General features: G+C 38.6%; 3 protein-coding genes and 1 long non-coding RNA gene across 7 annotated transcripts; 2 read left to right on the forward strand and 2 right to left on the reverse strand.

Moving 5' to 3' along the window:
- Positions 1 to 42,327: 42,327 nt before the first annotated feature.
- On the reverse strand, positions 42,328 to 53,066 carry LOC128150089 (cytochrome c oxidase subunit 7A-related protein, mitochondrial). Of its 2 annotated transcripts, XM_052805976.1 has the most exons (3): positions 52,684 to 53,066; positions 44,049 to 44,183; positions 42,328 to 43,152 (listed from the first exon to the last, which is right to left on the reverse strand). In XM_052805976.1, exons 1-3 carry the CDS (start codon positions 52,753 to 52,755, stop codon positions 43,009 to 43,011), a joined length of 351 nt encoding a protein of 116 aa, XP_052661936.1. In that variant the 5' UTR covers positions 52,756 to 53,066; the 3' UTR covers positions 42,328 to 43,008. The 2 variants fall into 2 exon arrangements, with proteins under 2 accessions (XP_052661936.1, XP_052661937.1); XM_052805977.1 differs by lacking the exon at positions 44,049 to 44,183 and having other exon boundaries at positions 52,684 to 53,061.
- Positions 53,067 to 67,735: 14,669 nt separating this feature from the next.
- On the reverse strand, positions 67,736 to 81,872 carry KCNG3 (potassium voltage-gated channel modifier subfamily G member 3). Of its 2 annotated transcripts, none has more exons than XM_052806009.1 (2): positions 81,179 to 81,872; positions 67,736 to 72,232 (listed from the first exon to the last, which is right to left on the reverse strand). In XM_052806009.1, the coding sequence occupies exons 1-2, from the start codon at positions 81,799 to 81,801 to the stop codon at positions 71,587 to 71,589; spliced, it is 1,269 nt and encodes a 422-aa protein (XP_052661969.1). In that variant the 5' UTR covers positions 81,802 to 81,872; the 3' UTR covers positions 67,736 to 71,586. The 2 variants fall into 2 exon arrangements, with proteins under 2 accessions (XP_052661969.1, XP_052661968.1); XM_052806008.1 differs by having other exon boundaries at positions 81,146 to 81,872.
- On the forward strand, positions 72,229 to 76,407 carry LOC128150109 (uncharacterized). Its single transcript, XR_008237938.1, has 2 exons — positions 72,229 to 73,504; positions 75,175 to 76,407. It is a non-coding gene; the product is annotated as an uncharacterized LOC128150109 (long non-coding RNA).
- Positions 81,873 to 101,565: 19,693 nt separating the features above from the next.
- MTA3 (metastasis associated 1 family member 3) lies at positions 101,566 to 242,979 on the forward strand. Of its 2 annotated transcripts, XM_052805899.1 has the most exons (20): positions 101,566 to 101,692; positions 103,948 to 104,015; positions 105,936 to 106,029; positions 124,752 to 124,878; positions 137,815 to 137,878; positions 138,165 to 138,282; positions 156,731 to 156,833; positions 166,345 to 166,444; positions 171,448 to 171,636; positions 176,991 to 177,065; positions 183,503 to 183,561; positions 186,079 to 186,203; positions 187,508 to 187,659; positions 188,160 to 188,382; positions 196,779 to 196,865; positions 202,162 to 202,308; positions 213,963 to 213,994; positions 220,871 to 221,025; positions 225,924 to 225,951; positions 239,345 to 239,456. In XM_052805899.1, the coding sequence occupies exons 1-20, from the start codon at positions 101,665 to 101,667 to the stop codon at positions 239,354 to 239,356; spliced, it is 1,986 nt and encodes a 661-aa protein (XP_052661859.1). In that variant the 5' UTR covers positions 101,566 to 101,664; the 3' UTR covers positions 239,357 to 239,456. The 2 variants fall into 2 exon arrangements, with proteins under 2 accessions (XP_052661859.1, XP_052661858.1); XM_052805898.1 differs by lacking the exon at positions 225,924 to 225,951 and having other exon boundaries at positions 239,345 to 242,979.
- Positions 242,980 to 288,358: the final 45,379 nt, after the last annotated feature.

Raw genomic sequence — 288,358 nt, forward strand, 5'->3', positions numbered from 1 at the left:
CTTCCAAAGCATGCAGGGATGCAAAGTTTCCCCTGGGAATCAGTGAACCAAATCGCTCAGACATCTCTCTTTACCAGTTAGGTTTTCTAGGTGTATGCACAAAAGCACTTGAAAGACTCCAAATTAATGGCTGCTCCTGGAAATTTTACCTTTCAATTACTCTGTAGGAGGACACTTGACAAAGACAGACAAGGACTAAGGGGTAAGTCAGCCCTGAGCAGTCTAACACATCACCTATCGCACTCTGCCCTGGGTAGCCTGTGTGTATGTCTGCAGCAGCATGAAAGCAGCGTGCAGCAAAAAATAAGCCAGGCATAGCTTTGTGTGTCTTCAGACAGGAGGGACCCCTTTCTGACCTATTCAGTGTGAAACATAGTTCATGCACTCTATTTTTGAAATCCTTCATTGTTCTTTTCACCATCTCCATTTTATTCTTACAAAGAAACGTGTTTCCTTCAACAAGGTTTTGATACCCAGCGAAAGAACACCTACCTATTCTCTGTGTTCATTTCTGCTCTGCTGCCACAACCTGCTGATTGCAGAGGCAGCATTTCACTTCCATTATAGTTTAAATAAAATGGTAGTCTGGCTACATAGGGAATGCATTAGCCTTAAGCAGTCTAGTCACTGTTGATTACAGTTTTTAGACCTCGGAAAGCTGGGTCAAAATTTTCCATTTTTCAGTGGAAAGCCATGTCATTTAAATGCTATCTTCTGTGCACCATTCATTCACAGTTCTGCTGCTCAAAACTCAGCAGTGACTCTTCTGTGGTAAGTGAGCTGCTTCTTTTTCAGTCTGTGCCCAGAACAGAGCTTAAAGCAAAAACCTCATTAAGCAGAGTTCACTCTGCAGGCAAGTCATTTGTTTAACGGTTTGCTGGTGTGAAGTGGAAAACACCTTGTAAAGTTGAAGCTTGTAGTGTTATCTAGGAGATGGAGCTGTGAAGGAGAAAGTGAGGTGGCAGAGGCAGTTTGGAAATAATGTTTATTTCAGTGTTTGAGGGTTTCTCTGGAGCAAGCTTGAGTTTGGGAGGGGAGCCTGGAAGGGATGTTTATTGAAAATGTAAGCCTTTCAAATGGAAATGGAAATTTTATGTAAAACTGCTTAGTCAACTGTCATTTTGTGTTAAGCTTAAAAAAAATATATCACAAACACAATGGTTTGCTTTTTTTAATCATTTCTACCATGCAGTTCAAGGAAATAAACTGTAAAAACCTCGATACTGCAGGTTTACCTTTTTATGGTCTGTTTTGAATGTACCAGCTAAGGGCCCTGTACACCCAGTTGCAGACAGGGGGTCCGGACCCTGCAGAAGAGGGAGGGAGTCGCAGAGTGCATGGCCTCACCCACCCACCCTTCTTCCAGAACTACTTTGAAGGGGGGCTGTGTTTGTAGAAAGGAGGTATCCTCTCCGCTGGGTGTGTTTGGGCAGGGAAAGTCCTCCCAAGAGCTGCCCCACTCCGAGCGGCTCCCAGGGCAGCCCCGGTGGGGGCCGCCTGGGCAGTGCGGTCAGCAGGCTCTGCTTTCCCCAGGACGGTAACGCAGCGCAGATGGGGGCACGGGCTGCTGCCTCCTCCTCATCCCGGTTCCTCCGAAGGTATGAGGCGATCACAGAGGGGAGGAAAAGATAACGAAGCACAGGGTAAATACAACCCTGTTTTCTCCTTAGGAAACCTGAAGGGGGAATTGCTAGGAGAGTCTGGAAGCTTTTTTTTTTTTTTTTTTTTTTCCGTTTTGCTGGTAATTCCCATGTAGCAGTATCCTAAACCAGAAATGATTCAATGTGGCAAGGAGATGTCCTTTCCTGGCAGTATATTAAAGTATTTTAACTGACAGGAGCAAATAGTAGGAAGATTTGCTAAAGGGCATGAAGGGTTCAAATGAAATCCAGAGTACCGAAGCCATGAGAATTTCAGTGGGGTGATTCTGTATGAAACAGACTGCAGAGCTCTGGCTGAGAAGAATGAGAGTCACTGTCATAGCATCTTGTCACCTGTTTCTTATTTATTTAAGTTTTTCCTTTTATAATAAAACAATAATTTTGTTTATATAAAAAAATGAGAATTCCTTCACTCAGGAGACGGTTAAGTGACAACTCTAAGGCATTTGGGTCAGCCATCTGCAACATTGGCTAAACACAAGTTGGTTCAAGATAGTGAGTTTACCTCCACGTTGTACTTGGTTTCCCATGAAATTCCTCTTAGACTATTATTTGATCATGAAAACTCAAAATAGTGATAGAGAGGAGTTTCAGTGAAGTAGGAGCTCGAACCTCATTCAACTTGAGCAGAGAGCCATTGCACAAGGGTTTAATATTTGAAATGTGATAAGCTGCTAAGTCTGTTGGAGGATTTTAATGATCAGTTTTTGAAGGCATTGCAGTACTACTTTTGTTGATGCATTTCTAAAATGTGCTAAAATGGTAGGCTCTCTATCAGAGTTTAGTAAGAAAAAAAATAAAATAAGAATAAGAATGTAATGTGGTCATACAATGTCTGTATATGACCTAGTTCTCTCATACTTAAGTTGCTAAACTTTGTGGGAAATAAAGCATTTGGGTTCTTGCACAGTGAGTGTCTAGCTGTGAGCACACTCTGTTCAAATTTATGAAATAACTGATAAGCTTAAATGTTTCAGTAGATCGGTACCTCTACCTTTACCAGTTTTTCTTTGACAGTACCATATAAATAGCAGAAGAATGAAAAAGGTTGGGTTTACATGTGTCAGTGCAGAGATAAATATAACATTATTCAGGTGACTTCTCTTTATGACTCATCTTTAGAGTGACAATTATTTGAAGGTAATTTAACATCACTTCATGAAAGGTTAATGGTATTTCTACTTTGAGGGAGTTGAATACAATACAGATTTTGCTAGAAATACAAATCTAACCTTTTTTTTAAAATTGCTCTTCTAGAGCAATTTCCTGAGAATCTATTAAGCCATAAGCAAGCTTTTATTGAACAAGAGAAGTCTGCATTAAGATAAGCCTAACACACTTCCGTTTAAAAGGTTATTTATTACCTAATGTGTCGATGTCCTTACAAACAGTTGTTGTTCATTTGTTCATTTAATTATTACTATTAAAGTTCAAAACAAGTATTACCTCACAATTTAGAAACACAAAAGATTCCTTGATCTGTACGGTCGTGCATCAAATCCTAATTACGGAGGTACTTCCCTCTAGTGGACAAGAAGATATATCGATTGCAGTATTTTTCAGTCCCCTTCCAAATTTGATCAGGATTTAGGGAAGAGCATGCCTTTAAAAAGGCAGGGAGCAGGAGTGGGGATGAGCAGTCACTTCTCATGGGGGAGAGCAGGATGAGGAGGGAGATGTCCAAGAGATGGCTCAGGACTGGTGCTGCTGGGGCCAATGCGTGTGCTGCAAAAGCGGGTGATCGCAGGGTGCCACGGCTTGCAATTGGTGCAGGGATAGTCAGGATAGTCAAAACAAAGCTGCCTGAGGAATGGCAGTAGGCTCTCCTGATGCTGTGAAACTGGCTGAGTGATAAAACAGAAGGTAGGTTTCGATATTGATAAATGCAAGGTAGTGTACCTGAGTTAAAATAAGCAGATGCAGTAACAGGCTCTGCATTAGCTCTTGCCTGCCAGGGAAAGATCCTGGAGTCACTGTGATCTTGGTGTTTGTTTTCCAAAAATATCGTCAGTGGTAGAAAAGGTAAACTAAGTGTTAGAAACAAGTAAAAAAAGAATGGCATTAAAAAGAAACATCGTGCCCCTGTTTGCAACACTTTTGAGATTATAGTCCCTCTGTCTTAAAGATTGAGAAGAACGACAGAAATATGGAACAGCTTCCACGTGAGAAGAGACTAAATGAGAGAGTCAAATCCAGAAATGGAAATACAAGGGGACACTCCAGTCTGAAAAAGAGGCAGCTAGAAGAAGGTATACTGGAAGTATATCATATTGTGAAAGGCAGGAAGAAGGTGAATAGGGATTATTATTCCCTTTTCTCGTATCAGAAGGAGTAAGAGATGTTCCAATTCCCCCATTGTCACAAAAGGCTGAAAGTATGAATAGCCCCCCAAAAGAATTAAATGGAATTGATGGAATATAGTTCTGCTGACAGCTACTAAACACACCAGTCTCTTTGAAGCCTCTGTCTCAGAAAGCCCCTGAGCTGCTGACTCTCAGATGCTAGTTGCGTTGGCCATGGGGAAAAACACTGTATGCCTGTCCTGGTTCCATGTACTCTTTTTATAAATAACTAACGCTTTCTGGGATGGCAGGCGGGCTGGCAATTTTAAATCTGTAAGTGAAACACGGACAAACTCAGTCATCCTTACTGTACTTCATATACCCATAGGGGTTTTTTTTATATCCTATTCAAACTTTTATATATCATTTGTATTTTGAATGGATATATTTGCCATGTTACCAATTCTTGAGATTTTTATCACAAGTCTTCCTTGCATTAGTTGGGTGGGCTTTTCTTCTGACAGTTCTAACCACAGTTAGAAGTCTTGCAGTTGCAAGTATCTTTAAAAAAAAAAAAAAAAAGACCAGGGATTAAAAAAAAATGCTAACTGCAACTTGTATAGAAAAGTTTCATGGTGTGTATCCATATCTTTGAAAAAGAGGGCATAAACATTAAGGAAAAAACAGCATCAGTTGATTCCATTTTTTAAAAAGTCAATAATTTTATGAGCCTTTCCTATTAATGCATGGACTACCAGCATACATGTTTATAAAAGAAATGGTAGTGAAATGTTTTAACCATATGCTACGTAAATGAGCATTAAAATCCCAGGTCCTTGTATGTCTTGCAGGAATATTGTCTAAATTGAGTCTAGAAAGATAACGTAATTGGTTTCTAGGCAGTTTCTCTTAAGTATAATGTGCATGTTTAAAACCCAGTGGCATAATATAGTTCTCTATATACCATGAGAATTTATAATAGTGTTAATAAATTAAACATCAACATTTACCTTTCTCCCTTGTTGGCTTAATCACCAAAGCCTGGCAGCTACTTAATGTCCATTTGATGAATCCTTAGAAGAAATGAGGAGTCAGTAAGCTTAAGAGCAGTGTACATATGTCATACGTTTGTGTTGCACTTCACTCAGACAACTCGTACACAAGAAAATGCTACAACTCATTAGAGTAAAAAAGGAATTGTGACTGCCAAAGCATGGCAGTAAATGGACTGAGGGTAGCTGGATGTAAGAAAGGGCCCATGCAAAAATAAAATTGGAAATAGAAGTAAAAAAAAAAAGAACAAACTGCAGAACTATTCGCTGCTAATTTATTTCCATCTTATTGGGGTTTTAACAGATTTTATGTTTGAATACTTTAGACTGAAATTTTCAGGTTCCATTGTAAATAATAATGATTAGTCAAACACATTCTTTCCAATATTTTCTCTGCTCAAAATGGCAAGCAGGACATTTAACTAACAAGCTATTTCAAGTTTCAACCAGGTTTTTTTAGATCTGTACTTATTTTGTCAGGTCACCCTCACCTGTAATGAAAGCAGAAGGAAATTCATTATAAGATCTTTTCCTCTCTGTCCATTCTTTCCTCTGCCACACCATTCCCATCCTGGAGGAAAACATGGAAATACTTGTGCTATTCAATCTGCAGATATAGCGGTAAATAAAAAAATGGTTAAACTTCCATATGTAAGGAGTAGGTACCCTTGTGTTGCTCAGATTAGAACTGGGTAAGCTTTAATATTTGTGCTTTTATCCTGGGCTACACCAGAGACTTTTACTTACAGAAAAAGCCCCCTTACACTTGCTGGCAAAAGTAGCTAAGGACACTGGCCATCACACAGCCATGTTATGGATGTTCTTGAAGCTTTCATAAAATCAAGACAAGTTCCATGGGATTTTCAGAGAAATACTGACATTTTTTACAACCTGCCATGGCAGCAAGCAGATCCACTTTTTTCAAAAGTGGGAAAAGATGGGGAAAGTTATAAAGAGTGTCTGACAACTCTGAATTATCCCCAAACCTGAACTTTCCACTGTGTCATACCTTCTTTCTTATAGCTTGTACACATTCCCAAATAAGGATGTGAAAACATATTACCTTTTCCATGGAAAAATCTAAAACATATAATATTTCATTAAAATAATCTTCTGCTGTCATCAGGTGATGGCTCATAAAAGAGTCAGCTCCCCAAGAAAAACAGTGTTGCAGGACCCTTAGGGCTTTTATCTATGCCCCACTTCTTTGCTGCATGCCAGAGAGCTTTCCTGGCTAATGCTGTTCACTGAAAGACAGTTTGCCTTTTAGACTTGGTTCTCAGATCAGCTGCAAGTGTTTTATTTCATGGTGAAATGTACAGAATGACCTAGACCCCTGATTAGAGTTCTCTGTGCCCAGGCATATTGAACACTGCTGTTAACCAGCTCCTTCAGAATCACTCTTCATTCAAGCCAAGTTAAGATACAAGTAAAGAAAAACACTTATTTCTAAAACAGCCAACACAGATACAGAAGTTTATCAGGACACAGGAGGCAGAAATTAAAGATCTGTGTTCAATCTACTTGTGTGGACTTCAAATCTGAGCCACCTCACTGTGCCACTGGCAGTCTGTCCCTAACCCAGGTTGTTGGGGACTCAGCTCTCTTGCACAGTCTGCACACTCAGTAAATGTGCTGTCAAAACACATGGTCTTTTATCTTAAATCCCTTACTTGGAGTTCTGTTCAGCTTCAGGTCTTTCTTTTCTCAAAGATTATTGATCTTTAACTTCTCTGGAAGCAATTTTGCCCCTCTGCCTTCCACCTTCTGAAAATGCTCATGTCTTCAGCAGAACAGTCGTGATGTCTTGTACATGACTAAATTATTAGGAAATTCCTAACTTATGAATGAGGAAATGTGAAAATCTCATTAAGAATTCTTTTCCCATGAAGCTTGTATTTTTTTATTCATATGTAAACCACCAGCTGCTCTGATATAAAAATGTAAATACAGTTGATACATGTAGCTCATTACTGGCTCTGGCTTTCATTCAAAAGCAGAAACCTGGGTGACTCACTATTTTGAAGTGAGAGTGAGCTTGGGGCAATTGAATTCAAACAATGAATTATTTGATTTATTCCTTAGTAAAAATTGTTACCTCTGTGCCTGATGGGTAGAGCCCACGCCATCTTGGAATCGGCAAACACACCAGAAATTAAAGGAGTGTTGTGTAATGTACCAACAGCATAAGGAACAGTATGCTTGTCAGATGTAAAAATCACAATTTAAAAGATTTCAAGAAATAATGCAATTATTCTTTGGAAATGTCAGCACAACCATTAGAGCTGGGAGCAATAAAAGCACTGTAGAATGATTTCTGCTCTGTCTGGATTAGTTCACTAATGAAGAAAGAACTCAGACTTGGCTGTTTAGCATCAGTAAAGGGGAGGAGGACTTTAATATGTCAGCACAATAGCCCTCACAAGGAAGACAAGCCGGGGTGCTTTTTCCATTGTTGTACTCAAATCCAAGCAATGAAATCTGCTAAGGCACAAAATGTCCTTTGCTTGGAACATCATCATGTTTTATGACAAGTCTAAGACAAGTTGGAAGAGAGAAGTTGAAGATGAGGTGTCAGTATGTTACTAATACTGTTCAGATCTATGAATCATTACCAACAGATACAGAGTAAGTAAAAAGTTTTCTGTAAATTACAACAGTGAAATTCAAGAGCCACTCTGGTGGTTTTACTTTGGATTTCTATCCATATAGCTGATAGAGAAGTATGGTGCAAAGATGCTAAGCTTCTTAAGAAGCAATTCTTCCAAAATAAAAATAAATAAATAAATGAAAACCAATAGTGAACCAAGTAAACTTAACTAAAGCTAACTCAATGATGTGCTTAGAGAAAACATAAGCATAGCTTTGATTGGGATTTAGTGGTTAATCTTTGTTCAAGGCACTTGTAGGGCTCAAAACACATATCAGTACTTGTGACCTAAACCAGTTGAAAGCAACAAAAATGAGCACTGTTGTGCCAAACAGAATTTGCCTTAACAGAAACTAGTGATGCACGGAAAGCAAAGGAAACTTCATTTTGAGTAAGGCACAAAGGGAAAGCATGTGAATTGCCTGCTTATCTTAGTCTGTTACATTTAAAATGCTTGAAATGCATTTGAAACAAGAATTCAAAATGCACAGTTTTATTGAACATTGTAGTTTTCCTCCACATAATTTATTATGTACATATTACTTTTTTTACTACTGGATAATGGTGTGTACTTCCCAGAATATATCTGAAATGAAACTGTGTGAATAGGCCTTATGCTGGAGAGAACTTCTCTTGAAGAACTGAATTGTGCATGGCTGGTGGCACTGTTGTCTGGCTCACACAAAACATGCCCTCCACCTTCTCAGACAAACACACAGCAGTGCCCTTTTAGGAATATATTGAAAATAAGCTATTTGAAGAAGTCTGTTTAAACAAAAAAAAAAAGAGAGAAGAAAAAAGTGCACCTTTTTAAAACTCTGCACTGTATTTCATCTGTTTAATGTGGAGGCTCTACAAAGTACAGAAGATGTCATTTCCCCATGGGTGTTGGAACTGATTCTGTTTTTAAATTTTTATCTGCCGCTTATTTCTGGATCATCTGAACTTTCTATTTGATGTGAAGCTACAGGGCAAATTCTCCCCCTTCCAGTAAATGGAAACCTTTGATAATTCAATCATTAACCACTTTCTTTGAGTGCTCTATTCTTCCTCCAAGTTCTGCTGTATAATATCAACTTTGCCATAAAGCCTTTCCCATTGAAATTTCTAGTTGAGATGGAAGAAAAAACAAAATCAAGGAAGAGCAGAAAGAAAGTTCCCAGGCAAGTCCTCTCAAGTGACCCGGCAGTTTAAGGAAACATTGCCATTGTAAGAACTGAGCTGTGAAAAGCATAGTATGTATATATAGTTAAGCTAGAATAGAGACTTTCTAGCTGGGGTGTAGGTGGCAGTCTAGTTCCAGCAGTTCAGCAGGATCTCTTGCCATGACTTCAGGTAGCTTCACAGTGCTGTAAGCATATCCTGAGCTTTTTAAAATATTATATCCTCTGTGTGAATGCTTACACATGTCTTTTCTGCAATTGCTGTATTTCTAGGTAAAAAGGAATAGTCAAATTCAGCAAAATACAAGGAACAAATCCTGGATGGTCATTAAAACCAGCAGCATCCTCAGCTCTGGAGCGAACAGGCTGAATTACTGCTAGAGTTGCCTATCCTAGGCTCCATTGCGTTTGGTACTGCATATAGTGATGGGCAAAGTGTCTTGGTATTAGAATAGGTGGTAGTGCCTCCTGCCAGGCTTCAGGTAGCTGCTTTTCCTCAACTGGAGCTAACAGCCATGGGGTCTGGCCTGACCAGTGGCTCTTTTGCTTTCAGCCATCAAAGTGCCAAAGAAGGGCTGAGAATACAGAGAATTTTCAACCTGGGAAATACAAAGCAGGAAAGGCAAAGTATAGTCATTGCTCCAAGACCTTAACTAAACAAACAGTTCTGAGTTAGCCCCTTGCATGGATTTTTAATAGAGCTTGCAATGTCGGTGCACTTCCAGGCCCAAAAAATCTTTTCTCTTGATCTTTCTCCTCTTCTAGAAGTATCTTCTTGCCCATTTTGAGTTCTTAGCCATTTTATAGACTTCCTTAGAAGACAGTGTTTAATCTACATGCTGTGCATATTTTGGATGTGTGTTTTTGGAGATTTGGTTTTCTTGCTTTGAATCTTTAAATTTGACGTGGTTTTATGTAACCGCTTTTTTAACTTTTATAGTTAATGAAACTCAGATGTTAAGCTCTACCACTGTATTTGAAAATGGCAATTTTACTTACCATTCGTTTTAGATATTAGTTTGGACAAATTTAGGAAAAGGGAGGAAAATTCTTTAATGTACATTTTAAAAACATCCAAAAGTAGGAAAGGGACAAGTACAAGTCCTTTGACTTGGAATAGATTTTCTGCAGCTTTCTCCCTTTGTTGTGTGGCTTGGTGGTTTGGAGTTTTTTAAATCTTCTGCTATGTGTTTGTTTAATACATATTAAAAAAAATGCTTGGAAAACAGCATTAGCCACTTTAATGAGGATTTTAATGATTTAGATGTCTGTGATATTGAAAAGATACTAGATACCTATCTGGACACCTTTGTTAATTCCTTCTGCATTAAAATGCTGAAACTCATTTTGAGTCTTACTTGGCTGGTGGTTTTATTCTTTCACAAGTTCTACTCATTTCAAGTTTTAATAGGTTTTTCAATTTAGATTAAATAAGAACAAAGCCAGGAACTAAAGAGAGACAGCATTCTGGGTAGAATTTTCAAAGCCCTTAACCATAGGTCTACATGCAGTCACTCAAATAACTACAGTGTATGATGCACGTATCTAGGTTACCTATATAATCATTCACACACAATGCTGCTTTGGCAATGCAGAAATAAATAAATAAATAATTTTTTAAAAAGGAGTTACAGTGGATAGGGACCTATCCTACATATGACAGGATCTGTTAAAACTTGTTCCAGTTTGTCCTGAGCTGGTAGTACTTTAAGAACAAACTTGCCCTAGCTGTCAAATGTTTTAATTCCACAAAAAAGGGAGTTGCAGCCACTCAATCTAGCCAAAAGTTAATATAGTTGGGCAAATAGCACTGATTTCCTTGGGCTTTGAATTGGATTCATATTGTAATTGTTTTTCCAGGAAGGCAGGCAAGCATTAAGATTAAATGTTAATGCTTGGAGTAAAACACAAGAACTGCTAGACTTTTTCCGCTAATGTGCAGGATTCATAATTTCCTTATACATATGCAGATGCATTCTTCATATACTTCATCAATTCCATATGAATAAGTTTCAGAACCACTGCCAGCCCCAAAACTGTCCTATTAACTATGGAATGTGCTCCAATACCATGGTAGTAGCCACAGAATAAGAAACCTTGTTAGGTTTTCTCTCATATTTCCCACATATTCTCCCCAAACTATTAGACCGCTGTTTTGTATAAAACTAATTTATTTATCTTTAAGTGTTTTAGCATCTTACAGCAAGGGAAAGTCTCTCCTATGTATTGCTTTTATACAATAGGTTTATTGACTATTCTACACTTCCCTTGTGCCTTTGAAAGCAAGACCCAAATATAAAGATCTAGTCCATGAGAAAGAAACGTGCACAAGGTCAGAGAAATGAATTGTTTGTGATGTATTGCCCTCAACACAATGTGCAACTAGCAGTTACTATCAATATATATTTCACAGAGAAATCTGAACTACTTTCTGCATTTTACATTCCGCTTGATTTCCCCCCTCCCTCCTCCACTGCAAACTGCTACCTTTACCTTTGAATTCTATATTCCCCAGCATTCTTTTAGCTAGAACAAACCTTTCTGTGATGACTGCTACCTTGTTAACTTCAGGAGGCACCAGAGACAAAAAAAGGTTGTTTCTCTGGCTGCCTCAGAGCTGGGTCCTAGGAAGTTATTGTGCCCTCCATGATCCACAGTAAGAAAGGACAGTGCAGCATACACAGGAGCATCAACATGCAGAGATGTCCTCCTAGCCTCAACCTCATCTTGGTACAATCTCATGACACAGTGCAGCAGTATACACTGAAACTGAGATCATGCTGAAAGCCATAAGACTAGATAAGCACGGTGTTATGTCCCCTGCTAGAGAAACCTTTATCCATGTTATTCCCAGCGTCCTCAGTGATGAAACAACTCATGAAGTTGTGTTTGTGCCTCATTCCCCATTGTGCACTGTAGATATGCCACTAAAATCATGTTTTCAAGAGTACAGTGCCAATTCTTCTAAAGATGGCTATGTCTGTATTAGCAAGTAGTACAGTGCAATAGGAGCAGATCTACAGAACAAAACAGTTGATGCTGTGGATGCAGCACCCACACTACATTTATTCAAGGAGGTGGGAAGGGTAGCTCAGACCAGCTCTTGCCTGGTCCTGTGGGCTGGCTGCCTCTGAGTGGTTGAATCACAGTAGAGGTGCTCCCTAGGCATGTCTTTCAGCGAGCATGGATCTGGAAGGAGCTGGGTTTGCGTGCTCTGAGACAGCTTCACAAGGTGAGCAAGAGCACAAGAAATGGGTGTGATTTGGAGATTTACTGCAAAAGCACTCTCCTGGTATGACCCAAATATTAATATACATGCACCTGCTGTAGCTCCCACTTCACCACCAATATAGAAGGTACATTTTCAAAAAACCTCAACATATGGAATGTTAAAGTCATCTGAAGGTATGATCAGTAAGTACCAGCATATGAGTGCTGTTAGAAATCTGGGTCTCACCTAGTAGCTTAGATGGTCAGGAAAGCTTAACCCTAATTGCAGCATCGGCCATCTGAATACACAGCCCTGAAATCTTAAGAATCTGGTCTGCAAAAGTTCTGGTTCAGCTGCTTATTTGTGAAATGGGGTGATGTGATTTATTGATGCCAGCTCTCAGACTTTTATTGCAAGTCTTGTGGTTTCAGCATCCTCTGTAAACTCCATGTCCAAGAGTCATGAGACAAGCAGAACATCTCCTTCCTCATTTATGAAACAAGTTTCAAAGCATACAGTTTTCAGGATGCTTGTAAGTGAATCTCATGAATTGAAAGGTATGAATTGTAATTTTGAATAACTTATCGATAGTATTGAGTATTCTTCTACCTACCATTTGTCTTTTTTGCTCTTTTGTGTAATGACTGATTCTCAATCTGATAAAGAGCTTACTAAAGAGGGCTAAAATAGGAATACAGTTAGTAAAGGGTTCACTAATGTTGCACTTCCCCACCATTAAAGAGGAAGGATGAAGCAAACATTACTTTTGTTCTTTTTAGGAAGCAAACCTGATGAAAGCAGAGGTTTCTTTGATAAAATCATAATTCCTTGAAAAGAATGTACAAGGTTTTGTTTCCCTATATGCGGTCAAATAAACCAGCAGCAGATCTGTTTCTTTGACCACAGCTTGCAGCCTACCTGATTGTGCACTCAGTCCACAGGCTCTCTGTAAGCTTGACATGAACCTTTTCAGAGTGCTCGTCTAGTTTACTTCTGTGGTTTTCCGTCTTCAGTCTGAAATTTGCAAAACCAGGTAGAGACTGCCAACATCTATCCACACATTTACATACCTACACAAGTAGTACACAATGCCAAGCAAATTCCTGAGTGGCCTGGCACGTGCATTTATATTTAATTGTTACATGTGACTGAGTTTTGATGTAAAAGGTTGAGTTGTTTCATAAAGGAGCTTATCTCTTTCTGTTCTTTTAAATAGAAGAAAACCAGTTGTGCTTACTTGCTTTGATATGTTTTTCCCAGTTCACAGTAAACAAAGTGAAACTCAAAATGTGAAGGCGTTTCTTCAGGTGTCTGAAAGGTAACCACCTTGTTTTGAAGGAGGTTTGTAATATGAAACAAATTTAAACAAGTACCAAGGCTGTGAAAATACCAAAATGAAGTAGTTTTGGCAGAAAGTGAAAGTTGAACAGCTTTCATTTAGCACAAAAAGTCCCTAATCAATACTTTTAAATGGTTTGCTAGATAGCACGTCTGCTTCACTCAGCAGAGAAGACAGATTTTTCTTGAATGGCACAACCCCTTGAAACTTTTTTTTTTTTTTAAAACATTCTTAAGCTCTCCCTGTGCCGTGTTTCAACAAAATTAGGGTGTCCAAGGGCTTTTATTTTTTTATTTGTAACTTGGAAAAATGACATAGCAGCTTAGACTACAAGGGAAACATTAGAAGGTGCTTGAATTCTGTAAACTTCCACCTGTCAACAGCCCAGCCTATTATGTTGTGATACACACACCTTGCAAGTGGACGTCTAGTTTTCTGTGCCAGAGGAACATTTTAATTATTTCATTAACTAAAATGCTGTTACCTTGCTTAGCAAATTAGCTTCCTAACTCTAGGCTTGACCTACAAAATGGTTAATCTTTTTACATACATGTTAATATCTTTCATAATACATCGGTTCAGCTGTCTTCTCTGCACAGCCACCTTCCCCCTCATCAAGTTTGTGCCAAAACACAAAACTAATTTTAAAAACAGAAACTTTCATTTAAGAATGCAATGTTAGAAATCTCCTGAGAATTCATGTATCAGGGAAGAAGAGAATTTAAAACAAGGCACTAAATAAAGTGTGGCAGGTTGAGGACATGCCCTTTAACACAATGTTTGCAATTCGTAATTAAAAATGGCTCAATATAAGCAGCTCTTGCACTGTGGCACAGGTTACACAGTAGAAGGGACTGTGCACGTTAAGTCAAAAGAGTTGACGTCTGATCAGGATTTGAGGGCAGAGAGCAATGGGGAATGTAATAATTTACAGGACAATGTCCTACTTATAGAAAGGTTTCGTGAATTTATATTTCTCAAACCTTTCTGAAGATTATTCAAAATGAAGGTTGAATCAAATATAATGTTGTATGGCAAGTGCTTCAGAAACGGAGAGTCAGATTCCATAGCAGAGTAGGCTAAATCCAAATGGAGAGATGAGTAGATGAGCTCCTCTGTTCCTGTGGCAACCTGCCAGTCATAAGCACCTTGTTGTAACACGTCTGTGCCATTTTCAGACTGGAAATACCAACTAAAATTATGCCAGCTCAAAGCAAGAGCTCAAGATTTGGGGTTTGTCAGCATCTGTCCATGAAGACACACCCTTCATTTTAGTAGAAATCAGTAGTGAGCCCGGCAGCAGCTCTCAGGCAAATTATATCCTCTTCAAAAATTCTGTCTTCTGCATTATTTATTGCTAAGACAGCTAATGGCCTTCCAACTTTTAGAAGCTTGTAGCTGCTTAGATAGAGCAAAAGGTACAATTCATTTCTGTCCTGATTTCATAGCTGTTGGCTCAAGGTTTGCCAGCACTACAGGTAATGCTGGATTTTGCCATCCCAGGGAGGAGATGGCTGAGAGTAGGCATGGGACAGCTGAATCCTGGAAAGTCACTTGGGTTTGTACCACTTACTACTCTAGTGATAGCCACCCCCTCGCATGACCAACCATCTCTTTGTGCAGCAGCAGCCAGCCTGGCTTTCCAGGTGCTAGCAAAGGCAGCGTGGCCATGCTACTCCTTAGGGAATACCATTGCATTTTTTCTGGATGGCAACAAAAGAAGCACAAATTCTGTTTGTGTATGTCATATTTTGCTTTCAGTAGAACAAAAGGACTGCCTTTAAAAATCCATAATAGTGAGCTGAGACTCTTAACGCCAGAAGTCTTGTTAGCCACTCATAAAGAAATACAAGTGGCACTTATCCAGTACCTGCACATTACGTTCGATCCATGACTGTGGATGATGAGTGACTTTTATCTTAAGAGCTTTAAGCAGTACATATCACTAATACTACTGTATGTATGGTTAAGCTTTCTCTATTATTCTTCAATCCTCTTCTTAGGTTGTGACCCTAAATATTTTTGATCTGACAGAGCAAAGTAATCTGTTTGGTATTTAAATTAAGTGGCAAATGTTCAAAATTAAGCTATATAAATCTTGAAAGACAAACTCTTATATAACAGTTTTCAGTAAGGTACAAAGACTGTGTAAAGCTACTTCTGAATGCCCGTGACTGATGCTATGGACTGACCACACCTCCACTGCGGTACAGGCGAGCGCCATGGGACGGAAACACATGGGGCACAGTGAAGTTGCATTGTAAGGATTATTGTTACAAAATTATTAGTAGCAGTTACAAGATGGTCTTTGTTTTTCCAAGAAGAACAGCGAGGATGAAATCCTGGCTGCGGGAAATGCCAGAGCAAATTCCTACAGACTCCATGCAATGGTGTTTTCACCTTAAAACTGATTTGTCCTCTGTGCTTCCCTCAGTGAACTTTCTCATACCCCGCTTTTATGAAGGGCTGTGGTGATGGGCTAAAGATTTTGTTCATTAGCAGGTCTGTGCATCTTTTTGTGCTGAGTGTTACAAGTCTTAACGGGGTTTGCAGCTCCATCCAGGTTTGACCCTGCAGCTCCCCTGCACACAGACCAGCTGTGGCCGAAGCTAGCCATCAGCATCTGCCTAGGAAAAGCTTTCGTGTGCCTCCTGCCACTCTCAGAGAGAGACTCAGGTGCTGAAGCTCAGTCTTTAGGGAAGCACTTTGCTCATCGGGTTCTGCACCCGAAAATCTCCTTGTCAGGGTGCAGTGGGGACCAGCGGCTCCGTGGGGCCAGTAGCACTGGGGACTCCCCAGGGTGGCAGGCCAGGGCCTGGCAGCCAGGGCCTCTCCTGTGTCCCACCACCCCAGCCAGGAGCAGGGCAGCCGAGGGCACTGGGGCAGCCCTGGCCATTGGACACCTTCCTGGCGATGGGCATGGGGACAGGCCGAGGCTGGGCTGAGCCACGGGCCACCGATGGGCCCAGCTTACCGGGGCCCTTGGACGGGCAGGGCAGGGCTGTGGGGAGCTGGAGACCGGCCCTGCTGCAGCGTCGCTGGGGTAGGGGCCGACATGGGGTCCTGGGCCCTGGGCAGGTGGGTAGAGGAATTGTCACAGGAGACGACAAAGGGCAGGAAAGGAGGGACTCTCAACAGCCTCTGCTGATTGTGCTGCCGCTGCTGCAGCAATGGCTGGGCCAGAGGAGGAAGAGGATTGAGAGGGAGGCACGACTGCTGGCAGCTGCGGAGGCTGTAAAGAGCAGGGACCACTGGGGAGAAGGGGCAGCAAGGCTGAGTTCGTCTCACACCGCTGGATCCGTCAGCTCTCCTACAAACTTGTGATCAAGGTCGCAAGTCAGGCAACTAGTCTTACACAGAGAGATTTCAAGTCAAAAAACATTGCCAAGAGGAATGCTTCCAGAGCACCATGGGATTTAACATCCTTAATCATGTGGGCACTTTTGAAAATGTAACCCTAAAGATCTTTTTGTTTATAATGGAGTCCAATCAAAATTTTAGAGTAAGTAGGCATTCTTCCATTGGCTTCAGAGGGCTATGAATCACACAGATTAATTTTTGTTAAAATGTTTCTATCAATAAATCATGATCCTTAAAATGGTCATATGTTTCCACTTATTCTTTCAGAGGTGATTTTCCCCCTTCTTCAGCTAATTTTTCTGTGGCTGTGTTAGGTTTGCAATGACTTAGGAAACCACTAATGATCAAAATCAACTGAAAGTGAAGTTTTATTCTGTGTTATAATTGCTTATTTAAAAACTCTTAAAGGTAAAAAGTTACTGACCTGAGTATTGTTTTCATTAAATATTTCATGGCAACAAGAGTGGCTGAAGATTATGGTAAATGAACATTTGATCTTATAAAGAGAGTTGTTAGACAAATCCTGCTAAAATTACATGGAATTCTTTCTTTTCCTTCATCCCAGGTGGCTTGATCAAGGCAACCCACAGAGCACTCTATTCTGCACAAAGTCATGTTCAAAACACAGCTATTTTTGGACTGTATTGGCCTGAAACAGCAACATGACAAACTAACCACTGAGTCGAAAGAGTGAAGTAGTGTGATGTTGGTTTTGCTTTTACTAGAGAGGTTCCCAGGACCCGATTGAGAAGATGAGGAAAATTAATCCTGGTAGCTGATGAAAGACAACCTCAGGCAAATTTAAATTTAGTGAGCAGTATGTGCTATGCTGAGACTGAGGAGACATCATTCAGCTTTCTTTGCTTCCTAGGCTATAGACCAGCCCCAGTACTTGCAGGGGTTACAGTAAGGGCTTATCCAGTGTGCGTAACAGAGAGTGCAGAGATTGCCAAGCTATTTCCAGATGGCTGCATCTGTGCAACACAATGCACCATTAGATAGAGAGGCAGTTCAGGGTTTAAAGTGGCTTTGCTGTGTCTGCCTGTGCCTGAGTTCATACACCTCACCCTCCCCCTTGTCTTTGCTAGCTCAGGTGCTCTGCCCCACACTCCGGTACACAGCCTGGCTATGCCTTTTGCAAAATACAGAAAGTAGGGGGAGAACTGCAGGTTTATCTGCTTTTGTTCTCATGTGACTTGGTACAGCATAGCCTCTTTTCCTCAAATGATGCTAAGCAATGTCCTCATCCTGTTAGGAGCTGTGCTACCCCCTGGGCAGATACAAAAGCAATGATATCCTTGTTGCTATAGCTCATGCAGCAGTATGGACTCCCATCCATTCCAGCAGCATCTTACGCTGCCTCTAACTAATTCTTGTCCTGCCCCAACATCTGTATCAGTGTTCTGTAGGGTGATGCATACTGTATATTGTGGTACAGGCTTCTTGCCTAAATCATGTTCACTAAAATGACATATATCCACCTGTTCTATGGCTTTTGGCACATATATTTGTTGGTGTGTGCAGACTATGTCACAGTCATCTGCTTGCAACATCTGAATGTATAAGCCATGCGTATTGTTAACATGGATCTAAAAATTTAACGCAAACACAGTTAAACGTGTCAATGTTTTCACCTTGACGGGAATTGCCCTTTTCTTCTGAAAGCTTCAGAGACAGGTCTTATGCATGACTTTCACGGAGACAAACAGGCTGCATACATTTAGACTTTGATAGATGCTTTGCTCAAAAGGTGGAGAAACAAAAAAGCAAGAGATCAAAGCAGCACACCAAATCTTATAAGTTTTAATTAAGCATAAGCAGCTGCATCCTGTCTTCTCAGAGAAGTCCCATCATTTGTGCTATTTAACATTAATGCTCACTGAATTGTAAAGCTCAAGGGAACTCCAGACACAATTTGGAAGAGACAAACATTTGTTTTTCAGAAACAGATTCATTATCGTTTGAAGTACTGGTTTAATCTAACTAGAGATCTTATGGGAATATCTTTGAAGAGTTCTGTCTCTGCAAATCAATTTAATTTGTAAGAAAAGGAAATAAAATGACCAAAAAGGACCAGACTAGTATTGCAAAGAGAACATTGATAATATTTCTTCAAGTTGACAATGATATTTTATCCTTCAGAAAATCATCATGGGAAAAAAAAAATACGCTAAAAAGAATCTTTAAAAATTCATTATCTTCTACCTCATGGAGTGCTGAAAAACATGACAATGGAGATGATTTTCGCCACAATCTCCCAAAGGGGGATTTGAACTTTTGTCTTTTCAACAAAACAATCTCACAGTGGCTTAGAACAGCACTAATAACAGTAAAATTTTTCTCTAGAGATTCTGGCAAATGAAGAAGCACAGCCTCACTGTAGCTCTAGTAATTCAAGCATGGCTTCAGAGTACGTGCTCACACCCAGCCTATGCTTGCACTTGCAAGAGCTTTTTGATGGAGTCTGTGGTACCAGATGTGTTCTAAAGAGGTTGTCTTTACACAAAACTAATCATATAGGACTGAATGAACCAAACATTTATCTGATTAAATGGGTCTGATTTCTGAATTGTACTTGATAGCAGAAATAAAACTGATTAAGAAAACACCTTAATATAAAAAGCCCGTACCATTGAAAAGCCTCACCTGGGCTAAAACTTTCTCGAAATACTACATAGGGCCAGCTCAATGACTTCAGTCCACGAGCACTAGCAAAAGACATATAATCAAGGGTAGATTTATTGCCAAATATAGCTGTTCCTGTAGTACTTACATTTTTTATTTTTATTGTATTCATTTAATCATTTTCAGTTTATTCAAAGGAAATTGCAAGAGTTTCATTTTTGTTAGCACCTGCCTACACAGCATCAACACTTCAGGAGAGCAATGTGTCCAGGCAGCAGCGTAGGATAACAAAGACAAACAGATCTTGCTAGCTGAGTCAATCAGTTATTACTTGTATTTGACATGTTGTATGATGTTATTATTGATTGTTAATTCTTGTTACTATTTTTGGCTGAGAAAAGGAAGATGTGGAGTATAGCACCTCAAAGAGGATACAGCCTGAACTCTCTGGAACCGTTCAGTGTATTACTCAGAGGTTCATATTAAATACATGCTGACTGGTTAGCACTCAGGCAAATCCTGTTAGACTTCTCAGCTGAAAGTGGTTACTGGAGAGTACCAAACAAGTTCAGATCCTATGACCAGCAATTAAACTGTCTATACTATTCCCCAAAGTTGTTAGCTTGTGCCTGAAGATACTTCTCACATCACAGTACAATAGCTCTGAAGATCTTCCATTTCCAATTGCCCTAATGATATCTGTAAACAAGAAAAGACGTTTCTTTTAATCTAATGAAAATATTGGTGTGACTGGTGAACAAACCTTTGACCTGATATTATTCCCTTTTCAATGTCAATTTAACTGACAAAGCTGTGAGCATGCCCACAGCTAATTGACCAACTACTTGCTGTCACTAGGCAGAATTGGCTGAAGGCAAAATTCCACCTACCTGTATAGGCACAGAAAGGCAGAAAAAGCAGCTGAAACTGGGTGTCAAACCATGAGGAGACCTTCTTTATTAATTGTCTTTGAATGAGGACTTCAAAATGTGGTGTATTTCTGTAAATACGATTTTGAAATGGCAAACAAATACAAAAGATACTGGAATAAGAAAATCCTTGAAGACAAAGATGGACTATGAATATGGGGATTTTTAATGTTATTAAAAGAGAACTGCTTGGAAAAGGGGTTGGAGTTGGTTTGGGTTTTTTTTAAACCATTAACAATTTCTCTCCCTAAGAGAATTATAAGACTGTCTAAGGAGGGCAAACATTTTCTGCAAAAATCTTCATTTGGACTAATAGTTAGATTTTTGACTAGAAGCAAAGATGGAAAATGTTCAACTATAATTTCTGATAGAGCTGATTTTCTCTACACATCTCTAAGCAGAAAGAAAATCTTCTTCTGACAGAAAAGGAAGAAAAAACTGTTTGAAATAAACCTAAAACTCAGACTATGGAATGTGTGTGGGTCAGCTGCAGACCTGGCTGCTCATTTGTTTTTAACTTCATATAAAAATTAACTTTGTGGTTTTTCTTTGGGGTTTGTTTGTTTGTTTTCTCACTTGAAAAGGTAAAGATCTATTAATTCTCTGTGATCTATTAATCAGACATCACAGCATGCCCTTTAACATGTGTTCTTTCCTTTTTCATAACAAAACATTTTAATAGTGTTCTTTTATAAAGGAAGATTGTTGAGTGAGCACAAATTATTGCCTCAGCCCTCAAAAGGAAAACTAGGCTTACTTAACTTGTCCTTGCAAACACAGGTGTGTTGCATCCCAGGTTATCTTCCAGACTGCTCTCAGCAACATTGGCAATTCTCATACCCAGAACTGAATTGCAAAGTCTAGATTTTCACAGCCTGTCTGCTGGGGAAGAAAATCAGTCTCTAAAACAGCTTACATTTTAAACCAATTTTTTTGTTTCGTAATATTCAGGCTCATGTCTAATCATTATTTTTGTAATATTTCTGAATATTCAGCTTTTATTATTATAATGATGGAATTAAGGACCAGACAGGAACAAAGCCCATGTATGCTAAAAATTTTGCCAATACAGAGCAGCTAGAAATTCTTATTCTTCCAAAGAGTGAAGACTTGAAATGAGAAGGATAGAAAATCATACTTGAGGTGTAGGTAAAGCAATCAGTGGGACTGCAGCAGTGGTAAGCTTGTTCTTCTGATGACCACTTATCTTTTCTCTTGCCTTGAAAAAGGAGGGTTTCATTGGGCTTTCAGAGTTTTTTCCTAATTCTTTGGGTAAGACTTTGAGGATTTTCTACCCATTTTTCTATTCCAAGAGGAAGAAGAGTGGGAAGGCAGGTAGAGTAATACTGGGATGAGGGGATTACACCAGAAAGAGCAAGATAGCAAGGCAATAAATGCCCAATCAGCAGATGGTAGAGAGTAATACCTGGTTGTTGGCCTTACTAGTTGCTTGGGGGTTGTTTCTGCTGCTGTTGCTCCTCTGCTTGCTCCTGCAGGAAATTTACCCTGGTTTGGTTGTTGCTGCAAGTTCTTCCTCAGCCCAGGAACGGCAGTGCTGGAGGAGCTCGAATGTTCTTAGAGGTACGTGAAGATTTTCTGAGTTGAGTTTGGTAATTTCCATGGGATGATGGTGGTGACCAGCTACACCTCAGAGCCCAAAAGCACAAAAGGAGGCCCTCATGTGAATGTGACTGCAGTATGGGATCCCAGGACCTGGGCCTGCCAGTGCTCACTCATAAAGGAGAGTTTAAAACTAAATGTAACCTTGTTAAGGTAGGGCATGATATGTCTGTAGGATCAGATCCAAACAATTCTGAAAGCATCACAGCCAAAGATAGGTTGTTTGTTAGTCACCTGAAACTAGACTTGGAGAACTGAAAAGCTGAATTTTGTCTGGAGACTGAGCATAGGGAGGGATTTTCGGATGAGCCAAAGTGAATTTTGTATCTCTATGATTAAAGGTATTAAAATTGCATTAGCTTTAAGATATTCATGCTATGTGATACGGTGCTGCTGGAAAAAAGTTAGTTGCTGACAGTTGTTCAGACTGCATGAATTAATTAAAATCACAGTAAATTGGGGTGCTTCTAGAATTTAGTATTTATTTTCATTAGAAGCAAAAGGCTATCGAGCTCATTCTGAAAGAAAGTATCATGGTGTATTTTGATATTGCTTGTATAAGACCAAAAAGCTCATGAAAACTCTGGATGCTTAATTTTGATAGGGCAGGAGTCTGGTAATCACATGTTCTTGAAGTATATGGTATTTTCTTTAACAAAATACATGGTGATGTAGGGCTTCTGTTAGTTGCAGTGACTGACAATTGCAGTAAGGTTAGTGTAACTGTCTCCAAGTAACCTCTATAGCTCCAGGCAGAGAGAGACTTATTATACCGTTATGGTATAATACCGCTATGGTACAGCGGGTTTCTCCCTAGCAGAAGAGAATTCAGTTAACAACTCTTTATACCGTATGGAAAGGAAGGGGGGGAGGGAGGAATGAAAATACTTTTCTTCTAAAATCTCAAAGGAATCATATCCTTCATATCTTCTTGATGTCACACAAGGTTCTCCCCTTCATAGTTTCTGGATTTAAATTTTCCATAACACATTCTGCATAGTTGTTGGTTTATTTTGTTGCACTATTTTAAGGGCAAGAATAAAAGTCAATATTCTACTAACAAAATATTTTAGGGTACCTCAGAAGTACCCCAAAATATATGAGCTGCATTTCCTGGCTTAGAGAAGAAAGGGTGGACACTGCTAAATAGTTCTTGGATCCTCTTCGTGAAGTAATGGTTCCTGCAGCGTCAGGTTTTTAGGGAGTTGGTTTGTTTGCTTGCTTATTCTTTATTGTTTTGTTGTTGTGGTGGTGATGGGCTTTCTTATTTATTGATATTGTTATTCTGTTGGTTACCTAGAACATGAAGGCTTTTCCTTCAGTGCTGCCAATTTACAGAAACATCCCTATCAAGACTTCTTTCCAAACTGTAATTAATCTGGTCTAGGTGCCTCACTGAGTAATTGCTCATTTATTCTGGCATTTCATGAAGCTATTTATTCTCTTATTCCTTCAAACCACAAAAGTTCCATAGCTGGTAGGTATCATTTTTAGCTTCTTTCATAGTGCAGAGATAGCATTCACTTTGGGGCATGGTAATACCACCCTGCTCACTCATTAGCTTCCCACTTATGTTCTCGTACACTCCTTCAAAGTCTTCATCTGCTTGTTTGTACTGAAGAAATTAATCTACCAAAAAAAGAAGTGTTTAATACTTATTTCAGCTATTTCATAGAATCATAGAATCATTTCGGTTGGAAAAGACCTTCAAGATCATCGAGTCCAACCATTAACCATGCCCTGGAATACCCTGTCCACTCGCTTTTTGAATATCTCCAGGGATGGTGACTCAAAATTTCTGTGAAGCTTTCAGGCCGTAGCTGTGTTTTGCATCATGACCTCAGTTGTCAGCTATTTCTTTGGTAGTAGCGTCGTATGGCTGTAACAGAGACTGTTGTCCTGCACCCTTATAACTGCACATTGGGTGAGACAACACTTTTCCTGAAGAACATGGAATAAGTGTTGGGCAGGATCTGCAGAGTTGGAGAGAGGTGACTCTTGCCTTCTTATGAGCTCCTCTTGGACAGGTGAAAGTTTTGAATTATGTGATGCAGCAGAAGCCACAAGCTTGCAGGATCTCCTTCAGTGCCCCACATGTACTGTTCGTACTTGGCCTAATAAAGCAGGACAGAAACACATAAGTCTGTGACCTTCAGTCTCTCCTTAGAAGTGGCCCTGAGGAAGCATCTAGGTACAAGCAATTGCTATTCCTATGTGGCATTTTCTCATAGATTTAAAAATGGTGGCCTCTCTGCATTAGTCACAGCTTTTCCTGTTTGACTGGACACAGAAATAAGTTATTATTTATAACTAGTTTCTAAGTGACAAATAATCCAAGTGTTATTCTTTGTGCCACTAATGAAGTTTAAAAGTAGTTACCAGTGTTGCTTCACTGGCTTGGAACCACACAAGAGAAATGATCGGCGTGTACTCTGCAGGGGCTGTGAAAACAAGTTTTGGCTTCATCTGAACAACTAGGAGGAAGACAAGGAAGGGAGGGAATTGTTATTCTTGACTTCTTTTTTCCCTTTAAACAGACACTGTAGCGTGTGTGTGTGTGCGCGCGCACCATTCAAACCAAATAATCATGGTAACTCACCATTAAAAAAAAAAGGAAAGGTGACAGCACAATCTATTCCCCTCCAATCGATTATATACCACAGTAAGGTAGTCAAGTATTTGCCTAGAAGAGGATGAAGAGCAAACTAGAGGGTGAGAACATGATGCACAATTTGGTAGTGAGAGCACTTACCTGGGAGAAGGTAGACCTCCATTTTGGCTCCTGCTGTGTAGTCTATGCAAAGTGAAAGTGCATCAAGAAATCGAAAGCAAGCCACCAAGTAGGCTATGGCAGATATTTAAAGTGTTTCTCTGGAACATGAGAGAATAGGGTGAGTTTGTAGGCAAGGAAGATTTGAACCTGAATTGGTGTATTGTGAGTGTAGCCCTTCATCAATATGTGGGCACATACTCTTATTCAGAAGGACTTGATGTTGCCTGTGGTGAAAGAAAGACTCCGTGGCAAGGCAGAAAAAGGATCCAAGGAAAAAGTAAGTTAGACAGAACTGAGCAAGGGGAAGACTGGAATTAGAGCCATAGAAAAATGTAGGCTGGAAGGGACCTCTGGAGATCATGTAGTCTCGCTTCGTTCTCCAGGCAGGGCTCACTTCAATGTTAGATAATGTTGCTTCATGTAAGTGTCCCATCTGGTATAATCAGACTCCCTCTAATCTGCTCTCATTTACAAAACAAACAAAAAAACTCAGAAGGTGTTGGAAAATGCATCTTCTACATTCACATTATATTGGTCTAGTTCAATAAAGCATCATATGCCAGTTGTAAACGTGGCAGCGATGGAAGGTGTTGCAAGCTATGCCAAGGAGTAATAAAGAACTATGAAACTAATCTAGGAATTGAAGAAACAAATGATGCATAATGAAGCAACAGAGGAAGGTTAACAGAGGGAGCACAACAAAAAGAAAACATCAAATAGAGCAGAAAAGCTTGCTGCTTAATAATTTTGCAAAGTGACTTAGCAACTGCTAACATGGAACAGGAGGCACAGAACAGCTTTGCAAATCTTTCTCTCTTTTCTTTTTTTTTTTTTCAATTTTTTATTAAAGATCAGGAGATTATGGTGTTAGAAAGGGAAGGATTAGGATATCCACAGATTGCTCCTGAAGTGGTTAGTGTGAAGATAAAAGCTATAATAGATTATATGGTCCAGAGTGTAAGAGCTGGAAAATTTTAGTATGAAAACTGGAAGAAGCATTTTAAGGCAGTTAAAATAATGGTGTTTTACTGGAAGGATAAACAAGTGTTCAATTTGAAGTCTATGAAGATTGAAGGAAACAGTATTTTTAAATTGTCAGCTTGAAGAAACCTCTGAGTGTTACAGTGTCTTTTCTCAGTGTTATTTAGCTTTCAGAAAGAAGAATTATACCTTCGTAAAGGGGTTTTGGTGCCTTTGAGAACAGTACATGGACAAAGAGTGTTTTCCTGCTTGCTCTTATCATCTTCTGGGAAAGGGAGACTAAATTATCACAGCCTGAAAGGGCTCAGTTTGATTTCCTTTTGCAGGTGGCCAGATGCTCTAGTCCAGGGGGTAGCTGGGCAAGGAACACAGCAGGGATTCATCCTCTGTTTCATGGAGTGACTTTCTGAGAAAATTGCAGATGATAGGGCTTTGCTGAACACTAGATCTGGATACAAAATTTGGATCCTAAACTGGGTAGGATGGTGAGAAAAATGCTTGGCGAGGTAAGGTGAAGCCACAATCTGGTGTTAACTGGAAGAATCACTGGGGTAGCTGTACAGTTCGTGCTGCATTTCATCACTGCGTTTGGATTTTTGTACACCATTGCTGTTTACATAGCAAGGGTAATATGGAGACACCATAAGGGAAAGATGTGTCCAAAACCAATGTAGTTGCTGGGCGTGAAATGTCTGGCTATGCCCATGTGCCTCTGCTCACATAGAGTTCTGGTGCAGGAACATAAGAAGTGGAGGGGCCAGGAGGGGAGTCACAAACTGTTCACAAAGTGGGGGTGCAAGGTACGTCAAAGTGGAAAGAGAAGTGGACTAAGTAAGAGGAAGTCAGGTTGATTGCAGGTCAGGATTCTGTCTGTCTTGAATATGAATGTGTTTCTTATGTTTTGGGGTAGAGTTCTTTAAATTTCACAAATTACAACTCACTTTCATCACATAGTGAAGAGGTTTATTGCACTGGGTGTCTCCATCTCTTTTCAGATTTTGAACCATATATCATATTGGAATATTTTTGGTCTTTTTTTTTTTTTTTTTTTGTCATTTCAATATTCTCCTGTTAGGAGAAGGTGTATTTTCTTACTTTGTCTTGAGCACTAGATAGTTAAGACAAGAATTAATGTTTCTTAAATGCAGCCTCAGATAGAAATTTGTCATGTTCCAGCTAGAAAAATAAGGATGAAAAAGTAATTAAAAACTGAAATTAGACTGGAAATGTTTGTACAATCCTCTCTGCAGATGTTCTTACATAGTGGTACGCAATACTTTTATGAACAGGGCTCAGCTTTACAAACAGATGTGAACATAAATGTGTCTATTTTACTGATAATAAGACTAGACATACAGGGCCTGAGTTGTTTAGCTTAAGTTGTTGGTGTCAATAGTCAGCAACAACCCAGTATTGTGAAGCTGGAATAACAACACTAAGGAAGAAAATTAATGAGCAGTAATGTAGTCAGATGAGGAAGGATTTAGAACATGCTAGTACCTGGCCTGATTACAGGTGGAAAGAGGGCTGTTCAATTTGTAGACAAATTTAGAATAATGAGTCTTAAAGTGTAGACTACAGTGAAAGAATATTTGCTAATTAGAAAGTTGCTGCTGCACGCTGAATAGGAGGGTGACAGGTGAGCTAGTTTAGAAATATCCACAGATTTCTGCTTAAGGCTCAATAACGGAAGAGACATGAGGATGAGACTGGCGTTGAGGGTGAGCCAGAACTTCTTTTTTCAGATGCCTTGCAAGTACAGAATTGGCCTGAATTGCACTGAGACCACCTCCTAGGACTCCCCTGGTCCCAGTGAACAGCCATCCTCCATTTGCAGGGGAATTTATAATCATGTAGTTTGTGTTGAGGGATTGACAGTGAACCACAGTCTGTGGGCTCTGTGAATTCGAGCCTCTGAAAGAAAAGCTGCAAAACCAAAGATATCTCTGCTTAATGAATACTTTTGCTACCTCAAGAAGACAAAATGCAAGTGTTAAATGTCAGAAGTGGAGAGGAAAGCTTGGTAGTGAGAAATGCTATGATTCGGGCTGATAAGATTCAGAACATCTCTATATGCAAACAAATACCATCAGTACCATTTGGTGAGATTGTATTGGCAGGGAGGGATCTGGCAGTAGGATGATGTGGTATTTCAGCTACTTGATCTATGCTAACAAGTGGGAGTTTGTGTGAATTTACCAGCCTGGCCATAAACCAGTCTGCCAGCTGTTGTCCCACCTTGTCACTGAAACAGGACCATGGGGTGGGATGGTGGGACTGAGACTCATCATGCACTCACCGATCTCTCAAGGCAAAACAGTTCCCAAATGGGGTGAGTTGAGGTTACCTCCTCTGCCTACCTGACCTGAGACAAATAAGGGAGACACCCTTATTTGCCTCATGGTACTCTTCAGAGTTTTGGGAGGAAGCCGTGGTGCTTTCTTTTGAAGGTTGACTGACAGGAGGGGGAGTGACACAAGGCCATCACAGTCTCAATTCCCATTCCTTCCACATTCACTGAAAAAAAAGAAATATTCAGTAGGACTCACAATCCTGCCATTAGATGGAATGAACTGGGAATTGTGTATATTGTCTATAACTGGAATTAGGAGAAGGTCAGATTGCAGGCTTGCTTTCCCCTTCATGTTGAGTGTCCCCTTGAAAACAGTCCAGGCTCCACTTAGTAGCAGTTGTCTTGCATATTAAAGAGAAGCACTAACTGCATGGCTTCTGAACATCGGCATCCTCACTGTTAGGAAACCTCCCTTGTCCTGACTTGTTTCATTGCTTTTGTTTAGAAAGTGATTCAGTGCTCCCTGTTGAGATGTGAGTTAGCAGCCCTGTGGTGGGGCAAAAGACATCTAACCGGAACCATGGTTGAAAGCAATGATGCACAAATAGAGCTGTGGCACTCAGCAGCTTGAAAGGAGAAATTTCGGACATCCTGTGTGTCTGAATCTGCAACTGGAACAAATGAGGCCTCCTTGCTTCATCCCATGCTGTGTGTGGCAGCCATAGCAGTGCTCTGAGAGCAAGTCTTGAAGGGCAGGAAAGGCAATTTCTCAACAAAACTAGTTCTCCCCAAACCTGAGCCCTTTTAAATTGATTCAGAAGTACTTTGCATAAGAGCAGAAACAGGCTAATAAGGAGGGTGAAGAACAAAACAAGACGAAGAAAAAGTTTCATCTAGGAGGAGGGACCTGGCTTGCAGCTGACCCAGCAAAACATAAGAGCAACAACAATGCTGAAGGTCTTCCCTTACCCTAATTTACTTGTGGAGCAGGTGGGTGCAGTCCTCAACTGTCTTTCCAGGGACTGGAGGATTTTATTCTGCAGCAATGCTTTTACTTTTTTTAATACAATTCATGAACTTCTAAAAACTTCCTAGTGGACATGTGTGTCCCATGTAGCAAATATCAGCCCAACAATAAGCATTCCTGAGAATAAGGCTGAGGCACCACTGTGCTGGGGGCAATGGGGGAAAAATGCTTCACACTGTTGGGAGCTCAGAGCCTGGTGGTTAAAGCTAAAACTTAGGCAGTCTGCCTGCCTTCCACCTGCAACTGCACAAAGCCAGTTTCAGCACACAGCCCGCTTTAATTGCTTAGACATTTGTTTTCACAGGCTTTGTTTCTACCTTATGGGAAAACCCTAGTATGCACGGCTATTCCTTTTTACTCTTTCCTCAGAAAAGGCTTTAACATAAACCTGAAAGCACTCTGAGAGACTATAGGAAGCTGAGGACTTTTTTTTTTTTTTTTTTTTTTTAAGGGCAATGTGTAACAGGCCTTGTGGATTCTAATCATATACAGAATTAATGTAATGACTTTTAATGAGACAACATATTATGATTAAAACACCAGCTGGTGAATGAAAGCAATAAAAGTATTAGAGGTTTTTATCTTCTGCATATTGTGAGTTCATAGCTCACTAATAACCTTGGGACTTAAGTTGCTAATAATAATGCTTCATGTTGCTAGGGAATGGTGCTGCATGATACATGGTGAATGCTGTGTGGAGAGGATATGCCCAAGGCATGATGGCAACTTGCTAAATCTTTTTATTATTTTATTGAACATCAATACTGTTTGATGACCCACAAAGTTGGATGCAGTTTACAGGGTTTGTTAATGTCACTTGTCCTGATTAAGTGATTAGTTAGACAGCATTTTACTGCAACATGGGTATTTTCAATATTGGTTGCTGATGACAGTACTTTAGATGCAGTAGCATGCAGTGAGTAGGATTCTCCAGTGCTCTGGCTGTTGTCTGACACTAAACTGCTACATGCCTCAGTGAATGGTACCTCCTTGTACCTTAGTCTACGAAGATGAGGCTCACCAGCAAGTATTTTAGGGCAAAGCCCATTTCTTACTCCCTTTTTATACTGCTTAGTATCTGGGATTCCCATATTTACCTCAGCAAATACCAATTTTCAGGTTTGTGGGTTTTCTTCCAGATATTTAATTGATACTCTTATCAGAAATGCACATTTATACTGCAGTATAGAACTGCAGATTGATTACAGTGCCTCATTTAAAAAAAAAACAAACGTGGACCTTGTAGTACTACTGTGCCTGGCAGAAAATAACAGCTGAATTGCAGTACTCTGACAGATGAGGATAGTGATGCAGTACCTCTGAGATAATGTAGTCGGAGCACCCCAGAGAAGACAGTTGTGCTCACAAGCCAACTTGGCCTTGTTGTTTGGGTCCTATGGGCCATCACAGGTTATACTAGCCAGCACTCTCACTCCTACAGAGTATTAGTGTCTTGATGCACTGCCATCTCTCCTCTTTGCTTTGGTCAAAGGGCTCATTTGCAGCTCTGTCTTACTCTATCAAGGAATAAAGTTTATTGCAACATAGCAAGTCAGTTATGCAATATGTGTTTTCATCTACTGTCCATCTATCAGTCCCCCACTGATAATGATTTAAACCTGTTTGTTGATCTCCTTCAAATTATAGAAAATTAAATTCCTGGAAACTTCGTAAAATTGATGCCTTGACAGAGTAGAAACCTGAGAGATTTGTGCTCCCAGTGTCAGGAAAACCAGCAGAATTCTGCTGCTTGTGATTTCTGGGGGCTAATTTGTCAGCTGTAATCTTGTCTGTCGGACTGTTGGTAGCTCCAGATTATCTGTATGTTGTCTATTACCTGATTAAAATATTAAAGGGGACCTAGGATAAGTGTTATCTTGAAGGGAAGGGAGCAAGTTTGAGAGACAAAACATAACTACCATAGAAGAGCAGGCGTTAATAGTTTTGCTGCACACAGAGCAGCTTGTCTTTAGTCTTACCTGCACCCTTCCACACTGCCCCATGAATGTGGCGTGCCCTTTCAGCTTTGGCTGGAAATATTCTCTCCTAAGTAGTATAGAGATTTATTCAAATATGTCACATGGATTTGGTTTTGACACAAGAAGAACCCTGAGAAAACAAAACAATGGGCACAGTGAGATTATAAAGTGGATAGACACCATCCATACATCTGTGTGTTGAAACAAATCAGTTCTTCTAGTTTGAAGATCAAAGCCGTGCTGTTCACAAGATTCTGTCTGCCACAGATGGTCCCTAACTTTTGTGTTCTGCCTGTTCAAAACTGGTACTGAGCTTATTACCTCCCCACCCCCCTGCCCCGCACCATGTTTTACAAACAAGATAAATTCCCAAGGTCAGTCTCGGGCAAAGTAATCATGATGGCCACCATGGTGTAATCCTGTCAAGTGCTGAATGCTTACAGTTTCCTTTGCGAAGCTGAACTGCAAGTGTTCAATAATCTAATAGGGGCCATAATCCTTCACTGGGACAAATGACTTACTTAGAGTTGGTTAGAGACATTGATAGGGCTCATAGTAAAATAAAACCTTGCAGACTTTCAACAAAGCTCCTATTACAACAATGAAAGTGTTTGAATGGAAGAAAGCCAAGGAGAATATTCTATCTCGCCAGCCTTTTGTGTTTCCCTTTCATACAGCCCTGTATAAAACAGACATTCATTTCTGTTCATTCTTAATGCCTCATGTCCCCTTTGGGGGCTCAGAAGTGTTTTCCTGAAGCCTTGTATTCCTTTCAAAGTGGTGATCAGTCTTGGCATAATCTTATGTTGCATTAATATTAGGTATTTATCAAATTCAAATGAAAATATTTTGAAGATATGATTATCTTAAGTTTTCCATATTTTTGGAATGGAGAAGGACAGGTCATCAACAAGGAAAAGAAAAATACATTTACACTAAACATTGCAACACTAAAATTCAATAGCTAGGGTAAAACACAAAGGTTAATGAATCAGAAATTATTTTCAAATCATTCTAGCTAGAAAAAGCGGTATAGTCACTTTAATTAATAATTGAGTTTTAAGCACCAGACAGAAAACACTGCTTTATGTTACGTTATTAAACTCTTGGGTGTTCTGCATCATCAAAGTTCCACTAAATAGTAGAAATCAAATCATCTTAAAAGTGTTCATCCACAGACCTCTTCATCTTAAGGTCTATGGTTTCAGCATATGTTTGTCGGAGAAACACTTGTAAACAAATAACCCTCTTCACTGAGATGTCTGAATACCCTCATTGCTTTCTGAGAGAAATAAGCTTCTACTCACACAGAACTCCTAATGGTCTGTGATGGAAGGTCTGCCTTTTGCCATCCTCTCATAGACCAGTGTCTCCATTGTAAATGTAATTATTTGTATTAGCCCTAATAGAACAGTAAGAAGTAAAACTATTTGGATGACGACTTTGCATAATAGTTTGGACGTTCTAGGGAAACATTGCAGGGAAATTGTGTCATAATTTATATCTGTTCTTTGGATGCCGCTTTCAGTTTTGCCTTTAAGAAGCAGAGTCTGGGTTTCAGCTCATGTATACTAGTCTAGTTTTATGAAAATCTGTAATAGTTCACTGTAAAACCTCACTCAATTTTTTTCCTCCATACTTTCTTTCTTCCAGTCTTTGTTATGCTAAATTAGCCTTAAAATTAGTCTCTGGCCTGATTCCCTATTTTCTTCTGCTTTGTACGCTCTATTCTTGTGCATGTGCTAGAATATAACTTGCACTTAAAAAAATTCTGTTAAGGGAGTCAGTTTCTGTGGAAGCTAAATGATACTCAAGCTTAGGTTAAATTCAGTGAATAGTTTCATCTGCACAAGGAGGAAAAAACAGTGAGAAAGTGTATGTGTTTCTGTGTGATGGTTTTATTCCAGAAATTCTAGTGTTTTGTGGGTTGGGTTTTTTTGTAATTTAAAGCTTCAGAAATAGTATGTACTTTCTTTTATTTTAAAGTTAACAACTTCTGAAGGTTAGATTACCCGAGATCGGTATGTTTTGTTTCAAATCCAATGAACTGCTTTAAGATCAACTTGAAATAGAAATGCCCTAGAATTTTTCTTACCCTTAGCCAGCCACTGAACTAAAATATCATTATCCTAAGTTTACTTTGAACAGATATAACAAGTGCAGCAGATAAAATAAGTGAGAACCAGAGCTCTATTTTTTTTTTCCCCAGTTCCTCTTGTGCAAGCCATGAAATACATTTCAAGCCTTTTATTACTGTATTGAAATGAATATCCTGCATAGTTCATTCCTAACAAAATGCTATTAATGAAGGATTAATAGAGTAAATCACATTTGATTGGTAACAGTATGATACAAATAGCTAGAAATAAAGGACCGTTTTGCATTCGTCTGTTCTAAAAATGAAGCTATTGCAATTAATACTATAGCTTGTCCTAAATTCTACAAAAATAAAATTTATAGTGACAAGATGATACTCCATGGCCATTCAGGCTGCCAGATCTGATGGTCTCTTCTGGCTCACAGAACCCAACTGCTCACCACAAACACAACGGTGAAGTTGCTTATAATTGTTACTGCTATCGCTATTTAAAAATGTGCTGTATCTTATAACAGATAACTGACTTTGTGTCTGAGATAAAGGTGGTTTCAGAGTAAAGCTAATACACTTCAGATTTATTTCAGTGTGCCCGATCATAAATCGTTCTGTTGCAAAAATTATAGCAAATATGCAGTTACTTCTGTATCAGATTCTGCAACCCCCTTTCGTATATCGCTCAGGTGAAATGCAAGCCAAAGTTCACATGGACTGTAATATTTGGCTTCAGTGACACAGCTGGGTATGTTGTAATGAGCGTTATCAGTAAATCAAAAGGACTTTAATCAAAATCAAAAATTGTAGATGGTATTATATACAAAATATAATGCAAAGCTTCAAGAAGATTTGTATGTATAGAAATACATTATGAAATTACTGTGAGGAACTTTCAATCTTAATTGTACAAGACTAGTTCTTGCTCCTGTTGCACACTTAAGCAATTATAGATTTTTTTTTTTTTTCATACCGCTCTTGCACTCTTTATGTTTACTCCAACTGGGAAAATCAAGTTTGAAAAATAAAACAAATTAGAAAAATGTGGTAGCACCAGGATCAGCCAAAGCATATTTATCCTTATAGGGTGAGTCAAATCAGTATCCTAGGTTTATAAATTATTTGGTACTCAGTGAAAAATCCTGTAACTTTATTTATATATTAAAAAAAGGATACTTTTGGTGATTGCTGTAACAGTGTTTGGTAAATGATAGACTGTGAGTCCACCATATGCAAACAGGACTTTTATTAAATGCTCTGGTCTCATCACAGGAAGCAAGGGCTGGATCTAAAACCCGGGCATGTTACCCAACTTGCAGCCTCTGGGTTACATTGCCATTGCAGATGGGACAATCAGAACTGTATTTGTTTCTCCAGGCAGGTATGACAACACAGATTTATGTGGGATACCTCGGATGGCAAAAGGACCATTTCAGTATAATTGCTCTATAGTTTGATCTATACTCTGTGTCCCGTTAACTTTTCAGTCCCAAAAGAGCATCCAACTGGATCACATATACTGTCACAAATTCACAGTTAACACTTCCATTGAGGTCAGCACGAGTCCTGTGTCTGGAGCTGCAGAGATGTGGCCTATTACAAACTGCTTCATAAGAAAGAAATTGCTCTCTGCTACTTGATCTTTCTGATTGGGAGAGATGAAACATGAAAGGAATCTTGAGAGGGAAAAAATCTGTAGATATTTCCTGTCATAATCTGTAAAAATGGACAGAAACTCTGCGAGGCCTTTTGGGTTTTTGGGGGGGGGGGGTTGGGGGGTTTTGTTTGTTTGTCTGTTTTGTTTTCTTTTTCCTAATGCTCTTCACCCTAACCTTGAGTGTTTGTGTAACAGATCATTGTAACAGAAACATAAAGGACTTTCTTCTTTCACATGTACCATTTCCACTTTGGCCTGGATTTTGCCAACAGGAATTAAACTTGGAGAGGTTGCTACGCGAACCTGAACCAACATGGGTTCTGCTGATAAAATGGTGAAGACTATGGAAATACAACCTAAAAATAAGTTTATACCTTGCTAGAAACAAGACTTGTTCTGATTCAGCCCCAGGAGAGAGGATCCACCTGATATATGGCAACCTGGCAGGGCTCTTTTAGTTCTGGCCTAACACTCTGTGTACTAGCAAAGCTGACTCTAAGGATCCTTGCAATTTTTCACACAAAAATGCATGAATAGAAGAACACTTGTTTGAAACCTTTCACAAGCTGTGGAGTTGGAGACCATTGTGTCTCCAGCATTCACAGCTCTAGGAGAGCAGTCATGTACCTCCTCACAGTCTAACACTGAAATAATTATTTAATGAGAAAAGGTGTAATAGTGCTTTTTTGCCTCATGTATGTTAAAATCCAAAGGTAGACAGTGCAGTAACAGTTAAGCTTTTAGGTTGTCTAGAGTGGATTTCAACAGGTTAGATAAAAACATTCTTTTTTTAATCTTCTCCTTTGCCTTGTGAAGACAGGTTTTGCTGGGTCTTGCATAGTTTAATTTCTTCAAGCCAGTGGTGCAAACCAGGCAAAATGTTGTTACAGGTACTAGTTTCTGTTTGCTTATTTATTGCTGCTTCTAGAAATATATTTTTCCTCAAGTGCAACCGAAAAACAGAATTAAACCTGCAGGCCTTGTGTATGCACATCTGTGTGTTAGTCCTGAGAAATAAAGCACATATTTGCTCGTTCATGCACTGAGTTCAGCAGCTTTCAGGCTCAGTTATTAGGAGCAGTACTGTTCATACAAGATAAGATACTATAGAGCTCTGCCCAGCAGACACTCAGTAGAAATACCTAATAAAAGCAATGGAAGTTAAAAGAGTAGTTTGGGCTTAATCTAGCATTTGAAGACTCTTATGCAGCCAGTTAAAATGTACAGAGATGAAAAGATAAACACAGATCAGTGATCCTGATGAAATGTGTGTATCAGATGGTCATTTGAGTTTATAGTATGTAAAAACTAAAGGGCATATACAAGTGTTCACATGACAGATTGTCATCTAGCTGGTGAAAGTTGCTGAATTTTGAAAACACGGAACCCAAAACTTAAGTTGAAATAGTGTACACACACACACACACATATATATATGGAATAACAATCTGACACATGGTCATAATTAGCCTTCCCAGTAGACCTGCTGGCATTCGATGGTGTTCCTTACAGGTGAGCTCTTCATGTAGTCCTGATGGCTTTGTTTCCAGAGACAGCGAGTATCACTTTCCCTTTTCTCTTGCTGCTCATACCTAAGTGCCAGCCGTAGCAGCTGGGCCTGCTGTTGACCAGCCAGAGTATTTGGGATCTTCCCTTCCTTAGGCGTGCCAGGCACTACAGTTTCAGAGAAAATGGCAGTCTAGCTGTTTGGTTGCATCCACAAAGAAAGGAATGGGTGTCATGGAAACAAGTTGGTTACTCTATGACCACCCAATCTCCCTTGTTCTAGTAGCAAGAAAAATCATACTGTGAATAGGTGCATGATTGCTTCCTGCTCCCAGAAAAAGCAGCAGGAAAAGCACAGGCACTGACATCCGCTCCTGGGAAGGAGGGGCAGCAAACCAGGGAGGAGGGATGAATTTAGTTAATACTGCTATTGACAGATTTTTCTATTTTTACTCAGTTCAGTTTATCCCATACAATTTAAATAAAGAACACGGGATTTGAGCCTGTAATCCAGGAAATCCGTATTACACAGGTTTTTCTCACAACCCGTTGGTCAGTGAAAGTAAAAAAAAAAAAAAGCCACACATGAGAAATTTCTTGAAGGGCATGTGCCTCCCTGAATTATTCAAACATTTTAATATTGTCACACATGGATATTGCATTATGATTACATTTTCTACATGTTGCAGTACAGAGGGATCAAACACACGGCTTCTCTGCAGGCAGACCTGATAGGCATTATCCATCAGGTTCTGCGCAGCTGAGAACAGGTCTAAACAAAAGTTCAGACCTTTGTCTAGCAAGCCATTCTTCAGTGGCCATAGAAAGCTGTTACAGAGCTTTAGAAAGGCCTCCAGGTGAACTTCTGGGAAAACAGTAAGTCTCTGAGATTGCCAGAAATCATTCTTTCAGTCTGTTTTTAAAGTATGCTTTTCTGAAAAGAGAGTGCAAGAACTGCACAGCGCTACAAGCTGTTTGATTGGTTTCTCCACATCTTGGTGAACCTATGTGAACTCCAGCCTGCTTTATTGCAACATAGGGTTTTGCTGCTGCTGTTGTCTTATGAGAGCCTGAAGTCTTGACTCCTGTTAATTCTGCAGGGTCATGCTGCTAACAAAATGAGTATGCTGAAGCGTGTTTTTTGTTTTGCGTATGAGCAGAGTTGCTTAATCAGTTCCAATTAGAAGACTAATATATTTTCCTTAGGCTTATGCAAGAATAAGCTTTAACAAGTAGCACTTGTTCTTTATGCCAGAAAAGCTGCATTTCATTAGTTTTGCTCTCTTGGCTACAAGTCAGGATCAAGTTGGTAGAATTGACAATTACAACCTCTCCACTGCTCCAAACATGTTCTCCTTGCCTCCTTCCAAAGAAGTGCTGTTATGGTTTTAGTTTAAGGGAAGACACAATTTGCACTTATGCAGTATTGTGAATTAGACAATGCTCAATCTTCTCTTGCGAGTAGGTAAGCGACTAGAGGTTACACGGATGAGCCTCCTTATATGTAACAAGAACTATGCAAAATGCTAAGGACGGCTTTGTGCGGTTGGAAGAACACCTGGTTTACTGTGGCACGTTGTACTGAATTCTGCTATGGATGCTGCTGGCTGTCTCTGCTCCCTGCCTCAAGTGTAAGTTTTGTAAGGGGTGCACGTTATAATTAATGCCTGAATTTCTAATTTTGGATGCTCGAAAATTAGGGCTCAATAATGAAATCAGAAAGGGAATCCAAGATGTTTGAGGTAGCACCACACCATAAGCAGATAAAGCAATTAACAGCAAGATTAATGCGTGTGACTGAATTGCAAGGAAGATGTGAAAATGGGTACAATATACATTTCGGGTAACACAGCTCACAGTATAAGAATGTTGCAGGGGAGCATTACCTATATTTCTCTGAAATACAGTCGGGTGCCTGGAAGCAGCAAGTCATTTGACGCCCCTACATTTGCACACCTGTAGGACAGTGTCTTCAAAGACTTGCCACTGTAGTAAGGTGCTCACCTGTATACCTGGAGCAGATGCGAGTTGCTGGGTTGACAGGTTCATATACTTCACATAGGACACTTCCAGGGCTTGTTCCAACTTGCAGAGGAAAAAAATACATGTGACAAATGTGTACCTTCTGATATGAACATTTCAGAAGTTCTCTTGAAGCACTTAGAAACAATTTCATTCCTTTTGTGGCACAGAATATTTAAAAAAATGCTATGAAAAAAAGAAGTAAACTAGAAAACTTTTCATGGTCTTTAAGAATAAAAATGTGGGAGTAAGGAAGGGAGAAAAATGATAGTGGTATGCAGCTGATGTGAAGTGAGGCAAAGTACTTCCCCCTCCTTACCACACCCCTAGTTTTGCAGCACTGGATCCACTGGGCAAAGTCATTTAGAAAAATGTTTTAGCATGGAGTACCAACTCTCTTTGGAACCAGAGGATGATGAATACCTTCTTGTAGGCCAGATACGGGCTGCCTGCAACAGATGGCGGCGGGGGAACAGACCCTTGAATTCAACTTTCTTGCATTTTGAGATAACTAAAGTCCAAATAAAATGGTTCCTTCTGTCTAGTGCCATACCCAAAAGCAGTCTGGGATCACATAGGAAGCACCAGGAGGTAAGATCTGGTACTAGTGAGATACCATACTGACACTTGACAGCGTATACCCTATTTCCTGATCCACAGCCATGCTTGCACTCCTTCTCACAGCAAATATGCTTCTACTTCTTAGCAATCTGTGCATCACTTAAATGCAGCTAACTGGAATTGATTCAAATTAATAGTCTTTAATAAACTAGGATGCAATTGGTACTGAATACGCAAAATACTTAAAAGGTTGTTTTTCATGCCTATTGCTAAAATTAATGCTTAGATTACAAGCAACTTCTTCCACTTTCCATTTTAAAACAGAGATCAAACTTTGGCTTCCTGTGAAACTTTTCACTGAGGGTAAGGGCTCAAGAGGGGAAAAAAGTTAGTATACTATGTCATAAAATGCAGGTAGCTTCCAACTTTTTTTTTTTTTTTTGAACAGTTTAGCATGATTTTACATGTAACTTACCCAATACATGCACTTTTTTCTCTTTGTGTAAAAGCATCTGGATTTTTCAAATTTTAAGATCTGCTGGGGTAATGGCTTGTGACAGGAGTGGAAAAAACTGACGTTGAGACTCTTCTGAAGCCTCTTGGAAGGCTTGAATTTGGAGGAAGGAAGGTAAAGGGGGAGTAAGTACTATGTATATATGTGTGAGGAAACACCTCTTAAATACCCTCTTCAACTTTTTGATGTTCGTAAGATTAGATTCCCATTTTCCTAGTTTCTCTTGCTTTTATTCCTTTTAGTTTGACAAGCTTTACTTTAAGGCAAGATCAATCAATTAATGTCTTAGTATTGAAATAATCAGTCTCTTGACATTTCAAAATGTTAAGGCAAAAGCCTGTTGAGATGGCATGGTCATACTGAAATACTGTGGAGGAATCCTCTCCTTAACATACTTTTATTTTTAAAGCAGTTGAAAGACATAAGTGCATACTATCAATGTCTTCTCAAGTGCATTTATTCTACTACTCCCACATAAAAAGTAGGGAGAGAGATCATATTTAAAAACCATTACAAAGATATAACTATTGAATTCAAGTTGCCAGAGAGATCATTTAAGAAGGAAAACCACTCACTCTCAACAATAATATAATGCCATGGGGGATGGTTGATTATCCACAAGATAATTTTGTTCCTGATATTTTAAGTCTCAGCTGCTTTCCCTTCCAAACCCAGCACCTTGGGGTATGAGAGCTTATTATAATTTATTCTCTGCTGTGCATTCAAGCCCAAACACTACAGTATAAGCTATCACTTAAATGCATCTTGTTTTCTCAGTTCTCGGTGCTGGCAGGTTGCGTAATTTCTAAGACAAAACTGAGAGGGTCTTTAAAAAAACAGCAGAACATAACACACATATAACGAAGCTGTAGTACCCAAGTCACATTCTTACTTCTGGGGATAACAACTCAAAATATTGGAGGAGCCTTCTTGATGCTGCGATTCACTCCTGGTTCCCCTTACTTAAGACCTTATTTAACATCAGACCACCCCCTTTAAAGGTAACGGTGTTCTTGACGGCTTAAGAATAAGAAGATTAGGTCTTTCTATCACAAACAGTAATTCAAAACACTTAAACCCTCTCGAATCCTCCTAGAAGTCTGGCACCAGAAATATTTTTAAATAAATATTTAACAGAGCTTTTTTTCTAGAAAGAAAAAGGATTTACCATGTTGTAATTTCTTTACGATGATCTCAAAACTAAATGAGAAAAGAGGCAAGATTTTGCTGCCACAGCCTAACCTTCTGGTTACAGCTTGCAAGCTTCCCTGTTCTTTGGAGCACTTTGCTGTGGGAATCTAGAAATGCAGTCTCCCCTCTCTCTCGCAACTGGAGCCATGCCCAATGGCTACAGACAAGCAATGCCTCTTTGTTCTTTAACCTCCAACTGAACCAGGGATGCGAATCTGACAAGCTGAAGCAGCACTCTCATCCTGCTTCAATTGGGTCAGCTTTTTTGAAAAAGCCAAAGTGAAAATAGTTTTTCAAAATCCAAACACTGGGGAGAAAAAAAGAAAAACAAAAAACCAAAAAAACAATGGATTATCTAATATCTGGTTATTTGCCAAATTTGATGGTGTTTTCTTTTCCCTTTAGCTTATGTGTTTTTAGCTGCTGAGAAAGAGCTAGAAACAGCTAGACCCAGGGCAATAGGAAGACAATGCAGATACCCATAGCTCCAACCATGACCTCTATAGCAATACATGAATGCAATCTTCTAGCTGAGTTCCCTTTAAGAAAGCTGGACCTGAGTGGTACGTCTCTGCTGTTGTTCTTTCCACAAGTACTCGGAAGATTATTTCCATTGGCTAATGAGCTATGGGATAACAGTTTAGTTACTTTATCCACAATTGCCTTAGCAACAAGCAGAAAGTTGTTATCCTCTATGTGAACTCTAAAAATAGTTGTTTCCTGGGGTTTTTTTTTTGGTTTTTAGGAACACTGAACACCAAAAACCAAAACCTAAGAGCATAGAAGTGCTCTGAGCAAAACTCATCCTCATGAAAATCTGCCTGTCAAGTTTGCGTGCAAAGTATCCTTTATTAGAAGATTCTTGTAGGCAGTGCTTAATATATGATACACAGGGAAGACAGACAATAACCTACTATGCTGCTTTCTCTCTTTTTTTTTTTCTTTCCTTTTTTTAAAATAGGATTTAACAGCCTACAGCACAAGATTCTTAGTGCCATAGAAGCATGGGCTACTAAGCATAAAATATTTCATCAGCAGAGGCAACACAGCTGTCAGTTCCTGGAGAACTTAATTATTCTCTGCTATTCTCCGAGTCTTGCTGTCCTTACAAACTTCTTTTTCAGTGACTTAATCTCCCATCCTGAAATACCAACACTGACTGAAACCTGAGATCACAGTACAAGCAGCTCTTTTCTTTCCTACGAAACAATAATAAGGTTTTGATATAACTTGACTGGAAAAAAAAATAAGAATGTTTTTAGTAAAAGATTGAATGGGAATTTTATGTTCTGTTATCAACTGTTTTCCCGATTTACATGGAAGGTGGTTTCTGCACAGTTCTGGGAGAGATGGGTCTTTACAGAGGCCAGTGAATCCATGCTTATCCAGAGCCTGGGTGACCAAGAGTGAATACTCAATGTTCATAGACAGAGGAGGATCTATCAAATTAGAGGATACTTTCTGTGAAGACTTGTGGGAAACTTGCAGTTCAAGGCTATGATATTACAAGGGAAAGGGGTTTATTGGCTTCTCTCTTTTCCACCCACACAGCAAAGGAAATGTATGTGTCTGTGTCTACATAAAGAGATATGTGCGTGCACTGAAAATAATACGCAGCTGAGCTATGACAGTGACCTGTTTCACCAAAAATTATAGTTAAACACCCAATGAGTTCTGAGAGAAGGTTTTAAGAGGATTACTATCTCAAAAAGATTACAGTAAGGTAGCTGAATCAATTGTCTGGTTTGAGATCTACAAGTTGAACTTAAACAAAAGTGTACCAATCTCTTTATTTTGCTACCAGGCCAGCTGAAGTGGTCTGAAACTTTCAAGAGTTGCCTATTTTATTATTCATGTAGTTATCTTTATTGCACAATAAGATAGTTTGACAAATGAAAGTCCAAAAACTGTTATAATTGACACTACAATATTGGTGCACTCTGCTGTGTACAGTGATGCTAACATTACAGAATAAATCCACTTTAAATGCTCCAAGGTGATAAGCCCTTTGTCCTACCATCAGAGGTACAAATATTTAATAATATACCAGCATTTGGAAAAGTTCCGCTGCCACCTGCTTATGTAAAATGAGCTGTGTAGGACAGAAACAGGCTCCCAGTATGTTATAATAATTACATTATTTGCTTTTACTGTTTTGGAAACCAGCAGCATCCTTCCACTAAGGAATGTGGAGCATAGCCCACAAAGTATTTGTCCTGTCCTATCTCTAACATTGTTTAAGTTGGGGGAGGGAAGGAAGGAAAAGCTTAACCTTCTCCAACTGTTCATACACTCCTGCAAGACAACAAATGCAAAGCTACAACCATATGTTAAAATGATGTCTTTAAGCCTGTTTATATTGATTTCTAGAACACATAAGGCAACCAATTTAAAAACATTTTCTCCGAGAAATTTGATCTGAGTAATGAACCCTATATGATCACAGAATTAAAGCAAGTGCAGAGAGAGACGTGCAGGAGGTCCTTCAGAGAAGCATCACGAGTCCCATGAGTTGTGGTTCATTTACTTTTGGTTTCTTGGTTGTGAGGCCATGTACAGTGCTACTAGACAGTAGATTGTCCCGCCTATTGTTAGAGCCATAGTGGTCCGATAAAGCAGCTTATCTGGAACTCCGCGCTTCAGGTGTACTGGCAGTCCATCTGCTTTCTGTGGGAAGAATTTAAAAAGAAAACAAACAAAAAAAAGAAATGAACACCCATATCAAGGCCATAAGTAACAAGCTACCTCAGGTAAATAAAGAGACTTCTGTGAGGGAAACCTCCTGACAAATAGGCTATCTGCAATCAAGTGTATTATGTGTTTTTCATTTAGCAAGACAAATGCAAAGGCAAGTTAATTTTATTAGCCAAAGCTGTTAAGTGCAGGCAGAAAGACTGTATCTTGAAATATTTCTAAAGAGGACCTGGATGGGAAAAGTGTCACTAACAAAAGAATGTGAAAAGGTAGGTATAAAAAATTATTCACCAAGTCAGACTGACACATTCCAAATGCAAGTGGCATGTAAGAGAGAAAAGGAACATTATATAAAGCACATTCTTCATGTTCTTAAAAAAATCCTTAACTGATTTGTTTTATGAAAAGTCCTAGTATGCTTAGAAATTGCATGGCTAACAAACTGGCTTTGAAAACTTTACTGTGCTCTTCTTATACTGCATTATAAACAGCTTCAATAATATTCAAATTATTATACACGAAACAGTAATAATCTGCTTTGCTCCTCCAGATCTGCTTTAAGGCATATGCTTGGATTCCCAGATAGAAAGTGCTTCCAATAGTCAAATAATACAATAAGCATCATCTGAAGCCAGCAAAAAGACAATGTTACTAGACTTTCCACTTTCTGTATTTATCTCCCATACAAGGCATATAAACCTTGTAGTATAGTACAAATATACAGGCTATACTGTACTTGACACTTTCTTAACCAGACTTCACAAAATTTTGGTATTGTAGAATGACAAAAGTAGTTAGCCACATTAAAATAAGGAAAGATATGTCCCACTCTCCAGTTTTCTTTAAGTTACTCCCAAAGTTGTCGTTACCTGAAAAAGTTTCTGTAGGTCTGGCACCTTGTTTTTACCCAAGAAAGAATCAGTTGCTGGTAAATCTGAAGCAAGTTTAGCTGTTGTCCCAAAAATCAGAGCTGGGGATTCAGTGGAAACTATTGGTTTGAGTCCCTGCATAAATAAAGATTAAAATATCAAGGTATATAAGACTTGCAAATGTACCAATTGTCACGTTAGGCAGGCACACTGCCAGACATTACAAGGATACATTACAAAGAATATTTATCTGGTATGAAGAGCTGTGATAATGAGCTAAAGACACATTGTTGGCCCACTCATTTCTCAGCTACAACTTTGGGTCAGGACTTAGCAAAGAGAATAGAAGTCTCCTTTCTGATGTCTTCATGACATGAATTTATAATTTATGCTATCGTAAATCTTTCTGTGCTGGTACTTGGTTCAAATTGCTGCTTTTTTTTTGCACATAGTCAGACTATCTAGGGCTCTGAGTAGTGGGATTAGAAGCAGGGAATCCCTGATGCTTGGGTCAAACAGAGTGCGGAGACTTCAATGAACTCTTCCTCCTGAATGCTGCAAGCAATAGCCATAAATAACTGGGCCTTAAATAATCTAGATGTATAGTTTGAGGAGGAAAAAAAAGGGGGGAATTAGGACCACTTGTTTCATACAAAAGTAGTAAGTGGTACTCAAGGACACTCCAGAAGCCCTGACATGGTGGATATTTTATGCAGGTATAACTACACCCTATAATGCACATGCTGCTGCAACTTTCCACACCTCAGTGTACTCCCCATGAGCAGCATAATAATTTCCTTTTGGTTCTGACGGTTGTACTCTACATTTGCCATGATTAAAAACTACATAATCCAGTTCTACAGATAAGATTAAGTGCACAAAGTCACAGCCATTATGAGGTGGCCTCCTTGCCATTATTGTTATAGTTAGATTTAACAGTTACGCCTGGACAAGTTAGATTTAACAGTTACGCCTGGACACATGGCAGTAATGTCTACATTATGGCTCCTGAAACAGCTGTAACTTTTTTTTTTTCTAACTTGCCAGAGAAATTAAAAGCATTGTACGAGTAGGTTAATGCAACAGGTTTTCATTACAAACAGAAGCAGCATGGGTCAAGTTAAGGCCGCACTGAAATTCTAGTTTCTGTTCAAAGGACTAGTTGATGCATTTTGTATTTAAGAGAACTGCCTGAACAGTATTTGGAGCTGGAAGCAGACTGGCACTCTTTTTCTTTTATGCCTGCCATAGACCAGACATGTTTTTTCCATATGCAAATTCTCTAAATTCTCTGCTACAATAGGCATCTTCAACAGAAAGATTTCTCAACATCCCAAAATAGCCTATGGAATGGTCATCAGGGCTCCATCCTGAAGACATGGTTACAGCTTCCCACTTTTCTAGTGCTTAAATGAATATTAGAATCCCTTTGTGACCTTAGTTACAGTTTGAAAGACAGCAGCCAAAACTGGATTCTCTGACACATTCAGTAACTACTGCCTTCCTACTGAACAGGCTTGTGTAGAAATTCTGAACTTGTATTTAAGACTAAGTGGTTCTGGTCACACCAGTAAGAAAGAAGCATCTAAGAAGCTATTATTAGCCAGGGGAAGTTACTGGCTATATATTCAAGGCTAAGTACCATCTACATCAAAATACTTGAAGCAAGCAATTTTGGACCAGTATTTTTGTCTATAAGAACTTTAAGTACTTTATTAGATTTGTCTTTAAAAGGTTGGTGATTTGATAGAAAGAACTATAGAACGTATGTCTATACCAAACATGCAGGTGGCTTTTTCTCCAAAACTTTTCTTGCTGCCTTGATTGTTAGTATTGCAGCAATGTGCATCTTTCATCCTCCTTTAAATTTCCACTTCTGAATCTCGCTTTTGCCTTCCTGAGGGCCCAACTTTTTCAGGAGCAGTCTTTGAGATCACTTCAACAGCTACTCTAGTTCATTGCAATTCCTGCTTGTTGTGATGTGTCTACTTTATTTCATGAACTATCTGTAGTGTATAAAAACTGTAAATACTGAGAATTGGAGTAAGCTGCAAACTACTTCCAACAGTTCCACGATAAAGTTATTTTCATCATTCCTAAACTCACAGATAGGGGGCTTAAAAATGTGATTAGCAACCCCTACCATTTATTATCAGCACTAGAACTCTTGCCTCTACAGGATACCACCTGGATGCAAGACACATTCTACAGATTACTATTAGAATAATGAAATCAGTCATGTTAACAACTGTAAGTTATTGCATACTTTTTTAGGCTTTACAAATACATTCCTGTTCAGATAGTTATAAGATCCCCTCCTGTTGTAGCAACAGGAGATTCCAACCTAACTCAAGTGACTAACTTCATCATGAAATCAAATTAAGCCATTTCAGAAAACTCATACAAGCATCAGTGTATTGTTGTAAATGACTTCCAAAGCAGCATAGCACCACTTAAGAGCATCACATAGCAATTTCAGTAAAAATCATTGATATGGTTCATTGGCTTCAGGAAAGAGTACAACAAAACACATGCTGCAGAAGAGAGAGAGTTCAGTTTGCCTAACACAGACACTGCATTAATCAGGGTCCCTCGCCCCAACATAAAATTCCACTTGAATTCTATCCATGAATTGTGCATCTTGTGGTCAGCTCCAACCAAGCTCAGCTAAATTAGTGCAGCCATGTGGCTGTTCCAACTGGGTACTTGTCTGTGTTCATTGAGAGAAAGTGGCAAGTGCTTTATCTCACATACAGCTGCTTGCTAAGCTTAGCATGGCTGGAGAGAAATCCTCAGTATTACACATTAGAATTTCAGTACAGATCATTTTTTAAGCAAGTAATAAAGACACCTTAAATGACCCTTAATTGTCACTTGTATTGAATATGACTAAAACTGCAGGTTTAATAATGTTAGTGTCTCACTATACCCAAGATAGTACTGAGGAATGAATGCCTCTACACATTTGACCTATGCTTCGTAAGAAAATGTTTCATATTGATAATTCCTCTTCTGATATTTAGGTGTTAATCTTTAATTTCTAATCATGTTAACAAATTGGAATTTGTTCCAATTCTTGGACAAAGTACAGCAGTTGTACTCGTGCAGAAGAGTCAACACCAGCTGATTTCATCAGCACACTACAGCAATGACTTTGTCAAACGCTGCAGTCCTCAATGAAAGGTCAGGACATGTAGCTAATCCAAAACAACAAACAAAATTCTCTGCCTACCCCTCTGTAAAGCGTGTCTGTTTTCCTGTCAGAGGTCTGAAAGTCTTAGGACCCAATCTATCTGTTGGTTGGCCAACATGCTCAAAGTTAAAACAAACTTATGCCTTGCTAGCATGAATTCCCAAGATAGATTTACATTTTCCTGACAGCACAGAACAGTTAAGGATTTGGAGCACAATTTAATGGAGATAGCACCACACTTAAGTTTTTAAGTGTTAGGGGAATTGCTCAAACAAATCAGAGAATGATAAAGTAGAGAAAACTGAGGTAAGGGCCAAAATGAAATGGGGAAACGGGAAAGAAAGTTAAGCTGAGAATTATTATTTCAGAACATGTATTGAAGTAACACTGCTGAACCTAGACACTTCTAACATAAATAGCAGGTCCTTCATAGTAGAACATACCTCACTGTATGAGGTTAAATATATTTGTTACCACTAAACACAAGGATCCTTTTAGGTAGGATCACTTGATGCTTTGTTTGTACTGGGATGACACACTTAAGTAAAAGTGATTTTGTATACATTTTAAGTATCACCTACAGCATAAAAGGTTAACCGTTATAGTTTCTCAATGAACTCCAAACAATTCATAACAGCTAAAATCAAAAGATCTGTGGCTTGTGGGGGTTTTATGTACCTACAAGCAAAATAAATTGTATCAAGTGAATATATGGTAGCAAGACTAAATTTCTACTAGGATCATGGCCAGCCTTGAAGAACTAGGGTAAAGTTCATGTAGTCATCCTCACCTGACAGCATTTGGAACTGGTCCCACTGTTTGTACTTCAAACATAAGCCAACTCTTTGAATTTATAGTTTTTATTGTATTTGTAATGGTTATGGCAGTCATTACCCTCTTAAATATGAGTAGTAGTTTTTAACCTATTTGACTCCTCACCTGCACTAGCTGAGAAAGTTCCCGTTTATTCAAACAGGCTAAATTGTTCATACTACTTTACATAACTTCATTAAATGCAAAATTAAGTCTTCTAAGAATGCTAAGACTGAGATGGAAAGAACAATACAGGTTTCAAACCAAGAGATTTTTTTTGTTAGTACAAGCTGGTAGTTATGTTACTGTCAGCAAAACAATTTCTGAAATACATTTTGGCTGATATTTTGCAAGCCCACAATTAAGCCTAAACCTGCATCAGAACAATACTCCATTGGGAAGCATCAGAATGTAACAGTGCAGAATAGAGTGAATTATTAAACTGCATATTTGACCAAGAAGAATTTGAATCACAGGATGTCTTCATTTTTCCAGAAGCATCAAGATAAACAGAAGCATAAAAAGCAAACCATTTTACATGCTGAGCTACGGTTTTATTGCAGCAATGAAATCAATAGGAAAAAGTTTACTTTGTTTTGGACTTAACATCTACTTACTCACATGATTCCTTTCATATTTTAATCTCTATTTATTGCAAACAATTTTATCAGACTGATGCATCTGAATGTGTCACCTGGGAGTAGAGTCAAACTAAAAAAAAAAAAAAAAAAGTACCAAAAAGCTGGCCTAAGAACATTGCAAAAAGTGAGAGAAGGTAACTTTTAAAAATGTAGCTATTCTATTGCATAGCACATTTGTGTGCCACAGTTGAGGACTAAGCCATGTGAATCGTGAGCCAGAAACAAAAGACAGCGTTTCTTTCATCAATATGAAAAAAACCCACATTTATAAAGCGAGAAAATATTTGTAAGACTTATGTGAAATGCTCCTGCTTGGATACAACCTCATCTTCTCAACTATATTCTCTCAAAAATTAGGTTTTAACATTTCAGTGATGACACTGAAATGAAATATAATGCCTGATGATGATCTAAAAACAAATCACTACAATGTTTTAGAAGAAAAGTATTTCTATTCCTTGGACATTCTCTTTCCTGCCTTGCAGAACACAGAAGTGAGATCTATCTAGACTTTTTTTTTCTTCCTATCTGCAATGATACCTGTATGTGAAGCTAGTTTTGCACAAACCCTTTAGGAACCAATTTTGATACATGACACTACAGCATTTTAATCTAGAAGATGTCAAGAATTCAGAATTTATCATGTCCTTCTGTATCTAATGCAATGATGTTCATACACACCTAATATTAACAGAACAGAATGTGGGATAACAGAGAATTCTGTATTCCTCTCTTATCTTGCTTCTGCCTTTTTAATCCCTAAAAAATAAAGATGTACTTAAAATGGGATGATTGTTATAATGTAATGGAGCCTGCTGAACAGAAAGGTAAGCAATACTCCGCAACCTGGGCTCCAGAAGCCAAGAGTGTTGTCTTTAGGACAACTTTACTCCAGGTGGTTATCAGAGCTTCCTGTATTTCTGTGGTGGGGCTTTTCTCTTAGGATCCCAAAAAGGATGCATTACTTGCAAAAAAACAGTCACAATGACCTAGAGACTAATACATCATGTTCTAAGCTATACTTTTCCAGAAATGAGATACTTTACTGCTTGGGCTTGAAGACCTTCCCCCCACCACCCCCAATGGTAACCCTAGCCTTTGCTTTCCTCTACACAATGAAGTGTCAATTAACATTTATTCTTTGACTGCAACTTCATGTAGAAGAGGTAGGAAGTGCCCCAAACACTGCAATAGTGGCAAGAGTGTTTTCTAGCACAGGTGCCTCTTGGACATACTCTTAATGAATAGACATACTTTCAGACTAGAACATATTATTTATGCCACTGTCACCCCTGTGCCCTGCAGCGCCTCCCCCAATAGCTACCCAGGAAGCCTTCCAAAGAGTGATGGGGAGAGAGGAGGATAAAAATCTTCTTGGGACAGGAATTGCCATATCCGAAAGTCACTGGTACCTCAACGTTTACTTAAGATCATAGAGTAATTCAGGATGGAAGGGCCCTCTAGCGCTCTTTAGTCCAAACTGAGATGAGACCAGGTTGCTGTGGGTTTTGTCTGGTCTGGCCTGGCCTTGAAAGCCTCCAAGGATGGAGGCTGCACAACCTCCCTGGGTGGGTACCCACTCCACTGCCTGACTCTATTCACCATGAGAATGTCCTTCCTTATATCCAGTTTGAACCTCTCTTGTTGCAGCTTATGCCTGTTGTCTTTTGCCCTCCCACCATGCAGCATTGTGCAGAGCCAGGCTCCATTGTCTTGATAACCTCCCTGCAGGTGCTGGCTGGCTGGTCTTAGGCCTGCACCTGCCTCTGTCTCCCTACACCTTCTCTTCTGCAGATGGAACAAGCCCCATTTTCTCATCCTCTCCTCACAGGGCAAGTTCTCCAGCCTCTCTGACAATCTTGGTGACCTCTGCTGAACTTGCTCCAGTTGATCAAGAGCATTCCCATACTGGGGGGCCTGCAACTGAATGTGGTACATAGATGTGATCCAATGAGTGCTGAGTGGAGGGAGATCATCACTTTCCTTAAGCTACTGGCTATGCATATGGTGATACAGCCCAGGATGCTGTTGACCTCCTTTACAGGTAGGACACACTGCTGGCTCTCACCCAGCTTGCTGTCTGCCAGTAGCTCCGGGGTCTCTACCACAGAGCTGCTCCCACCAGCCTGTTAGTTCCTAGCTTGTATCCCTGCCAGGGGCTTTTCCTTCCCACATGCACAACTTTGCCTTTTTTCCCCTCATAGAAATTCACAGTGTTCCTGTCAGCTCATTCCTCCACTCTAGATAGGTCCCTCTGAATGGCAGCTCTACTTCGAATGTTTTGGAGCCACTGCCTTGATGTCTTCTGTAAACTTTACAAGAGTGCACTCTATTGCCTACTCCAGGTAATTGATAAAGTCCTGCACTAACCTACAGTATTCCACCTGTTAATGAGCCTCTGGGCAGAGTATGACCCGTTAACCACCATGCTAAGCCCAACCATCCAGTTCTCTTAACCTTTCTAACTGTCTATCCATCTAAACTATAACATCTTAACGTCAAAAAAAAAAAAAAAAGAGAATTAAAAGCTTTGTAGTTGGTCTGGGCCCCTTGAAACAATTTGAGATTTTACAGAAGTTTAATACAATATTCTTGCTTGCAGAAGATGACTGGATTTTCCAAGTAAAACTTGCATAGTCAAGGATATTCAGGAAAGCAGGTTGCTAACAGAATTAGGCTAAGAAAGAATGAAATAGAGTTATTTGTGTATCAATCACAACAATACACATTAGTCTACAAGAATCAAGTGTCTTTCAGTTACCTTTTATTAATGAGTTTCTCAGGAAAAAGACAAACCATAACTTTGATTTCACTTCTGTGTGTACACACATATCTACTTTTTTTTTTTTTCTCCCTTAAAAAAGCCAAATCATATCAGATGTGTTTGCTCCCTGGAGGCAGTTCTTTGGAAGCTTAACTTTTTAAAAGTCATTCTTCCAATCCTTAACCTCAGAGTTGTTTTTTTTTATTACTGAACTGTAAGAACTTAAGTTTTTCAAAGCTTACTCAGAAACTTGAACACGGTATAGCAACCATGCTGCATTTGTCCCATGACAAAATCACATTACAAACCTTCCCGGTATTACTCATGAATCTATGTTGATGTACATAAAAGCAAACAAGTTCTGTGATTTCTTTTCACCAATATGCAACAATGGCCGATGTAATCAGGATCCATTCTCCTCTCCCTCGGCTCCCCTCCACTCCCGCAGAATTAAACAAGTACTTTATGAAGTATGGAAAGTATAAGCCTATTTAATGCAACCTTTAACGTGTATATGCTTAGTAAACACATCAGCATCATACAGAGGAAAGGCTGTTTTTCATTTTGCTTTAAACAAACTTCTACAGATGTATGTCCTCTCTGAAAAGGGTTTTAATGCTCTCAGTAATTAGTTTTTCTGCATGCGCAGACAAGAGGGGGACTAGCTGCAGTGCTGTCTGGATTTGCCAGCTGCGATTTTAAAGCACCACCCGCCACGGTTCTAGCTCAGGAGCAGTCCTACGTGATCAAAGCGTATTAATTTCATGCTGTGACACCCAACGCATCCCAGAAGTGAATCAAGAGGTGCACCGCAGAACGAAGCCTCTCGTCTTGCCCAAGGTCACAGGGCAGGCCGGGTCCGCTAGGCGCGCCGCGGAAGATCCCTCCCCCGCCAAATAAACGCCGCCAGGTCCCGACGGCCCTGCCAGGCGACCGCCAGAGCAGCAGCCGAGAGCCCTCCGCCCGGCAGCATGCACTCGCCCGGCCCCCCAACTCCAACTTCCCGCGACCTCCTGCCGCCACCGCGGGGTGGGGGGGCTCGCCCCGAGCCCTGCCGCCTCCACCGGCTGGCGCTCGCCCGGCGGCCAGAGCCGCTCGTCCCGGAGAGGGCGGCGGGCCCGCCTCCTCCAGCGGCTCTGGGGAGCGAGCGGGGCCGCACCGGGAGGAGGGCGGCGAAGGTCACCGCCGCGAGGGCGCCCGAGGCGGCGGCGGCAGCCCCGTTACCTGGGGGTTGTAGGCGGCGGACGCCGCTGCCCCGACCAGCCTCTGCGTGACGCCGTTGAACTTGTAATACATGGTGGGGGGGCCACCGGCGCGCGCGCTCCCAACGGCCCACCGGCTGCGACGCCTCGCGCGGAAGGACCCCAGTCGGCTTTTTGCGACGCCTTCACGTGCGAGGGCCCGCCGGCTCGCGGGCCCTCGCCACCGACGCCTGCGAGCGGTGAGCCCGGGAAGCCGCCAAAGGAGCGGGGTATTAAAAAAAAAAAAAAATCCGGCGAAATACACGAGTCGTGAGTAACGCAGCGAGAGCGCCTCTCTCCCTCGAATGCCTGCCGCTCTCCAAGTGAGGCCGGCGGCGATTTTCAATCAGGCAACGGGCACGGCCCCTAACAGGCCGAGCTGTAGCGCGCGTGCGCGCCCCGCCGCACGCCGAAGGGCAACGGAAGCGGGGTGCAAGCTCGCGGCAGGCGGTGTGGAGGGGCGGGGGTGCTGTCAGCCAATCAGCGCAAGCGAGAGGCGAGGCCCCGCTCCCCCGCGGGGCAGGGGCGGTGGGCGGTGGGCGGTGGGCGGTGGGCGGCGGCGGCGGCCGCGGCACCGGCATCGGCATCGGCCCCGGCCGCCCCCCCCCCCCCCCCCCGCTCGCCCGTCCGCTCCTGCGGCCGCTGTGGCGGTGCCGCGGAGGCTGCGGGGGCGGCCCGGGAGGAGGACGCGCGTGCGTCGCGAGTGCGCACGGGTAAAACAGGGCTCGTGTGGGTGGTGGTCCCCCCGCGGCGGCCCAGCCCGCCCTTCCCCTCCTGAGGGCTGGCGGGTCCGGCCCGCTCTCCCTCCCTCCCTCCCTCCGGCCGCCGCCGCCGGTGCTGAGGTAGTGAGGGGCGTCCGGCGTGTGCGCCTTCCGCTGCTTAGCTGCGGGTGTTCGGAACTTGAGGCAGCGCTGGCGGCTTGTTTTGAAGTGTTTGTGTTCGGATAGACATTAAGAAGGGACAGCAGCGGTTTTGTTTTCTGGAACTCAATCTCTGCGTCTCCACTCTATCAAGTGATTCCCTTCTCTCCCACCGTTTTTCGGAAACATTTGAAATCTATAATTTGTTTCATAAAATAAGGTTTTCATTAAATGAAATTTCAGCATCATGAACTAGGGGAATGTGGTATGATGCTGCTTCTGTTGTGAATTTAATCTTCCTGAGAAGTCCAGCAGCCCTAGGGCTGAAGGTACGACGTGGTGGGGTTTTGCTGTGCTTACAGCTCAAGGGCCTGCGGGCATCGTGTGGTCATTTGGCTTCTGTGCTTGCCTTGGGTCACAGGTGGTTGCCAACTGAGGTACTCTTGTTAGTAATCTGGAGCATCCTGCTATTATCAGTCTGACAGTGCAAACTCATAATTTGAGTTCACCCTGTGAATTACCTACTGTTGGTTAAGATTAAACATACTGAGGCCTTATTAAAAAAGGATCATTTGTTGGTAATGTTTAATCATTAGTGACCTGCACCAGTTAAGAGTATTGTCTATTAGGAGTCCCACGTACAGTTTTGCAGATATGCTTGCTATAAAAATATCTGTGGTCATGCACTGAGTGAAAACTATTAAAATATACTTTGCTTATTAACTGGGGGAAGATCTAATCATAGGAGATGTTTTAGAAAGTAAAATACTCATATAAAAATATGTATGAGATGATTTATTTACCCACCCGTGTAACGCCTTCTACTTAGTTTGTAGAATTTGAGTTTGGTGGCAGCAAAATGGAGCCTTGAGTCTTCTTGCATTTATCTCCTTCTGAACAGACATGTCCTGTACAGGATAACACTACTCACTAACGAGAAAGCCCCTGTGAGCCCTGTGCGTCCATTTACTTGTGAGAGCAGGGCTATGAACCAGAAGCGTAGGTCCTTGCTGCACCGGTTCTGGTCTGTGCCTGTTGCCCTGGAGGCAGGTTTTCTTCTTCGTTGAGACTTCAATTCCACAAACTCTGTCTCTGCTGTCCTTTCTTCGAGAGAACCAGCTGGGTGCTCCATACGTGATACCCTGAGTTGATGTTCTGACTCTGTGTTAGGAACATTAACTGGAGAGGATATGTTATTTGCTCAGTAAGTAGGAAACTTAGAGAAATATTTTGTAAATGTTACAGGAAGAATTGTGAAATCCCTGTAGCTTTCACAACTAGGCAGGATTAATGAACTGGAACATGGGCTGCATAATTTATAGTAGAAAAGAATTTGCTGATCAGGATTCTACTTATTTCTGAGAAAACTAAACTAGAAGTTATGTTTGATTGAAAATCTGCCTGTAATGGAGCAGAAGACCCTGAAGATGGGGTATACATAGTCTTTTAGACTATTGAATGAGTGGAATGCTGTGAATCATGGCTAGGTTTGTGTGGTAACAGTCTTGACCTATTGAAATCCATGGGGTCTGGCGGGTATTATAACTACTCTGGAACCTTCGCTGGGCATATCTGTCTCCAGATGGACTACAGCTCCTGCTGTCCAGCTATTTCAGCACTTGCCAGAAGAAACAGGTGTGCCTGGCAAGCTCACTTACTAAGCTGGTTTTATATCTTGCTCTTCTACCTTTTTTTCCAATATTAATACATGCTATAATCCCAGAGGAGCACAGGTTTTGTGGCAGGTCATGCATGGAGGTAACGCCATTGTGTAGCTAGTTCTTGCTCCATTGATGCTCTTGAATCAAGTTCTTGAAAAGTCATTCAATATTGACTGAAGGCTGCAGAAAGGAAAGGTTCGTGCCCTGGAGCTCCGGGGAGACTGTGAAAAATGTACAAATTTATCCCCTTTTTCAGTTAATCAATTTAAGTCATGATGCTTAAAAGTAAGCTGTGAAACTTTGCTGCTGCAAGCTGTTGAAACAAAACCTAGGTGCTGTCTCTCTCTTGTTTTAGCTCACAAAATTGAAGATGGGCAATTGTTTACCTTGCAAGAGAGATGCATGGGAGGATGACATGAATAAAATTACAGTTACAAATAAAGCTTCTGCTGTTGTTCTAACACAGGATCATGGGGACATTTCGTGAAAAGGAAAGTAAAATCAGAATAGCATGAAGTCTTTCCTTTAAAGGAAGAAACTTGTTTTTGCCTTAGGCTTTTGGTCCATCTTTTGCTTTAGTCTCTAGACTTTTGTCAAGACTGCTTTGCTTATCAGAATTTCTGACATAACGGTTAATTAGACTGTAAAACTTAATGCCATAGGAAGTAATTGGGGCAAAATGAGGCCACGCCCCCTAGCAGGGTTCAAAGAAAGACTGGGCATCTTTGTGGACCATAAAACATGGACAGTTAATGTAAACAAAGTGTCCCAGAAGGAGAAGACTTCCTGCATTGAACTTCAAGGTGAGCTCTGACTTCTAGACACTGAGGCGAATAATTCATGGGGGCTGGCAGTTCTACATCTGGGCTGTTAGGGATTTTGTATCTTCATCTGCAGTGTGGTATTGGCAGCAGCTAAAGACAATACTGTCCTACAGGCTGCACTGTAGTTGAATCTATTCATTTTTTTCCAGATTTTTAAGGTAACTGATTTCATACATGCAGGTTTGTTTATCATGGCTTGTTCCTGGAATAGCACTAGGATTATGCTTCAAGTTTGGTAGATTTCTGGGAGTGAATGGTGAATGAAAGAAGCAGAATACCTTGAACTTATTCTGCTTTTTTTGTTGTTGTTGTGATTGCTGTGTATTTATTTTCTTTTTGAGGATAAAATAAATAAAAAACCAAGATCTTATTCTGTTGCTTAATGAACAAAACCTTCATGTGCTGATCATTATTTCAGCACAGATGTCTGTAACTCATATTCTGTGAATCTGCCCATGCAACTGTTCTTGAATTGCTGAGAACAACTGTGTGGGTGGATTTAGAACATGAAATTGCCATGTGCACTTATGTTTTGTTTATGCAGTACTCATTTTTAAGAGTACTAGATTGGATATGCTTAATATTTGTGTTGTGTGTCTGTGTGTGTGTGTACATAATATATACAAACCCCCAAACTAGAAGGGGATCACCAAGCATAAGCTCTGTTAATGTGAGAGACTGTGACATTGTAAACGTTCCATTTGAATCGTGTTATCAACTGAAAGAAATAAATTAAGTCTATGCACAGATTAAGGCAGTAGTTACTTCTAAAACCTGTACCTGAATTTATTGGTGCTTTATTGCCCATACCTACTGAATACAGCACAGATTACTCTTGGAAATAGACTGCTATTGTCAACTAAGAGATTTCTCTTTGATAGATTTAATAATACTGAAAATTAATAGAAATAGTTCTTAATTTTAAGACTGTTCATACAGTTACAATATTAATATAAATTTAACCAAAGTTTTTACTATGTATCTTTCTTACAACAAAATTCTTGCTTTTTTCTGAGGGAGATGGGATTAAAGAGGCAGCCATTTATATCTTCTCTATGAATTTAGAAATAATTCCATATTGCGCTTCTGTTTCATGGGCACTTCTTTGTCTTGACATAAGGCTTCTACACGTGAAATACTTGATAGCAATAGCAATTTTGGCAATAAGGGCATTGTGTTGACTGTAGTATGATGGGGATCAGGAATCTTTTTTAAAGGTGTTGAATTTTATTTGGGGGTATCTACCTCTTGTTACACATGTATAGTATTCTTTCCAGGTTCTCAGGCAGAACTTGTCTGAGAAAGTAAATTAAGGAATTGAAAACTTGATGATATAATTGTTGTAAAGCCTAATGATTGACTAATGCTTCTGGGGCAATAAGTTTTGCTTTTTATAGACCGTTTCTCTGCAGTTACGTGGTACCTGTATAAAAGCAGAATGGAAATTGTGAAAGCAGTGGTTTATTTCAGGTTAGCAATGAAGTATTCTTTTATCCTCCAGTCTCCGGATGTGAAAAGCATTATAGGAACCTACAGTAAATATTGCTTTCACTAGTTTTCACCTTTGGTGTCTTTGCTTTTTTTCCCCTTTATTTTCAGAATTGCAGAAGTGAAGGTAAATTTTTTGTCTGATTGAGACATCAGTGTTGGCTGTCAGTAAAATAATAATTACCTAAAAGCCCTATTTATTCTACTTTTGAGAAAGTAATCTTGAAATCCCCAGGCCCTATCTCTATGGCTTATAACACTTCCCACTTTTGAAATGCTGTACTGGAAGGTTGGATACTTTGCCTCTTGCTGTTGACTTTGATAGGGACAGCCACAGCTCGAAGTTTCTGTCTGTGTGCTTTCTGCTGTGACATATTTTTTCCTTTACAACCAGAAGGGAAATCTCACGATGGCAGTACCTTATTCTTCCTGAACTTTTCCTTTAAACATCATACAGGTAGTGAAATAGGTTCCCAAATAAAGTGAGCAGTATCTCTGGACATTGAGAGGTGAAATATATCTGCAAGGTTTTCTGTTCTCATGCTGCTGCCAAAGCCTTCCTTCACCTCTTCCTTCTCCCTCCCTAGGCTGTGTTTCTCTCTCAAACAGTCAGCAGTCCACAGCAAAAGTTTATTTTGCTCAGATATGTTGTAGATACTGGGAGGATGATGCATTGTCCTTGTATTCATTTCTTCTTGTCAGCCTTTCCATATGCAAATCCACAGACTGGAGTCCAGAGACAACCACATCCTTAGTGCAGCAGTGTAACAAACTTCCCTGAATAAGGCAAGATTTATAGACAAAAAACCCCTCCTCTGTACATGTGTTAGAGGAAATGTTCTGGGCATTTGTATATTATGAAGCAGATGGATAGTAGGGTATTGTGATGGGCTGAGGAGAGATCCCATGCACTGTTTCTCAGTATTAACAACTGAAATACAATTGTCTTGGAAATGCACGGGGAAATTTATACCAGGTAGCTTGATTTGAATACTTAAGTCTTTTGCTTTCTTAGTCCAGCTCCCACTTGTTAGTCACTCATACTTAATTTTAGTAATTATCAGTCACACTTCAGAACATTCTATACAGCTATATTTGGGCTTAATTTACCCTTTCCCAACAGTGACACTGCCCTGTATCTACTCTAACAGTTCCTTGGAGAAGGCAATAATCAATGAACATGCAGGATTGCAAACACCAGCTGTTCAAAAATCATGAGCTTGGGTTTAAAAATTTGTCATTTTATTCACGTTTTAGCACGTGATCATGTGTTACCACTTCCCTCGCGCGCCTCAGGATATAAGGAATATGAACAGATGAAAGCCTCGTTTCACATGATGAGTTTTTGTAACGAACTATTGTAGGTAATAAATTTCAACAAGTTGGCAACTTCTGGGTTGTAATTTCCTGAAGAAGATATAAACTGTTCGTTAGAGCTCTACCCTTAACATAGTGCAAAGTGACCTATAGGTACATGCTGAGGCAATGCTGTTTGATAGGGTGCATTGAATCCATGCTGTTCAGGACAAAGAAACAAGAATAACAGCAATTCTTCCACCAGAGGATCACTGTTTGCTAATAATTCTTAAGGTGGTGCTATCAAGTAGCAGTACTTTACATCTAAGCATCACTGTGAGAGCACTAGACATGTCTTGTAAAATCTTTTGGTTGTGTTTTAGCTAAGGATATGTCTAAGTTGTAGAGCCAAAGAGCCATCTCCCAGTTTGCTCTTGGACACAGTTTTCTATGGGAAGGAAACTACTGCAGCCTTTGGCTGAGTCTCCAGACTGAGTGAATAGGAAGCCAGGACCATGCAGTGCACCATGGCCACTCAGCCAAGATGTAGTCTAAGAAGAGCCTGGACCTGCAACTCCAGTGAAATGTCTGCAGTTCTGTGGATCCACAAAGGTTGAAAACAGCAGATCTCCAGTACTTTACAGAGGAGAAACTGAAATATAAGGAGCAAAAAGAGAACTTTCCTCCAGATGTACTCAACTGGGAAGCTTTTAATCAGAAATACACTTTTGAAGTGAACCTCCAAGTTATACCTGTGCTTTGGTTTGTATCACTGAGCAAGCAGGCTTGGAGCTCACAGCTGGGATGTATTTTTGGATGAAGCTGGACTTCCTGGTAGACTCTAAGATGCACTTTAGGAACACACCTAATGTGCTCCAGTTGCTAACAAGTGTTCAGACAATAGGACTAGACTAGAACTAGTCTGAAGTAACGCCCCCCAAAACGTGTATGGTGTGGGTGTCAGGTCCTCAGCATTGGCTATTTCATTCTGCACATCACTCCTCTTGTCTCAGCTACTTCCCACAGTAGGCACAACCTGGTAAATTGTGGAAGATGGGATGTGAGGATGGATTTTTGAGATCTTAATGCCTGCCTAGAATCCCATTCACAGCTACTACCTCTAAGCCCTTCTTCCAAGTACTGCCATGGAATAAAGCCATTCAGAGCTGGCTGAACTATTGCCATACTCAGGCAGAACGTCCAGCCTTGCCCAGATTATTTGTCAGCAGGCTGTACTCTCAGGGGTTTCTATCTGACTGATTAAAAAAAAAAAAGGCATACTTAAATTCAGTAATACTAATATCAATTGTCTGGTTACTAGAGAAATCTTTCTCATAGAAAATATTCTTGTTTTATGAACCATTTAGCACATTAGAGGTAATACAATAAAAATAGATTGCTGCCATGAGATCAGTGTCTCCTGCATTGAAAATAATGCATAGTTTTGACTACATTTATTTTTGAGGATTGTACTCTTCCAGCAGCAAGAACCATTACCCTGTGATACCTTTACAACTGACAGTCTCCTAATTATCTTTCCTGCAGCATCCTGTAGTCTCACTGACATTCTATAAGCACATAACTGTTACGGTTTTGTCTCTTCATGTGGTAGTGTAACTCAGATCTGTTTCAGGAAGTCTTGCAGGTTTTTTGATGCATTTCCCCTTTGTCTTGCCACATTATAAATGATATTTTTTTTCCTTTTAAAATATTCTGTCAGCTGTTGTGTACCTGTCTGTGCTTTCTTAGTGCCATCAGGACACTGCAAAACTGGGAGTGCAAGCAGATGAAAGAACTATCTACCTTCTTATCACAGCGTGAAGTTCAGGAGATTGGGTAACAGTGTGTGAGAACACTGATAAAGTCTGGAGTGAGGGGAAGAGGGAAGCTCCATAGCAGCTCTGCAGAAAAGAGGACTGAAGTGTGCCAGAGGGATTGGAGTAACAACAGAAAGCTGAAAGGAACTGTTCCTGAGCCAAGCACTTGCACACATGAAAGGGTTGGATAGTTGCAGAAATAGGGAGCCCTCCAAGTAAATGCTGCCTGCAACATCTGCCTCTGCATTGTGCAGGAACTTTTCTTTGGCAGAGCATACACAGCCTTACAAAGCCTGTAGATAGATTGGGGTTCTTCATACTGCACTTTGCATCTCTATTTATAGTTTTCTCCCAAGCAAGAGATGACCTGTGTGAGTGCAGGTATGTGTACATGGATGGAAGCAGTGTGATTCAGTTGCTGACCACGCTTAACATCTGAGTAAAAATTTTTGTTGAAAACATGTCTTTTGACAACATCCTCCCTCCTAAAGATTTTTCACAGTAAATTTTGCTGAACTGTATCTGGCTCCTTTGTCTTGTGTAGGTTCTGGGATGCCAGTTACTAACAGAGAGTTTCATTTGGCTCAATATATAGGAGCCTGGGCTTTTTTAATGGGAAAATCTGAGTTCTGTTTTCCCAAGGAGTATCAGAGCTTGCAGTACCATTGGTGTTGCAGGCATGTTCATTTAAGAGTGCTATATCCTATTCTGCAGCCTGAGAGGACTGAAAAGGGATGGTGAGGAGTTGTGGAAACGGGGATTTAGCACCATGATTTTACTTGCTTTTTATTTTGCATACTCTTGATTGTTTCTCCTCCCCAATATAGTTCTCTTTTTAGACTTTGCAGTGTGGAGCTGATGTGGTTGTGGTTTCCTGAAGGATTCCCCATATCCTTTAGACTACAATATTTGTTGCTTACTGTTCAACGGCAGAATGGAAACTTGCTTCTATGCCTTCTCAGAATTGCTGGAGGCACCACTTTGACCCTATTAAATTGCTTGTCCCAGATCCAGTTGCCACCAAACAGACAGTATCAGTTTAATACAATTTGAACCTAGAAACTCAAGCTTCTTAGCACTGGTTAAACACTTGCCTTATAGTGTAGAGATTACACTAAAATAATGGGAACCAAATTACTCCACGTTCTTTCTTTGCTTTCACTAGGTTATTCAATTATAGCATCATGTTTGTAGTACTTCAGGGAGACAGGAATTAGGAGTGAGATCTACACGCTTGCCTTACAGGAAAGTTTTATGGGTAGAGACAAGGGAAACATTCTCCAAATGCTATTAAAAAGATTTTACTTAAGGTCCCATGTATTTTCAATGTAATCTGAGAGCTGCCTTTGATTCACACATAAACCAATTTGAACTTTAGAACAATACCTATGTGTGTTCCCTTTTGTTTCTTTTTCTGTGATTGCAACCTTACAGCTTAAAAAACTTTCTTAAAGCTGGTTACAGAAAAAAAGAAATCATAAAATATGATTTGCATATTTGATAGATGGGGAGGAAATAAGACCTAGTAGGGAGTTTATGGATTATTTATGACTACTGGTAAATAACTGCAGGTTTCTACGATGGACTTCCCCAATTTTCCCTCTGAACTGTAACACTCAAACTGAACATCTTTTGATTCAGGAGATCTGTGTCTCTCCTTTGAGCAGTGAGAATGCCTAATCAAGTACTGTAGTGCTTGATCTTCTTGCTCTAGTCTCCAAGACAATTTATGGTGCTTTAGCTGAGCTTTGTTTCATACTCTTTTTAAAAGCAAAGTAGTAAGTATTGTTTGTACTATATCCTGCTTTAAAATAGTAAGAGAAAATGGATAAAGATGTGGCTTGGGAGCCCAAGTTATAGAGCTGAACAGAGCAGCATTTGCTGCGTATGTTATTGTTAGCCTTCGAGCAGTTGGCTGACATGGTGCTGACCACAACTTTAGCCTGTGTAAGCAGCAAAAGGTTGTGTTTAGTGTACCAGCTATCGTGATTAAAGGCTAGGTTAGGGACTCTCCATGCTGAGGTGGCACATTTTCATGGAAGTTTCCAGTGGTTGTCTCTGAAAGGAAGGGATGTGACTGTTGGGGAGGTTTTAAGTCAAAGCCCTCTGTTCGCTTTTGTATGTATTTTGAGTTGTGGCCCGCAGTCCCTGGATCCCCTTACTGTGGATGCCTCATGCTTTTTGGTAGTCATTGGCACACAACAGAAAGGGAAGAGACTGCTGAATGGGATGAGACGGTGCCAGATTCTCTTTTATTCTCCTGATCTGAGAGACTGCATCTGCGAGCACACACATTCAGAAAACATTTAGAGGGAAATAGTAAATCACAAATGATGGCGCAATACAAGTTATTGTCACAGTGTGTAACCCAAAGAAATGGGTGAAAGTTTTTCTTTTTAGCAGAGTAGGCAGGTATCAGTTGGGTTACATTTACCAGGGATGAGTGGACTGGGGGACTGCTTTTTAGCACAGTTACTCAACGGGCAGGACACTCAATGTAATAAGCATGTACCTATAAAAATGACAGTAGGACAGAAAACAATGGGCAGGATGGGATGGGAGACAGTGGGCTGGCACTGTGATTTCGGAAATATTTGGTGCCAGCACAGAAGCCTGCCAGTGTGGCTAGTGGCAGAAAGAAAATGGGGCAGCTGGGAAAAGGGTAAAAACCAGAGGAAAGGAGTTGGATGGAAAAAGTCTGGCAAAGGGAGAAAGCAGAGATGTGTTTTCAGGGAGGGTATGGCAGGACAACAGCAGTGATGGGGAAGAGGGCTGAAAAGCACAGCAAAGTCCTATTGTGTTTCGTGTCCAAGAGTTATCTGCATTGCATGTTCTTAGTTTTTGGTGAGTCGCTTAGAAAGGACTTCATTACTGTCTCAGAGCCTTTTGCAATGCTGTATTTAGTATTTTTAACCTCTGCCTATTCCTCCACCCCATTTCCTTTTTTCATGAATTAGTCTTACACCTTCTCTCTGCAATGTTCTTTCAGTTTGCATGACAATTCTGGACTCTTAAGTAGGGATAAATCCCCAAAGCAGGGAACATAAAGGTACTAATTCCTCTTAGGATCTTAAACTGAGATCTTTAATACTAGAGTGAAAGCCTACCAGTTTCCAAGGCTGTTAGTTGCTTCTAGCGTGACTCATATGCTAGTGGAAGTGAACCAACCCGTGGAAACATACTGTACAAGCTTGGCCAGTTTGCTTTACTGTTTCTTGGTAGAAACAGCAATTTGGAGTAATCAACCAAAAAGTAAAGAAGTACAAATCTGTAACTCCAACATCCCATTGGTAATTCAGCTGTCTGGTCCACTTACATTGGCAGGAGTAGGTGGCCAAAGGCAGACAGGTGATCTTTGCTGCAGAGTTGTGAGTGGATTTGAATGGACTGCAGAATGTGAGGTCCCAGGGTAAGACTGTGGATGAAGGGTGGGATGTGGATGATTTAGGCTATTTTGTACTGCTTTGTAAAAGCTTTGCATGACTGTTTCTTCCCATTATATATGACATTTATTGTGGGGGAGGAGAGAGCTTCTTATCCTACACTGAGACAGAAGCATATCGATATTTATTCTCAGCTATATAATCTGGAGTTGAACTGCATTTCAGATGTGAATGGGACAGTCTGTGTGAAGAGAAGGCAAAGGTAACAGCAGCCTCAGTCCATGGATGTTAATGTTTAACCTTAATGCTCCTTGAGTGAGGATCAGGTGAAAGGAGAAAGGGCTAAGAAAACAAGAGTCTGCTATAAGGAGAGAAGCACATGAGCTTCATGGTCCCTGGTCTTGTGTTGAGAGTAACCTGGCACTTACATCCAAGACTTTGTCTTCTATAACCCAGATGACAAATAGATTTTCTAAAACAAAGCTAAATTCATCTTGGCTACCTTTTATTCACTGCTGGTTGCCTGACTCCCTTTAACTTCAGACATACCTGGTTTTTAAGCCTCTTGAGTCAATGGAGACCAAAAAGCTGCTGTGACCTATAGGCTTAGTTTGTATCAAAGGACCCAACAGGTACAGCCTAAAGACACTGCACCCGAAGGCAGAGAAACTCAAGGAATCCATATAAATTTGAGGGCTATAAGCAAGACTCTCTGGCAGGAATCCACATTTTCAGGTTTGGTTTGGGGTTTTTTTTAATTGAAGTAATTTTCTTACTGATGGTTTTCTTTTCAGTGGGCCTCTGCATGACTATACTTAGTGAATACACTGTTGGGTTTGTTTTTCTCTTTTACTCTTATATGGATCAAAGATTCAAGATGCTATTCTAATAAATGGCCCCAACTTTACTCATTCATAGCATCCCATCAAATGACACCAAGTTTAAATATTAACCCCAAACAACAAAAGTCACGGTTAGAGGCTTGTACAGCTGACAAGGCCTTTAGCAATGTAGAAAAGACTGTCTTGTAAGTGCTGCATTCTCTGGGAGCCTCTCTAAATTGAAGAGAAAAAAATAAATTGTATTTGAACACTTAATACTTAAAAGTATATCAGACTCAATAGATAAGCTACACTCATGCTACAGAGAAATGCCATGTTGTTTGCTTGCACTGTTGTCTGCATACAGCTTTTGATTTTTGTTTCAGTCTTGGATTATATGGGGTTTGGGAGCAGCACTATAATTTTGATCCATGGCTGTAGAGCACTTAGTACAACAGAAGCCTGGTCCTCACTGTAGTTCCTACTTACTACTTCAATATTGGTAAAAGAGCAGTGAAAAGAAATACGAAAACTGAAGTGGAAGATTTCTGGGGTACAAGGGAAAGAACTTCGAGATTTCCTAGATTTTAATGAACCCCTTTACTGTTGTTTTTTTGGTTTGTTTTTTTTTTTTTTTAATTCTTATGGCAAACAAATGTATAAAATGTTCCCCAAGACAGCAAGACTTGATCTTATTTTGGGGGGTTCTGTGTATTTACAGTTGCATCTCAGATTGCTACAAGCATATCTGTAAAATAGTAACAGTGTTAAAGCATTAAAAAACCCTTCCAAAATATTTTAGAAGTTCTTTTAGAAGAACACTTCTAAAATATATGACTATGTGGATACCTGCTTCGTTTCTTCACTGATTGATTTTATGTAAAACTTTTAAAACTAATAAATAAAATATGAGAAGTAAAAATGCTTGACTTCTAAACGTAAAGTCTGTTCATTTTCATAATAATGCAGTGGGCTGGTGCCAGAATAGTTCATAATTCAATGATCTCTTAAAATATTCAAGCTTTTTTTTAAAAGAACATTAGTTGTGATTATTTTTGGAAGTACTTTTGAAATGGCTGCATTTAAAGAATCACCAGAGTGTCTCAGATCTGTTCACAATAATGCAAGCATTGCACTGGTGAAATTTCTGGTGGCTTTGAAATTCCAGAATGAACACCATGTTGATGTTTTGGGGTTTTTTTTAACATAAATACATTTTGGTGAACTTGAAGCCAAATTAAATCCATTTTTCCAGATTTGTTCTTATAAGTAATCCCTGAGGAATAATGTATGTGTTACATGGCTGCTTTTTATTTTTGTTTTGACAGTTCTGTTGTCCATGATTGTAATAGATACTCAAGTTGCTGAAGAGTAACCCTGTGTAGGTTTAACTTTATTTTCTGGCTCAGACTAACTTCTGGATCAAATACTTAAATTTTCTGTTGAGTAAAACTCCTGGGTTCTAAATGGCAGACTTCTCAGTAGCCAAAAATTGTTAAAGGAAAGAAGTTTTTGCCAAGGTACAATACCAATATAAATAGCCACAGAATTCATTTGTTAAAAAGAACACATTTTATAAACATTTGTGTTTTGACCACTAGTCCATGAAATATAGCAACAAGACCAGCAAATTTTATTACGTGATTTTATGCATCTAATTGTGTATTCACATCAAGAAAACACATTTATTACCTTTTCAAATTATAGTATACATTTTTCTTTACAGATAAGCAATCAATATATAAAATTAATGTTCTATAGAATTATAAACCTTTGTGTTTGTAAAGAACAAAGGAGTCTAAAATGTATAGTTGCAAGCATTCACATTTTATTAATTTGACCAAAGATTTATATTCTTCTGTGGGTCTTAAAATTTCTTGTCAAGCAGATTGTCATTCTTGGTTGCTCACTGTGCAGCCTTCTTGATGCTTAACCTATCCTGTCATCTGCAAAAGATACTCTCTACTTTGTGTTGCACTTCACAGGCCATACATCATATTAGTTTTTCACCATGAAACCAGCATTTTGTTGTTTCTTCCATATGGGGCAGCTCTTCAGCTAGTGTAAACTGTTACAGCTCTAGCAAAGCTGGAAGACCTTTCTCACTAAGTCTACATATTTTAAACAGGGATCTGTTTTATGTAGCAAGTTTAACTAGCATCATGTATCCTGACCTGCATGTTTGCTTTTACAAATAAGAGAAAATGAGAGTCAATTTCCTTTTTTAAAAATCGTAGTGGAAAATTTTTTATAAAGCTCTATCATCTTTTTTGCTATGCATAGCTTATTTAATTTTCCAGCAAATGTCTCCTTCGAAGATCATTTGAAAGGATAATTCTAAAATTTTCCAGGTACTTCAAATGATCAAACTTTAATCAGTAGTTTTATCCTTAACCTCTTAGGTGGGAGAAAATTCAGAGCACAGCAGACCTTGTTCGTTGTGCTGGTTCCCAGGAAACTGGCTGGTTTGGCTGCTGAATTTAGCTGGCTGGTGTGTGCATATGACCACTTCCTGGCAGCCATTCAGATCTGGTAAGATTTTTGTAGTTGTTACCCAGAGGGGAAGAGACAAGTGTTTTGAACCCATAAGGACTTCAGTTTTATTCTGGAAACATGAGGGTTGAATGCTACAGAAGCTGAAGACCGATTCCTTTATGGACACAAATTGCATACACGATATGAAAACCCAGTACCTTTTCCTCTAAATATATGGGTATCAAGATACGAATCTCGCATTAACAGGATTTTTATCTTCCTCAAACTTGCTGCTATGTACACCAGGATAAGCCACTGTACAGTAAGAATGAATATCACATATTTAAATGGCTGATCCCTATGCTGATAAAACTGTTGAAAATCATCAGTCAATCAAATTAATCTTTCTTTCTCTTTTTTTTTTTTTTTTGTGGGTATTCATCATGACAATATCATTTCCAAGTCTTACGTCAAGGGAAATGATAATCCTCCATTCTTTGTGATTTTGGGGATGCTGCTTCATGTAGAACTGTAGAAGGAAAATGTACCCTAGACAGGTTTCCATTTCAGTGATTCCATTAATGATCAAATGCTTTTAAGTGGTACACAGTACCTTGAAGGACTGCAGCCAATATATAGTTCCCAATAAGTCAGTCCTAAGGTTTGAACCTAGTATGTAATGTATGATTAACCTTTGTTGTCATCAAAACATATAATGGCAGTTCAAAACTTACTGGCATTGGTTTTAGTTTTAGATGAACAGAAGGCTGAATCACAATTATATAAGCTGTCTTCATTTATCCCCAGTTTTATTATATTTGTATTTAATCTAATTTGTCCCAACTGTGAATGTTTCAGATATTGAAAGAGCTACTGCCCATGAAGTATTTTATTGTATAGGGTTCAAACTGGCAATGATTAGAAATAAGCCAGCTTGTCTTCACTTGGCTTTGAAACGCTGTATTTTGAAATAGAGCGCTACACCCCATGTCTGCATAAAACATGGCCTCAAGTGAACTTCTACTAAACCAGTTTCATCTGTTTAAAAGTATGCTTATTTTTGACTACACATATAATTCAGGCTTTTTAAAGTTTCACTAAAAAACCACTGGTCCATTGAAAATAAGATGACATATATTACTGGAAGCCAGGAACCTATTTACTTACTATAAAATTCTGTTTTAAGGCTACCGTTAAGATCACGTTACTTCAACTTGGTTTCTAAGGAAACTAAAGTCTACACACTGATAACCATACAACAATAAAAAAGCAACACCCCAGTATCTCTCCTTAGTGGGCTTATATAGAGCAGTTTCAAAATATTTTTATTATAACTCAAATTAAAAAATACATTAGGTCATTCTGTTCATATTTTGCCATCTAAAAAGTGAACATAGGCTGTTAAAAAAAAGTACGACTTAAGATAATCTCCTTTACACAATTATTTTCATTAGATAATCTTTTTACATTGGGAAAGGATTCTTTAGCTGGAAAACACTTTATAAAGGATCAAACATTTTGTTTGTATACCACATATACCCTGGATCTTTGAAAACTTCCTGTCCTTAATTGCTTATACAAAATGATTCATGGTGCAAATTGGTATTCACAAATTATTATGTGCATTAATTTGCATTTTTTCCTTTGTATGGGCATCTAAAGATTAGATTTACAGGTAGTGCTGAAATGCATTTTATTTTGTGTTGAAACCAAGATTGCAACGTACTTTGAAATATATTCATATTCTGTATGGATCTCAAACTATTGTCATTGTGATGATGGTTTGGGCATTTTGTGGGAGGAGGGTTGTATCTCAGGGTATTGGTTTGGTTAAATACAATACATGGACAAAATGCTAAGTTTTAAGGAGTTTTATGTAAAACAGTATTTTTCCCAAGCGTTAAAAACAGCATACAAAAATCTGTAGGGCTAATTCCTTAAGTGTTTTTTTTTTACCTATTTTTAATGGAAAAAAAAAATTGGAGCAGAGTACAAAAAAATAGCAATTTTCTCCTTGAAAATGGTTCTGATACTGTCAAAATAATCTTTTCATTAGAAGATGAAAATGTCATTTTCTTCAACAGCTGTGTTTGGATTAAAGTCTGAAATTTCAATTTTGTCAAGGAGGAAATTTTTTGTGAGGAGAAAAAAAAAACATTTCAACTGACTATAATATATGCAGGATATATATAGGTACACATGCAGGAATACAGAGCCAGCATCTCTGCTGGTGTAAAACATCTAAGTCTCTGAAGTCACAACTTGCCTAACTAACATCAGCTGTGAATCTCACCTAAGAAAGAAATTTTTGCTTATCTCATATTCACCTCTCTGTGGGGAATGCTGGAGCCGGTTTCTGAATGACATGATTCTGATATAAAAGGCATAAATATAGTAGTACAGGGAACTACAGAGCTAACCTTCTGAACACCAGAACGCGTCAGTGGCAAGAAACGGAGGTATAGCTGTCACATTACTTAATAACGTAGTCTTGAAAAACTACTGAAGGAAAAGTCAAGCTTGTCTGTAAGAAGGCTACTAAAATTATTTTCAGGTCTTCAGAAGAATTGTGTTTGCAATGTAATTCTTTAAGACTACTTAAGACTAAGACCACTTAAAATGATAATGAATTTTTCAGGTCTCGGGGTAGAGCCTTCAATGTACTGGTTACTGACCAATGTGGTACTTTTGAGTGAGCAATTCCAGAGATGTGTGTTCTAGGTGGTACTCATTTTACTTCTAAAGCTTCTAACAAACACATATATAAAAGATGCTTCTACAGCACGGTAATAGTAAATGCAGTATTTCCAGGCAAGCACACCAAATTCAACAATGCTCATGACTCTGAACTTCCATGTTAATAAGAAAGCTCTCTGTTGATGTTTATTGGTACCCAAATTTGTAAAGCTGTACCTTAATGTGTTTTAGTATCTAACTGCACATTTCTATGTAGCAGCCTTTCAGAATTATACTGAACGATGCTATTAAGGAGTACTACACAAGAAATGTAGTGAACAATATTTCAGAACCTAACTTGATTCATTTTAATTTTCTAGTTACACTGGAGAATATACCATTTTGCCAAGTGCAGCTCACACTTCTATATTTTACTTTCTTTGGTATGCTCTGGGCTTTTTACAGTTGTTTTTAAAACTTCCATTAAAGTGTATCCTTCAATAAGGATTGCAGAGTTTAAAGGTGATGAAGAGTCTCATCTGACAGGGAGCAGCTACTCTTATTTTTCAGTGCTTTCTCCAGACTGTTTCAAGTGATGGAATCTTATAATTTGTCTTATGGAATCTTATAATTTGTCTTAGAGAACTTTCACTATGATATATATGTTTAATTAAATGGGAGGAAAAAAATACATGCTTATGAGTATGTAACTTCAGGTGGATGGAGTTGAACTGAATGTATGTAAAATTTGGATAGCTCCCCCACTAAGCTACCAGAAAATACATTTATCAATGCCTGATTTTTTATGCTTATCTTTATAAAGTACAACACTTGCTTCTACTAACAATTTGGTTCCAGAAAAGAAATTTAATTGTGGCTAAGGAAGTCCTTGCAACACCATTCAGAGGTGCACTTCTTGCACTTCTTTGAATTATCAAATTCAGAGCAATGCCACTGACTTCAGTGGTTTTACAGAAGATTTGTGTGCATCATCAAAGATCAGAATCAGGCCTCAAGATTTTTTTGCCCTACAGACCTATATTCTTCATCGTTCCCGAGTTACAGAACCAGCTCTACTCTGTTGCGAAGCTCAAAAGTAGTAGTGATTCTCCTTCAGTATCTAATTTGGTTATCTGAGTTAGAAGTGGAGATAACTTCAGGCAAGAAGTTATCAGTGCCTCTATGGAGCATTTAGATACTGAAATCTTTGAAAAACTTCTGCTACACGTTGCTTAGAATGGTATAGGATGTAATTATGGGAATGACAGATCTCAGTGTTAAGCCCATTTTTTGTTCTGCTTTTGTGTGGAAAGGCAAACGGAAGACCAGACTGATCTGGTTGAGGACTTCTGAATCCTCTGTTGTTGATTTTTTTCTCTCAAATTTGAAACATCACTCCCTCTCCCTGCAAGGTGCTCAAGGCAGATGGCCATCCTTCCTGTCTGAATGGTGACGGGCTTTCTCCAGGCTGGCGAGAATGTTGTTCCATAGGACCATCCAGTCAAGGAGGACACGCGAAGGGACCTTCCACCATTCTCTTCTAAGACAAAGCTTAGCAAGTAACTACAACAGAATGCAAGTTTGGTCAATTTAAAAATTCAGCAGAGAGGCTTCTACTGTACCTAGCGGATCGGAACTTGAGCTCATGGTAACATTGCACAAAGCTGTGATAAATGAAAGTGATTGGCAAGGCTAATAAAACAATGCCACTAACCACACAAATTCCTCCAAGAATCCTTCCTGGTACAGTGATGGGACACATGTCACCATAACCAACCGTGGTCATTGAGATGATCACCCACCAACAAGCAGCAGGAATGCTGGCATAATCCTTATTCTTTGTTCCCAAGTCCAGCCCATTTTCAAGAAGCTGGGAAAGTGCACTGAAAATTGCCATAGCAACACAGATAAAGACAAGTAGCATCACCATCTCTCTGTAACAACGCTTCAGAGTCAGACCAAGTGTTTGAAGGCCAATGAAATGACGAGCCAGTTTAATCACCCAAAAAATCCTCATCATTCTTAAGACCCTCAAGGTGACGCCAGCCCTCTGAAGCTGTGAATTTTCCCCTGTGAAAACTGTCATTAGAACAGAGATGTAGTAAGGAGTAATTGCCAGTAAATCAATGATGTTGAGAGGTCTTCTGACAAACTCACACTTGTTTTTGGAGACGATGAACCTCACAATGCACTCTGCAGTGAACCAGCCTATGCAGATAGCTTCAATTATCCTGTCAAAAGAAACAAAGTACAGTATTTATTTCTGTGCAAAAGCTTTAGTGGATGTTTGGTTTGTTCACAGATATTACCAAATTGACACTCAGACCTTCACAAACAACAAACAGAAAGCCATGCTATTCTTATCCTATGCATGTAGCACCAGATTTCAGCAATTAACCTGAGGATCTATTGAGGAGTTTAAACTGATCATCGCTAAAAACTCACTCACGGATCATTTTCTCTGAATTACAGATTGCTACTGATTCTAATACTGGGCAAGTACGCCTACAAAAACTGGAACCCTACAGGAAATGCCAATGTGTAACGTTATCTAGAACACCTTTGTTTGTTTGTTTTGGTTTTGTTGGTTGAGTTTTGGGGGATTTTGTTCTTTTGTTTGTTTGTTTTAAATCTGTGAGGTGTGATCCACTTGGGAATGCTAAGGACTGCAAATCAGTGAACTGGCTGGTTATGAACAACAATGTATAGAACCAGACTGCTAGACTAAAAAGGAAGTGGAGTAGGCAGAAATCAGCTTTCGCATTGGATAATTCATGCAACTTGGCTCTTCAGGAACCAGCCTAAACCAGTCTGACTTGCATCCCAAACAGGGGCTTAGCTATAAATATATTCAGAACTTTATAGGTACTGCCAGTAAATACAGATGGTATTTTATTTTTCATCATTGGGTACACCAAGTAATAAGCTTGTGTCTTCCTATTTACCACTATGCTCTGTGTTACTGAATTTTTTCTTTTGTTTTAAACGTAACTCCACCTAACCTGTGTTGCAGCAAAAATGTCAAGGAAACCAAAGCAATAGGCAAGATCATCTTCTTGCCAAATACAAATAATGGCCTTAAGAAAAGAAATCCTGGAAGGTGACTTCAGTATCTTCTTAAACATTTTCAAGTCCCAGTGCAGTGAATGAGACTTGAGAATATCTCAACTTGAAACCAGTGGAAGGTAGAAACAGAAGACGAAAATGTTGCTCTAAGATTATTTAATAACTGTTGTGCATGTAGTCTCAAATCTCCCATCTGAAAATAACCCTTTTCTTAAGAATTCAGACTGCGCTCACTTGTTTAATACAGGAGGGAATGGGAGCTAATCTTTCCCTCTTTCCTTTGTTTATCTTTTTCACCAACAGTTTGAGCAAAGAAAAAGCCAATGACCAATGCCTTCTCATATCAACAGGTCTGAAGCCAAACTTATGCAAGATTGGGGATTTGAAAATACCACATACAACCAGAGCTTTTTTGCTCCTGCAGGGATCCTAACAAGGTAGTGTCTGTAGAAAAGTAATGATTTGCAAGTAATAATCGGACTGTCATTTCAAACCTAAAATTTTGCTTCCCTAACATATCTGCATAATTTTTTACCAGTTCTGAAATCTATTGTTATTATTAAGACAATGGCCTGTTAGAAAGAAAATATTCTTCTGTAACTTCTATAATTATACTAATAGACTCTATAAACTAACTTTCATACACCAAAGTTTTATTTATTTTTTTATTAATTTCATCTTATTCATTCATTCACTTTAGTTTTATGCTAAAAAATGGAGGAAACAGCAACGGTCAGTTGATCTAAAGTTGTAAGGTACACTGTAATTCCAGCCACAGCAAATTTAAATGAATATAAATTAATTACTTAAAGAAATTATTATTCACATAAAATCAGACCTTGTTTTTACTGTTTCATGAATAAAAATGAAAGTTCTGTAAGCAAGTGGCCTTTCTTCATAAAGGGCTTATAAAACACTTGTTCATGTTAGCACCTTTTGATGGAAAGACCTGTGAATTTCAAAAATAGCTTGCTCTTAAGAATTACGTGTTCTCTTAAAAATTAAGCTTTTGAAAGTACTAGTGTTTTTTAATAATGACAGTGATAACTACCTCAGATGCAGATTTAATTTCTTTTAAAAAATGCTCAGATCATAATGTCTTCTAAACAAGTGTCATGTACAGAATATATGAAAGTTATTGTATAATGTGGGTTATCATTCCTTTATGTTGAAAAAAAATCAAGAAAAAATGTTAATGGGTAAGTTCTCTTAAATCCTTTTTACACGATGAGGAAATACCTGAAATTTTCCCTAGTAAAATCAGTGAAACAGCAAGATCATGGTAATGGACACACTGATAAAGTCTGAATGTACTTACACGTTGGCTAGTTGAGATTTCTTGTAATAATTAAAAGAATAATTATATGTGGATAGAAAGTTGCAGCCAGGATATTCAACAATTCAAACAGACTCTCTTTCATTACATTTTATGAGATTTCTCTGGTAGTGCTGCCTATACCCTGTGACATGGAGCATTTGAATGAAAAAGCAATTTGTAATTATACTAAAATTTAAAGCTTTTTCACTCGGTATTTCCTCCTGATGCCCTGGTAATGTTGAAAATGTGATTCCTCCATTTTGTCACAAATTAGGCAGGTTATCTCTGAATTGAGCTTTAAGGAAGTTAGGCCCTGATTGTTGTGATTCAGTAGAAGTCTTCTTTATGAATCAACATTGATTTAGTGGTCCGGTATAACTTTGGGGAATAGTTGTACAAGTAAAAATCCATGAAATGTGATCAGTCCATTGCTTTACTATGGCAGTTCCTAGCACAAGAGATACTGTAAATCTCTTCAGTAGGTAGGACTGAAGAAGTCTTTTATTGTAGAACGGACTTTAAGAGAGCTAAGGAACATCACTGATGCAAAAATGACAAAGCAAGATCAAGACAGTGGGGGATGCATTACTGCCACTCCATTATATACTGCACTTCCATTTCTCCATTCTACATCTCTCCTTCTTTCTCATCAATTATACGCATCCTGGCTAGGGAGAAGATAATGAAGAAGGGTGTCCCTTATTTTTTTTCTTTCCTCTCCTTACTTCTTAGTGACCAGTGAAACATTTTTCATTTTTCCTGTCTTATCACTTCTCTTTGCCTGGGTAGATGGATTTCGGCAGTCCTGGTGAATCACGTAAAAGTGTGTACTTTGGTGAGAAGAACTAGAAACCTCTGGCCTGTTGGGAGATCTGGAGTGCTACATACTATGTTTCCACTTTCAGATCAAGTCTCCCTCTCCTTGTAGTCTTATCTTTATAGCTAACCTTGTTAATGGATAAATAACATCTAATAAGGAAAGCATTATTTAACAGTTAGTCCTCAAGAGAACTTAGAACTGAGTATGAAGGTTAAAGCCAAATAAAATGCATGCACTCAGAAGGCTAAAGTTACTGTATCTTCTGTAATCAATTCTTAAAGTATTTGCTGCATATTCACAGGACAGACTGCCTTTTATTGCCTATTCTTGGAATAATGCTGTATTAAAATCTATAACTATATATCATAAGCTTGATTTGCTAAAATGTAGTACCTATTTTACAAACTTCCATCACAGTTTTTAGTTGTTTTTTTTCCCCCCATCAGTTCAGTTTTAAAATAGCTGTTATTCAAAAAGGAGAGGAGAAATTAAAAGCAAACTCATGAAGTGTTTGCTTGAAGATTCCCCACAAAATTTATAAATAATCAGAGCAAATACTGAGTCCTAATTTTTATTCAGTTACAGGTTGTTTCTGCTCAAATTTACTCTTCATTGTCCCAGACCTAAGCACATGAAAGAGGGTTTTTCTCCTAAAATTTTAAGCCACTTGGTACCCAAGAGTCTTTCAAGATTGCTCTAATGAGTCTTTTGTCCATAAACGGAAAATCAAGCCTTTGTAAGCCTCATTTCTACTGTAATCCCATCACTGTTCAATTTTCTGTTCCATCTGGTAACTTCCTTTCAGAATAAGCTATTTTATGTACAGTGAGTTAAACCACTTCAGAAATTATTTTTTCAATCACTAACAAGACTAGTTTGTTATTACTAAAAAAATCATACTGTGAATGTCTTAGAATATCTCAACTTAGCATTATTCTTTGCCCCAGCATGCCAATTTGTATACTTTCAATATCCCCTGGTGAGTTGGTTGAAATCTAGCCAAAATATTCATTAGTGGCACTATTATCTATTAAGCTTGTAAATAAAACATACACATCAACGGGACACATGAGGAAAACAGACAATATGATTAAAGGCAGTATATAACAGGATTAAAGATTAAAGTCTGTCAGCACTGATTTGTTAAATTGTTGCTAAAGCATATTTCCATGTAAAGCACATTAAACCTGAAAAACCTCCAAGCAGTAGCCAGAAGTACCAAATTCCTGCTCAGGAAGATTCCTAGTCATTTCAGCAAATGTCTTTTCTTTTTAATCCTTTTGAAATCAGCAGGGTTTCTGTCTCACTACAAACTGTAGAGTAAGGGCCACAGAACAGCTAGTTTCCCTGCTTTAAAAACCTTGCTGGCTTTTTTCCATTCTGTCCCTGCTTTGGTAGCAATAATATGTCTTGATGCATTGAAATCCGGTGCTTTATGTGGGAGGCTGTAATGACCCAGCTCTCAGGGGATACGTGGATATGAACATCTCGAGCCCTGGGGGTCCTCAGCATCTTTTCCATATGCTTGCAACATGAGCGGCACCTAGCCCTGGCGAGTTCGGTAGGGTTCTCCTGTGGCCAGGCAGTGATACATGTCTGTTCCTTCTGTTATCTCTAGTTTTCAAAAAGCTCGTGAATTCATTAGAAGAATCCATGTCTCTGTTTTTAACTTAGGTCTGTAGTTCCATTCTTTACCTTCAGCCTACTGCTTTAACTTAGCAAAAATGTGGTGTTCAGGTTAGATCTCACCCAGGAAAAGAAGTTCTTACTTTTTTTGAACAGATGTTGGACATGAGCATTCGGGTGTTCTGAAATTCCACCACCATAAAGGAATAGTGATTTTTGTGTGTTTAAAATTCAAATGCAACTTTTTAAGCTGATGTTTTGCAGAGATGAAAAGCAGCCCACTGGCATCTGTTGAGAGATGCTGTTTGGAGAAGTTACTGTGTTTATTTGCTTTTGCTTAAGAACACAGCAATCATATAGGCTTGATAACCAAGTGATTCTTTCAATACAAATTTAATCACGATTAGTAAGCGGAAAAGGGGCAACAGTCTCTCCCTTGTGCTAACTAGCTACTCATATTTAGCATTAGAAAAATAGTTTAAAGGCAGGTAGATAGAACTGTGCTGGCAGTAAGTCAAGCAGCTTCAAATGACTTCCTATTACAGGCTTGAGAAGCTCTCCCCAAAAGATTATCCTTACGATCAGTGAGTGGACAGGTCCGTGATCAGAGGCTCGCAGTATGCATCTGTTGGCACAGTTCAGAGGCAAGCAAAGATGACTTGAAATTGCCAGAAGCAACAGAAGGGGAGACAGGTGTCCCTGCTGTCTGCTCCTAAACTGTGCAAATCTGATGCAAATCTTTAGCTCTGATAAGTGAAACGTGCCAAGGCAGGGAAGAGAGCAAAAATCTTAAAATCCAAGAAATTTAGTAACTCATCCCTCAGCCTGAGAATGGACCTGGGGAAGGCAATCCCCCTGCAAATCAGGGAATTATATTGTCAGTGTCTGTAAGATCTGTGAAATTCGGAGGTCAGATTCCCCATCCCTCTCTCCTTAAAAAGGTTTACTCATGGAGTTCTCTGTTGCCCTCTAAAGGGTATTACTCCACAGGATCAGAAATAGCTATAGGCTGTTCACCCTTGAGAGTGTGGTCACCATGGTAAGTCATAACAACATAATGGTTTCTGAGAAAAGTTTGGTGGACTCAATTCCTCTTCTGGTGAAGAGGTGTTCATACAAGAAAAATAAACACAGCTGGTATTAGCTGGCAGCTGCAGCAACCCCCCACTGCAAACCTCATTAAAGAGGCTGATTTTGTAAATTACAGGGTTGGTGACCCCTCACTTCTAAAGATGATGTCCAGGCAAGCTGGAGACACACTGCTAGAGCTGTTCTTACTACAGCTGCCAAAGTGGTTCTGGGGACGGTTACTACAGTTTAGTTACAGAAATAATCCATGTGGCTTTCTGAACTGTAACATAACATCAAGGGAAGGACAGGGGAGTTTATTAGTAAGCACGTGAGAGACTAAAAGTATCAAAGAAGTTGCTGAATTTCATGAGGTAGTTCTCACCTCTTCTAAGCAGTGGCTTATGCTGATCTGAATAGGCAGTTACATCCAAAATCTACAGCCTAAGGACTTCTGGATAAGCCCATTCAATTTTCATTTCTAAAACTTTTCAAAGTATGTTTTTAGAATAATGTAAAGTCTTCATAGTAGTAATTACAGTGCCATGTGAGTCAAAACTCCGATACAGCATTAATGTCACAATTTCTCTTGACAAAAAAAAATATAAATTATTGTATTATCATGTTAGATAAAATTTTTTTATTTCAGTGAGGAACCTTGGTTAATAAACAAAAGACAGAATTTGGCTTCAAACTTCTAAATGTATCAGAAACTAGTGGCCAGATTTTTAAAAGTCTTCTCACCTAAGATGGACAGTATTGCCAGAGTATGCAATCCCAGACACTCCTGTGTGATTTCTGTGGGCAGATTTTCAAATAAGCCACTTAGCTACTTAGGTTTTGAAAACCTAACTAATTTTAAATGAAATAACTACAAACAAAAGAAACTATAAACAAATAAAGGGAAATAAAGTCAGATGACAACTGGGCGTGTTAGGTCAAATCCTATGGCATGTATAAGTAGTTGTAACCAAACTGGATCACTCAAAAGCAACTGTAGCTCACACCTTTTTTTCCAGGCATAACAGGCTTTTTAGTCATGATGCAGCATACGCAGTAAAGAAAGGAGTGGCTCCTGTGAGAGAACAAGGTCACCTCAGCAGGTGACCAGCTGTGGACAGAAAGGAACACATTTCTATCCATTTTCCATGTGTTTGCCATTAAATTGCTATCAGTTCCTGTGCAGTGAGAGCACACAGGTTAAGTCACACGTGAAATGAACCAGCCTGTATCAGTGTTTATATGTGACAGACTTTTGCAAGAAGATGGTTAGAAACTGTTCAGCCGCAACTTTTATGGTTAGCTCTCTTTTTTTGTTGCAATTTCACAGAGTACTACAAGGAGTACTGAAGAAACTCACCCTACCATTGATGGTGGTCCTTCTGGTTTTAAAAGTAGCCTTCACTGCCCTGTGAAGAGCTTGGCTACTATAGCGTACAAGTATTTAGGACCTTATCCTTCAAACACTTGGTATACAAAATGCAATTGTTCAGAAGAGTAAAATTATGCGTGTACATAATACACACATGTTCTTGAAAACAAAGGTACTATGAAAGAAAAACTACACGTCGCATGCCTTGTTCCTCTGCAAGTTGAACTTTTTCAGTAAGAGAAAAATTGTTGTTGACTCCCACACCATGAAGATGTGAACAAAGATATGACCGATGTCCTTAATGCTATGGTGGTGTTGCATCTATTTTCCTGTGTCTGTTGGGCGTATCTAAGCAATTTGCTGCCTTACAGTAAGATCACCCAGAGCATCCACCCTTTGAAATAACCTTGCAAAGCCTAAGTAAGGCTTTTTAACTGGGAGAACCTGTAAGAGCAACTTTTGACATATCTGAATCTAAGCAGGAATCAACAGCTTCTCAATCTGTATCTGCTTTCTTTTTGTTCATACAATTAATTCTTTGGCTCAGGTACAGTGAGAAATACAGGTGCAGTTTTCCATTAAGCTAATGGAAACTATGAAAATACTTTCCAGGGAATTAATTTGGCTACTAAGATATAATACATCACATTCCAATTAACTCTATGGTAAAAGATGATGATTTCATAATGGCAAGGCTGCAATTTCACTGTAGGACCCCTTTAGCAGCAAAAAGCTGAAAACTTTTTGTTGAATATCCTGTCTGTTTTAGAAGATGGGAGAAGGTAGCAAATACAAGAAACGTTTACTTCTTTCTTTATACGTCGGTCTTATTTACGGGAGAAATCCTACCAGAGTGGTCTTGATTCTGTTCTCTAGGGAACAGAAGAGAGAGAGAGAGCACAATGATCCTGAAGTCAGCAGAGTTGCATCGATGTAACCCTAAGCCAAGGTCACCAAGAAGATGAAAAAGGGTTTGTTCTTACTAGTAAGGCTCGGGATTGAGCCTTATACCCCACGCCCTGGTTTCTGCAACTGTTTTGCAACGTTTAGCGTGCTTACACACGTTTTATCTAGAGGAAATGTAAACATCTGTTACATTCATACAGTGGGGCACTTATATGATGCCTTTGCAAGAGCTTACTGCACAGCCTGATCATCTCTGCTCCCCGTATATAGAGAATCTGAGATGGAAAGAGGAGCAGGGGTAATTCCCACATGCAAGATTTTACAAGAGAGAACCGTAACAGGCAGGGGATCTGCTCCGGCAGAAGGACCTGTATGAATACAGATGGCGTACATACGTGATTGTGCTTTTCCCACAGGGTTTTCCTTCCCTTCTTTTCCACAATTGTAAGGCCTAATATGATCTTCCCAGTGTCTGAACTTGTCTGTGTGGCTAAGGAGCCCCGTGGCTCCTAAAAGGGGGGAAATAAGAGCTCCAAGATCCTGCGCAGACAGAGGGACCCTTACGGAGAAGAGGAGCCGTGTTCCGATGGCACCTGCTCCGCCGTCCGCCTGCCCGAGACCCCAGCCTGCGGGCCGGCCGCGGGCTGCCCGTAGCACGGCTGCTGCCTGCGCCCCCGGGCCGGCAGCCCTGCCCGCCGCCGGGCTCCGCTCCCGCGGCCGTCCCCTCCGCTCGGATCCACCGGGCGCGGGGCAGAGCCCGGCGGGAGCCGGACCGGCAGAGCAGCGCCCGCTCGCCCGAGACACCCCCACATCCCCCCCTGGCTCCCCAGTTCAGGGCCAGGGTTTTAAGGCGCGTGGGCGATCTCCGCCCGCGGCGGCTACTGCTATGGACCGTCAGGACGAGGGGCAGGACACACTGGACGGGACACACGGGGACCGGACAGCGGGAAAATAAAGGATCCTCCTACCCTGAGGGCTCCCTCACTGACTCTGCCGTGTACCTGCTCTGCTCCTCCACGCTGCGGTTCTCTGGCACCCGCCACTCGGGCAGGGTGCTGGCGCACAGCACCACCATGGACACGATGACGAAGAGGATGGAGACGGTGGCCAGGACCTGGGCGGCCACGGAAGACGTGGGCTCCTCGAAAGTCCTCCTCATTCTCTCCAGCCACTTCCCGCCCTCGGCTCCCGCCGGCCGCCGGCCCTTGCCCTCGGGGCCGCCGGCCGGCTCCCCCGGCGGCTCCTCCGCCGCGTAGTAGGTGCACGTCTCGGACATACGGTCGTCGAGGCGGCGCTGGCAGCAGTAGTCGAGGTGGGAGCCCTCCAGCCCCCAGTAGATCATCTCGTTGTAGAAGGAGAGCTCGCACATGTGCGGCACGAAGCGCAGGTGGCCGTGCCGCACGTAGAGCATGATGAAGCCGAAGGCCTCCGAGTGCCGGTCGAAGAAGTACTCGTTCCGCTCCCGGTCGTAGTCGTCGCACACCTCCAGCACGTCCTGCTCCGAGAGGCAGCCGTGCAGGCGGCTCACCCGCCGCAGCGGGAAATCCTTCAGCACCTCCCGGGAGAAGGAGTACCGGGTGCCCCCGACGTTCAACACCACCGAGGGGCCGCGGCCAAAGTTCATGGCTTGGGCGGCGCGGAGGAGGGGAAGGGCGGGCAGGGCAGGGCAGGGCGGCGAGGCCGGCGGAGGCTGCCCCGGCTCCGGCTCTGCTCGCACCGCTGGCGGCTCCCGCTTGGCGACGGGGCGGGCGGGGAGGGACGGAGCGGGGGAGGGAGGGAGGGAAGGCGGGAGAGGCGCCGCTGCGGGCGCCCCAGCGGCCGCGCGGGAGACGGGGCGCGGCGGAGGCTGCGCGCCCCCCCCGCGGTGCCGCTCGCAGGTGCAGGTGCGGCCGCGGCCTCAGCGCCGGCGGGAGGGCGCCTCCGCGGGGCCCGGCCGGGGCCGGGGCGCGGCCGCGGGCATGGCGGGGCCGGGGAGCACCGCGCCCGGCGCCGCTCCGCTCCGCCGGGGCCGGCTGGCAGGCGAGCGGGAGGCGGCGCGGCGGGGACACGCCTCCTCCCCCGCCCGCGCACATGGAGGAGCGCAGCGCAGCGCGGGGGTCCCGCCCCGGCCCCGGTCCCTCGGGGACCCCTCCGGGCCGAGGGCTTCGGCTGCAGTGGGGGACAGCCCGTCCTCGCCAGCCCCGCTCCCCGCCCCGCGAAGCGGCACTTGGGCGAAGTTGTCCACCAAAGCCAAGGAACACTTGGGGGGGCGCTCCCCTCCCCCCCAAAAAAAAGCTGGAAGTGAAGCGTTTGAGCAGGACGCCACTCGCTCTGTGTTGAAGGCAGCCGGCTGCCAGCGCCGGTCGCTCCCGGCTCGTTCGTTTGCCGCGGCCCTTCCTGCCGGGCGGCCCCCGGCCCCGGGCGCGGCTGGGCGGCGTGGGGCAGCGGCTGGCTGCAGCGGCCAGGAGTTCCTGCAAAACGCGGGTTTCTTTTCAGAGCCCCCCCCCCCCCCCCCGCGTGCACATCTGGACAAGGAGACACTTCTCTTTTTCCTCCCCACATAGTGTATGGACAGCAGGAAGAGTCAGGCGCCTTAGGTCAGAGCCTTCTTCCCTGCTTCTGCCCACCTCAGTCTCAGGTCTGTACTCCTGCAGTTTCCTACGTTCTTGTGGCCTACGCCTATCTACAACATTAAAACGCTCATCAGCTGGTACAACACTGTCTGCTCTCTAAAGCTTTGTTTTCAGTTAGTTGCATTTTGTACAGGGAGTTCTTCATTTCCACTACTGATTTTTTTAATTCTTTTTTTTTTTTACCCGAATATGACAGTTCTCCAGGCTGAGGTATTTTCTAGGCTTATTAACATCTGGAGCATCATGGGGTAAAATCAGCCAAGATACAGCCCTCCCTTTCAGCGAGGCACTTCCAGTTGCGAATGTGCCTCCAGTTGTCAGGAGAAAGGGCGGGTGAGTATATCCTTTCAGAACCAATGCCAAAGATTTGTCACTCAAGCGCTGTGTCTGTGAAAAGACATCCAGGTTAAACCAGTGTTTTACCACCCCCGTTCTTTGTCGCTCTAGATATATGTACTTGTCTTTATGGGTTGGGTTTGGGGTTTTTTGTTGTTGTTCTTGTTGCTGCCATGTTACTTTCTCAGCTGAGATTTGCAAGGCACGCTTAGATGTATCAAAACAAATGGATAGTCATCCAATTGTGTCCTAAAAATTGTTGGTTTAAAGGAGAATGCGATTAAGCGCTACTATTTTTAACCCTGTTTGTCATCTTCTAAAAAATACTTCGAGAGAGATTCGAATAAATGTCCCCGTTACCACTAAGAGAATTCCGCAAGCTCTGCTATGGCTGTTATACAGTATCTCCACTAGAGGTCACGGTTAGTCATTTTTCTCTGTTCATTTACCGAGCTGACGAGAAACCCACCCAAACTCCAATTACAAAATGTAGTAAAGTATACACGCCAGCGTGTTGTTCCACAGTAAGGTCATTTTTGATCTCTGTTGAGTTATGCCGGTGTCTGTTTTCACACAGCTGGGAAGGTTTTTCCTTCCAGCAGCTGTGTTCAGTTAATGTATCTTGGCTGCCTGATCATTTTATAAGCAACAAACACTATTTTAAACCTCTTCACCTTTCTTTGATGTGTATGCTTCTGTATTTCATTCTTTCAGGAACAATTACTACAATATCTGTTAAAAAAATTAAATAGCAAAACCTGACTAGAAGTCTGATAGTGATGGTGAGTTATCCAGGTGCTTCTGGCTTTGCAATTTGTCATGCTTCCTGCCCCATTTGCTTTAGCCGCCTTCATTCCTCATAGGGAGCTTGCAGAGGAAGAGAGGAGAGTACAAATAACATGGCCTGAAGACATGTATTTACTAACTGTACAGAAATATGGGTTGGAGTGTACATCATTTCAAGATGAACAAAGCTTTATGTGCTGTGTTGTGAAGCTGCACGGCAGAACAGGTAAAGTGCTGGGCTGACCAAGACTTTAAAGTGCATCACTTGATGAAGCATTGTAGGTTGATTTGATGCCTATTTCTATTTCTGGTTTTCAGTTTATTTTAAATATAGAATACAATGATCTCCTCCTTCAGAATAACACTGTCAGACACTCAATGTAAGCAAAGCTAACCTGACAACAGCAATGTTTTCCTCTGTAGTCTGGCATGTTCAAGTTTAGTTATTTTAGTTACAATTACTGACTTTCAATTGAGGAGATTTGTTCTAGCAAGCTGGTGTCAATAGCTGTAAACGACACCTTTGCGCACCAGGAGCAGCAATTTACTGGGAACGAAACCTCAGATTTTAGACAGGATTTGTAACTTTCCAGTAAATGGTCTGATTTTTCGCATTTTGAGATTGGTCTCCCTATTGCAGTTGTGAAATAGGTGGTTTATAGTAAATTCAGGGTAACTCACATTGTTTCATGGGAACTACTCAAAGTTCACAAGTGTCAGTTCGGTGGTTGTCGTCGTCTATCTGTCTTATTTTCCAGGAAACTTCAGCGAGTGTGAAATTTTTTTGTTGGTGTTGAATTTCGTGACTGGAAGTCTTAAGAAATTTGAAAAAATAGGATGGAGAGCATGAAAGAGACAAAACACTTAAGACTTTGTGTGACTGTAAGCAAAACACTTAGTAATATATTAAGAAAAAGATCTTTCTAAAGGCTATTGTGGGGAAAAAAAGTGTGCTTGAAAGTTCCAGCTGTCCTGATTTGAAAGATGGTACCTAATTAGTAAAAAACAAGTGAGCCAATAAATCCATTTAAATAGGTCAACATAGAAATTAGTAGAGAGTATTCAACCTATATGTTAAATGGTAAAGTATGAGACATAAAGTGAATCTCTAGAAGCGCTGAGCTGGCTAATAATCTAAAATATAATAAAGACCTCTTTCAAGTAGTTGAGTTCAGGTGGTTGTGGGGGTTGGGTTGGTTTTGGTTTGGGCTGGGTTTTTATGATCTGGAGATACGTGCTGGGATGTTGAACCAAGGCAATTGCCCTTTTCCTGGTGTTATAGTTATTATCCTTTGCTGCCCAGAAGGAACTTCACAATTAATAGTCATTATGTAAAAATAGCTTTCTTTGTGTCAACATTTGTTTTCATGGCTTGCACTATGCTATTGCATCCTGGGGATATTTAATGAACTTGAAATATTTTCTACAGTTTCCAAATCTTTCTGGGCCTGCGCTGAGACCATTGCTTTGTGTTTTGAGTGCAGCTCTATGTTTGCTTTTAGAAAAGAGATTCTGTACTTGCATTTTGTATGTGCTATATTTTGATGGCAGGCATTTTTCATAACTTAGGATGAGATTCTGTTCCTACTGAGGTAGCTACTGAGTGCTGTTGACTTCAGCACAAGCAAAATTGGCTTTTGGTGGGCTGTCTTCTGTCAGGAGTCTCGGTTATTTTTATGACCACAACATGTAGGAACTCTAGCTGTGGAGCAGGTTGCCATGATGATAGACCTGTACACACAGAACAAAAAGATCTTCCTGGCCAGGGAGTATACAGTATGTAACACGTAAAATTGTGGGGGGAAAACCCCAATGCTTTTTGGTATTAAACATACTGCATTTGGCCGTATCTCTCTTAATTACCTGAAGAGACAATACATAAAGACTAGAACAAATGCTTCAAAAAGTTCTGCATGCGCATATGGACTACGGTTTGCATTTATCTTTAGTTTAGGAAAAATGGTTTCAAATAGATGTTTTTTTCTTTACTCAAACTTCTCTGCACCAAAGCCCCTCTACTCAGTGTGATTTGAGGGCTACGTAGAAAACCTTTCAGGAGATGAGCCTATTACCACATATAACTGCCAAACAAACACCCTAATGACAGATGCAGTGTGGATTGTCAGTGGCACCTGACATAAGAGTACAAGTTCCCTTGTCACTGAGGCACTTATAAAAATCTGAATAATTTTGAATATGAATGTTTCTAAAAGTGGATGAATGACATTTAGTAGGGAGCTGGGTATTCACATGTATATACATGTGCACAGAATACAATCTGTAGTTGACATTTATAATTAGACTAACTTATTTCATGAAACATGTTAACAATTTGGGAAATCTGGCTGTGAAGAATTAAGATTTGATACTAGAGACTTGATGTATTTATAGGTCAGACTGTGAGTTTTTTTTCATGTGAGAGACAACTGCCTTCTCTGTTGTCCTTCATCTCCATATTGAGAAAATCCCAGCAAAACTTCTTGTACCTGTTGCTGGGCTAATTACTGAAAGCTATTAAATTTCAATGATCATTGAATGAAATGAAGCCCTCTTGGACAGAGATGGTTACTAGCTGGTGTAAACCAGTTTTTTACATCTGAACTCCAGGCAGTCAAAGTACAGAGAGAAGGACATTGCTTGCCTGAGGAATGTGATTAGGAGACTTGCTAATGGGGAATTCAAAGGCATGAATGTATTCTCACAGGAGAGTACAAGACAGGAACGTGCTTTCACACCAGTGAGATCCTTTTCTAAATGCCTACCGAGGGGAGGGGAAACTGTCTGCAGAGAAGATGGAGAGAAATACTGGGATTTGGAGAAGCTGTGTGTGGGTGAATCCAAAGTATGCTCTCAAAAGAGGAAGAAAACCAGGCCAGACAAATGCATATAAACACTATTTTGTCACGATTTTACTTTTTTTGCATTAGCTAACATAAAGAGTTACTGTTGTGTGTTTTTGTAGGGGTTGGGTTGGTTTGTTTTTTTTTTTCCACTTGCATCCTCAGCAAAGGCTATGAGCTCAGCTGACTTGCCTAAACATACATGCGTTAGTGCCGCTTGAGATGCTCTCCATTTTCCCTGTTCCCCACCTGCTGCTCCAGTAGTGCATAAGCCTTCTGTGTCCTGCCCACTAGCCCCTGTGGATGCCCTGGATGCCATACAGGGGACGCTTCATGCCTGTGTTTAGGTAACCGAATTGAACCCTAGGCATCTGTTATGCCTCGTTGAAGAACAGGACTGGAAACTTGGAAGTTGTGTTGGCTGGGACTTGGGTCAGGTGCCCTCATGAGTCACCCGTGGTCTTTGGGAAGGGAATTCTGACAGCTGGGACTCTGAAATCCCATCGCTGGGGACTTCTGCAGAGCTATTCAAAGCGGCACACATAGCTCTGCCTACTCATTTAGAGGAGGTGGTAAGCCTGGAGGCCTAATTAGGTGAGACTTAACCACAGTGAGTTAGTGTCCTGCAAGTAGGGTTTTACAGGATTTGTGGAAAAAATATTCTAAAGAGAAGTTTCTGGAAATATTGATTAATTTCTTTTATTCCTTAATGAGAAATAGTATACTTTTCCATTTTAGGTATCTAAGCTCTCAGGGGAAAGAGAGGAGAGTTAGAAACTCTGTCTTGCTATTACACTGCTCTAAGCTTCACACTTCTGAAGAAATTAAGTTAAATAAGGCATTTTTTTAAAACCCTTTCACTTGTTTCCTGATGAATAGGGGAAATATTTCCTTCTTAAATACTGCTCTTCTCAAATGCTGCATTGTTAACTACTGACCACTTGATCGTACTAAACGACAATAAATGGTGCAGAATCAGGTCTTATATAACACTTGAGCATACAAAATTCAGTCACTTTGACCCCTTACATGCAGATTTTTATTTCTAAAAAGAACTGTTCATCTTTTTCATCTAATCCTACATGTTCTTCCAGAAGTCCCAGAAACTCTTCCTGTTGACTATACTGGTTTATAAGAATGATCGAGCTTGCTAACTTAGATCAACTTTTGCATGACTATTTAAAACTTAAAGATGGTGCTCAGGTTCTTAAAATATTAAATCTGAAGTCAAATACTCATCCAGTTAACATAAATAAACCAGTAGTGACTTGTGTTCTGTTCACAAAGAAATCCTTTCATTCTCGGTGAAAATGAGATCAGACCTCTCTGTAAAAATCCTCTTTTCCCAAGCCTCTCGCAGCACTCTCCAGTGCTGTGTGCTTGTATCCTTCCGCAGGACCTAGGCAGACCTGGTTCTGCAGTGCAACAAGGTGTTAAAACCTTTGCGTTATTGGAGCTTCAGGAACAACTGGAGCATAGCTCCGTTACCGTTACAGGGAAGCCAATCAAGCCGCTCCAGCCTGAGTTTACCACGTAGGATGTTAAATGGTAGCTTGCCTTTCGTGGCTGTGCAGAAATAAGCTAAAGATCTCTCAGTACTTTCTGTAACTTACCTGCAATATATTGGAGAGGACTCTGGCTTCTAGCAAAAAAGGTTATATTAAACTGGGTTGCATGTAAGCAATTGTATACAGGTCTCCCCAGGTGCCTACCTAATCACTGTCCACATTTAAGCAAATTACATAGATGTTTCCCAAGCTCACTGCTGTACCACTGGCACAAGTTGGTATCTGCTTCCAGGAGGAGTGGTAACTTCTCGCCCCTTACATCAAGTGATTCCTTCCTAAATCACACAAGAGGCTGGATTATGTCCCGGAATTGGAAGTTAAAGTGATCACACCATTATCTCCAATACATAGCTAGAAATGTCTCATAGCCAGAATGAGTCTGTTTTCCTCTGCCTTCATTTTACGAAGGTATAATATTCCTTGTGATGGTATTTTTCAACTATGACTTCAAGATATAACCACTGATGGTCTGGATCAGGTACAAATACTTGCAACAAAATCTACCAGAACAATCTGGTAGATTGATCATGTCTTAGCAAAATATCTGAGAATCTGGTTCTTGATATTAAAAATATGTTCTCGTGCAGTTGTTTTATTTCTTTCACACTGTAAAAATATACATTTGTGTACAGGTTTTATGCTGTGTTCTTCTCTGGTATAAATTACTATAGCTTGATTTTCTGCAAGTACTCATTTCATGATTTTTCTTTTTAATACATACTTTTGCCTGTTTCAACACACTTATGTCTCTATGCTAGCAACTGCAGATCCTACCTATGTGCAGACCTGCCCCCCATTTTAAGTCAAGTGTCACTAAAGTCACAGTTCCTGAGTCACTTCTTGGAAAGCTGCAATATGTTCACTAATTGTTCTTTTCCTGCTAATTACAGGAGGGGAAGGTGAACTCCCCACACTCCCCTTGGGGAGGGAGGAGTGGGAATCAGAGGAGGAGCGGTTTGCTAGTGATATCCCTCTATAATGTGTGCCAAATCCATAATGAAATTGCAGTTGAAAAAGATGCATTCCTTTGCCATCACTGGGTGCATTAGGAAGTGCTGCTGGTGGACTTTGCAGTGCTCAAAAACTGCTGCTTTGTGCTGAAATCAAAGGGCAAGTGGGCCACCTGCATTGCTGTAATGGCCACTACCTCTCTGACTCAGCTGCTGATGTACCTGCAGGATGTAAAGCTAATCAAGTGACATTAGCAATTTAGACATCCCCTAATTTCCCTGCTTCCCATTGTGATAAACTGTGGAACCAAACTGCTGAGGCTGGAGTGACTTTGGCACAACTTTGCCATCAAATTAGGACTGACTCTAGCCTGGATATAGCAGAAAACCAAAATGTCACAATATTGATGACAAACCAGATCTTTCCTGGAAATGATGGCTAAGAAACAAATTATTAGTGCTGTCTGCAGAGCTATGCAAATTTATTCTGATAAATATCTTTGTTAAATTTTTGACTGGGTATGACTGGGTTTTTGCATGTTAAACTGCCCAGGCAGGTTTACAGATGTGCCTTTCAACTGCAAGAGCCAGAATAAAATAGGTCGCTCATTTCAGATTCTAAATCATGTTTTCTTTTGATCCATGGGAGTTTTTGTGGGGTGTTTTTTTCTTTTTTTTTTTTAAACTATTGCACAAACAAGGTGGGAGACATCAGTAATCTTGAAATCATAGTAAGAAGAAATTTGTACATGTCTTTTTAGCAAAGCTTAATATCATTTAATGAGAGACACTGTGTTGTGTTGCACTTCAATGAGTATGATATTGCCCTGGTTCTCAATCACAGAAGCCTGTTCCGAAGGCTCCTACCCTTAGCAGAAAGTCTCTGCCCATAGACTGCGGCATTCAGTTGGAGGAGCTTCTTTCTGTTTCGGGGTTTGGACTTTTTATTATTATTTATTTATTTATCTTTATTTGGTGTTGTAGTCTTATGCTGAAGACCACAAAACATGACATTAAGATCATGTTGCTGCCTTAATTTTCTGAAGAGTATTGTTATCAGATCATCAAGACATTTTTCCCTCAACAGGTTTAAATGTGACTCTCTCTCTCTTCTCTCCTTTTTAGAAATTTCATCTGTTTAACATTTGTGCTGCCAAACAGATTTCAAACTGGGAACAGACATCTCATGTTTGCAGTGCCTTGTTTGTTTGATTTCTTTTCTCCTGTAGTTATATCTTTAATTCTGAGATCTGTCTTTAATTCACCAATTTATAGCACTGGTTTTCTGTGTCTTCTACCTAATACTTTTTGTAAATCACATGTTAAAAATTATTTTTCTCCAAAAGAGAAGAATGGGGAAAATAAGCTTTAAAAAAAAAAAACAACAAAACACAAAACAAAACCAAAAGAGCCCCCCAAATAAACCCCCCAAACCCCAAATACTGATTAAAACATAGGCTTGAAATCCTGTGATTTTGTTTCCCGGGAGCCATACTGGGAGCCCTACTTTTGAGTGTCCTACTCAGCAAGTCATACATTCATCTTCTCTCTTTCTCTCTTCTTAGCCCCAAGCATCTTGTGCCTCTTTTTACAAAGAGGATGGTGAGGAGTTCCCTGCTCAGCCTGGGCCGTGGTCACCCATTCAAAGATGCGTACAGTTGCCATGGCATGGGTCCCAGCAGAAATTAGGGATGTGCCAGAGCCTGGTGCTCTCTCTCATTATTTGCAGAGATTATCTGGAAAATATTCCTTACAATCTCCTCATCTCTCAAGTTCAACGTTTCAGTGACTTCACAGAACGTGAAAAATACTCAGTCACTGCCAAATATGTAGTTGGATTGTCTACTCCAACAGCTGATTTTTTACGGTCTCTTACACTTCTGTTATCCCCCAAGAGGAAGTCCTTGAAAGCTATGAGGAAGACAAGCTTCTGGAGCTGTGATTCCTAACCCCGCATTTCTCGGCAGGTTTGTGGGAGCGAGCCTGTTGAGGTTTAACAGTATTCCTCCTCCCAGCGTGCTGGGGAGCTCTGGCAGACCAGTTACCAACCTGAAGTGTGCAGTTTCCCATCCTATACTGGGAGCAGAGCAGATAGATGCGCAGCTTTCCTTTCGTGGGGTTGGGCCTTAAAGATTCAATCTATTGCTGAATTTTGTAATCACGTAACCAAGTTCTCTTGCCTTCCCCAAGACTGTGATTCCTCTGGATTAACTCAACGGTATCAATAGAGTTATTCTGAATTTACGGTGGTGTGACTGAGAGTTAATTATGGCTCAGTATTTCTGGGTCTTTGTAGGCAAATAAAATAATACATTTTCATCGCTAATAATGATTGTCTAATATTCCAGTATTCGCTGTATTAAAGGAGTTTTAGATGATAAATTCCATTGAAAGGAATCTGCATTGCAGAAATTGTGACCATTTAGGTCAAGTGGCTCAAGAGACAGATATTCTGAGTAACAGAAAAATTATTTCTCATAGGCAAATTGCTTGGTACAACTGTTTGCGGGCATTAGATTCTTTGCCTATTTTGTTGATGTGAAAGCAATCCTCTCTCTCTCCTACAACCAGAGAAGTAATTCCATAGTAAAAAAGAAAATAGCTCTTGGGTTCCTTAAACCTCACAGGACAAATTTCAGCCTAGCATGAACTTTTACTGCCAAGTTATAAACCTTGGAACAGAGGCTGGTAATGGAAATAGTGATGGAGAAAATTTTAGAGTTATGAATAGTGACATGATGGATTCTCTGTGCCTTGAAGTTTTGAACTCGGAGGGAATCGCAAGACTGGTATGTCTGAAATAGCAGCATTACCTTTTGCTGTTCAGAACGGCAGACTCCAACAGAGAGTGAGTACTATGATTTAATACACCATTCCAGACAGATCGTGAAGAACTGTAGTTATTTTTGTCCTCTTTGGTGGGGAAATAATTTTGATGAAAGTGTAATGGGGTTTCCCAGTGTTTGTAGGGAACAGCTCATCCCTGAACAATGAAGTTCTTGAACTATGCACTTGCATTCAGAAATGTATTTGCATTTGTTAAGGACTAATACAGCAGCAAATATTGCTTTCAGTCCTTGCGGTACTTCCATCATAGAAATCTGTAGGTGAATAAGAAAGCTGCTAGGCAGCACAATTTGTCCATAAAAAAAAAAAGGGGGGGGGGGGCTTAATCTACAAGTTGATACTTTCATTTTTACATTTTGATGTATGAGGAAAACTGTAAAAGGCCTTTAAAAATGATTGGTCACCCTTAAGTCATGATTGATCTTAAGCAGTGCACTTCTTCAAGTATTAAAGATAGAACTAACATAAACTTAACATATTCTATGCTTTATAGATTGTATTAAGCTTGCTAAAGAGCTAAGGTAAAATGTCAGATTAAGTAGTGTAAACTCTGTAGAGTCCAGGTGCCACCCTATAGAAGGCAACACTATGCCCATGCCCAAACACCTTCTCCTCCTGCTTCTCCCATCACAACAGATCACTATGCTATATTCAATAACTTGTTATTTTCTTTTCTAAACAGAAAAGGTTGATAGCCAAACACACAATGACTCATGTTCAGGAGAAAATATTCATCAAATGATCGTAAATAACCTTCCTCATCCCAAAATGCCGGGCAACTACCAAAGACGAACCCAATCAAAACATGACATCTTCTTAAAATATTCATTAAAAATGTCATATTCTGAAAGGCTTGACAGCCACTGTGGCTAGGATATTTTTATTGCTATTTCCCCCTCCCTGTCACGGTGTCCTATTTTCGACTCCTGTTTTCATGGAGAAGTCTGTAGGGAACTGATGTTATGAATAATTATTACAAGAACTTACACAGTACTCTCCAGCACTGCAAAGTTGGAGGGCCTTCTACCTGTATTGTACATTAGGTACCTTCTGGTTGATGTTCATGAAAGCAGATGGCATTCAGCACCTGTTAGAACTGAGCCCTACAGTGAAGGGACTGGATGTTGACCACTGCTTATTCACAGATCCAACCAGTCCTCGGAGGGATATGAGTCTTCGCTTGGGAAGAAGACCAGAACTTCTGGAAGCAGATCTGAGAAACATGCATGAGCAGGCCTCTTCTGTCTCAGCGTATATGTGATTTAGCAGCACGAGCTGTGTTTATTTTCTCTCTAATGTCTTCTGGGCATTTCACATACACAGATGTTTGTACTTTGACCTGGCTGCTGGTTGTTATGCTGGTGAGACTCAGGAACTGGCTTCAGTGAAAATAGTCCTGGATAACTTGCTGCGTAATTTGGGGGTTTTTTTGGTTGTGGTTTGTTTGGTGGTTTGGGGTTTTTTTGTTGTTTTGTGGTTTGTTTATGTTTTTTTTTTTAATTGCTGTTGATATGCATTACAGATTCCTAAAGGGAAAGAGCTGTAACAGTATAAAAGGGGGTTATTCCAGTATAGCTTATTCTTGTGTTCAGAAGAATAGGAAAACAAGCACACTGTATGCATGTGAGCCCAGGATTCCTTCCTTCTTTCTATCACGTGTGTCTTTTTTTTTATGAATTTTTGAGTTCTGTCCCAAAGCAGAACTCACAGGATGGACCCTGAAATATTTTCAGATTTGTGTGGCAGAACCATTGGTTCAAGGAATCTAGGTTATTTCAAAGAGCATACTGCAAAAGACATTTCTTTGGTCACATTCTTCCTGAAGAGCAAGAATTTGTGTTTTCCCCTAGCAGTTCTCTTCATTGCCAATTCCCTAGTTCAGAGTAGTTGGTTGGATAGTTTTGAGGAAGACAGGGGATTGGCAACATTCAGGTTTGTCTCTGTGTGTTTGTTAGTCTCAGCTATGTGTTGTACTCTTGCCTCCCAGTAGAGATTCGTAAGCAGAAGAGTTCTGATGCACCCTGCTTTTTTGTTTATATTGAAATATAAATTATGAGAACAACTTGTTTGTAAGCACATAAACTATTCCTTGGTATTCTAGACAATATTGTAGAATATTAAAACTTGGATACTTGCAGACTGTTAATCTCAGGTATCCGGATTTTACAGGTTTCCATCCTTAGGTGTAACCAAGACCCAACCTGCAAAAGGGTCTAGTTGCAGAGATTGAAGAATAGTGAGAGGCTCATCTGATAAATGGGCCTGAAGACTGTAGAGCCAAAAATCTTCAATCTGCCAGGGAAAAGAGTAAAACTTGACAGATTGAGTATGGACATGACAGACCCATCAAGTAGAATTGGCATCTGCCTTCCCTACAAAGAAGAGAGACTTAACTCCAATAGTGGGGAGATTTTTACTGAATATGGATGTTTCAGAGGCAGGTAGTATGTTCACGTTTTTTGTTTGTGCCTACTTGGTACAAACAGCCAAAGTTGGCACAAATTTGCCTATTGTTGTGTCTATTTTGGCACAAACAGCCATTATTAAAGAACTTGCAGGACATATCAGTTCGTATGACATCCAAAGTTAGGCTCCTTGCTGTAGTCCTGTTTAGGAAATATGTAAAATCTCCTGTTCCCTTGCATACAGGGGGAATGCTCAGGGTATTCCAAGTGCATGAGTGTTCTCCATCAGTACTTTGTATGCTGTGGGGAAGTGGGTTTTTAAACTGTTTATTTCTTCTTGCCAGGCATAACACATAGCTGATTTAAAACAAACAAACAAAATCCAAACAACAAAAAAACATGCCAGCTTTGCAACTAGCGATCCTCTCATTCTTACAATATTTCTTGTGTCATCACCTATTGCCTGGTGTGGTAACTCTAACTACCTGCAGTAATCTGGCTACCTAAGGGTACGTTACTTGTTCTTTCCACTCATCCGGAGAAAATACTTTATGCAACTCACTGACTGTAGCCAGGTATGTGATTGTCTCTAGGTAAAAGACTCGCTTAAAAGTCAACTGCCAATACTTTCCAAAATAACAGTATTACTACCGTTCTGCGGAGTGCTGCTGTTCTTCCTCGACAGTACCCAGATTGATTTTTGGATGCAAGTCATCTAGTCAGAAGCCTGTTAATCAGGCAGGCAGACTGGCCTCCTCTGTGATACTGCCTGTTGTTAGGAAAAAAGGTCACTTGAGCACAAAGTTAAATTCACTGTGTGTAAGCAGGCATGATTTCCCTGATTTAAGAGGAAGGCGTGTGTATTATACCACTGATAAATGTGTCCCTGAAATTCATCCAGCCATTCCAGAAGTGAAGCTCCTCCTACCAAAAGAATAATAAGTGATCCTCTTCTCACTGCACTGACCTGGAGACTTGCTACCTGCAGAAAGAAATTGTTCTGATTTTCAAAACTAAAGCTAAAAACAGTACCTGAGAAGTTCAGGTCAAACGTGTCTGTAATGGAAACACAAGGCAGTATTTAGAGACACGGTAAGGCACTGAGGCACTGAGGGTACATTTGATCAATAAGTTGTGCTTCGGTGTTGCTTGCCCATAATCATTCAATCCCCAGAAAAACTGAACTGAACAGATGCCGAGTCCTTGACTTAAATTAATTCTGCTCAGATGAATGTACTGTACTTTACTTAAATATGTGTCATTAAGCACCTTTGACAGCTTTTTAGCAGGTGTTTAGCACAAAAAATAGATCAGTTGAGAGAAAGGGAAAGATAAAGAGTAAATCCAGTGTGATGTCTTTAATGTCTACCTAGTATTATTGTGTTGAAGCACAAAATGGCTTCATTTAGGAGTGCTGCAGATGTATGCAATGCTCCAGTGTGCTTCCAACTGCTCCGATTTGCAACCTTGCTTATGTCAAAGATAACAGAGGTATATAATGGTCTCACCTTAGCCCTACTGGAGGCAACCACAAAACTCACATTGACTTTAACAGAAACAAGATATGAACTGAAGTCTTCTCTAAAACTGGCAAACAGAATGGGGTACAAAGCTGAATCCTAGAGCTGTAGGCTTTTTCTCCATTAGGATGTGAACTGCAAAATAAATTGGTAGCTATAACAAAAGCTCTAAATGGGCAACTTTTATTTTTAAAATCTGATTAGAAAATAAGATCTTTACTCTGTTACTGAGATTATTATAAAAACCTGTGAGCATTATAACTGTGGAGTGGAAGAAACGCATGTTTTGCATATCTAGTCTTTAGTAGTAGATTAATAATAAACCCTACTTTACCATCCCTCCCTCCCTCTCTCCATCATACCTGTAGTATTATTTCCATTGCAATAGGATGGTTTTCATTAAAGCAAATTCAGTCAGAGCAAGAAGATAAGTACGTACAGGTCCAGATCTGACTTGATTTTGCACAAAAAAAGTCCTTAATTCAGTTGTATGATTTATGGGAAATGAAATTATGTATGGTACCAAAGCAGTGCCATATGGTAGGCTATAGCATCTATCTATATAATGGTATGATAGTTATTGAAAAACCATTACCAAGTATCTCTTTTTCACTACCCACTCAAATAATAACTTGTTGCCAGCCATAAGTACCATTTTTCTCTGCAGATTGATTTAGGGGTATTCTTACAACTTTTAAGATTTGGATTGAACATCTAAATCTGCAGACTACTGATAATTCAGCAATTAACTTTATTGTTTAAATCATATTTGATGAAAATAGTGACATATTTAGCTAAGAGTCTCTTGAGAGATCTGACTCACAGAGTCAATAAAAAAGCCAATGTTATTTCTGACGCCAAGAGAAGATGATTTCTCTTGTGAGAGGGTTGGGATTTTTTTTTTGATTTATAAGGAAGTTGATATGGAAGCATCTATTACAGATTGCACCTAGCTTCTGTTTCAGTAGAGGCAGCTAAAATTTTCTATTGCTTATTATAATAAACATTGAATTTCATATTCCTGTAAATTAAACAAAAAAACCACCTTATATAATGTTTGTTACAAAATAGAAGTTATCTAAGGTTTTGATAAATATAATCATGAGTATTGAAATGGAAATAATGTTTTTCTTTGGTGACTAATTAAGTGACAGCAATATGAATTCTGTTTCTGCTACAAATTCATTAATGAGGTTTTGCAAGCTATGGTGTGTCTTTGCATTAGTAAAAAAAAAAAAGTGCATGTACTTTTAGCTGCCTGTAAGCCAGTCTGATCGATGTGCAGCTGTATTAGCTGGCATGTTTGTTCACACTAGATGAAAGTGACTTTGTACAGACTACATATTATTTTTGAGCCACAGGACAAGTCTGTGAACTACTGAAGTCCTCTGTGGCAGTGAATTACTTACAATAAAAGTAGGAGTTTAGGCTGATAAGAAATGCTAATTTGTAAAGTCCGTTGTAATTTTTTTAACTCTTTGCATGGCTTATGTGCATGCAGCCTGTTTATCCATTGTAGCAAAGTTTTACGAGCTAGGGAGCCACGTTCCCTTGGTGTGAACCCATAAACTTGAACTGCTGAGTATTTCCTGTGCTTCCAGGTTACCTGTGCCAAAAAGAAACTCCAGGCTCAGCCACTTTGAGTTAGGCAGGTCCTGTGTATGGCCCAAGGATGGGAAAGTCTAAATGCTTTTAACTTTCTGTTGCATCAGCATGAGGGTGAGTCTTTATGAAAGCTCTACAAGGAGCCGAGCACCTTTTATTAAGGTTCAAGCAACTCTCTTTTCCAATGCTTTTGTTGATTTCAATAAGATGTTTCTACCTGTAAGATCCCAAAGTATTCCATTCTTAAACACACCTCTATCAATATGTTTTACTTTAGACCTCTGAACTGTCAGTTTAATCCTTAAGCAAGTAATTTAGGAAAAAGATTTGTCTTCAATACTGGTGTCTTTTGTGAGCAAGTTCTTGGGGTTTTGGTTTTTTTGGGTGGTGGTGGTGGTTTGGGGGTTTTTTGTGGGTTGGTTTGGGTTTGTTTGGGGTTTTGGGGTGGGGGGTTTTTTTGTTTGTGTTTTTGGGGTTTTTTTGATTCAGGCTTTTATTACTTAGAAAAGATGCTGGGCTGGAACCTTTGAAATTAAGTTTTCTGGACACAAAACAAGGATGTTGCACGACAGTTGCAAGGGAAGTTCCCTCATTCTGCTGCTTTCTGGTGTGATAAGGTTGTCGGAGCTTTTTGAAACTTTCATCTTGGCGCTGCAATAGTGGAAAAAGAACATCGGTGCTGAGGAGTTTTTGTGTCTGATGCAAGAATCCTTGAGGATTTGTCCTAAAACCTCTGAACTCATGTGAACAGCCAGAGTTCTGGCACTGGCTGAACACAACTTTTGGTCTCTGAAAAGCTATAGGGAATTAAAAATGAAAATTCAGGAATAAAATTCTCTGCTAGCAGATTCCCATTCCCTTTGTCCAACCAATTCTACACATGAGAAAGAAGCTTTAAATTGCCTATAACATGAAACTTTTTTATTATCCCAAATGAAAAAAAAAAATGTATTTCATCATGCATTTTTTAAAATACAATAAGAAAATTGTACAGCTCCAGTCAGCTTAATGGGTATTTAATATACACGATTTAGGTGCATCCGATGATGCTAAAATGAAAAAGCCAATAAAGAGGGTGCAGCCTGGGCAAGTAAATAGACACTGTATTGGTAATACCATAAAAGGTCCTCAGGCAGCCCTGCTCTCAGTGCCTCGTCTCCATCTCCTTCAGTACTGCTGATCTAGTGGAAGGCGTCCCTGCCCATGGCAGGGGAGTTGGAACTTGATGATATTTAAGGTCCTTTCCAACCCACACCATTCTATGATTCTATGATCTAGCTCACAGTGGGGGCTGTTGGTGAGCCTGGACCAAGGAACTGGTCTATGTTTTAAAATGATCCTTTGCACTCTATTCTTTTCTTCTTGGCTATTTTTTTTGAGGAATATGAGGAAGAATGATGGGCTGCTTGGGATGGCACAACAAAAAAAAAAAAGTTGTGAAATGAAGTTCTCAGGTAATCTGTGTCTCTAAAAGGAATAATCTGTTTTGCAACTTTGATTTCAGTTGCCACAGAAATGTGGTTCTTTCGAACAACACAAGTAATCTCAGTCTGTAGCTGAATACAGTTCATTTACCAGGTTAAGACAAAGCTCTTATCTGAATTTTTTTCTCAACAATGTTGTGGTTGAAACAAGAGTTTTCCATTATATTTAATCTAGAAAAATGAAGATGTTTACATAACTTTAATTTTTCTCATTCTGTGCACTGAGATAGCACAGAAAATGAACTGTATCCAAGCTTTTGTCTACATTACACCGAAGTAAAATGTACTGCCATTCCTGCAACTTGGTACCCGACCACAGCTAGCTGTGCCAACTACCTCCCTCAGCTTGCAGCAGTGACTTTAAACTATGCAATTACAGCAGCATGACACCATACAGTATCAGGTTATGCTGTCTATGGCTGTACAAATGCTGTTAGTGTGAATAACAAGGCCCAGTGATTCAGTACTAAGGTATATAAATGTCATTCTTCATTTGTCTCGTCTGTGATGCATACCTTAGGCAACTGTAAATAAAGGGGGTTTTTCTTAGTATTTTCAGGCTGTCAACCTGAAAGGGCAGGCTGGGACCATGGGCTTTCCTGGGCTGCTCTCTCATGTTTTTGAGAGGTGAATGCTGGATCTTCAGGAACTGCCTTCCTTTTCCGTAGGCCATGCCTTCAGATGATGGAAGCGAGAGTCTGTGTCTACCAAAATCCACTCCTTGCTGGGTGAGGGTACATTGTAAGCGTCCAAGTGTGGGAAACTCCTCTAATGTCAGAGTGCAGACTTAAGATGAGGAAAAGAGCTTGGAGGCATTTTGTTTAATTGATAATGACTGTGACAAGCCAGCTATTTGAATTAACTGTTCTCTTGCCTTGGAAGTTTAACCTGTTTCCTTTACCAAGCAGTAAACCACAAGAGTAAAAATAACACCCCATTTAATTTCTAGCTATTTGTATTTAGGTATCTGCTAAGGTAGTGTTGCTGCGTCTCCAGAAATAGCCAGCTGCACAGAGCTGCTACTTCCCAAGGAGTTTCTGCAGACTTTCTTTTCAGCTCCCACAGACCTTCTTGTCGGGAGACAAAACAGAGGAAGATTTCCAATTTTCCAATGTGTGAATGTGTTGCTGTTTATTAGAGACTAAATCACTGTGAATATCACATGCCTACTTCACGTATTTCAGGAATTTGGTACTTGGATGCCTGTTTGACACAAAGCAGCCACTCAGGACATTAAGCGTGCCCTAAAAGTAGAAGAAATCTTAACCCAATAGTCCCAGATTCACTTAAAGGGGGAAAGGGAAGAGAGCATACGATCGTTTGAAACACCAGGGAAGCTCATCCTCCTTCTAATCAACACGTTTCCAAGCAGCTCAGGATGAAGTGAAATGTTAAGCTTGGTAATGCTCAAGGTACGTGCGCAAAAATCCAGGACGCGAAACAAATGATAAATCATCACCTTCCTTGCAAGAAAATGCTAAAAAGCATTTCTCACCTAAGGAATAATTCCACAGCAGGATCAATTTGTTTGTAAAGTGTGTGGATTGTTTGTGATGGTGTGAACTTTGTGTAATACAAACGCGGGGCCATGGCTTCGTGTTACATCAGCATTGATGTTTTTGAAGCGCCCCTCATCCGATGATTTGTAAGCGTCTCCTTGAACGCTCCCCGACTCGGAGCCGCGCTGCTAGATTTATCTTTATTCTGTCGTAGCCGCTTTCTGCTGCCTGTTGCCAGCGAGCTGGCTTCTCCCCTCCCAACGGCGGAGCCCTCAGGGAGCCACCGTGCCCCCGCTGCCGGAGTCGGGCTGGTGCCGCCGAAGCCGCCCGCTCTCCCCGGCTCCGTCCTGCTCCGAAGGCGAACAAAGGAGCCGCCACGTCGGTCACCAACAGGTGCTGCGCACTCGCGCGCGTAAGAAACTTTCTCGGAGTTGTTGCTGGGAGTTTCCTAGGGGGAAGAGGCAACCACCAAAAAACCCCAGAAAGAGGGGGCCGGAGGGGAGATGGAAGAAACAGTCACCCACTTCTTCCAGGCAGCGCGGCGCTCCCGAGTTTTGGGACAAAGCGGCGGGAGCCCGCAAAACGTGGCGGGCTCTGGGGTACAGCGGGCAGCCCTCGCTCTGAGGGAAACGCACCTCGTCCGGCGCTCGCCGGCCCGGGGGAGCCCGCACCTCCCCGTGGAACGCCCGGCCCCGGCCCCCGCTCGGGCCGCCCCACCTGCGGCCAGGCCGCCGCCCCGCGCCTCCGGCCCCTGCCTCCGATCCGCCCCGCGGCCGGTGCGCGGCGGGGGAGGGAGGGAAGTGATGGGGGCGGGCGTTTAACCCTTTCCCCGCACGGGCGCCTCCGGAAACGGCCGAGGCGGCGCCGGTCCCGGCCCCGTGAGGCGCGGCGCTGTGTCCTGTGCCCGGGCGGGGAGGGGTGGCGCAGGGTGGGGGCGAGCGCGGGGCGGGGGGGCCGCGGGAGCCGCTCCCTCCTTGCCCAGCTCGGCCCGGCAGAGGCGGCGGCAGGAGGAGGAGGAGGGCGCAGAGCGCAGACATGGCGGCCAACATGTACCGAGTGGGAGGTATGTGGGGACGCGGCAGCGCCCGCCCGGCGCCGGGGGGCCCTGCGCCCGGCAGCGGTGGACGGGGCCTGGCCGGGGAGCCCCGCTGAGCCGCGGGCGGTGCGCGCCGCGCCGGGGTGAAGAGAGGGGCACCCGCCCCCTTCCCTTGCCGCGGCCAGCGCCATGGCTCCGAGCGCGGCGGCCAGGCCCGGGCGGGCGGCGGGTAGGCGGCAGCCGGTCCCCGCAGAGGGGCCGCCGGCCTCTCCGTGGGGCGGAGGAGGAGGACGCAGGTTCCTCCCCCGCCAGCCCTGTGCGCCGGGTGGGAGGCCGGCCCCCACCGCCGAGGAGGAGAAGGGCAGCGCCGCCCTCCGCGGGGAAGGGGGGAGCGGCGCCGCCGGCTTTCTGCTCCTCTTACCGCGGCACGGGCCGGGCACGGCCTCCCTTCGTGCCGCGCCTCGCCTCGCCTCCTTCCCCGGCGAGCGGCGAAGGGGCCGCCCGGCGGGCCTCCGGCCGCGCCGCCCGCCGAGCCAGCGCACCGCAGCAGGCTGCCCCGCCTGCGAGGCGAGCGAGCGGCGGCCTATGGGGGCCGTGCGCCCCCGGCCCGGGGGCCTGCCTCGGCCCAGCCCTGCCGGCGCTGCGGCCTGGCGGGCCCCGGCGGCGTGGCGCGGGCAGCGGGCGCCCGCCCCGGGGGGCGCCCGGCGGCGCTTCACTCCGTGTCGTACCCCGGCCCCCGCTCCTTCCCGTTAGCGGCGGAGTTTCTCCGCGCCTGCCTTCGTCTCCCGCGGAGAAATAACAGATCTGGCTGCGTAACCGGGGGATTTCTGTCAGCTTTCCTGGTCACCGACGTGACCCCTGAGCATTGCGCTCATACGCGACTGCTTGGCGCTGGGCAAAGGGGGGGGGGGGGGGGCACTTGGGCGGTAAAAAACACGGCAAGCGTTTCTCTTCCCACCCCCGGCCTGTCGAAATAGACACCGATAACTTTTCGCTGCCCTCCCTTTGGGAGTGAATATGGCTGTGTACCTAGCGCTGTGGCTCAGGTGCACCGCTCAAGTTAGGTTTTCAGTACTTGGTCCTCAGAAATGGCTTGTTTCCTCTTGCTGTCTTCTCAGCAGCCTGAGCTGAGAGGGAAGATGCAAGGAAATGAGGGGTGACAGTAGTTTGAATCTCTTAATGCCTCTGTTCTGAGATATGCTGATATATCCACAAATCATCCATCCGCATACTCCTTCGTTAGGGCATTTAGATTGTAATCCCGTCAGCCTTTACTCATGAAAGTAATCCTTCTCGGAGTAGTGCTGTTGAAATCTGGGTAGGGGTTGCTTCTTAGGTCATCAATTCTCAATTTTTCTGTTGTACTCTTAATAAGCAATTGTGAACGATATCCAGAGATCATATTCTTTCTTTAGAGCTAAATGAGCTACCTGAGGCTCGATTTCACTGTAATGTAGTGTCAAAGCATTGCAGAGGAGCTTTATACATCATTCTGGTCCCCTACCCATTTTTTTAAATAAAGGTTGCAAGGTGCATGGTGCAGAAGTCAAAAAGCAAATGTAAAGTGTGGTTAGCATTTGATGGGTACTTTTTCATTTGAGGGAAACGAGTTTTGAGAAAACTATTGAAGGAAATGCACTGCATGTCAATTCTTCATATGTTACGTGAGGGCAGCTTTCAGGATATGAGTAAACTTCCATATACTCTATGAAAATATATTAATGACACTATAAGAGATTTTGTCCTGGAAGAACCTCGCTAATCTCATGACTATTACTGCCTAATAGAGTTCGCATGTTACTACACAGAGATGACAACGAAAGCAAGTATCATAAAATGTACATTACTCATTTGGACAACTGTACTACCAGAGCACATAATAAATGTGAGGTAGCATATCTTACAGAAATATTTATCTCCATAATAAAGAAACTCACTAAAGATACTTAAATCTTCCCTAATCGATTGTGAGAAACTGCCACTTTTATATCAAGATTTATGAAGTGTGTGGATTACTGAATTACAATGTAAGCTCCAAGACAAGGCATTTGACTTTATTTCAGCATGATTATTAAAGCACGTGTAGTGCAGTTATAACCAGAATGTAGGAACAAATTATGCTAAACTCAGTATAGAAATACTTCACTGTCTTAACATTTACTAAGAAATCTCAGCTTTTTAACAGCTTCTAGGTTTAGAAGAAAATTTTTGCACTAATAATGATATGCTTTTACATGGTTTTTTTTTCTGGTATTTCAATATCTTTCCTTTTTCCATTGCAGATTATGTTTATTTTGAAAATTCTTCCAGCAATCCATATCTCATTAGGAGAATTGAAGAACTTAACAAGGTACACAAGTATCTAAGATTCTTGCTTAACCTTTGACAACAGTCAGTGCACTCTTCAAAAACATAATGATTTCCATTCCATAAAATTTCTGTTGTGGTAGAATTTTCTGGGTTTTGGAGGGTTTTTTGGTTTTTGCTTTTGGTTTGGTGTTTTTTTTACTTTCTTGAGATTTGCTATGTATTTTGTGCATGTTTCAGTTACTGAAATCTTGCTATGTGATATCCTGTAATTCTCTGTTATCTAAGGAAATGCCCAGTTGATCATTCCTGGTGAACAGGAGTACTCTGCTGTAAAAATTTCTAAACGAATCCTATGAATGCTTGAGGAAATGAATGAATTTAATTCTCTGTATGTTGATGACACTGTGAATCCATCTGGAATGATAGCAATCATGTAATGTGTCTGCTTTTGGATGGATGTGTAAAGACTTAGTAGGTATCAGTGAGACCTTGCAGTGATCAAATAACAGAGTATGTGACTTCTGTGGCTGTTTATTGCTCTGCTTATTGGCAGCTGTGAATGAAGGATGGGCTTTTGAAGAGAAATAGAGACTGTATTCTCTGTCTTTATGAGTGTATTTATATAAAGAATAGAGGCTTTTCAGAGTGTCATTTTAGGGAAGGCGTGATTATTTTTCTTCATTCTTGTACTACTAAGAATGGTGTGGGATTTAATTTTTTTTTTTTTTTTTAGCATGGCATATTTTTACTATTCCATCAAGCAGTATTAAAACTTACTGATACATTATGTCAAAAGTTAATGATCAAAATGCCTGTTGTGATGTAAATAATGATAAAGATTATTTTTTTCTGTGGTTAGAAAATGAATTAAAAAACTGGTGACCTGCAAACGGTTTTCTTCTTACTGATGGAACATAACACTACTCCATAGCAGACATCAACCACATTACCTGTTAGTGCTGTCCAACACAACATCCACTGAACTTGTGCATAGCAGATCATTTTGGACTTTTATTGGAGAAGAATACTTTTTATTTGCAGTAATTAAAGTGATTCCAGTCATGGTCTGAATGTAATGTTTATTATCGTTAAACTGCATTGCCATAATTTAATCTTGCTTGTGGATGGTAGAGCAGAATCATGTATTGATTTTCTTTTTTTTTAAATTTTTATTTAAAGAGAGCTTTGAGGCTATAGTCCAGATATCTTAATTGTGAATTATGTGCTTTCATGTGTTAAAGGTATTGAGCAAACATGGAGATGTTATGCAAATATGTAATGAAATGCTTTGGGTATCATTTTACTGGAGATAAGGTGCTTTTTTTTTGGTAAGAAACTTAATTAAAACATGATACTTCTCAGTGCCACATCTTGAGTTTTAAATAAATAACTCAAGGTAATGAACTAATTTTGTACTTTTCATAACAAGAAAGAGGGTACAGTTCTTCAAATATTAGTAGATTCTTTACATTATCAGGCTGAAGAGCATGAGCCCTGTAATGAGCCATGAAAACAACTGTGAACTAAATAGCTCTTTTATCTTATGAGCTGAAGTGAATTTTCAAATAAACCCTGTTATATTAAATATGATTCCAAAAAAATGCTAGAGAACTTTGAAATAGACATTTCTGTCTAAAGCTAGGTTGCAAAGAAATGTTCACAAGCTTCTAATACTTCTTAAGGATTCTTACGTTAACATAATACTGGCATTACATCTCTAAACAGCTGAATAATATATAAATTCTTAGGACTAAATAATTATTATCAGTACTGTTGTCTGATCTGAAATTGGTATTGGCCTGTGTCAGGACGTTTTTACTTACTTGAGTAATTCTGTTGATTTCAGCCTGACCATGTGAGAACTACTAACATGAGGGAAAATTGCAAGCAGAGGACATTTAATTTGTATTACTCAGTTAAGGAAAGATACATTCTGACTTGATTTATCTTTCTTTTGTAGACTGCCAATGGAAATGTGGAAGCAAAAGTGGTGTGTTTTTATAGGCGAAGAGATATTTCCAACAGCCTTATAATGCTTGCAGATAAGCATGCTAGTAAGTAGATTGTATAGGGCATTTTTTCTTTCTATCTTAGCCTGTTCTGTTTCTGCAGCTACTTAAAATTGCATTTCTTTGGCATGTGGAATATATATTTATATTAGGCATTAATTAATACCAAGTTAGATGCTTAGCATTATCTGATACTGGCCCTGCTCCTAGTAGTTGCTTCCGGGACTTAAGTTAAGCTGTATTAAAGTGATTGAAAGTCTCCATTTGAAAAAAAAGAATATACTTTTTCATCGGGAAGATACAGCCATATTTCTTCTTTTATGTCAAAAGTAAATCTTGGGTGTAAGTCAATTTAAGCTTAAGAGTGTTCATGAGGATTTGATTTGAGTTTTTTGAGTTGGACATAATCGCGTATTGCTTACTGTAAAGGTTGAAATGTATTATTAGAGACTGAAAATCACTAGGGATTGTAAAATAGCTGTTATGTGTATTTATGCTAAATGTAGATATTAATCAGTAAAATAGTAGTAAGCATCATCTCATTGGTTTTTCAGAGAAGCAACACGGAAAAGTTAATAGGAAAAAAAGTCCCATTTTCATCATGAACTTAACTTTTTTTAGTAGCTGCCATTTGGTCTACAACTGAAATATGATATGTTTTCCATAACTTTATAATTAAAGTATAATTCTGAAGACAAAAACTGACCCTAAAAAACTGAGATGTTTGAGAAAATAGTTTCTTGCAAAATATTGCACTGATGTTTGTAAATAACTGACGTGTTAAATATGTCAACGACTGGTAAATTTCTTGCCATATACTGTTAAATAACATACTGATTATAAATGATACTTGAGTTTTGAAAATGAATACGTGAATAAGTGATGTAGGGATTATAAATCTCTGTTCTCTAATTTATCGGGATGAATCTCTTTAAAGACATTACCTGAGGCCATCTTTTGTGTGCAGATACATGATGGGGTAATTAGGCACTTAAACAAATTGTAAGGTATTTTTTTAATGTCAAATTCTGATAATTTTACTAATACAAGTACCGTTAGTGAAGAGAAACAGCCAGCTTTCAGCTTTTGTTTTATTCTTTCATTGGTCCTAGAGAAGTGGAGGTGATTGAAGTACTAGCTTGGTTTTTAAAGAAAGAAGGTACATCTTGCTTATGTTCAAAGGGAATGATTTAGATGTTTTTCTAATATGGTTGGGTACACTTTATAATTATTGGTGACCTATTTGACGGTAGTCTACCTCCACAATCATTATAGTCTTTTGAGTTCTCCCATGTGAAGCGTATAGAAACATAGAACTTCTAGTGAGCTTCACTAAGCTTTCCAGCGCATTTTTTTTGTTTTTCCTTTCTAATGGAGGGGGCAGGGAAGGATGAAAAGGATAACAATTTTACTGGAAGTACAGTTATTTTTCATTTGACTTTTAAAATGTGAATCTTTTAGGTTTTTTTGGTTGCTTATTTTTTAGAAAAGGGTGTGTTAGTTCTGTGGGCACCATTCAATCTGGAAAAGTGAATAAGATTTTCCTATTTCCTTTGTGAGTTTTAGATTGCCATTTTGTCAGCACTTTGATATAAAGGACTTGTTGACGGTCTGCTGCTCTTCCACTATAGCATAATAGGGATTTGTTGGTGTCAGTAGAAGTACCATGGAATCTTCCATCATGTTTTCTCTATTGAGATTCTCTTGCTGTTTTCTAGTGAGAAAATAGAAACGTAATTTCTAGCTGATTCAGCAAGTGTCTTTAGAATGCCTTGGTCTCACAGGTTGTAAGTCTTCTAACCCAGCATTCTTATGGATTAGGTTTTTCTGTGGACGTTTCCTCTGTACATAATGTTTTCTTTCTGACCAATCTGTGGAATTTGTACAGCTGAGTTATCTTACGAGATGTATGTTACGGTTACAGGGGACAGCACATAGTGTAGGATTGCTTGCCTGGATTTTCGTACAGCAGATGTACTTAAATGTCAAATCAATTTAAATGTTTAGATGGAATGCCACAGTGTTCTGTTTCAAAATATGATGTATGTAAACAAAATATTTGTATGTTTATGAATTGAATGTTTTGGGAATGTTTTATATAGCTCTAAACATGTTGATGCTTCAGCACTTCTACCTGGATTGTTATAAAATAAATGCTAAAAGATACAAGTTTCTTATGGAATTTAAATTCTGGTTCAGTCACTGGTTACTCCAGTGTATGTGTCTAGAGAAGTCTTTTAAGTATAAGATCTGCTTGATCTTTTCTGATGACATTTTATATTGCTAGCAATTTTTTTTTTTTTTCTTTATGATAGCGAAAACTGTCCCAAGTAATGCACTTTTGAAGGTTTTGGCAGGTGGGGATTGGGGTTTTTTTGTGTGACACTTCAATTTCTGAAGGTTGCATTTTATGATGTAGGTATGGTCCCATTTAATAAGAGAAGAAGATAGCTTCGTAAGAACATACTTTGGAGCTTTAAGAACAAATTTTCAATAATGTGAAAAAGTTTCAAAACAATTTTAAAGAATGTTTGGGAAAAATGGAATTAAGTAGATCTGTGATACTGTCACCGGTAAAGAGTCAATATACTGCTTTGGGAGTGTGTGTGGGTTTTTTTTTAAGTTATCTTCAAAAAAGGTTCAGGATATTAAAAGAAGTTGGGGGGGAAAGAATGAGTTTTCTGTAGGCCGTTCTAAAATACTAGGTACAGAGGAGTTCCCTTGATTTCTAAGTATCTGACACTAATCTGTGAGGAAATTGCATTTCCTCAATTTTTTCTCTGGCGTTTCTGGTGGAAGTTAATTAACAAGCATTTTTGTCTATCAGCATCATGTATGATGTCAGTCTAGATCTGGGAATAGTTCTATAAGCTGACCATAGCCACTGAAATCCAGGGGTTTGGAATGTTTTATGGGCCCTTGAAGACATTACATTTTTCCCTCTTTGATTTCTGTTACTGTAAATTTGAGTTTATGATAAGGCCAACTTGAAAACCAAAACAAAATGCTGGCCAAGATCAGGTTCTCTATCCTATGCAGCCTCCTGAACTGAGTAGGGAAGTTCTGTTGGAGTGTTAACAGCCACCACTCTTAGGTTGTAGCCTTTACCATAGGGTCACTGTGCGGGGGTCATTCCTTTCTTCTTGCAGCAGAGCAAGGCTTACTTTATGGGGAAAAGAAGGAAAAGAGATGAATAGAAGACAGCAGGCAGTACAAGAGCTAGTGCAACAGATGACTGAAGTACATAAGCAAATGAACTTGGAGAGGTGGGTCAAAACCACTCAGGTCATTAAAACAGGTGGAGTGAACATAAATGGGTGGCATAGAGATGTTTTCTAACGAAATGGTGTGATTGAGAAATTGCTAACTGTAGCTGGATCTATAAAATTTAAATGATCCTTTACCTAAAGTGGAGTTGACATAAATATTTTAGGGCAAGGTTTTAATAGCTGGGGAGGGGAGACTATACTAGCTCTGTACCAGCACTGGGTTTGTGTTAGTGAAGGGCTTAACTTCTGTATTTCCTTTGTTTGAAATAGATTTATGCGCTCAGGGTGGCCTGGGTGCATGATGCCATTTTTTACAGTTCTTTACGTTTTAAATTCTTTATCTGGTCATGTGCTATCAAGTGCTGTCATGTAATACTGTCTGAAGTCATTCTCTTACTGCAACTCCTCAAACAGCTTTTGGCTAGTCAGCCACGTGGGGAGGTTATAAAAAAAATTCCTGTTGTCAGAGGTCTTTGTCTTCAGATTTATTAAGAGAGCTTGCTTTGACTTAGGTGTGCTGAGCTTCTGACTAAATGCCCAGAATTTTTCTGGGCCTATGATAAAGCCCATGCACTATGTATTTTTTCTCATTAACAAGATTGATGCTCTTGTGAATGAAACGGTAGTCAATTTAAAAAAAATCTGATGCATATTGTTTTCAGTGACTGAGAGATCAAAGATAAAACTGAGATTTTTCTAGATTACAGAAGCTATAGTCAAAATCTCCTTTTTTCAATCTCAATTGCTCTTTGTAGACATCACTCTACCACCTTTACTTCTCATAGTTGCACTTTTTTTAGGACTTTTCTGAGCCTTTGGCTCTTGGACAGTCATATTTCCTGTCGCATTGCTTTGCAAAATGGTGTTTCTGCTACAGGATTTTTGTATGTGATAGATTTCTAGGAAGAAAGGAAGAGTCCTGCTAGCGATCTGGTGATTCCTGTTGAACAGTTGAAGTCTGTACTCAGTTCTGACCTTGGTATGACACTGATGTATTGTGATCAGAAACAAATCCAGTATTCTCTCTGTACTTTAGTTTCTTTATCTGTAAAGTAATGCTCTTATTAGAAGTTCTTATTAAGGTTGGTAAAAAATACTTAATATACCAATACATTTTTATGGCTCTTGTTAAAAGATCTCAAAGCGCCTTACAAATAAAAACTTAAGAGTTTATTTTGTATGTTACTATCAAGAATGTTCCAACAGTCCGGGAAATGGTTTGATCTTACACAGCAATTTTACTGCTGTCGAGCTCTCTTACATAAAGATGCTTTGTATTTATGAAAAAAATAACAATTATTTTGCATATTGTCAATCTACGTTAACATCATAATAATTGCCAAACACTCCAGATGCATCCAAGAGAAGGAAGCTGTTAATATTCCATCTGATTTTTGGGAAGCATTTTATTTTAGTAGAGCAGCAGGCTAGCAGGTAGCATAGAAGATGGCAAGAAAATGAGCTTAACTTGAGAAATATTGTTTAATATATTTAATAGTAATGTGGATTACTCATTAATATTCCCAAAGATATACAAAATTGAAATGTTAATTCCTTTCATATGTTACCAGTTTTTTTAATATATGGTTGCTGTTGCATAGTGGTAACCTTAATACACAGTTCCAGGAAAAACATGAGAGTTTTTCCTGCCCTCTTCAACAATCGAAGAAATACAACTTAGAATGTTTTATTTCTCAGTATTTTTCTCAAGTGTACATAGAACTAAAACAGGAATAGGGCAATTCAGATACTCAGTCTATAAGAAAAAAGTTACGTGTGTGTGGAGACCCTGGGGATTCAGTAAAGAACTCCAGAGTAATGCCAGAGTAAAATGCCTAAACCACGTTGTGTTGTTAGTGTTCTTTTCTCTTAGTGACATATTTGACTGTATAATTCAAAACATTTATAATCTAGTCTTACTGGGTTATTTTTGTCCAATCAGATGATAACACGACCAAAAACTTGGTGGTGTTTTTTTTTTTTTTTTGTCGTGGTTCTTTTTCATCATAGTAGTTCTTGTACGTAAAACTAAAAAGCTGTTACTCAGAAAGGATATAATGTTTCTTTAATCACAATCCCTTTTCTGAAAAATCACTTTAAGACAAGAGACTTTTCCTGTTACTTAATTCAAACCGTATAATGTCTTAGCATAAAAAGTATCTTTTGACTGGAGATTTTATTTGAAACCTTAAATTGGCTTTTTTTTTGGTCCCATTAGTTCCCTTGAATACCTGTTGTTTCCGCAGCCTATGTTTAGTTAGAAGCACCTTTGGACAAATGACTGTGAGAGACAAATGTTAATTCTTCCATTGCATATGATCCATTTTCTCCACCTTCATAATTTTAAGTGTTGAAATAATGCCTACCTTTTTTTTTTTTAACATGGTGAATGCTTATATTGTAGCCTATGTACAACTTCCAGGGAATGAATTAAGACAGTTTATTTCCTTTACTGCTAGTGCTAGTAGAGATTGACATCCATCCTACAGAAAAGGGTGCTCAGAGGCATAGAGGGTTTTTAGTTACTCTTTCAAGGGAACTGAAGTTTAAAGAGCTGCCTGTTTAGCAGGTGGTCCTCTGAATGGAAAGAAGATATTGTATTGCATTGGTCTTGATACAGATAAAATGGAAACAAAACTTTTTGGGTCTTATTTATGGTCAAGTGGGTGCAAAAAAAAAAAAGTCTTTAGAGCTCAAGAGTTGAATTGATTTGCGTCGTTTGGAGTAGTGTGTAAGTGGCTCTTCCATGGAATTTAGTGGCTTTTGGAAGGTTTTCTGGTAGGTTATCATTTGGTTTTTAACTGCACTCGGTGAGAAGGCCTCTTTCCTGCTTGCACTTAAGAAAACAGATCTGTTGATACAACTCTGTGATGAAGGGTACCGTTTTTCTGGATGTTAGGTAGCCGAGAAAGGAGCTAAGGAGTGGAAGGGCGAAGTTGGGAATCAAACACAGGAGAATCTCTTGGAGCATTTATAAGGAAGAAGAAGGCTTGGCTGCTAGATATGCTGAGTGGGTGAGCACACTTGTGTAACTGGTTCAGTGAGATACTACCTTCTTAATCTGAAGGTCTGTAAATATAAACTAGTGTTTGTTTGCAGTTTAGTGTTCCTGGCTGTCATCTGTGTCCACCCACCCCCCTGGTGAGTACCCAAGAATTAGGAGAAAATGATTTTTGACCTCACATATTTGCCCTCTTTGAGGAAAAGACAAGTCTTTCAGAAGTCCGTGTCTGTGAGCAAGCCATCAGAAGACTCGGGTTTGCTTTGAAGATGGGGTGGTGAACAGAGACAAAAATAAATACAGTAAGCCAGGAAGGTTTAGGAGAATAAGTTCCAATGGCTCTTTTGCCTGAGACTGGAATTTTACATGTTATACTTATTTACAGTCAACTAATAGAGACATGTAGACTAAGCACTAGCAAATTCAAGTATGTTATGTTGCTTCTGGCATCCTGAAGTCTGTGATGTGGGTGAGACACACCCTAGGAGGACCATTTAAGGATGATACAGATAACAAATTCTTTCATCAGTGGCAGAGTAGCTTTTATGCTAAGGTCTTTTTATTTTAGTGTAACTATCACTTTCACTGAAAATGAGCTTGAGGAATGGGTGGGTTTTTTGTGAGGAAGATATGACCTTTTTGATCTCCTGAGACAAGGGAACATGAAGTTTTCCTTCATTTACCTAAGAGAATGCCTTCAGTTGTAATTTATTTGGAGAGGTGGAAAAAATTCAGAACTTGCTGAAATAGAGCAGGCCTTGTCCAAAATTACCTCCTTGTCGCCAAGGAGAAACTTGTCTCAGGGCTCCCAATTATCCTTTTCAAGGGGGCTTTGGGTAGTCTCATAAATTATGTGTTTTGTTCATTTGATTTTTGTGCAAGAACTGCATACTTGTGAATTTTCTTTTTCCCCTCAATGGTAAAAGCAATAAAGAAGCAGTAATGAGGAGCTTTTTGCTTCTGACAATATCCGAGTCTTCTTTTTGTAAATGGCATTTAGAATTAGTAGTTAACCGTAGTGTATATTGTCTCATTAACAAGTTTACTGTCAGCTCTAAGTATCTTGTGGAATTATTAACTGCTGTGGCTGTTCAGACTCTTCCTTTGGTGCAGAATGTCTTGTTAGATTGTGAATGTTAATGATCTTCTCTTACTGGAGTGAATGGATTTCGAACTAAGTTCATAATTTTAGGAGTTCTTAGCTCTGATGGAAAACTTGCATAAATATATTTTTTTTCACCTGAGTATACGTGATCTGCGTTTGAGTGTGTAAGATTTTGCACATCTAAAAATATTGTCCACTCTATGCAGTTAGTTTATATAACTGCATCTAAATTTTTGCATGAACTAGCAAACTAGCTAGTAACTGCTAGCTTCATCTTTTGACCTCTTAAGAATAGATTTATAATTTTTGTGCAGCCATACCTAGATTATTTTTTTTTTAAATTAAAAAATCTTATTTTCTGAACACATAATTTAAAAGGCTTGAACACATTGCTGCCAATCTCTGTGAATGTAAAAACAAACAAAAACCAAAATCTGGATTAACTCCATGAGTTTGCTGTGGAGAGTGGAAAGCTGCAAAATACCATTTCATATTTATGCTTAAAACTGTTTAATATATACCTGAAATTCAGCTTTTATTGTTATTACTTAATTACTGAAATTATTTATTTAGTGTGTTTGCTCGGTAGGGAGGGACTCAGTGGGGTACAAAAGTTTGCACTTTTTTGAGCTCTACTCACAAAATAAATTCTTCACATTCGAGTTTTTGGAAGGAGACAGCATTCACAGAAAACTACCAAAGCATTGTGCATTCTCTGTTTCCCATGTTCCTTAGGATTTGTTTCCCCATGGTCAAGTTTAAATACGTGCATCAGTATTACCATACTTCTTGTTCTGGATTTCTTTTGATTTGTGGAAAACATGTAACTGTCATCTCTCAGCTGCTAACTTTCTTGCCTCCTTAATGTTCCTTAATTGTGCAGGCCAATGATCCTACACTGTTTTCTTGATGCCATCCAAAATACTAGTAACATTTAAATTGATATTATTGATCATAATTTTTTGTATCATGAAGATAAATAGGATGTTTCACACCTCCTAGATTTCCATAATCTTGGATGGTTCTACTCCCCCCCACCTTTGGCTCGTAATTTTAAGTGACTCTTCCCACTTCCTCCCCAGTGCATCCACACTGTACCAAAGCACCCGAGGCATAAATTTTAGACTACAAAAACATTGCTAGGTTATCTCTATCTGTAAAGCTCCAATTGAGATGCATTTTACATCTTCAAAGAGTTCTCTGATAGTCTAATTGAATTAGTAGTTTATATCATTTACAAATCCGAATGATGTAAACTCCCTATTAATATAGAAAGCCTCTTTTCCCATCGTGCAGTGGCAGTTAAATGTATGAATCGGGGATCAGGCCTGGTGGTTTAAAGGCTTACCAGCGGTAATTTTTGAACGTCTGTATCATGCAATGGAATGAAGTCTGGAATATTTGACCTTGGTAATACTCATGAATGCCTGTAACTTCACACAGGATGACAGAGATGGAGCCTATTAGCTTGGGCAAAGCACTGTGTGAGAATGAATGTAGTGCTTCCTACCCAAGCTGATTCACGCAGTGCTGAGTATATATATCTGGTGCGAGGTATTGTGGAAAAGGTAGAAGTAGCAGATAAGATTAATCTATAAAGTACTTCTGTGGTTTGTCTGTAGATTCTCTTTCTGTTAAATGTAGCCTGCACGAATAACAGGATATGGGCTCAAAGTTACTGTATATGTTGAGTTTGACATGCCCTGAACCACATGGAGTATCAGAGTGGGTGGCTGGAATGGCTGTGCTGTTTGGCCGTGTGATTTGTCTGTTTGATCAATACTTTGTTTTTCACCTCAGCTACTGTTTGTAACCCTATCTGAGCAAGGGAAGATTTGTAGCGTGAACCTGCTTTGATTCCGATTTTGTTGTGCTACACAAATGCTACTGCGAGGATCCTTGCAGAGAGATGTTTTGTAATAATGTAGAATACATCACTCCCATGAGCAAAACAAGTTTGATTGGCAAAAAGTGCAATTTTTTTCAGTAAAAGCCTGTTCTACATTATCAAATTCCTAACAGACTTTGGGGAGCTAAGTAGTACATTTTGACTGTCACCCACTGTCTGAATCCAAAACTTGTGTGCAGATTTATCACAGTACATAAGATATCTTCGCTGTGCAGATTGCGTAGTGCTGGGCTATGCATAGAGCACTATGTATGCATACATCCAAAGGTTATGTAAGTACATGTGCGTTTTCCACTTGTACAACAGGTTAAGCATCTATCAAAAAACAGCGCAACTAAATTAGCAGTCTTCCCATTTTTGATATGATGAGTGATAGACTTAAATTTTCATTTGTCTGTTCTTGTTCCTGTGAAGGATCGTGACAGTGATATGCAGCGCTGAAGAGAGTCATGTTTCAGTTTCCTATATTAAAAGTGCAGCCTTGTTTTGGCTTAGACCAGTGCAGAAATTGTTAGTGTTGGCAGGGTCAGTGACCTCTAACCTAGTCCTACAGGGTACTGTGGCCTTTTGCTAAGTGACAGTTCTTTTAGGCTGGATCCTTTGGCTGATGCTGCTGTCAGGAGTGAAATCCTGATGCTGTTATTCTCAGTAGGGCCTCAAGGGGCCAAGGATTCAGTTGCCAAGTATCATACAAGAAAAAGGGCTTTGATATATGGGCAGCTTTCGTATTTATATTTGCCTTCAAAGAGTGATATCTTCTTCTAGCTTCATATACTTTCATAATGCTCTTCCCTTTTTTTTCCTGTTTTTAATTTTTTTCTTAATAACGGGGAAAAAAGCCAGCATCAGAATACTGAACATTCAACATGTATGAAGTGACTGAATGATAATTTTTGATATTTTACTTGATACTATAACAAACATGGTATTTCAATGTGTTGTCTACAAAACAAAGTACTGAGAGGAGAAGAAAAACATCATTGGTTTACTTGACCTTTGTTTCTGTTTATTTAAATAAAAGTGATGAAAATGGCATTTGTACTAAAGATTTGACTAGTTAACACAATGTAATGTTTATTCTTATGCTGTTTTGTTTGCTTGTTGTTTTGTTTTTCTCCACTGGCATCAGAATTAATAAATTAAAAGGGTTTAATAATTTAAAGTCATACTTTTCTCAGTTCGTATGTATAGTTCCTGTTAATTAGAATCTTAAGATCTCTGTCCACGCATCAAGGAAATCATATACCCTGGAAGATAAATCTCTAGCACAGCTAAAGATGGAAAAAAATGATCTTTTAAGCCTTACACAGATCATCAGAGTGAATTAACTCCTCTTCTTGCTTGTCTTGTCAGGTCTATAAACAGAAAAGCTTTCTTACCATGCTGGCATTGAGCAGACATTATCTTGGATAGCGTTCTTCTCATTTTAAAATCCTGCACATAGAGCTTTAATGTGTCTTGGTTAAGTTTACTCAAGAACAGGATATACAAAACCTTTCCTTTCTTTCTTTTCTTTTTCCTACTTCTTCTTTCCTTCATGAAAAAAATCAAACAAGATTCAGCCCTCCTCAAGGAGATACTGTAGAAGATAAATAACTTGTGTTTTATAAGCAGAATCATATGCCATTCTGAGTAGGGGTAGGAAAGTGCTTGTACAATCTGTGCCTTTCTCTCTCTGCCAGCAAATTTTGAAAAGCTGTTTACCTGCTATTGAGGATGTGAATTGTATGTTAGAAAAGCAGCTTAGATCTCTGAAGCCCTGTGGTTATCATTGTCACACAGTAAAATAAAATGACAGTGTCTATCTTAAATGTGGACTCTGGGTTCTTACAGAAAACTTACAGGGTTTTGGTGTTCTTAGTTCTCTACGTGATACATTATTATTTTTTAAATATTTACACTGCATTTTGTTAAGGAGAGGCAACTATACAACTTGTTAACTAACTAGATCAGGCACACCTGTTGCCTATTCTAAAGTAAAGGCCATCTTGTTTTAACAAGATAGGAGCAGGAGGTCTGTATGGAAATGGTGAAAATCCAAGTTGATGGGAAAAGTTGTTAATAGCATCAGTCTCATGAAAATGGAAGATACAGATCTCCCTTTTCTCAAAATCAAGTCTAATAATAATTCATGTAGGTTCCATGGCATTTTTGCAGATAGCCTTTGTAATTTTTGAGCCACATGATAGATTTAAAAAATGATTTCTTGGACAGTGTCAGATTACCCATGTGAACTTTTGCTCTGTGGGTGGTCTGCCAGCCTGGATTTGAGGGTAGAACTAGAACTTTGCACTTTCTTTCCCACCACAGCTCTAAACATATTTACACTTTAGAAAAATTACTAATTGGCTTCTGATTCAGCTGACGAGCTGGATACTAGTAATGGGACATTGAAAATACTCATCATATTGCAAATAGCTGTGTTCGTGGCACATTTTTTGAGTCTGCTGATTGCTGGCTCTAACGAGCTGCATAAAAAAACACTGTGCAGGACAGTTGCTTCACACATCCTGCAACGGGTTGCTACAGTTCATACTGTACATATGACTAAACACATTTTGAGCCCTGTAACAGGGTATTTTCTCATTTGGAAGAGTTTTATTTGAATAGGTGAGACAGAAACCAGGTAAGTGGGAGAGAGGGGAAAAATCTAGTTTAGATTTATGGTACAGAATTGCCAGCTCTTTCACCATTTCCTGCATGTCGTTGTTTTCATGCTTCTGTGGGACCCATCTATTCTGTAGTGTTGTCATAAACTGGTTTGCAGTGTTGAATAATAGGGTTAATGATTACTCTTGCATTTATTCATGTCGCATTTAATTTATTAGGATATATTTATTAATGTAGCACATCATGATTCATACCACTTACGAAGGTAATCCTTCCCTGCCTTCCACCCACAAGCTCCTTGCTCTCAAAAATCTCCAAAACCAGTTATCCAAAAAACCCCCATCTATCAAGTTTTGGAAGGTGGAGTTTTCTGGTAATGAAAACTCTGATAGTTTTCAATACATATTTTTGCTCCAGGCCTATGATAAACATGAGATAGTTAACCAGTTGCTTATAGCTGACTGTCATCCTAGGAATTGTTATTATTGTAACATGCTACTTGCACAAGTACTCAAAAAAACCTTTTGCATGATTTTAGAAACAATTTTTATTATTGGAGAGTAGGTGTGGCATATTAGTTCTTAATGATTGTACAGTGTAATTATTTCTTTGTTTTGTGACCTCCTTTAGAAAAATAATGACGAGGTAGTGTGGGAGGATCACCTGGATAATTGTGTAAGAAGGCTGGATAACCCCTTAGAGGACACATGTGTATGTGTGCTATCCAATAGGAATTAAAAGTACACCTGTTCCCTGTAAACACAACCGATCAGTCTTTTTTTTCTACCTGCAGAATTGCTCAGATTCACACTTTACATAGTAATATGCTATCTAAATCACTCATAATCCATGCAAATTGTGCTTTAGATTTCTAACCCTATCTGACAGTAACAGCAAGTATCAAATTGATGTTATATATTCTAACAGCCATCTGAACATTGTACTAACAGATGTGGTGTAAGTAAAGCTAATTAATTCAGCTTTGGTAAACACTTTCTCAGTCAAACTGACAGTATAACCATGCATAGTCCAGCTCACAACGGTGATTAAACTGCTTTACTAACAGCACTAAGGGGTTAAACATCACAACCAAGTTAGTACAACACAACATGTGGCAAGAAGCCTCACTCAGATGAGCAAATTGGCCAACTGCTCACCTAAGCTCTTCATTCACAGTCTGAATAGTGTTGTTCAGATGGTTATACTTAGCGTTTCTCTTTTGTACTCAATTTGGCAGTAAATAGATTTACTCCCTCTCCCCCCAAATCTATGTTTATAATTCTTACTGCTGTAACATCTAACTGCCAAGTGCGCACTTGATGTTTTTGCCACAACCAGCTAAGCTTACAAGAGACTTACATGCAGCCGTCTTCCCTTTGATGTATGTGGTAAACTTGCTGCTGTTCAGCATTCTCAGCTTTTTATCTGTAGGTTTTAAAATATGTTGGTGATACCTATGATGTATATAATTTTGGGGCTGAGTATAGAAGAAAAAGGTATACAGGAAAGGAGAAAAAGTTTAGAAACTTTTCTGAAAGTAAGGCTTAGTGGCATTCTTTGAACTGAAATTTACACTGATCTAATGTAATTGTAAAGGTATTTTAACAAACTCAAGTGAAACTGCTGTAACTCCACAAATTGTGGTAGTGATTTAAATCTCTCCATCAAAGCTTGCATAAGCCGGATGCAGCTAAGCTGAGGTATGGTTTCAAAATTAGAAGCAATTAAGTTTAAGAGGTAGGAAGTTAATGCACCTCAGTTTTTGGTTACATTGCTGATTTAATTCAGCATTGGTCTGTGCTGCTGTTGAAAGGAGTGGCCTTGGTTTTTCCCATCATGTCTTCCCAGTGTAAGTCTCTTACTCCTCCTTTTTTCTTTTGTGCCAGCAGTAGCATTTTTGGTAGGCACACGAGGCCAAGGAATTGGAGTTGATCAGGATTAAGGGACAACTAGGTGACTAAAAAACTAATTGCGTGGTCTGAGCCAGAGGGTGGTGGTTAAGGGTTCATACTGTGTGTGGAGTCCCACAGGGATCTATACAAGGAGCCGTCTTCATCAGTGACTGGAGCCGGCAATGTGGTACACTCTCATTGTGTTCGCAGGTGACACCACACTGGAGGGGGATGACCAGGTGATATGCTTGAGGGAAGGGCTGGCAGTCAGGGATTCCTAGAAAGCAGGAGGAATGGTCTGTGGAGAGCCTGAAAATATTCAGCAGGGACAAATGCCAAGTCTTGCACCTGGGAAGGAAGAGCCCCTGGCAGGGGTACAAGCTGAGGACAGAGGGGCTTGGGGGAGCAGCTCTGCAGGAGAGGCCCTGGGGGTGCTGGCAGACAGCAACTCCCTGGCAATGAAGTTGGCAGACAGCATCCTGGGCTGTATCACCAGGCGCATAGCCAGTAAATCAAGGCAAGTGATTATCTTCCCTGATTATTCAGCACCTGATTATTGCATCACATCTAGGTACCGCATCCAGTTTTAGGCCCCTGATATGGGGAAGTTGCTGATAAATTGGAGCAGGTTCAGCAGAAGCCACCATGATGGGCACTTGCCCTGCTAGGGGAGGCTGTGGGAATTGAGCCTGTTCAGCTTGGAAAAGGGGTGCACTCCCAGTGCCTATGGGGAGGTTATAGAGAAGATGGAGTTGGACTTTTTGCAGTGACTAAGCTGGAACAGGAGTGATTCAGATTAGATATAATTAAAAGCTTTTTGACTGTGATTGGGTTATGTGGTCTCTGTCCTCAGAGGTTTTCAAGACCCAACTGAATAAAATGCTGAGTAACCTGGGCTGACCTCACAGCTGAGCCTACTTTGAGGAGGAGTTTGTACTAGAGACCTCCTGAGGCCCCCTTCAGCCTGAATTACTCTGTGTTTCCACGGTTCTGTGATCCAGCCAACCTCTAGCTGAAAATAATGCTCAGCAGTTTGGTGGCAATAGGGGGAGAACTTTCTTCTTCCTTTTAAAACTGAAGATTTACTCCTCCCTGAAGATAGCCTTCAGTGTTTAAACTAATGTCTCTTACTTTCTGTTGCAGTAGACGAGGGGAGCACATGATGGGTTGTTTTGACTTTGTTAAGGAAGAGTAATACATTAGAGGAGTGTAACGTGTTTGCTAGCTGATGGTTAACTATAGAGTGGTTTGAGTCGCATTTAAATGTTTAAGTGTCTTTCAGGTTTTTTTTTTAGTTATTTTTAAACCATTTTATATTAAATGGGAGTACTGTGTTTCTAGAGACTTGCCCTCAGTTTATTTTGACTTTAGTTGTAAAAACAAGAAGTTCCTCCTAGTGGCAAGCTTGAGTCATCACATTACTTGGCTGTAAACAAAGACACTGTATGCAAAGTTTAGGTGGCATGGACAGTTGTCTCTTCTTACGCTCACTTACACCACCATTTTCTAACAGTGAATCCCACAGATTAAATGGGGGGGGGGAAGAGTTCATGTTTTTAAAAGGGATGATGCATATGTAAAATGGGTGAGGATTACAGTTTCTTCCCAGTATCCGTTGCTTGATTGAGTCAGTTAAGTCTTGCTTACATCAGAGGGAAAAAGGGAAAGGGTAAGTCTGCAGCACTGCCACTGAAAGTATCACCATATCACTCTGGTTTTCAGGATCAAAGTAAGTATTTACGATTGCTGGGGTTTTTCCTTTAAATAATGAAATATTTCTTGTAAGTCAGGAAAAGTACTACAGAACAGCATTATCTTACGCTTCGCCCAAGGCCTAATGGGGATTGTGTCATTTTTAAGCTGAACAATTTTAAATTGAATTCTGTTTTCTCTCTAATCTTGGAACGATGAGGCCTGTGTATGTCATCACCATATTGCTCCATTAAAATATGTGCTCACTGAGCCATTGCTTTATTTCTCTTCCTGAGTGCTGAAAATGTGCTTAGCTTAGTGCTACTTTATGATTTCCTGTAGATGTCTTCCATTTCGCTCCTTTTGACAGGATAATCTCTCCTTGGATGGCAAATTAAATTTCACATGTGCTGCAAATCTGAGTCAAAAAGGTGAAGAGATCTCTAAAAGTACTGGAAGTTCATCACCACTTTTTTTCTAATAGGTGTTAAGGCCTGATATGAGCAAAAAACTGGTTCGAAAGCAGCTGTCTAAAGGTTTGTTCAGATGCAGAATTCTTTGTATTGCCATCAAGCAAATTGGTTTTGTATTTGTATTTGCCATCAAGCAAATTTAGTTTTCTTGCTTCTTTATGCTATCCAGTGTTTCCTTCCCTGGTACAGGTTTGTGTTACTGCTGGGGCAAACTATTACTTGTTTTACAAAATGCTAATCCTACTGTTAGCATTGTTTCTATATTATAACGTAGAAGAAGAAAACTGTAAAATTATCCTGGTGATAAATTATATTGTGTTAAGAGTGGAACTGTTCTGTGTCTGGCCATGGCTTGTTCTACTTACGACTGAGCTTGTCAGGTCATCATGAGTAAAACATACATGTTTTATTTCTAAAAATACAACAGAAAAAGTTACATTGTTTTACATTTAGGTTCCAGTGTTTTAAGAGATGTGTGTAAGAGATGTTTAATTTCAGCTTCAGGCTCTTGGATCAACACTTTCTGGGTTTATGTAAGATTAGTACAATAAATATATCAATCAAGTTTTTGCATTTTTAAAATTTTTTAAATTTTTTTTATTTTATTTAGATTTCTTACTCTGAGGGAGCTATTAAGATACTTGAGCATAGGTGTCTAAAGCTGTTATAAATTCGCCGGAATACCATCTCTGGCTCCCTGCAGCCACTTTAAAATGGCACATATTCTCCTGTGTTTTGTGTGGTATCTGCAGTCAGATGTTTTGGATATGTCAATATAAAATGGTCCCAGACACCTGTGTTTGGACTGCTTTTTGTCAGCTGTTTTCAGATGGTTATAACATAAGATTACATTGCTTGATATTTTTCAGGAAGGAGAGAGGAAATAAATAGCCAACAGAACTTTGAACCTGTAGAATACTACAAGCAGTACATTTATTTAAAAAAACCCCAAAACAATAAAGCAACCACTGGCATGTCTTGGTATTTTAAGAAGAAATATTAATGCTTGAACTTTGAAATACAAATGTAGCTTGTAATGGTCATTTACTGTAATAAACAGTCATAGCTATTAAATTGCTTGAAACATAAACCTTTTAACATTAATTTATATTTTTTTCTTTAATTACTTAATTTAAAAAATGTTTTGCCTTTGCACAGATTTTTTTTTTTAAGCTTTATTTATTGTTAGTATTATAGATGCCAGAATAATTCTGAACTGAGTTGTGGTCTGACTTGAACCTGTACATGTGTCAGGTGAGGCTGTGGGGTGTCAGGTGAGACTAGGGGGAATCTTGTTTTAATCTTTGTTTATTCTTATTCTATCTCCCCACAAAACATGCCAAAATAAAGAAGGTGACCGGCGGGGCGGTCTACAGCAAGATAGCCTGAAAGTGGATGGAATCAAGTTTGAAGGAGTTGGTTATATGAGAGTGTATTGTTTTATGACTTTTGTGGAAAGAACGATTACAAGTGGAATGAGCTACACACAGGCATGATTAAAAAAAAAAATAATAAAGTGTTGCATTTGGAGAGAACTGTCGTTGCCATGAGGATGCAGGCAGGCTTCATTTTGAAATAGTGTCTGTAGGTTGTTTGTAAAAATGGTTATTGTTGGAAGAGCACATGAGGTGATCTGTTCTAGGTAGTTACGTGAAATACCACCTAATGCTGAGGTTTCATTGTTTAATTTCTGAGACGTATTTTATAAAGTACACTTGTTTTTGCAGCTGATGGATAATTTAGCAGGCAGAAAATTGCGAAATATTAGAGAAGTTATTAAAGTGTCTGTATTTTTGCATACAGTATTCACGTACGCTTTTTGTCCTTTCTGGGAACCTAGAGCAAGTATATATTCAAGTTCCCCATGTCCCAAGAATCCACTAGGAAGGCAGATTTCAGCCATGAAGATCCCAGGGTAGCTGTTTTAGAGAGCCTGTCATCGTATGACATGTTAGCAACCACTGTGAAGGTTGCTCTTTAGCTCTGTATGTGATGCTTTCCAGTATCTGCTTTTATTTCTTCCTTTATGTTCCCAGTTTACAGTTGGTTTAAATCTTTAAAAGGGAATGATTGCCTTGGTTTTATCACATATGAGGTAATACTAGAGAATTTCAGATTAGACTAACTATAAAAGATAGTTTTCAACTGAAAATACGCTTCAAAAAGAACTATATAATTGACGATTTGCTGTTACAGATGCTATCTTCTAGATTAAATAGTGCTGTCACCTAAAATAGAAATAATTTTAAATCTTATTTAAATATGAAAATAAACAGTATTTGTTGTCAGTATCTAATAAGATTAACACAATGGAAGGCAGTAGGCTTTTTCAGTTTTCTTAGACTGTGATTTGGCAGTCTTGGACTGCAATTGTGTTTAGTAAATTTCTGTTCATAGAAAGTATGCTTTTCCCCAGGACTTCTGTAAAAGTTTTAGTAATACCGATACCAGCAACAGAAAATCTAAACCAGAACTGGTCAGTAAGCAATAGGCACCCCCAGAGAAAAAAACAGATGAAAGATGATGAAAAAAGAATGAGTAATGTTGTCAGGATTGTTCTTACAGCTGGGTAAAAGACATTAACTCTTAGTACAGTAGGAGAGTAGCATAAGTTTTTTCAAGCGTTTAAGTAGATGGTATAGAATTCAAAATACTTAATATTCTGTCAAGTTACATAAACTGTAGTCTTGTTAAACTCATCTTTTCTTTGAAATACTAAGGGAGGTTGCTAAGGGGTGGGGGGTATGTCAACTGAAGTGGCTGCAATGGTGTTATGCAACAGAGTTAATTTCAACCTACGCTCTGCTTCTCTGCAGAAGAAGTTGAAGAAGAGTCTGAAACTACAATTGAGGTTGATTTGACTGATAAACAGAAACATCAGTTGAAGCACAGAGAGCTCTTCCTTTCTCGCCAATATGAGTCCCTTCCGGCAACACATATCAGGTAAGAAAAAGTAATTATCTGTGTATTCTGTTGACGTGGATTGCCTGCCAGTAGCCTACCTGCTTGAACACTTCAGCCTTTACCTTGCAAAAGGGTGTGATTGATCACAGCTAAGTTGTGCTAGATTGTCCCATGCACTGCTTTGAAACTGCCTTTGGTTTTTCCTTCTCTTCATGTTTGAGCCTTGGAAGGGACAAGAGTCTCAAAGCTCTGGCTTGCCAGTTAGAGCATCAGTTTATAATGTGGTATAAAGTCAGTCTGTTCCTACTTTAGAAGAGTTGTTTTTTTTAATTATTCTGCTGGCCAGAGGAACTTGGACCGTTATGTCTGCCCAGGGAAACCACAGATGGGTTTGGAAAGGAGACAGTGACTCAGTGGTCACATGTGCAATTTAGGGCTGCACACATTTAAAAATAAAATTACCCCAACTTACTTCAGTAAATGTGAAGGAGTCATGATTGAGTTTGGCTAAATGTTGCAAAAGCATTTCAAGCGTTGTTTTAAATTGCCCTAATGCTAATGTAGGAAGAGGCTTGCTAAAGCTCAAAAAGGGCTTGTTGATTTCTTCCTGTAAATGATGTAAGCGCTCACGCATCTTCTATTCAGCAATCAAGTGAATTCTTTTTGTGTTGGGGGGATGATGTACCTAGAAATGGAAAAGAAAGAGCACAGTGACAGGGAAGAGTGTAGTAAGTGTAAAACAAGGGCTCTTACATTGCATTCTGAAGGAATTTTTGTTTTCTCATTACATCCAGCTCCCCTTGGCCATTTCAGACTAGAAGCTACCAAAAAAAAAGTGTGTATGTTCCAGCAGGAGAAACACTTTGTATGTGCATATGTATTTTCTGTCTCATTGGCAAATGTGTGGTTTATCTTTCTCACTGCCAACACAAAAACTGGAAGTTGGAAATTTTTGTTTTAATTTCCTGTGCTTGATTCAGCTATTTGTTCTCTGACTTGGAGAAAGTCATTTAACTGTCAAATCTCTGCTTCTCCAGCTATAGCATAGAGATAATAATCCTGCACAGTTTCTTTCACTTACTTTGACATTTAGACACTGAAATAAGGTATTCTCTTCATAGAGAGAAGATTACATGTGAGAAGACATTTACAGTGCTTCTTCTAGCTCAGGGAGCAAATACAATAGAGGTTCTCCAGTACATACTTCACAAAGAAGCTAGAAAAACACATGAATTTGTAGTACATGCAGCACTGCACAGCAGGCAGATGCAGAGTGACGACTTGCATCTACTTTTCAGAACAAATGAATGCTGTAGGGCTGTGCTGTCATGTGTTGCTAAGACCTTTACCAGACAAATTCTGAAACAAGCTTAATGTAGTCTAATGACATTTTAACAATCTTAACTCCATTTTAAAAAGAAACAAGAAGGAAAATACACGGCAAAATATTCCTTGTTTGGCTTTTTAACTTGTTAATGTTCAGATTCTGTGATTCTCAATAACTCTTATTAATTAGCCTGTCCTGTAAAAGAGGACAGAAATGTTCTGAAGGTGCTACTCCTCCAACTTTCTCCCATCAGTACTCCAGAATATCCAAGGATGGAGATTCCACAGCCTCTCTGGGTGTCGGTTCCAGTGTTTGACCACAATTGTGGTGCAAATTTTTCTCCCATCACGTAACTGGGATTTCCCTTGTTGAAACTTACTGTCCACTGCCTCTTGTCCTATCACTGTGCTTCTCTGAAAGGAGCCCGGCTCCGTCTTACTTATATATCTTTTCATTAGGTAATTGAAGACAGCAGTAGGATTTCTCCCTTTAGTTGTCATACCTTAAGAGGGAACAAATCCAGTTTAGTATCATCTGCAGACTTGCTGAAAGTGTATTCAGTTAACTTGTTCAGATAATAAAGACGTTAAACTGTTGGTGCCAGTATCAGCACTTAGGGGGATGCCCCCAGTAACCAGCTGCCAGCTGGACTTTGTACTACTCACTACAATCTTTTCAGCCTGGTGGTCCAGCTATTTTTTTTCCAACCTTGCTGTCTACTTACCTAGTCCATATGTTACCAACCCTATTAAAGGACACTGTGGAACACACTGCAAGCCTTGCTAGAGTCAGGGTAGATGACATTCACTGCTGTCACTGGTCTACCAAGCCAGTCATCTCCATATAGAAAGCTAGCAGATACTCATGCAATGAAAGGCTGAGTAGCTCCATTCTGTGGGCCTTTGCTCTTACCGCCTGCAGTTTTAGCCCCTAGATAGGAACAATTGGCTTTACAGGAGAAAATAAATGGTACAATGGAATAGAGTGGAGAATGGAGATCAGTTCTCTCAAGAGTGAGAATACAAAAGCTCAGTCCCGTTGGAAGGAAGAGGAGAAAGCTAAAAGTGATTTTAAGAGAATGGAGGAAGCTGAACCATCTATAGTTGCTTTTGGCAGCTACAGATCTTGAACTTTTACTGACATCTTCAGCCAAGAAAAGAAACTGAGTTTGGTTGCCTTTCTGCTTGTACTTTAAGGGAATAAAATTATTTTACCTGGTGTGGTATGTTTTTATTTAATTTTTACTAGTATACATTCACTGCTTTTGTTTCATCTTTCTTAACTTTACTCTTTTTATGTTTTTTAAACTGAATGGCAGAGAAAATTACAGTCCTCCATCTGAAAAAACCTATGACTGAGATTACTATATTTGTAATTGTGAATTAGAATAAAAGTAATGTCTCATTTATACAGCTGGTGCCACTACTTTATAGTTGAGATGCCTTGCAGTCATTTTAGCAGGTTAGATTTCTTTTGATATGCAAGTCTAATTCCAAAGCTCTTTGGTCTGTAATGTTGAGTTTTGAATAATTCTGATGTAATTTGTTTGCTTTTTAATTACTGAAATACAGTTTCATTCCTTATTATCATGCTTTTTATTTTGCTATATACATTATATGTAACTCTCTTGAGATATAATTTGTTTTGTTATAAATAATGGGATTTGTTAGACTTCACCTTGGTTCCCCTTTACATTAGGTGTCACTATGCCATTTTAGTAGCTTTAGGAAATGGTGTAAGTTTTGGCACACAAAAAAAAAGCGCCAGATTTAGAAAAGAATTAGAAGTGGGTAGTATAGTAGTAATTAAACATGGCAATGCTGCCTTGTGTACAGTGTTCTGCAGTGGAATGTATTTAAGAAGGTATAACTGACTAGCGCAGTGCAGCATCATTCTGGAGTGGTGGCATGTGGTACAGTACAAGCTGATTGTACTAGTTTGAGTCTCAAAGACAAGGCTTGTTACCTTAGTGCCTACTTGTCAAGTTACAAGTGAAACTATTCCCTCCCCTATCTGCTCAAATGTGTAAGGTTAGAAGCACCCCTCCTTCCTTCCTAATTCCCGCATGTTACAGATGCCGTTTTGCCAGGCACTGTAATCCCCAATGTCCTCGTAACAGAGTTATGCTGCCAGCCAGGCTCACTGAACGGTCTCCTTCATTAATGTCACAGAGTGAACGCACCCAGAATTCATGCAGATGGCTCCTGTAAGCAATGCCAGTCCCAGAGGGGGGCTGAGTTGAACCAAAGGGCTGTGTACTGTGGGTTTTCAGAGATTTGAGCATTACCAAACATAGCATTTTGGAAAGACATGTGAAGGCACAGGGGAAGAAAAAATGCTGAAAGTTGTCATGAAGGTGAAATTGTTTGCCAGTGTTGTAAAATTCACCATAAAACTTAGCACGTGGTGAAATGGGTCCCTTGTATAAAAGTCTGCAAAGGTTTATCTTGTTGGAGAGATGCACTGGGTTATCTGACTTGGGCTTTAAATTTATTTTTCATTCTTAAGGTCTCAAGAGTTAACAGGTGAGAAACACGTTTAGATTGCAGTAAAAGATTGCATTAAATTCTAACATCAGTTGTAATTGCTTTTAAATTTAATACTTCATATGAGTTGTGTAGAAGAATTTATTGATCCATCAGGGTTCCTCTTGCAATTTCATTATCTTTGCTTAGTTCTTGTTTGCTAATAACTGTCTCAGTATTGGGGTTGTGGGGTTTTGTGTTTTTTTATTATTATTGTTATTGTTGTTGTTGTTATTATTTATTATTATTATTTAAAATGTTTGGAAAGCATACGTAAGCCAAGCATTTTCAGATGTAATAAAATCAGGTGTGAATCTTTGGGCTGCTCTATACTACAATAACACTTAAAAAAAAAAAAAAGAAATATGAACTCATTTATGCAAAATAAAAAGAGGCTTCTATACAGACTATTTGACTAAAGTCAAAACAGCTTGAGGATGGAGAAAAGTTTCAAAGAGTGGTGGCCATTTGTGAAGGGGAAAGAGGATTTCAAATATATAATTACATTTGGTTGCCATCATGTTGATGATTTGGTTGCTACAGTTGTGTGGTTTTTTGTTAGGGTTAAAGAATAAACTACTATGTCAAAATTTTTTCTTGGTTACAGCAGGGTGATAAATATTTATCTTGAGTAAATAAAAATGAAATTTGCTAAATTACTTCTGTTCAACAGTCCTTCTGGTAAGTTAGAGTTTGAGTACAAGTTTTTAAGAGTCCTTCCCTGGGACCAAAGAAGAGTGGTGTGGGATTGTCATAACCTCTTTAGTTGCTCTTTTACCTGGTTCAGGCCACACAATTTTGTGCAGTGACTGTTGACGTGATCCCAACTGTTTGTGCTTGAATTAAATTGTGTATTTCAGTGAGACATCCATGCTTGGTTGAAGAATTTCCAAGTGATGGATAGTTTACTATATTCTTTATAGTTTTATAAGTTGCTAATTACGTGTGTTTGTACCACTCCACTTTTTTTTTGTAAGTGCAGGGATTCTGGTCACGTATTTTTTTTTTTATAATTTTTTTTTTCTCCTGGAGACTGTGTTTTCACTGAGTACTTTTTGCTTTCCTTGGACACAATTTCAAGACGCTGAAATTCTGGCTGAGCTTGATTCCTGGACTCAGCATGTCTGTGTATGATACCTGTGCATTATGAGCATGTTTGTCATTATGGAGATTATTCAAGTAACTGTAATAAATCTACACCCTAATCTTTAATGGGGAGTATTTATTTAATCTGTCATTGAATGAACTAAGTGTTTCTTGTATTTCTTAGAGGATTGGCATCAGCAGCAAATTCAAGTTTTCTATATACCTATGGCCTTAACTCAGAAAAACTTTCTGAACTCTGATTCTGAAATCTTTAGTTCTTTCTAAGTTAGGAATCCTTTTCATACATATTCTTTATTTAAAAAACAAACAAACCAACCAGAAAACAAACAAAAAAACCCAAACCAAAAACAAACCCCAAAGTATCTTAAGGTGCTCTTGGCTTGGTTTATTACTTCTGTTCCCACACAGAAAGGACTTAATGAGCCTTTTAAAGATTGTGATTGCATAAGATCATTTTATTAAAAGCTGATTAATATGATTGGGAGAAGGTGAATATTTTTGTGGAATGCCTGTGCTTGTGTGACATTAAAGGGCTTCTAAATAGTCTGATCATGAGAAAAGTTCTTTAATTTTTATCAAGAAATTTGGAGCTTCTGCATATTTTTACATGTAAGTATACAAAAAAGTGTACTCAAAATTCTAAAGTATCAAGCTATAAGAATCTTGATTTCCCTCAGTTCTGAAATTGTTCCCTGTATTAGTTCAATACATTTTTACTCTTTTTTTTTTTTTTCCACCCTGTATCTTTTGACATCATTCTGATCAGTAATGCAGTCCAGAACACAATGTCGTCTTTTTTTTTTGGTTGTGGGGTTTTGTTTTTTTTTTGAGTTTGGTATTTTGGGGGTTGGTTTGTTTGTTTATTGGTGGATTTGGGTTTTGTTAGTATGTTTGTTTGTTTTGTGTTAAATTATGCCCTAGCTCCTGGGTAGACTAAAGTAACTTTGGTTGGTACCACTTTGTAGACATACCAGAATAAGTAGCGTAAGTATGTGCAGTTTATAAAAACATGCTGTGCTTACAAACTGCCTATAAGAGTGTGATGCTTTTTAGATGCATAAGAAATGACTCATTTTTATCATACAGCTTTCTTTGTGCTGTGCTTTCTTCTTCATGATCTCATCAGGACTCACTAATATTGCTATTTCAAACAACTAAGGTGTCAAGAAATACTTTTTTGTGAATGTGGGATTCCTTCATTTAAAACACACCAAATGGTCTGAAGCTCAAGACAGATAAGGCAGGTCATTTTATAGGAGAAATGTTGTGACTTTTTAAGGCATGGCACCTTAGGTTTTAGTGGTATTACCACAGGATTTCTAGTTTTGGCATTCTTGGCAAACTAGAAGTTTCTGGAGTATGGGGGGTATGCATGTATGCATTTATATACCTCGTGTGTGTGTGTATATACGAGATACAAATTTTAGCTAATTTTTAAAAGCTTACTTTGAGCCTTATAAGCCTGACTTATTTTCTGGCATAAATCAGACTGGATAAGGAATGAATCTGCTTTGCGTAGGTATGTGCTTACCTGATGATTTGGATTGTTAAGAAAGGAATTGTTCCTTTCTGGATTGAGTTTATTTAGAGCAAAGGACTTTTGAAGCATGTCTGATTATTTTTTTTTTCTTTTTTTCTTTTCCAATAGAATTTGGAGAATTCTTACATGAACTAAGATGAGGATTCAATCTAGGCCGAATCTTTTTTTTTTCAGATGTGGTCAGTAGCCAGTACCAGTAACAGTATAAGAAAAAGTATATTTATTGGTAGAACGTTGTCACTTAAATACCTGAAAATCAGTACATACTTCCCTGTGGTGACATAATTATGAAGTAGGAGTCTTTCATGTGGTGCAAAACTTTAAATTCAGTTGCATGGAGTGACGTGCATTGCTTCTGAGCTGGGCGACCACGTAATGCCACAGTGAAAAATCATTCCTATCCAGTCTCCTGTGTTTTTGTTCAATACTTGTGCATTGCTGCTGCTGTGCTAAAGGGTAACAATTTTTTTACTTTTTAGCATGAATTAACCCCTAGAGGAAAAATATCAGTGACTTGAGTTTCCTACAATAGTTTATTGAAAGTATACATACGGCTATGCTTATTTTGAGATATCAAAGCATGTAGTTTTACTGTGTCCAGACCAAGAAAACATTCACCTCTCTCCGTGGCACTCAGTGCATTGTTCTTTCTACTCAGGGTTTTCTTGTAGACCCTTCTCAGCTACAGAACACAAGATTCAGACAGTAATGTAGACTGGAACAGTATTAGTGTGAATCCGGTTTTAAGCGATAACGTGTTGAAGCTTGTTTCAAGTGTGTGTACGTTCATAGATACATACATTCACCTTTTAACATTTTCTGCAACTATTAAGGTGAGATCTTCTGGTAGAGTTGTTGGATACTTTGGCTCTTTGGCTAACAACATAGTAGTTTAAGCATATAAACTGTGTAAATTGTTACAGAATGCAATGTCTCCTTTAATTTTGTCTTTTGTAAATTTGTTTCACATTGGGAATGCTTTTTCCTGTTTAGATTGTGACTAGACAACAGTGGTGAGAACTATATAAAAGTTGGAACCTTAATAAAATTTGAACATTATCTACAAATTACTTTTAAATCCATGTCAGTTGTGCATGACTGCTCCAAGAGACTGCCTTTAAATCTTACTAATTTAAAGTGTTCAGAAAGAGCACTCCAGTTCTAATTTTTTAGACTGGAGTCTAAAACTGAATTTTTTGACTAAAAGCCACGTGCAGGATAAAAAGCATGGGCCATCCATATGATCTATGCATATGTTTAGATGCCAGGCATTTACTGGTTCATTTAGATGTACATAAATCAATTTGATGTACATTTTGTTCTTAATTTTATTTGATCAAGAGTGTGTTAATCAGGTAATACCAAGTTTACTGATGTATCTTTTGGCCACAGATACACAAACTTGTAGTGTTTGGGAGACTGGTAATCATTTTGTTGGAGACACAGATCCCAGTAGTATTCACCTATCAAATGTTTTTTGTTTGGTTTTTTTTTTCTCATGTTTGAGATGGCTCTGTAGATGAGCAGAGCCAAATTCAAGCCAATTAAATATGAATCAATACAATGTAGATCTTTCTTCTGTCAATTCTAGTTATTGATTGAGTATTTTAAAAGTTGAACTCTAGTTAGGGGTCTGTTGCAGATTTAAATTACTTACTCTGACGATGCTTTTATTTTCTTGGTTTTAGTGTTGTGCAATAGCTTGCTCTCCAGTTTAAATATCTTTGCAATCTGGAGAACTTGAAATTTGCTATAAAGACTTTGGTACATGCATTGTTCTGTGCCCCTTAAACTGCGCTCAAAAGTAAAATGCATAAGTACTCTTAGTATTGGCTTCCCATAACTGGGGAATCAATTTAATATAATTAGCAGAAGCTCTTTGGACTCCACCGTTCCTAGTCTGTGGTTTGGTGATCATCACTGCAATTTAGACTCATTGTAAGGGATCAGGACTTGGCTCAAAGTGGTTGATTGGAAATCTTCAGAAAACTTTCCCACTTAAGACAGTTGAGGAAAAACCTTTTTTATTTAAGGTAGCTGTCTCCTCCTGTACTCAATATCTGGACCCTTTTTTCTCCCTTCTTTCCCTTTATGCAGAATATGGGAAAGGTTACTCCTGAGCAATACTCCTGCACAAAACCTTTCTACCTCTCTTCATTATGCACCTTCTTTTTAGTTCAATCTCTGGTTCTCATTGAAGTAACAACGTATGTTAAAATCAAATCAGATTTTCCTCACAAACGTAATATTTCCTAATATTCTCTCCTGTTATTTTATTCTCAGACTGTCTAGCTAGTGACTCACTTCTGTGTTCCAAATCGCTACTGAGACACCAACATTTCTTGATGAAGATCAGCAAGAGACAATTGGTATATATGTACAGAATTATCCAACATCATTCTGTCATATTCAGGAGGGCAATTAATAATTGTTAATAGCAGAATTTCAAAGTCTGGGATCATGCCTGTATGTATTATTTTCTTTCTTCAATTTGTATCTGAATGACGAAGGCATATCAATTTTCATTGACTTGGTGGGAACCCAGAGCAATGAGTTCTGAGGGTTCTTACACTGCATCAATCTCGCCCAGACTACATCTACCTTGCCATAGGAAACTCACATGGCATGATACCATACCCGAGAGGTTGCCTTTTCCACTCCTGTGGTTTGTCCTGGTTAACAGGCACTAAGTGTTTTGTTTCTTTTGTAATTTCTTTCTGTAATTTTTGTGATATACCTCCTGTCCCAAGAAATCCTTATTAAAATAAGATTTGTATCTCGTGGGCTTACTCCTCTGGTGAAAACATGAAGAAATAGCCTGCAAGAATAGCATATAAAAATTTTACAAGCAGACAAGAGCTTTTAACAAATGAGAGTGAAAGAAGGTGTAACGTGAAAACAGCTTTCACATGGTTAATGCTTTGAAGAAAGAAAAAAGTTATGAGTTGTAGCTCTGGTACCTAGGACAGAGGGAAGCAACTGAATCCGGAGTGGTTTTTATGATAGAGGCTGGTAATACCATGAGCATATGTATAGGCAATCTTTGTTGTCTCCTTTTACTGCAAGACCTCTAAATTACTTTTTATTGCTGACTGATTTAATAATATAACAAGTTTTGCTGGTATTGTTGTCAGCTCAATGAAAGAACTTCTTATTTGTGACCAGTTTAAATATAAAGTACATCTAAGAGCAGAAAGGATTCTGAAGGGACAATTTAGTCTCATCAGAATTAAATTGTAAGTGAAGACATAAAAGCTAACTTATTTTTTGTTTGCTGTTATTTGTACGTTGCTGAGGTATCTGAAACTTTCCCTCAACATTCGTACAAGATAAATTTTGCCTAATTCTGTAGGAAGTAAAAAATATTTTTCTGAATATTTTTAGTTCGAGAAAAAGCTCAAAACCAGATATGTAATCTTAACATCATTGAGACCTTCTGATGCTATTTACTAGTAATTCACCCTGTTGATACCAGTTAATTCAAGAATGCTGCTTGGTGGAGGAATACAGCTTAAATCAAAGAATTGGAGTTGGATAAGAAGAAGAAGGTTTCATACCTGAATAAATATTAGACATCTCTCTAATTTTTAATTTTTTTTTTTTTTTTCTTCCACGAAAGCTGGGTAATTTGTAATTTTTACGTTAGTTTGGTTAGTTCTTGTGACACATTTCAGGCAGGAGACTCCACCAATAGAACGATGAAACTATGGCATTATACTCTACCACTCTAAATAATACTCAAAACTTTCAGAAATCCTAGTGTCTGCAAAGAGAGTATCATTTTATTTTGGTGTGTAACTGATTTTACAATCTAGTAAATGTAGTTTATATTCTCTTTCATTTGTCTCTGTAGGTAACTAGCACCCCCTTGCTTCTCTTCTATCTAGGTTAGAATAGTCAGATTTTATCCTGTTACATTGATTCTTTATTTGATATAACTCCATCTGTCCCAGTTATCTGAAATTGTTTAAAAACATTAATGAACAAACTTCCAGAACACTGTGAGGAGGAGAATATTACATTTAAATCCGGATAAGCTCTGGTTTTTGGATACATGCCTTAGAGAAAGAACTCCAAGTCTTGTTGTAATGTGGTTTAAACCACATTAACTTTCTCTCCAGGGCATTTTGATTATTAGTATTGGAAGAAAGGGTGAAAAGTGCAGTGGTGGTTGGAGAATATTTAGGGACATAGCACTGCAAATCTGTATTCACTGAAGTTATTTCCTAGGCATCCATGATTGAGAGATGTCAGAGACAATATAATGAGCTAGATGCTTGGTTCAACGCAGTAGACAGTTTACAATAGGCTGAGAGGATTTTCCTCTGATGGAAAAAAAGAAAAAGAGGAGATAGATAAACGGTAGGCTTTTATGCATTTGGAAAAAATTCTAAATAATTTGTAAGAAGTATTGCAGGTATCTAGATTATAGAAACTTGTAACTGTAGTATAGATTATTTTTCCGAATTTTGACTCTCTGTAATTTACCTATTTTCAGTTTTCTTGGTTTTTATTTTTCATTTTAATGTGGTACCTACTACTGTATGCCTAGTATTGTCTTTTTTGAGACTGTAGTCCGTGCATGTGAGATATCATATATGCATATAAAATGTTACCTGTGTGTGTGACTCCAGCCATTAAATGGTTAAAGTGCTGTACAAAGAAATCTAGCATTGACTAGAAATTCACTCACTTGGAACACATGCTGGGGGATTAATCTTGTCTCTTAATGAAATAAAACAAAATTCTTTAGATTACCAGCAATAAGGTATAAGGTCAGTCAATAAAATACTCTTGCAGTCGCAATGATGGTGAAGGAACGCCTCTGTAATAATTGGAGTTAAATAAGGGTAGGCTGTAGTGGACAGAGCATACTAGAGGTATATGGAATAGAAGCAAACTGGAAAGGTAAACTCCTGTTTATCCTTGAACACTAAGAAAAGCGTTAAAATAAAGTTGACAAACTGACTTAATGGTACAACATATAATTAATTTTTAGAAGCGAATGTTGTGGAATTATCAAGGCCAAAAGCTTCAAAAACCATTCAAAGACATGGTCAGGTATAGAGAAGGTTTCCTACTTCTCTGCTGCAGGAGTCTTTTCCTCTGTTGTTGTGTATTGTGCTCAGATTTTTCTCGCTGATCTTCCCACCTTTTCTCTTTGGTCGTGTGGTTCTCCTGACAAATACAGAGATGAAGAGAAATTCAGGAGGTTATATATTGCAGACTTAAGTGTGGTTTAACCCCACTTCCTATGATGTGCAATTGCAATGAATAAGATGTTAGCTGGGTATGTTTGCTTAATGATCAGCTGTTAACAATTGGCATCTAATGCTTATGGTTGAGCTTAACAGTCATCATTCACTGAAATGAATGATGATTTTTACAATAACTCCTTTGGTGTTATCTTAAAATCAAGGACGTCTCTGCAAACAATTACGTTTTCTATATTTGTGTGCTGGTCTGTTCCATGGGAGAAGGGTGTTCTGGGCAGAGGTCATATAGCCATATGTGTAAGGCCTCTGGAACCTCCTGGTAAATACTGACTAAACTGATAGAAACGGAATAAAACTTAGGTGCATGAAAGACAAGGTGATGTATGTAAGGAGTAATAAATATATACTATTATAAAATGGTAGTTCAGTTGAAAATGATAGCATAAAAATGCAGTTGCTAGAGAGATGATTCAGCACACTTTTAACATTTTTCCTCCAAATCTATGTGTGTTTCTTTAAAATACCATTTGTTAAAAATAATCTTGCAGATTATTTGCAGAGGAGTCAGAGGCAGAGGAATTTGAGGCCAAAGGAATGTTGGGGGAGAAGGGGGTGAGAAAGAGGGGAGAGAAAGGGGTGGGGGTAGTGGGGTCAAACTCCCATTGTGTTATCTACACGTTATACATGGGCAGATCTGTACCACTACTGAATAAAGGGAAGCTTTCTACTGGCAGCCTGCACAAAATGTGGTAGTTAACATTTTAATGCGACCATAGAGAAATGAATATAATTCCATGCTTAATTATTAGAAATAATTCCATTAAAAAAAGAAAAATACTTTATTTTTACAGGCTATTAGTAAAACCTTATATTGTTTCTAGTTTGGGTTATTTTTTTCACATTAGGCACTGAATTTACTGGAGATAAGTCACTCGGAGGTGGTATTTCATTCATCCATGCATTTTTATTAATTGTATGTGTATTTATTGTTTGCCATAGTACCTCTTGTTCCTTCATTGCTTCTCTGTTTCCCAGTTTGGCAGAATTCCTATGTATTTGAGTGCTTGGGTCAGTACAGCCATTAATTTTGTTGCTTTGATATTAATTTTGGTATCTTAAAAGTGTGACAACGTGCATTTTATTATATTTTTAATGTGGAAGTTTAAAGCATAACTAAATCATTTTTTTACAAATAACTTTTTGACTTAATAAAAACGCAAACTTTTTACAAAGTAACAGTTCTTCCTTATGTTTGTTTAGGGGAAAATGCAGTGTTGCTCTTCTGAATGAAACAGAATCTGTGTTGTCGTATCTGGAGAAAGAGGTAAGATGTGACTTCTATTTGGGTAAATATTGGGATGGGTTTAAGGGGGTTTTACGGCTGTATTTTTAATAAATGGGCAAACAATACTTTGAAAATATTTTCTTGGTAAGTTAGAAAAAATATGTTCTTGAAAACACTGATTTAAAATAAGGATTAATGTACCAAACCTGTGCTTTGTAAAAGTGTGCAGGGGGGGCTTTAATAATTTCCAAATGGAAGGTGATACAGGCCTACAAACTTAATTTTAAAAATCATTATGCTGTTGCAAATGTGTCGTCTTTTTTAGGATACCTTTTTTTATTCATTGGTGTATGATCCTTCACTGAAAACGCTTTTAGCAGACAAGGGAGAAATCAGAGTGGGGCCTAGATATCAAGCAGATGTGCCAGACATGCTTGCAGAAGGTAAATATATGATCTTTGATTAGTCAAAAACATAAATCCTCATCTTGCATTATTACTTATGCTGACTTTCTGAACTAAACGAATCAGCATAGAGGCAGAGAAGGTAAAATAGTAGGTCTTAGAAAACGGACAAATACCGGTAGATATTACGAAGAAAGAAAGAAAGGATACTTGAATAGCTGTTGAAAAGACATTGTCCACTTCCAGTTTGTGCATAATGCAATTTAGGCATTCAGTGTTTGTTTATTTAATTGTATGGTCCAGTTACTTCTTCGATGTTGCGCCTCATAAAAAGATGATGTTGAGGACCAACCCATTTTGTAGAATAATAACATGGTAACAAAACAAGTAAAAACCATATTCTTTTACTCCCTTTTAAAACAGGCTCTGCATAGAGAATGTGTGTCTTTATGTCTTCTTATTTTAAAATACTGGCTTCCATCAAAGCATCTTGTCTTTTGTAGCAGGACTGAAACAAATGTTTCAAGTCTTGGCATATCTTTAAAATCACTGGTATTTTTAAAATTTTATTTCATTTTTTTATAAACTAGCACAACTACTTGTGCCTTAGTATTTTGCTACATAGGAACTTTATTCTTTTAAAGAAAATTTCAAGTACAATTTTTATTTAGTATTTGGATGTTATTTAAGAAGCATGAGCAGCTGTGTCTTATGTTTGCAATAATATTTACTTAGTAAATTTTAAAATGAGCTCGTTTTGTCAGTGAAATGTGCACTCTACACTGAGTGCTGGCAAAAGAAAAAGTTAACTGAGAAGTATCTAGACATAGATACTATTTTCAAGAATCTTGGTATTTATTCCTTAATAAGATTATGTGACAGGAATATCACTTGCAGTAAGTCAAAGGAGTTCTGAATGCCCCAAATATGTATATTTGTAACCTTAAATGGTGTGTTTTCCATTTGTCATGGGCTGCTTTTTTTTTCTGCTATACTTTTTTTTTTTTCATACAAAATAAGCATTATTTCTACAAAGCTTATTTAATAAACTGTATAAAACAAAAATGATTTGATTTCTGGCAAGTGGCAGATTATTTTACAATGGATGCTGTTTAGTAGCTCACCTGCATTATTATTCTGAATTTTATTTTAATATCCAGAAATAAACTATAGGAAATCTTTTCCAGATTTGTTTATAAGGCATACAGACTTGTTTCAGAACAAGTTTATGACTAGAATATGATACGCTGCTATTCTTGCTGTAAAATATGCCTCTCATAGGGTAACAAATAATTATGTAGACATTCATATGCTCAAGAGGAAAGCTTCCCAGAGGACTAAGAGAAAATGACTGTCTCAGTGTGTGTATCAGGTAGCCAGGAAGTACTGATGTAGTTCTGAAGTAGCTGGTTGAATTGTTGGGTTTTCAGGATGAGCTGGGGTTGTCTGCCAGGCAGGAAGTCTTTTCCTACTGAATTCTGCTACTTAAATTATTAAAGACAGAGTCTGATTATGGAATAGAGAATACTACATATAAAATAAATGTTTTTCCCATGGAAATTTTACTCAATTTTTTTCTAAAATTCTGTATTTATTAAAAGTTAAGTTACTAAGTTCTTCTGGAGTGTAACTTTGAGTTAAATCCTTGATTCAGTTAAATGAGTAGAAGATCTTTTTCTTACGTCATGAATACAGGATTTCACTGTGTGTTACTGTCTTGTTTTTCTCACGCCCCATTAATCCCCAAAGTGCAATAAGTGATGCAGTCGTCTTGCAGTCTTTAGTAGGCAATAATAGTCCATCAGTTATTAAGGTTCAGAAAAACCAAGCTGCCCACAAACCAAAGATCTGGTGGTATACAGAGCACTTCTTTGGCAGTTTCACTGGCTTAATCTGCACTTATTTCCAGTGGGTGGTGGAAAAAAGAGTTTGGTTTTAGGAGGATAAAAATATCTGAATTCTTGTAGTTTTGACTGATTGTTATCTAAATGTGTCTGTGGCCTTCTAACCTCCAAGGAAGAGAAAAAGATGATTTAGCTGTTACTGTGTCTTTATGCAAGCTGAGAGCCTGAAAGTTAATCCATTCACTGTCAAGCCTTTTCATTCATGAAAACAAATCTAAACAATGTTTAAAATTAACAGAATGAAATACATATGTTTGGATTCTGTGAAGATTTCTGAATCTTGAAATAAATTTTTCAGCCTGTATTTTTGAAAGTGGCTAATGATCTGTATGTCCAAATTATTTATGCCATAATGTATGACTCTTTAAAACTAAAAGCCTAGAGCAATCACCTTAGTTAGGGATCACTTGAGAAAAATTAGTTTTTATGTCATCTAATAATAGTATTATATAATAAAATAGAAAGCATTGCTAACTTTATTCACACGTAAAATTTGTCCTTTAATGTATAGGAAGTACACCTTTTTGAATGTTGTTGGTAGGCATATTTTATGTTTACAGAAAATCCCCAAAGCCATTTTTAAAAAATAAGATTTAGAAAAATTGAAGAGTCACACACCATCAGTTATGTTATTTTAAAAGTTACTGGCATATAAATCCAATTCAAATGACTGAAGACATGCCAGTTCAGATTAGCTTTCAGAAGACCATTCACAAAGTGGCTGAAAAATGAAAAAAGTTCTTTGAACTGTGGAAGCCCTTCCACATCTACTATAAACATTAAATTATTTTGATATAAACACACTGATGTATTCTAGTAGATGAAAAATTAAAATTGCTTGCATTTTCTCTACACTATGATAATTTGTTTTCTGAATGGACTACTGTCTTTTTTTTTAAATGTTTATTGGAGAACTATATGCATTTTTTTTGTGGGAGTAGTTTTTTTTTTTTCTCCTTCCATTCATGTTACCATTTTCCATCCGTAAATAAAACATACTCCAAAACCTGGTGTTTAGGCCAAACTTTGGATAATGCAGCATACCATCTCCCCCCCACCCTGCCCCATGGGTGAATTGGATAACTTTATATTTCTCTTTAATTTTTGAACTGAAAAGAATGTTTACTTTTTAAAAGACTAAAAGGTTTATTAAAATCAAGTTACATAATAAAGTATTAGATCCCACTGTTTTCCCACTTTGAGATACATTGAATCATAAATCCTTTACACAATTACAGTAAACAAATATAAACATAGTTTAAATCTGGTTGAAAATACCTAAGCTTTGTTTATCTACACTGCTTTTGTTTGTAGTGATTTGGCTAAATCACTTAGATTACACATTTACTGAAGACTATAACTTTGGAGAAAGACCAGACCAGATTTCTTTCAGCAGTCTCTTATGACTTTTGTTATGAGCATCTTTGGGAGTAAAAATATGATCAAAGTTGTCAGATTCAAATGATACTATGGTTCTGTGAAGCCCTTCCTTCTACCTTAGTGCTGCAGTCTTTCTAGACTCTAGTTTGAAGATTTTGAGAGTCTTTTTAGTTGCTTTTATAACACCGGAGAACAGGAGGCTATATTTTACAGCATTGACTCAAATTCTGGCTAGTACAATACTAAAGGTCCTTTCTTTACTTTTAACAACACATTCTCCAGTGGCTTATTCTGTGAATATAGCAGTTGTTTATTTTCAAATCTGTTTCCAGTGTGGGGTAACATTCTGCTCCTCTGTACAAAGCAGGAATAAAAAGGTTTATCTTGGGGGATGAAAGCACACATTTGGACAAAGAGTATCTTGTTTCAAGCATCCCTACTCTACAGTCCAGGAGCAAGGTACCTGGTTCTCTGCATGTGATGGCCAGAAGCTGCTGTCTGGTGCATCCACCTACTGTATTTGATTAACAACTTATAAAATATGTGACTAGTAAGTTCAAAAAAAACAAAACAAAAAAACTCAAACAACAAAACCCCCTGGTACAGTTTTGCTTTGGGCAAGTCATTATCATCATCGTTATTTGGTTAAAAGGTGTACTTTTATAAATTGTTCTGAATATGATCAAATTGTTATCACCTTTAACTAACAGATTTTATTTAGTTCTGTTTTGTGTATGGGGAAATATGAGAAAGCTCAGGGAAATTGCTCCAAAGCAAATCAGTTCAGATACTTGGTAGACTTATGGTACATTGATCCTTCCCTATCTCACAACTTTAAAAACCAAATGTTTTTAAATTCTGGCATTTCAACCAGTATATGTCAGCAGTGGAACAACTGATGCAGTGACAAGTTGTGTTACATGGTTGGCTAAAAAGCAGAGAATGAGAGAGAGAAAAGTACCAGCATAGCATTAGGGATGTAGTTCATGGAGTAGGATAATGCTTAAGAATGGGAATAACTGGGAAATTTATTTTTTTGCTTGCTCTGCAGGATTGCTTTTAAAGCATTAAAAAAAATTGTTTCTTTCATATGCCTGCACTGATCTTTCTGCCTCATGCATACTGTTGTAGGTCTAATTGTAGTTGTCACACAGTAAAATGCATGACAGCTCAGCTAAACAAATACAGTCAAAGTGTTATTATAGGTAGGGAAGCCAAGTATTTAAAATAACCTCATTGGCCAAATCAGTAATTTCTTAAGTAATGCTTACTTTTATTTATTCGTAGGGTTGTGAATCAGGTGGAAACACTGGGACAAAGTCAACAAAGGTCAATAATTGTTCCCCTGTCTGTCAAAGCTTGATTAAAATTTCTGAAGCAAAGGATATCTTCTAAATAAACCTAACAAAGAACTTCATCATGACTGTTCTTGTCATGATATGCAAGTCTAATGAAACTATTTGGAGTAATTCTCTGACTAAAAAAACCCCCAACAAAACACAAAAATACTAAATTGTATTTTCAAGAAAACTAATAAAATTTGGAATAAGTATCTCCTATGATTTTAAAGAAAATTAGAGAATAAGTGTAATTTGTTGAAATAAATTTTCTGATGTTACATTTGCTTTGTCAGCAATAATGAATGAACCTTTTGTGTACCAGGATTTGGTAGAACAGTGCTTTGTTAGGCAATGTAAAATGTTTAAATGTTGAAGTTGGCATTTTCAAGAAAATTTAGCCCACTAGCATATGAACAACCATGCTGAATCAGACCATCAGCTGTTTATGCATGCAGAAGATCTTATCTCTTGTGGTTTCTTAGTTTTCTTAAAACTTGTTAAAATCCAGTAGGCTGTCACCTTGAGCTTCCGTACGTATCCCTATGATCTCTTTGCAGAACTTCAGTATGTATGTGAGGTGTGATTTTTCTTTATAAAAGGTGTGCTGACCTATCTCTAGTGTATCTATGTTGTAATTTCTACTGATGTGGCTAGTATAGTTGTGAGCCTTGACAGTGCTTAGTTGCCCACGTTTTCTCTTTAGCCCATAAACCCTCCTTCGTGCCCTAGGTAACACAAATGGATTTAAGTTCACATGTCACTATTAGTAGCTATTGTATCCTTGAGTTCCTGTAGAAATCTTGAGAGGATGCTTGTCCAAACTCAAATAACGTGTTAATGTTGATATTGTATAATTGTTCTGTAACCTCTCCTACAGATGCTTCATTTTAAGGTAGGTCTTTTAGATCTCTCGTGAAGAATGTGCACCTCTCCAGTTTTGTCCAGTTATTACAAATGCAGAAAATTAATTTGATTTCTCTGCTAACAGTTAACTTGAATTTCTCTTATTTGCTCCCTTTTTATACAGATCACATTGCCAAGGTCTTAGATCCTTAGGTAGTTTTATAGACCTTTGACTATATTGATTATCTGAGATGACTTTAATCATTTGAATGTCCTCTGAAATTTGGACAATATTGTAGCAAATAGGCTGCAAGAAGAGTGACAAGACTAAAAAAAATAAAATATTTAACCCTATATCTGGTAGTGTGCCTCAATCACAAGGACAGTTTTCTTCCTCTGTGGCTTGAGATGACTTTAATTTTGTTCTAGCTAAAGGGAAGATTACAGCATATGAAGGTACTCTTATTCATATCTTTCATAAATATATGAAATTTATTGGGGGATGAAAAGGCTGAGGGGAGCGGCTCTGTGGGAAAGACCGTGGGGTGCTGCTGGCAGACAGGAAGGGGATGTAAGCCAGCAGTGTGCTCTGGCAGCGAAGGTGGCCAACAGCATTCTGGGCTGTGTCACCTGGCACATCGCCAGTAGATCAAGGGAAGTGATCATCCCCCTTTACTGAGTACTCATTAGATCACATCTAGGTACTGCATCCAGGTTTGGGTCCCCCAATATGGGAAAATTATTGATAAACTGAAGTAAGTTCAGTGGAGGCCATCGCACTTGTTGAGGATAGAGGAGTTGCCCTGCAAGGACAGGCTGAGGGAATTGAGGTTGTTCAACCTCGACAAGAGGTGGCTTCAAGGGGGGGACCAACAGCAGCCCCCAGTAGCTCGGGGGAGGTTGTTGAGAAGACAGACAGGTTCTTGACGTTGGTGTGTAGTGGGAGGATGAGATAAAACAGACATAACTTGAAACGAGAGGTTCGGAATGGCCATGAGCAGCAATTTTTTTCAGATAAGGATGGTTAGGCGGTGGAGCAAGTACCCAAGGAGGTTGTGTCATCTCTGTCCTTAGAGGTTTTCAAGACCCAAGTGGATTAAGCTCTGGTTAGATCTTACAGCTGAGCCTGCTTTGAGGAGGAGGTTGGGCTAGACACCTGAGCTCCCTTCCAACTTGAACTGATCCTACTGTCGTACTCCAGTTTAACAGCCTGCTGATGAGATTCAGCCCACAGTCTTCTGCCTTTTACCCTTAGGAAGTGCTTCTTTATCTGTAGAGAAAGAGTTGGGACTGGAAGTTTACCTCTTACTAAACAAGCATGTGAGTAGACAGTCGTTTAATCAAAACACCTATGCTTCAAAGATGATCTTAGGCCACATCATCTTCTGTGCTTATCTAGAGTCATATTTCATTAAGAGAAGCTGCAAGAGAAACTGCTACTTAGTCACCTTCCCTCCAGTGATGATGCTAGGTAGTGTGTAACTTCTTTGTATGTGTTCAGTCGTTGCCATTAGCATGCTTAGTTTCAGCTGACTTTTCCATAAAGGCTTGAGACAATATGTTGAGCTTTTAGCAAATCTCAGTCTAAAAATAAAAGGAACACCTGAAGATTAGGAAGTGCAAACACTAATGTTAAGCTAACAGCATTAATACCTACTGAAAAGTCTTCAGTATAATTAGATTATAATACTGCAATATAAGAAAAAGTATAACGTGCATAGTATGATTCAGTTAATAGAGCAACTACTAACCTTTAAAAATTTTGTTTCGCTCTTGTAAAAACATGGGGTGATTTCTGAAATTTAGCACAAAACCACCAGCTTGAAAGTAGATTGTAGAGGGAGTTAACCTCTGAAATTTCTCTGTCTTAAGTTGTTCAGGTAGTTGAAGGGTGTCTGGGCACACAAAGATTCCCAGCCTATGTTATTCTGGGCAGCATCATAGTGGTAGCTGTTCACAACTATCAGTGTGCACATGCTTATCTGAACAGTGGAAAGTGCCTGGTAAGAACGTTTTACTGCTAATTAATTGCCCTGTGTATAGCAGCAGCTTCTGTTGGCTCATCTAGCTCTGCTCATAGTGCCTGCTGTAAGGATTCTGAGTGCTGAGCAAGTCATGTGGGGCTAGAGATCACTGGGCAAAACAGAGGCATGTCGGAGTGGGAAATGTGATGATGGATGCATGAAGGTTTAGGGTGGATTCGCGGTTGGTGGGAAATGAGATTTTAGTCTCCATGCAGAGGTATATGTAAGGAGACAAACATCAAGAGGTTGACAGGTGTGGTGGGGTATGATTAGGTTTAAAGGTTTATCTAGAGAACTGGCTGCTAGTCCTAATTGAGTATTGCCACCAGCAATGGCAAACTGTTTGCAAAGCCCTGTTTTAATTAGCCTGGAGGGCTGATCTTAGAGTCACTGTTACTGTGATGTCTGTGTACTGCTGCATGGAATTTTTCTGATGCTAATGGTCCCTTCCCAGCTGCAGTCCTGTTCCTAGGGCAGTGCTGCTTATCTCTTGTATCTGGGTTTGAAAGGAGACCACTGTGTTTTGGGGAATTCTTTATGGAGCCAGGATCTGACACAATTAGGTACTCTCTGGCCATTTAAAGCAGTACAAAGAGTTTGGGGTTGGCAAGGAAGAGAACTACCCCCTTACTAAGATACAGAGAGGAAGAGGAATTAGAGTTTCTGAAATGGAGGGAGAAGCAGCCTGTAGGAAAGATGTTCTGTTCAAAGCTTTTTTTTTTTCTTTTTAAAAAATAAAATTATAAACTATATTCAAAGTATCTGTATAAAAAACCAGAGTCCCTCTTGCACATCTGAAAATATCCAGAGAGTGCCTAGAAATAGCACCTGCTGTGCAGTCAATTCCATTTCTTGAAGGCAAGGCATTTTAGAATTAATGGACTTCAAGTAGCTGAGCGCTTAATAGGAAGAAGGGGAACGGTTGGGGAAATTTAAGCTGTAGAGTTTGGATGATGTACAGAGAACTTGTACCCAAAATTTCTAAAGTTTTCTGTGTTTTGAAAAACCAAAATAATTCCTTAGAGATGTTTCCTAATGTCTTCTCTGGTTTTGTGCTTCTTACTGCAACTCAGCTGTAAAAGTATGTTGTTTTTAATAGACCAGACATATCAGATGGAAGCTATGGGTGGAGTTCAAGCCTGTTAATGTTTGGGAATATTGAATTCCAGGATTTTAAGCTTAAACATGGTTGCAAGTAAAGAGGCAGATAAGAAAGTCATCTACATACTGTTTGGATTTTTAACATGAAAGTTCAGGATGTTTAGACTCAGTGTATTGTATTTTCTGGTTCTTTGAATGCTTCCCATATACACTAAATTTTTATTTTCATTTAATATGTGAAAAATATGTTTTAGAATAGTGGAACCCAACTGTAATCTCCTGAGGAGGGATCTGTTCTGTTACTTCATGGTGCATAATACTCCCATTTATTGAAAGAACCACTGCCGAATTTGAAAATCACTCATACTAGCCAGAGACCTGCAGGAGTTGTTTTAATGGTGCATCTGATTCTCTTGTCAAAAGTCTGTGTGCTGGATTATCTCTGTTAGTGTTGATGTAGTTGCAATGATTTCATTCTGTTGTAAGGAGATAAAAATCAGGCCTTTTAAAAATCGGCCGATGTGAAATATTTTTAGAAGATTCTGTATTCAAATATTTTAAGTTAAAAATTGGAGAGCCATGCAATTGTTAGACTCTGATAATGTGTGGCTATGAGAAATGTCTGACGGGATAAATAAGTATTGTATCTTAGTGTCCTATCAATTTTCAGAAAATATGGTCCATAATTTGTGCTAAGTGACAGTTTTATGACAATTGTTGGATATGAGAACTAGAACTGGACACATTAATACAATAGGCAGTTCTTAGAAAACAAAATTCAGAAAATACTGCCTCTTTTTTTTCCTGAGTTCAGTATCTCACAAATAGTTTATGTCTAGCCTTTTGTCTTTAACTGGCTTTAAGAAATCATGAGGGCTGATGATTTGAGGCCATGTTAATGTTTCCTTTTTGAGTGAACCAAATTGCAATTAAATTAGTGGATTTAGTGTAAACCTACTTGCTTAGGTACGATCATCAAAGAAAGAATTGCTTTTCCTGTGCATGCACAGAAGGTGACAACAGCAGCAGCTTTAGGCTCTTCAATGAGCGGTGTGTTGGCATGTGTTGAAAAGATTTTTGTGGAAAAAGCTGTCAATCATAAAGTACTTTTTTGGATGGGGTGGAGGAACTAGTTTGTGTAGTAGCTTGCACACCTCTCTTGTTCTACATACAGCAATTTGGGAGTCCATGGTCTGTTGTCTAAAACCAGATTTCCTGTCAATTCAAGATGACCTTACAGGGATCTAGACAGCAGAAAGCAAAGCTCAAATTCTGAAACCAAAACTATCTTCAGGAGCAAGTATAAAAGGAGATGTTTATGCCTAACTTGCATTTGCTTCAAGAAGATGCCCAGGAACCTTGTAGACACCTGTTCCACCAAGTTCAATGTGAAATGCATTGAAGCTTCAAATTTGTCGGAAAATCTAGTAACTTAGCAGCACAATAAATGATTACTTCAAAATGTCAGTCAGAATATGCCAGAAGCAGAGGGATCTTTGAGGGTGATTGGTTCAACTAAAAGATAATGGCTTTCTATTTTAATGAATTTTTCAGAAGGAATGTGTGGAACAAAAGACACAACAAGCAGATTCAGGAGTTCTTACTTGTGGAAGCTGCAATAGAATACCAGACATAAAAGGTGTGATTGTGCTAACCCAGTAAGACTTACCTGTATGGTCAGAGTAGAAGAATGTTGCCTAGACTTGATTCATTTCAGCTGAAGATGGGTACCTAAAATAGATCAGAGGATGTTTAAGGTTAGATGAGATGAATCTTGACGAAGGTAATACACTAGAATGAAACTCCTGTTTATGTCTACTCAAATATATTTTGTTCTCAAATGGAGTTTCTGTTGGTTGCACTTTTGACTTTGAGTAACAGAAAATTTTTTCTATAATACCTTCTAAAAGAAGGAGCTGTTTCTTGAGGGTTAGCAAATTTAAATATGGTAGTCACTTGTCCCATTTGCAAATTTTTTTCTTGTTACTAAACTCAGTGGAGTAAATTTTGCACAATTAACTGTCAAATGCATGATCATCACAAATAGTAAAATAGTCTTTACAATGTTGTTCATGTCAAATTTTAATAGGATTATAATATCCTTTACATCAGTCTTGCCAATCTCTCTTCTAGGGAACTGAGTTAGTGATTTATTTGCTGGGCAATTGAATGCATGTTTATAGACTTTTATCAGTTTTACTGTAAATTAAACAAACAGAAGTGCATGTAAATTACCTCTTTGTGGCTGTTTTCAGTAATTACTTCATTTACTTCTGTCTAACCTTGAAGATGCAAGGGAAATGTGTAGTTTAGGGTTGCAGCCACACATACTACAGAAGCTCAATTAGGTATTTGGAAGCTTTGCATTATAAAACAGTGTTTTATGAAGTCTTTTCAGTAATGTTATTGAAAAATATGTGTTGCCTTTTGGTGCAATTTGTTAAGGTATTAAGTGCATGTATAATTTTGATCAAACAAGCAGTTACATGGATTAAGTTGGTTCTTTTCTTCCTTACGTACTTTCTATACTTATACTATTCTTACATAATGTTGTAATGCAAATTTCTGAGCTTCAATTCTCAGATGATTCAGAACTTCTATTTTAACAGTCAAATGATAAATTAGAAGAGTTGGAAATTGTGCTGTTTAGCAATTAGATCTTATAAAAACTGTTGAACAGTTAAGGTGAGTTATGTGGGTTGTTCTGCTTGGGGATTGTTGGAGGGGTCTTTTTTTTTTCCCTGTCCCGAATTGTAAAAGCAGGTCTACCTTTCTCAAGTTTGCTTTATGCTTGAAGAGAAGTCAGTTGGAGTTCTAGTCTTCAAGAGAGCCATGATTTCCTGCTGTCCTTAGCTTCTTGAGGAGATTTAGGCATCTGTTCTCATTCTTTTATTGTGGTTGTTATGAACTTCCTATTTTTCAACAACTTGAAGGAAATGGTTAAAGTAGTTGGGTAGTTGGTCTTGTGAAGGATACAGTTACTTATTGTATGCTGTATGTGTGCTTATTATCCCAAGTAATGTATCGCAATGAGCACTCAAATCACTTTTCAAGCAGCATCTTAGGGTTTAATTGACTTTGCTGGTTTTTTCTACCTCAGTAACTTTGCCTAAATGGACATCTTGTAAATTCAGATTTTTGCTTCCTTTGCTGTTTTACTGTAAGGCTTTTTTTCTCTTTTAAATTTATTCTGCAGAGAATGAAAAACAAATATCAGATGCAGATGAAATGTGGCTTTTACACTTGAATAAGTCAAAATACATGTAATACTAAAGAAAAAGTTATTCTCTAAATTATATGTTTTGTTTAAAATTATGCAAATGAATAGTCCTATTTATCTTTAGAATACTATAGTCACAGAGAATTTTTGTATTCATAACATTAAGTTTATTTAAAAAAAACAAATTGCAGGACCAAAGATTTCCTTTTAATTTAGTGGGGGTTTTTTTTGAAGAATACAATGTCTATGCATTGTTGTATCCCTCTTTCCAAAACAAGTATTTTAAATATTGTTAATATTCATATGTAGAATGGTACTGTTATTTATACACAGAATCATTTTCGCTATGCTTTCCTGAAAACTGTATTACTTCATGTGTTGTTATTTCAGGAATTCAGAAAAACTGTTGTAATCATTCTGTATTTAGACTGGCCTAGGTGCTAGACCACTGCACAGTGTCTACCAACCAAAACATCATCTAAAATGGAGGTGAGGGGTGGGGAACCTTGGTGCAAGCCACATTGTTCAGGTTTATTCACGGATGTCAAAGGAGTACAAGAAGCTAATTCCAAAATAAAGGTGAATTTCAGATATCTTTTCATTAGTTGAGTACTTACCCTTGTCTTTGAACTGAAGGTGACCTTGTAGTTTTATGCAGTATATTAATTTAGGTCATTGCCTTTAGATTTGCCATAGAAAGCTAAAATGAAAGGGCTGACTCTTTATTATTTCATTTCTCTTGACAGTGAGGATTCTACCTAAATGTGATTTAATGTAAGGACTATAAAGTGAGGAATGGTGTGATTTTAGGACATTATGCCTCCATGTTCTTTGATCTGTGGAAGTTCCTTTTTGCATACTGTTCTGCAGGGTTTTGGGAAAGAGGCAACCTTGTTTGTTTGTTTCTTTCAGCACTGGACATTCCCAGAAGCCAGCCATTCTTGATGCAGCGGTATGGAAAAGTTGGTCATTACTGTGTGGTTACAGTTTAGTTTATTCTAAGCCCAATTGAAATTCTTTCTGTTTGTTTCTAGGAATTTAGAACATGATGAATTAAAGCTCTTTTGAGTGCTTTGTGAGGTCTTGTCTTCTGATCATCAGTGGTTGATTTATAAGCACTGCAAGGCTGAGTACTGAGAGAGCTCCAAGGTCGTTGGAGGCAGTTTAATTCGAAAGGAATTTTTCAAGTGAAAAATAACTGAATTTTTTTATAAGCTAGAGCTCTAAAGGATAGGAGGCAATTGGACTGTGTGTGTTTTATTGGCTCAGAAAATGCTCAGTAGCAGTTTAAGTTGCTGTAGATAAATAATGGGCTTGTATCACCCAATATCTTTCATTTGTAGTCTCTATACATGTAGTCTTTATATAGTCTGGTTTTCGTTTCTAGCCTTCATGCATACATTATGTTCATAAATTGAGTTTTACCATAAGATTTGTATAAATATACAACTCATTGTCTGAACGACTAATTGAAATCTTGGATATACATCTGTCAGGCAAGCTAAGGGGGGGGCAATTGTTCTGCAATTGAAAGGTAAACAGATAATTTTCCCTTTGCCTACACTTTTAAAATAATCTAAGCTTTCTCATGTTACTTTAATAAGAAGAGTTATTTGCACATAATCCAGTTTTGTTTTTTGCAGTGTTAGGTGTAAATTTTTGAACTTTTTTTCTGAATGATTTTTGATTATCAGTACTGGTGAGAATCACAAATCATAAAAAATTAAATCAAAAATGAGTAATAAGAATTCTATGTCTGCAGAGCTTTTATAATGAGAAAGGTTGTAATTTCTGTTAGTTAAGACCAACAGTCAGCTAGCTGTTTACTGTGAATTCTGTTTATGCAGAGCTGAACTCAGTAAGTGTCAGTAGATGAAGTTTGCACATCCATCTGAAAGATGTTTTTCCTCCTGTACCTCATGTAAAACTTATTTTCCCAGTGTCAATTACTTGGACGTTTTGTAACCAGCTTTTCAGTTAAGCTGTTCATGCCCCCATCAATTGTTTGTCAAAAGCTGTGTGATGTTTTGTGATAATTAACCTCTGTGTATGAATCTATAATTCATTTTATGCAGAATTAATATGTTGAGTGTTTTAGAGGGGGACTAATGAACTTTTCATTGAAGGAGAAAGCTCAGATTTTACTTTAGACAGACAGGCTTAATGTCTGGAACTTTGTTCATAGCTAGACAGTATGAGAAGATGCTACTTTTCTCATTTGTAAGTTAGAGAAAAAGTTTGCAGACAGGCAGTCTATATAGCAACATGAGAAGGTGGTTAATGAATTGAAACCTCTTTTTCAGTGGTTAGTTGCCTGTTTTTAGAGTGTTATATAGCACATGAAGCTATGTTTAAAAAGACATTTAGTATTGCCTGCAGTTTGTATACTGCCCAATGGTTTTGACAAAAATCTGCTAAATGCTGTCTACTAAATCTGATCTTGTATTTCAATAACAGAAATTTCATTGTGTTACATGCTGAACTGAACTAAGGGAGGATAAGAACTGACAAGTCTCTCTCTTCTGCATCCTTGTAATGTAGCTAAGAGAAATTCCTATTTCACAGGTATAAAACTGAAGCACAAAGTTGAAGACACTGAATTTACTTCTCAAGAGATGTGTCAAGCATTAAGAACATAAACATCTACACAGGCCTTCATGTTTATGTGCTTAGGTATCTAGTGAGTCTGGGTAACTAATGCATGAGTCAAAACTCCTGGCTGATTTCAAGAGATTGTGTCAAGCCCTGAAAGAATTTCCATAGTAGGAGGAACTCTGTGGTACAAACTATTGGTCTGGTGTCCAAATGCTGTCCATGGATATGTCTTCCTTCTTACTCTGACCAAAAAATCGCAACTACAGATTTTCTGTCCCATGTGATTAAGGATCCAGCAGCTGGTACCTCTGTTTTGCGTATCATGAAAGATGGATTCACTCAGAAAGCTGAGCACTGGAGATGTTCAGTTTTTGTTTGGATTGAAGTGACTGCTAAATTACTTTTTGAATGGGAGAATAAAAAGGTATTTTGAAAAATAGTGCAAATTGTGCAAAGTACAAAAATAAGACATTGTACCTGACAAGTTGTATCTCTAGAAACTGTCCTCCTGGCTATTTTTCAGGCAGATACCTCATCAGTTTTTTGTCATGAAAAGTGGAATTGGCATTGTTTCCCAGAAAACCATTTTTAAAAAAGTCCAGCTTTTACAGATTTAAAGTTTCAGTTTCTTAAAAGGATACCGTATTGCAGCATTGTTACAGATCTGTAAAATTAAAAGAATTGCACTCTGAGAAAATGTTCATAGTTCATATTGCAAGTTATTTTCTTTTAGTTGGATATGTTATAAGGAGAACATAGAATCATGCTCAATCTAATGTACTAATTACCTTGGGGATATTTATCTGCAGGAAGTGAAATCTAAAAGACTGACTAAGCAGATCTTTAATTTCTTGTAGTTGATCTTAATTGCAGTCAGTTAAAAAGTTGCATTTGGTATACTTTCGTAAAATTTTTCTTAAAATGGTTTTTGGAGGGGGGCATGTCGTGCTTTCCTTTGTTTAAAATGACTAACTGAAATGCAGAACTTATTTTTTGTGTTTGTTTTAAGAAAAAAAATAACATTTTGCTTTTTATTAGAAGAGAACCATGAGAAGTAAGGCATTGAATAATTGATGAGGAGAAAGACCAGGCATATTTCTCCTATCTACTAATGTTTTTCAGTAAAATTAATCTTCAGGATTGGATTGGCTATAATAAAACTATAAGGAGCGCTCAAAATAAATTGCATATACACTGGTATGTCATACAAGCCATTCAAAAAAATAGCCTAGCACTTCTCAGAAGCTGTAATTGGTATGTTGGTGGTGAGGGAAGTTAACGCTTGTAAAACAACCTGAGAACCTTCTCAGATGGAATACTGAAAATGTTAAAAGTTAACCTCCCCCATTCCATGGATGGTGGTTGGATTCGATGATCTTGAAGGTCTTTCCCAACCTAAATGATTCTATGATTCCCTTTGTGTCCTGGAATTTGCAATAAAAGGAATTAATACTATGGTGACTTTGATACCTGTTCAGTTTGAATGACTTATAGTTCTGTGTCAAATTCAACAATATAAAAGGTAAACGTAGAGGTGTTAACGGAGAAATTGCGACTTAGTTTTAAAGGGGTCTGCCACATTAAAAATTCTATAGTATACGGTACAGGCATGATTAACTAAGGACAGACAGCTCAAGGAAAACAGAGGGGTTTTTATAATTACTATTTTGAAAGATGACCTCTGGAAAGAAGACCTGTTTATCTTACGTGATCCTCCTATACTGATTCTTTCAGCACATTCAAAGGAAGTAAACAAAATTTTTATTCCTGAAATCAACTTTTCAAAGATTTCTACAGTGCTGTTTGACTGCTTCCATGATTTGATCTGTTTAGGTTACTTTTCTTCCTGTTTAAGTGATACTATCCTGCCATTTAAGTGGAAAATTGGGAACGAAGCATTTTTGTAAGTGCAGTTTGGCAGAGACCACATATCTTCTGGAAACCTGTCTACCATTGTTGCAGTAATATTTGATATTGCAAATACTACATTATATCTGTTTGGATTCTTCTGGTATAGATATTTCGTTGCTCATATCCTGTTTATGTCTACTGCCATTACAAAATACTGTTTGGCAATATTTCAGATTTACCTTTATCAAGAGTTACAATGATGTTTCGTAGTAGCAATTGTTTAATTACCTCTAATTGAAGTAAGACATGTATTGCAATTTCTTTCATCTTTTTGCAAACTTGATTCGGGAGAATGACATGTTTTGGTTGAATACTTGTGCTGTGCTTGCATGATGTTTTCGCTTTGTGACAAGTATATCCTGCCTGAGTATTGTTACGATCTCCAGCATATGATGTCCTGAAACAGTTAACTAACATAAAAGATATTTTAAAACTATATATTAACAGATTGAAATGAAGTGCTCAGAGATTATTTATAAAATGTAGAACGTCACCCACAATGTGTCTGTCACATGTGGAAAAAATGAATGTATTGATAGATGTGTAGTCCATTGAATAAGTTTATAGACCTAAAATCCTACCCAAGATTGCCAGAAATTAACAGTTTGTCTCCAGTACTAGATGTGAATTAGTTGAAACAGAATCAGAAGTCCCATTAGACAGGCAATTCTTCATTCCTGCATATCCGTAGAAAGTAATTTACTGTGTTTTTCTGAGAATGTGACTGTGAAATTTGTTCCTGAAACATTAACCAGACAGCACAGTGCAGTTCTTAACTTGTATATTTGGTAGGGATAAATATATACCACATTTTCCTTTCCTTCCAGAATGAATGTGCTAGAGAAACTCGCCATGTATGATCAGATTTCAGAAGAGCCAGTGCTTGGTTTGCAGTCTGCTTCCAGACTTTTAACTGTACAAGTTATTTCATGTCTTGATGATACTGTGCGTGTTTAGACTGGCTGTTTTCACTGAGTCATAAAAAATAGCATGGACTGAAGTGATCTTCTCTGTGCTCAGAGAGGTGCCTACACAGCCTAGCTTTTTGAAGGAAATGGAAGGCTGTATTTGAGAACAGGTTTGTATTCTTGTAGTAGCTCATAAAAGTCAGAGATGAGTACTGGCAGCCAATTAAACATTGGAGTTTTTCCACATGTTCACTGAAGGAAGAACATGCTCATATTCTAAAATACCAAGGAAAGACAATGATTTTAACTTTGCTGTTGTCATCTGTTGTGGCCATAAATGTCTTGTCCACATCCCATAGGTAAATCTTCTCATACTAGTAGAATATGTTGTGTCTACTTAATCAGCTTCTGTAATGTTTCTCATTTTGCAGTAGAAATTATTGGTGTAGTAGTCAAGCCAAGATTTAGGCTTCCATATCAACGTGAGCCATTGTAGTGTTCTCACACTTCACTCTTCTTCCAAGCAGTACAAATGCAATACTCTTTTAATAATGAATGCAGGGCAAATTAAATTTCAGAAACTGCCACGATTGTTTTGGCCAGGTGCATGTACACAAATTGCTCTGTACAGACAAATGGAGTTGGGAAATGATGATATGGTATATAGTAACTTTCTTGTGCTGTAGCCTTGTATATTATTTTGTAAAAGGATATACCTAGTCAACGTACACAGCAATTTTAATAGTAGGATTTGTGTTAACAATACAGATAATGTAGTGGCTGAGAGCAAGAGGTAAAAAAAAAAATAATTAAATGTACTAGACAGCATTTTTTTGTAATGTTTTTTTGTTTGGGGGCATAGAATACAAATTGGATAGAATTTAATTGCTAAAGCTGGTTAAGTATAAAATTAATTTTAATGTGGCTTAAGTGAAACAGTAACTTTGATATAGTTGAGAAGCAATTTAAAGAAACCACTGGTTACTTAGGTTATGGTTTCAAGTTTATAATCACATTGTATTAAAGTTCTTTGATACTATGCCTCGTAAGAATGCCTCCTTAAATTTAAATGCTGATGTTAAGGGAAGATATTTATTTTACTGAAGCTGCATTGTGGAATTTAAATGGATAACTGCTGATTGTTAAGTACTGTGTGTGTGTGTTTAAAAATGTACAATGTCTCTTTTAAACATAGTACAAGAAATACACAGAGAAAAACATTGTGAGTAATAAGTGTTTTGTCCCATCTACCTTTTGACAGGAGAATTAGATGACAGAGAACAGGCAAAGCTGGAAGTAAAAGTATGGGATCCAGATAGCCCCCTTACTGACCGTCAGATTGACCAGTTTTTAGTTGTAGCACGGTAAGATTAAAATCCTCTAATAAAAAAAAATTCCTTTTCCTTTTCCTGCTGATTATTTATTCCCCTATATCATGTTACTCAACTTGTTTGCCATTTTGTGAGCCCTTCTCTTTCCCACAGTTAGCTAAAAGAGAAAATCAGACCATAACCTTCTGCATATATATTGAAGCTACCAATACAGAAGAGAGAAAAAGAGAGTGAGTTTTGGAATAATGCTACACTCCCTGTATGTCAGGTTATAGTAGAACTTGATACTTTAAATGTAGACATCAGACTGTTTTCCCCTCAGAGTAAATGAAACAGGATTTCAGTGCTAACATTTCAGTCTTGTATTATAGTACTTGGAATTTCGTAGTGTAAAATAAAACTTAAGATTAGAAATAAAGAAAATGTTAACAAATGAAATGGATGCAGAACTTGCTGAGTTTGCCTATGAGCTCCAGTGCAATTATTTTCGGTGAATGTTGAAATAAAGGTTTTGAAGTGATGCATTTCATTAGTGAAAAAAATCTGGTCAGTTCAATTTTATAGCTTAACATAGGATTATGCAGATTTATGAGAGGAACATCAAAGCCCTTGGAATTCGTAAATACCTTTAAAAATTATTTCTCTACTTTAAAAAAAAATAACAAACTTTCAAAACTCTAGGACAACTCTACACTCATAAGATACAGCATGTTTCGCCTGTCCTGTAATTCATGCTTACAAATACAGTACAAAGGTACTGTTATAAGATGGCAGAAAACTCTTAATCACAGCTAATGTAGGGATTTTATCCTGAATTACTCCATCTCCTATATTTTCTGTAGCCTGGTTGCAGAGTGTAGTCTCAAATCTTCTTAGACAAATAATCCTTTTACGTTCTTGCCAGTTTTTGTTCTTTATTCTTTCTCTGTTTTGAACAAAGCATTTCAGGAAGGAAGTAGCGAAGTCGCTTTATATTTTCCAGCTTGTGTATACAGTGAAATGGGTTGCTGATTTATTGTTTTACAGTTCAGATGCTGATCCACCTGGGTTTCTTCTCTCTCCCCCACTTTGTAGTGCTGTATCCTTTCTATACAGTAGTAAAAATGGCCTGCCCCTGTTGAATTTCCAAGCAAACCGGAGGGGTGTAGGTGTTAACGTGCATCTGTTCAAAAGATCACAATGCCTGGTAAATGCTCCATAGAACAGAACCCAGAAAACGGAACTACTGCTATCACCAGCAGTATAATACCTGGACATGTATGGGCAGACCGTTATGGAGTGCCCTAAAAAACCATCTGCATGAAGATTTTGTGCGTTTTTGAAGAGTTAATTCATTGCGTTCACATCCCTCCACTCCCTGTTTTGCAGCCACTCTGGGGAGCTGAAGTATTATACTGCAAAGCTGAAAATATTCCCAGAGGAGTGTACCAGTAAGCAGTCTACTGGGAAGTGACAGAGAATAAATGAATTTTTTAGAGAAAAACATTCTTCTCTCTTCTTCCCCTTATTTAAGACATCCTGTGCAATGCTGTGCCCTCACCAAGACTGCATTTGTTTAGAAGTTGATACATTTCTGTAAAGAAGGTTTCTGTTACAGCAGGAATGGGTCGTGGTCATAGCTGACTAATTGTAGCTATCCAAGATCTTGTGGTAGACAATCACTAATGACCACCTGTAATCAAATGTTACTCAGGTATCACTTTATTGATGTTCTTCCACAAAACTCCATTCATTTTTGTAAGCTGCTTTTGAACTGATAGAAACTATTTCCAAGCTCCTATATACTTGTATTCACAGGCTGCAAAATCACATTTCTGTTGCATTAAGTGCTTCTGAGACAGATTTTTACCAATTTCTGGAGAAACAGTTCTATGATGATTGTGGCAGCTCTAAATTCAGTATGTTGTGTGCTTGCAGGTAAAAGTTTTCATTGTACTGGACCATTAAAAGCTGCTTGAGTAACAGTGGAGTTGGTATTATGATCTGGTAAGCTGTGCTTACAGACTCGGAAGGTAGTTCTGCTGTGGCCTAACTGCAGTTCACTGGGTATTGGCTGTGCCTGCTGGGTTTCCAATGAGAATGGTATTTGTCTGGTTATGTTTAGTTTTGCAAATTTGAAATTCTGACGATAAGAACTTTTTCCTAAATGCTTTCCTATATGTGATTTTGGTTAAGTGTCTGTATGCTATCTGTAGTTGAAATTTTAAAAGTATTTTTCACGTGATCCTTTTTACATGCTGCATCAAAGGCATCGAGTAATTTTTTCCTCTTTTTTTTTCAGTCTGCTCTGGTTGAAGGAAGAGTTGCTTTTTGTCCTTATAGGCTTTAGTTTTTTCAACCACACAAGCATCCTTCCTTAGTTCTTTAGAAGGTGTTTAAATGCTCTCTTTTTCTGTTTGTGTTGTCCATTTGCAAGAACATTTATATTTGGCCTCGGGCATGTAGCTTTCCCAGTCTCACAAGGTTTGTTTACTGTCCCAGGAATGGGAGGCCTTTTTTCTAGGTTTATATGCTTAGTCAGTCTGGGCCTGTCACTAAGCCCTAGTATGCAATAAATTGCTGGATATTAACATAGAAGAATATGCCTGTCCTGTCCGGAAATTGGAGGTAGCAGTGCCAGAAAAATCTATGGAGATTTTGAAAAAAGCTTGAGTTCTTGAGTGGAAAGATCCTTAACCCTGAGCTCCCTAAGTAGTCTTGCTTGACACTGTGGATTTACAAATCTTGAAAGTACCTTATTGCTACTACTGAAGCATAATTTGGGCGAGGGCTCTTGCTTGAACTAGCAAAAGCATCTGTTAGGAGAAGCTTGAGGCATCAGACTAATGTATTCTGGTTTTGAGTAACGCATTGTCATTTATATTCTTGCAATGAGAATTCCAACACCATGTTCTACTCCATTCAAGTAAGATGCAACTTCATCAACCAATTTTTGTTCATCATATATATTGGCAACAGTTCATCTGTGTCTACTAGCTTCAAAGAAGAGGACTCTGAGAAGCTGCAACAGCAGTTTAGATCTGTCCACGTTAGCAAATAGTACAATACAGTACAAGTGGATTTGTAGAATTGAAATGTTTGGTGCTGAGGACCTAGCATCCACACTATGCACGTTTGAGCAGTTTTATTTTTAGGCTAACTCTAATCTGGTCCTGTGGACTAAGTATCTGTGAATATGTGGAACTACTGTTTGACTTAACAAAATTCCATTTTGTATGCTACAAGATAACTTTTGGTGTTGGTTAAAGTGCAGTAGATAAAGACTCTGGGGACAGTTGCTTTGAAACTCCATTCCTAATTTGAACTACAACACTGATATAGATGCATCCTGTTTTCTCCAGTCATCAGTCTCGTTCCTAATACACAAGGACTACTTCATTTCCTTGTGAGATCTCATGTTCTCTTTCTAACTCTATTCCAAGTTGCATAGGATTAGGAAATAGAAAGTTTCCTACTGTGTGTATAACATAATAGTCCTGTCTTTTTTTTTTTTTTTTTTTTTTTTTTTCAGTTTGTCAAGGAGGCAAAAATGGTCCTGACCAGACTCAAATGTGGTAGGAGTTGTTGGCTCCAGTCTGCACAGATGCTGAGAACCGTAGACCTGATGCTTTTTTTTAGTTTCTTTCTATCTGCTAATTTGGTCTATAATTCATTACATGATACTTTTTCGATATGTTCTAGTTCCATTTATGTACTTTATGATGCAGTGAAACAATTAACAACTTAGTTCTTTTATACTGCTTCATCTAACCACATTATCAGCATCGTCTTCTGGAAGGAATGTATCTCTACATCAAGCTATTTCCCAGACATTCTTGGTTCCAGCTTATTTCCCACTAAACCAGAGTTTTTAAGACTAATTATAATAGCCTTAAAGCGTTGCATCTCCACCTTAAAATTCTGTTCTTTGATTTCTTTGTAATTAAAATGGCATTGCATACCTCTGGCTGATACAACATACTTTTCATTTGAATGCCTGCTTATTTTTTTGATGGAAAATCATGTGTTAGTCATTTTGAATTAGAGCTCGATTCTTCCCGTGTTGTTCCCACTTTTCCATTTTCTCTAAGACAGTGATTATATTCATTTTCTGTTGGTTACTACTGATTTAGTTAGAAGTGCTCATGGTATATGGAAGTGTATTTGTTACACGAATTTACCTTACAGTGAGGAGGGGAACACAGTGGAGCTTCAACTAGCAATGTGTTGTTCTTCATACTGAGGAAAAGAATACACTTGTCAGCTGAGAACAATAGGTAAAAACATTTAAAAGTGTGCTCAAATAGTAATACTCTGTTCTTGCAAGATAATTCAGTGTAGTCAGTGGCAGTAGACAAGAATCCTAAAGCTCATCAATGAAAATAAATACATAAAAGTCACTGGTTTGAAAGCTTCAGTATTAGTGTGCTTCTGGATTCTCTTTAGGCAGTGAGAAGTAAGAGGAGTTGGAGTTCATTAAAAGAGGTAATGAAATTTAATGGCAGAATTGCAACATAAATTTAGGTGGTAAAGATAGTGAAAAATCCTGATGCCAGTGCTGCACTTGCAAAACTGGATGTTTACTAGCAAGGTGAATTACAGCATCTAATGGTAGGCAGATGGTTTAGTAATAAAAAAGAAAAATATGTTCACATCAAGTTTACTAGGAGTATCAAAAATACTATGTTTCTGCCTGTCTGTCATGCTTGGCCAATACATGTTTATTCCTTTGTGTATTTTGTGTTACTATATTTCTTCTTGACCAAATTCATTTGAAAACAACTAATTCAGACTTGGAGCTGAATTTCTTTTTGCATCTTTTTTAATGAATTTTGAGCTATTGCATTAGAAAGAAAAAACTTCTGCAGCAGTGTTTTCATGGACCTGCTTTTTGGGAGCTGTAAATCTCCTTTGTGACTGTGAAATTGGAGGATGGCATACAGATAGATGATCGCTTAAATTGTATCCTGTGAATTAAACTATTTGTATGTATCAGATTCTATTTCTGTTGAATAATAAAGATTTCACATACGTTCCATTTCTGTTCATTACTAACGAAACTGAAGGTTAGTTGTGGTGTGTAGGGGACATTATATGTAGTGCTGCTCCCTACCCTAACTTTGAGAGTCTTTCAGAGGAAGAATAGTGGCAGGTGACTTTTCATGTTTATCATGTCATCTCCCTTTGCGCTGTAAATATCTGAAGTGATAATAATGAAACATGGCACTGTACAGACAGTTGCTTAGAAATGCAAGGAAAATGTGTCTTCTGGAACAGCATCATTTTACTTTGAATATGTTCTTCATGTCAGATTTTGCATTATCCAATAGTAAAAATCTCAGGGGTGTTTTTCAACTTTAATGTTGTCCTGGTGACATATATCTTCACTAAGTATTTTTTTTCTTTATTCCGTGATTTTAAGTATCATGAGACTTTTCTTAAGGAGCGATCAGATATTAATTGGCTGTTTGTAAAATGCTGTTATTGATAGCAGTCTAAGAGGTCACCTTTTAGGACTGTTTCCAACTCTCACAGTGAAGGGGAACATTGATGTAACAATAAGGAAAACAAAAAGCTTTCTGAATATGTAGGAAACTACCAAAGATCCACTTAATTATTTTCTTCAAAAATGTTAACTCTGAGGTGAGGCACAGGCCTTATTCATTAGCTTGCAAATATATGAGGAAAATTGTGAATTTGTGGATTCGTGTATGCACAGAGGTGCTTCACTTTAAACAGATTTGTCCAGAGTATACCCACTACTTGCCTCATATCACCGCAACAGAGGAACAATGTATGAAAGTGAACAATTTTAAAATAAACATGCTCAGATTAAAAAAGATCTCTGTCTTAGCTGGATTTTTGAGAAAACAAGGTAGAAGAAAATAGAGTTACTGGCCTGGATCCAGAACTTTCTGGATCTGATTTGATGCTGGACTGCTGTTGTTACTGGGGAGACTAGTGACTATTTTTATCCTGATGTATAATCGCAGTGGTTCCAGATTTTCTTTGGTAAATAATGTCCCTTTTCAGAACTAGTTACTGACGAGCATTGAATCTTCAGAAATGCGTTATGACAGTCTTGCGTTTGCTGCTTCATAATTTCACTGGCTGCCACTAATACTAATCTTGTGCAAAAAATTGAACAATTACTTCCTTTAATGTCTTAAGTTACAAGAAGTTTGGAGCAATGTATTTTCTGTGTTCAATACCTATCTGAAGTTTTGCCTGAATGTGGGGTGCTCAGGCACAATAAAATGATGATGAGCTACTTCATCTCTAGAGAGTTCACTGTCAGGTTTTTTTGGACATGGATATTGTTGAGTTTCACTGAATGTATGGATTTTTTGTGTAGTCTTAGAACCTGGCACCAGATTATCTTGATTTTGTTCTATGTTTGTATGGTTGTCTGCTACAGTCTCTGTTACAAGTCCTTGAGAGAACATTCTTGGTTCTGGTCTTTAAGGTAATTAAACAAAGAGAATCCAATTCAGGTAACACTGGATCATTTGGTCTAGCCCTTAAAGCTCTTATACCTGCTTGCTGATACAGCCTGTGCAAAAAGTGATCTCTCTGCTGATACCACCAATTGTTTATCATTCTTGTCTGCCTCTCTGCCACCTGTGTAATTCACTGTCTGTATGCCTTTTGGCTTTAGCTTATTCTGGGAGGCATGGGGAGTGCTGGTTTCTGTTTGAAGTCACAGTACTTTAATTATTTGTTGAATAACTGATTTGTGACTAGCTTGCCGAGCACTTTTTTTTTGGTTACGTGAGTTTATTGTTATTATTGAATTAAATATAGTTTCAGTTAAACATTTACAGTTATTCTTTGGATGCTACCAACTTAATGGAATGTTTATGTTAAAGGGTCTGTTCAAAAGAAAAAATGAGTAGTTAGTGTCTGACTGTTCAGCCTGCATTGGCTTAATACTGAGTTTTATTTTGGTAGCAGGCAGGTGAAGACGATAGTGTGTCTTCTGGAAGTAGGCATTGGTTAGTTACTTATTTTTGCCTTTTAACATTTTAAAAATAATTCTTAGGTGGTATTATTAGAAAAAAAATATGGAAGGAAAAATGACAAAGGAAATGTTTGACCTTTGTATCAATATGTTCCTCATATCTGTATTTTAAATGGAAAAACATAAAAAGGTATTGATTTCTAAAATTAATACTGAGTTTGGATTGCATGGCTGGATTATACAGAGCACTGTGTATCACTGTTAAGTTTTGAAACTAGTTATTCTTTAACAGCCAATGCTCTAGAATTCCTACACTTAATTGGGTTGTCTGAAAAATTCACTGTTTTTTCAGAAGTTTCCAGGGAGAGGTGAACTGGAAGTTACATTGATTTCAAGATACAGCCACAGACACACACATCCGTGTCCCCCCCCTCAAAATGGCACATTGCCTGCATTTTATGATGATTCTTACTTGTTTTGCACTTGCATACCCCACATTCCCACACAGCATTCCTCTGACGGTTGTGATCCTCTCCTACTCAGTACAGCACTGGAAACGATGTCAACTAGTGCATCAATTCTTACTTCTTTATCACTTATTCAAAATAAACCTGGCTTTATATTGTGTCTTAATTTTGACTGTACATACTGGGCAACATAATTCACATACGCTTGAGCTCTGAAATCAGCCTAAAAAGTTGGAAGGCAGCTTGATGTGCTAGAGAGTGACTTGTGAGGACATACTCTTTGTAATTTTCATAGCATACTCTGATTTTATTTTAGAAATATGGTCAAAAGAAAATAGTGTTAATTATGCAAAAGGAAGATAAGAAGCTAGTAGGCAGCAGCAGAAGGGAAATACAGTCATGCGGCATGTCACTTTACTGGTTTGAACAGTAGCGACGGAAGGATCACAGGGAAGGCTGTTTAGCTACAACCCTTATCAATGTCAGCATGTTTAAAGGGGTTGACTGTCAGGAAATGTGTTCACAATACAGCCTTATTCCTGGGACTGATTTGTTGACAAATACTGTTGTATATACTGCCAAACTTTAAAAAAAAAAAAAAAAAAAAAAAAAAAGTGTGTGTGTATTCTTGTCACATATTTGCCATCTCTGCAAAGAGGGAGCAAAGGTTGTGGAACAACATTTGAATATAACTTATTTATTCCACAGCCTTTAGAAATTTAAGCAGTTAATATCTGGAGTGTGTGAATCCCTGCTGTTGAATCTTAACTGTGTCTTACAAGTTTTTGGCAGCAAGTACTGAAACATGCATTCAGTATTAAATGTTTTGAGATTCAAGGTAAAATTGCAATAACAGATGTTATTACTAGTTTCTCCACAATCAATAATACACCTGAGTGAGTTAAACTCTTGATGCATGTTACATTATTTTATTGTTGAATATTGGGTTTATATTACTCAATAATGTGACTCTTTCAGTGTGTTGATCTCTGTCAATGACATTCCTCATTGGTATAATTCTGCACTTATAACATGCGTGGAGTGTAATTGCTGAATGAGGCTCCAGTCCTTAGTCCAGAGGCTTAGACTGTATTAAAAATGTTAGGTGAGTAATTGGGTCTTTGAATTTAGGAGGAGTTATATCGTATCACAACTGCAACAAATAATTTTTTTCTAATATCATAATGACACAATGTACCTCCAGAGTCATTTTGCAACTCAGGGTACTGGAGCAACTTCTGTTCTATTACTTAATAATCTTTCTCATGTGTCGCTGCATCTTTGCTCGTTTCCTGTATGATATGCTGGGACCAGTCAAATTCTCTTATGCATCTTTCCCTTTGCTGTGTGTGATGTATAGATGTGCTTCCAAGAAAAGTTTGCAGTTTAGAACAGTAACTATCACACTAATTCTCCATCTCTATTCCTTATGTTTTGTTGCTCTGGTAAGTATGATAAATGCCACGTACAATTCATCATCAAAAGTGGAAAAAAAAAAAGGTTTGGAGAAAAACGTGTCCATTTCAATAATGCTAGAATGCTTTTATTAAGTAGGCTGAGAGATCCATTTATTTCGTTATTACTTAAAACCTGTGACAAAAACATGATTTTGGAGGCACCTTGGACCAAGCTAATATGCTTTCTTTGCCTCACTAATGGAAGTAGTAGACATGCATTACTGAAGTGAATAAAATGTTATTAATTTCCTCATGGGAACATGGTGAACCCCCTTTTTTAATTGTATTGTAATTTGTTAAACAGTTTTGTGGCTTTTTAATTTTAAAAATAATACTCATGGTTGCAAAACCCAAACTGAGTAGGATTTTTGACTTCATAATTAATAAAAAATTGGTACATTAAAAAGTTGGTACATTAGAATTCTCTAAGTATCTTTTGTTTCCATGCTGTTGTTCTTATGTGTAGGTTGTTAATTTTGGGGGAGAATATCAGAGTTTTTACTGCTAAGTGATTTGTCTTTATCTAATTGTCCTTTGCTAGCAAAGATCTGAAATCTTAAGAGTAACAGTATGTGACTTTTATTTTTAAAAGGACACTTTTATAGATATGACATAGTCTGATAATAAAAAAGAGGTTACATCTTTCTGTGTATTTACTGTCTACTGTTTCTCTGTTGTAGTGCGGTTGGCACATTTGCTCGAGCATTGGACTGCAGTAGTTCTGTCAGACAACCTAGTTTACACATGAGTGCAGCGGCTGCTTCCCGAGACATCACACTGGTACATGGCTTCTTAAAAACTCTACAACTTGTTTGTATCTATGAATTCAACAGTATCTATTACTTCAGAGTCCCTGTCCTCCAGATATCTGTTTTTCTTTAGATACCTGTGTGCAAGGTGCATATGTGTATGGTAGATAATGCTGTGTGTTTTCTGTAAACTTATAGGTGCTGCCCTTGTAATCACTGTAAATCACTTGAGTTTAGCTGAAATCTGTTTAAATATATCTTCATATGTGATAATTTGCACAGCAGAGTGGGTAATACACATTGTATAGGGATTCATTTAGTATAATTGATCAATAGTGTGATTTAAAGTATGTGGTAATAAAGCTGATTGAAAATTTTTTGGATAATCTTTTGTACTTACTAGAGGTGTGTCAGTATATTTTCTAAAGGATAAGCAATCTGACTTTGTAAGCAACTTTTTGAAGGAACTTTTTACTTAGGATATCCTTAGGATGTTTCCTTAGCTGGTTAAAGTATTCACTGTAATGTAAGCCCCTGCATCTTTTAGAGAAAGTTAAAAATATATCAATAACAGACCAAAGTTTTGTCTCTGTATATTCCTATTAGCTGAGATGACAAGAAGTGCTATAGTAGTAAAAGCATGCCAGGAAAACTATGTGAGAACAAAAAATCTTACTGTTTTGCAGAATCAAGTTTGATTTAGATTTCCAAAGGCATCAGCAGGAGATGTTTATTATTTTAAGTATTTGTGTACAGAATCATGAAGATGATAGTTAAGGCTAAAGTAGATCTGCTATTCATCAGATACTTGAGTATTTGAACTAGAGGACACTTGAAACTAACAGATTATTTTAAAATAGTTATGGTACTGCCTTAAAGTGGCTAGAGACCCCTGGAATTTAGTTACACAAAATGTTGTTGGAACAGATAATATCAGCAGGTTAAAAAAAGGGGTTAGAATTATGGACCATGGGCCCATAAGTGGGTACTGAGGAGAATAGGCAGAGGTGTACCATCTAGCATTCCTAATTCCCAAGTTTTGTAGATGCTGGTGAATGAAATGGGAATTGATCTCAGGCTGTAGTTAGACTTACATGCATATTTTCTCTAAGTAACATCCCTTGGTGCTGCTGTCAGAGACAGAATGCTTGGCTAGATGGATGACTGGTCTGATTCAGTAGGGCAGTTCTTATATTCCACATAAAATATAGTTAGCAGTATGATGAGAAAAATATTTAATTTCTTACATTTTGCAGTGTACTCAAAGGCTATTAAACAGGAAACTGATTTAGTCTGGACTACAGTAGTGTAGTAAAGGCAGTGGCAAAATGTAATGTTTTCAGTAATACTCAAAATGAGTTTTCTGTTTCACATTTGCTTATATGATCTTACCAACACAATTCTGCTTACATTAAATGCTTTATTTTTTCCATCAAAATAGTTCTTTAGCTTAACATTTTTCATTTTAAGATTTCATTGGATAAAGAATTTCTAATAAATCCCACACATTGCTCATCCTTCTTACTGTATTCAGTAATTAATAGAATAGAATCATCCTTTCAGCAGTGTCATCTTACTTGAAAGTACATGTGCAGTGCTGCTAATAAAGGGATACATTTAGTGTTTGAGTGCCGTATAAATGTTTCTCCATTGCAAATGATCCATTAAGTTCCATTACACTTAATGAAAGGTATATCTTATAATGAGGCACCAAAGGAGCCACCCCAGGTTTAATTATTGTGTCTGTCTGTTCTCATTTTCCTACCCCCTCAGCTTTTTAAAACCCTTCTCTTTTGCTCTTTGGCAATGTACTTCCTTCTAAGTTAAGAAAAGACATATTTGTCATTATAGTAGTTACTCTTTCAGACATTCCCATGTTAATTGGTAGCATATTTTGAGCAGCAGTTAAAGTGAGTACAGATGCTTGCAGAACTTGTGGTGTAACTCATTCATGCTTTGGAAGGGACGTAGCGGCATAACACTAAGAAAATTATACTGTCTGTATTCTTAATGCAAGGCAGATAACCCTTGCACCTGAAGTGCTATTAATGGGATTTCTGTACACCACATCTATGGCTTTCCAGTATTCCTAATCAGTTGTTTCAATTAGAGATGAGTGTAAAGAGACTGATACTAAAAAAAAAAAAAAAAAAATACAATAAATGCATGGGTTATAAACATGAGTAAATTCAGGGTGGATGTACACATTAAGGGAGGTCTTGCAGCTTAACAGCGAGTGAGAGGCTACTTTCAGGCTTCCTTATTTTGAAAACATGGGGAAGGTAATGAGACAAGGCAGGAAACTACCAATGCTTTTAGAAAACCCTACTGAAAGACATGAAACAATGTGTGTTTACCTTCTTAGATGATAGTAAATCTTCTTTTCTTACAGTGATAAAGACTTGTGAGACAGCCAACCAGCTGAAGCTTGTATTTCTGGCCTTCTCAGAGGCAGTGTTTTATTTTAAAATGAAAACTGATCTCTGAGAAGAGAAAGAAACCAGGAAGACTTCCTGTTTCAGATTCCTAAACATTGTGTAGTGCATACACTGATGATGAGAGCCATTAAAGCAAAGCAGGTTGATGGAATCGCTTGCTCCTTGTGGTGGGCTTGTTCAGAAGAGCCTGTGCTACTTTACTGTAAGGACAAGGACGTAAATCTGGTTTTGGATGTCTCTTCAAAATGAAAAGTATGAGCAGGTTTTTCCTTTGTATTTTGAATGACATCTTTGTAATGATTTTTATTAGACTTCCGTATATGTGGCTCCTAAGATAAACATGCCTAAAATATTATTGAATTAGAGAATCCATACTCTGTTTCCAGTTTGAGTGCTTTGTTAGGGGCAGTTCGGTCTAGTTGATTTAACTGACTACTGAAATTGCAGCTGGTTTGGGAACTGTGTGTTACAGCTTGTTTGCAGCACGCCGTGTCATCGCCTTTCTTTCCAGCTCCATGCAGCCCACCCTTAGCTTTTGGTGGATAGTTTCTTCCTTTGCTTGTCTAAATTTGGACTTGGAAGTTCCCTCTATCTGTGTGGCTAATACCTTTCCTCTGGCAGGACCCCTTGTCTCTGCTGGGCAGTATGCTCTGGGCAAGAGTTCTTGGGGAACGGTGGTTTTTCCTCTGTCCTTCAAGCTCCTGTTTGGGAGAGGCAACACGAGGTCTTCCCAGCCTCCTGCTCCTTAGGTATCAGATACCCGCTAGGTGTTTCTTGCGGTCTTCTCATCCTTGGGTAAAGCAGATAAAAAGGGCATACTGCAGGACTTTTTGTCTTGGGCTCTAGTAATGTCTTCAGGCTGCTCTTGCTTTTGCTAGCACAGTTTACTCACTGCAACGTGGGAATTTAATTGCAGGTGAGGGCTGACAAACCTGCAGAAGGCAAAGAGTTGTTATGGGAACTGGTCAGTGGTCTGTCACACAACAGCTCCGTGAAGACAGTACTTATCCATGGAGTTCATTATGAATCTTTTCTTTAGTAATATCAAAAAAAGCTTTATGGAATCAGATGCTTATTATAGATGGAAAAATAAACATAAGGCAAAAGCAAGATCCTGATTTATTGACTTCTGTTGTCATTTTATGAAAGTTGGTATCAGTGAATAGATCCAGATTTAGCAGCTGCTCAGAAAATGCCTGATATATACTTCTTTTCCACGTGGGCTGCAATTTAAACAAAGATTTAAACCTTGGTAACACATACACTGTAAGAGTTCCATCTTTAGGCCTGGTTTACCCATTGCCTGAATGATAAGCAATAAACTAGTGATATCACTTTACATTCTCTAATCTGAATGTTATGGATTTTGGCATTATGTTACATATTTCCGTATTAGAATACTTCATTTTAACAATGGCTTTTTCTCAAGGCTGGTGAATTCAACCTGAGCCACAAGTAAAATGACGTATTGTAGGATAATTGTGACATTACTTCTTGCAGAGGAAGCAGTTCTAGAATCTTGTGCTGATAGATTTCAAAGAGGTATATTGAAAGCTGGAGAAAGGTTTTAGCCACTCATAGGAGATTGAAAAGATAAGGAGAATTCATTATTTGCAGTACATTTGTGTGTGGAAGCTCAACTGGATTTGCTCTGTTAAGTCCTATACTGACACATAATGCAAGAGTGTTCCTTCCTTGAAAGGTTTTGGGTGCCCCCCTGTCATGAGTATAAGGCTGTGTGAGAGATTGCATGCTACAGTTACAGCTCATCACTGAGGTGGGACAAGGAGGTAGGAGACTGGTGTTACACAGTCACACACATTATTGCACTTTATACCTCTAATACTTCCTTCAGCATAGCAATTTAAGATTGTAGTGATGAGTCTTTTGGGATGCTGAGTCAGAAAGGCTTTTGTATGTTGCTCATTTTCTGTGCAGGTGGATTTGTGATGTAGTTGCTTGCTTTTCATATTCCTCGTCATTGGTTAGCGATGTAAGCATTCAGTGTCACCTGTAAAGTGAAGAATGCCCTAACTTGTTTGTTTTCTGTTTTCCGCTTTTATAACAGAAAGTGAATTAACCAAAGAAACCTCGTTTACCCATCTCTGATGACAGAGTTTAGCAAGGGACAAAAATCATGATAATAATGAAAAGAATGAATGGCTTTCTTCCCCAGCAATGAGAACATTAAGCACGTAGCTAAACAGCTGCCCAGACATCTACTGTTTAGAACTTCTGTTAATTGAAAATGGCTCTTCAGTCAATATATGCCACTGTCTCTATTGGGTTACTTAGAACCAATTTCTACCAGCTAAAGATTCTCTAGAAATGTTTGCTAGTAATTTGCAGGAACTATTAAACTAATGTCATTTTTAGTAAACAATTTATTAAGGCATTTCCCTTGCCAAAATAATTAATTGATTAATTTCCTTATGTTCCACAACAGAAAACCTATGATATCAAGATTGATTCTAAATTTAGCATTAGTTGAGGCTTCTTGCATGGCTTACAGAAAATAATACATTGAATTTGCATTAACTGAAATGGACTACTGTCTATTTAAACACATTTTTTATTCTCTCCTTCTCCTTGCTAGTTTCATGCAATGGATACACTGCATAAACACAACTATGATTTGAGCAGTGCCATCAGTGTTCTAGTGCCACTTGGAGGGCCTGTCTTGTGTAGAGATGAAATGGAAGAGTGGTCAGCATCAGAAGCTAGTTTATTTGAAGAGGCACTGGAAAAGTATGGCAAGGACTTCAATGACATTCGACAAGACTTCGTAAGTATGAAAGTAGTACACTTTTCTGTTACTGTGTGTTTGCATGGGTGAGCATAACTGCTTTCTGTAGGTTTGGAAGATTAGCTAGAGGAGCTATCTGTATAGCTGATATATGTAATTAACATACAAATACATTTTATCTGGCTTGAAGGTCAATATGTTTTCTTGTTCAGTGCCATTCTTTGGGGAGGTGTTGACAGCAGATAATCTGTTTTAATGGTTTAATACCAGGTAGGATGTCTCATGCTGATGCATCCTTTTGATAAGGATTTTTACAAGGATTTTACAAGAATCTCAAAAAGTTCCAGCAACTTTTCAGAACTTTTCCACAATTTCCAGTGAAATTCATTAGTAGCTATGTGGCTGACTCCCCTGAGTGTTTTTGGAAAGCTGGGGTTTCCTTCTATGGTTAGAAGAGAGAAATTTATATTCAGATAGCTTCTAAAGTGCACTACAGGGAGTTATTTTGACATATTAGGTATTTTGGCACTTCTGAAAAGTAAAGGAAATGTTTTCCAGTATGTTCTAACTACACTGGTTTTGGTACTGAAGTATCAGACTATAGGGCAGCAAAGCTTTAAATTGCTGAATTCTAATGCGGAGTAATGGAATGAAATTGATTCTAACACTGATTGCTGGAATTGCTAGTAATTTGTCTACAAATATTTTTGTACGTTTCTTGGAGAGCCTCTTTCTTTCAAGGAAAAAGATTTCCTTTGTTGTACTAACTTAAAGTTGGGCTTTGGGAAAAGGTTAGGATTTGAGCCAAAGGTATTCCATTATTTAAGACTGAAGTGGATTGAAACATTTTTCACAACAATCTCATTCTGCTTGACTCTGAGAACTCAGATATTTTTTCTTTGCAGAAGTTACTCATCCGTGAGGGGAAAATGGTACTGTATGGTAAATGTAGAAGTCCTTCCAAAGCAGAGTGCAGGGCAGTGGGGGGAGGCTTGGCACTGAGCTAAGCTGTCTTTCCTTCACTTTCATGGTTGTGAAATGAAACAGATAATTGAATGAAGGTGGGAAGGGAAGGCTATTGTTTTTGTGAAGAACTGACATTTTAACAGGTGTATTATATCTGCATGCTTAATTTTGAGATTCCGAAGCGAGAAAATGTTCACTGCCATTCATCACAAAGTTGAAAATTGCATCATGGATAAAATAGTTCTGTTAAGTTCAAGAAAATATGATTGGAAAAGAATATTTTATAGAGTTTTAGAACTGAAATCTTAATGTAAACTACAGTTCCTTATTATTTCTCATACAGATAAATGGCCCTCAGCTGTAACTGTACCATAGTTCAGTAGCTGTGTCTTCTAACTAAATGTTTCCTAATACATAGTATTCGACTTTTCAAAATGCCTAAAGCATATAATACAGATTTTATTGGCTATTTACAAGTTGAGTCCTAACACAATTTGTGACCAAGTATACCTAAGCCTTGTCTCTGGTATTTATGTAGTATTTCTATTTTTTGTATAATTTCTGTGGTATGTAATATGTAATTCTGTTGATATGCATACAATAAAGTGATACAGTGGAGTAATGTGTTGCAGGAATTGCTTATGCATTTGTAACATTCAAATGCTAGATACTTGAGTGAGTCTACTAGAAGCTGTTTAAAATGTTCAGATTTTATCTCGGGTAGACTCCTGACACCCTCCCTCTTTCACTGAATCTTCCTTCCCAAAACAGAGATATTTTCCCTTGCCCTCCTCCCAAAGTGAGACACATGCACAGATCTAGAGATAGGGTTGCATAGCCTACTGAGGGCACATTAATGATGAGTCAGAGTGCAGCAGAAATGGATGTGGGGCACTAATTAATTATAGTCTCATTTAGTTAGAATGGGGTGTTGTCTATCCTTAGTCACTTTTTTTTTACCCTTGGAAAAGTGACATGTCATTTTTAAAACATCATTAAGAAGAACATCTGTTTTACATATCAATTTATATGGTATTGGTAACTTAGTGCACACAGTCTTGATCTAATTCTATGTAATTTGAAATCTTTCAATTATATTAATCATTGTGTAATCTTGGGATATCTTAATTTCTCTAGAGTATAATTTATGTGTTCTCACTTGCTATGTTGCATTCTAAAAGTATAGGGATTTGAAAACAAACATTGGGTTTTAAGTAATCATCTAAAATAGTCCTTCAAGATTTAGATCATGGATATATGAAAAGTTTCTGCAAGGTGAGGTAGGTATAAACATGTAGCACTTCAGCAGTGATTTTCCATGAGAATACATTTGTCTATTATCATCCCTCTCTTCAGTGGCTAGTCATTGAAAAGTAAGTACTCTTACATGTGTTGTAAGAGCATGGACAAAGAAGCTAATGCACTGGTAGTATACATGTGAACTTGTTCGAGTGTCCCTGTAGGATTTAATGATAAAATTAAATCCTGTGGTGCCTGAGATTAAACTCGAACCTAAGCAGTCACGCAGTGGTGCCACAGTACAGGCAAGACTGTCATGTTGCATGGCAGAAAGGGGTTGGTAGCAGTCTCCTGGAGCAGAAGGGTTATATAGTACCTGCTTGAGTTGTCATATGCCAGAGGAGTTGCCTTTTCTGAGTAAGCCTGGACTTGCAAGGCATGGCAGCTGCAATTGCAGCCCTTACATGATAGTTCTCTAAAGAGCGGGTTCATTTACTTTTTCCAGCAATTATTACTGGTGCTATTTGATGTTCAATGTGCAGCTCAAGCATTAAGCTATAAATGTTAAATATTAGTAAGCAAGACAATTATTATAAATTAAATTGTGTAAAGGAGTTTACCTTTTTTTTTATAGACAGGAGAAGCTCATTTCTTATCAGATTACCAGTCTAGCCTTTGAATAATCATTCTCATCACCTGTTGACTCATCAACTGTTATAGAAGCTCATTTGTTGAGGTTTTGCTGTTTTTAAGAACCTATATGAATCCTAATCATCCTAAACCTTTTAAGTTAATTGAATTTACTTGATGTACTTGAATTACTTCACATCCCAGGATAGTAGAAAGGAAGAAGACTGGATATTTTATGTTCTCCAAATATAACTATTTTCCTAATGGTAAGAGACAGGTGTTATGCTTGTTATTTCTTATTTTTTCATTATCAACAGTTTTCACAAATTTATAACTATTACTTCTCAGATATGGCAGGAAAGGCCTTGGGAATCAGACTTGAACCGTTTATAGAAAATAGGAGTAACAGTTTTCTAACTTCAGAAAATTGTGGAAACATTCCTTGAAGTTAACATATTCATTTTAAGATACTTTATAATCCTAAGGTTTTCCTGCTGGTCTTTTTGGAGTGGGCCATTTTTACCCTGAAGAAACTAAAGAAACTGAAAATTCCCTCTCCCTGTTTTTGTACTGCTGACACCTCTCTGCTAATTTTCTCCTACAAAAAAAAAAAATCACACAGATGGTCATTTTTACTTCTTTCAAATAGAGTTTAATAGAATTTGGTAATGAGAGTACATTATTCTATGGCTGTTCACAGCTTCTCTGGCAGTTCAGAGCAACCTCTGGAAAATTCACGTCCCTCTACAGTGTTTTGTCATTTAAGTGTGTAGGTAAACAGAATACAGGATATTCATAATCAGTGTGTCAAACAGGTTTTCTGAGTTGTGAATCAAAGTGTAAAAGGATTATGGTTATCCATCCAAGCACGTTACTTACCTTTCTTTAATTGTAGATGCCTACTGAGTGAATGAATATACTGGTGTCACAATCATAGTTAAAATAGATTGAAGTATTTTCTAGAGAAATGGCAAACATAATCTGTAGCATGAATGTGTTAAGTGTTCAGGAAGGAAAATAAATATGGAGATGCTAAAATGTACTTGTTGACAATGGAAGGTAGTTGGGGTGACAGTGTTTCATCTGGATGCCAGGAAGAATATGGACCTAAAGACTGAGAAGCAGCTCATCTGTCACCTCACACCAAACACATGTTCCTGTTGCTGGCCTTTTCTTGGGCAGATTTCTCTTAAGGCATAATTTACCTGAGAAAGTAAAAGGATTTCAGTAAACCAGATTGTGTCGCTATTTAGTGGAACATCAGCTTCTGCATTTGTTACACTGCTACTTTTTAATTAAATGCAAATGGTCAGGGATTTACACACTGTGGTACACTGCCTGAGAGAGAATTCACAGCTAAGTCTGTGGACCTGAATCCCAGCTCATGAAAGGCAGAGGTGGGAGCCAGACTCAGTTCCTCTAAGTGTCTGCAAGCAAGCAGCATGAAAAACTGGCTGTGAGCTCTGCATGCAGGGAGAGGCAGCTTGATAAGGTGTTCCTCTGTTGTTTTAGGAACTTAATTAAAGGTTCAGGAACATATATATTCTTTTGGCTTAATACATGCAGAAGGCCTCAAAGTGGAGTGAGTAAGGTTGGAAAGATAAGTTTCCACACCTGTGTTCTCTGGGACTTCCTAAAAATGATCTTCATTTCTGGAAAGCAGAGAATATTGGCGTTAATGCATGCCTCTAGAAAATACCATGCACAAAACAGTAGCATGTTCCTAGGTTATGAAGAAAAATTGCATGAATTTTGTAAGAGAAGTACTAATTTAAATTATAGAAACCATTTATGGAGTTAAATAGATTATTTGGTAGTAATTAAAAATGGCTGCTGCATGCTTAATTTTCTCCCCTAAACTTAGGCTAATACATTTTTGTTTTACCAATGAACATGTGCACCCAAAATCATCATCATCATCAATTGCCCTGAGTCTGCACAGAGATTCTTGTGAAACATTCATTGAAAGTGTCAGTCTTGTTGCTCAAGGTAGCGTTTGTCCCTAGCATCCTTTCATTTCTTGTTTAATGGTCAAGGGTATGTGGAAGTTTTTGCAAAACCTAGTGGTATTGTATGAGGGGCTGAGTTGTTATGTGACTTGAAAAACCTGTGAACTAAGTACAGTAACCATTGTATTTATTAAGATTAAAATTATTGTGAGACTCAAATGCAGTCTTGTCAAGATGACTTATTTTAGTTCTGAAATTGTTCTCCATCTGATACACTTTTAATAGAGATACTGCCTTCTGTGTTTCCTGATGGAAATCTGGATTCTGTTTTGATCATTTTCTTTAACCATATGGCTTAAACAGGATATATTACATTTGGATTTGGATGTGTCATATTGCTGTAATCCTGCATCCTTGTTAATTATAAGGAAAGGTTGTGTATTATTAATAGTAGTATGTATTCATTTGCATATAAGTTTTAATGTAGGTATGTAATATATTCACATTTTAGTATTTGTGTATCAACTATACTTGATTTTAACGTGTTTAATAAGATGTGGACATTGCAATTTCTTGGAAATGCTTTAATTAGTAACAAATGTTTTTCAGCTCCCTTGGAAGTCACTGACTAGCATCATTGAGTATTATTACATGTGGAAAACCACTGACAGATATGTGCAGCAGGTAATTTAATGATTATTTCAGTCTGCCACATTCTTAAAAAATCTGAACATGTTAATGCATAAAAATCCATTTGTGTTCATAAAAAGAGATATGGTGGGAGGTCTATGGTAATATTTTAGGCTATAGACCAGTGGTTTTGTGCTGTTCACAGAGTGCATTGTCAAATCCTCTGATGCCTACTGTACATCACATAACTGTGAAGAGCTTTTTAAGCCATTTGTATTGTATGGTGGTGTGTAGCAATATGATTCCTGGTTCTTACTGCAGTATGGGATAAGAAGGAAATGGGCTGCAGAGCAAATGCTTTAGGCTCTGATGCTGTGCATGGGACTGAAGGAAAAGGAAAAGGAAAAATACGTTGTTTTAAAGTGGTTGCTAATGTTATGAACCTTTTATTGGTACTTCACGATAAAACATTACTTTGGCATTACCAGGATTTAAGAACAAAATTGAGAACATTCTGTATACAGTGGATGTGTTCATCCTTCGGATTGAATGTTCAGTTGGTTCGTTTGCTCTGGAGCAGAAACATAAGATTATATTGGTGTCGTGGTTTAACCCCAGCCAGCAACTAAACACCACGCAGCTGCTCACTCACTCCCCACCCAGTGGGATGGGGGAGAAAATCGGGAAAAGAAGCAAAACCCGTGGGTTGAGATAAGAACGGTTTAATAGAACAGAAAAGAAGAAACTAATAATGATAACACTAATAAAATGACAACAGTAATAATGAAAGGATTGGAATGTACAAATGATGCACAGTGCAATTGCTCACCACCCACCGATGTACGCCCAGTTAGTCCCCGAGCGGCGATTCCCCGCCCCCACTCCCCAGTTCCTATACTAGATGGGACGTCCCATGGTATGGAATACACCGTTGGCCAGTTTGGGTCAGGTGCCCTGGCTGTGTCCTGTGCCAACTTCTTGTGCCCCTCCAGCTTTCTCGCTGGTTGGGCATGAGAAGCTGAAAAATCCTTGACTTTAGTCTAAACACTACTGAGCAACAACTGAAAACATCAGTGTTATCAACATTCTTCGCATACTGAACTCAAAACATAGCACTGTACCAGCTACTAGGAAGACAGTTAACTCTATCCCAGCTGAAACCAGGACAATTGGGTACTGACACTGGGATATTTTAAGAAGGTTTAGGCAAAATTTTAGTGTTGGTGCTTTTTATATATTGCACTCCTAATATATTTACTCTGTGGTTTAGATATATAAAATATTTTAAAATACTCCATTTTAATTTATCATTTAACATTTAAGTTTGTAGCCCCTTTACTTGCTGCATAATTAGTGGCAATGTTATGTACAGCATGTTGAAAATAAATTTTATGCTGTTATGATTACTGTTGTATTGTTAGATGGATCTTTGGAATTGCTCCAGATTTGTTACAGTGTGTCAGAAGGATGATTGCTTCAGGTTGTTCTGGTTTATTTGAAAGCATTTCTACATCATCCAGTTAGGATATGGAAAGTAAGGGAATAGTCTTTTACCACATAGTAGAGTCTTGGACTATCACTAGGACCTTTTAGTTCTATGGATAATACAAACAGAAAATAATATGCTGTGTATAAAGGCATGTTTTTCTGGGTTTGTTGCCATATATTTCACTTCTAACACTTTTTTTGCGCTGTTAATCTTTATCCTAGAAAGGTATTGCCAGCAGAGATTTCCTGTGTTGTTTGTCAGCTCTTAAGGATTGGGTGACAGATGATCTTGAAGAATCACATAAAAAGATATTATTGATACTGAAAGCCATGGAGTAAGGATAAATTGAAGGGCAAATTGAGTTTTGTCAACACTCTTAGGTTGCGCAGAGACTGATCTTGTTTCCTGTGAAATTTTTCTGAAATGCTTGCTCTGGAGTGGTTGGCAAAAGACTAAGACTCCCTTTCTAAAGTTCTCTAGGGCTTCACTGTGATTCTGTTGCTACAGTGATCAAGGTGTGTGATGGTGTGTTGAGTTTGTGTATCCTTTCACAGGATTAGGTTTTTAGTCTCACAAGAAAAGCGCATAGGCTTTATGGTTATCTACAAATTGAATGCTCTTATAAATGCCTGTGTTTTACTTGTAACGAAGTAAACTTAGAACATCTGAACTCAGAACATGGCAGTACACCACAGGATTGAATGGTTTAGACATGTTCTTTCAGGGTCATGCATATGATCATCAATAACAAAACCAGTGTAGGCCAAATACCTCATTTTTATCCTGGTTAACATTTCTGTAATCCTTCCTAACAAGAGACCAGAACTTCTTCCTGCCTTTGTTTAGTTTGTTCTGGAATGGTAAAAATAATACAGTTCAGTAAAAATGATATCTGTAGGGGTTTTTTCCCCACCAGAACAAGCTGTGATAATTGAATGCATTTCAGGGAGAAAATATGTTTGGTAAGAAAGTGGCAGTTTCAGAGTCATTCTTATCTAAATATCATGCTTGAGGGGTAGGGCAGCTTGAGGGAATGGGAAGACAAAAAGATCGATGTACATGCTTGAATCTTATGCATAAAATACAGTCTCTGAATTCTAGATTGGTGTGATTTCATATGAAAATTTGCTCTTTAATTATCTTTATTTTTTTGTGTGAATTGGCTGCATTATGTCAGGCATAAGAAAGATTTACTTATGTCATGGTTTAACCCCAGCCAGCAACTAAGCACCATGCAGCCACTCGCTCCCTCCTCCCCCTCTCCTGGTGGGATGGGGAGGAGAATCGAAAAAAAGAAGTAAAACTTGTGGGTTGAGATAAGGACGGTTTAATGACTAAAGTAAAATAAAACACATCAACAACAACAGTAATAATAAAAAATATAATACTAATAATTGTAATGAAAATGAATATAAGAAAAACAAAAAAAAGAGAAATAAAACCCAAGAAAAGACAAGTGATGCACAATGCAGTTGCTCACCATGTGCTGACTGATGCCGGAGCAGCAATCTGTGCCTCCTGGCCAACTCCCCCCAGTTCATATACTGAGCATGATGTTCTATAGTATGGAATATCCCTTTGGCTAGTTCGGGTCAGCTGTCCTGGCTGTGCTCCCTGCCAGCTTCTTGTGCACCTGCTTGCTGGCAGAGCATGGGAAGCTGAAAAATCCTTAACTTAGGATAAGTGCTACTTAGCAACAACTAAAACATCAGTGTGTTATCAACATTATTCTCACACTAAATCCAAAACACACAGTACCAGCTACTAAGAAGAAAATTAACTGTATCCCAGCCAAAACCAGGACACCTTGTCATAATTGCTACTAAATGTTATTCCTGCTTGGTAGCTAAAGGTGGTGATTTAATGGCAGGGGAGATACTGCTGCCACCTTGCCTTCAGAGCATGTTCCCTTGACATCAAGGTGAAGGGAAATAGATACGTTGAAGTTCTCAGTCTGTGCTGAAGCTGTTTAGCAAAACTAATTCAGGTCTTGGGTAATCATTCTTGGTGATCTGGCACTTTTCATGACCACTGCATTATATAGTGTTTGAGGAAGGCCAGGTGGCTGATACCACTGAATGAAATGTGTTCTCATTATTTGAAGTGTTCTTAAAAATCTGATTCAATGCGAAAAGACTTTTACTGAGACTTTGCAACAGAAAAAGGAGAACATATGTAAGGATAACTAAATTACTGTACTACAACAATGTATTTCCCTCTCATTTATTTATTTCCACTGTTGAAAACAGTACTAATGTAGGGAAATGGTAATTTCTTGGGATATTTGTCAGTTGATATTCATAACAAAAGTTCTTAAAAAGAAGTAACATTCAGTTTCGAGGGTAGCTGATTAAAAGTAGTGAAGCCCAGGTGAAAAGCAGGGTTAGTGTAGCTTGACCTCCCCTACCATGCAGTCTATAAGACTCGTTTGAAATAGTTACTGTTTAAGATCAGATGTAAATTTTTTTTCAGGAAAAGCATCATCTCACTTTGTTACATTGCTCCAGTGATATATTACCCTTGTTGTTTCGAACTGGTGCTTTGTTTCTTGTCTAAATATTTTCAATTTCAACTTCCAACCTTTACAGTTTACCAGTTTTCATCCTCTAAATTTCAACAGGCAGAGTTTTCATCTCAGAAATTGCAACTATTTGTTGATAGTTTTGTTTCTGCATCCTTTCTTTTCTCTCTGTACTTAAAAGTTGATAGGTCAGTGTGAATTCAAGCTGTGACATTTTCTTTTGCTTTTAGAGAGCAATGCTAACCATAGTTTTAGTGTGTAAATTTATAGCTTATACTGAAATGGTATTGTGTGATTATTTCATAGAAGGTGGCATATCATTTATTTTAGTAAATAAAGGATGAAAGCAATTGCTAAAATTGCATTCCTTACAACCCCTATGCCAGCACTAAAAGTATGCCAAAATTTAATTAATGTGTATAGTCACTTCTCACTGACACTGCCATCAGGGCTCGATACAGCTTCCTACAAATGTCTTCACATTTTGGCAGTGCTTCAAGGCTACTTTCCTCATTTCTTTCCCTTTATTGTGTTTTTCTCTTTGGCTCTGATGATCTTGCTAGGTGTGCAGTGAGATTTATTCGTTCTTTTTGTAGAATGGGACCGGTTTGTTATGAACCTCTGTGGAACATGTTACCTGCTGACCTACAGTCTCACGTGCTTTTTCAGTTTGAAAACAAATTCTATGTTGTTGGGTATAATATGAAAAGGAAAAAGAAACAGTTGTGGAAAGCCTGTGGCCTGAAGCTGTTAAGCGGAAAGAGTTCACCATTGAGAGCTCTTCTGCTGGGGCTGTGAAATGTTCTCAGATTAAAAACTATCAATTTATGAGACTTGGAGCATGCTGCTGCTGCTGATGTTCTTTCTCCTTGCTCGTGTAGAAACTGATTTAAGCAGGCAGAGCATACCAGGTTTCCATTTTTGCCACAGGCCTGTTGAGGGTAGTGCAGTGTTGCCAAGCCTGGTGCTGGGGAAAGACTGCAACTGCACCAGATGTATCAATGGAAGTCACTTCTGTAGCTCTGAACACAACTAGGCATTTGTGAACAGCAAAAACCTGTTAAAAAAAAAAAAAAAAGCCTATCTTGGAAATAAATGGAAAAAAGCTCTCATATTGCATGGGAATTAATTTGTGGTGGCATGGACTGCTTCGGAGTCTATTTGTCACAGATCGCTCCTCAAAGATGCAACTTTTATAAATGAGAGTTATGGTGATGGACAGCACAGAGGCAACTTTCTGAAATGGAAGAGAGCAGCCGTTTACATGAGGAGGCTTACTCAGGCTATTCGACCAGGAAAGCTGATTAACCCTGTGACTTGCCTCGTGGCTAAGGCAAGAAACTCTCAGAGCAGAATTTTTGATGATACTTTTCTCAAGATGGGAAATACCTTCCTGGATTGTGAATCTTGCAAAGATTGGATACCAGAAAATAGGAGTGTAGCAAAGAAGAGAATTGGCTGTTGAAGGTGAAATGGACAGCTGAGTTTTAAACACCTGATAAAGGGGGAAAAGGGGGGATCTTGAGAGGCGGGGAGGTAGTGTTGGTTTATTATTGCTGGATATCAATGCCCCCCCCCCCCTTTTTTTTTTCCTCCTCTGTGATAAAATTGACCTTGTTTCAGCTCCTTTTCTCTTTTTTTTTAATTTTATTTTTATTTTTCCCAAGCGAATAAAAGTAATGTCTTGCGTACAGGAAGAGCAGAGAAATAATCTTTTTTCCTTCATCTTTTACATAAGGACAAATGTTTCAGATAACCAGTAGACATCTGAACTCTGTATTTCTTGTGCCATTGCTGAAAAATTACTTAGTTACTTGTATAATACATGGCAATAACTAAAACTTCTCAACATTTTAGAAGTTAGTATTACTACCTTGAGTGCAATGCATTTTGAGTTTGTTGCAAGTATGAAGAAAGTAATAATTTAATAAATTCACAGACTGTCTTGATAGTCGTGCAGCTGTCCTGCTACTGCTGTGTTCCTGAGCTACATTTTTAATGGCACTTAACGGAAGTAGATGTTCAGTTATTTCTAACAGTCACTGGGCTTTACTGTTCCCCTTTCTTATACTGCTTATAAAATACTAGCATCAGGCTTGACAGAGCACGCAAGAAGTATTGAGTTACATGACTGATGAGGAACTCATCATGTGCAATTTCATTCATTTATTTTCTACTTATTCTGCAATGAGGTTTAGCCACAATGTCATACGTGTTTATGTAGATGTAATTTACGTAAATTATAATTGTTGTTTTTACAGTTTTGTTGTCATATGTGAGGCCTGTGAGTTTTACTGGGGAGGACAGTATGCTATAATTTCTAACGAATAATAAAAACAGAAATCATTTTTCATGGTTTTCATCTTGTAGATTTCTACACTTGTTTTGGAGGTTCTTGTGGAATCACAAAATAGAAATAATTTTATGAAATCTTGTACTGGAATATAATAAAATATTTTAATGTGTTAATTTTTCAACTAGAAACGTCTGAAAGCGGCTGAAGCAGAAAGCAAATTGAAACAAGTATACATCCCTACCTAGTGAGTATAACAAAGTGATTTTTTTGAATAATGCACAGGTAAAATTGAAACAGTAACATGCAGTTACATGCAGTAACATGCATGATATTTTCTTAGTTGTCTTTTTAATAGTTACTTTCTAAATATTTGTTATATAGAAACAGAATATACAGTGATATAATCAGAAAATGCCACAAACTCTCGCCATAAGTGAAACCTTCATACTTAACTGAGCCCATTGTCTTTGACCTGCAAACTGCCTGTTTTGGAATGGTGAGAAGTTTTACAAAAGGTGATGAAATGCTACATGAACTGCACACATGCAAGAAGGGCCTTATAATTTTAAAAGTGTTTTTTCCAGAAAATTGCTTCTGAATCCCTGTAGCACAACACTTTGTATTTCTGTAAATGCTGTATTTCAAAACAGAAGCAGTTGTTAATGTTACGTAAAATAAAATCGGATACTTTCCCATTACAGTTTTATGTTGCTGATACAGTCTGTTTTTCAGCTAAAGACAAGAGATGTTCTGACTGTAAATTAAAGGTAGCACACAGGCCAAAATCTTATATCTTTGAACAAGTCTTATTAATGAAATCTGTTTTCTTCTGAGGGGTTTTTAATCTGTTTTTTTAAATTTAAACTTGATGCTATATCTGCTTTTGTAAACATGTAGTTTACAGAAACAAGATGTAATCTGTCTCTTTCATATTCATAACTTCCTCAAGATTATGTGAAGGGAAAGGGTTACAGATGACATTCTTTTAAGCTTTCTGTGGGTATATTTAGTTTATATGTATGTGAATTTCCCACTATTATGAGTGTTTGTATAACGGAAGACTAGAATACCAAATGAAATACTTTGAAAATCCATTGTTGTCTTTTTGATGACTTATATGAATTGCATATAATAGAGCTTCATTTCCATATTTCATACAGACTTTTCTCTCTTAAACAGATTTAATAATACAAACAGCAGACTGTTCAATTAATTCTTTTAATCTCATCTCTGAAGAAACGTTGTGAGTTTTGAAGCTCAAGTCTCTAATAAATGATGCCTTTTAAAAAAAGCTGAAAACTCTAGTATGAGTGTTCCCTAACCCTCTCAGGGAAGTGGCTGCTTTAGGAAAACTGTAAGATGCTCAGTCTTTACATAATGCTTTTTCAGTTCCATTTCCTTGGTCCATGTGGACAATTCAGGACTTTTGCCAATATGTTCACAGGAGGGACTAGTTGTATTGGATGACAAAACCTGTTATGAAACGTAGGATTTCTGTGGGGTTTTTTTCTTACTGTCTGTCTTTTGCCTCCATGTCAAGCCAAAATGCATAGTCAATGGTAAGAGGGTGGTAGGACTTCTCAAGTCTTTGATAATTGTGCAATCTAGGGCACTCGTGGTCAAATGGATTGCTTAACGTTCTGTTTCAAGACTGATTTATAGTATTTGAAATCCGAGTAGAATTGATTCTCAGAGCTGAATACCTTTTTGAACTTGATCATAAAGTAGTTCCTGTAAAAGCAAGGTTCTGCCCTCAATACCAGAGGGTCCCTTTCAATTCATGGCTTCTCTGGAAGGTAACTAAGCAACAGATCATAATGTGCAAGACTTGATCATCTCTCGATCCCTTCCCTTGTACCTTGAGCGGTACTTGATAAAGGGTATCTGGAAATTGTAAAAGTGTGTCTCAGTGGGTGTAGTGAAAAAGAAGAAGGCAGGAGGCAGACTTGCTGGCATTTGGATTAGAGACTTGATACAGCAAAGATTTCTTCAATGACTCATTTTAACTAGTCTTGAATATATTTTGTGCTACCTAAAGTAATGAATAATCATCTTAGGAATCAGTGTATCCAGCCTTGCATTGTATTGAGAGTATAGCATGTCAAAGGGGTAATTAACACCCACAAAGTTGGAGCTTTGGAAATACTGTACTTAACACGGTGAGGAGTATATTAATTCTCTCTGAATTAACTGACCTGTAAAGTCCTACTTCACTGAAGTATTAGTAGGTAAAATAATCACAATAATAATATAATAATATAACAAAAAAATAATCCAAACCCAGTTCTTCAGCCTTCTCAGAGAGAAAGTAGTTTAGGACAGAACCCAGACAGAACAGCCTGATATTATATGGGCGAACTTTGCCAGGGTTATAGTACATTCACATTTATTGCAGTTGGTGGGGAGGTATGTACTTCTGCTTGAGATAAGAGGCAGCAGACCCTCTTTTAGGGGGGACAGCCTTGTAGTATTACAGACAGTGTTACTACTCTTACTTGTTATACTCACCCAAAGTCCAGCCTTACCTTGTAAAGCCTTATCTGTTGACTTGAACCCCCGTCTTAAATTCTGTGCTGTGTCAGGCTTTTGTTAATGCTTGACTCTGAGACTTGGTCTTTTACTAGCTTGCCAAGTAGCTTGGACCATGTGAGAGCATTTTACGAAGATCTGTAAATTTGAGTATCAAAGCAGCTAATTAGATTGATTGTTTTCATGTTGACTAACTGGTTAGTAAAATCACTTTTATTTTTATTTTTTAAAGCAATAAGCCAAATCCAAATCAAATATCCGGCAACAATGGGAAACCTGCTGCAGTCAATGGAGCAATGGGAGCCTCTTATCAGGCCCAGGCCTCACTAATAGGTCGGGCTTGTGAAAGCTGCTATAGTAAGTAAATTTTTTTTTTTTTTTTTTTTTAATAATTCAGGAGTTTGGGCTAATCTTAATATGCACTGTTTTTTAGAAACAAATGTATGTACTTCTGATTGCATGCCATAGAGGATAATTTTCAATGACTTGTGTGGCAGAAATAACATCTACATTAGAGCTACCTTCAGTATACTGATTAAATGTCAATATTCAAATCCAGTTTATGATTTTTTTTCACAATTCAGAAAGTACAGAAGGATAAAGTAGTATAATATGATGGCATTGAAACATTAGTCCTTTACCTTCAGAATACTAGATTCAAATTTATTTTCGGTTCTCCTGTAAGGCTGCAGAGTTTTTGAGTTGGGTTTTTTTGGGTTTTGGGGGTTCTCCCCCCATCCCCACCCCGTTGTTGTTGGGGGGCAGGGAGAGGGCATGTTGGTGGGTTTTTTTCTTAGTATTTTTTGTGTTTCTGATGGTCCTTGTTGTACTTCTTACAGCCTTCAACATAGGTTGTATGAGAGTGGATACAATAAAATCTAGAAATGGGAAGAATTGAAAAGGCCTACCATGTGACAGTTCTTCAGTTATCATTGCTATGGCTGCCTGTCTCTGAAACACCAATTAAATTAAAACCATATTTTGTATACAGGAAGTTCCAGTTACATCCTTTGTTGTTTTTCAAATCACATTTTTTTAAAGAATAGTTTTCTTGTGAAACATTACAAAAAGAAAAGAAAAAAAGGTTAAATTAGTGTTTCCTGCTGAGTCTCCACATGCACAAGATAAAGGTATACATGCACAAGATAAAGGTATACATGCATCTTCAAGGTCAATAGGAGATGTGCTTGTCCTTTTCTTACATGAATCTTGATTTATAAGTACTCACTTTGCATGACTTGAGGAAAAAAAACAGATCTTAACTAATTCTACTAAGTAACAAGCAGCTTAATAAAGCCTGTCTTCCAGGGTAAGATAAGAACTAGTGGATGACTTACAGGGCTTTTTGGGGGTTTTTTTTTGGTAGTCCCCTGGAAGAAAAATCTCTTCTTGGCAATACAAAGCCCCTGGTTTGAAATTAAATAGGGAAGCATTTTCAAAATTTCCATTTGGGAAATTGACTTCTGGGGTGCTTTTGTAAAAAATCAACTAAAAATTAAAATTCTTATTTTCTCCATGTCAAGTGTCTTAAATATTTATCCATATAATGCTCTTACAATGCCCTATATCATGGCCACATAAAGCCATCTATTACAGCATTTGGATTTAATATATTGAATGTAGCATGCACCGGTTTACCTGTTCTGTTTTCTCCTCCTTAGCTCCACAGTCTCACCAATGGTATTCTTGGGGTCCTCCTAATATGCAGTGTAGATTGTGTGCATCTTGCTGGATTTATTGGAAGAAATACGGTGGCCTGAAAATGCCCACACAGACAGATGACGATAAACTGTCTTCCAGCCAACCTACAGAGGTAGGTTCTGTAGATAAACTTCCCTGAAATCAAATGTGGTGCTTTCACAAGACTGCTGTGATTCGAATATTTAATGGAATGATTTTGTGTGTGTGTGTTCAACTTTGGTATTACAAAACTCAATTTATTAATCCTTTTCCTGTCTTAAGTAGAACTGAACAGTATGCAGGTCCTGCCATGTCTTTACTTGACTAAGTCTTAGAAAAACAAACATCCACTTCATGCATTTTTGCTGGACAAATTTCATCTTGTCAATCAAATGATGTACTATCTATAAAATGTTAATATGATTATAAAATATGTCATCTGGAATGGCATTATATATGCACTCACAGCAGAGTTCTCTACTCTGTGTTTTACAGCTTCTTACATAAGCCCCAGTTTTTTGTCTAGTGCTTATACATATTATTTGATTAGCCTTGTGAATTTATCCAAATTGTGGATTTTTTTAATGCTGTAATTCAGATGTATGGGTTATGATTTTTTGTTTGTTTTTGTAGGAATCCCACGTTAGAACTCACATGTCCCGGCAGGCCACACAGGGAACTCCAGTTCGTAACACTGGAAGTCCAAAGTCGGCAGTGAAAACACGTCAAGCTTTCTTTCTTCACACAACGTGTTGGACAAAACTGGCCCGTCAGGTCTGCAAAAATACTCTCCGGCTGCGGCAGGCAGCAAGACGTCCCTTTGTCCCTATTAACTGTGCTGCCATTAAGGCAGAATGTAAGATGTTTTTTTAATTCTTAGTTCTGTGTGCTGTGCTTCCCACCCATTTTTGTCTTTTAATTTTATTTTCTTTTTCAATAAACATTTCTTGTCTATACACTTTTGCTTTTCATTTTTTTCATTTGTCCAGCATATCACCAATACATTGGATAAAGTCTGGCTGCCTTGAACAGATTTCAGGCTGGGGAAATATTTCAAATGAATTAAAAAGGGGATAACTATTACCTCGTTCACTTACAAAAACCTGTTATTAAAAAAAAAAAATTGGGGGCAGGGAGGGGAAATCAATGCTGTGACATAAAAAACATGCTTCCTACTAGGCAGTGTGAAAGAAGTTTGTTTTTATATTGTTCGTTTATTCTTTCACTGAGCAGAAAGTATAGATCTGTACCTGGTTTACTACTTCTCCGTGGGGTTAGTCAAGGAATAAGGAGCTGAGGATGCATAAGAATTTAAAACTGGCCTGTAATACAGCCCTTTGTTACTGTGGTGATCAGATGGTGGTGATAGGCATGTTTATTATTACATCATAGTTGCATCTTTTTTTTTTTTTGTCCGTTCCTGTTTTAAATACAAGTCTGTATTATGCTTGTTCTTTTTATAGCCAAAATATAAATAACTGACAAATTCACTAGTTACGTGACAAAAGGTTATGAGTTGTTGTAGATAGCAACAGTAAGTCTCTTTATGTGCCTATGTGTGTAAGTTCTGCCGCAAAGTCACTGAACGTTCCAGCAGGTTTTGTATCTGCACTGAGCGCATTGTTTTACTGCTCACGCTGTTTGGTTTATGTTTCCCAGTCTTCCATAGATGCAGTTCTTGGAGCAGACGCTTGGTATTCGAAGATGAGCCATGCTGGCTCATCATACTGTGAATTGTATTAGAATTGAAGACACCTTTTTAGAATATTAGATGTTGGGTTTATAACCATGTTTACTAGATTAACGCTAAATGTTTTCCCAGCATATTTAAGTGGGATGCTGATGATATCAGTGTTGATTATAAGAAATTTACTCCATGGAGGCTTAAAATCTGGTTTTGAGTAATTATTTTCCTCTCATGTACTTCTAACACTAGCCGTTCTTCACATCAAACTCTTCACTTACTTCTGCAGTCATCCAGAACTTGATGAATATTTCTGTTCATTGTCCTTGTCTTATTTATTTAGTTTCCCTGTTGGCCATTTTCTTTCTTCTTTCAAAGCTATGCAAGTCAGCAGCAGCTTTCAGATTTAAGGAAACCATATGTCCACTGTGTGAATAAAACGGGTTGTAGTTTATGGAAGAAGTGTGTCTAAGGCTGGGTTAGGATTATGTTTTTAATCCTTAACACAAAATAAGAGTTATTTTCTGAGAGGAAAGCATTGTACCTTTTAATTTATGTAGTTGGCACTGATTTCTGCTGAATCATGGAGGAAAATTAATTTTAGAAGTTCACTTGAACATTGAATCTTTTTATCCATATCCATATTTCTTCTCACTCACTGCAGTAACTCAGTTCAAAAGAACATGAAGCTTTTGTTTAATGATGAGAAAAAATGGAAAAAAAAAAGTTTTATCCAGCTGTTAATCATCATAGTAGAACAAATGTTATATACACAGTTCAACTTTAAAACAAAGGAGTGAAAAGCTGAGCTTTTCAGCAGGAAATAGTCATTCTTCTATCAGAATGGCAGTGCTGTGAGTGCTTCCTCTTTGTTCCTTTGAATGAAAAAGTGCTGCATCAGATTAACAACAAGAGCAGAAAGATTTTCTTTTTTCCTGTAGTCTTTGTATTTTGTTATTGTTTTTGCTTAAAGCAAAATTTGGGCCTTGCAATTTTGTCTTTTTGAATGCTGATACTTCCTGATTAGACCTAACATAGATTGGGGCGGGGGGGGGGGGAGTCACAGTTGTCAATGCTTTTTGAACACAACGTTCAAATTATTTCATAATAACGGAAACCAGATTATACCTCATTTAATTAATTTAACTTACGTTTCTCTGTGTGTATACACACACATATATATACACGCACACACTCTGTTTCTGGCATTATCTCTTTCTGTGGAATCGTACATTACTCTTACCTGCATTGTCATTGTCATATTCTCACTCTAGTAAAGCCTAGTAAGTAAATAAAAATAAAAAAAGTTTTCGAGTTTTGTTCCTGTACTTATATCTAGTGACCTGTGTTCAGTGCACTCTGTAGATTTTAATGTTATGACTAAATAGGATCTGTCTTCCTAAATGCCTTGAATCCTTTTCTAAGGATAGCTTGATGCAAGTAATTTTTTAATTTTTAAATGAGATACTTCATTAACAGTAATGATTTCATATGTTGAATACCACTAAGTAATTACAATATTGACTGAATGTCTGTGTTGGTGTTATAAAAGTTATAATTGTGCTGGCCAGAGTAGCAGATCACCCATGATGGGTTATGGCATGACATGGTTAGGGTGTCCAAGAACTGGTTTGAAATTTGTTTTCCATGTTGGTGTGCTGAAACTTGAATCTAATAACTGCTTAGATGCTTTGTCACTTGCCTGATTCTTTGTGTGTGCCAAACCAGTGCTTGAAAACATAACTGCGTTTCACAACTGTATTGCAGTAGGCACCATACCAACACTCAGAAACCATAAAATCTAAAGACAGAAGGATGGTAGGGCACTTACCCCAGCAGCATGCCGGGTTTTATGCCGCCTTAGTCATATGCAATTTGTTGAAGTGCCAGGTTGTAAATGAAACTAATTCCCAGTTCTGAGACAAAAAGTCTGAAAAAGCCAGTCAGAGCTTGCTCATAAAATAAATTGATTTTTGCAGTCCACCCGAACTCATCTGCAGATACTTCTTTTGTTTTGGAGGGGCATGGAAGCCTCTGAGAATGCTAATCTCAGGCCCAGCCATCTTTTAGGTGAAAACAGCTTTCAGACAGAGCATTTTTTTTATTACTGTAATTCCACCCACATCGTTGCCTTCGGCCCATTACATCCACTGGCAGAAAACAAGGTCCTATTCTATGTTCTTCATTCCTTCAGTTAATGCAGAGAATTAGGTTTTTCTCATTAGTGAACCATACAGCATGACGCCTGCTCGGATGCCAGTGGGAGGTAGTGGAGACAATGCATTTACATCCCAATTCGATCTAGGGATGGTTACTGGGAGGTTGAGAAGGCATGGCATCTCCTGCTAGGAGCACAACCCATCGTGGCAATCTCAGACTTTGTTCTGCCTGAAGAGAATAGACTCGCTGTAGTTGTTGACAGTAAACTTGTCTGATGGATTTTTCAGGAATAATTAGAATTGGTGAACTGTTTTGGTAGGAGGAAATTCCCATGCTGTAAATTAGGCAAAATACCTTCATTTTATTTTAAATACGTTGCACGTTTTTTAGAAAGTTAAGCAAAATTATCCTGTCTATGGAAGGTCTCTTAATCAGAGAAAACCAGAGTGGGCATTCTTCTCCAGACAGTCACTGACAAGATTGGATCTCTCTTGAGCTTACAAGCATGTTGATACATGCATGGCAGTGAGCCATGATCTGTGAACCTTCTTACTTCAACACAGGAAGATTTGTGAGGGACTTTTTTTTTTCCTGCTTGGATATAGTTTTATGAATATAACTATATATTAATTATAGTAATTTAAATTTGGGTAACTGTAACTCTGTCTGTGTAGACATGATTGTCAAAATGTTTTCAGTGGATGGTAATATATTAGTTGTATAATATATATATAGTTATCTGGAAATGGGTATACTGTTTATGATGAAGACTTAATGTACCTTTAAATCTGCAGATTTAATAACAAGTTTGGTACACAGTACTTGCTTGTTATGATCTGGTTTGATAAAACAAAGACAAGTGAAAATTAAGTAGAATATGCAAAATGTTACTGATTTGTCTTTGTAAGCATACAGCCTATGTTTTACTGACATAAAACTACCCATTCATCTGAAGCGAGTAACATTTATGGGTATTGGCTCACAAACAACGTTTTGTATCCTTGATTTTGATAGCTACAGAAGATCTTTTGGCTGCATCTAGGATGAAAATATTTTCCCTACTGTTATCTTTGAATACAATTTGTGCCAGATTTTAGTAGCCAGTAAAATAATTAAAAGAACACACTATTTTTTTTCCCAAAGCTTCTAAGAAGAATACAATTCAGGGAGTACATAGAGCACAGTACATTCATTAGATAATCTGAATTTTGATAGAGATACGATGAAATGTCAAAGAGAAATAACTCCCCAATGAGAGTCTCTAAGCTAAAGAGACCTACAAATCTAGTTTAAAAAAAGGAAATCATTAAAAAACCCTTTCAAATCTGAAAGAACAAGCCTCATTCGCTATTATTTTCCCCATAGCATTCCTGATTTCGTTGACCTCTGTAATACCCACAACAGTCATCACTTTTCTAGGTTAAAGATTTGGTCTGTTTAAAACGTCATAAAGAATCTGTTTCACCCTGTGGTTCATTATGTTGTTCCCTGGAGTTTTTCTGATCGTATTGTATCCTTTTTAGGGTTATGGTGCCCCAAATTACATGCACTTCAAGATACAAGTTTCCCATCATTTTAGTGTCACAGGTTTTCTATTTTCCTGTTATAATTTATAATATTCTAATTTTAATTTCTTTTTAAGTGACCGCTCTTCAGTGTTGTCTAGATATTTTTAGAAAACTGTTGACACTGACTCCATGAATTCTCTTCTGCGTGATGGTGGTGTAGAACCCATCATTATATATTTATGTTACAGTCATTTTACCCCTTAAGAATTAATTTACATTTATTGCTTGATGCTGCTGATGTCCTTTGCAATCAGTTTTAGCTTTGATTATGCTCAGTAATTTCTTCCTAGGAAACTTTAACTCTCTAACCACCTCTTTTCCTGATCTTTTATATGTTGAACTGCACAGATCCTTTGGGGCTTACATAGACAGTTAGTTTTAATCAGGTTTTAATCCCTGAAAAAAACTTCTCTTTTACCCTGTAACAGCTGGACAGCAACGGTCTTTGGTGACAGAGTTTTTTGAAAGCCAATTGAAATGCCAAGTTGGATGCCGGATCAGCTGCATGCGTACATGTCACGATTCCTGCAGAGGATCCTGGCAGACCTGTGACACTTGCCATTACTGGTTTACAAAACATGGAGGTAGGAAGGGACCTCCGGAGGTGTCTGATCCCACCCCCTGCATGAAGTTCCTGTGCTCAGGGGCTTTTTGTCCAGGTGAGATCTGTGTATCTCCAAGGATGGAGACTCTACGGCTTCTCTGGGCACCTGTTCCAGTGTTCGATCAATCTCACAGTAAATGATCTTTTCCTTACGTCTAGCAAGAATTTCCCATCTCCCAGCTTGTGTCTGTTGCCACAGACAGCAATAGTATGTTGTCCTACCCCTGCGTACCTCTGGGAGGGGTCTGGCTCGGCCTTCCGTGTGCTCTGCCGCTACGTAGTTAGAGGTGGCAGCCAGGTCTCCCCTTGGCCGCCTCATCTGAAGGCTGCCAGACCCTGTTCCCTCAGACTCTCTGGGTATGTCCTGTACTCCAGCCCCCAGCCAGCTTGGTGACTCACCAACAGCTGGACTTGCTCCAGTATGTCCATATCTCTGTTGTAGTGGGGATCCTGGGGTCTGGACGTGGTTTCACAAGGGCCGAGGGGAAGGGTTACCTCCCTCTCCCCGCTGGCTGCGCTTCTGCTGGTAAGGCCCAGCGTGCCATCGTCCTTGTTGCAAGGACACGCTGCTGAACAATGCGAGCACATTAAACATGTTTTCCCCCTTCAAGGTCTTTGTTGGCTCCCGTGATGTTTCCACATTTAACTGTATGCCTCTATTAATAGTTCAGCCCTTTTGCCAGTCTGCAGACCTACTTACAGAAGAATGTTATCACATTTGCCGTGTTTTTGTTCTCTTGAACCAAGACCAGTTTCAGCATTAGTTACACACCAGTAGTGTACGTGCTCAGCAGTTTCTGTTTGGATGAATTCCACCTGGTCCTGGTAACTTGTTTTTATTCATTAACCAGCTTGTTTTGAAATATTTCCTATGGACCCTTTGACATGACGCAGTTCTCATACTTTCCTCGTAAAAGAATTTTGAAAGTGAGCTTCTTTTAAGTTCTTCTGCAGTGAACGCTGATGCAAAGAATGCATTTGGCTTTTCTGCCATGCCTTTATCCTTCTTGTCTATTTCCCTCACACTTTGATCGTCTCCTATTGCTACAGGCACTAGCACACTTTCTGCTTTTCATATGTTTGAAAAAATACACTATCAAATATAATACTCTTTTTTTAATTTTTTTTTTCTCATAGTTTCCACTACTTCACTGATCTCAGAAGATTTTTATTGTTCATGTGGAAGCCTGTATTTGATTTTAGGACTTGTTACTAATTTTGTTTTTGACAACTTCCTACCTATATTTTATTCTATGGTTTTACGCTTGAGGGTGATGCACAATCTAATGTTTGTGTTTTTCTGTATGTAGTGCATAAAGATCATAAAGTTTATTATACTTTTTATGGGAGTACCATATTGTGGATTAAAGTTTGCTGCTGTGTTAAACATATTTAACTGTTTTACTGGATAAGTGTGCTTTGGAATACCCACCTGGTACCTTTGGTGAACATGCTTTGCCTCAGCATGGATATTGTGCTTTCTTTGCAGTCTGTATTCTCAGTCAGCATATTAATATCTCACCATGATTCAACATCTTTTTTTACAGTCAAGACATGTAGATGGAAAATTTTCTTGCTAATTACTTCTTAGGAGATGCTTTGCTGGTCCCAAAGTTAACTTTAAAATACTTACTGTATAGTCTGTGCTTATTTTACTTAAGGGAGACAGTGGAGACACATCGTTCTACTCTGTCACTTAAAATATTTCAAGTGTTGTGGAATATTAAAAACATTCCAGGCACCAGGTTCGGTGCATTTTTTTTTCACTGAGAACAGTATATTTTGTTACTAAGATAAAATAATAAAGCACTTTGTGTACTCAGCATTAGGGCTCTGGGATCTTTGGGCTGCCCAGATATGAGCTTGCATTTCCAGAATTTCAAGTAGATTCCTTAATATATTGAAATAAGTTGTGCACTCTTTGTTGCATTGAAAACATCTGTGAACATATTGAAATACTTATTTCAGTCATTGCTGGGGTTTCATGACCTACATGTTTTTTACACAGAGCTGGATAGAATATATAAAGGGATTGTAAATTTTTCTATATAGTGTCTTATCCTCTTCGTGTGACTCCATCTCATGTGCTGGAATGAAGCAAACGGGAACATTTTGGTAAAACGCAAGGTGGAGGCAAAGGGGAATTACAATTACTGTAATCTGTTTATAATATGTAGCTCCTGTAAAACTTGTTAGGAAATGCAGATCTGCATGGGTGTATATGAAACCTATCCAAAGAAAGGTGTACATGTAGGTATGTATATGTAGGAAGTAATTCCACGTGAAAGAATTCTAGATCTACACAATCAACATATTAATGCAGTTTTGTACAAAACAGAATACCTGTGTTTTAGGGATACTGGAGGCCCCATATGGGGATTACTTACGTGCTTTTGGGAGACAGATAACCCAATCATTCTGAGTCATTTAAAAAAAAGATAGTACTCTTCCAGTAGTCTTGAAACTATTTACTGAAACCTGGTGTCTTGTGAATTTTTGCCTTAGGTACACAGATTCTCTGCTTGTGTATTCGCAGTGCCTTTAAAGGTGTGAGTTCATACTTGTAGCATCAAATTTAAGGTAGTTACTGAACTGCTTATTTTCATTTGCAGGAAGTTACAATCTTTGAGACCTTTTTGCTCTGTTATACTTGGTCACAACTGACCACTTTGTTGAAAAGTTATAGTAAAGGGGTTTTTTTGGTTTGGTTTTTTTTGACCTTCATCTTGCCATGATAGCCCGAGTTCTGTTTTACTTATTAAGAATTATATGAATCACCATACCATGTGAGTAAGGCATGAGAGAAATCAGTAGTCCCAACTTTAAATCCTTCTTACTTCTGTGTTACCCTATTTAAAGCCAGACAAGCTTGTAGAAAACAGTGAAGAATTCAATGTAAATTATTTTTAATAGCCAGAGCTGCTTTTATTTTAGTACTCATGTTTTCACGTGTTTCATTTGCCTAGCTGACTGTCTCCAAAAAGACTTTGTAAGCAAAAAATGTGGTCAATTTGTGTTAGAACTTACATTAACGTTAAAAAAAAATAATAAAAAAAATAATCATAACATCACTTGCATGAATGAGGACATGGCCTGCCTCTAAAAAAGAAGAACATGTGCTAAAAGGAAAAAAGAAATTTGTGGTAAAAATGCAAGTCAGAAACTGGTTGGTGTGTCCTAATTATATTTGTAACAGTAAAATATTTAAACTGAGTTTTATTCTTTAAAATTCTCAGATGCAGATCGACATTGTGAACTTGCTGGAAGTCCTCTGAAGATAAAAAGCACCAGAAAACCACTGTCATGTATCATTGGGTATTTAGGTGCGTATCTGCCTCCAGAGAATAACAACCAAATGAATATTCAGTGTGTACTGATACTTAAAAATCCTATATGCATAGAATGAGAGATTTATGCTTTTAGCAACAAGAAAACTATAAAATTAATAAATTAATAAAAAGTCTGGTCTGCTATGAGTTGCAAAACTGCATGATTGAACTTGCGGGATGTAGGCAGAAGGCCTTCTGATACTGGTTTAAAATGACAGAGTGAAACCTGATGTAATTTACAATGTGAAAAATAGTCTGGTAGTCTAAATAAAAAAATAAGTGCTCAAAGGGGAGATATTCAGTATACTCAGTGGTGCTCTGCTGTGCCCCTTGAATGCACTTGTAATACTCCTGTGTACTTAAAATGAGGAGACCTCAGCCACACTTAGACACTGATCTTTTAATTTGATGACATAATTTTAAAGGATGTGATGAAATCTGTACTGATATCACAGCTAAGAGGATAACAAACTCACATAAGATAATGGGGAGAGGAGAAATCTAGTACTTGTGATTCCTTATTAAAAAAATGAAAATCATCCTCTTTGCAAGGAACCACCATTGACAAATATTTATACAGTCATATGAGAGTTGAGATACCCCAGAGGCTTTCTATTAATCCTCAAATGAATACAGAAATCAATCCATTGATCAGAAAAGCAGTGAGTAATTCTGCAGTGTATTAATCCCATTCTACAGAAGGGAAGCTGAGGGTGGAGCTCAGTCTTGATGTTTTGCTCAAAATTTCAATCAACAGGAGCTTTTTTTGTACTGGAACAGAGTAAACAATAACAGTCTCTTACTGAAATAGAAATCAGCTATTAATGTAGTTATAACTGTTCTTCCAGAACATCAATTTTAACAAAATCCAAACTTCAGAAAACTGGATAATGAAGAATTAATGCCCACTCTCACTGAATTTTGATTCCTTCTGCCCTGGAGTTTAAGAAAAAAGGCAGTGATAATTTCCTACAGGCATGCCAGCTGTGTGCGTTATGTATGTTGTCCTTAGAGTGGATGAGGAAAGGACTGCTTTGATTGACTCGGTGGAGCTGTGGTTGTAAGGGGAGGTAATCAGATGGGAGATGGTTCATCGGGCTGACGGGTCTGTTCAGTCAAAGGAAGAAACAGCAGCATGTGTAATCTTAGAAGATACTGCATGTTTTTAGTGCCTGGATTTTATTTAGTCAGTGAGGGGTTGTCTTGATACCTCTGGAAGCATAAGTCTGTAGGGTTAATGGGAGCAAATGGCTGAACAGTGTCAGACAGCATTATGTGTACTTAGGTGAAGGTTTTTTAGAAGATTAACAGTGCTAAAATATACCAGGTATCTGTAGAGTCCACTTAGCATTTGACGGCATGGGAAGTAAAGGTATCTCACTACATTTGATGGCAAATAATATGTGTTACAGGGATATGAAGGGTACCCAGTGTAGCTGAACACATGCATCTGAATTAGCTGTATAAGGATGGCTAGAAAATGGCTTTTTGTTTGCCATTTAGCTTGGTGGGGTTGTTTTTAGTTTAGTTTGTTTGTGAGGTTTTTTTTGTTTATTTGGGATTTTTGCATGTTCCAGTGAATAAGTAATGCTTGCATTATTTTTCTCATAAAACTTAGTATTAAATATCATGTCATAGCTTATACAGGAGGCATTTGTTTTCTTTTAAAAATTCCTTCCATGCCATTCCCACAGACATTTATTGGCATACAGTTAATCGTGTGTCTCGGGGCACTACCGTTTTCAGCCCTAGTGGTAAGGCAGAGAGGATTTCAGTGCCCTACACACCCTGCATCATCGCTTCCCTTTATCCCTGTTCTGCTTCTTGGCTGCCAGTTCCACAGGTGAGATAGGTTAAGCATTAAAAGTAGGCCCTGTCCTCTAGAAAGCTGGGGCTAATCCCCTCTAATCTCTTCAGTCATCACTGTGCTTACTAAACAAACCCCCTGAGGTGAGCCACTGACTAATTAAATGTCCTATATTACCTCCTAGTTAAGAGGAAACCAGGCTGACATTTCCAGCTGGGATGCATGTTGAGGAGATGAGATGGGAGAGAGGTGCAGCTGCTTAAGCACCTCTGGAATCCAGGATACTTCTTTAAGTGCCTCAGTAGGAAACTTCAGCTTTTCTTTGTTTGCTTTGGATGATTTATTTTTTTTGCCCTAGTGACATTAGTAGAAATGGGAGAAGTTTTTAGAGTTGTTATTTACTTATTGGAGGCTGCAGCTTGGTCATATAAAAAGGGTTCCTGGTACATCATTCAAGTATCGTTTCTCACTCCTGTTTTATTTTTATTTCAGAAATGATCATACAGTCTGAATGTGGCCAACTGGTTATTTGTTGTGTGGGTAAAGGGATAATTTGGGTTATTTGGATGCTATAGTTAGTTCTCTGAGTAGAAGATTTTCAGTGAAGTACTAGACAATAGAACAAGGATAGGCACAGCAGGAATTAAAAGATCCCTAATTACTATTATTCCATAATACAATAATATGATGGGATAATATAATTCAGGCAAAACCCCTGAAATGCCTCGTTAGCCCTCTCAGGTGTGATGAAGTAGCTAGTTAGAAAGTGCTGATCTAAAGCATGCTTCAAATATTTGAAGCAAGTCTATATGTAGAGGATGAGTGAGTGTAAGGTGTAAAGACCCCACAGGAAGGACTCAATCCATTGGGAAGTGGTCCTGGCTGTTTAATTAAGTTTGTTTCTAGAACTTAAAGGGAGAGCTTGGTCTTGCTACCTTCCTCTACTGCAGAAAGAGAGAAAGGACAGCCTTTGTGGTAAACTAATGGAGGATTAGTGACCTCCAAACTGAAGAAAAGTCGAAGGAAGAAAATGCTTCCTTCTTCAACTGTTTGCTCACACTGAAAATAGAAAATTACATCTCCTATATGCTGTAGACAGGAGGAGTTTATGAGTTGTTGTATGTTGGTGCAGCTGCTGGGATTACTGCAGTTGCTGCTGGAGCTCTTTGGCAAATAAGGTAGTATTTTAGTGGTGTTAGCCCTGAAAATTAACCATTTCCTTCAGAAAATTGGAAAAGATTGCCAAATGAACATTTTAGAATCCAAATTCCAATCATCTTCAGCAAACGGTGCAAACCTTTCTATTTCACTTTAAAGGTTTGCTTTAGCAATCAGTAGTGTTCATAACAATAAGCACGCCTCTGTTCCCATTTTGGTAAAAAACCAAAATGGACACTTGTTCTCTACAGCATGAAGAATGGGACATGCCATGAAATCTGCTGGGTGCGTGGTGTTCCTAAACTCTTTTATATGAAAAGCAGAAGAGTACTGCAGTGAATGGCAGTAAAAAGCTGTCATCTCAGTAAGTGGTGAGAAGATCGGTGACATCAGACTAGCCTTTACAGGTATACCCGAATTTACAGGACTGCCCTGACGCAATTACATGTACGCCAGCACTGTGCTATTCTAACACCTGTCTGTACACTACCATAGTCTTTCTTATCTGACCCTCTTGAAGCATCTTGGATGAGGGTGTTCATGCTTTAAGACTATGATTGCAAGCTCTGATCAAACCAGCGGTTAACAATTAAGCAAAGTCTTTTCAAATGTGAAAATTGTTGGCAGTGTCTCCTCCTGGCATGCTGTTCCCAGTGCAGCCTGGCCAAGTCACTGTGGCCATCCTGCTCCTTTCCACCTGTTTGGATACTGATGAAACTGTTTGGCTGTCCCACCTTTATGTATCTGCCTTTTAAAGGTTATCACAACTTCTCGCGGCACACCCCCAGCCTCCCCTGCAGCCATGGCTGGTTGCTGGTCGGGCTGGGTGGGCTGGGTACCTGCAGGCTGCGGGTGAAGGCTTGCCGTGGGAGCAAGAGCGTGAGGTTGGGCAGGCGGGCGCTCAGATATCAGACTTCCTTGGCATTTCTGAAAGAGGAAAAATCTGCTATCTCAGCAGACTTCAACTTTGTGCAATGATTTCTGTTTCTCCTGCTTGATAGCCGGGAATGGCAGAGGCTGGAGGGCCTCCTCCTTGGATACCTGGCCTCACTTTAGATTTTGCATATTCCCAGCTTCGATGCTTTATTTTATAAATGGAAAAGCAGAAAGCAGCACTCTTCAGGAGGTGGAAACCTGGGCTACAAATGAGAAAGTACTTAATTTTTGCCTTCTGATCTTACTTCTCTTGGGCAGCTGACTCTCCTGATCTGTCTCCCAGCCCCTCTGCCCTCAGTTCTCAGCCCAGAGGTCTCTTCTCCCTGGGGCAATCAGGTGGCCGGCTGTAATCGGGCTGCAAGTGCCTCGCAACCTCTGCAGTGCCAGCAGCTGGTGCCCTGCAGCCATGTCAGAGGGATGGGGACCTGCCCTCGAGCGGTCTGACATCCCTCACAAATCTGGGTCGGTCTGAGGGCATATACAGTGGTGGCATTTTGAACCCAAATGTGTGATGGGAATAAGTTAATTGGTTCAGCAAATGCCTGGTGAAGGGCAAGCAGACTCTACTGAGGCTTCCTTTTGCCACTTCTATCTGGCAGACAACAGAGAAATTTCCATACAGCTGTATCAGCTTTTGGCAAACACAGCAGCTGCCACCTTGAAGTGTGCTGGCCAGATGCATTTCGCTGCCTCTTACGCACCTTCCTTCCTCCTTCTCCAAAATAATCCTGCCCCGTGAACCATATTAGATACTCTGGTACGTTTGAAGCTCCCCAGTAATGACTCTGTATGGGAGTCTGGCAGTACCTGGGGAACCCACTGCAGTCTTAATGATTTTTGTGTTCCTGCTGCAGTTTTGGGGTACTTCTAGCTCCAGAGCTCTGCTGTGGCTGGCCCCCTGACTCTTGCACCTGGTGACCTGTGTTTGGGAAGATCCCTTAAAGCTTGTTGTTGGGACAGAAAATACTGAATAGCTTGAGGTATTGAGGTGATTTCACTATAGTAAAATGCTTTTATTTGCTTGCTAAAAAATCTGTAGGCATGTAGCTCCAATACAAACCTCAAAAAGGTAGGAAAATGTAAACACAGTCCTGTTTCAGATTGATTTGTATTATCTCTTCAACCTCTGAAATCCTTACATATCTACACCCGTAATATTGAACTTGGGCAATCTAAAGTGAAATAGATTTTTCTTACTTGGAGGAACTGTAGGTGTGAAGACTTGTGTTTGAATTGTTATTCAAGGTCCTGTAAACACACTTCTGCAGAAGAAACTTTCTTTCCTTTCACTGGAAATTTAAATGTAAATTTAATATGTTGAATAGACTATTTTTATTTATTTTTTAAATCAAGTATGTATAATTTCTCTCTCTCTCTTGTCTCAAACAGAGATTCATCCTGCAGTGAAACGCAATGTAATCAGGTCAACACCAAGCCTTCAAAGTCCAAGTGCAAAACGACTGCTTGCACCCTCCAATCACTCTTCATTAAGTATTTTGGGAAAAAGAAACTACAGCCATCATAATGGTCTTGATGGTATGTGAAGAAATATAAACAAAATATTCTTTAAGTCTCTGAATTGCAAAACTTTCTGTGGACCTGAGATGACATTAAATAAGGGGGTACAGACTGACCGACAAGTGTAAGACATGGATAGCGTGTGTATAGCATTGGTTCTTAATGCAGTGAATGGTGGTGCTTATTCATTGAACATGGATATATTAATGGCACCTCTTACAAAAATCCCTTTTACCATTTTTCTTAGTAATCTTGATATAAAAGGATGAGAAAAGAATAAAACAAATTTGGTGAAGGCAGAGATGCAACATGTTTTGTTTTGCCTTACTGCTTTGCGTTTTTATTTGAAGAAATATTTTGCAGAAATCTGCAAGACCCTTTGAATTATTCTGTGTGAAATTACTTATTACATACTGGGCCTGCTAGTTTACAGCCAGTCCCTTTGTTGTTATGTGAATTCTAAACACGGCTTAGTCTGGATTCTCAACAGTGCAATTGGTGATAGAGGGGAAAAAAACTTCTAGCATCTTGCATCCCAAGACCGGTGTCAAAGAGTTAGTTCAAACAAGAAGTAGTCCTGGCAATAAGGACTGGTGGAAGGCACTCCTTAGAAAGCGATTGTACCTGCATTTATACCGCTTGCAGAGAAGGAAGCGAAAGGGCTGTCACAGAGGTACAGGAGAGGCTTTTCCTGTACACTATGCAGCACCAGAGGTGATGTTTAAGCCTGTTGTATCCAGCCACTTCATTACAGTATGGTGCAAATAGAGAGCAGATATGAAGCTGTGCAAAAACTGATGGAAACTTCTGGGTAAGGCTAACTTTTCTCAAATAATCTTTATTTTTTATTCTGAAAAGTGACTGTGGATTACCGATATTTCTTTTTTTTTTTTTTAAATCATTAGCAGAAAGAAAGGTTTTCAACTGGAACTGTGAATAGTTTTACTTCATGTCCAAGTAAGAGGAGAATCCAGCAGGATATAATTTCTTTGCACTGAAAAGAAATGCAAGTGTTCCTGAACTCTGTTTTTGTGAGATGTAACTTCTGTAAGCCATTTGCTTATTTGTTGTGTAATTGAACAAGGTTGTTGAGATTAGAAATCTGAAAGAAGTTAGGCTCTGAAATAGACTGTTCAGGACACGATCTGCTCAAAAGAGGTGACTGTTTTAATGCTTCACAGAATAGGTCGAGGTAGAAATGAGAGGGACTCCCCTTTTAGACAAACTAATAGAAATAGTATTCCAAATACAGGAAGAAAAACTTGATCCATTATCCATCATCTTCCCATAATGATCATGTTTTTCTGTCATTGCCAATGCTATTTGTATCTTGCAGTGAAAATACCTACCGTACATTTAATAATACCTAGACAGAAATCACTACACACTTTGACAAGAAGTGGTTATTTAGTATACACAGAAGAGAGGATCGCTTGGACCTCTGCTTAGTGTGCAAACAGTCGTTACACAGGAGGCAAATAGCATGCGCGGTAACACAAGCTATTCGGTGGACCAAGATGACAACCATGTGACTTGTACTTGGAAGAAAAGATGATGACATTAATAGGCATAGCCATAAATGCTGAATTTCCACTATGATCTTTGAGTGTGAAGTTCTGCAGGGATGGTCTAGTAGTTGCTGCTTCCCCCTTCCACCAATGCTGGCCATTAGACTGGGCTTTCCATATGAGCTTTGAGAGATGAATGACTTTCACCTGGAAATAAAGATGATGTTACATTTCTACTGCAGAGAAAGCTGTAGCAATAAGTTCAAGATAAACATTATTATGATTACATCCCTCCTTCTGTCCCTATAAGGAGGCATGCTTGGAAGTCTAAAATTCTCCTTCTACTTAGTACGGATGTTCTCTTCAAAGTAAAGAGTGGATAAAACCAGTCATTAGCCACGCTGATTAGTTTGTATCAAACAGTCAGACAACTGTGTCAAGGCAATTTGCACAAAATCTAATTTGAAAAATTAGTATTGAGAACTGTAAGTCACTGCATTAGGAGATAACTATTTCTGCTTATCTAATCTTCTGTGAAAACACAACTTACTGGAAAGCATATATCCTAAATAACTGAAATCTGTATTTTGTTAGCATAAAAATGGCTATTTTAGTATTTAAAAATGGCTATTTTTGTTCTTATCCTAGCGCCTCTCTTTAATTAAAAGCCTGCAAATTGTAAATAAAATGCAAAGAAAAAGCAACAAATCAGTAGTAATGGTACTCAACAGCACAGGTCCTCTGTTCCTTTTGACTTAAAAATGATTACCTTTAATATTTACAATTTAACTCCTTCTCTGATTATTGGTAAATGTAAAATACATTTTTTTTGGCTGTAATTTATCCAGCTTCTCTTTAGTACACATCAAAAACTCAGTGACCAGATCAACTTGGGAAATTGTGGTTTCTGCGTAATTGCACTGACCACGGTGTGCTATTTGTGCAATGAAAGGTTTTACCAACCTCCAGACTTTTTGTGTTACTATAAATATACTAAAAGGCTTTTTTGGTTCCAGAATACTATTGATTGTTTCAGTGTTGACTGCGTTGTATCAATTAACAGTATCCAGAAAGCCTGCTATGGAGATGATGAAATATTCTGTCTTTCAGTGCATGTTTTCCTGAAATGAGCAAACAAAAAGTAGCACAGTGGGCTTATATTAAGTCTTATCTCTTGCTATTTTCATAATCTTAATGTTATTGACATAGAAATGTCTGCATGTTCAGGTTTGCTTTTTTCCAACAGTATTAGAAATTTGTTGTAAATAAGCCATATAAATATGTTTACTTAAGATATGCAATAATTTACAGCATTCAAGTAAATGTCACTTAGGCTTGCGTAAATATATATTTAGATTGGCATGTTTAAAGTCAGTCTTACTGCCTAGGTGAGTTGAGTGCTGTATTTTGACAGAATTTGTTATTAACAAAGTAATAATTATTGGCTCAGAAACAAAGCAATGTAATATGGAAATGGCACTTCTTTATGCCTGTATGGGGGAGTGGGGGAAGATTATGAGAAACATCTTTAATATATGGTTTAATGCTTTTAAGAGTAATAAACAAGAACATGATTAGCATTTCTTAGAGAAGTCTTATGTTGGCTTGAGTCTTGATTTTGGCCAATGCAGCACAAGTTTCCCTTTCAATTTTCCGTGGATGCACCTCCAGCAAGAGTCTGGTGCAACTGATAGGGGTGAGGGAGTCTGTCATTTCTGACTACTATTGCTCAATCTTTATCAAGAATGATGAGGGAACTCATTTATCTCTTCATAAATGGTGGGGTTTGTGCCCTGATGTCTTGCTATTAACTCATCTGAGTGTCAGTCACTGGTGGCTGACAGTTGTAGTTGTATGCATGAACCCATGCATAAGGCGTAGACTTAAGTAAAATTGCACTGCTTAAGCATTGTGTATTGTAACTAGATAGAAGATCTTGTACTTGTGTGTGTCCTTTATTGTAGGAGGAAGACTTTTTCTGGATGGTCTTAGAAAAGTATTTTTCCTTTTATTTTCAAACAACAGCAAATCTCACATTCTGTAGGATGGAATGAAAAATGCCAGAAAGCTTTTTTCTATTATGGAAAAAAATCACAGTACTTTGGGGAGCTTTTGTGTAATGTGCATGCTGGTGCTTTTAACTACCCTGAGATGCAGTATTTCCACTGCTGCTGAAAATAAAGTCAACACAACATATTTAAGTGGTTCTCAGCGGTGAAGACAGTCTCTTTCAAATGGGAAAATTCCATCTTCAGAAAATCACAACGTTGCAGAATGTTACGTATATCCAATTTTATGACTGGAGTTGACGCTGGGAAGATTTAGGTGTGACTGTAAAGTGCTTTGTAGATATTTTGAATCTGATCTTTAAATTACAGTGTCTGAAATTATTCCAAGCAATTACTTTCACCCACAAGCTGCTTAACTGTGAGCCACAGTACATCCAAGTAGTCAAGTTTCACATCATGCTATTGTTTTGGCAGGGTGAGTAATGATAATTTTCCTTATAATATTTGGAAAGATCAGGTAGAGGTATTTTACATGAGTATGATCTCTGTCAGCTGGCAGGCATTTCCTTACTTTTTACATGCATGAGAAGCAGAATATCCACAGGATGTCCAAGATACTAACGTCACTAATGAGGTACAGAAATCAGCCTGTGCCCATTGATACCATTTTCATGACCTATGGGCAGAAATAAGAGAACCGGTTGTTCATAGCTGAAGAGACTTTAATCAACAGCCCTGATCCTCCTTCCCTCTTCCCCTGCCCAGACCTTTAATGCTGTATTTCAGGCTGAGATGTCCTGATGCCTTCAAGAGGATTCTTTCAACAGTCAAATTCTGTTCCTGGATATACTGAAGTATGTAGCTGTATCTAAGAATGAGACAGGAATTTGGGGGTCCATTTTCCTAGCAATGCGCACATCTGTGGTACAGCAAGATGAGAAAGTGACATGAGCAATTTGGCAGAGGGAGAAAGACCTCAATAAAATGCACCCTCTCTCTTAGATGCTGTTTTGGTCAATCCTTCTCTCTCTGCTTATGACTAATGCTATTGAGGAGATAAGCAAGGAAGAAAGGCTTATGTTTCACTCCCATCTTTCCACAGGGAATCTGAGACTCTCCTTTGAGAAACACATGAAAATATAAGCAGCCTAACTGACAAGGAGGGAGACTGGAATCTTTCCTGCCCCAAATTTTCTTGAAACAGAGAACGCAGTTATAATATGTGCTTCATTGTAATTAACTTCACATAACCCTATGTGAAAGTACATTAGAAGGAAGGAGTTTTCACTGTAGGATGGAATTTCTCAGCAGAGGGAGTTGGTTTTTTTCAAACATGTCTGATCGTTGTTACCACAATACTGTTTTTCAGTAGAGATGGAGATGTTCTACTGTGGTGGCAGGCTAGCAGCATGAAATTCATACCAAAATACATCTGGCACTCCATTCCTTTAAAAAAATAAAACCTTAAATTTTCTCTTACATATTAATAAACTATAAACCTACCTAAATTTTTATAAACCTCATTTTACATACCAATGATTTCCAACTGAAAGAGCAGAAATGAGATGTGATAAACAAGCTACTATGTGAATCCACTTTTGCTATTTCTTCCATGCTGAAACACAAGTATGATTAATGTTGAACTGAGTATACCCACTCTTCCCAAAAGTGAGAAACAGAAGTTATATATTGTTCCACAGTCAGTTTTTCCTCTGAAATGTACTTTGGGCATGTGCGTTCTAGCTTTGGTCCTTGGTATAGCCAGCAAACAATTTGAAATATTTGGCGACAGATCTCTTACTGAAATGTGTGCATTGATATCAATGGAAGTGCAAGCATTTTCTCTCTGGAAAAATTGATGTTGTGTTACTGTCACTTACTGGAGAAGCAGAGGACTATGAAAAGGGTGTTTATGACTTTGGGTTATTTCCCAACATATATTACTCAGAGTGCTTATTCACGTCATGATATGAAATACTTTATAGTAAGAGCCTTGTGCCTTTCTATACAAAGTCATTAAAGCCATCTCAGACCCTCAAGAGATTAACCTATCAACCTTTTAACCTTTGATTTTTGCAACTTGCACAAGAGTAGCCAATTTCTGTCCATTTTCACTGTCTAATTGGAAGCAATCATTTTAAATATTTAGTAGAAAACTAAAATGCTCTAAAGCTTGCATTTCTGTGGTCAGTATATTCACTTGTTTTTGCAGAGGTACAAATGATGATACTGGAGATGATGAACTAGTGACAACTTCCAGACCCCAAATTATGTACATGGAAAATTACCAGCCTTAATTACCCCAGGGTGTTACTGCTGACATTGTCAATCATTTGTAGAACTAAGCTACTACAACTCATGTTTGCACATCTCAAGCCATTTTTTTTTTCTATTTAAATTTTTGTATTATAAACCAATGTTTTTCCTTCAGTTCGTTTACAATGAGTTGATGATTCCCCCCTCCCCACTTTGGTCTTCATTCCTCCAACCCCAAATGAAAATGACATTGTGACTTAACACAAAAAATAATCAACTAGGAGGAAAATACTTTTGTCCAAAAAACAGAAGAGAAATATCTCCCCCCCCCCAAATTTCTTAAAGTTGAGAAAACAATTTATTGTCTTGCAATGATAAATGTGCAGTCATCATTTGCCTACACTGAATTCACATTACAATTATCTTCCAAGTATTTGAGGTTCTTTGATTACAAATAAAAGAACAGTCTTCCATTCTGTGTCTGAAGGCTGCTCCAATTGCAGAGTATTCTTTCAGTGGGTAAAGGTAAGCAATGTGACTTATATGAAGAATTTGGTCACAGGAGGACTTGGAAGGAGCAAAACCATTTCTGCAAACCCGTTTCCTTGAATTTCCTCTGAGAAAGAACTGTTCCTAAGCATTAGCATAGCATATCACTGTGTTGTGGATTTTATAAATATAGACAGTGATTGCTTTTGTTTTGCCAAAGTCAAAACACAATTTCCATTCAACTGTAGTTCTCAGGCTTGCTGTATCTTGTGAAATGTGAGTTATTTCCAAGGGTGCAACTACATTAGAAATTGAATAGGGGATTTTTTTTTTTTTTCTTTTATTTCCTTCCTTTCAAAAATGTATCTTTGGATTTGTAAGGCTTCTTTGCCTACATTTGATTCACAAAAAGCCCCAAACGAGAATCGCATTCATGCTTTGATGCACCACTTTGAGTGTGCCATACATTTTGTTGTACTAAGAAATGAATGCTTATGAAAAGATTACAGCATTGTATCTCTGTATTCACCAGTGTAACACATGCTTCTGATAACTCTGATAACAGCAGGGGTTAGGAAGAACAAGCTACGTGGGATCACAGATGAAGGAAGGGGCACTTCATGATGAACTGCCCCATTTCTACTGCTGAATCAGTGTTTCTTTTTTTATATATAGGTAAAATGTAGGCATGAAATTGCGGTAACACTGGCTTTTCTAATTGGCAGAATAAATCAGCTCTTAAAACAGCAAACAGTAAAAACAACACTATAATTAAGTTAGCATTTAAAACACAATGCAGATAACCAGAACCTAGTTCCTGGAATCACTACTTTCGCCTAGTATTATTTTAAAGAATTAAAGTTGCATAAAGAGAATCCTGTCTGTTGGATAACAGGATTAGCAGCGTATTACCTCATGAATTACGTATTCTGGATTTGAGATCTGGAATTCATACTTAAAGTGCTTCTGTGTATGATTACTGTCAAGTAGGTTGTTTATTTTTTGTAAGCTGTGATTGCAGAGCAATAGTTCTTAACAATTTTAGTACATAATGCAGTAGGGAAGGCACCTTCAGAAAGTGCTTAGGCAGTGTAACTGGAAAGATCCTGCGTCTGGGGAAATTCTTTGTGATAATTCTGTTCGGTTTTGTGCTTTTTGCTTTTCTCATCTCTATATTGTGTCTCCAGTGTTTCAAATTTCTGTCTTGGGAGACTAAGGGTCTTCCTCAAATTAAGTCAAAGTCATTCTTAGTATGATTATAAGATAGATATTATTTTTTTTAATACTACTTTTGAAATAACACTTAATGTCACTTGTTCCATTGCTACAAACTGGTAGGAAAAAACCAATTACATTTGGTTACTTAAAATATTCATAACCCAAGTGGAGGAGAAATAATGAAACAGTCTTCCTTTCTCAGCTTATTTCATAAGGTGGTCCATCCTGGGTGAAAAGGGTCTTTATAGTCTTATGCACTATGATAAGCTGGGAGTGTTACTAGGATTAAACACCTCTGCTATTGCCTGTCTGCCTTTATTTTCCGCATGTCTAAATGACATTATCTTGAAGCATATTTATAGTTTGGAAAAAGGGCACCTTCCACCCACTAGTATTGCTCATGACCCCATTAATATAAAAGAGAAAGATGAATATCAGATAACTAAGTTTCCTATCAGCAGAACTAAAAACCAGCACATGCAACACATGAACAGCTGGAAGAGGACTGGAGTGTTATTAAGGATGTGGTTTCTGTCCTGGTTTGAAGAACTCTTAAGGGAAAAAATAATAATATGTTGCTGGGGAATAATATGTAAACTTGAAATAATTCTGTAGCTGGCACCAACCCTTAGCAGTGGACTTTTTCAGATTTAGCCTTAAATGGTTTTACAGTGGGAAATTTTATAGTTTCCTAGTGCCTGTAAACAGGGAAAAACACTTGATCGGTGGTATGGTTGGAAAAGCAACTTCTAATGTGAGGAAATTTCTTTTTACACCTTACTCATTTCTATTTGAGTTCCAATAAATATGTTGTAGAAAGAGCATATGAGCATCTTGGGCAGTTTCTGCCATCGGTGCATCAGTAATAAACTTCTAACCATCTTGTTAGTACTGAACTTGCATTTACTGTAATTTACTCACATCACATCACCAAAACCCCTTGTTAGTGATGATGTCTGTCCATTTCTGTTTAAAGTGGAATAATCCACTTCACTAGCACTTCATCGGCCCGAAGGGGAGAATCATTCTGTATCCTGGAGTTTCCTTTCTCCTGAAGAAGTGCAAGTACAGATTATCACCTTGCACAGAATCATTTGCTGTAAGAACTTATTTATAAACCAAGTGACCACTGGTGCCAGTTTCGCTGAAATTCAAGCCCAATTATTTAAATTCCCGAAGGCATTGTAAAACTTGGCAGGTAAAACTGAAAATCCAAAGGTTTTTTTCTGTTCTGTTGAGCACCGAGACATTTGTGGTTTTTAAATAAGCTCTGTTGCCCTCAAGCTGCATTGAAGGTTGATTGGCATGCAGACCTTTTGTAAAACACGCCTTTTTGAATGCTGCATGACTGCCTTTTTAATTGGAAGCAAGGGCTTTCTTCCTTAGTTGCCTTAATTAAAAGCAAAGTTTTCCACAGAATTGGCCGGCGTGTGTTCATGCATAAACGTTGGTCAGAATCCTGCCAAATCAGGCTGTAATTATTTTCTGGAAGAAATCTCTGTCTCCTCAGTTCTAAAATCTGAATATTTGTGTATCAGAGTATGTAAGAGCTTAAATTGTGTAACAATGGCACCTTAATTAGTAGTCTCTGCTAGATCCTAGAATCTTTTCACTATGTCTACTTATTAAACAGTTCTTTCCCTAGCTTTTTATTTATGAATGTACTCAGGTCTTTCTAAAAGATGTTTGGCAACTCTAGATGATATTTCAGTATCTACAGCAATAAAAGGTAAGAGAGAGAGGTGCAAAAAACAGAGGATGTTTTTATATTATGATATAACAGAGGGATATTACTCTACAAATATAACAGATCTTTCTTCACTTCTTCGCCTGGTTTTATTAATAGGTTATCGATATGGTAATGTCCTGGAGTTAACAGCTGTTGGCATTGCATTAAGAGTGTCTGTGAAGTATTCTTCAAAAATACGCTGTTTAACAGCCTCCAGGTACATTTGCCTGTTCCTCAGTTCCCTTTAGGAAGGTATTCTCTCTTTCACTCAGCTGTCTGTGGAACTGAGTATTTTGGGACAATCATGGCTAAGCATAGTTTTTCTAGATTTGGCATATAAAGTTATGCCAAAAGCATAGCACCTCTGAGTAAGAGTGACGATGTTATTACCGTAGTATCTGAGTATAAAAAGTATGGATTTTTGTTTGTTCACTTTGATCTTTTTGGGGATGGCTGGAAGTGCTGCATAATGTATCTTCTCTATATTTCAAGAGGGAAAAAGCCCCATCCTTTTTGTTTAACCTGATAATTCAGCTTACGTTGAGGATTCCTCAGGAAATGCAGTTGTCCTCTTGGCGATAGGTTGTTGGGGTTTTGTTCTGGGTAGCTGGGCTTATAAATGGAATGAGTCCTTGTCTCAAGAGTTATTCAGGTGTTTATACCTCCATGAATGCAGTCTCTGGGTTTTCTTGGGAACATCCAGGTTCCTGAAATGTTATTTCACTGGAATGTCAAAAAAATAAACAAACTTGTAATAACAAAAATAACTTTACTGTAAAGATAAAAATTGAACAGATTATAGAGTACTGTGATCTTCTCTTACTTTATAACAGTACCAAATATATTCAGGTGTCAGGAAACAGTAGACTGTCACAGTAGTTAATTTTCATACAACCAGTTTAAAACTTGCCTGGAGGACTGGTGACCTAAATGTATTTTTATATATGATAATTTTTATGTGAAAAAAGAGAGGAAAAGAGGGCTGGAACAGGAGCTTGCAACTAAAATATTGGTGGCTTTAGATAGGTTTTTGCATTACAGAACTTTTATGAGTGGGAGGTTATTGATACCTGTATTGGTATACGGTTTTTTATTTTAATGAGATTTGGTTAAGGATGAAGACTTGGACAAATGTAAATGTAAACTAGATACAGGAATTACTGCTGCATATTGGATTGAAGTTTCTAATAGTTTGAGGTATTTAAAATGGCTTGTCTTTGTTTCTATCAGTGATTGAACTATACCTTCAGACTGGTTAAGATGACTCCTCAAAATGAAACACTAGTTTGAAGGTGTAATGACCATTTTTTCAGAAAGAGATGTGCAGCTGTTCTTCCTCATGTCCTTTTAATCTCTTTAACACTATTTTTAAGAATAGCAAAATGCCTGGAGAATTCTTTGTGTAAGTGATGCCAGTGGGGACCCCCATAAGAATCACGATTTGGAACTGGGGCAAGAATAACTGACCCATTGTAATTATTGTACATTTATCTCACTTGCAGAATTGAGACTCTGCAGGATTGTGTACATTTACCCAGAACTGCACGTAGTGTTGCTAAATGTCTCTTCCTTAAGAACTCTGTGTACTACAGCTGATATGATGTCTTACCCAAATTTTTGAGCAAGTCTATGAGATTGCTAGTAACATCATCTTGGATCTTATAGATCAGCAGCGAATTTTCTTGCAGTTTTTTTAACTTGTTAGGAGGATGTTTAGTTACTGAAGTTATAGTGCTTCAAAAAAGAACATGGCTATAATATGACAACTGTAGGGTTTTAAAGCCAAAGAGGGTGAGATTTCTGTCCTTGGGGGGGGGGCAAACGGAATTTAATTGAAACAGCAGGGTGAAATCTATATTAGCTATTGGCCTAGTCTTGATTCCTTAGCAATTATATAAATATAACTGTGAGTTCAGTTGACTGACTTATGATTTATTATACAGGAGAGAATAATTTAGATTTCTGGATGTTACACTTTTCAATATACATTGTCAATTTCAAACTGAGAATCCACCTCAAAATTCTCAGAAAAAGAATTATCTAGTTTTATAAAGCTTTTTCAAATTGGAATAGTAATAGAATTATGCTGATACTATTTGTATTTTTTTCTGCAGAGCTAATCCTCCATGTTAAATGATGCCATATGTTAAAAGCAAAATGAAAAAACCCACTTCTTGAAACATGAATTATGAATTAGTTCCATTTTTATATTTTCTTGCAGAAGATAATTAAGCAAAGAGAATGAGTGCAGTTAAGAGCATACTATAGTGTGCTGTATATTTTCAGGACCAGTGATGATTCTCATGCTCATTTCATGAGAAATCTTTCCAATCTCTGCATTTCTGCTATGTTCATTGTCGTAGCTGAACAGTAGCATCTTAGCCTTCAGGGTGAGCATCAGAAAATAGGGCTTTTATGGATAAAGACAATACTCTAACGCACTGTGGTTCTTTTGTTTTCCAGAATCATGCAGCCATACAGCAAGAACAATAATGGTAAGTATAGCAGAGATTATAGGTATCTATCTATCTATAGATATGACTTTTCCTTTGAAATCAAAGTGGATATACTAGTATCCTAAGCTGTTGGCATGTTTTTTTATAAAGTCCAGTATCACCGTAGAGATAAAATGAGTCTGTATGCCACTGCATTTCATGGGAAATCTTGGAAAAAAATGGGAGGTTGAATAGCTTAAGAAGTACTGGTGCTGTCAGTTTGAATAGGTGGAAAATCCAGTTACAATTCTGTGTGTTATGTTTTTAAGTGATTTTTGATTATACCAAACTAATGTTGGTAAAATCTCTTGCATTCTATGTGTATCACGTGTCAGAGCACATTTAAAGTTCAAAACAATGGCTGAGTAATTTCTTGCATCACGTTCCTGTGAGGCCAGTTTCTGACTTTACCTTGAGTTTGATAGTTTGGGTTCCAGAAATAAAGAAATGTTTAAACAGGCAGATGCATCTTCAAAAATAAGATTTAGAAGTTTATGTATAAAAATGTCATGGACTTAGTGTCTATCTTGGGTTTTTATAGAGTGAGAAATTTTATCAAGTCTCTTTCTGTTTCAAACTCCTAATAAAAGTTAGATAAGGACTGAACAAATATTCACATAAAGAAAACCTTTCTCTGACTGGGAATGATTCATTCCTATCCTGCAGATGTTTGGGGGGAGGGCTATCCACTTTTGGAAAAACACTGATTTTTGAGGCGAGTTTTGAAATTTTAGAATAAAACCCAACAAAACATGATGTGAGCTTGTTTGTTTTCATTCCTACAGTTTTCAGGGTGTCCCTTCAAGTTTATTACTTCTTCTGTATGTACAGCATTTGTGGGACATGTAAATTCCCACACAGATGCTTGATTCAACAGGGACAAAGGGTAGATAAAGTTCATTGCCTTTATCATCAATAGTCATTAATAATCCAGTGCAAATGGATAATAAATAGGTAGGGACTACAGATGACAAAACTTCAAAATAGTAGAGAGAGATCTGGAAAAAGTGATGTTTCTGTTTTCTACTGGATGTGATGTAATCCTTGTTTGTCATGAATTTGGTCTAAAGAGACCCATTTCAAAATAAGATGCTTAGTTATTCAAGTGTATTCCTCTGCTATAAAATTCTGGAAGGGATTAACAAATTTTTCAATATTTTTCCAATTCTGCATTGGTGGTGGGAAAAGAGCTAGAGGTTAATGCTGAAGCTGGTGAAAAATTCACTCTTCATTTCTCTTTATTTTTTTTTCCTATTAATTTTACTCTAAAGATAACATGTTTTGTCAGTCTCTCTTTTCCATTAATGTATCAAGCCAGCTCTAAAAACTGATCCAAAGAAATGGGGGTTTTGCCTATACAAATGTGTCCTCACACCAAAACGTGGCCAAACTTTAAAAAGATAAGAGAAAGGTTTTTAAATAAATTGAGTTCTTGAGGTTCCTGTGTTGTGAACCTATCCAGACCTCTCTGCTGACAGCTCAGACTAATGTTCTATAGTCAGCATGGAGTAATTGTCCATTGCACTTTAATAAGAGTAGAATTAAAAATAAGTATACTGTTTAGTGTGAAAAGGTCATAACAATATGTCCACTATTCTCTGCAATTAAAGCATAACTGAATGTCTAATGGAAAATTTCTTGTTCTCTAATGAGTAGGTCGAATATGTCAGTAAAGCCAGAAAATATACTATTCCTTGCATTAGAAACAGTATGAGATTATCTATTCAACACAGACATAGTAAAGCAATACTGCTGAGTACTGCAATTAATAATTACCCTGAAATAAAGTCCCCTTTTTTCTCACTGATTATGGTTAATATTGTAACAGATAAAAAGTTAAAGCATGATCTCTAGTCAATCGGAATGTGAGAGGCAGAGCAGCAAATCTATATACTGCCTCAGATGCTTTGATGTAAAAAAGCTTTTGTCTTACCAAACTGAAGTATTTGAACTGCTTTTAAGTTGCATTTATAGGTCGTGAAAGTAAGGCATTAAGTCTGATCTTGTCTCTGAAGATTCAGATTTATGTTAAAATCAAAGCCAATGAGGAATAGAGTGTACTTTGCTAAGGAAAAAAGAAGTGCAGTTTTTCTGAGAACACTACAAGAATGCTTATTTTGTATTTAAATACAATGATGTCTCCCTGTCTCCCTATTTTTTGTTTCAGATTCTTGTTCATAAAAATAAAAAACTAGAAAATTTTTTTAAGGGTCTATGTGACGGGAGGAAGAAGGGGGTCTTCTGTGCTTTAACTATAAAATAAATTTCCTCTTATTCTGTGGATAGATGCCTAGGTTAGTCTTCCATTACTAATTTACTGGTTTATATAAATATATATTTACTTCAAAATGCTAAAATGCTGCTTTTAAAGACATGGTTTATTCAGAGGTTATATAGCTTTTGTGTAAGTTCCATGAAATACAGAGGCTATGAACATTGTAGTATTTTAGCCCAGATGCTTTGGAAAGTCAACTGTCATTTTTTTGTTGTTTGTTTTTTCCCCTTGCACAGAAAAGTCATTGACTTGGATTTTCAGCATTACATCTATTCTAGGTGTTTTGTGAAAGGTTTGATAGCAAATCAGGAGGTTCAAAAGTAATACTTGTGTCGACTGTTTGGTTAATATCATCTGTTGTTTGAAAATCTTTTTTTTTAATAGCCTTCGGGTTTCTTGAATGAAGTTCTATACCCAAGATGAATGTGTGCCTGCATGCTAGTATCAACATTTGCGACTCCATGCTGTGTGGAGACTGTGTTTTGTAATTTTTGCATTCATCTCAAATCTCTATGAATAAGTAAACTAAACCAGCCCCAAACCTTGATGCTTATTAGAGGTATAATGCTAATGCCTTTGCAAATAAGAACGCTTCAGGTGTGCCAAAACAGAATCGATACCCGATTTAAACTTAATGTAATTCTACAGTTGTTTTACACTATATCCTGTATAATTAGGTCAATGCAAAATATATTGAACCATGGATTATTACCAATCATGGATTATATGGATTATTACCAATCATCTGAGCATGCCTGATTTCTATTGGTGATTTTTTTTTTCCATGTAGTGAGCTTCTCTTGCTCTGCTTAATTTGATATGATTTTTTTGTTTAAAAAAGTGACAAGAATTTTAAAAATGCTAATTTAAGGCAATGGGAATTTTTTTCTTTTTGAGAGGATGGGCAAAAATGTTAAAAGATCATAAATTCAAGTCCACTTAGGATTTTATGATAATCCAGTTAAACATTCTTTCAGTCACAGCATAAACATTCACTATTAGTTTTTACACTTATAATGCCTGGTGTTGGTGTTATGTATTTATTTCAAAGCTGGATGTCTTTTCAGAATCTTCAGTGGCTCTCGGTGAATAAACGCTCAGCTGCTTATATGCCAGTACAAGTTGAGAAACTTATAGACAGGAACCTCTACTGTGATTTGGGATCTGAGTCCCATTTCTGAATTTGTACAAGATTCCTCTCTTGATTTTCCAACGTGCATCTTGATATCCTCATGCTTGAAATTCCTCTGGGAGCTAGTGAGGATAGGAGATTTACCCTCCATAATAAAGATGCTATATTAAGTTGCCACCTTAATACAAAGTGTTTGGGGAGTATCTTTGTAGGTGTCTTTGGAATAGTATCGAAACTTTGTTGGACTGGTAGCTGCCACTACAGCACATATCACGGATATAGTGACGCTATACAGCTAATTCCTCTGTTTCCCCGACACAGCAAAGCTTTATGCCTAGTGCACCTTGTATTGAAAGACCTGGATTTACAGTTAAGCAACTGACTGAATTAGTAACTCTGTGCTGCTGCTTCCAGAAGATTTGACAGAGAGAAACACATTCTTACGTAGCTTCTTCATGAAAGGGACTGTTACATTCATTGAACATTGGAGGTGTCTCAGTTGCCCAATGGGAAACAAATGTTTGTATATGCAAATGGGAAATCCATGCCCCTGCCAGGTGAGTTTTGATGAGCAGCACTTGCAAGCAGCTCTCAAAAATCGAGCTGTGCTGCACCAGCCTGTGGGAGAGGGACCTGAGAATGGTGCCCCCAGATAAATGTTTTAGCAGGGGATCCATGAAGCTGTGAAGACACTATAACAAACAGTCTTCCCTTAAACTCCTCCTTGTTGAAGCCCTTGAAGAGATTGACTTTGGTCTCAGAGGTCTCTGAGGATGTGTTCAGTCTGCAGCACAGACACTTCTTGTTCAGCAGGTGAAACTCTTCCCAGAGGTAACTCTGTGCTGACTTAAATATTTATGTTCTTTATTGGATGTAACATTGCCTGAAGCAGAGCTCCCTTAGCCTTGCAAGATTTTTCTTTCAAGTGCGCTCAAAGATAGGTTTTCCCATGGTGTCTTTTGGGCATGGAACAATTTTGTCCTAGAGGTACAAGATGTCTCAATGAATGTACCCAGACTGAGATGAGGTAAAACTTGGGAGAAAGGAGTTACTCAGCACGGAGGAGGATTTGTCCAACATGCAGTTAGGAAACTTTGGGTAAAGCTCCTGCTGCTCAGGTGCTGCTCTGTGATCTGCCACTGCTATGCAGACTCTTAATGCCAGTGGTCTTGTTGCAAAATCATAGCACAGCTTATTAGCGATGTGCACAGTCAAAATCAAAATGCTAGCTGCTAATTGCACATGGCAGTATTATGATGAAATTATTGGAGCTTTCTGCATGCAGGGGGTTTGAATGAATAGGGCTTCTGTGGTAGTACAGGTAGTACTCCTGAGGCTTTCATAACCTTTCTAGCGTAACTGTGTGCTAGAGGGGGAAAATTTAAAATCATCATAATAATTTTAAAAAAGCATTTAACAATTACATTGTATGAAAGTTCATTTTGCTCTTGGTGTTGATATTAGTATGACTGGCATTGAATGCTCACTTTTATGCATAGTGGTAAATATATTTTTTGAGAGGAACTAATGAACTGATTTTCTACTCAAGAACTTCCAATTGTTTTGATTAACTAGAAATTACAGACAATGTGGTCCCTAGCACAGACTGGAGAACAATGATCTTATTTTCTCTTGTCCTTAAGTGAAATGTAATTAATTTCTTACTTTTTGAGCATGATCCACTTTGTACACTATGAGATCATCAGTTAAATACCTTTATGAATTTCTAGTTTCATCTAAACTATGTATTTTATACTGAATTTATTCTAAATAACAGCTGAATTGCTTCTAGTATCATGTCCCTTAGTTCTTCCTCCCCACCAAAGCCAACACAAAAAAAATGTGAAAACCAAACTGCAGTCTAGACACTGAATGAAAAAATGGAAAAAATTAGGCAAATATTTAGAGGGACTACAAAGATAGATTTACAGCCCTATGTGCAACAACTAAATTCACCATAAACCTTGTTCGTCTCTAAGACAAAGGAAAATAGTTTAGCTCTGAGAAAGAGTTATACGTGACTCATTCAAATTTGATGTCTTGTTGCTCTTTTCGTTGTTGTTTGGTTTTGTTACATCAGATCTAAGGAAACATAGAGGAGATTGTTCAGTTATTTGCACTAAAATACTGAAAACTGGAATTTTTCATCAAATGCATAAAATTTGTCCCACTGGAGCGAGCAAATAGTGTGGATCAGGGTTTGTTGAAAGTTGTGGCATAATGTGAATATAATGCATTGAATATGAGTGTAAGAATTGTACAGAAGAAATGGGGCCCTTGTTTATTATTTTTGGCTGTTACGTTTTTATGACATGATTTAAGAGATCCATTTTGCGTTCTGTTCTGCTAGTCTTTGTGGATGCTACCAGCCACTTCCTTACTCAGTGACTGTGGAATTGGTCCCCTAATTAGAGGATACTCCCATGAATGTGTGCGTTTTAGGAATATTACAGAAATGCTATCAGTAATGTGGAATACTGGTATTATTTTACCAAGAAAATAGTATTTCTGCCCAAGAAAACATGATGTTGAATCCATATGAGAGAAAAGAAGCAAACTTTCATCTTTGTATAATGTCTTCTATCGTATCTATTTTAATCAAAGTGTTATTAATTAGTTCTGCTGATAATCAGTTATATGGGAAACAAGATTTAAATTTACAAGATTAATATATTTGTCATGAGATATTCTTCCAAAATGTTACCTACTGATGATATACAGAACATTATTTTCACTCTCTCCTTTTCATATATCAGAAGGCAGCTTCTCTCATTAGATCTGAGTATTTGCTCTCGTTGCACAGTTATTCCAGGTAAAAGTTTAGTGGAAAATTAATGCATCGTTTTACGTTTAGTGTGATCTGTATTAAAATGAATGCAGACATACTGCAGTTAGCTCTAATATATAATGACTGGTGAGTAAATCTAAGAACCTTGGTACCAGCAAGGTGATATAAACCTTGGTTTTTCTGCTTCGATTTAGATTAGCAGCAGGACCAAACTTATTCAGTGACTTTTATTTAAAAAGACAGATAGGCAGAGTAAGGACCTATGAAGTGAGAAGTATGGATTTTTAAAGCTTAGATTGATGCCATACTTGGATGAAAAAATAAGTCTCATATCTCATTGGTTGGGATGCTGGGGTTTTGCTCAGAAAACGTGAATTCTCTCCTAAAAACAATGGGTTTCTGTTGTGGAACTGCTTAGTTCATGGCATTGATTCATGCCTCAATTTCTCTTTGTATAAAATGGCATTAGCAATAGTTAATTTAGTTTTTAAAGAGCTTTAAGACCTGTGGATAAAACATGTCATGCGCACAGGGTGTTATCTGACCCCCAGGTACTGGTTGAGGAAGACTAGCTGGGTTTTGAGAAGGGTGCTATGTGTAGGCTGCCCTTTACAGCAGAATTAGTTAACAGAATGATGCTTATTCTCAGGCAAATATCTTTCCTTTTTATTATGATTTCAGCATGCTGCTCCCCATGTTCATATGACTAATGGTAAGGCCTTGCAAGCTGGTGCAAGTGCCATTAAGACAAGCACCATTCCAGTGATCAAGAGACAGAGGCAAAATTGGCTTGATGCGTCAGATGATGGTTTCTTTATAGCTACAGAAGAGACCAGGTAAGAGAAATGAAATCTAAGCAGGGAATGAGGCTTCACTGCGTACATGTTATTGATCCACTATTTGAGTAACAGTTTTTGACATTATTGCTTGAGGTTGCGTTACAGTGAAGAGCAATGTTACATCAAAACATACACCCAACTTTGCATCTCTTGCATACTAATATTATCAGTATTTCACTAATAAGACTTATTCAGTCAGGGCTACTTCTCTGTGGCAAAGATTAGAACTTTTTAATTGTTACTAACTGTAGGTCATATACAATGATGTTTAAGGCACCTCTGATCGTTCAGCAAAATGTAAATGCCTCCACAATGTAGGTTGTACTCTAAAATGTTCAGAACTTGAAAAATACATAGCACACAATAGAGAAAAATACAGCAGATAGCATCTTTTCCAGGCTAGAAATTGATTTCCTTTAAAAGCAACTAAGATGATCATCTTTTTCAGTCTTTCATTTACAAATTAATTGGTGAAATTTAATGAGCTTTTGCTTTTCCCAGTAGAGCTTGATATCATGGAAGAGTCACTAGTTTTCTGGAGGCTCCTCTGTTCTTTTCTTCCTCTGTTAAGGTCTGGCCATTCCCTGATTTCAGTCAGACTAAGATAAGGAGTTACAGGCTATTTTTGTAAGCTGTGGTTGTTCGGCCTGTTACTTAAAAACCTTTAAAATCTTGCTAAAGCAAGGGGATTATTATGGCAAGTAACATCAGACTGCTCCTCACTTCTGTGATTATTTCACAAACCTAGAAAAGCCGGTAGTTGAACAAAAATGTAAATAATAAAATGAGGGAAGAGAAAGAACATACGTAAATATAGAGCTAACCAAGGAAAATGTTCATATTTAGTCCTGTTTATGGCAGATTCAGCTAGAGAAGTCAAAATACTAGTATGTGAAAATTTGGTGGTTATTTCAAGATCAATTAAATATGGCATTTCATTTTTCTTTTGTATGAGGAATGAGACAATTCAGGGAGAGTGATAGGAAGATGATGAGCTCTTAGGCTTCTGATATCTAGCCCAGATTGATAGCATTCACTGGTTTGAGAGTTGTTTGATGCAAAGAGCTTAGTAGTATCAGACTAATCCCTAGTGATTATGCCCTCATAGTGAGACTGGTAACCTTTCAAAGTTTTAGAATTTTCAGATTTCTTTTTTTTCAATTATCATAGAGAAGCGCCTGTGAAAGGATGAGATGAGTCCTACACCGGCAGCATTTGTGTCTCCCCACTGATCTCAGAGGTAGCCTAGAGAACTGGCCTAGACTAGATGTTGAAATTCTAGGTGATTGAAGTATGGTGAGATGAGTCCTGCCTTTGCAAATCACTCATCCATGATAGCCCTGCCTGTTCCCATTTTAGGAAATCCCCCACCCCTCTCCCCTGGCTGCAGAGACCATACCCGGGCCAGGCAGCAAGGCAGAACTTGCACTGTTTCCCCCTCTGCACCCATGGTGGTGGGTAAACAAGGGGCTTAGTCCTCAGGACTCTGTGCCTGGTGCTCTTCTCCAAATCATTAAAAGTTTAAAGAGTAACGTTTGAAACCTCCTGGTATGGGGAACATAGGGCAGTTAGACCTCATTGATACTCCCTCAAACAAGGAGGTGTGCCTGAAAACGTCGTTGTGCTGTGTCACTCTGGCCAGTGCTGAGGAAGCACAGCAGGGAATGCTCCATGACCAGCGTGGGTTGGGTCCCCCCAATACAGCCGTTCCCAGTCAGACAAGAGCTAACCCTGCAGGTCCGATGCCAGTACATATGCATGCACCTTCCTTCTGTGATAGCAACACACAAGGAGTGTTAGTGCCTCACTCACATTAATCTTCAAAACTATAACTAGTAGGAGACAGCAACTTTTTATCCTTTGAAACTCTGTTTCACATGAGATCTGTTCCTTCTCTCTCACAGGGCTTTTCCTTTTTTTTCTTTTTTTTTTTTCTTTTTTTTTTTTTTCTTTCTCTGTCCCTATCCCATCCCCATTGATTCCTTCCCTACCTCAGGCTTGCTTTCTCCTTTCTAACTTTTTCCTTTGATCCTTTGATTCCCTCTACCTTTACTCCAAGATTATTTAGAAGAGACGGTGTAGCTTGTTCTCCTCTCGGCTCTCACTTGCCTCCGGCCTTTACAGCTTGAAGTGGAAAGCATTGCCTGGTTCTGCTGCTAGGAATGCACTGATGCCCAAGATGACAATTAAATGCTCTGCTCTTTGGGGGAAGAAGGAGGAAGAGGGAATACACACTAGTCCCTGACAGCCAGCCTGCCCTGTGATAGGAGTTCATGTAGCTGAGCACGGCTGTGATGGAGTTGAATGCAATATAATTGCAATGGGAAGAGAGATCTAGGGAGGAGACATTTGTGAAAAAGCAGCACACAACTTATCCAGTCCTGCCATAGAATGAAAAAAAAAAAAAAATCAGTTGCCAGTTTGCAGCCATATAGGTGTTTAAATATATTCTGAACACTCAGTTCAGAAATAATCACCCCATTTGAATCAAGGTAACAACTCCTTCTTTAGGGTACTTCTTCCATGCTGCATCAGGATCCGGTCTGTTTTACCATGTGTATTTCTTCATTAAAAATACATGTAAGACAGACACATGCTAATTACAGCAAAAGGGAAAATATTTTTCAGTAGATTGTTTTGTTTGCAACAGTCCGTAACAATTTTCATTTCTCCATCCTAAAACATTTTTTTTTTGTGTGCAGTGAATTAAGGTTTAAGATGCATATTTCTATAAAACATCAAGTAGGGAGTCTAGAGGGTGAATTTTCTCAGACATTTAGCTAACAAAATTATACTACAGTAGTCAGTTGATATTATCTGAGAAAAAAATGTAATATTATTGTTGTTAAACTAAATGAGGTGCTAGTCTACTTCATGCTAACCAAGCCAAAGATGCACATGAGCATTCTGAATTTTATTATCCATCAATAAGTAAGGTGAATATATGTATTTATGCCTATAGCTCCATTTTAGAAGATATTTTAAAATAAGAAATTGCTATCATCCTCCCCCCCCCCCCGAATTTAAGCAGCAATCATATTTCTGTAAAGTTAACTATTGTATATCTAATTGCTCACAGATTCAAGATACTTGTAGCAATGGATGAGTAGGGAGCTTAATATTCAGAGCAGTGAAAATAATTGTGGAAATCATATATCATCTAAGCCTTCCAAGGTAAACCCTTAGAGTTACCCTAGAATTTTAGGGTGGTGCCCTTCACTCCTCACTCAGGCCACAGTTCAACAGTGCCTGCAGGTACACTTAAAATTTAGTGTGAGCATATGTATCACTGAAACAAAAAGACTGGAGTTTACATCTGAAGTTCAGCATATTTTAGGTGCTGATCTGCTCTTCAGAGTAGAACAGGAATATACTTTTTATCAGTTGTAATGTGCATTCTCATAAATTTCAGCTTTTTTTTTTTTGAAGTTGTAGCTCTTTGAATGCAGTTTTGTCCCCTGTTGTGTATCAGTATCTGCACATTTGGGGGAAAATGCCAGCATAATTCCCATTTGTATTCTCCTCTCTCCAAGCCCAGAGGCCTCTGCAAAGCTGGGTTGGACGTTAGCATGGTGCTGAGCCCCAGTCGTTACAGCCGCTGGCCAGTTTGGGGAAGGGACAGAGCGAGTTTGCATCTACCTACATATTAGTGCCATGAATGAATCACCCATACGAATTTTTTGATTGATCTATATCTATATATATATCCACATGTAGATCCCCTTCTTGAATACCTATGAGCATGCTCAGTGAATTTTGCCAATAAATATAGAGGTCCCCAGTTTTGCTATTTCATCTGCAGTGACAAGCTGCACTCTCCATTCAAAAACCTTCCTGATGCCTGTGGGAGTCCAGCTCACCTGGGATTTCCACACCTCTGTTCAGTCACAGGCTCACAGCAGGGTTTAATCTAAGCAGAAAACCAGGAGACAGTTCAAGAACACTTAACCTTGACATTACATCATAATTTTATGTTGACCTTTACTGGATTTAACATTTTTGTATTTTAATTTATTCTTACCCTTTTTGAATGAAAAAGGAATTATCATTCCCTACTGCGAAATAACTTGCTCAAAATTTTATTCTAAAGTGCAAATCTGTTTACACAATTCATTGAAAAATCACTCTTTAAAGGGGCTTACATTTATCACTGCTCACCAAGGGAGTTTCCTTATTTCTTTTTAATATACTTAAATACTAGCTGCTAGGATTCTCCTAGCATTAAATGCATGCTTTAGGATCAGCCAAAAGTCTCATAACTATAAAAGAATTTTATTCAGGACACTGGACTAAATCACCTTCACTATAAGGAAGCTTTTGGGGTTTCATTCCCCTTTTGTTGACTAGCTGTGATGTGGATTCTCTTGTAGGCCCTGTTAGAGGTTAACGCAGAAATTAAATTCTTTATACTGAATCACCATTCTGGGAGTTAAATAATAATTTTAAAAGTGGGACAGTTCATATTATAGTCTCCAGAAGTTTAATAAAAAGTGTAATATATCAGCTTAATATCTGTTGAGTTATATAAGACATAATCATAATCTATGAATAAAATCAGTAATATAGCTGTTGGATGTCAAGAGAAATGTATCTATTGATTAAAACTTTTCTTACCAATTCTAGGTATGCAGTGTGCATACAGTTCCTATACACATGCTCTGACCGTAACAGAACGCACGTGCATGCTGATGACCGTACTTGTATAGGGACAGCTAAAACACTGAGTGGAAAATGAAATTATTTTTTTTTTCAGCATTTGCTTTATAAGAAATGTGTGGAAATGTTTGGCTGAATGGGTTATAGCAGCAGATTCCATATGCTTTCCTTTCATGGGCCAAAAAGCATATTTGCATATAGAACTGCAGTTGAATGACTCGATGCTTGTTTCCTTTCAGTGCTGAAGCAGTTAGAAACCTTCTCACGGTAAGTGCAACTCCATTGGGAATGAGTTAACTGCAACTGCTAAAATTAGAACGTGATCTTTAGCTGTTACCAGCAGACATTGCTTCCTTTTTGCTGATAAAATGATTTGAGAGGTATCCCTATGGCAGCATTATATAGGCAATTTTCATATTCTTCACTTCATGTTCTGCCTCCAAAAGGAAAAGCTTCCCTTGATTTGTTGAGGTACTACATAAGGATATCACAATCGCTGTGATAATTACCTGATACCACTCATTTTTATTTATGCATGTCTCATAGCACACACAAAAAGCTTAAAAACCAAAGTTGCATGTTGAGAAAGAAGAGAATGTGAGGCTGACAACCAACTTCAGCAAAATGTTGAGTCTTGCCTTGCCATCAGTGGTCTGGTTCTCTTGCAGAAGTGGGGGAGAGTCATGCAAGTGCTCACAGCCCTTCGTGCGCCTGCATATAATACCGCTAGCACTCTCTGCATTGTAGCTTTATCAGTGGAAACCCTAACCTGTACCTTTAAAACTTGGGTGAACCAAACCCAGTATTAAGAGTTGTGAATGAGCTGCCCTTGACCCTTCTCCCTCCCACATGTGTTTTAATCAATGCTTAGACAAGGTCAGGCACAGTGTTTGTGTTACCCCTTGTAGCACATTGCTGGGAGAAAAGGGAAAAGTGGAGGAGTAAGTCTCCAGTGCCCGGGTCTGATACACAGTGCACAGGTGCAGGTCTAGATCAAAGTCAGAGCTCCAGCGCTAACTGCTCTGCTCCTTCTTCCTCTTCACATGTGCAATTCGTATCACAGAAATGTTCACAGGCATGTTTACTCTTTCAGTTGTCCCCAGCTGTGCAAAAAAATTTGTGCACCAAAAAAAGTATTTTTAATATACACTCTGCTTTTCATAAAGATGAGGCAATTTGATTTGAATTGGGATCCTGGTTTTGAACTTCACCATACTTGGATCGAGGGCATAGTACAATTTCATTTCTTACCTGCATGGCACTGTGGCCATTAAACCCCGACCCTGTAACCGACTGCATGAAGATGCCTGGCTGCACCCTTGGAGCGTCACCTGCAAGCCTGAGAATGTGATGCACCAGCTACTACCCTCTAACCAAAAAATCAGCCTCTAAGGATGTAATTTTCTGGTTCCTTTACTTCTGCTGTATTGTATAGTTGTCATACATCTTGAAAAGCAGGGATTACAGAATATATCCCTTAGAATTATGTCTAGTCCTCACTGATAGGATTGCAAATATCTTACCGATTGACTGCAGCTGAGTACAGGTGAGCTGACAACCATATCCAGTCACTGTGACAATACTGCATATGGGGAATTTGGGGAGGAACTGTGCTTGCTACAGTTTAGGAGCAGTCCTACTTGGCTAGCTACTGTTCAAAGTTGTTATATACTCGTGAGAGGGAATAATAGTTTCTGTGAGCTGTTATCTTGACCTTATTTAGTGTGCACTATTCATGAATGCTGCGCACTGTTCACACCTCATAAATGATACTTCTCTGAGCTCTAGCTGAGGTACTGCGATACAGAATCACAACCAGTGGTATAGAAACTAGATCATAATCCTTGCCATTTGTTTCTCATTGAGCAGCTTTCATGGGTCCACAGATACTTTCTTTCACTATTTATCTACATGAGTTTTTCCTCTGGCTCCTTTTACAGTACCTACTAAGTCCAAGTAACACTACTGTGATAATGCAAAAGTTTGTTTTTAAAAGCAGGATCATTCCATGAAGCTAAAATCAACTAATTTGAAGAATGCAAATATTTTTTAAACTTATAAAAGGAATAATAGATATATACTTGGAAAACATGTACATTACAAAACCCAAAGTTCAGTTGTGCAATTAGTTAGAGCTGATAGGTTTGAAGAGCATCTGGTATTAAGAGTTTTGCTTTATCAGTCTTCAGAACAAATTAAATACAACCATTCTGGTTTGGAGCTATGTATTAATCTCACAGTTTAAGATGAAGTTTCAGTGACATTGTAGTAAGCTGGTCGCCCTATTTAAAGCTACATGGTGAGGGAAAGATGTTGCAGTGGTTGGAGTGCTTACCTAGGACTTGGGAAAACGTGATTCAGTTCCCTGCTCCCTCACAGACTTCCCATAAGACCTCAAGCAGGTCTTTTAAGTCTGTGTCTCCAAGCATTTCGATGCCTCACTCCTCGTATCAAAATTAACAAGGTGCCAAATACTTTGTTGAAGATTTGGAGGCAATTGTCAATGTACCTTCTGTTCTTTGCCTGAAGAATCAGATGAAGAGTACTTTATTCTTTCACAGGGCTGTTGTACATGGAGCAGGTCAGAAGCCTTACAGGGAATCTTCTTTCAGAGAAAACTCTTTACCTATCTTGGTAATAAAATCTCACGGTAATGCCACCCACAGGAGTCCAGAAGCTGTTGACTGAAACTGGGTGATTTGTTAGTTTCAGAGGTGTCTCCACTGATGAGCAGGTGAAAATTAATTAGTGCACAGCTTCGGTGATGACCACAAGGAGACTGAGGCTAAGAACAGATGGTTGTAAATGACCTAGTTACTGCTGCCTGAAGAGTCACACTGTTGGATCTTGTAAAATGATCTTGTCTGATCCTGCTCTGTTGTAAGCAGAAATTCAAATATGCTGCCTCTCTATGGTGGCTTAAATACCAAAGTATATTTTGCAATTGCATCTTAGGTAGGAGCTTGAATGTAGTTAATTCACATGACGCAGCTAAAGAGCAGTGACACATTTAGAGTTGTTACTCAGCCACTTGCAATCTTTGCTGCACTCTTCGACAAAAGTAATTTCACATCCAGACAGTAGCTGCAGAAGTAGCCAGAGCATTTTATATTTGGGAAGGGAAATATTATTTCTGAAATGAGACTTTTTGCAAAATTTTATTGCCTTGGGAAGCTTGGGGGGAAAAAACAAAAGAACTTAAATGAAACAACGGGGATGATAATAAATGCATTAAAGATTGTCTTAAACACAGATGATGGTGGAGAAGCTCCGGTATAAGTACTTAACTTTTCCAGAAACCTCATTCACTTTGTTAGACCTTCCAGACCCAATTCAGCAAAGCTCTTAAATGCATGCCTGACTCCCACTGAGTGCGGTCTGTCAGCTAGAGTACGTCACGTAGTCAGTAATACACCTTATATGTCAGATGTTAAATTGGGATGTCATGCAATTCTTTTAACCTGTTTTCTTACAGTTCTTCACAAATTTTGAATTTCCTGCAGTACGGTTGGCCATTTCAAAAGGTTTTCCTTCAGAAGCTGTCTTTTGTGTTTGTGCAGAGGATTTGATGTAGCTGAACCCAATCCTCTTTACAGGATGTTTTAACTGAAGGTCTTAGGGCTTAGCGTTTTGTTAGCTTGCTGCTCAGCTTTTTCCTAAATCCACATACCCAGTGGGAATGTGTCATCTTGTAATATTTGGTTGTCTTCTATTGTGGAAGTTAAAACCAATTTGGTTTTGAACAAGAAGAAATTCTTCTATAAAGAAACATCTTTGTATGGGAAGCCAGTTTCTTTTTCAAAGCCTTGGGAAACATACAAAATAACAACAACAACAACAAAAATGCTAACTTGTCAGACCGGCATAGGCTTCTGCATATTTAAGTATCAAAGAAAAGATAAAGACAACATTAATTATACAATTGTTACCTATAGCAAGGCTAGAGTAACACTAGTTTAGGACTAAAATTAGTACATTCTCACCATTCCTATGCCTAAACCACAGAGGTTTATCACATTAAATCTTAGCTATTGATGATTGTAATCCTCAAACACTGCACGGTATCAGTCTTAAGAGATCTTTTTCCCTTTTTACAATTTCTGTGCCATGTGAGCAATAGTAATTAGTAGAAGCTGGACACAGGGTTAAAAATTACTTCATCTGAAGGCAGAGAAATACACAGCAATAATGTGCATGTAGATATAGAAACTAGGTAAGTCCTGTGGTGAACACACTGTTGCTAAAGTTAAATAGCAAAGAAGGTGATAAAACTGTACTGTGGTGAATATGTTAAAAAATGTAATGTCAGTGATCCTCACAGTCTTAAAATTCACGCAGAACTGCCCACTAACTTTCATTTATAAGTTGTCCTGTATCAGATTCTTCATTTCAAATTACAGATAGAGGACTTAATTCTGAGCTAGTCTATATTTCAGTGTATGTATTTAATAATTTATTCTTACTATTTTCCTCTGATTTTTTTTTTTTTTTAAACTCATTAAGATCTTTTAAATGCATGACCCTCTGGCATTAAAGTAAGTAAGGCTGTGGAAAAACAAATGTTAGTTGGTCTCTTGTGAAAAAGCTTGCATAAGTAACTACATAGGCATTTTAAATGTAAAATGCCAAGGAGAACATAACGGCTGTGACTCTGCAAGCCAATCACAGAGATAACTGTCGGTTCTTGTCAAACATTTAAGGAGCCATGGCTGGCTGTTTTTCTTACTTGTGCTATGGATAGAGGCTAAAACATTTACCTGACAATATACAATAGAAGTGTTGTTCTAGTGGAAAAAGCACAGACCCAAACTTTAAAATTCCCCCATTTCCTCTATTACTTCATGTGAGACACCAGACAAGCCATTTAACCTCTGAGTAGCTCCACCTTTTTGTCTGTAAACTTGAATAATATTGATGTATACCTACTCTTAAGGATGCTGTGCAGTTTTTAATTAAGCAGTCCAGCAAGCACTATGAGATACTGACACGAAAAGTGCTGGCCATAAGAGTGGAGAGCAGGATGAGTGGCAGAAAATGAACTCGAATAGACCTTTGGTAACATGAATATTAAAAAAAAATAAAAAATACAGTCTTTGAAATGAAGCTGACCTTAGAAATTAGTATCAAATCATTCTGTGGCAAAGCTTTCCTCTGTTGATGCCACAGTACAGATCTTTAATCCATATTCTGCATCAGAGCTTCTGTGTGTAGTCAGTGCTGATTATGCAAGAGATTGATGGTGTGGAGCAGAGCCCCAGGGGACGGTTTCATCTGACTGTTTCTGGTAAGACTGATTAATTTTGATTTTCAGCCCTTGCTTAATAGCAAGTAGCCAGAATGCCAAGAAGCTCCTCCAAATATACTCTATTGGTACATATATTATTCCACGAAAAGTATATGCATAATTGATAAAGAGGAGAAATATTGTCAATTTTTTGAGCCTCAGGTACTATTATAAGCTATAATACTATAAACACAGTGTCCAGGCCAAAAACCTCAGATGAAACCTACCCTGAAGTAATCAAACAAGGTAAGGAAAGAAAGAAAGAAACAAAAACAGTAATAAAAAGCCATACAAAAAGTTTTGTGTTGAAACAGTTCTCCTAATAAATAAAATACTAAAGTAGTTAAGACGGGGTGTTTAAAGTGTGTCAAAGTTGGAAACAGCAACAAAAGTAAATGATCTCCCCCCCCCCCCAAAATGGAGTATATAATAGAAAGTTTTCTCTTAGCTTGCACTTAAATAAATATATTTAGTTGAAAATTTTCAAAAATATTGTGTCAATATAGTATTTAATGTTGTTGGGGAAATGGCGCTTAATGCTTGTAGCCCAAGGCCAGAAACAGAAGTTGTATATTCTGAATATTTTCGTCATCTTAAAGTCTGGGATAATGCTAGAATTGTGAATTAATATGCAAGATGTTTAGGTAGTAGTGGAAAGCAACATTGCGTTCCACTCTTAGCCAGCTCTGATACATCTTTTCTCCAATTTCTTGCCTGTCTCAGGAAAAAATATATGCTGCCATGTGGGTAACATTTTCATCTAATAGCGGGTGATGTTTAATCAATATACAGAATGGCCATCCTTCTGCAGAATGACTAGATGTAATGAAAATTCCTGTTGGTAGAGTATAAAGTTGTGTAGGAATTCACCCACACCCTGCTGATATAGCTAGGAAGAATAAAGGAGTTGCTTTGAGATCTTCTGCCGTTTGTGCCTCTAAGCTGTAGAAGGCTTTTTGGCTCCTTGGATTCCCAGGGTGCTGCCTATGTATTGACAAATCTGCAGTGATCTTGTGTATGTGTTCACGGGGAGGAGAGGTTAAGCAACTCTTTCTTTAATAGAGCAGGCTTTATGCCTTACAACCTCTGAAGTAGATGGTAGCTAAGGAGAGGCTAATGAATTTCAGATAAGGTGCAGTGCAGCTGTCCCATAGCTCAGGTTACAAGTCTGTTGAAGCCTGGCCATCGTTTTGTTTTAAAGGGTATGAATAATTTACTTTTTACCCATTCCGTCCAGCTACCTTTGCTAGGATTTACTGGTTCTAATCCACTCTACGAAGCTGGACGCTGTGGTGAAACGCCATGAATCCAAAGACAGGCCTTTCTCCCTTCTTTGAGGGGAAAACTGAGGAACGTGGCCCTGTACATGCTGTAGTCCCTGCTGTGTGCCGTGCAATGTGAGATGTCGTCCCTGCTGAGTTCACAAAGCTCCACCCAAGACGTGGGGCAAGTCCTGAGCTACTTCATCCATTTTGAGCTCTGTGGTGTCCGTCATTCCTACCAACTAGATCAAGGGTTTTTTTTTAAACTGTGCCTACCACAAATCAGTCTGGTAGGGCCTCCGTGCTGCTGGCTTCTGCGAGAAGTCAGCATTGCGCTGAAACTGGTGTGTGATCGTTTTTGTCCTAGCCAGCTGCAGTAGGTAACTTTAGTCTCTTGGTGGTACGTACCAAGCTCACAGATGAACTGGGAGGATAATTTCATTGCTGATTGTTAAGGTTTAGATTTAGTCATCATATAATGACTGCTGTATGACAGCACCCTTTTATAATGTTTCTTAGGGGTTAAAAGTTTTTCTCAGTTCCAGCATTCAGCTGAAAAACGAATAGTAATGCTGAGAATAAGACTTTGCACTTCTTTAATTCCTCCTCTCCTAGCATCCTGAACGACTTCAAAATATTAATGAAATATGCTGTTTTCAGGGGAAATGAAAGCATGGAAAAATCTGTCGAACAAGGTGATTTTTCCAAAAGCCATGCCAGTTGTTTGCAGTAAAACTGGATATAAATCATTTCAATAGTGGGTAAGGTTGCTGTTGTTCTAGGCACTCTTAAAATGCACACAAAGTGATGGCTTCTGCTCTGAGGAGGTTTTGATCTGAGTAGATTTTAAATCAGCAGCAGGTAGAAGGAGACAGAGAGGTGGCTTGTGCCATGCAACAGGTCAGGCATGACACAGTCATAGCAGTCTGTGCTTGAAACACTTGACCTGGATTTTTCCTCCCAGTAAAGACGACGCTCAGAAGCCGTTATTTATTGCTGTATGTATATACATAGTAGCTATAAGCTGTTGCTCTGAAATACAAAATGTCAGAGAAGCCCTCAAAGTGGTGCAGTGCTTGAAAATGCTATATTAAGCTGCTTAGGAAGATCTGACACCGTAATTTGTAACTGGTGTGTCTATAAATCGTTGTTCATAGAGAACAGCTTTGCTCCGTAAATATTGATACCAAATTGGAAGATAAACACCAGCAAAGGAAAACATTTACTTGCTAGGAGGAGAAAAATAAGACAACCTCTTAAAACATTTAAATTATGTTGGCATGTCTACAGCAGCACCTCTTTAATCTTATAAAGGTTGTACCACTCTATCTGCCATCTTTATGAGTTTTATAATGTAACTAAGTGGCTCATGGGAACTGTTTTCCAGTAGCTCGATGCTTATTAACACACTTCCGATTTGTTTTATAAATGAACATTTCACAGAGGAGCTTATTTTTAAAAGGTGTATCAGTGTCAACCCACTTCTGCCTTCCAAATATATTTCTCCTAGTTTCTGTCATTTTGAGGTTAGATTAAAAGTTTAATGGAATATGGGTAAGCTTTAGCCTCAAAGTGGTGAGGAAAAAAAAAGAAAGAAGATGTCTAAACCAGCAAGCCAAATAGTTAAATAAAATACTTCTCATTTCCATACAGGTAGAAATGTACGAAGTGCTGTGAGTCATTCAGTCTCTCTGTAACCTGTCAGGTTTCTAAGGTTCTGTGCCTACAGCTTCATCCCAGTTAAATTCTCTTTGAGCAGACAGCATTGCACACATTTTGGTCTTTCACTTTGTTTAAAAGCCTGTTGAAATTAATAGAAAGCCTATCAGCCTCCCAAGATAGTGCCTCCTCTTGTAATTTAATCCACTGAATAGTTACAGTGTACCTCTGGATACAAGAAGCCCTCAGAGAAATGAGTAATAATTGGGTCTAAGAACCCCCAAGGAATGATGGTTATTTTTTAAATAGTTGATTTTGCTAACTGGCCTTGAGCTTGCACTGAAAATTTATATTGCACAGAATTTACATTGCCCTGGAGCAGCAGCAACTTCACGAATCTTTGTCTGGAACACTTTTTCATTTTTTAGTTTAGTTTTTCTCTCTGAATGTCTTGATGGTTAGACTGATTGCAGGTTTCCCATAAAACTTGTACCAGAATGCAAAATCCTGCCTTGCTGTAGTTTGTGTCTAGAACTCCACCTCCTTCCAGGGTTGGCAGTATTTTGTGTGCCTGGCACATTTAAGTTGCTGTTTACAGTTGGCAAGTCATACCAGAATTCTTCACCCCAATCTAGAGATAAGGTGGAATTTCAGCTATGATTGTCCAGGGAATCAGTTCTCTTACATCTGCTGCTGACCTGTGCATATTCCTTGTGCTACCAGCAACAATTGGGTAATAATACATTTCCACAGCACTAGGTCTTTGTATATAATGATGTTGCTCAAATGGCATCAGTCTAAGAAAAACTCGGGCAAAAATATCAAACTAATTTAGGTAGAGCATGAAAATACTATGCCCTTCAGCTTAAAACTCTGTAGCCAGGTTTGTATTAGGTCCTTAATATATTTTTAGTGGAAACAGAGCATCCAAAGCACTTCTGGACCTTGGTATTTAAAAAGAATTATGGACATCTCAAAAGTGTGTGTGTGTGTTGGGGGCAATTCCCCTTCATCGGAAAATGTTTCTTTCCATTCCCTTTCAAAACAAGGTCTGTCATCTGCTAAAATTTCAGCAGGCCTTTGCATGCAATTAATTTCTCTCACAGTAAAAAACTTCTGCCATAACTTGAATTTATTTCGTATTACTTCTTAAGTACTGTTGGTATAGCTGAATAGACCAAAGTCACTCTAGTCATCATAACTCTGAGTCTCATGCAGAGGAGGCAAGACTGATGCACAACAGTTTGTATATAGAAACAGTAACAGACAGATACGCCTGATATCAACAGAGCTAAAGCAAGTAATGCCTTCAACTCCTATTAGAAAAGGCTTGAAAAACACATTCTTGACTAACATAAACTGAAGGTCACCTTTCTTTATTTTATTCAAGTTTAAAAATTGCTGCTGTTTTAATGCATGGCATAATTAGAGTAGGGATCTTTGAGTCAGCTTTTACAAATGAGAAATTTTGTTACCAGCTATCCTATTCCTGAGAAATCTGGACATAACAGAATTATATAGGATCGTGCTTAACTTCACCAGATGGTTAGTTACATGGAATTCACTTAGATCCTGGGAAGGGGTTGGTTCATTGAAATGGTTTGCCTGATTAAATTTAAGCATGGCATAAATGCCCTATACAGCCTAACTGTTATTTCTACCCAGTAGGTTCCAGTCTGTGTATGAAACTTGCAGAGAAAATAGTTCTCAATAGTGTGTGGTACTTATGTACATTTCCATATTTCCCTGAATAGGTGCCAGAGGTCTTATGTACCTTTATCTGCAGTAACTAATTGAAGTATCATGCAGACATAAAGAATTTGTCTTATTCCGACATTAGCAGCAGTGCATCACATTTGACATAAAAATGAGCACAGTGGGCTTTATATACCAATCGCCTATTAAAAATTTGATTCATTCTCATACCTTTGGTCTCAAGAGGACTAGAAATACAATGCAAAGGCTTTCAAATACTTTTTAATTCACATTTCAAATGAAGTCTGTAACGCATCATACTTCAAGCTCTAGTACAAAAGTCAAAGGAAAAAGCAGGGGAAAATGGCAATTACTCTTTCATACAACTGCAAAGGGTGTTATCAACGCTACAGATATTAAAGCCATTTACTTGCCATCACCAAATAAAAGCTGTATGTAATTAAAACATATGGCTGGTATTAACTGAAAAAGGGACAGGAAATTGAACATTAAAGGTGACTCTGCCCTTAATTCACTCTATCATTGGGGGAGGGAGGAGAAGTGCTCTGAGTGAAAGGACAACGAAAATCTTATCTTTGAATTTCCTGCCTTTCATAAGCTACTATTAAAACCTGCATGTTTAAGTGTTAAAAAAACCTCTGAAGCATTGTAAAACCTGATCAGTGCCTCTCAAAAAGCTTGACTGTATTTAGATGCTAAATTCTTCAAGTGTAAAGAATCAGTTCCCTCCACCCTCTATATTTTTTTGCAGTAAAAAGAACAGTTTTGGCTTTTAGTGAAATGGTTGTTTAAATATTACATCTAATGAAGTCAGTGGAAATTTCTTTTCTTCCAATTTTATTTCTGAAAGGCTATATCCCGGAAAGCTAATTTCTGGAAGCATTTTCACAATCCTGTTTAAGTAGAAGTGCTGGTTTGTCTTTTTAGAGTGCATACCAGATTAGTTCTTCTGACAATCTATGTAGAGCTACTTTCATTTATACTAAGTGAAGAGTTGACTCTTTTTGTGGTTGTCGTGGTTTAACCCCAGCCAGCAACTAAACACCACGCAGCCGCTCACTCACTCCCCCCCAGTGGGATGGGGGAGAAAATCGGGAAAAGAAGCAAAACCCATGGGTTGAGATAAGAACGGTTTAATAGAATAGAAAAGAAGAAACTAATAATGATAATGATAATAACACTAATAAAATGACAACAGTAATAATGAAAGGATTGGAATGTACAAATGATGCGCAGTGCAATTGCTCACCACCCGCTGACCGACACCCAGCCAGTCCCCGAGCGGCAAATCCCTGCCCCCCACTTCCCCGTGTCGTCCCCCGTCCCCCCCCCCCCCCCCCCCCCCCCGTTCCTATACTAGATGTGACGTCACATGGTATGGAATACACCTTTGGCCAGTTTGGGTCAGGTGCCCTGGCTCTGTCCTGTGCCAACTTCTTGTGCCTCTCCGCTTTTCTCGCTGGCTGGGCATGAGAAGCTGAAAAATCCTTGACTTTAGTCTAAACACTACTGAGCAACAACTGAAGACATCAGTGTTATCAACATTCTTCACATACTGAACTCAAAACATAGCACTGTACCAGCTACTAGGAAGACGGTTAACTCTATCCCAGCTGAAACCAGGACAGTGGTTTACTTGATGTAATGCTGATGATGACTCCTTTTTTGTTCTGCCTTTTTTCATGCTAGTTTTGAACCAGTATTTAATGAGAATAACTACATCTTTTGACTTTACTGTCCTTACACAATAATCACAAATTGTAGTCACAAATACTTTACTGTCCTTATGTTTGGTGTCAGCTGCAAATTGCTTTCATTAGTAGGAACTTCTTGGCAGTTTATGAAGTAGCTGTATTAAAAATTCAAAAGGGCAAACTATTATCTAACGTTTTTGTAAACCGTGGGCTTCTCAAATTATTAATGACCACATTCGTCCTGTAAATAAATACAAAGTTTTGCAAACAAATACATCAAAAGGGATCCAGTTCTGTAAGCTTTTGCTGGAATGATCCCCATTAATAATCAGTGTGGGTAAAAGCTATTGTATATTCACATGACTTTACAAAACCTAGCTGTTTTACATATTTAGAAATGTGCGTTTCTACCAGTCTCATGTTACATTTTTATGATTTTACCATTCTGGAAGGTATGCAATATCTTGTCAATCAGCTGAATATCTTTTTAGGCTTAATGTAAGATGACCATGTAAAGTAAGTACTCAAACAGTAAGTCTGTGTCTCCGTGGGGTTGTGTGAAAAGCCTAAATTTCACTTTCTGGCGATTCATTTTCTTTTCTTTTGCTGTGTTTATTACTGAATGATGCTAAATCCTAATTTGATATTCCAGGCCATGAGATGCTGATGACATCCTGCTTTCAGGCAACTAAAATGAATATTTCTCTCCACCTTTTAAATATATTAACCAAAATAGATGTGTTTTTCAGGCTCACTTTAACCTCTAAGAGCACAGTATATTCTCCTGATTTTTGGCTTTTGGTTTTGTCTTTGATTATTTTCTCTTCTGTGGCCCAGTTACTCAAATGGAAGCTTACATTCCTGGGAAATAGTCAACCGGTAACTAAATACCTGTTTGAAATTTAATATGCAAATTATCATTTTAGTATTCAATAGAATTTATTTTAAGCTGATCCTGTATTTTCAATGTCACATGCTACCATTTTTCAGTTTCAGATTTAACAGCCCATTAAGATGAAAGGGGCAAATCACTTCTTGAGTTACCATCTCAAAGCCTTGATGCAGGTAGACACATCATCACCTTGTAGTTTGTAGTCATGTCGCATTTTCAGCTTGGAAAGTTGGTATTAGAAAGCCTGGTCTCATTTAGTGTTAGAGGCCCCAGTTTGCTTTAATTCTTTTCCATAAGCTCAAAATCTCTGTAATTTATAAAACTACCTAAACGAAAGCTGGGATTCTTGACTTGAGTGAATTCAGAAAATAGGTCATTTTCCAGTAACATCTAATATTCAGGACTCTGCCAATGAAGATGGTTCTTGACATACTCTGTGTGTGTCATTTCTGTGTTTGCTGATACTCTACCCTGGATACACTCAGCATTGTGGTTATTGATTTATAATAGTAGAAAGACAGAACAGTTGGAACATAACAAAGCTTTTTGCTTCAGAATTAACTATCCTTGGATGTATAAGATTACAATACAAACAACATGGCTGCCTGTAGTTAATATGTTTATCATCTGAAAGTCTAAAATTAAAGTGAATTTACTGCACCTGAAAGGCACAAGTACAAAAAGCCCAGAAATGCGGGTCATGTGTTATCTTCAGAATTGATACAGAGCAAATAACAATTGCTCCCAGTCCATGACTTACAGAGGTAACACATTCACTTGGGTGTTAATGAGGTTCTTTCTTCTGTGGTCCTTCATTCCTGTAGTGATATCACATGTAAGGATTCACCATTTGAGCATTCTGCCCCAAGATTTCATATAATTAAATGTTATTGTCCAAATATTGTCTAACACCAACTCACTTTTCACTGAGCAATTATCAGTTACTAGTTGGAGACAACTGTGAATCATCAGTTGGACAGGGCTCACTCTTGTTGACTGCAAGTCTCTTTTCCATGAACTAGCCTTCCTGCTCTGGTAAGAGTATTTGTTATGTTTGTTATTGGCTCTTGAGCAGTCTTCTGTTAAAGACTGAGATTTATCTCTTCTGTTGTCTCTCTCTTCTTTCCCTCCTTTCCTCCTTCCCTCCTTACAGAAAAATCCGTAAGAAGTTCACCAGATCACAGCTGAAAAGAGCTTCCAGAACACCTTGTTCTCCGATCATTACAAAGACAAAGTCTCTCATGAACAGTAGGCAGGCACGAGCAGAGCCAGGAACCATCACGCACTGAAGATATAACAGCATCAGCACCATAATCATGTCAGAATCATGTTTAATTGTGAATGCAGATACAACAGGACCTTCCGCATCTTCGAGACAGAAACACTGTACAGACAGATTGTGGCTGGGTTCTGTGTTCTGGGCAGGATCCAACAGCAGCCCTTGTTTTCCCTCATCTTTGCAAGGGCTACTTCTGGTTCACTGTGCAGGCCTATCCCAGGTTGTCCTGCTATTCCCTCCATTCCCAGTCATCACTGTTGGCTAGTCAGGGAGGGACTGTTTGCACTGACCACACTGAAGGAGTATGGATGTAGAGTCCACCTACCACATTTGTCTATGCCTTCTAGTGGCTTGATGCAAAAATATGCAGCTTTCAAAACTATTGCAGTGTCTTTAAAGCGGGATTTAGCCTTGAGGGGCTTTCATTTTCAAAAAGAGCTGCAAACTTTGGGTGTTCATATTTTTCAGTATTGGCTTGAGTCACTTTGGATTTGATTTTCTGAACTGCTGAGCATCCAGACCCTGAAATGAGGACAAGGAGTTTAGCAGTTCTGAAACTTAGACTGAATTAGGAAGTGCCCATAATTAGTGGCCAATTTTCAAAATGCTGGCCATATCAGCTTCAGTTAAAATCCTGGAAAGTGTTGTGTGTGGCAGTGAACATCCAGCTGGACTAGTTGCATGTGTAGGAACTGGTCCTATTGTCTATAAATTTGCAAGCATCCACTTATTTCTTTGGGTATTTTTTGCATTTCTTGAAACCTGTTCTGAATAGTGAGAACCAGCAGAACACCATTCCCAGGAAAACATGAAGAAGTAGAGTATTTCCTATTAGAAATGTCTCTCCACAAAATAATTTCTACATTTTGATACGTCTGGATAAAAAGATACCTTGCAGAATACTTTTTGAAGTTTGTAATTGTAAGGCTGCAGGTGGATACTTACCATGAAGAGATGATGTGCCTTTTGAAACTACTTGTAGGAAACTGTCAGTCCCCCTGAAAGTGGGAATGGCAACAGGGGCAGGTCTTTTTTCTACTCAGGTACTTACAGGTGAACAATCTCTGCCCTACTTTGAAATCAAGAGGCAACCAGTGTCTAGCACTGCTGTGTAAACCTAGTAGGGATATGTTGATTATCTGAGGCAAGTTGTGTCCTTCAATAGATTTGGTTTCCGTATGGCTTTTTAAAAGGTAGTCAGACACTGAACATGTCATAGTAAGCTGAGATGAGCTTCAAGCCTTTTATTTCTGTCTCTTTACTAGGTAACCCTAACAGTATTGTATAGATGTGAGGTTTTCATCCAGTTGCGGACGTGCACTCAGCTCTGTCATTAGAAAGACAAAGATATAAGTGGTGTCTCATACCTCTGGGCGATTCCCCAAAAATTATTTCCCCCCATACGATTTACAGTTTCAGCCTGAAAGAGCACCTGTGATCTCAGCCTATAACTAGCCATACTCTCCATGTAGGATTTTGAGCTCTTGAGACAGTGACCCACATGCTTCTTCAAAAAAAGAAAGCACCTTGACCTCCTGAAGGGACTTGCTTGAAGGATTTTCTGGAGTGATGGATCCAGGTCTTGTCCACTGTCCTTCACCAGCAAGAAAAGGGTGAATACGAAGGAGAGATTATGACATGAAGTGCTCCTAGTACTCTGAGCACCCTAGTGAATGTCACGGATTTGGACTCAATTGGAGAAGACCTGGGATTCATCTGCTTACAGTTCTTCCCAGTAGCTGCTGCTGAAGTGTGCAGCCCTAGGAGTCTCTTCTAGCCACAGGATCTGCCTTTTCCTCACAACAGGAGAGCTTTTCATCAGATAACTGAGCGGAGACAACCTATTCTTATTAGTAAGAATTGCCTTTATCAAATACCACATATGGAAACACCTTCTATATAATAGCTTCCTCACCCATTAAAATAAAGAAAACATGATTATTCAGCAATCTGTTTGACTTAAAGTATGAAAAACATGAACAGAAAGACCTTTGTCTCCCTCAGGCATCAGTGAAATCACACACAGCAGACTAATTTTCGAAGTGTCATTAGCTGTAAGGTGGTGGATTTTTTACCCTGCCTTACTAACCTTGTACTCAAATTATTTCTTTTAGTCAGCGTGCTACAGTGTCTAGCCAGTATTTTGTAAAATCTCTGTGTCTTGCCGCTTTTGACAAAAGTATTAGTATCCGTAATAGTCTGATGTGAAGTCATTTTTTCTTCTTTTCCTCTGAGGAGAGAGGTTGGTAACACGACTCCCTGTTGCGCAGCCAGCTGCCTGATACCGTTATCTTTTGCATCAAGTAGCCGAGGTAAGGAAGAATCCTTTGCAGCTTCAAGCTGAGGAGCTTCATCTGGATACACTGGAAATAATGCTGTGACCCTGCCTGGCAGAGTCATTTCACAGGTTGCAATAGCCGACCCTTGGGGCAGGTAAAGCACGGAGGAGACTGTTTGCTGGAATAACTTCTGCTCCATCTTTAAACTATTTCGCATGCAGCTGCACAGAGACTTTCCCTCCCCTAAAATGCATACTGTGCACAGAGAAACTGCATGCCATGTATCACACCTTTGTCTTCACCTGCTCTCTCTCCATCTTACCTTTTCTGCAAGATGTTCTCCAGAGATGGATACAGGATTTACCTGTGAATTTCAACCAAAAGCATTGATGGAAGATTAGCTGAAGACATGTACCTGCTGGGTTTGGGCATAAAGATTTAAATTTTGGAAGAAATTGTGACACTCCTTACCACAATGTCATGCATTTCCATGCTTTCTGTTGAGTTAAAGATTTTTCCACTGGCTGTGAGCAAAAATGACACATTCCTGTGTGAACTGTAACAGTATATCCACAGCAAATCAGAGCTCAGTACTGTTTTTATCAAGCTTCCCAAGATAGTTATTTTAAAACTAGCTAACATATACCAGTCATCAACAGTGACACTGAGTATAAACATAAACCTCAGAAGCAAGGACAAGAAGTTTGGTACTTACCGTGGATGTGAGCAAGAGAATCTAGGCAGCATCAGCACAGCATTTGCAATATGATCTATTTTCCTGTTAGCTAAATAAGAAATCTATCTGAAAATCTGCCTCTCCTCTTACAAATATGGGGCTAGAAAACCATGGAAAATGCACGATCTTTTTGTGTCCAGAAGTCTCATATAAGAAGTAGGAAGATTGTTTTAACGTTTAAAATGTCTATGTTGATGATTTCAACTATATAGCTATTCTGTTCTCTTGAAATATTTTGTATATTGTTTTCAGATTATTTTTAAAGGCCACTATTTAGTGATGGAAGTTTTGGTTCTGTAGGATGACTAAATGAGGTTTTGAAATACTTGAGACTGCTTGAAATATGTTGGTGATATCAAAACATCTTTTAAACTAGTGTTTTGATTAAGGGCAAATATAAGTTTCACTTCTGCAGTCCAAACCTTGCAGCATGTTATGAAAAACTGGGTATTGACACTGAAATGCAGAACAAACAAGCAGTAGAAATGGTGAAATGGGATCTGCACTTACAGAATGTGCACTTTTTATTAATCGAATTTTTAAAAAAAAAAAAATATAATTTCAACACAGGTACTTTCCTAATTATGAAGGCTTAAATAAAATGGAATGGCTGCGTAGTAGTTTCTGATATAGCCACAGCATAACATGCCACAGCCTGGCTCAGAGAACAATTATAGTCCTTCAGAAATATTATGTTGCAAAGTACGATACAGTGGACACAGTGTCTTCATATATGTGTACTGCTATGGTAATGGAAGCGTTAGAATCTTCTGGAAACTTCAGCAAAATAATATTCATTTTTCATTTTCTCTTGAAGGTCCTTTATATAAACGTGTGTCTTCATAAGCCAGAGTGGGTGTCAAGAGATCTGAGTTTATATAACTGCACAGGGGAATTTTTTGGAGTAAGTCAGGACTTTTTTATTCAAATGTTGCATGTTGAGGGAGGAAACCTAATTTTGGAATACATGGGTTTTGGATAAGAGTTTTGAGGTTGTACTATATAGTGATCAACAAATTTGCAGAATATGCTTCTGTTGCTCATAAATATTTAACAGTTGGTATTGAAATACAGTATTGATTAAGTAAAAAAGAGAAGCATTAAAGAGCTGTCTTTTTAAAATTCTGTTGTTTAGACTAAAAGTGAATTTCTCAAGGGAATGGTAAAACTGGGAAGCTCAATGTTGAGTGTTTGAGGATGTGGAGCACCTTAGAATGAAACATAGTACTATTTGATTTGCATTAAAGTGTCTTTGTGTACAAACTTTGTGACTCTTGGCCCTTCTTGCAGGAAACCAAATTTCTGCATTGACACTGTCATCCTATTGTACAGTAGACTATTGAATAATCAAGAGACTGAAAATTGATGAGCTGTTTAAACTGCACTAGAGTTAAAGACACAAGTAGTTGAAGTGGGGATGAGGAAAGAAGACTCAAAAGTCAGGGAGAGAGAGACATGAGCTATTGGTCATTGCACTGGAACACTAGAAAACTTCTTAGGATTGAACTGAAATCTAGGCAAAAAGACTCATAGTCCACAAAAGATACCAGAAGTTACAGTTCATTGCAGTCTCCAGTGCATTGGCCCATCTAAACTTTGCAGGTTGGCATTAGTGTCAAAAACTTTGCATGTTGTTAATTTGGTAGCACCTAGAACTGGTGACTTCTATGTGAATATGGGACATAATCTGAATCCTCTTCCTTACTAACATCTGAATAATTTCCCCAAATAAATTGGATGTTTTTTGCAGAGGAGAATCATACAGAGGGCTCTGAACAGAAGTAATGGCTGCTACTTCACAGGTTTGTTCAGGGCAACTCTTCCCATCTCCTAATTCCCCCATCTGTTTTGGGGAAGGCAGGCAGGATTTATGTGGATCCATGCTGCTTGATCCACACACTAACTTTTGTTTGAAGTGTGTGCATTAGAATGGATTATGTTTTTCTGCCCCCCCCCCCCCCCCAAGAGGCCTGTCCAGGTTCCAAGTAGCAAAACTCAAGTTCTTCTGTGGTGTTAGGATTTATTTGGCAAGATGAGTTATATTTATTAGTCCTTCTGGGTGAGTTGCATTGGCATCAAGGAGGGGATAATCTCTGGAAGCAGTCCTTTGCTGGGGGAACTGAGGAAATGGACATCTCTTTAACCAGGCTTACAAGGAATTTCAGTCAAAAAGGAGGAGGTCCAAGATACTCATCACTTTCAAAGTACGACTGTAAAGCCTTTCCCTTGTGTAGTTGAAATATGTACTTGAGGGACCACTTTAGTCTCTTAATTCTTTAGTTCACTGTAAAGGTACTGATCACACATACAAAGCCTCAGCAATGAAAGGACATGTACTTAAAGTGTTTTTCTTTCCCTTGAACTAGCAGTCAGAAAAAAAGAAAAAGATTTAAAAAAAAGAAAAAAAAAAGACTGTGCTGTCTATTTGAAAGCAGAAATGATTGGAGAGGGCATTTTACTAGGAGCTGAGGTCTGTTTTGGTCCTTGGTATATGCAGAACTTTCATAAAACACTGTAAATGCAGAATATATTTTCTGTGAGACTGGTTTGACACCATGACACTTCTCCATGAAGTCAGATGCACTATGGCTATTTTATACAACAGGAAACTAGCAGATGAGTGACTGTTACCATTTCAACTTAACGTAAAAGCTCTACATGGGTTTTAGGACCTTGTTATATTACAGCCACTTGTTACCACTGTGGCAAGACCAAAGGTTCTTCAAATATACATTATTTGTGTATACATTAAATGTGTGTCCCTTATAAGCTAAGCAGAGGGATCTTTATGGAAATTAAAACTCTTTATTACTCATTTAAATGATGATAAAACCTAGGTGTCAGGCCAAAGCACTGTCTGTGGCCAATAATTTTTGAGATACACACTCAAATCAAAGTCCGCTTTGTGTAGCTGGGATGTTCTTTAAGCACTAGAAATGGCACTGATACTATATGATGAGGACATCTGTTTTTAAGTGGCTTAATAGACTCTTGTAAGGAACAAAATCTCCTGCAGGAAATAAATCTTAGTCTGTGCCGCTTTGGGCAATAGAATGGGAGGAAAAGGATTAGAGCCACTCTTCCTATCAAGTTAGCAATTCATGGCTGCAGAATTTCCTCCCCAAAGCTAAGCCCCAGTGAGCCTGGAGGAGTATGATGGCTCCCTAATTTGTTTGTAGGGGTTTTTCCCCCCTGCTTCCTAGCTGTGTTATTACTTCGGAGATCTGCTCCTCAGTAATCTCAATCAATAGTTTCAAATGTGGAGGAAGTGGCTCATATCACCTTTGGTCTATAAGTGGCTCTTTCCCTAGTTTCTTCTGCTTAGTCACATAAAAGAACATTCTGTATAATAGCAAAAAAAGGAATTTGACAAAGATTTCTGTGAAGCTAAGAAGAGTGTACAACCTTAAACTAACAGGATAGAGCAGAATAGGACACTGAATGTGATTTTCTTTTGTTACATGGGTACCACTGCCCATGACTGAAGGATCATTCTTTGAAGCAGTCCTTTCCGTTCCAGTTCCCTGGACACTGCACTTGCTTTTGCTGTATTCATCAAACTCCTCAATTTGTGCCATTTGCTCTGCCCAGTAGTCACATATTGGAAGAAGAAACTACTCATACTTTAACTTTTCAATAAGATAAGTTATTGGGGCTGATGCAATGGAAATTTAGAGACTGTTCTATTGATGAATGGCTCCATATTTGTTTTATTTCCTTCAGTCTAGAATTCCATTAGAATTTTAATCTCTTTTCAGACAGTGAATCTAAGAAAAGTTACACTGAATGCCTTTGATCCTTAGGATATGCATTTAATCCATAATCTATAATCCATAAGGTAGTTGTGTTGCATGGTCTGCTTGCAGGAGCCTGATTCTATCCAAGCTGTTAGCTAATCCTGCCCCATTGTTTCCCTGTTAGTAACAGTAAGCTCAGTATTGATTGCCCTTTTCAAGTGGACTAGACTCCATCCTGCAATTTGTACATGCACAGTTAAGGCATGGTTAAATATTTTCTCCTTTTCTGTGGCCTCCGCTTGGTCTCCTGCTTCTTGCACATGTTCAGAGGAAAGGAGAGCTCAATGCTGTTCCCCTCCCCAATGTGTATGGGTTTGGCTCAGTTGCTGCTGCGTGCCTGGGAGAAGGAAAAGTTGGATCACTGCTGACTGTCCCTCTGTGCAGACTACTGGGCACTACAAACCCAAACCACTCTGGTACGTCTTACTCTAAAATTGTAAGTATGGGGACAGCCTGTCTGGCTGGTGCTGCTGTCACCCATAGCACAATAGCATCCTGTTCTGTGGCTAAAGCAGGCACCATGGCACTGCTGCAGCTTGGAATGTAATAAGTGGTTCAGAGTGGCTGAGCCCTCTGGAGATACTCCCATTCTGCTGCTGCATAACTGGAATACGCTGCTGGCCCCCTTATTTAATGGCATATTTGGATCCTAATGGCATATTTGGATCCACTCCCTTTCTAAGTTGCTTCGCCAGTGCTCAGGCACCCTAATCCTGCCGTGTTACATTTACTTTGCTTCCTTGAACCCTAATCTCTATGAATTTTAACTCACTTTTCAGAATGATGTCAAGGAAGATTATAATTACAATGCTGTAAGCATCTAGAAGTTTTTGCTCCCACACCCCTTCTTCATTTTCCAGTTTAAGGTCATTTTTATTCCATTACTCTTTCCTTTTCACCTTCCTTTCCGTTGGTCTTTACTGATAAAGATTCATGTAATACACTCAGATCTTACTTGAAATATGACATAGTTTTCAAAGTCACAAATTTGTACCTATCGGGTGAGGGCAGTGAACATATTATGTGGGCTTATAGCTCAAAAACCCTAGATAACATATTGGTCAAATCATCAGAATTCAAGTCCAGATTAATATTTTAAACCTGCCCAGTTTTTCAGGTATTTGGAGCCAGTGGTTTTGTACTGTCCCTTCCAAAGACTGGGGCTTGCTGCAGACTTGCAAGTTCAACATGTTTGGCTTTTTTACCCTTCCTTAAGGCTTAGAGGAGTTCTGCTCTAGGGTTTGGCTTGACTGTGCCTATTACACATGCCTTGCCAACCTGTAATTAGACCTGCTACTTGAATGCTGAGTAGCTTTCTTCTGTTTACTGCTTGTGTGGATTAAATTTGAAAAATTTCGGTAGAAGAATGTAAATGAAGTGGCTGCCTAGCTCTGGATTTCTCCATCTTCCCTTGATGCACTAATGAGAATCAATTGCAGTTGCTTATTATTTTTAAATAGCAGTTAATTTGAGAAAATCTGATTCACTAGCTCTTTTCATTTTCCTGATTTGATTTCAGCCTTCTGCCCATCTGGGCCAACCTACGTATACTGTTCTAAAACCAGTGTTTAAACTCATTGGTGCACATCACCAAAGTCAAAGACACTCAACCTGACAACCCAGCAAAGTGCTGTCTGCAATAGTGTACTCCAACCCTCTGTTTTCTTATGGGTAAAATCCTCAGTGAAAGAGGGGGCTTTACTCTGCAATTAATTCTCTCTTGTGCCTGGGAGAGAATCAGAGTACCCAAACCGTCCCATTTAACCATTCAGTTCTCTGAATGTTCAAATCTGGTGACAGTGTAGAAGACTGTGGAGTTGCATAGATAGAGAAATTATTTCCTGAGCAGATCAGTTTATCCTGTCTGGGGATGTTCTGAAAAGAATCCCACACTCACCATAAGAACTCTAGAATTAATCTCTGTAAAGTCGCATGATGCTTCTAGAAATGGCCTTCTGGTCAAACTCGTGCCTCTGTGCAAATCCTTTTGAAGGCAACAAAGAATTATGAAGTAGAATTGTAGGCTAAGCTGTGAGCTCTTTAGGTTAGGGCTAGTATCCTCCTGTAATTATTTAAAAATGCTTTTTAGATTTATAGCTTTGTGGCAATGTCTGTGATATTAAAAAAAAAAGAGATTCAAGAGCTGGTAGTAGATACAGCGATGGACGCAGGAGAGGGTGTCACTAGTTTCTACAGCAGAGTTGTGCTGTTATCTGATGTGAGGAAGGAGAAGATGTATTATTCTTCTCTGAATCAAGGGGTGGATGAAGGTTACTAGCTCCTAATGGTCTCCCCACATTTATATCTGTGGTAAATTCTGTTCACAGCTTTTTAAATGCTTTTCACTTCATTGCAAAAAAAGATAGGATAATACACTGAAAGGTACAGGATGGTTGTATGTGATGAAACATTGCTTGTTTCATTATACACACACAGGGAAGTTGAAATGTTATTTGTAGAGGATAAAGGTGAACTTTGCTCATGATTTTATGAACTTCTTTATTGCACCATTTTCTTTGTGCAAACAGCACTTGACACTCTCTTGCCTTTTGTTATTTCCAGCAGATTGGAGTCATTTGTTTTTTAATGCTGAACTGTGACAGAGCAGCAGGTGTTGGATAAAAAGAACCAAGATCACTTTCAGGTTTTGTGCAAATATTTAGGGGATTTGTGAAGTACTGTAAAATTCAGTAAGATTTGCTTCCTACCTCCTTTTCCCTAGACCACTGATTTGCAATTCTGCAATAATTTGTCATAATTTTTCCAAAACTGGAGCTGGTAGCTGGACTGGGCTAGGTCTGTGATGGTGGTGGTCACTTTGCAAACAGCCATGCTGACTGAAGATGTCACTCTGGAACAGGTAGTTGCTACCAATCCTCTGCTGGGGGTTCTGCCCTCTCCCAGCAGAGAGACTAGCATGGACTCTGCTGGTTTTTGCTTCAAAGTTAGCCTGAAAACTAGGCTTAACTGTGTGGTATTTTCTGAAATGAAAGAAAGAAGATTCATGTGAATCCACTAACAAGGAGGGAGGGGAGTAGAGAAGAACCTCTGATGGCTTTGGAAGGCAAATAGCTCAGGTCAGTAGCATCTTCAGCTGCACAGGTAGATCTGAAAGAGGACATCTGTCCGCAGCCCAAGTTAGCCTCTGGGTTTACCAAAGGAATTATTAACCTTGCAGAAATAAAAAACTTTCCATGAGAAGCTATTAAGGTATTGAAAAAGTAGAAAAGATCTCAAATTAGTCAATGCAATGTCATCAGCTAGAGTCAAGCATCTATGTGTTTCTGACTATTTCAATGTCTGCCTGTATCTCTGCCTGTGACCAATCCAGCATTGCTGTCAGTGTCTGCTCCTCACCAATTCTGTGTTCTCATCTGTGTCTGAATATGACCACTTGTGTTCAATCACTGCCAATTCAGGAGGGTCTATCAGTCTTCAGCTAGGACTGGACACCTATTAAATAGTGTCAGACTCTGAATTGCTTAGTCCTTTCTCTCTGTGCTGCTTGAAAAGAGCCTGATTTGCTCAAAACTCAGACTGCAGCTAAGATAAAGGTCAGTGACATACTTGGCACAGTTTATCATCTGTTTGAAATGCCAAGTAACATGATAACTTTTCCATAAACTAATAGGTTAATCCAATATGATCACTGAGAAAGAAATAATTCTATTTTCAAATGTTTCCACAAGCTGGTACTGTCATGAACACAGATACTGAATTTCTGATGGCTGGTGCAATGTATTTCCATGTTATTTGTATTTGTAGCTGTGTACTTACATTCACATAATTCATTCAGCTCTCAATAATGCAGGATGTTATAAGGAACTGCAAAAATTTCATAAATATGTAACTAAAAATCAGTAGTGTTTATGAAAAAAGCTAGTGAAATACAGTTTTAGTAAAATGCATGATGATCAGCAGTCAGGAGGACACTCAGGTAAATAGGCAGTTTTTCCTGATTTCTTGTTGTAAGAACTGCAAAGGAAGAACATGTATTTTGCTAATCTCATGAAAAGTTTATCAAAGTTGCCACTCATTTTTTAACTTGAGCACCATCTAGTGTGCATGATAAAAATAATTTAAAAAAATAAATAGAAGGCCAGTTCATTATAGCACTTAACAGTGGAAGTGCTGGCATGTTTTCAATGTCAAAAGGAAACAAGCACATCAGAGCTTAAGTCCTGCTAACTTTCAGTAGAACAAGCTTCAACTGACATACATTCTTATGAGGCCTCTCCCCCTTTTAATTTGTGCCAAACTTAAACACTTGCTTGCACTTAAAATAAATGCAAGAAATGAAATGCACAAAAATTAAATGTATCTATTTACAAGCAGGTTAAAAATTCAAAAATCAACAGCTTTTTTTTTCCAAATGCAAATACGTATTTGTATATTCATGAAAATATAAATGTGGAGTCCTGCACATTGCTGGAAGTTGATACTGTCTGCTCCACCAACCCTCTAGCTTTCAGCTAAATGTAACTTGGCAGATGTTCTTTAGATCTTGCCTAAACTTGGCATGCAGTCAGAGATGAATTTCTTTCCTGTGTGCCTGGATCAGAATTGAGTGCATTTATGAGAAGTTCAGTGTGCTGTTACTTTTCCTGTTAGCATTTCTTCATGCAGCATGTGCTCCATGGCATACTATGGGAGAGGTCCATCCATTATTACCATTGCTGATGAACTTCATACTGCTGTTTGCAATATGCTTTGTTTGCACTTGTGTTGCAAAGTCCCTCTGGCAATAACTTCTGCCCTCTTTCTAGTCACCTCACATTCCTCAGTATAACAAGATTTAGAGCTGCTGCTGGGGAGCGTTACTCATTCTCACTTTAAGCCCTGAAATGAAAGCCAAAGCTGGTAAAACTACACCCAGAGAATAAACTTTTTATAGAACTAAGGAAGGAAAAAAGCTTATTTGGGGCATTTCTCTTTCTCAGTTCAAACAAGGTGGGGAGGGTTCTGGGAATGGACATCATTGGTCTCAACAGGCCCATGTGCTCTGGCAAACTTAAGAGCTCCTTGCTCTGATACTGTGTTTCTATGTGACCTAGCTCTAATCTGAAGTAATTCAGATCAATAACTTCAATTTTTAATGCTTAATAGCTGTATTTGGATAAAGCTTTTGAACTTGACCTATCATTCGCTGACTCGCTATCCAGACATCTAGTCTCTAGTGCAGCACAAACTGCAAACTTTTCACCAAAGCCACACATAAAATTAATTTTCAGAATATATTGTCCAGATACTGAGTGATAAAAACTACATTATGGTGAGTGACCCCATTGCCCACTGGTGTTTGAACTTGCATGCCTGAGAGTTGTACGCTGTATGATCTAGGGAGCAGATTTAGTAAACGCTTGTTTTGGGGGGATTCTCTGGTGGGAATTACCTTCTCCATTCAAAACACTCTTTCTTTGGATTATGCTAAGTAAAGACTATGCAGTGTGAGGTAACCTCTTAGGCAGAGGAAGTTATCCCTTTCCAGCCATTTGATACACTCTGGGAGTGAGATACCAAATGGAAAATATACTGGGCTAGAAAGAAAGGGATGTCTCTGTAAATTCAGGTGAGATGGCAGAAAATTGAGAATGCCAAACATTCATGAAAATAGTTTTTAAAAACTGTTAAAGTTAGATCCCCTATTCTTATTAGTGTTGTGTTTACTGTCTGGTACTTTTATGATGTTTATTTCAGCTCAGATTGTAATATCAATACTGTTGAATGATTCATAATAGACTAATTCAGTTTTTCTTTTGGAAAGGAAAATCTTGCTGCAAATCAGATGTTGTGTCTGATCTGAAATTTCATGGATAAATTGATTTCAAAAGCACACACAAACGTGTACTTTGTCAGAGGCTTGAAAGCAGACAGGAACTGCTTATTTTCCCTTAAGTGTAAATATGTTGAAGAGAGCAACAGTGAAGTGATTTATAAGGACTGTAAAATTATCAGTTTTCAACCTTACTCCCACCACCACACACATGTATCAAAAGACTTGCCGTCTCCTACAACACTAAGGAGAAATAGAAAATGCCACCAATGTAAAGGTTAAGCATGTTGCTTCTAGCACTGCTGGAATTGGTTTGCTTACCTGAAGCACACAGAGCAAAGAGAATTTGGTGGTGCAGTCTCTTAGAAAGCTCTGCTTCAGTGGTTCTCCGTTTCTTTGTGTAATTTCTAAAGTGTTCAGCAGTTAATTCCTAGGTGTTTTAATACTCCTTGCACAGTCAGCTATTAAAGCTATCTGCATGGAAAAGAACTGCTTCCCATTAGTGCTTTACTGGCAATATAGGAGTTCAGTATCTCACAAGGGCTTTGGCTTTATAATTTGGAATATAGTTCAAGAGCTTTGCCATTCTGCCTTTTCATCAAAATTGTAATTTTTTATGGGATTGTTAAATGGAGTTTCTGTTTGCAAGTAGAGATATATATTCTTTTCTTCCAGGGGCGTGGTTTTAAAAGCACTTAGATTTGGCTTAACTCCTTTCTTCTTCAACAGTAGTTTTGTAATACTTGAAGACTGTTAAGTCTACTGCAAACATTCATTGGTCCCCACACCCTCCAAGAGTTTTTTCAAAAGACAAAATCTAACAGATGGGTGAAGCAGCTTTGGCCATCATACCACATGGGATGAGGAGGGGACATCTGACATCCCAGCAAGAATTGCAGTCTGAAGCCAGGCAGAGTTAACACCACAGAGCTCTCAGTCTACGTAGCCACTTTCAGTGCTGGGGCAAGGGTCTGTGCTTGAGTGCTTGTGACAGTCCAATACAAAATGTTAAAATGGGAACAATTAATTCTTAAAGGCAGTGAATGAAGAGGAGAGCTGCTGGTCTGATGCCAGCGAATGGGGAAGTCTGAACACCAGCACACCAAGCTTCCTACCAGAACAACTGGCTTTGAGAGAGGTATCCTGAGAGGCACAATAGAATTCTGTCAAAATGTTGTCATTTTTCTGTCATTTCATTCTGTGGAAAAAGTAGCAACTAGTCCTGTTCCCTGACCTAGTCATCTGTCTATGTGCTACTGGTATACCATCTGTGAAGTTAAGGAATAGGCTGAGCTCACTGAATTCCTGTCTTACCAGATGTTCTGTATTTGTTGATATCTCATGAAAGAAGACAGACTGTCCGACTGAACAAATGGCTTGTCTGCATTTCTGGTTTTCAGAATATATATATATATATATATATATATATATATATATATAGTTAAAGTCCTGGGACCTCAAATCTTCAACTGTTTTTTTTGATCACAAGTGAATAGTTCTTCATGCCAGAGTCTGAAGGCCACACACCTGCACGTTCCCATTTCTTCACCCTATAATTAACTCCTGAGAGCAGCTCCCAAGAATACTTAAAATCTTATCTTATCTTATAAAGATGAAACAGCTAGCCTTAGGAGAATTGGTTAGTTTAACAGGCAGGGTTTATATAATGACACTGAACAGGGAAATTAAGACCAAATGAGCAGCAGACTAACATTTTGTCATGGTTACATTGAAGACCATCCTTTATGGAAAATTCAAACTACTATTTTTTTCATATAGGTCTATTGCATATTATGCTTTCAGGAGTAATTGGATTAGATTATGTTAATCCCTTCCCTGTTTGTGTCTGGTCATTAATGTGACCGATAATTTTTTAGTCTGTATGTGTTATTCCTGAAGGTAATCACCTTAGCTATCAGTGAGATAACAGAAAATAAAAATAGACAACAAAACCTGTTCAAATATATGTATTGCTCATTGTTCTGTTTAGAGGCTTTACCATCAGCAATTCTGTAACCCAACAGTGGAATTGTGCCTTATAGCGTCTTCCCTGCCTGCAAGCCTGGCAGGGGATTTCAGACTGATACAGTCTCATCTAGAGATCTTCAGTGCATGCTTTAAGATTCTTCTTCATTAGGAGGCACAAATGTAGCCTGAGATGGCCTAAGTAGCTTGTTTTAGAGAGTGTATTTACTCTTCTGAATACTTGCTGCCATCACAATTTAAAACCCAGCATATGAAAGTAATCTGACTTTAGTGCTTGTTCTTCTAAATGTTTTGGACTAATAGCTATGATTCAGTATCTGCTGCATCAACAGTTGAGTTGTTCCTGCAGCAGAGGTGATGCAGCAGTAACTGTTTTGATTGAACTATACATTAGTGCAGTTGGCAGCAGGGCAACTAGAAATTGTCCTTATGCAAGGTCTCATTTTCCTCATGTCGTCATTTTTTCTATTAGTTCAATGCAACCCTTAAAATACTGTGCCACAGGCATTAAGCATGGTTTCTGGTCTGGACATGAAAAACAGGAGAGAGATGTTGGGAAGAATCGCCTGCCAGCGGAAGATGTGTAATGACAAACCAAATAGACGTCTGCTTTGGTCTGCTTGTATTTGGAGTTTGAATGGTCGTTTAATGCATGTATGAGTCTCCCCCAAACTGTCCCCAACCAACACAGCTCATATGAAGGGTGTAGGCCTTGATCAAGGCAAAACTCCCAGTGATTACAGGGGGGATCAGGGATGTGTGGTTCCTCATATCCATAAAGAACTTGTCAATGACAAGGTAGACTAAAAGGACTCGGTCTAGGCTGTCACCTGGGAATGGAGCTTCTCTAGAACCCACAGTAATGTGTCCATACTCAAGGTATTCTACTAAGAATACTTCCCCTTAAAAGACTACTGATTATAAGCCAAAAAACTAGTGAAGAAAAGCAGGAATAAATGGCTACCAGGTTCCAATAGATAATGCCCCAATCCAAATTTAAATCATCTATGCCCTAGATCCTTTGTCAGAGACTAGGCACAATCAGTTTGGATTTTGCTGCTTAATACAACTCCTGTCTCTGTAGATTTATCAGCACAGAGCTCTGACTCCATTTTATACCGTCAGACTTGTCTGTTGTGTCAGATCCACAGCTGACTCTCAGCATCTGTAAATCAATGCATCTTTTTTGATTTCAATGTTAGTATGTTTCCTATTCACCAGCTGAAGACCAGACCAAGAATTTGCTGACTTTCTTCCTCATCTGGGTTGTATTCTCTATTTCTAGTTATAGTAACTAGTTTTTCCTCTGGCTTTAACTTTTGCTCTGGGTTTATTTGCTAGATTAAAGCTGTATTTTAATGCATTTCTTCTATTCTAGCAAGTTGCCTAGAAGTAGTTTACTGAATCAGAAAGCAGAGTAGTACTTTTTAATGATAAAAAGAAAATGTGGAATCTCCATCATAAAATGTCCTGTCTTTAGAATTATTGCCTGTAAGTAATTGGCACCTTTCTGGGCTGTCCTTTACTCCAAACTTTATTTTGATTTTTTTCATCCAGCATTTCCAGACTGTAGCAGACAGTGATAAAAGACTGGTGCATGAGGCTGTGTAACTTTGTGTCTTAGGTTCCTTTTGACAGGTGTAGCTAAAATCTGGAACATGTACTAACGTTTCCGTAAAAGCAAAGAATTGCAATGTATTAAATTCAAGTTCTCTGGTTTATTACTTCCTGTAGAAAAAACTTGGAGCTAGGTGTCTTTTCTCTGGGATCTCATGGTCCTACTAAAGTTTTTTAAAAACCCAGAGATTATAATTCAAATACAATTTTCCTTGTATTTGAATCATATTCAGATTTGTGTTTTCTTGTATTTTGTATTACAAAAGCAGTATCTCAGTGTTTGTATATGCAGCTACCATTATAAGCGTATTACTAAGGGTGAATGTTCTCTTTGTGCTCTTACCTTTTAGCAGTTGTGCATGTAGTCCTCCTTATGAAGAGACAGCTCTTCTGAAGAGGCTCACCTCATTTTTCATCTCATCCAGAAATCAGAGTGTCTCAAACTGCTTTCTTCTGTTCAGAGCTTTCAGAGGTGGGGCTGCCAGCTGGAAAGGGCTTTGTCTTCCCTTCTCAAGTGCTTACTCAAGATATGCTCTTGCCGCTAAGCAAATGGCAAGTGTTACTTAAAATAAGTAGTGTAACTGCACGTAACGATCTCTGCTCCCTTCAAAACTGGATAATAGGTACTCCTACAGCCACTTAGGAATGTTCTGGTAGAGGGTAAGAGAGGTTTTTGAGAAAGATGGGTAAAACATCTTCCCAAGATCTCTTTCATCATGAATAGTTGTGACGCCGTGCAAACATGGTCAAGAAGGGAACATTAGGATCTCTCTGTATCACTTTTATTGTTTTCTCTTTAGGACAAACTCCTTCCTAAAAGCATAACAGGGAAGTCTCACTTGCTAACAGTAAACTCTAAACTTCTGAAGGAGGCAGGTGGCCACTGGCAGCATCTGAGTCAAGATGCAATGCTCAATGTGCAATGTGATGTGCAGTGTCATGGGCTGACTGTCGTGCTCATGGAAGAGGACACAAGGGAACTGTGTCCAGTTCCCAGCTCTGTTTTCAGTGAACAGGAAGGGGGCTGAACCTCCAGCTCCTTGAATGTAATTCTTTTTAGCAATCCATTTCAATTTTAAATGAAGTACTTTGATTTACTGTTGTGAAAATTATGCTTCCTGAAATTATATATCTCCTTGGATGAGCAGAAAGAAACTAGGCGTTTGCAATGCCAGTCATCTTGAAGAATGCACAAGCATGCTGTTAAAAATGTCATCATCACAGCATAGGCTGCATGGCAGAAACATACTCAAGGACTAAAAAACAGCTGGATATAAGGCCCATTGTAACATGATCTCATGACAGTTTGTGGATAATTTGCAATGCATGGAATAGAACCTTGTTCTCAATAGGCTCTCGCTAACTTTCAAAATTAGAATTTTTATGAGGTTCAAATATGAATTATGTTTTTGTCTCTGTGAAAGCAGTGACCTTCCTGGATAAGCTGGGGAATAAATGGCAATAATTGGTTATGTCTTGCATGAAAATATAGCTTTGGGCATTATGTCTGTATTTGTAGGAAAGGGGTGCCAGCTGCTTGTAAAGGCTTCTCTTTAGATCTAAATGTACTTATTGATGACTTAATTTTTATCTCTTTCTGACAGCATGAGGGTTAGTAGGAATACCTGTTGCAATTGATTCTGTTTTACCTCTTTTTGATGCTCAGATATGGCACAGGAGAGCGGTAAGGGAATTAATGAACTCTTAGAGCTGTGAAGTGCTTCCAGGTCCGTTGTTAACACAGATCAGCTGTGGTTGGAGTTTCTAACCGGCAAGTAGATGGAGTGCTCTGGTGTAATTCCAAGGGACAGCTTGGATGAACTGCTTCTTTCCCTAGACGGGACACTTCATCAGGATTCCCTGTATTAGGGAAGAGAGGGCAATATCTCTGCTGTACTGAAGATGTCAAGTGTCGTATCTGCCCAGACTGCATGAGTAATCTAATATCTGAACAAGACAGAAATATCAATTAGGACAACGTCGTGGTTTAACCCCAGCCAGCAACTAGGCACCACGCAGCTGCTTGCTCACTCCCCCCTCTCCCAGTGGGATGGGGAGGAGAATCGGAAAAAAAAAAGTAACTCATGGGTTGAGATAAGAATGATTTAATAACTAAAGTAAAATAAAATACACTACTACTACTACTGTTGCTGCTACTACTACTACTACTACTGCTACTACTACTACTACTACTAAAGGAATATAATAATTAAAAAATAAAACCCAAGAAAAAGCAAGTGATGCACAATGGAATTGCTCACCGCCCACTGACTGATGCCAGAGCAGCAATCTGTGCCTCCTGGCCAACTCCCCCGAGTTTATATACTGAGCATGATGTTCTGTAGTATGGAATATCCCTTTGGCTAGTTCGGGTCAGCTGTCCTGGCTGTGCTCCCTGCCAGCTTCTTGTGCACCTGCTTGCTGGCAGAGCACGGGAAGCTGAAAAATCCTTAACTTAGGATAAGTGCTACTTAGCAACAACTAAAACATCAGTGTGTTATCAACATTATTCTCACACTAAATCCAAAACACACAGTACCAGCTACTAAGAAGAAAATTAACTGTATCCCAGCCAAAACCAGGACAGACAAACAAACAGAAGTTGAACTGACACAAAGTCTTATTATCCCAATCAGTAAAGTAGCTATGGGTTTATATTAGCACTTATATTAGCATTTTATATTAGCATTTATCACAGCATTACAGAAGGGTTGAGGTTGGAAGGGACCTCTGGAGGTCATCTTCACCAACTGTCTTCTCAAGCAGGGCCACCTAGAGCCAGTTGCCCAGGACCATGGCCAGATGGCTTTTGAATATCTCCAAGGAGGGAGACTCCAACACTTCTCTGGGAACCTGTGCCAGTTCTCAGTCACCCTCACAGTAAAAAAAGTGTTACCTAATGTTCATAGGGAACCTCCTGTGTTTCAGTTTGTGCCCATTGCCTCTTGTCCTGTAACTGGTCACCACTGAGAAGAGCCTGGCTCCATCTTCTTTACACCTTCTCTTCAGGTATTTATATATACATTGATAAGATCTGCCCTGAGCCTTCTCTGTTCTAGGCTAAATGGTCCCAGTGCAGCTGTTTATTCTGCTTCACGCTTTAGGAACCTTATTAGCTTTTAGACAGTTTCTAGATGCTCAGTCAGTAGCTGTGATCAAGAAGAATGAAAGATCTTTTCCCAGGTCTTGGCTTGCTGTAATTGCAGCATTTGCTCTAATGCTATAATGTCATCATAATAATGATGGCATTCTATCTGTGGGTTCTGATTTCTGCAACACACTCCTCTGCTTTGCAGGGCAATATGTAAAAAAACCCATATCACAATTAGATCAAATACTAAATTTTGGCCATTGGCTTTCTTGCTGTGGGATGTGCCACAGTACTTTGCTCTTCTGTAACCTGCACTGGCTGCCCATACTAGCTGACCGATGTTTGTATCCGTGGACAGTTCCTTGATGAGTTCTAGAAGAGGTCCATAGTTGACTGTTGTTGATATGGCAAATTGGCAGGGCAGGTAGGGTATGGGGCAAGTTCTTGTGACATTTCTTAGCGAATGGAAAGCAGTCACCCGAAATTACTTTTGTGCGTAGTGACAAAAATGATTAGGGATTTTACCAAGACAAAGAGAGACTGAGAACAGATCATCCTGTTTCCCCTGCTCTGTTAGGAAGGGAATAATGGAGACATGCCGTGGAGAGACAAGCTTGATGTGGTAATCACCAAAGATTGGTTATAGACTATCATAGTTTAGTACTTGAGCATGTGGGAAATTTAAATACATTTCTCATTTTTTACAGAGGTCTTCTTATTTTTCAGGATCAGTAGGGTTGGAGTAGTGATGTGTGTTTAACCTGTGTTGCTTGTTAGGTCAGAATAATCAGTTCCTAGCAGCTGGGGTCTCTATGCTTCCTTGAACCTTCACAGGACTAGAAAAGAGAGGAGCTGTACTCCTACCAATGCCGATACATGTTCTACAGAGCAACTCTTCTGCCTCAGCTGTCAGAGGGAAGTCCAGTCAGGAAATTTCATACTGCCCATTCATGGCAGATGGAGCAGCTGCTCATCTCTTAGCCTATCTGCTGGTGACACATCTGTGCAGTCCCAGAGAGCTGCCTCTGGGAAAGAGCTGCTGTGCCTTCCAACTAAAGCAGACTTTGGCAGCTGCTCAAGAGTTCTGCATGAATTTTGACTGTGCCTTTACACCAGAATATTCTGAATTCCAGTGGAATTGTGCTGGTGTCATATAAGGGAGAACAGCATCTGCTTCCTACTTGCTTTCAAATGGGTTTTTAAATGAAGATGTCGGGTTGTGTATATTGCAGACTATTCCATGCAGGAGTAACAATCCTGCAATGTATTCATTGCATACAATGAATTAAAGTGAAAGACTTTCATGAACTTCTTTCAGTATTTTCCAGGAACTAACTTTTAGGTCACATGGATCCCAAACTAATTAAGAAATTGTGTAGTAAAAGCCATTGGACAGATTGATATCTAGTTTTTTCAGTGTATTCTTACTCTACTGTTGTTTAAAACTTGAGGATATAAGCAAAATAAAATTATAGAACACTAATTAATCCATTATATGATACATTAAATGAAATGTCTGAAAGGACATTTCTGAATGACTTCTCAGTAGGAAAAAAAACATTGGGGTGAATATGCAAAGTTGGATAACTACTCAAGACTGCATGCTATATTTGTTACTGCCATTGAATTTGCTGCAATGCATTTGGCTTGCTATTTTTTTAATTAAATTTGGAGTTTATTTCAGTTTTTTAGAAAAGACTACAACAAAAGTCCAAGAAGAAAGCAACAGAGATGCACATAGGTTGTGTACAACCCACATCAGGAAAAAAACAATCTTTCCTTGTCAGTATCTGAGATAGTACAGAAAAGAATTAATTAATAGGTATTCTGGAAACCACCTTCAGCAAGAGACTGTCCTTTGTTCATAGATGTGTAAGGGCAAGCAGTGTAACTTCAAGGGTTACAGTGATCGCCAAGCTGCTTGGCATCTCCTTCTCCAGTTCACTTCCTACACTTTGCATGGAAAAATTGGAGGGAAGGGGTACGGATCAGGCTAAGTTCTCCTAGAGGGATACAGCCATTTTCCTAGCTATATAAACCTAAACCCATTTATTTCTTGATTTCAGAAGACTTCTATATCACAAACATGAAAGAATGGGCTTCCAAAACCAAACCAAACTGGGGGGGGGGGGAAGAGGAATTTAATTTAGGGGTTGTCTGAAACTTAGGAAAATGGTAAAAATCTTGTTTACAAATTCAAAGAAAAAAATGCCTTTACTATGAATAACTTGCACACAGCACTAAGATTCTGTTTGTAAAAGTATAACTTCAGATATTTTTATGTTACATAAAATTGTTTTTCCAGGACATGGTATTAGCCAGGAGTTTACAAGCTTTAGCTCAAGCATGTCCTTAAAAATATAGTTGTCACAATATGCAAGATCTTATCATCTCTTATTGCTAATCCTCCTCAAAAGGTAAAAGTAGACAAAAAGCTAATGAGATAAAAATATTAAATGAAACAATGCCATCAAATGTTCTACTTTTCTAAGTGTTTAATCCAGAGATTTTATGTGGTCCTGAACTTAGTCCGTGGAAATACCACAGGCCTGCAAGTGGATGGAAGCACTTAATTTCATATGGTTTGAATCTGATATTTGAATATCTTATCCCCATCTTTACATATACAAGGAGTATCATTAAGTTGGTTGATCAAGACTATAAGGTCCTTGGGGCAAAAGCTTTTGCAAAAATTGCTTTTTTAGCATTCTGTAAAGACCCATGGTAGTATTAAAGGCATAAGAAGAACAAATCAACACATTAGATATTGCAGAATTTTTATTAAGTAATGATTATTCTGTGTGAATATCTTTGTATTACTGTAATGAACTCCTTATTTCCTTTATTATTGGCTACATTAAAATGGTTACACATTTTTAAGAAACAGTTTAAATCTCTGAAGATCAATGCTCAAGAAATACTTTGGAGATAAAGTATTTGAAGCCAAACTGATAACATTTATTATTGGTAAGTACCAATAAATGTTTCTATTTCAGCCACTGGGAACAGTCTTCTACCAGAGAGGTAGAAGCATGAATAACTGCTGTTACTCTAAGGCAAAGACTATTTCTTTTCTGTGCTGGGGATCTTCTCTCCCCACACCACATGTTAGTATTGTGTCCAGATCAATTACTTCACATAATGACAGTAAAGGCGTGGTAATGGTTCTGTCACAGGAGTATTTCCCCCTTTGAAAATGAATGTCTTGTCTTTGGTGTGTTTGTTGACAATGTGAGGGAGACCGTTTATTATTGAATAACACGGTATTATCTCTTCACTAAATTACAGGAGCCTTATTTAAAGACAGCTTTTGTTCAGCAGAGTTTGTTTGGCAAGCAAGGACTGGCTTGTCCTAGCTAAGTGCTGAGTTGCACATGCAGGCTACGCTCCCAACGTTTTGCATTTTTTTTGGTCAGCTTCTATACATCTGTCTCCTATCTTATTGCAAGAAAATGAGAATTTTAAAGACATGAACTAGGAAAAATAAAGCTTTTTTTTAAATATTCATTGCAGCTGCAAACAAATTCAAATCCTCAAGCAGTTCATTATATTTTTCTCTCAGGTGCCTTCCAACCTGAATTATCCCATGCTATCTTTCAATTTTATTTTTAAAGTATTTAAAGTCACTTTTAATTAAAAGTAGAATAAAGTGTCAAATGTCCCCTTCCACTCAAAGCTTACTTTATTTTGAGAAATAGTTATAGCTGCCTTATTGCTGAAATGCTGGTGATTTTCAAAAGTATATGCTGTATTTGCAGGCTCCTATGCAATTAGGCTCCTGTGTCCTGAAATAACCAGATAATAGTTACAGTTACAGGTACGTAATCTAAATGTATTGATTGTGTTAAAATTGGAAGTGTTCTGTTGCTGTAAGAAATACAGGCTCGGTGAAAGCTGCGCATAGCTGGACTTTTCATCTGATGAGGCACCTAGGAGCACTTAGAGCCGATTACCTGGATGCAGGCCACCACGCCGTGTGGCACGTGTTCTGGGGCATGTCAGTACATCGAAACGGAAAGGGAAGGCAGCAGGAAACGTGACCTCTCACCATCCTGTCAGCCCACGACTTCCAGCTGGGAACAGCTCTGATGGCAGAGTGCCCTGAAATGGCTGCCTTAGGAATGGCCGCCCTGAAATGGCTGCCCTCCAGGTGAGCTGGTGTGGAGGCCAGTGACCAAGCCTGCCTCAGGTGGGTCACTCAAGATGGCCAGTCTGGGCCTTGTCAGCCGCCATTTGTAACACTGCGCTCAGGGAGAAGCACAGGAATCAGCACTGTGGTAAAATCTCCAGAGCTGGTGACATTTTCTGGGTGTGCTACAAGTATAGGTGATTTATAATGGGGTTTTCAGTAACACTGGTAGCCCTTCCTGATCTGGCCCCCTGCTTTAGGAGAAAGCTTTTAAAAATCTGATGCACTTTCAGTCACTTTAAGAGTTTTGGCCTGGCTGTTGCTGCAGCAAGGTATTCCTTGCAGACCCCATGGGCTGCTAATGGAAGCAGGCAGCACTTTATGCCTGCCTTATGTCCTGGCCCGTAACGAATCACTCTCCAAAGTCCATTACAAAACCAGTCAAAAGGGGCTGTTGCTTCAGCAAAATGTTCTGTAATGCAGACAATTTCATTCCTCTGTCTGGAATGTAAAAAGTGGCCTTTCCAGTGCGTAACACCATGAGAGCTGGGCTCTTGACCACATTAGAGACCCACCCAACAGCATATTAAATAGCTGACTTCTTTTGTGTGAAGAACAGCTAATCAAACTCCTCTAAGAAAAAATTGTCAGAATGGACTTACACTTCTAAAAAACCCCTCCAGACTCAGTAAAAATCATTACTTTTTTTCAAAAAGCATTCAGCTCTCTGAAATACGAGGAAATGCATGAGGCATGTTCTCAAGCCTCTTCACTCTCTCAATTCACTTCAAAAAGTTTATTAAATTTTTCATATAATCCTTGAACTCTAGGAACTTGGGTATCAAAAATTTACTCATTGTAGTAATCAAGACACGAGAATTGACAGTCTGCCGATCATCTTCTTCCTGGATAGTAGTTTTGTAGTTTTGGATCAACTATGGTGTGCTGGTTTCATCTGGGATAGAGTTAACTGTCTTCCTAGTAGCTGGTACAGTGCTATGTTTTGAGTTCAGTATGCGAAGAATGTTGATAACACTGACGTTTTCAGTTGTTGCTCAGTAGCGTTTAGTCTAAAGTCAAGGATTTTTCAGCTTCTCATGCCCAGCCAGTGAGAAGGCTGGAGGGGCACAAGAAGTTGGCACAGGACACAGCCAGGGCACCTGACCCAAACTGGCCAACGGGGTATTCCATACCATGTGACGTCCCATCTAGTATAGGAACTGGGGAGTGGGGGCGGGGGATCCCTGCTCGGGGACTAACTGGGTGTCAATTGGTGGGTGGTGAGCAATTGCACTGCGCATCATTTGTACATTCCAATCCTTTTATCATTACCGTTGTCATTTTATTAGTGTTATCATTATCATTGTTAGTTTCTTCTGTTCTATTAAACCCTTCTTATGTCAACCCATGAGTTTTACTTCTCTTCCCGATTTTCTCCCCCATCCCACTGGGTGGGGAGTGAGTGAGCGGCTCTGTGGTGCTTAGTTGCTAGCTGGTGTTAAACCACGACATATGGAAAATATAGTCAAGAGAAAAGAGGTGGATAAGTAAGGTAAGAGAAGCAATGAAGAGCCTTCTTTCTAGTTATCTTTTTTTTTTTTTTTTAACTAAGCCTCTGCAAAATGCATAATTATGGAATGTGCTATTTTCTGTGGCTGACTTATGACAAAGCTTTGAATTAATAATTTGGTAATCCATTATAATAGCCATTTTAGAACTAGTAAGAACAACGTTGTTCAACACATTTCAAATGCAGTAAACATTCAGCAGAAACAATAATAATCATGGAAGATGGCAAGCAGAGACATAACTGGCTTTGAATGCAAACCTGCAGTTTAGGCAGCCATTTTGTTTGCTCGAAGGTTGTCAGAGGTTCTTGCAATCCAGATGCATGCAATTAATCTCACAGAAATCAATGAACTTGTATGTGGGAGTGTGAGACAAAAAGATCCTTTCTAAGTAGGTAACTATTCCATTTAATAATGTTCCCTGCTTATAATTATCTTGCTTCTACATTTCAAAGGCTTCTAAATAATGTTTACTTAAATGGTTGGTCTGTGTGTCACTCACTCTGTGTGCACAGTGTCAGAGGAAGCTGTGGTATAGCTTCTTTCTCTGCCACTGTACTGCTGGGGCAATATACTGCTGTGAAATCCAGCCTTGCCAACAGAAATAGAAATACTGTAGCACCCCAAATGCGAAGTTAAATACGTAAATAATTTCCTAACCAGTGTAGCGATTTGTATTTACATCCCTTTGCTCCAAATAGTCAGGCCGATTGTATTTTTTTTTTTTAATAGTCAATATTGCTATTTTGTAGAAAAAGTCTTTTTTGACAAAACAAATACTTTCACATGCGTCTCACTTGGGTCTGTTTTTTTCCTTCAAAAATACAAGTGGTTGAATATGACAGTGTTTGGCTGATAATAAGACATTTCATTCAAAAATTCTGCTACAGTGCATCATGGGAATCATGGTTGTCTTTTCTTAGATTATAAGAGTGGGCTCTCAAGCTCCATTAAATTGTTCTTCATGTGCTCTGACCACAGACTTCAATGATATACCTGGCTTCTCTCATGATGCAAAAGATTATGTTGCATCATTGAAAATGTAGTGCAACCTAGAAGATAAGTCTGTGAGGGGGACTAGTAATATGAAATATTAGAACTACAGTTCCTCTGTATCTCCCAGTTGGCAATGTTTCTGAAGTGAAATATTTTTGTTTTCTTCTGAAATAATTTTTGCTGTTAGGTTTCCTTTTGAGGGGTGGGTATGGTGGTGAGGAACAGAAATAGTTCCTTATAAAACTGCTAGTAGCTCTTTTTCATTGTTTGTCATTTTTGTTAGCATTTTTCTGGGAAAAGTCCTTTTTTTCTACCAGTTCATTTAGTTGGGTACTTAGTATTCATGATTAATAATTAAGCTGTGTGACGTTATATTATGAATGTACATTACTGTTTTAGTTCTTTGACTCAACAAATGAACCTTTAAAAGTGTCTTACACTTGAAACAAAAAATTTAATCTCCTTATGTATCTTAGCCATGGACCCAGAATTCATTTCTGTGAATATTCCTACGAACAAAATGTCAAACATATGGATGTTTTAAAAAGGAAACAAAAAAGGGTGGTAAAAACATTAAATCACATTTCTAATTAGAAACCAATTGAATGTCTTTGGTGATGTTAATGCTACTCACACAGTTGCACTGGCAACTCTTGGTAAATATGTATTTTTAAAATGGTGACTAGTCTTGTGGTTGTTGCAGGGAACTAACTTTAAAGTTGCATTTAATGCTGGTGAAAAGGATATGACTCTGTCTAAACTGGAGTTGTGAACACAAACTCCAGGTTCAGATGTGTACGCTGGACTTTTGCCTTGGTGCTTCCTTCCATGTGGGAAGGAACCTGGTAATGAGAGATGGAAAGGGGCTGTGGTTCAGACCACCAAGCTGAATGTCCCATGGAAAATATTTGGGTTTTGCTGAATAAGACATGTAAATTAGATAACATGACAGCTGCATAGCTGTAATAAGCATGAATGGCTGAAGACCTAGTAAAATGATATGGCAAGTATTTCTCAGGGAATCTATGGTCTGATTTATATTCCTAGAAGCAATTTTTTTAGTATCTCAAAAAAGCAACAAATTAGTAATTAATGGAAAATCTGCAGATTGCAAAATCTTGCAAGAAGGGAAAATTGTTAAGAAGTACTTCAATCAATGTAACATCTCACTGGTATTTGATGAGGAAAGCCAGCACAGTCAGCTGAAGGTAGTCTACTGAACTGAAATCTCTTAAGTACTGGTTTCTTATCCCAGCAGGATTCCCAGCTCTGAATTGGTAGTCTCTTTAGGTTGTGCTGGTTTTGTCCTGGCTAGTCTTTGGGGAAAGGACTTTTTCTTACTCTCTGGTATTATGTGAGCTGTAGATAATAACAAATGTGTGAACCGTACACTGTAAGCAGCTCATCTGGCTCTACCCACATTCCCCTGTAAAGGAAATGTCACAATGGCACCTGGAAGGAGAAAGCTGGAAATACGTGCCAGTGAAAAAGAAAAAAACCCCAAACCTAAAGCCAAGCAATAAAGACTGTCTGTAGAATAGCAATAGCATGATTTAGTAACACATGCAACAGCCATCATTTCCAGATTAAAGAGGAAAAGTTATTTGTTGGGTGTCAGGATGATCAATGGATTGTTTTTACGTTACATCAACAGAGCTTTTTTTTCAATATGTTGCAGCATTGAATCAACATGTTACAGTTCCTGAATGCAACCCTAAAGAGAAAAAGGGTTGTTAGGCCAGTAGGAAGAACCAATATTTTTCTTATCTACAATACCTTCAATTATTACAATGAATAGGTGCCCTGAAAACAAATTCCCCAAAAGCTGGCTTCTATCCTGTACTTTGAGAGAGATGTTGAAAAGCTCTCCTAATGCCTGTTCCAGCTGAGGATTTGTCTATCTTCTTGGTATGTGCAAATTGCCTCAGGGTTGCCTGAGGGTTTTCTTATTGAAAGGATGTAAGCAGTAAAGTCAACAGCAAACAGCTTGTGTTGAAGGGAGATCATGTCAGAGGATCATAGAAAAACAGTTTGGAAAGGACCTTATAGATTGGAAAGGACCTCTGGAGGGCATCTGGTCCAATCCCCACTCAAAGAAGGGCCAAATTAGAAAAGCTTTCTTGGTGCATTGTCCAGTTGGGTTCACATAGGAACTTGCTTTTGGAATAGGTGGATCATCTGCTATTTGTTTGCACAGGCACTCTGAGTAGAGTCTGGATGTTTATCTAGAAAAGAGGAATCAAGCTCTGTCCAGAGCATGTTGCAGGAACATCTTTGTTCAGATTTTCTGGTTTGCTTCTGTGAATGATTCCTCCATGAGGAGAAGGGACTATCAGAGGGAAGATCAAGAGGAAAACGGGGCCAGGTTGGTTGTCGCTGTCCCTTCATGACCATGCTTCGATCTACAGTTGAGTATAATGAGTAATAGCTGACAAGAAAATGCAAACAAGAACTGAGTGTATTGAGCCTTGGCATAGGCCATGGATCAACAAGTTATACGAGTGCATTATTTGAAACTGCTGGAAGGATAGACAGTGATATCACTGGGTACTGATTTGATTGGCAGCCTGTGCCAAATCCTGGCTATAAAACCCTCCAGTAATTGAGATCAAGGGAAACATTGCTATGCAGACATCTAACACTGTGGAAAAGAAGGAGGACCCAAGGTGAAACTGTTGCTTGTTGGTGCTGAGCCGCTAAACAGAGCCTGACACTGGATCTGGTCTCAGTGGGTGTCACGCTTCCTCCAGGCGAGACTGAGCTGACCTACTCAAGTGGTAACTGGGGTGGGTCTTGGTTTGTGTGTGTGTGAGTGTAAAGCTTTTCTAGCCAAAGCTTATCTCTCACTTTGTCCACTTAGTAAGTTGAGCTTAGCAGTGTCACATTGCCTGGTGTTCCTTTTCCATGAGACACTGGTATACATCTGAATCTCAGGATGACAAGCAGTCCAGATGTCGCTGGCTGACATGCTGTCAGGCTCAGGAGCTGGAAAGTGCAATTTGGCCCTAAATCTAGTGTCTCAGATGCTGAGACCGTTTCTCTATGGAAGCTTGCCTTTGCTGCAACTAGTGGTCCTGTTCTCTGTCCTTACTCTGTGGATCAGTAGCTCCCAGTGCAGCTTTTTGGCTGCTGTGAAACATGGCTAGGCTGGTGCAGGGTGCTCACAGATGATGTAGATCATCTGCATCACAGATGATGTAGATTAGCTGAAAACTACTTCTGCATGCAACACAAGCACACATCTGCACCCCCTGCTCGTAGAAGCAGACTGTTTGCAAAGATGTAATTTTAACAGTAGTTGAACTTCCATCCCAGAAATCGTTCCTCCTTTCTCAGTTAAGCAAAAATCTTATAATTAATTCAAAACTCTGAGGATTGTGTTGCAGATAAAAGTCTTTATTCTTTCTGGCTTTTGAGTCTTGTATTCATAGCATTAGGTCAAAAGAAGGCAAAGCAAGTGTAAGACACTTCCAAAAGAGATTGCTGGCTAGGCAGAAGTGTTTTCCATTATTGTTTTAGATTAATAATTGTTGCAAAAAACCATGTATGCAAATTTCCTTATTTCTTGACCAGGACCAATGAATGTAGCTGGTTCGTCTCTTTGCAGGGGAAAAAACACAGGAAGTGTAGGTATATCCTTAAGTATAACTGAAGCACCTGTCATTGACTGTTGTGACAGTCTGATTCAGAATGTATGGTAGTAATCTGTAGGCACAGGAAAACTACTTCATGCCAAATAGGTTGAGTGAGTTTTAATTTTGCACAGTTATGCCCAAATACAGAGAAAAAATATTCTTACCATGATGAGAATAATAACTCATTCAGTGAGGAAAACATATTTGGACAGGTGTTTGGCGGAGAACTCTAATAGCGTACAAGAATTGCGATAAACCCGATCAGTGGTTACCAAACTTTTTGGAACAATGCCCACTGCATCTTACTCTGTACCAGCCGACAGCCAAAAATACAGGGATGGCATACTGGAGGAGTTCTTAGCAGTTTAAAATACTTCTTGAAATTTATATTAGAAGATTCCATACCATCAGTTGTACTTTGATTAACTTCATGCTGCTGTGTAGCATACAAGATAACAGCAAATGAAAACAGTGCTTGGTTCTCTCTGCTCAGTGTCTGGCTACCAAAAATATCATGAGATGAAATGAAATATTACGGTGCTATTGCTTTAGCCCAAAAGGAAGGGGCTAATTCCACACACAAATGAAGGGCTTAAGGAACTCAGCTGTAGCTCTGAACATGTGCAGGGTATGAAATTAACCATAAAAACCAAATGTGCTTTAATCAGGATTTTTAAACAGTTTCTCCCTTTAAAACATCGGGCCTGACTCTAATCTCATGATATCAGCATAAGGTAGATTTCATTCAGTTGGAAGAAGATCAGATCAGCCTTTCATAGCAGTATGGCACAGCCTCTCCTTCTGGAATTTTTAAATGAAAATTGAAGCTGGATGGTAATTCTGAATATATCCACAATAAGCCTCTCTGATAAGAATTACTGGTGATCTGCTATCACTGTCCATCTAGCAGCCTATTGAGGAACAAATTTTACAACAACCCCTTAAGGCAGCAATGCTCATTTAAGAAAAAAAAGGGGGGGGGGGGGGGCAAAAAACCCCAGAGTTAAATTATTTTTCCATGACTGTTTGAAGAACACCTGGAAGTTTGAAGTTGTTCTTACCATTCCCAGCCATTAAGTTCACTTATTTAGATCTTGAATAAGTACGTGAAGTTAACTATATTTCTCCTACTGCTGGCATTTTTTGTAGTAATGCTTTCAGCCACACAACTTGCCTGCTCTATGATAGCTTAGAAATTTTAAATTAACTTTGAACCTTGGCCAGCTTCATAACTGATATAATTTGACATTGCTCCATTGACTTTGCAATGTCAACTGTCACTAAAGGAGGAGATGACACATGATCTCTAATGTTTATGAAGGCAAGAAGAGTTCAGCCGTATAAAACTTTAAACATTGTGATCTTGAAATGAAGCATATGAGAATTCTGATTTAATACCAGGTTAATACTGAGTTAATACCCGGTTAATGCTAATGGAACTGAACTGCTGTTTTAGGAAAATACTGTGAAACCATAGCTGCATCAGCTAGTGATACCAATAAAAATATACTCCCGGGTTATTTTCTGCATGATTCAAAGAAGATAACTCATAACATGATATATGCTTCCTAAGAGAAACTGGTCTTGCTATTTAGCTGTTTTCTAGAGATTAGGTAATAATGTAAACAACAGACTCAGACCCGACTTCTCACAATCTGCTATTCATTACGTTGTTCATGCATTGTTCATTCTGCACTGGATACAAAGAGAAGCAAATATGGATTAAGAAATTTGTCTTGATTCTAGATTATGATAATCAAGTCATGGAAAATTAATTTCATTTTCTTTTCTGGTAACCAAGGCAGAATTTACACTATGAGAAGCCAGTTTCTGATCTTAGTATTTGAGTGTCAGTCTGGAATGGTCCCATGACTTGAAAGCCCTGCTCCTCTTTTTTCTGTCAGTGCTCTCTGCATGTGCTCTAATAACTACAGTGGTGATTGTGCTGACTAGACTCCAAGTCTGGGGAACTCAGATTTCATCTGAAACCTTAATGACCCAGAAAATCAAGCAAAGCATTTGCTGAATACATAAAAAATTAAGTGAAGACAGTTCAAAACTCTGAGGCCTCTTGACTTGCCCAAAGTGTTACCTCCTGGAAAAAGACGGTAAATGTTAACCAAGGATACTGTCATGCTCCTCTCTCTTGAAATGCTGGGCCATGATGCCTTACTGTATCCAAATCACACATGTATCCATGATGCCGTATTGTATCCAAAACCCAAATGTACTCTTTTAATTTAGTAAATAAAAATCAGGAATAACAGAGGGATGCAAACACAATTCTGAAGTAGTTCTACTGTCATAACATTAATGCTTTGAGAGACTGCGGTCTTTGTTCTACATTTCTTGCTGAACTCTCATTTTCATCTGTTGGAGGAGTCTCTCTCAATAGGTGCAGCTTTTTTTTCTTTTTTGCATCTACTTATGAACCCTGGACTTTAAAAGCAATATACAACTTGTTCAGGCACATTGTCTATGTATGTAAAGGCAATTGAAGCATGGAATAAGGTGACTACAATACCAACAGTTTTTGTAATGCTTTCCACAGGGCCAATCAGAACAAACAGAAGAGCAGGAAAGAAGCAGGCAATATATATAACAATGAATAAAGAACAACGCCTATTAGCACTTTATAGCTCTTTGGACTGTGTTCCATTCAGCCAACTGCTTCAGTTTGAAGATAGTGCAGAAAATACTGAAAAAAAAGCCTAAAAAGCAGAAAAGAAATCAAGAACAAATTGAAATTTTATGCCATATATCTGCTGCTTGTATCTTACTGGTTGGGTGTGTAATTTTGACAAGATTTGTCATAATGAAAAGCTTTCATGGCAACGACATGGAGGTTCAGCAGCACATCAGTAATCCAGACCATAACTGCTATTTTTATAGCACAAAGTATTGATATTTTATTCAACTGGTGGTGCAGGTGAACTACTTTAAATAACCAAGCTAATGTGATGACAGCGAGAAATACAGTACTCCCTGTCCTGTTCAGTGGCAGCATGAATAGATTAAAACTGCAGAGAAGTTCTTTGGAAATCCAATAATCTCTTTTCAGGTTGTACTGCATATGAAATGACACACTAATCATCAGTAAGAAATCAGCAACTATTATGCTGAATAGATATATGGTGCTTGGTCTCCAGCTATTCCTATAAAAGCTCAAAAAATGCTCAAAGCAATTCCACTGCCAAGCACACAACAAGAATTATCAAAACTGTGTAGTGTCCACTTGTCATTTTAATCATTGCTGCAGTTCTGGAGCTTTTTCTGGCTTCATCATCATCATTGTTGTTGTTGCTCAAAGCCTACTGCCCACAGTCAGTTGGTAAATTGAGCTGTTTTCTAGCCAAGAGTCTGTGAAGTGAGCTGCAGAGGAAATACAGTGAAGCTTCAAGATGTAGTATATTTATATGCAAATTATGAGTCATAGTGAGTATGATGGACTCTTTCAACCTGTTGAGAGAGGTGACTAGTGAAATATTTGCTCAAATAAAGCATTGCAATAGTATGCAAAACCAGGCTGTACTGTTTTTAGGTCTCCAGCAAAACCACATGTACACTAAAACCATTAATTCTGTTCTTGCTTTCATTCAGTCTCATTCAGTGAGAACTGGTCCAACACCAACAAGTGGTTTCCTTTATTTCGGATACTAAATCTGTAGATCAGTGTTCATTAACAATTGTTCATCAACAAGTACAGCGTGACAGCTGGAGTCACATTTGTCAAAGCATACAGGCATCCAACTTCCCTCTGAAGTACATTAACATCCATTAGTCTTCGTACATGTCTGTTCAGTACTTTCTTTCTACAAGTGCCATCAACAACTGTATCACAAGGAAGGAACTCTGTAGCTAAGATGCCAGGTAAGAGAGAAGGACTTCTTGTGCTCCCTCATCAAATGTACCAGACTGTTTCCTGAAACAAAATGTTTAACATTATAGTGTTAAGTAATGTTTAACATTATAAATTTTTAAATTTTAAATTGTCACTAATTACACCTATTTTTTTTCCTTTTATCCATTAAAATATTAGATTCCCAGGGAATCTTTCTAAGCCATTCACTTTATTCTTTTTGTTCTATTGGGTAGCAGACACCATTTGCCTGGATATGGTCTTATCTCCAAACGGTTCAGTTTAAGTATGAACTGGGGCATGGACTTAAGGTTTATAGGAAGTCTAAACATAGCCGAAGCTCTCTAGTAGAAATGAGTTTTACAGTCATGTCTGAACCTTGTAAAATAATGTGTTCTTATACATTTGTTTCAGTTATGTTGTCTTCTGGAATATCCCCTTTTTCTTGAGTTGTCAGAGGAAATAAATAAGAAAAGGATTCTTTATTTTCAAAGCGTTTATCACAGTACTTCTTATTAATTTCATCTGTGATGTGAAGAATTATGATTTTTATGATTATATCACAGCTGTCAGAAAACCAGAAGTAATTCTTAAATAGAAACAAATCATTTTGAAATAGAAAAAAAAAATCGACATGTTGATTTTTGTCATATAATGTGAATTAAGACCTCTGTTTTGAAGAAGAGAATAAGAAAATGATTTCACCTTTATAAAACCTTTCTATAGTTCTCTAGGATGTTTGGAACCCCCAAAGCCTGTTAGTTGGGTAGCTTAACAGCTGTGAAAAGCCAGGGACAGAGGTTCTTAGGCTTCTTCATCATGGGGAGTACCCCATGCTTTACCTTCCCTGCTGCCCATTCTGGGAGTCCAGAAGGCCTGTTTTGGCAAAGACTCATGAAGCTGTGCATGAGATGAGCAAGCAACATTCAGGCTATCGACCAGATGTAAACAGCACTACACCCATGTCACTTGGCTCTTGACCTCCAGACCACCCTTCATGTGGGAAAGCAGCACTTAGAAGACAACAATTTGCCCACTGTTTCTTCCTAGAGCTACATTTTTATTTGTGCTCTGGTCCATTTCATTTTGCATCTTTTACTAGTCAACTAATTAAAGATCATGACAGGGGTTTGTGACAATCCTTCACTGGAACTTTTATAAATTACAGTCTTTTTCCAGTGTCTTGCCTATGATGCTTTGAAGGTGGGAATTTGCTCTATGTTATCTTTGTTATGCAGTGTTATGCATGCAGGGTCTATGGTGTGCCCCTAAGGTAGTTGGAGCTCAGTGCTTCTGTATGGATTTAATTCTGGAGACATTTTTGAGATTCAGCAAAAGGAAATTGCTCAGTAAATTTGAGCTAATGCAACTGGCTTTCTGGGCTGTGAGCACACATTGCTGGCTCATATTCAGGTTTTCATCCACTAATACCCCCAAGTCCTTCTCTGCAGGGCTGCTCTCAATCCACTCATCACCCAGCCTGTATTTGTGCTTGGGATTGCCTCGATCCATGTGCAGGACCTTGCACTTGGCCTTGTTGAACTTCATGATGTTTGCATGGGCCCACCTCTCAAGCCTGTCAAGGTCCCTCTGGATGACATCCCTTCCCTCCAGCGTGTCAACCGCACCACACAGCTTGGTGTTGTCGGCAAACTTGCTGAGGGTGCACTCGATCCCACTGCCCATGTCACTGACAAAGATGTTAAACAGTGCTGGCCCCAATACCAACCCCTGAGGAATGCCACTTGTCACTGCTGTCCTCTTGGACATCGAGCCATTGACTGCAACTCTTTGAGTGCGACCATATTTACTGCTCAACCATTTAAAATTAATCTTGGGGAAAGTTTAGATGCAAAATACCATTCTTATTGGTTTTGGTCAGTCATTGCAGAAGCATGCATATGTGTGTTTATAGAATATATAAAAAATTCTATGGGATGGCACCCAGAACATTTTGTAACATTGGTGGCCTACTATATTGCTAATATTCTTCTTTCTTCTCCCAATATTGCTGACTTAGAAGTAGTTGTGAAGACATATACTACCCTGGATTTTTAAGAAGAGCAGGTGTTAGGACGGGTTAAAACCCAGCTAATTTTGTCATATTTCTATTCCCCTTCTTCCAGTATTGACAATAAAAGGGTGACCCTAATTAACACAGGAAGTTACAGAAGGGCCTGCATGGCACCAATGAATAAGATTAATTTTGTGCACATAAATCCCAATGGAAGTTTTTGAATGTCAAATTGTCCTCTTAATTCAAATGTATTTGGTTGTGAGAGGGAGATGGGGTGACAGTGACCCAAGTGACTTCTGTTGGTTTAAGTTTCATCATATGCATTGCATAGCTGCCATGCATAAGGAAACCGAATTATAAAAATCTAAATATCATAGAAAGCACATGATAATCTGGTGGGTTTGGGCTCGCTCTTAGGCTTTTTTTCTTCTTCTTCTTCTTCTTCTTAGTATGTGCCTGGATGTAGGGGAGGACAGAGTGACAATCTTTTCTTTCCTGCCATGGGAACCCTCTGAAGCAGTAAGCACCATTTTGGGGCTGCAGTAAGGCTGCCTCCCACAGGGCCTAAATAAGCTGTTGTGGCTTCCAGAACTCTGGAAGGGGGTGCCAATGCTGAGCAGTATGAAATGAAATTCACCCTGATGTTCTGGAGACTCTGCCTGCAGAACTGCCAGTGGAGGTGCTGGGTGCCTCAAGAGCCTGTCTGGCCTCTAAATTAGCAAAATGAGTTTAAGCTCCAATTTGATTGATGTAGTTATTAATCCTATGAGAGATACTGTAATTCTGGTTTTTGAGTTAAAGGAGCTAGTGAACAGAGGCAGAAGCCGTAGTGAGAAGTACAACTAATTCATATTCTTGCACCTTTACGGCATGGCTGATTTCTTGCCATGTTTTGTATTGAATACTTTATTTTGGGCAACAGAGAAATTGAGCAATGCTGTTCCCAGCTGTGTGAGCTTTATGATTTGATACACTCTTTTAATGACAAGATTGCTTTTTTTTTCCTTCAACCATACCAACATATGGCCTGCGTAAACTTAACTCCAACCACATTGAGGGCTGTGAATGCAAACAAATAAAGAACATTGTCTTTTTTTTATTTTATTTTTGCATTTTAATTGCTTCTCTGTCTTGATTTAGTTTGTTTAGATGATGAATTGGAAAGATAAAGGCATCTTTTTTTAAGACAGCTATGCTTTGCAAACAGCAGCTAATATTTATATTTTTGGAAAAAAAAGTTATGGGCAGCTTAAAATCTTCACAGATTTTACTTCTAGAAATCTCCTGCACTGTTCTGATCATCTACTGCTAGACCATGCAATATGACATGACAGATGTCTGACATGTCTAGTTGGTTAGCTGGTTTGTGTCTGGTACATTCCTCCTCCTGTGCTAATGCCCAGAGTAAAGTTGGGTTAGGTTTCAATTGATTTGTTTGCATCTGTTTTGCAAAGAGAGGGCAAAGAGGAGCTTGTGTTTTCCTTGGAGCTTTAGGGAGTGAGGTTTGGTTTTTTTCCCTGAGTTCTTTAGTCTTGTGACATAGTTTCCTCTGTGACGTTTATGCCTCCTCTGACATCCTATTTCAGAGCTCTATCTGCAAGATACCACAAAAGAAGAGGTCATTGCAGAAAGATCTGTCTCAGCTGAATATCTCTAGGGAAGGAGAGAAATTCGGGAATGTGAATGAATGTAGAGAGGCAATGCCTGGCTCTCCTGTTTAGGGCCTGCCGGAAGAGGTTGGGTCCTTGCTGCAGTCCAAGACAGCTGTACATCCCTGCTGCTAAAATGCACTTAATATTTGTTGCAGCTGGATATTGTGAGAGTATAGGACACACAACTGTGTTCAACTGCATTTCAACTGCAATTGCTTCAGTGAAAGGTGGACTTTTGTACATATATGTGTCTTTAGACTGTGGGTTTAGAGCCCGTGCTTTCCAAATGCAGTGACTGAGCTCTTGCACATCCTGTCTTGCTTTGCTATACCCTGAGCCCCTCCTGTCCAAGCAGACGCTCTGAGTACTCTGTTGTTTTTATTAGACTTTTGCTTGAGAAAGGAAACAGCATTATTGGACTGTGGCTTTGCTGTATATAACCACTGTTCAGTTTTTGTTCCATTATTACAACAGTTTACATTAATTGAATTTTTAATAAAAGCCCAAGCAATTCACACACCAGGTGTTCTCTAAGGCTAGTCATAGTCTGAGGTCATCATGGCTTTCACAGGCCATTTTGCATCTTTTTTATTTGTTCCCTGCTGGTTTGTTTTGCTTTGTTTTCTATAGGTGCCCAAGAGGGAAATAATTGTGTGTTTTCTTCCTCATTTACTTTGCTTGTGGAGGGATTGTACACCCTTCTGATCATTCCAGTACTTCCTTGGTGAGTCCCTCCTCAGATCATTGTGGTGAAAGTAGTATAATGTGATTTTCTAACTGCTGGCTCACTGATTGCTTGTTGCAGTCTATTTTCTGTTTTCTGCTATTCATTCCACCCATAATTACATTGATTTTTCTAGCTCCCCTTTTGAAATTAGACTTTGGCTAATGCAGACGTCTCAAGCCTCTTTTCTTCTGCCCTGTGAGACTCTGAGTACTAATCAGTGTAAGAGACTTGACAGGTTCTTATTTCTTTTAAGTACTCCTTCCTACCAGAGCATCACACGAAAGCCATTAGACAAAATGCCATATTCCTTTTTTTTCCCTGTTTTTGGCAGGGGAGAAATAAGAGTGCGGCACGGGTGAGTATCTGAAATTCCCAGAATGCAAAGTGGTCCCTCGGGCATGGGACCCTTGCCAGCATTTGGCTCTGTGGGTTTGCGCTCTACTGAGCAGTGAGTGTTGTGCACATCTCAGGGCTGCAGCACGTGCACTCCCGTGTTCGTTTCTCTGCACAGAAACTCCCAGAGGATCTCTGGAAGTTCACCTTGATTCTTCTAAGGCCCTCAGCTGGCCTGGATCTGTATATTGCAGCAAACTATGGGGTGCCCCTGAGTTTGCTTTCCCATTATTTATTAGATGGTTAGTTTTTAGTTACCCCTACCTCAGTTTCAGAAAGCTCAGTGTTACTACTTCTGTTTCCCTAAAGATTTATATATTTATCTGTGTTATGTTGTCTCTCAAGATACCAGGAGACTCCAAATAATGCACTTCAGCATTTAAGCTGCCAAATACTGACAGGTGGTAGGCAGGAAAATATTAAAGCATGATCTTGTAACAGTCCTTCTGATACTGACAGTATATAACCACTTACAGAAAATCATTATCTTCCTGTAATAGTATCTTTACATATCAGTGAGACCTGAAGATGGCTTTCTCAAAGATGAGGGTGACTATTAGGACCAAGATCTTCATGCAGATGCATTTACTTCAATTTATTTTTCTAAAAAAAAAGTTAAATAACCACTGATGAGACTTTATAAGTACTGTAATACTGAAGGTTTGGTCTACACAGTTTTTCTCCTGGCACAAAAGTTTTTCCTGGGTTTGGCTTTTTTTAATCTTCTCTTCCAACTCAGTTATTCCTGGTGAAGCATTACTTGAATGAAATTGCACTGATATAATTTAATTTGCTTCTCATATTGTAATTAGTCTACAATAGTGCTGTGATTGCATCAATACTAATGGATGTGAATAAAGCAATTTTTCTGTGCACAGGCAAGCCCTAAAATATATATTTCCCATAGCATTTAATATCACTGAAGATCCTGCTAGTGTTTTGAGAACACTAAAGGAAGCTAGATTAACTATTTTATCTTAAAAATTGTCCTACTCTCTTTTCTTGTGTGCCATGAAAAAGGCCAGCCGATGTTAATAAAATCCTTCTATCTCAGCTTTTGAAATGACTTTTTATTCACTTTAAGTCCTGAGTATGTGAAAAACTTTTAACCCTCCAAACCCAAATTCCAGTTAATTCCACTCTAAAGGAGCTGAGCTTCTTCAGTACTAGAAAATAAAAAAGAACATTATAGGGGTAGAAGTGAGTGAAATAATCTGAATTTTACAAATGTCCTCCAAACTCCCTATTTTCTGATTAAAAAAAAATTTTTGTTTTAGTCATGTCTTTACTTAGTGGGCTGTATGCAGACAGAAGGGCTCATTAGAAATACATTTTCTGCACATCAAGGTTATGCCTGAACTACTTTTTCTGCATTCAGGGAGAATTTAAAAGGTGAGATGGCCTGAATTGTGACCTTGGTGTAATACTTAGACAATATAAGGTTTTTAACAGAACTGACCATGGACTTAATTTATTCTTTTTTAAAGAATAACTGAGACCTTTGGCTCTTGACTCTTTCTGAACAAGCTAATTTGCATTCCTATCTCCCAGCATTTATGCCTCACAGAGCTCTTGATTAATGGATACCCAATACTGTCTTCACAGTGTAAGTGCGAGAGTGGTATACTTTAGCAGCTGACAAGACTGGGTAATGTTTAGCTGGTCACAACTTGTCTGTACTGAAGATAGGAAAGGAAGTGGGCTCTTCTGATCTCTCTGAACATCATATTCTTGCTTATAAGAACCTTCTTTCCAAGGGACACTGGCATCTGTGATATGGTTTAGCATGTTTGGGTGTTCAATACAATACTAGACTTTTGAATATTGGTATTACGTATAATCATCCTGACAGCAAAAAAACTCTGTGCAGGGTTTTGAAATAAATATATTCTAATATACCACCGAGTAAGCAACTAGAAAAGTCTGGTGGAAGGTCCTCATAGTTTCATGCAGATTCTTCCCAATGTTTCCTTATGATGGTTTATAATGATACGGGGTCTGTATTTTCTTTGCTTCTAATGTATGATTGATAGCAGTATGGTTTTAGCTGCTGCTTGAGGCAGCATATAGATCTGTAGGTCTTACAACCCTAGCTGCAGCTTTGCTTTCCATTTCTGTTGAATCAAGCACTTTAAGGGGCCTGTGGTTCAGAAAAACAGTGCACAGCCAAAAAAGAACTATAGTGTAGGCTGGTCTTTTTTTGTTTAATTTGTTTTTTCATTTTCAAATGCAGCTTTCAGTCACATGCCTAATCTGTGTCTTCATGTTGCACCTTGTGAACTGATAATTCACCCTTGTACCCTTTCCCCTCCCACACACCTTTGCCCTCCAGTTCCTCCATTGCTCCATCTGGCGATAGTCCCTGTAATAACAATTGTTAACTATCTAACACAAATGAAGAGGGAAAAATATATTTCAGTGGAGGTGGGCTATTGAATGTATAATGTTGTCATGAACTTTCAGTCTCTGATGTTGGATTTTTGTGCCATATGGGAAAAGCAGCATAGCAACATAACTGCTACTCCTAATTATATAATATAAATGTCAAGCTTGTTCAAAATTCAAGGATTACACACTGCCAGAAGAAACTCTTTCTTCTGTAGACTGAAGCTTCTTGGCAACAGAATCTGAAGGAAGAAGCACTTACGGTGTGTGATCTCATCAGCCTATTTCTTAAACAGAAGGGAGATGCACAGAAAAAGGCATTTTTACAATGTCTCTGTCAAGGGACAAGATAATTTCTTGCTTTCAGCTCTGAAAAACTTCCAAGATACAAAAAATTTCAAGTATACACAAATCTAAATATTAAGTTTAGAAAAGTTAACAAATATTGACTGGATGGGTATAACCAGCTGACTTTTTGGTTGCAGCAATGTAAAAAAAGACTTAGAAATTATTTACTGAACATTTAGCAAATGGTTATAAATTATTGCTGAGAAGATCTAATAGGTATTATTTTTATAATTTTACTATCATTCCTACTGGAAGTAATAAGAAATGCTATACAATGCCTATAGTAAAAGGCTATCACTATCCAAGGATCTTATGAGCTTAAAAGCACACAAAACAGTGTGTTAGAAAGGAAATAGTCTTATCTCTATTGCACAGCAGAGAATTGAAAGTGAGGTTTATGTCAATGTTGAAAGGAAAGTCTTTGGCAAAGCCAATCACCTGTTAAGTGAGGTCTTGGAGAACTTCAGAACTGCTTCTTGTAGAATAGATCATACATGAAAAGCCAGGTAGGTGTTTGCCTTTATTCATATTGATTCTGAACAGCTTTTAAGTTATTCATAGTCAACTTAATAAATTCCAAGTGATTGTTTCATAAATAGTGACAAATCATCTGGATGTGTTAAGAAACCTGTTTTTTTAATGAGACTGCAGATCAAAGCGTTACAAGATAAGTGATTTTAAAGGGGTATTTCAGGCAGTTATGCATAATAAAATTACCTGCAAAAACACTTTACAGAAAAAAACCAGAATTTTCAGTGACTTAAATGGCATTTTTTCTTTATATATAAATGGTTAAGGAAATTCCTACAGGACCTTTTTATTTATTATCTAACATGGCTTGATTTAAAGCCAGCAAAGCATATAAGTCAAATTTCTGATTTCACCAAGTGGTAGAGAACACACATATGATGTATTTAGAATTGGAAAAGGCTCATCTTGGTGAAGAGTGCTGTAAATTACTTTTGATTAAAAAAATCAGCAGAGGAAGTGAAAAATCATTACTACCAGAACAAGACCAATAAAACATTAATGCTTTGTGTAAAGATTAATGGGTAGTTGAGAAGTTGATTTGTAAAAGTCACCAGTACCACAGGGCATGAGTTTATTAAGAGCATGAAAAAGGCAGAGTAAAAAATGAGCTCATACTTTAATCAACAGAAATGTAAAATAAACAGCTCAATATTTGTAGGCTTCTTTCAATGGAATTTTAGTTTGAGCGTAATTGCCTCTGCAAAAACCCCCAAAGACTTTGACCACTTGAAAACCAACCTCCCCCAACCCTGTTTTGTCCGAAGAGCTGAAGACAGATAATAATGGAAGAGGCAGATGGGGAAGGCTGACATTTCATCTTCTTTCTGATAATTAAAACATATAAGGAAATGGATGGAAAATCTGTGCATTTTCTTGTTCCCCTTCTTTTCCTACGCGAGTTGTCATTTTCATATACTTATGTGTATTATATGTAGTACATTACATAAATAAATAAATCATCAACTCCAGAGTGGGATGAGGTATGACTCATGCAAATATAGGAGAATTAGGGCCCTAGATTTGGAAACTGTTGGTGGCTAGGATCATGCCTTCACATCTCTTTCTACACAGGCACCCTATAAATTGTGCTACCTTACTGAGGGTCCTGACCACTCCTGTGTTATATAAACTGATAATAGCTTTATCTGCTCAGGAAAGAAATAAAAGGCCCAACAACTTCAGTGAAAACAATTGGCTAAAAGTTAGCAATCAGTTGACCAGACCTTCATGGTCTCAGAAACAGCTATCATACGTTTGACACTAATTGCATTTGGCATCCTAGCTGAAAATTCAGAGCAGAAAGTCCGAGGAGCTCACAGGCATAAAATATCTTCTATCTTGAGCGATGAATCACACAGATAAGAAAGTACAGAGATGCTGGCCACTACATGTTATTTCTGTGTACTGTTTTCACTGTTGATCTAGAATAGGAAACTTTCTTGATAAAAGTCCATGTACAAAATTATACTCTTGGAAGCTGCCAAACTGACGGTCTTCATATCGCTGGCAGAGGTAACATGCATTTCTTATTCTATCTAGCCAGTATGCCTATATTTAACTCTGATCTAAAAGCACTGAAATGCAGTGTAAGGAAGATATTTTATCCTCTTGCTCATTTGTGGTTTACTCCAAGATTCTGAGCTTTTCTGGGAGCTGGTGGGAGTCTTTAACTCCCACTAGTTTTGCTGAAAATTTGGCGTAAATATTTCACAAGAATACCTGCCATTTTGTCAAGACAAACTCTGAGGTTTTATGAAACACTTCACTTCAAGATGATCAAATACATTGATATAACTATCAAACAGAGGCTTTGAGGTATCTATTTGTTTAGTTAACTTCCTTCACGTTAAGCTTATTTTTGTGCCTTTGTGTTTGTGTGATTGGATTTCATCTGGAAGTAGGGCTAAACCTAAATAAGACTTTCAGTGCCTGGTAGGGAAAAAAAAATATCACTTAACCTTGGAAAAGCCTCAAATTCAGAAGCCAGTTTCCTCTTTGGCCTGAGAACAAGTAGAAATGATCACTCTTTTCTAAGAATGCATGACATGACTGTCTCTGCCTGTCATATATAGGATAATTATATATGACTACTTCAGTTCATACTTCAATACCGTTCTCAGTTTTTATTAGTGGGGGTTTATGTGTTTATATTGAAGAGTATTCATTACTGTAATTTATCTCCCAAGAGTCTTTCTATTCAGTATGCATCAAGCTTTTACAGCTTGTGGATTATATGCTTCTCTTTCTAAAAAGCTAAGTATTTTAAAAATGTGTATGTGTGGTAAATGTCTCAACTTGAAGAATAATGTAATAATCATGTTTATTAGACAGTAAACCAAATAGAATGAGACTTGGGGAGAAGAGGTACAGTGTTTTCCTAGATTAGAGGTGCTCTTATGGGCTCTAGACAGTAGAAATATAAGGAACAGATTAGTGGTGTTAGCTCTCCAGAAATTAGCTTTCTCTGTTGTATGTAGTAAATGAAACTTTGGTACCATGGAGAAAACAACTACCATATGAGTATAAAGTTTTCAAACCCTTTAAACAGTAGGGGAAATGTTTAAGGAGTTAATCAGGGTCAATGGTTAATTCTGATAACATTTAGTCTGAGGACAGGAAATCACTACCTTGAGCGTGAGACTTTGAAGAGTAAGCAGAGTTTATCTGTGTTGCTCTAATAAAAGATATGCTCTCTTGCTATAAACATCACTTCTCATTAAAAGGAAGGACATATTTTATGTGATACTGTAAGACTGTCATGTATTGTAGGTAAGTCTGAAGACTTAGTTTTAAAGTCGTATTCTCCAGGTCCCTGGGTTTTTCTGAAATCTGGCTGTTTAAGCAGTCAGTCTTTTCTAAGTTTGACAGTCTTATCTGTGGTGTACTCTTATCTCCTCTCAACTGTTTTTTCTCGCTTGGGAGGGAACTCCCTGCCCACTGAGGAAGTACAAAGTGTCTTTACAGGACAGTATAGGAAATCCACTGCAGCATGTTGTATGGCAACTTAAAGTCTATTGGTAGTAATTCTTGCCGAAGGAACAGCTACTGTGTGCTTGGAATCCAGAACAGTAACTTCCAACACCTACAAAATACACCCCACACGCTGAGACAATTTATAGTGTGGTGGTAAAATTATTAATATTTAAGATTGAGAGGTCTGGCTGAGAAGCAACTTTTACTTAAAGAACATTACTTTCAACTAAAAGCTAACAGTCTGTGATTGTTTCCAGCTACCCACTTCTGAGCTAAGCTAATACTGGGTGTGCCACTTCTATAGGCTTCACCAAGATACATCTCTCCTTATTGTCATGTTATTTACTGTTTGATTCCTTAGAAACGTGGCAGTTAGCAAGCAACTTAAGGAGTTCTTCCCTCCCAGGGTTAGATACCTGGCTTTGTTAACATTGAAATGATTGGTTTTTCTCACCTCTTTCATTTCTTTCTGAAACAGTATATAAGTTGGGTCTCTGCAAACGCTTGGCAGACAACGTGGGAGCAGAAGGAGAGAGCTGCTGTCCCAGTGTTCATGGTTAATAAAGCTTCTGTCTGACCTGTCCTAAATCGTACCTGTGTTATTACGCACTTGGAGTCCCTAGATTCTCTGACAGGAGTTAACTGTCACCTTCTGAGAGGGCAAAATTTGAGTCAGGTTGACTAAGATATAAGGTAGCAACTATACACACACACACACATTTATGCAGGCACAGTCTAATGCATGCTGTGGAAGAAGCATTTTCAGAAATTATGTGGCCAGATATCCAGAACATTAATTTAATTTCTTTTCAGACATCAGCAGGAAGAAAGAGCCTGGAAGGATCTCAGGAAAGGAACTTGTAGAGCAGACAGGAATTCTTTCAGGAGCATGCTATTTTTCAAGGAGACCCTTGGACATTACAGAAGTCCTGGCATACCTGCTATTCCCTGGACATTAGCAATAACGAATGTCTTGCCATGAAAGCCAAAGAAAGTGGTGTCAGGTAGGACAGTAGTACAAAATGTGAGCCCATCTGTCTGTGTGATTAATGGAATGAGCCCCTTCCAGAAAACAAATACCGTTAAGGAGACCTTTCCAGAGCTTGTGGAATGTGCCTGGTTTAGCATTACACAGCGGTGCAGAAAGGCTAAGAATTCATGTAGCTGTTGACGTTACCTGGGAAATATCAATAGAAAGTGCTGGGCGATTGAACAGATCTGATCCATGCACCTTTTTAATGAACAGAAATAAAAGCCAAAGGATCCACTAAGTCCAGCCTTGTCAAGTTCTTTGTAGAGGAATGGGAGGGAAAAAAATTAGTGGTAAATTATGTGATAAAATTTTCTGTGTAAAGTATGAATCAGTCAATTTCCAGTTAACTGATTTAATTACACAGAATAAAAAAAATAACTTGCCTGGTCATCCATGAGGAGGCAGATGAGTAATTTTGCAAATGGTCCATGTCTTAAATGTTATTTATAAATTAATTGTACGCTGAAGCCAGAGACCCTGCCCCAATAACCCAATTATCTGCCATGACCGTTCAACAACAGCTTACCCTAAAAACTGTTCCCACTTACAAATACGGGAAAATTCTTGATCTCTTTTAATGTGATCTTTGTTCAATGATACTGAGATACTTTCACCAAAGATCTTCATTGGAATGAAGTACCTAGCTTTTTTTGGCCCTTTTCAAAAACTGGGTTTTTTTGTTATGGTGATAGAGACCACCACCAAGATGAAATCAGTGAGTTGTGTCCAAAGACAATATTGATAGACCTCGTATCCGAAGCTCTCTTTCAGCATGTAGTGCACATACTCTGGGGGCAAACCACACCTATCCCAGTCTCCTCCAGGCTGAACCACAAGTTCTTTTGCTTTACCATTCCTTGCTGAGCACAAAACACATTATCAAAACCAAAGTCCTTCATCACTCAAATCTGTGATCCTCAGCCACAGGTGAAATGCTGGATTTATTAGCATGTTTCTCTAGTACATGGTGTTGAACAACTGTTTCTCTGGCTTTCAGGAGACTCTTTAGTCTTAGACTATTTTAAAATAGCAGATATATTTGGCTGCATTTTGGTATCATGTTGTCATCTCAGTTTCTGAAACTTCCCTAGAACACTGTAGAGGAAATGTGTTCTCTATGATGCTGTTAATTTGGGTACATGCTGAATGTGGCTTCAAAAATAGCACTGTCACTTACCTGCTAGGATGCCACTAGGGCATCCCACGCTAGTGTCTTGGGCTTGGAAACTTACATCTCTCTTAAAACATTTAGCTGCACTTTTCAAGTTACTGGAAAGGGAACATTTATTCATAGTTACGGCAGTATGATATTCTTCCATATTTACCAGTAATAAGTGCTTTCTTCAGTGTTACGCCTTTCAGCCCTGTAGGAACCAGTAGCAAAGCCTCTTCTGAGAGCCACTGTTATGGGGATGTAATTTTCAGTGGGGTTTTTTTGTCCCTCCTTCTTCATCACTGTTACCTTTTTTATTCCCATCTTCACACATTTTCTTCAGTCTGCGCTTGTTCTTTTACATCTGTTCAACCCCAAGTATCATGAACTATTCCCACTGAAAATGTTTCTGGTTACCTTTCACAAGTGAGTGACAAGTATGAATACAGGACTGTTGGGTGTACTTCAGTGTCTTCAGTAGTCCTGTGAAAGGCAAGACCTGTCTCACACTGACCTCAGTGATCTCTTCTACTCTTTTGCCTGAGACTGAAGAGCGTTTGTGTGACTTCAAGAAGCAGGTCTGTTAAGAGAAGGTAGAGTTATAATGGAGGCAGAGGGGGAAGTGTTTTGACTTTAAGCTCAACTTAGAGTTGTTTTCAATTTCTTGCCTGGTTACAAATTTCCTATTTTCTTCCTTCCAGAGACTGCAGTCTTTTCCTGCCTGAAAAGAAAAGCTAATTTGTGAAAGAAAGGAGTACAGTTGGAAAGCCTAACTCATCAGTGACAGCAAAAATGCTTTAAGATCTGGACAGCAGTGCTGGATATCTGTTGTTTCTGTGATAGTTCATCATGATCATACAGGAATTTTGAAGGATGCCTAGTCACTATTATGCTGTCTTTTATCAATAGAGACTATGGTAACAAAAATATTATATGGTTACAAACTTTTTTTGAATGAGAGAGGAAAAAATTGTCCCTCTAGAAATCCTGCAGAAGGCCTATGTCATTTTAATGTCTTTTAAGGTTTGGTTTGAAAACTTCTGGCCCTCTACACAGTAATTACTTCCACTGAGGAAGTGCACACGTTCTGCTACTCACACTAATTACTGATAAGGAAAAGGCAGGAGAGCTCAGTGATGAAACGTGTTTCGTGTACTTGTCTTTCTTTTACTAAGCCAAGTTCTGCAAAGCTGGCAGCAGTTACAAAGAGTGCCTTCTGTAATCATACCCTCTCACTGCAATTTGAAAATTCCTTCTCTTCTTTCCATCAAAAATAACAAGGTAGAGGCTCATGTCTTGTCAAAATGGGCTTCACATGCTACGTGTACTGAGTGACAGGCAGGTAGTTAGGCAAGAGGCCACGCAGATGAGTAAAAAAAGGGAAAATTGCCTCATTTCTTCAACTTTGCTACTCACTATGAAGACTGAGGGAACAGATGCTGTTATAAATACAAGGAAAGGGAAGGAGCAACAGCTTGGCTGGATTATGGTCTTGAACCCTAGACACTCAGTTTGTCATTTATATTCTGATAACCAGGATTGCCAGCTCTTCTTCAGTCATATAATACTTGGCAGCAAGACAGTGAGGGAGAGAGAGAAGGATAAATTCCAGCATATTTCCTGCTTCCTAGATGTCTCTAGCTCTTGAGATAATGCTGTGAAGTTTGTAAATGAGATGGGTTAAACCTTAAAGTAGATGGGTAAAAATGGAAAACTTAAATACTTTTTTATTTTTACAAAATATGATTTTAAAATCAGTTTTGTGATTAGGATTTTTAGTATCTGAAAGTAGCAATATTGACTGTTAAGGAGTAAACTCTTAAATTTTTGCAGAAGGCAACTGGTTCAATCTGAGATAATAGACATTGTACCGGATACAACAAAACCTTTGTAAATGTGTCCTTTGTTCAGGAAATGTATTCTGATACAACTTCCTGCTATTGAAATCAGTACCAATTCCCCTGGTATTACTTTAGATTTACTTTAATAAAAAGTTGGACCAAATAGTAGGCCAAAATTAGATAATTTAAATCTTACTGTATGTCAAATCAACATGCCTAAAAATATTTAAAAAACTAGGCACTCTTAATATTTGCAGAGCAGTAGGCAAATGTGAAGAGTCTTGTCTGAAGTTTACAAAGTTTTAGAATTCCTTTAAAAAGAAGGCTAAATTGCTCTCTGGGGAATGAAATAGTAATTTATGTCCTCTT

Source organism: Harpia harpyja, chromosome 13 (genome assembly GCF_026419915.1).
Source record: "Harpia harpyja isolate bHarHar1 chromosome 13, bHarHar1 primary haplotype, whole genome shotgun sequence".
Lineage (NCBI taxonomy): Eukaryota > Metazoa > Chordata > Aves > Accipitriformes > Accipitridae > Harpia > Harpia harpyja.

Coding starts and splice junctions, on each gene's coding strand:
- LOC128150089 (XM_052805976.1), bottom strand. CDS start 52,755: ATGTATTACAAGTTCAACGGCGTCACGCAGAGGCTGGTCGGGGCAGCG. Junction 44,184..52,683: donor CCGCCGCCTACAACCCCCAG/GTAACGGGGCTG, acceptor TTATTTATGCAG/GGACTCAAACCAATAGTTTC. Junction 43,153..44,048: donor ACCTACAGAAACTTTTTCAG/GTAACGACAACT, acceptor TTCTTCCCACAG/AAAGCAGATGGACTGCCAGT.
- KCNG3 (XM_052806008.1), bottom strand. CDS start 81,801: ATGAACTTTGGCCGCGGCCCCTCGGTGGTGTTGAACGTCGGGGGCACC. Junction 72,233..81,145: donor TCAGTGAGGGAGCCCTCAGG/GTAGGAGGATCC, acceptor TTCTTTTGACAG/GATAATTGAAGCTATCTGCA.
- MTA3 (XM_052805898.1), top strand. CDS start 101,665: ATGGCGGCCAACATGTACCGAGTGGGAG. Junction 104,016..105,935: donor GAATTGAAGAACTTAACAAG/GTACACAAGTAT, acceptor TTTCTTTTGTAG/ACTGCCAATGGAAATGTGGA. Junction 138,283..156,730: donor GCCAGACATGCTTGCAGAAG/GTAAATATATGA, acceptor ACCTTTTGACAG/GAGAATTAGATGACAGAGAA.